The sequence below is a fragment of the Falco peregrinus genome, chromosome 3 (genome assembly GCF_023634155.1).
Source record: "Falco peregrinus isolate bFalPer1 chromosome 3, bFalPer1.pri, whole genome shotgun sequence".
In the NCBI taxonomy this organism is placed as follows: domain Eukaryota; kingdom Metazoa; phylum Chordata; class Aves; order Falconiformes; family Falconidae; genus Falco; species Falco peregrinus.
Window position 1 is genome coordinate 37,328,291 of NC_073723.1, and position 288,358 is coordinate 37,616,648.

The 288,358-nt window shown below is 42.1% G+C and overlaps 2 protein-coding genes and 2 long non-coding RNA genes across 7 annotated transcripts; 1 reads left to right on the forward strand and 3 right to left on the reverse strand.

Moving 5' to 3' along the window:
* The first annotated feature begins 3,014 nt into the window (after positions 1-3,014).
* ZNF704 (zinc finger protein 704) lies at positions 3,015-101,224 on the forward strand. Of its 2 annotated transcripts, XM_055799678.1 has the most exons (9): positions 3,019-3,621; positions 24,860-25,107; positions 74,706-74,809; positions 79,954-80,186; positions 83,630-83,730; positions 84,806-85,067; positions 90,074-90,178; positions 96,317-96,411; positions 98,200-101,224. In XM_055799678.1, the coding sequence occupies exons 1-9, from the start codon at positions 3,340-3,342 to the stop codon at positions 98,309-98,311; spliced, it is 1,542 nt and encodes a 513-aa protein (XP_055655653.1). In that variant the 5' UTR covers positions 3,019-3,339; the 3' UTR covers positions 98,312-101,224. The 2 variants fall into 2 exon arrangements, with proteins under 2 accessions (XP_055655654.1, XP_055655653.1); XM_055799679.1 differs by lacking the exon at positions 96,317-96,411 and having other exon boundaries at positions 3,015-3,621; positions 98,200-98,292.
* Positions 101,225-111,938: 10,714 nt separating this feature from the next.
* Positions 111,939-116,276, reverse strand: LOC129784077 (uncharacterized). The gene is made up of 2 exons (XR_008746469.1): positions 116,206-116,276; positions 111,939-113,503 (listed from the first exon to the last, which is right to left on the reverse strand). It is a non-coding gene; the product is annotated as an uncharacterized LOC129784077 (long non-coding RNA).
* Positions 116,277-116,284: 8 nt separating this feature from the next.
* LOC129784078 (uncharacterized) lies at positions 116,285-120,188 on the reverse strand. Of its 3 annotated transcripts, none has more exons than XR_008746471.1 (4): positions 119,882-120,185; positions 119,677-119,781; positions 119,198-119,331; positions 116,285-116,372 (listed from the first exon to the last, which is right to left on the reverse strand). It is a non-coding gene; the product is annotated as an uncharacterized LOC129784078 (long non-coding RNA). The 3 variants fall into 3 exon arrangements; XR_008746470.1 differs by lacking the exon at positions 116,285-116,372 and adding an exon at positions 116,385-117,044 and having other exon boundaries at positions 119,882-120,188; XR_008746472.1 differs by lacking the exon at positions 119,198-119,331 and having other exon boundaries at positions 119,882-120,181.
* Positions 120,189-164,318: 44,130 nt separating this feature from the next.
* On the reverse strand, positions 164,319-196,576 carry ZBTB10 (zinc finger and BTB domain containing 10). Its single transcript, XM_055800104.1, has 5 exons — positions 195,299-196,576; positions 187,512-188,409; positions 174,432-174,605; positions 172,139-172,314; positions 164,319-169,390 (listed from the first exon to the last, which is right to left on the reverse strand). Exons 1-5 carry the CDS (start codon positions 196,235-196,237, stop codon positions 169,085-169,087), a joined length of 2,493 nt encoding a protein of 830 aa, XP_055656079.1. The 5' UTR covers positions 196,238-196,576; the 3' UTR covers positions 164,319-169,084.
* Positions 196,577-288,358: the final 91,782 nt, after the last annotated feature.

Sequence of the window (288,358 nt, forward strand, 5' to 3'; positions counted from 1 at the left end):
CCTGTATATCACAAGAATTTACTCAATGTCAGGACGTGGCTATGGGCCAGAATTGTTCAGCAGTTCACCCCAAGAGTGCCAAGACTGAGTCTCAGGGGAAAAAATGTTGATGGGTGACAGTGGATTATGGCTTGTGTTTGACTCTTAACTATTTCTGAATGTAAAGATACTGAAGAGGACTGTACCTAGGACTCCCTGACTGTCCTTAGAAAACTTTACCCATAACTGAACTTTCCTGGGAAGCACTGAAAGGGCAATATGGGTTCAGCTTCAGCTCCATTCATACTGCAAATCAGACAGACTGGGAGAAATGAAGCAAACAGTCATTTCTATCTTTTGTTTGTATAAAATATTGTGAGAGAAGTTATTCTTACTACAGCTCCAATCTGGCTCGCCTGGGAAGTGCTAGAAATCTTTAACCAATCTGTTGTAGAGTTGTCAACACTGGCTTCTCATTGCATTTCATAACCCAGCAGGAGTAAAAAGCATTAGCAGCTCGGATTATTAATCAAAAGTCAATATCCTTCTTTAAACCCCTTCCCAGGATTGCCATGCCCATCAGCCCAGAGAACTCTGGACTGCCGTTCCTTATCCCTCCTGACTCCAAAACTATTTTGCCTCCTCTCCTTCCACCAGAACTTGGTTACCCTCTTCTGCCATCCTGCCCAACTTTTCCAAGGCTCACCTGCCGTCCTGCTCTGCTTTGAGTGCTGAGGGGCCATGACCTGCCAGAGTCCTGGGGGAGAAGAGGCAGCATCCTGGAGGATGGAGCAACCTCCTGAATGCAGGCAGGCAGGCAGGCAGGCAGGCCTGGGATGTTATATGTGGCCCTAAGAACCTGTCTGGTCCTCCTTCTCTGCCTTCTGCCACCATGCTCCCAAACAAGAGAACCCAACTAGTAATTTTTGAAACAGTTGTTGTTGAACTGACAACTAAAAGCCTGATTCTCATTTAACAATCTCTGCTTTTCTGTTCACCCACCAAAACCTCAGGGCAAGAGGCCTCAAGTCAGCTGTATCTTACAGCAGGAACTAACCTGATAAAAGGGCTGAATAGAGTTCAAATAGAGGCTAAAGTGTGAGCTGTCATGGAAGTAACAGACATGTCCATGCAAGCCCAGCTATCCTGTATCACCACTATTTTCTACAAGAGATCCCTTGGTCTCCGTCCTGTTTATTTGCGGTGTTCAGGCTAGCACATCTAATCCAAGTCAGTGATAACACCTTCAGTGCATATGATTTCTAATTTTGATTCTGGTTTTGCTACAATTAAGACATACAGACCTTTGAAAAAATCAAGGAACTCTCTCAGCGTGTATCCTAGTATGCAGCAGAATGGAACCATCAGTAGTGTGATTATAATTTAGATAACTGTGAACACAGGCCACTACAGAAGATCACAATTAGGTTTAGGTTGTATTCAAATAATTTTAATACTAAGAGGTATTGGAATGATTCCATTTCTATGCCTTTGAGGTACAAGTGTGAAGGAATGGAGAATACCATTTAAATTCATGGTAGAATCCCATGTTTAAGACAGAACCTAAGCATGACTCTTCTGCCAAATCTAAACCTTAATTCTGAACATTCAGTGTAGGAATAAAACTAAAAAGCATATCTATCTTTTATGCAACATCAGCTTCAAAAAACCGTGACTGATCCATCCAACCAAGTATCAGGAAGCTAAATACTTATGCAGTGGCAGGAAAAAAGACGTGACATCTTGTGGCTGTACATACCAGGGGCTTTGACTGCTGTTCTGCTGCGAGATGGGCCGACCTGACATTGCGGTGCAGCTGATCAAAGCCCACGTAAAACACCTGGAGATGTCACTTTTCGGTGGGTGGGGAAACACTGCTGGAAGACCTGATATGCCAGAATTTGCCAGCAATGCTGTTGCAGATCTTGTCCAGAGGTGCACAGTCTCTGGAAACCTTCAAAGCATGAACAAAAGACAAGTGTTTGTGGGGCTGGGTTGAGAAAATTGGAACAACTTCCACAGTTTGATATGAAAAGGAATTCCATTATTTCTTTAAGAATGGGTACTGTATTATCTATGATTTCTTGCATAGGAAGTGCTGCATGCTATTTCCAAAATTAATAAATACTTATTTTTTAATAATGATAACAAAAAAATGTTATTTTTTGACAGGGACAAGTTAACCTAGAGTTAAAGGTGAAGCTTAGCCTCGTATTGACATACTAGGTGTACACTTGGCCTGTTGGCATGTCTCTAAAACAGATGTGCGGGGTGAAAGGCACCGAACACTGAAAAGGGAATTGCTGTAATTCACTTGTAAATGGAAAAGAATAGATATACGGCTCAAAGATAACATGTACGTGCAGACTTAAAACTTACAGAGGAAGAGGTTAGGAAAAGCATGTGACAACCTTAAGTATAACTCAGTCTCAGGAGGATTTAATAAATGGTGTAGCTCCTATAATAAATTTAAATGGTGACTGCAATAACCTAAAACTGTTTGGAAACTATTTTAATTTTAAAAAGTTTTCAGAAAGCTATTTTAAAGCTTAAAGTGCAGAAGTACTACAATTTAAGCTGAAAATTATTTCTGTAACCATCCCAGATAGTTTTCTCCTCAACAGGGTGCAGACAGCTCTGGTTCGATTTTTCACCTCGAAAACCCCCAGTTTCTTCTCAGCCTTTTTCCCAAAAGTTCCATTTTTCCCATTTATGTGCTTTGCGGAGAGGTGAAATCGTTTTACCGCACCCGGACGCGAAGCGCCTGGCAGCCTGTCCCGCATGCGGAGGCTGCCGGGCACCCCCGGCCCTCCCGCCGCTTAAGCAGACCCGCGGCCGGCGGGGGCAGGGCGGCAGGGCCGGCCCGGCACCCCGCTCCCCGCGACGCCGCAGGTGGGCGGCGGGGGCCGGCGCCGCTCCGCAGGGAAACTCGGCGGGGGGGGCAGGCAGCGCGGCTCCGCGCAGCGCCTGGCGGAGCCGCGGTCGGCGGGAATCCAGTCCGGGTTTTGGTGCGGGGACCGGCGGCGGCGAAGAAGGGCGAGCGGGAGCGGACCCCGCGCCGCGCCCGACAGCCGGGTCGGGCCGGGTCGGACGGGCAGGCCGGCGGAGGAGGCCGGCGGGAGCAGGTGGGCGAGCGGCGGGGCGGCCGCACCGGCACCGGGCCCGCCTCGCCGCGCCCGCGGGGCCCCATGGCCGCGGCGCGGGCGCGTCCGGCGCACACACCCACCGCCGTCTCCCGGTGAGCGCCGCCGCCGCCCCTTGGGATCGGCGCTGCCGCTGCGCGCCGGCGGCGGGGGCCGCTGCCCGCAGCCGGGGCTGAGCGCGGCGGGAGGCGGGCCGGGCCGGGCGGGCGGAGGCACCATGCAGGCGCGGCGCCTGGCCAAGCGCTCCAGCATGGGCAGCCGGCGGCTGAGCGCTGGGCCGGCGGCCGCGCAGGCGGACGGGGTCCGGCCCCCCAAGCCTGAGAGCGCCTGGAGGCCGCCCCGGCGGGAGGGCTCTGCCGCGGCGCTGGAGGAGGAGGACGAAGACGAGGACGTGGTGGTGGAGGTGGAAGAGGAAGAGGAGGAGGAGGAGGGCGGCCTGGGGAGCCCCCCCCCGGCGCTGACCGGCCACGGCAAGGGCCCCCTCCGGGGGAGCCTGAAGGTGCGTTCCGGGAGGGCGAAGGCGGGAGCGGGGCGGTGGCGGCAGCCGCCCGGCCCGGCTCGGTGCCGCCGCAGGGGCCCGGGCGAGGGTGCCGGGCCAGCGAGGCCGGGCCGGCCGGTGCCCCGGGCCGGGCCGGGGGAGCGGTGGGAGCGGCCGCAGCGGCCCGCCCCGGGCGGGCGGCCTGCGGCTGCCGGCGGGAGTGGAAGCGGGCGGGCGGCGGGGCGGCCCCCGGCGCTGCCGAGGTGCTGCGTGGCGGGGCGGCCGGTCCCAGAGGAAGCGGGTGCCGGCGGCGGCCCGCCGGGAGGACGGCGAGCTGTTCCCGGGGGCGGCGGGTGCGGGCAGCTGCGCGGCTGGACGGGGGCGTGCGTGGGGAGTTGCTGCTACCTGAAGTAGTTCGAGTATTAGGTCTTCCGCGGGCAAAGTGCGCGGCAGCAGAGCTGCTGGGGGGCGGTGGGGGCGTGCAGCCTGGCCGTCTGCGCAGCGGTTGTTTCAGGACCAGTGTCGTGCCTACGCGTGGTGGGGGCTGCGCGGTGCTGGGCAGGGCGCTGGGGGGCTCCGGCGAGGGCGGGGGACGGTGGCCGTGCTAAGGAGACCCGGCGGGGGGGGGGGCGATTTGTGAAAAGTTTCCGAGTGCAGCAGTGCGGCGCAGAGGCCCGGTGCGGATCCCATCTGCGTGTGCTCGGGCAGCCCTGTGAGCCTGGTGCGTTTTGAAGCAACCTGCTGAACATGCTTGCAGGCTGAAATCCCGCAGATCTAGGCTTAATTATTTTATCGTGAGGGTTTTTCTGTTCTGTTTTAGCGTTCTCCTGGGCTAACCCGGATAGTAGGGTTAAGTCTGTGAGTAGGTCCGTGCAGTGTTCGAGTCATAGGTTAGGAAACATCCTAGTTAGGGAAAACAAATGTGCATGAAAGTTTAAAGGGTATCTATTTTGACTATTTCATTTTTTTTTAAATCCAGGTAATGATTCTTACTTAGCAAGTGATCGGGATAGGCCTAGTAGTTACCATTGGGGTCTTCTCTGTATCTACAGAAGGGGGAGGGGGGGGCAAACCAAGAAACACACCAAAACCAACGAAACAACAAAAAAAATCCCTAAAAGAAAGCAGCAGCAGAAATACAGGTTATCCCCATATAGCTTCAGAGCAAGTTTGTTATAGCAGGGACAGGGTAATTGTGACGCAGTTGGGTCATTTGACCCTGTCTGTGCAGCTCTTCAGTAAGTCTTGTCAAAGGCAACGAGATGTGGTTATTGTCTGCCTGGGTCAGACTGTCTGTGCTACTGAGGCCTGACAGCCTGGGACAGCTTTGTTGCTACAAGACCTTTTGACACTTGACTGGTAGCCTAAGGATGAAGGGCACCATAATGGGCTTCTGGTCCCATCAGTCTCCCCATGGCAACGAACAAGTGATAGAGGAAGCTTAGAGAAACTTCCCCTGTACATAATAAAGGAAAAGTGTGAAGTTCTCAAGCGGAGCACAGTAATCTGAAATATCAACTGGATTACATAGGTGTCATCTGCCTATAATGTGGCAGTGTACAGTTTTCTTTTTATTGGAGTCTACTGTTCTCTTTGTCAGCCCTCAACATGCTTTTGTGTAGTAGGTCTGTTAATGTAAGTAAAGGTTGTTGATATTTCTGCCTTGCAGTTAAGACTGTATGTGCATATAAGAACATTGTGCTTTCATGTGTTTGCTTCCCTGGATTGTAGGTCTGCTTCATAGATGAGATGAGTGGAGTAATGTGTGTCAGTCTACTTATAGTCTATGTAATAAACTCTCAAGTAATCTTTGGTAACCGGGTGCAGGTATTTACCCTCTTTGGAAAAACCCTTGTAATTGTCATAACTTGTTCTTGCTCTTCACTATTTATGCTTTGGAGTACTAAAAGCTAGAAAAACTGTTATAATTTAACATTTTAAAGGAATTGTCTTTGGTTTCTATATATTTCTTTAGGGATTGTTATCAGAGGAGTACATAAAGTTTAAGCTAAGGGTTCTTCCAGGTAATTTTCAAGCAACCAATTAAATGTGAGAGAAGCGGGCATAAAATGAATGCAGAGGTCCAACTGCAAAACCACGGGAGGGTAATGGGACTGGCACAGCCTGGCTTGTGGTTTGTCAGACAGGATTCCTGCCAGGGAACTGGCGCATGGGGTCAGCAACATTTGACTCTCAGACCTGGCCTTCCGACTTAGGGTCTGGGAGCAAAGGGAATTGAAGGGGTGCTCACTGGTGGGAGAGGGCATCAATTGCTGCAGGGTCCATTACCCTTCAGAATAAGAGACATCCTGAAGAGCTTCAGAATTTAATCAGACGTGAAAGCAGAGTGGTACAGGTGCTGTTTTTGCAGTATATGGTATCCAGATAATGCAACTAGAAAGCAGCACACAATGTTTTGGTGTGTGGTGTAGATACAGATGGTGTACATGTACACTTAATATCTGTCCCATTAGGTGGAATGGCATTTTAAAACTAGCGGTTTCACGGGCTCTTCACAAAGTTACTTCTGTGGAGCGCCTGTGATACATGGATGAATGCATCATAGGATCTGCAGTGTAATTAATATATTTTAAAAGTGCAAGAGAATTTGGTCCACTGGTCAAGATGAAAAAAGTACCTGCACCATCAGGTCTTATAGCTGTGTTGTCTTCACCAGAAAGAAGTCCCCTGTGTGGTTGTGCCACTGGCAGTCTGGTTTTGAACTTCACACTTAAGTTTGAGGGTAGAGAGAGAGGAAGGAGTACTTTAAAAGACAATTTCTAGTATTGGGACAAGAGAACAGATGTGAAAAAAGAGTGAGAGAGACTGTTGGTCATGGGGAAGAGAAAAAAATTGCTTTTTTGTATTCCTCTAGCTGCATAGATGTCCAGGTGGAGGATGCTGGAGAACACTTCTGTTGCTCTCTTTTCCTCTGTCTATTTTAATATAATGCTGGAAGAGGCAAGAGCATGCTGTGTGTAGCTGGTGGGTAATGACAGAGTAGCCAGAGAGTCTTTGACAGCCTTTTTGAGAAGTGCTAGGATTTCTTATTTTGGCAAAACTAGTTCTTTCATCTGAGTAACACTAAGGTGCTGATTTTACAGACCTCATTTTGCTTGTGAAACTTTGTGCAGCTCATACTTGCTGCATTGGCTGCATCTAGATTTCCAGCCATTTGAAATGAGATGAAAAAAGAATAAATAGCGTAATTACCAGTACTTTGTCTTGAAGCGTGGATTAATTTGTAGTCCTGTTTATTTCATCTTTTGTATGGAGCTTGGTTCCGATTCCACAAGCAGCCATGTTAGTACCATGCAGGGGTTAATTCACTCCATGGAAACAGCTGGTTTCAGTGATACGGAGAGAAGGTTTTGGAGCAGGGTCCGTCAGTGGTCTGTGATGCTGTGTTTTTCTGGTACTTACAAGCAAGTCCCAGTGCAAGTAGCAGAGCTATGCTAATTTGCCTGTAAACTACTAGAGCACTATGGTTGAGGATTTGAGCTGGTTTTGAACATGGGCTTGTGATAACTTGCCAACATGTTGCAATGTTTTCTCTACTGTTGTGAATAGAAAGGGGTTAGTGCTTTCTTCTATTTAGCCCAGTTGAGCTGCCACTTTATTTCCAGCCCAGTTTCTGCCTACAGGCTGAGAGTTTGAACCCAGGATAATTGTAATCCAGTTGATTGTGGGGGCTACTCCTGTTCCTCAAGCATTATGTTGCCACGGTCTCTGCCTTACCCTAAGCCCATGTAAAATTACTCATTCCAGATACTGGCTTGTCTGTGAGCACTTCTTGGTAGTTCAGAAGGATGAATTTCCCACAAATGGATTTCCTCCTGCAAATATGCAGCTCCCAAAATCATGGGAAATAAGCAGATGAAGAGCGAGGCATAGAGAGCTGTGCTGTGACACAGGAGGAATATGAAAGCCCAAGCTGTGTAAGCAAGACTTCAACTTCAAGCACACTAGGCTCAGTTTTACACCCCACCCCACCCCCCCTTGTGAAGTGGAATTTGCAACAGATCAGAAGTATGGAGCACATGCAAGTCTGTCCCAGAGGTTTCAGAGTGGGAATGACAGATGTTGGTGGGAGTCTAGGTTAATCCGGGGAAAAAGTATGATTTTGAACATGATTTTTGTCAATTTGTTTTGTTATGGGTTGGGTTTTGTCTTTTTTAAAAAAAGATAGAGACATCTGTGTGATAGATAGGATGAAGAAGAATCTTCAGAGTTTGTCTGGAAGAAGCCAGTTGCCTGTTACTAATGTGTGTTGTTTGGCTGGGTTGAATTCACTCTCTGCTCCTTTTCTCTGCATTCTTTCTAAAGCCTAGTGTGCATTCATTGTTGTCCTTCAAATCAAACTTCCAGTTTGTTTGAATGGACTATAGGCCCATCTTGGGCAAAACAAACTTTTTTTTTTTTCCCCTTTGATTAGCGAAGTGCTATTTAATTTAGCTTTCATACGTGTGTGCAAATATACTTTAACAGGCAGTTTGCAAAATGCAGACCTCAAATACCAGATTTGCTTAGTGGTGGAGAGATCTCTAAGACACGTTAGGAACTTGCATGCTAACCTAAAAGTAAATTGAAATGTTCCCTTTCAGACTAATAATGTTAAAGATACTTCTATAAATACTTCTGTTTATTAGAACATTAGATTTCATGTTCTGATCTTGGTGCAGGGACCTATTAGGCTAGGCTGTGGGCAAACTCAGAACAAGCATGATCCTGCTCTACCCTCTTCTGCAAAGTTGAGGAGTAACAAGAGGGATAATTAATGGATACTGGTGGACAGTGGGGAACAACTAAAGAGTGAAATAAGAGAAGCAGGTAAACACCAGCAGCCTGGCCATTTCTTTGGAGGTATATAAACCTGTCTGATTTTTAAATTTCAAACTTCATTCAGTTTCTTACAGTCATTGAGTGAAAACCTGTCTAGTGAAGTTGGTGTGGAAACTGCACAACTAGACTTGGGATATTTTTGTTTTCTTCCTTATTAAAAATAAAAAAAAGCTTACATAGTATGGGTTACTGGAGGCAGAGCTGGGGGTGGTGAGATTATAAGATGGTAATTTTTCTCTACTCTCCCATAATAAAGAATGAGTGGGAGTACTTTGCTGAGGATTTTTAATGTACTTTTTTTGTTGTTTGTGGGACACAGACCAACTATAACCACTTTGCCCATAAAAGGAATTGTATTAGAAAACTGTTAACGATGTGAAAATAAAGAGGTACAGTGGAGCCACTAACAGTTTTGATTCTTATTTGCTAGACTTTTTTCAGTCTGGAATGAGTTCAATTGAGAATGATCAGTTGTCTGCCTTCAGTTATGCCGTATGTACTGGTGGATAGAGAGGTGCTGATGAGTCTTTATCACAGAATCGTTGAGGTTGGAAGTGACCTCTGGTTGTCATCTGGTCCACCTCTCCTGCTCAAGCAGGACCACTTTGAGCCAGTTGCCTAGGACTGTGTTCAGATGGCTTTTGAATGTTTCCAAGGAGAGAGGCTTCACAACCTCCCTGGGCAACCTGTGCCAGTACTCAGTCATCCTTACAATGAAAAAACTGTCTCCTGACGTTCAGAGGGAACCTCTGTTTCAGTGTGTACCCGGTGCCTCTGGTCCTGTCACTGGGCTCCATTGAAAAGAGCCTGCTCCATCCTCTTTGTACCCTCCGTTCATCTATTTGTAGACATTTGTAAGATCCCCCTGAACCTTCTCTTCTCCAAGCTGAGCAGTTCCAGCTCTCAGTCTTTCCTTATAGGAAGGTGTTCTAGTCCCTTAATTGTTCTGGTGGCTCTTTGCTCGACCGTCTGCAGTATGTCCCTGTCTCTTCTGTACTGGGGATCCCAGAACTGGACCCAGCACTGCAGGTATGGCCTCACCAGTGCTGAGCAGAGGAACAGTATCACCTCCTTCCACCTGCTGGCAATCCTTTGTCCTGTGCAGCCCAGGACACCACCATTCACCTTCTTTGCCCTAAGGGTACATTTCTGGCTCATGTTCAACTTGGTGTCTACCATGATGCCAGGACCTTTTCTGCCAAGCTGCTTTATAGCTGGGTGGCCCCCAGCATGTACTAGTGCCTGGGGTTCTTCCTCCCCAGGTGCAGGACTTCACATTTCCCCTTGGTGAACTTCATGAAGTTCCTGTTGGCTCATTTTTCTAGGCTGTCAAGGTCCCTTGTCAAGGATGGCAGCATGACTAGTGTATCAACCACTCCTTCCAGTTTTGTGTCATCTGCAAACTTGCTAAGCATGCACTCTGCCCCATCATCCAGATCAGTAATGAAGATCTTGAACAGGACTGGATCCAGTATTGACCCCTGGAGTGTATCACCATTTACTGGCCTCATACTAGGCTTTGTGCTGCTGATCAGCACCCTCTGGGTCTGTCTGTTCAGCCAGCTTCCAGCTTATCTCAGTGCCTACTCATACAGCCATATACATCAGCAGCTTGTCTATGAGAATGTTATGAAAGAGGGCCTCAAAAGCCTTCCTGAAGTCTTGATAGAGAATATCCAGTGCTCTTCCGCAGTCTACCAGGCCAGTCATTTCATCCTAGAAGCTCGTCAGGCTAGCCAAGTGTGACTTCTTGGTGGAGCCATGCTGACTGCTCACAATGATTTTCCTTGTCCTTCACGTGCCTGGAAATAGGTTGCAGGATTAGCTGTTCCATCGTGTTCCTAGGAATCAAGTTGAGGCTGACCAGCATGTAGTTCCCTGGGCCCTCCTTCTTAAAGACAGAAGTGACTTTTTTTTTCTTTCTTTCTTTTTTTTTTTTTTTCATCTGGAAACTACGTATTGAGAAAGGGCTTGTCATGGTCTGGTAATTAACATTTGTAATGCGCCCTGTGACAAGTACAGACGCATGGACCATCTGTGCCTTTCCTGACCCTGTGCTCTTCCAGTCTTGCTTCTGTGCCAAGGTTATGGAGAAGCCTAATGGTCCTGCAGTTTTGAACCCTTGAGGCCTACTCTTGTGTTTTCCCAGCTGCAAGATTAGAAATTCCAGTGATATGAGAGCACCAGAGAGATCTTAGCAGACTGTATGATAAATCTGTGCCCCAGACTGTGCCAGTTTCAAAGATGCGAGCTTTGGTGCTTGGGCAGTAGGGAACATGCTGGTCCTTGCTGGTGTCTGCTCTGTAAATACTGCTGTGAATTGAGCAATGATTCTTTTGTCTTTTTTTTTTTTTTTTTTCCCCCTCAGAATTGGAGTGCCCATTGGCTTTATAATTTACGTGATTTATTTGATTACTGCTTTCTAAAAATAGTGAGTAGCTTGACTATTCCTGCTGCTTGAGGCCAGCCCGAAGACTACAGGACAGTAGGCTAAGAGAGAAATTCTTACTAGTATTTTTTTTAATTTGTGAAAATTGAAAGGGAAATATAAAGTGAATATATGGTGATCAGCTTCAATTTCATGAACTTGTGTTGACATTTGTCACTGTAGCGTGTTCCTGAGCAGAGCATGTAGGAATTTAATGTGACTGCTGTTGCTGAACAATCAGTGATGGGATCACTTTCACCGCTCTGCCACCTTGCCAAACTTTCCCAATCCCAAATAATGATTGTGGTGACATTTGTCTCATTGTATTAAAAAGTACATGTGTGGGTGGTATTTGTTGTCTGACAGCAAAACTAATGAAGACAGGAAACTGAACAACTTCTGTTGCTTGAACTTTGGATAAAAATACAGATATCTTTATTGGTGGTTTTGCAAAACATAAAGAATCAAATTTCCTTAAAATGCTCAGGTGAAGTTGATGGAAAAGTCCTGCTAGTTTAAGCAGATTTGGGATTTCAGCCCAACTATGTAACCACAAGGGTGAATCCATTAGTCTTAAAATCTTTCCAGACCAGTCCTAATAATTTTTTAAGTATTGCTTCATACTATAGAAGATCTTTATGATCACTGGACACAGAGTCAGAGGGAAGGTAAAATGCCTCAATGATTAGATATTAAAGTGTGACATTATATAGCTCATTGTTTTACCATCTTTCGTGTATTTTTCTAACATAGTGGATAAAAAGTTACTGGAACTTTAGATGGGCAGTGCAATTAGGACAGGCATTCATAAGACTGGATGGTTACTTACATTTTTTGTGCTTCAGCAGATGATGTGGCTAATGCCTGCATCATACTGACATAGAGAAAAAATTGTACAATCACCTTCTATAAACTGGACTTTGCAAAATTGGCCAGCTAAACATTTGAGCCAGCCTGATCTTTTATGTATACATGCATATCCCTTTGAAATAGTGGAAAGAACTCTCTTTGGATCAACAGTGCTTTTGACCTTGTATTTCTCAACAAGTCTCTTCCTTTGATGTAATTGTGACAAATGTAAGTACTGCCAAAGGGAAAAAAAAAATCTGATTTTTCTGCTTTAAAATACTTCTAAAGAGAATGCTGTGCTGCTTTTAGGTCTAGATTAGTGGTGGTTCCTCTGCAGCCTGTGGTTCATAAGGCCATGGAAAGTGGTTCTCATCTAGCTTACAGAACTATATGGAAAAAGCAGAAAAATTAATAAGGGTGAACCTAGTGGTTGCTAAGCATTTACAGTGATATTTTTCTTCAACATGCATGGCCACCACTGTTCTAGACAATTGTCCTTACTTTCTCAGCAGGAGAGAAGTGGTTGGTTGGTTGGCCTTGCAGATGTTTCTCTTGCCATGCTGGTATGTCCCTCTGCAGGAGCAGCAGTCTTTGCAGCACAATATGCTTTGTGCCCAGGCACTGGGTAAAACCAGATGGGAGTTTGTGGAGCCATGGTGAGGTGACTTAGTGTTTCACTAGTTCCAAAAAGGGTAAAGCACTCCTCTCCCTGTCCTTCCTCCAGCTTCCAGCCATGCACTAGCTACCTTGGGCTTGCGCCAGAATTCATTGTGTGCTTTTGCAGACTACTGGAACAGCAGGAAACACATGCAGCAGAGAGTGTACACTATGTAACTTCAGTAAGTTAAGGTGACTTGGGGAAGGGCTTGTCAAGCATCTTGATGGTGCAGAGGAAAAGATAGGATGATATAATTAGGGCATGCATAGGGAGGAAAAGGAGGGTGAGAAAGGGAGCAAGCCTACCTCCTTTAGAGGACAGCAGCTGTTTGGTTGGGCTGTACTTATCTGGGCTTGATTGTGCTTCAGGCTCTTTGTGAAGGCTCTTCTCCCATGAGACATCATTGCATTGTTAATCAAATCCATCAAAAGCGGTTTGATAGAGGGCTGGTTTCTGGAGTGGCTGAGGAAGAGACAGTCACGTTTGGCTTCTGTGGGTTTCTACCAGTGTTGTTCCATTGCTTCCAGGGATAATGAGATGAAACTCTGTGATACTACTTCTCTGCATAGTCAGACCCAAAAATAAACTCCCTTTTTGGCACCTCTCCCACTCTGAACAGGAAAACTGCTAAATGTTGTTTCTGGAGCTGAACATAGATTTGAGAGAATCTCTTAAGTGGGGGCAACACTCCTTGCTTGTTCATCTCTTCTGAAGGCTCAAGATAAGTTAGAGGAGATAAGGATGTATGCTTAATTCTGATCTTATAATATCTTCTGCAGGGTCTCAGCTTCAGGGATCAGCACTGACCCTTGAAGCTTTCATTCACAGCACCTATTTCATTCAGAAGTTACAACAGGTGGATGCGTCTGTGAACTACCTTGGTTTAATTTCACTGAAAACCCATTATTTAAACAAACAAACAAAAGAAGAGGAAAGTCTCTTTATTTCCAGGATGTTAAGGCAAATGGATTATATTTCCATACCCTTTTAACTAATCTGGGATCTGCAGCATCTCATCTTGGCGGGCTGCTTCAAAAGTCAGACAGTCGTTTTCACCCTTAGAAATCTCACACATCTCTGTACCTTATTTATTTGCAAGAGATCTTGAAAATAAAGCTCATCTGTTTTTCTTTTCACTAGACATACTCTGCTATGTGTGTCTATCCAGACAGAGGAGGAAGGCTTTCAAGTGCAGGTGAACACAAGGGATTCTTACTGAGGAGCAGTGAGGCAGCCTTTCCACCATCTTCTGCTAAGTGTGGGGAGTTCCCCACTGCCTCTTATATGGCCTGATTTTTGCTTCATCCTGAATTAGATGATAGAAGAAGTGATGGTGTTTCTCCCTTCTGCTTTGAACTGCTGCCATCCTTACTGATCCCAAACCACCAGCAAGTGAAAAGAGAAACAAGTGGAGCTTCTCATACATCTTCAGCAGTGGTCTTGAAATAGTTGAAACGAAAGATATTTTATTTGCACGTGAAATTTGGAAATAAAGGCCAGATGGATATTTCTGTCCATAAGACAGTCCATACACAAGGCTGTATGAAGCTACTGAAAACTTAAGCTGTCATGTACAGCTTTTGAACGTAGACAGAATCAAAATTGCGGACAGCAAAGAGAGTAGCAGAATCAAAATTGCGGACAGCAAAGACAGTAGGTACTTTGCCACAGGCTTCTAGGACCCTCTTTACATTCTTACAAGTAGGAAAAATCACCATTTTAGAGAAAATAGATGTTCATAGGCATACCATAGAAAATACCGTGAACAGGTTTGAGAGCTTCAGCCAATGCAGTAAGAACACCTGATTTGATGGCGCTCACTAATTACGGCTTGTAATTACATGTAACAGAAATAAGAAGAAAAAAGTTTGTTTGAACTTCCCTGCTACTCCACATGAGCATGCTTGGTTTTATTTAAGTTTTTTTTTAAACTTTCCCAGAGGCGGCCAGCAAGACCTGGGTGTATCATGTCTTCTGTCCTTCAGTGCTCCTTGGCCAGCCCAGGGCACATGTTTCTAGTCCCTCTCTGGTCCTGTGCATGGCCACAGTTTGCTCCAGCAGTACTGGGCGCTGCTCGTGCTGCTTTCACTGCAGGGAACCTACTGCCTGGGAGGCACGCTTCCTGCTTGCGTGGCCAGGCATGTACGTTGCTGCGAGAAGATGCGGTAGGTAATTGGTTTAGTTCATTTTAAACTCATTGTTTGTGAAACCAGTAATTGGGAAGTAAATTATGGCTGGCCATTCCTGGCCAGCCAAGTTGTTTTTAGCTTGGTAGAGTACCCAGGCACTCAATGGAGAGCGTGTTTAGCAAAGCTTGAAGCGCAGCAACAGGACTGCTAAATGAAACATGAACTTGTTTTTTGCAGTTGTGATCCTCCACTTCCCTTCTGTTTAAGGCTTTCCAAGCTAGCTTCTTAATTTTAAGATGTTTAGAGGCAATGTGTTTCTCAGGGGTTTGTTTTATTTAAAAAAAAAAAAGGAAAACAGGGCTGAAAGACCTGCTGAGATCCTTCCAGAGATGCCGTGGCTGGGGGCTGCCATCCACTTGAAGCCAGCTAGCCAGGTTTGCAGAATAGTGACTGCAAGTCATCCATTTGCATGCCCAGCATATACAGAATGGAGAGCACAGTGTTATTTCGTAAAATTATTTGGGTTGGAAAAGACCTTTAAGATCATGAGGTCCAGTCGCTAACTCAGGACTACTGAGTCTACCACTAAACCATTTCCCTAACACCACATCTACATGTTTTTTAAACACTTAATGATTCCACCACGTTCCTGGGCAGCCTGTTCCAATGCTTGACCACCCTTTCAGTGAAGAATTTTTTTCTAATATCCAATCTAAACCTCTCCTGGCACAGCTTGAGACCATTTCTTCTTGTCCTGTTTCTTGTTATCTGGGAAAAGAGACCAACCCTCATCTGCCTACAGCCTCCTGTCAGGTAGTTGCAGACAGCTATAAGGTCCCCCCTCAGCCTCCTTTTGTCCAGGCTAAACACCCCCAGTTCCCTCAGCTGCTCCTCATAAGCCTTGTGCTCCAGACCCTCAATGTCTGTCTGTATTGTAGTGAGGGGCCCAAACATGAACACAGCATTCACGGTGCAGCCTCGCCGATGCAGAGTACAGGGGGATGGTCACTGCCCTAGTCCTGCTGGCCACACTATTGCAGATACAAGCCAGGATGCTGTCGGCCTTCTTGGCCACCTGGGCACACTGCTGGCCCATGTTCAGCCAGCTGTTTACCAGCACCCCCAGGTCATTTTCCCCCTGGCAGCTTCCCAGCAGCTCTGCCCCAAGCCTGTAGCGCTGCATGGGGCTGTTGTGACCCAAGGGCAGGACCTGGCACTTCTCTTTGTTGAGCCTCATATAATTGGCCTTGGCCCATCTGTCCAGCCTTTCCAGATCCATCTGTAGACCCTTCCTATCCTCAAGCAGATCAACACTCCCACCTACCTTGGTTGTCATCTGCAAACTTACTGAGGGTGCACTCATTACCCTCTTCCAGATCGTCGATGATGACATTAAACAGAACCGGCCCCAATACTGAGCCCTGGGGAACACCACTTGTGACCAGCCACCAGCTGGGTGTAACTCCATTCCCCACTCCTTTTCGGGCTCAGCCATCCAGCCAGCTTTTAACCCAGCATGGAGCGCACCCATCCAAGCCATGAGTAGCCAGTTTCTCAGGCAGGCAACATCGAGAGCCTTTCCCTCATCTGCTAGGCAGGTCCTCCTGTGATAGGAGGAGATCAGGTTCATCAAGCAGGACCTGTGTTTCATAAACACATACTGGTTGGGCCTGATCCCCTAGCTGTCCTGCATGTGCCGCTCAGAATGATCTGCTCCATGACCTTCCCCAGCAGCGAAGTCAGGCTGACATGTCTGTAGTTCCCTGGATCTTCCTTCCTGCCCTTCTTGGTGATGGGTGTCACATTGGCTAACGTCCAGTCTTCTGGGACCTCCCCAGTTAGCCAGTCCATTGATAAATGATGTAGAGTGGCTTGCAAGCTCTTCCACCAGCTCCCTTGAGTACCCCCAGGTGGATCCCATCTGGTTCCACCTATGTCTAGTGGGGCGGCAGGTGACTGTTTCCTCCTGGACTATGGGGATTTCATTCTGCTCCTTGTCCCTGTCTTTCAGCTTCTTGGAGACTTAAACATTACAAGCAAATCTGGAAGATGCACACATTCTACAATTAGTATTAATATTTGGTAATTGTTACTAATTAGTGTCTGATTATCTTAGAAGTCATGTCCCATACTTTTCTGTAAGGAACTTCCTATGGCTGTGAATGGGATGGGAAAGGAAGCTGCCATACTTCTACATCTTGATCCCTTTGTTCATGTGGTAGAAAGAAAAAGGCTCAGATACCTCTGAATCCTTTTTGTTTAGACCTGAAAATCATGTAGGGGAAGGGCCATGGATTCCCAGTGTTCCTCACTGTCTCTGCCTGTAATCTTGGTAACACCTCTCTGTCTAATTTTAATGACATCTATACTTCTTGTGCCAGTTAGTGCAGAATTTCAGAAGTCAGAGGTTAGTTATTGTTTCATTTTAGATACAACAGGTACCTGGATGGGTACTGAATTTCGAATGTGGAAGTGAAAGTTTCTGTCATTCATCTGGGTAGATGCTGTATAATTCAGAAACACCTTAGGCTGCTGCTGGGGTGCGTGGTTTCTGTAGATGAGTTGTATTTAGCCAGACAAGAACTGATGTACATATGATGGTGAAAGGGTAGAAACTTCTTGCTGACTCCAGTTCTTACTGCCTCACACCATATTGTGAATCCAGATAACAAAAATGTTTAGATTTGTATTTTAATATTTAGAAAACATATTCTGTGGATGGTTTTGTATATTCAGTCAAATTGCGAAGATAGGACTTTGTCCTACCCTTGTTGAAAATTAATAATACTACATTACTATACATTAATGCATACTATATATTGTAAAGAGCACTTACAGTGACCTTAAAATGCATTATCTTCCGTATTGTTACAGAGGAACAGCAGTTTACAAATGCTTAGAGTGATTAGATTGACATGGTTTATGTGTAATGAGCAACCACTGGTAAAGTGAGTAATTAAATGCAAAGTATACTCGAAAATGTAATAATACATTGAAATTCATGGCAGATTATTTCCAAGCATCATTATGAGAATTTGTCTTTTCTCTTTGTCTTCCAGTATGAATAGAGATTTCTGGTGAAATTCAATGCATTCTTCCCTTTCAGTGAGGATGCTGTTTTGGGATGGCAAAAATTAGAGTCTTTTTACATAAAAATCTCTATTACAGGAACTTGAACTGGAAGTACTGTACAAAGCAGTATGAATAAACCAAAACCTTTGTCCTTCTGGGTTTTAATTTAAATATTTTTTTACTTGCATGGCGTTACCTTGCTAATAAGTTTGGTGTTTCTCATTGCTGCTTGTTGTATTTTGCTGTGAATTTACTCCCAATTTCTTTCTTGTTCAGAAAAGTAGTGGCTTATCCTTGTCCCTAGAGCATAGCCTAGCTGTTCAGGCTGGCCTGAAAACAGTCTTGCAGTTACTGAGCTCATGTTTTGGCTGAACTTTTAAAATGTATATCATGTTAAATATATCCATTTCATTATTGTTTTCCATTAATATACTAATACAATAATAATATATTGATTCCTTCTTTCACTTTGCTCATTGAGCTGCCTATTTGTTCTGTAGCGGATAAAAAATGTTGCCAAAGCCTTGTTTAAAAAAAAAAATCCTGTGACTTTTGTCTTCTTACCAGATGGAACTCTTATTGGCTGTCCCTAACACTTGGCATGCTTACATCTATTTCAGAAAACAGAAAGAGATGGTCACAAAGTCAGAATGAAAAAACTGTTTATAAAAAACAAGAGTTATACATCAGGTTGGCTGGTGCTAAACTGTCTTGTAGCTGTTGGTGGGTTTTAATTGATGTTTAATCAAAAGAGCTTTTTGATAGAATTAGACCAACTGATTACATAGTAGATCAGGATGAGGATTTTTGATTTCCATCTGAACTGTGTTCTTTTTAACAGCTATATAGTGTTAATATTGTACATAAGGCTAGGATTCACAATTAAGTTAAAATTATTTATCTATTGACAGTGCAAATATATCCAGAATTGGAGTGGTGTGTTGGGTGACTGTGGTGGTGGTGGTGGGTTTTTTTAATGTGTATTTTAATTAGCGTGTTCCCCCCTCTCCTGCCTCCCCCCAACCTGGAAAGCAGCCAGTGTGGCTTGTGAGTGGTCTTGGTTTTGGAATGAAGTGACACTGGGGTTAAGTCCAGTTATGGTAGCCTGCAGCTGAAGTAAAGGAAGTATAGCTTTACAAGTTAAGGGAGAAAAGGAAGTTTGTACAAAAATGGGAACATAGCAGTGGCATCAGAATTATTAAGATAAAGTGGGGGTTTTTAAGCAGCTAGTTTTCCAAAGTGTATTCCTGCTAGTGTTTGGGGTTTTTTAATAGGGAGTTTTGGATGCAGTCAGCTTTTGTACAGATACTTCCTTCCACCCTCGTAAAATATTTTTAGTGGGTTTAGAGGTACTTATATTGCTGCTGTTGTAGAATGAGCTTTTCATCTATGAACAAAGTATAATAGTACAAAATAGGCCATAGTTGCAAGATTAATTTATCCAGGCCTCTAGGATTCAAACTGCATGGAGGGGACTTGCTCAGATATCTAAGTCCTTCCAGAATCCCAGTAGACAATGTGAGCAGAAATAGGAGTTAGCCAGTGGCCCGCAGAAGATCAGGGGAGCCTGCTGGGCTCACTGCCGTCCTCCCCAAGAGCATGACACAAGCCTCGCCTGTTTGCTTACCTGCTTCTTGGCAGGCAGATGCCATCACATGTATGGCCAGATCTTCCTCACCTGCTGTAAATCAGCATAGCTTCACTGAAGATGCTGGGTTGAGTCACAGGGTTGGAAGCAGTTCTGCTTCAGTCGCAGCGACGCTCTGTGCTGGGCAGCTGCTCTTTGCTTGTGTACTTCCATCACGTCCACTGCCCGACTTCTCATCGGTAAACCAGCCCCTGAGTTGTTTATAAAACAGTCAGCAAAGTAGGCAAGGTATGTGGCATGGCAATTCTTTCAAATTTTTTTTCTGTTGCCATCTGTCTGTGTAGACCCTCACAAAGCCTGTTAAAAATGAGATCTGTGTTCCTGGTGTGCCCACCTGGATGCACAGGTGCTGCACAAAAATATAGGGAATATGAAAGAACATAGGTGGGAGTCAGTTTTTACATTTGAAGGCACATTTTTATGCATTAGGGTCACATACAGGTAAATGATGTTAATATTCTTGAGAGTTTAATACTTTCCATTGTATAGGAAACAGACATCTTAATGCCTGTTAAATGCTAGCAAACTGCTTAAAAATAAGTAATTTCAGTTTTTAAGCACCAGAAGCAAGAGAAGATGCTAAAGCCCAGTCAGGTTGTACTCAAGAGATGACATATATAGTCTGTCAAACATAAGTCTATGCATTTACGTATAAATGTGATAGGTCTATCTGTTCTAGAGTTTGCTGATTTTTGACTAGGTGATTCAATACTTGAGCTGTCTGATCAATAATTTTTCTGCCATTCAGGGCAAATTTCAAGCTGAAATTCCAACTGAAATTGGAGAAGACTGAAGTTTGACTGCAGTGTGAGCATCTTAACAGGATGTGGTTTTGGGCATAACAAGAATTGACTGCAGATAAGTTAAGGCCTAAGCTGTTGAAAAACTGCAGTCTGCACATCCTCTATAGAAAGAATTATTCCTCTGAATTCCTCAAAATTTGCACTGATGTTGAGCATGCTTTAATTTGGGCAAGACTTCCATTGCAATGCATGGTCTTGATTGGGCCATGTGGAGTTCAGAATTAACAACTTGGTTATGACAAGATGCCACCAAATACAAGTTTCTATAGGCAGGTTAAGATGGCTTTTGCAATGAAAAATTATTAATATACTGCTGAAAATATTAACTGTGGTAATAATTCAGCTGTTGCAGGAGTATTAAACTTCATCACTTTAATAATAATAATAATGAATCAAACAAGAGCTTTCGCTTGAAAGTAAACCCCTCAACCTAAATATATACCATTGTCTTGACAACTTCAAAACAGAAATGAAAACACTTTGCTTTTTTTGTTTAATAGTTTCTGCTTAGAAACAAAAGCAAGATACTGATTCTAGTTTTTGCAGGAAGACTACCAAACTCTCTGGTTTAAGTGGCACCTGTCTTGGTCCGCCAGAGTAGGGCTGCCACAGCACTGTGCTGCTGCGCTTGGCAAGTTAAAATACTGAAAAATCAGCAAGGGAAGAACATTCTGTGACCCATCTCATGCCTTTGAAGAAGTTTGTGGAAATGGTTGTGTTATTAGGTGCTGAAAACTCAGAGGAGAGTTAATGGGAAGACCAGTGCTTGCTGCAAGGCAGTGGAAGGAGTAAAGCGAGACCAGACCCCAGCTGTGGGGCTGTGCAAAGAGCTGACTTTTGTGAGGAAGGTGTACGTAGTACTGATCTGTCACTTCCAAGCAGTGGCACATCAAAAGTTTCCCTTGCCCAATGGTGATGGGAGGGAAGTTGCCAAAGGCAGGTGCGGGTAACTGCAGACAGAAGCAAAGCTATTCTTTAAAATTTGCATTAATAAAATTATAACTCCTGTTTCAGTGACTAAACTTCCAAGTGATGTTGGTTGCCTGAGGCCAGGCTGCAAAGGACTTGGTTGAAATTACGCTGAAGGTGGCTCATGGCTTAAGGGTGAAAATATGCAATGAGTTGCATGGAAAAAGTTAGCCTATTACAAAATGGCTTGTATGAATGATAATTAATCAAGTGTATGGAAAAAAAGTTTAAGTTTTTATCAGCAGTTAGTACTGGAGGCAGTAAAGCGGCAAATAACAGAGGTATGATGACAAGGAAGGGCAAACCATTAGGGAGCGATGTAATCATGGAGTTTGAGACCAGCTAAGGAGAGGGAAATACAAAGTATTGGAAGTAAGCTGAAATAAATTGAGTTTATGGTGTTAACATCTGGCCGGCTGCAAGGCCGGCTGGGTCTGCTTGGACTAGACCTTCCATGAATTTTTTGCCGAAATGTGTTATGGACTTAGAGGACCACCACAAGTCTCAAAGTGGTTAAAAGAATATAAAGCATCTAGGGGGGGGGGGGGGGGGGGGGGGAAGTTCCTGATAAGATATGACAAAAAAGTTAACCTATCTGGAAAGATATATTGGAAATTGTTCTTGATATCTCCAAAATGCGAGAGATGGTGAAGCAGAGCTTTAAAACAGGGGTGTCCTGGTGGTTAATCAATGTGTTTGCCACAAAGCAGGGAACCTACTAAGTGAAGTGACTGTGGCCCTCTGCACTCCCGACGTCGATGGCTGCCTGTGTAAGTGGTTGGATTTCCAGCAAAAGACCCTGTACCCTTCCAGATAGGGCAGGTGTATCAAGTGGAAATGGCTGCCATAGACATGGATCAATTAAAGCAGAAAAAACTGCCTGTGGAGCAGGAGAAAGCTACCAGAGAGTGGCCACCAAGGGAAATTCTTGGCTTTCCCTCATGACCACCTGCTTTTAAAGCAGAAAAGGTTCTTTTTCTGCAGTCGATCTCAAGGGAACATTTAGGAGGTTAGTATTTCCAAACATCTGTTGAAAACTGAAGGAGAGGAGGAAGAGAGTTGGTCTAAGCGTTGGATTTGGTCTTCTGCTGTTTCTGGTCATTTAGCCAAAGGACCTGAACTGCTTGGCAGCAGGTCTGCAAGTTGAGCACTTGCTTGTATGTTTTTTGTCAGTCCTCACTTCCATATGCTTGCATGGGGTCAGCTATTAATTATGGCATGTCAGCATGTAAAAACTAAGTTGTTATTTGAATATATTTGAAGTGGATGTGAATAATTTTGATATCTATGAATAGATTATCTGGTATCACAGTAAAAGTATTCTGCTTTTTAAGTTTTAGGGTTTATTTGTACAGCTGTAGTCTGAGTCTGCAACCTTTTTTATTGTCACTGTTTAGGTCTGTAAAGAAACTTAATCATGTATGGCGCACTATGCTTGCTGAAATGGAGTAAAATATTACAGTTCCGTAAATCAATGATTTTTTTCTTTGTTAAAATCAAGGATTTATTGGGTTACAAAAAATTAAAGCCATCCTGATGAATACCATGTTCAGTCTGGTATTGGAGAGTAGGGAAGGAGGGAGGTTGCATCTCTCCTGTGCTCTCCGTGCTTTCTTTAAGGGCTGTGCAGAGCAAGGAGGAGGGTGCTGGGTCCTGCCTTGTACATGTGCACGCCAGCACTCTACTGTGCACAGTGGGTGTAACTGCTCTCGCCCTGCACAGCACTGTCCTCTGCACCGGATGAGGTGGAAATCTTGGGGAGGAAGGAAAAGGTATGTGGTCATGCAATGGAAGACCATATGGCAATGGAGAGGATGGAATTCAAGTCTTACATATACACCTGTGTTTGGCATTATATAATTTCTAGCAGCTGGATATAGGAACTTGGCTGTTTTCAGGCTTTTTTTAAATTATTTTTGTTTGCTTTAGTGCATCACTTCTGCGTCAATGTTCGTGAAAATTGAAGGCAACTCAGTATCTGTTGAGGTCCTCACTCAATAAAAAGCTTATTGTAAATCTGAGGGTTTTTTTAAAAATATCATTAAATCAGAATTAAATTTATGTTGTTTATATGTCTTGTCTTAATTCTGTGTGATCACATGCTGACTGTTTTGTCTTCCAGGAAGATTTTTTTGGTAATGTGTCATCTGTTTGTGTGTGAAGAAGTGTAAAATGACTAATTCTTTCTACTATTTACATTCATAAAGTAACAATTCTAGTTTTGTTCTTGAAACAACTGCTAAAAGAAGCCCTTCCATGGGAACAGTAGAATAAGACAATTAAGTAATCTGTTCTAAATATTTATGTGTTAGCAATGTTGCATATTTTACTGGACAAAGCAAAATTACCTTGGCAAGATTGTCTTTCCCGCGAACTTAAGATTGCTTGAATCCTTTTTTTATATCTGCTGAGGTATGAAAGCTATAGACAGGAAGATCTGTGAAGAGAGGAATATATTTTTTATAGATTTTTATGCATAAATATATGCACACATACATTGATGTAAATTTTTTTTGGATGATGAAAAGGAGAAGTGAGGGAAGAATTTACATAAGATTTTCAGTTTCTTGGTGCTGTTGCTATCAGAGGGTGACACATTGTAGATTTCTCCACTGTAAAGTTCAGGAGTAATTTACAAGCATCTAAAAATCCAGTTACCAAGTCCTAGATGGTGTCTGGATTTCTCCGAGGTGGTGTGGAAGTACCTCTACTCAAGGTGGGACAAGCAGCCATTTTGCTGGGCTATATTTTGCCTGGCTGCTTGGGTTGGGTGCAAGGGTTGCCTCCCTGGTGCATCTTCTGGACTTTTTGGCAAGTTCACAGTTAAAGCTGCTCATCTGAAAAGCACAGATAACTTGAAATAACCCATTAGCAGATGCTCCTGGTAGGCAGGGACCTGAGGAACCTTATCAGGCTGAGGGGCTGGAGGCGCTTGGCCAGATGTATGGCAGAACGAGAGGCTCTCAACAGCCTGTGAGGTAGGTCTGCCTTGTGAAGCTGAGGAAGCACGGCCGGTGAGAGTTTCAGAAGGAAATCTAGGTCCTGAGCTTTGTTTTTCTTGCTGAGAAGATGGAGTGGCTTGGTTCCGTTGGCTTTCCCTGCTCTTCACTGCAACCCTGCAAGCATTTGCTGTATAAACACCAACACATTGTATTCCTGAGAGGTAGTTTATAAGATACTTATTTGCTTAGGGAGTCGCTGCTTATGGGAAGCAGCAGACCTAAAGATCTGGGAAGTGCTGGCAGCCAAAGGGACAGCCTGACATCGCTCCTGTGTGTGTCCGTGCTTCTTATTGCTGAATGGGCTCCTTACAGAGATCCTGCTGGTATCGCTTGCTCCCCTTTGCCTTCTGGCAGCCGAGTTGGATCATAGTGAATTATTATTATTCTGCTCCTGGAGAAACCATCATTTACAAATACAGCTGTTAAAGAATCCAGTAAGTTGTCAGAAGCGCTTCAATTTCTTGGTTGCCTTTTATTTGGATAAATTCTGACTTCTCACCTGGAATTTTAGGAGGAGGACAGCTAGGATTTCTTTGAATAATTATGCAGTGCAGATGTGTGTGTGTACATTAAATATATGTTGTACAGACTGCAGTTTCCGATATTCCAATTCAAATATGTTTTTGATTTAACATTAAGAGGTAACTGCTTTATCAAATGGACAAGAATTGCTTATTTTCTCCAACACTGTTGAGAAATTAGTGGCAGTTTCAGAATTTTTGAAGGGCAAAGAAATGGTATTCTCTGATTCAAAGAACTAATTAGAAATAAATGCCTGTGGGCATTGGGTTCCCCCCCTCCCCTCCCCCCATTTTAGGAGAATTAGAGGAAAATTGAATAATTGCTTTCAATTTTACAGGCAGCCAGCATCAAGCGTGAAATGACCTTCCCTGCATTTCAACAGGAGGATGTAAAAAGTGACATCAGTCAAAAACTGCCAGACCAACAGTTTCTCCTGTTCACCACAAAGGAGGAAGATTTAAAAACAGCAGAGACCAAAAAACCAAACAGAGCTCATGAGTATGAAAAGGAAAACACTCGTTCGGTTTGCCTTCTGGAACAGAAGCGCAAGGTTGTTTCTTCAAATATTGATGTGCCTCCAGCAAGGTAAGGAGAGTTGGTGTTTTTTGTTGTGTTTTGTTTTAAGCCTTTTTTTCTTTTTTCTTCTTCCCATTTTTTAATTTTTTTTTTTTTTTAATAGGATATTAGAGGCAAGTTTGGTAAGCAATACTATGAACTACTAAGACTAGTAGTATTCATTTCCTGGCAGTCCAAAGTTAATCACAACTCCACTATTTGAGAGATCTGCTAGAAAATTGAAAACAATAGTAGCAGAAACTGAGACCATCTGCAGGGTACCACTTTGTACTGCTTTTGCAATGTTAATGCTTTTAGAACGTGCTGCAACTGAGGTACTCTCAGAAGAGGACCTGTCTTAATACAAAGAGATTGTTGACCCAGCTTTACCCCAAGAAGTAATCTTCTGAATTATACACATAATCATCTTATCTGCTAGCAACTTTTTGTAATTTTTTAAATTTTTATTTTATTTTTTACTGCCATACCTGCAGCCACATTATACTCATGGGAGTGTGCAGTGGCTTACGCTGCATAGTGAGGTTGTAGTATTTTATGTTCTGTTACATCCCTGTATAGGTACACAGCTGGGTCATGTACTCTATGAAATGAATTAACAGAAAAAAGTGGTGAGGGAAGGCCAATGCTGGGAAATCAAATTTATACAAAATGGAGATTTGAGGATTTGGTATTGCTTTTTAATTTGTTATTCCTAGAGGATCTGTTGTGAGTGCACATAAGTGTTTGTCTTAAGCATTCGCATCTGCACAGTTACACTTCAAACTAATTTGAGAAAAATAATTGTTCTTTAATCTGAGACTTGACATTATGTCACAGCAGGAAATTGAAGGATTATTTGTGGTTTTTTTTTTCTTCTTGATATTTAAGTGAAATGATAGTAAGAGAAGGAGAAACTGAGAATTTCATTCTGATTAGCGATTTAAAGAGAAGGGGCTTGAAAATACAGAGTCTAGAACCTTGGACTTTGGGAAAGGGCATCGCTGCTTTGAGAGAGAAAGGGAATGATTCCTCTAGGAAATGCTAACATTAGTATAAAAGAAAAACACCCAGTAATGCTGAACAGACTCACTTCTATCAATGGTGAAAAACTGACAACAAATTTGGTATTCTGTGTTGCCAGATGAAAAGTGTTTTTTCTTTCTGTTGTTCATGATTTTCTGTTGCCATCAGTCTATCTGCAAATGTATTTTCTTAATCTGCCTGGTAAATTCACTTGCACATAATATTCCGTGAAACACCTTCCAAGTTTATAGTGCCACTTAAAAAATATGTAGTAAAACTGGATGTTTTGTTTGTTACTGGTTTGTTTTCTTTATAATAACCAACATAACCAGCAGGTTCTGCCATATCATCCAGAACAGGATGACGATTGTTTTCCTTTGTCTCTCATAGATGACACTTGTGAAAACCACAAAGTTCGCGAGCATTTTGACAGGTTGGGTTTTTTTCCCCCCATATATACCTAGTAAAAAGCTGTGCATTAAAATCTTGCAAATGTTAGGATACTTACTTGAGATTTTCACCAGTAATCAACCCTGTAATAGCTGAGTGCCCTTCTCGTTCACTCTTATGTGTCTCAAAGCAAATAGGATCATCAGAAAATTCAGGTCAGCAGGGACCTCAGGAAGTCACCTAGTCCAGCCTCCTGTTCAAACCATATGTTAACATTTCCATTTTACAATGCAGACAGCTAAGGTGCAGGTTTCAAGTGCCTTTTTGTGTTGCTTCATGCAGATAATCTACTTGAAGAAGTAGTCAAGCTCCCTTTTTCTGTAGCTGCAAAATCATCCTTCCTTGGAGAGATGGATATTTTTTCCCCAAAAAGGTGGAAAAGAGGATGAATAAACATCTTCAATACCTTCTTAAGACTAATTGTGACACCACTTGTTGAGCACAAGATACTTAAGAAGATAGGAAATAAGTTCATGTGTGAAGGTGTCTTCTAAAATTGTTCTTTTTTTCTGTATTTTGTTGGGAACACAGAATTGATCGTATTAGATTGTCGCATGTTTTCAGACATGCGGGTTTAGTGCTGCGTTAGCAGAATTTGAGAATGAAATAGAAAACAAACCTGGAGTTTAAATTCAATAGCCTCATAAACATCTTGGTCAGTCTTGCTACAGTTCTGCAGACAAGCTTAAGTTTCATTTTTAATGTGAGGTGAATTACTGGGCCACAATGGACTAAAACCTTTGCTTGGAGATTTGCTTGGAGATTCTCATAAATCTTTGTTGTTGTAATGGGGGGAATGCCCAGTCTCTCTTCCTCTTCAGCACGGTTTGATCTCTTTAAGTCATATTCTCTGAAAGGTAAGAGTCCACACATTTGACAGTCTCCTGCCTCTTTATGAGCCCCTTCCAGTCTTCTGTCTAGGACTGCACTGATGGAGTTGCATGTTCCCTAGAGGTGAATTACTCCTCCCTTTACCTCCTGGCAGGACCTGTTGAATTGACTGTCCTCTCCTCTGATGAGAACATCCATCCACCTTTGCAGTTTTATTGTATCCATTTGCGGAAAGTCATCTTGAATTAATCAGATGATGTTTACAAAAGCATGGGAGAAATAAGGTGTTTAATATGTTCAGTTTCTTATTGCTACATACGTCCTCCTTGCAAAAAAACTTCCAGCTATGGTTTTGACATAGAAAAATGCTATGGAAATTAAGCTTGCTATTTATTTAGTTTGAAAACCTTAGTGGAAATTAGATGGTTACCCACCTCACTTCAGATGCAAAAGTAAAGGGTAACGATAAATTTTGCAGTATCTCACTAAACCCAGGACAATATGCAAGTGATTTTGAGACAGAAGTTTACCATACTGCAGAATCCTTATTAACAAGGGCATATGAGTATCTCCATAAGAGCTCTGTTGTGTCTGCCAAAGAGCTGGTAACATGGATAAGTATACTTCACTTCGACCACAAAATGAAACAAGATCCATCCCATTTTATCCGTTTTTAGGGATCTTAGTGAATAAGAATGAAGGTCTTTGTCAGGCAGTATCCAAAATACTTAACAATTCAGAAAACACTGGCATAATAAATGTTGCTTCTGAGGCAGTCAGCCACAGGGCTTTCATTATCACTTATAGACTCTGAAATTTCAGAAGTGTGAAAATATCTTGACTGAGTCCCTGGTGTTTCAGGTGATAGGTGGTCAGGTGGCGCTGAAATTACAGTAGGTGGAACTGTAGAGCAGGGACAGGCTGGTGGCTGTCTTACGTGTGTGCACAGGAGAATGAGAAACTAATGGAAAACAATGATGCTTTAGAGTTTTGTTTTTCAATGATATCTGGAGAGAAGGGGCAGATCCATACTAATTGAGAGCCCGACAGTTACGCACTTGTCCGGAGCATGGAAGGTGTGGGTTCATGTTCTTTTGCATTTGGAGCAAGGACCTGAACTGGGGTCTTCAGTGTACAAAGGAGGTTGTCTTTACCATCAAAGTCCTGACATATTCAAGGTGCTTCATGGGGCAGCTCTTTAAAGGAATAATGTGAGGCTAAATGTGGCAGATTTGAACTGAATATTTTATTGCATGTAGAATATTTTTAGTATTGACATTAAATCCAATTTTAAAGTTAATTGTTTACATTTTCTATTTCATCTTGCAAAAATACTGCAGACTTTTCTCTCTGTTACGTGCTTAGAGACCATGACTTTCTTTTGCTGAATTTTTTACAAAAATGTTTTGGAATGCAAAAATGGAATGGGAGATGAACAATATCAAGTCTTTCCCTTTTCAGATTTCTCTATTTGGTCATTTTGAACAAAATTTATATGATTTAAATAGCTTTCCTACTTCTGAAACTCATATAAGCATAAATGAAACTGCTCAGCTTGAGTAGGTGAATTATTTAGCATAATAAGGAAATTTGCATTCCTTATTTCCCCTTTAAAGTTTAAATCTATTGGTTGTTTTGGTGCATGAAGGACTGCGGTCTTGGAGGAAGGGGTCTGACCACTGGACTATAAACTGCAATTATCTCAGAGAATTAAGATGTTCTCTGCACAACAGAGGAGAATTCGCTTTAGATTGACTTCCAGTTCAAACATGAGTGATCAAACACAGCCCAGATCGCTAGGATCTGGGCAGTGAAAGGTAATTTTCTAAACAGAGAGTGGTGTCACTGAGGGACTAATTGTCTTGTCTTGTGGACAGAAGCAAGCACAGATCTACCAGTGTTTCAGGCAGTTACATCTCTATAGGTCAAATGTAATCAAAGATGATATCCCCAGTAGGCAGCAGTGTGGAATTTAACGGAGCCTTTTTACTTATTTGTATTTTCATCAATTTTTATCATAATGCACACTTCTTCCCAAAGCAAGTCAACGAGGAAGATAAGAAGCAGCCCAGGCTGCTGATACAGCGGTTGTGAGTGTGAGTCATGATGTAGGGAACCAGTGCAGGTGACACAGTGGAGAATGGCTTCTGCACCTCAGAGGATGAGGATGGAAGGGTGGGGAATGGAGAGCAAGGGGTGAAGTTTCCTTTTTTTGAGTAAAGTGTGAGAATAAATGTCCGGACATGGTGATGGTGTTAAAAGTCCTTCTAGACAGAAATGTTTTGACCAGCTGTAGCTGGAAACCCTTCAAAACTTCTATGCATTAGTGTCAGAAGTGGTATCCTTTCAGGTGTCTCAGGAAGGAGTAACTGGAAAAATCCAAAAGGTTAAGAGAATTAAAGAAGGAACTAGGCAGGCATCGCTCCTACCCCTCTGATGGGTGGGAGTGTTTGATTAGTTTTGCTTTTGTTAACCTTTTGCTAAATGATGTCAAAATATTGTGGAATTTGTATTATCCCCTGGCCACATCATTCTCCTTTCCCCAGTCCTCCTGTACCCTATATTCCCTGAAAAAAAAAAAAAAGAAAAAAAAGCTTTCAAACTGCCTAACTTTTTCTGTATCAAGTTTGTGCTCTTAAAGGGCAAGCCAAAGCTAAACCTCAGCTGCTTAAGCACTTCATATAGTGTGAAAATAGCTATTGTGCAATAAAGCCTTCTGGTTCCTGGGCTCATCTGGTTCACTGCTATGAAGCACTGACTTTTGCCATAACAATAATATATTGGATTTTGCTGTCTTCTGTTTCTTTTATATAAAAAAAAATTGCTCAATACTGTGAAATTAATTTTTATTCATGTACCTGTACTTTACTTACTAATTAGTTTATAATTTAATGGAAGAATATATGAAATGATTGAAAGAAAGTAAATGTCTCTAGGAATTCTCTCCCCCGTTGTTTCTTTGGGTGCTTCTAGAATAGCTACAGAAACTGGGGCAAAATGAATTGCAGCCATGTTTTCTGACCATCATTATAAACAGTATAGGCAGTGGTGCGTTTTCATCACTAAATTATTTTCTTGCCTGGTCTCTCCAGGAACATAACTCTGGGCGGCTTTCTGATTAGAGAGTACATTGCTGATCTGTAAGGCCTGCTGGGCATGATTGATTATGCACCATGCATTGCAATGGAAACATTTGCATATTTTCATTGCCAAAACTCTCCAGGAGCCTGACTTCAAGATCAAAAGCAGTATCTGCTTAAGGATGTTATCCTCACTAGGAGGTCTTCCCAATCTGCTTGCAGAGGGAAGAACCTGACGACCAAGTTATGCTTTTCTGTTTATCCAGAGGTGGTGTTTATTCAGAGGTTATCTTCTGTTACTCTTCTCCATCTGTTTTAGAAGGCTCCTCAGTTCTTCTTAGGGGAGGTCCTTTTCTGTATCTCCCACAATTTTGACAGAGGGGATTGATGGGGCAATTTCAGAGGGCATCAGCCGTTTGTTGGATGCTGAGGCTTTTCAGTCAAATTTGATGAAAACAAAAGGCCAAGAAACCAGGCTGAGCTTCAGATTTACTGACTGACTGTAGCTCTGTGAGCTTTCGAGCTCTTTAGCTTTCCTTCTACCGCAAAAGCACTTCATTGAGGTGTGAGGTTTTTTCACCATACTATAGGTTGAGCACTCCCATTTCTTAAGGTTCATTTTCTGTGCATCCATGATAGTTGGAAACAGTTGTTTTTCATGTAATGAGAATTACTGCCAGAGTCATTCCCATATTTCAGGGCTTCTGTAAAAATGTTGGTAGTTGGCAATACCATGTGTTAAAAAGCAGCTTCTCCAAATATCCATCCAGGCTAGTTACTGAAGTAGTAATTTGTTGCTTTGTTTTGCTAGACCTCTTTAGTTAAATATGTGTGCAGCTTGATTGGATTTCACCCAAGCAGTCATTAGAGCTTGATTATGTTTAATATTGATGGTAAACTACTTGTCATCATCTGCTGCAAAAAGGTGTGGTACCTTCTAGGATCCATTAATAGGAAAAAGAAGTTTATCCAGAGAGCAATCAGAATCAGTCTGTTAGCATTTTTTGAAGTAAAAAACTATATATTTCTTGATGCTGTTTTCTAATACTACATTTTCTTTGTGTTCTAGAAGGACTCTATATATGCTTTAAGCTCTAGGATGCCTTTGATCTGCCAGCAGCATGCAAAAGCAGTGTAGCAGAAACTTGTTTGAAAAGCATAAATAGCAAATAAAACCTCTGCAGGTAGCTAATGCAGAGCCAAACCAGAACTCCAAAAGTCACCGCGCTCATTTAACCAGAATGTCATCTTCCAGATTACTTGCCTGGGTGTGCGTAGTGCTTGTTGCCTTGATAGCTGAACCAGCTTCTCACGATGCTGAGACATATGACAGTATTTGTGACACCTTGCAAACTGTTGGAAAATCACTTTTCGAGTGGCGAGATGGATCAAGTCTTAAGAGTGCTGGGGAACAGAGGGCACGGTTAGTAGGGCTGTCCCATTCAAAGGGTGGCTGACCGTAGGGCTGGTTGAGCTTGCTATAAATAAGATGATTGCACATCTGGGTGGTACAGACTCTGGCATTAGCATTCAGCAGTCCCCACTGCCAGAGAGTCACAGTCATGCGTTGGATAGGATCATTTGTTGAAAAAGGTGTAACATCCCCAGCTGATTGTGTTCACTCAGTTGGCAGCTTGTAGAGGCACCAGTTATATGACTAGCACAATTTATTCTTCTATCATCCGCCTTAGGTAGGCTGTCTGGCCTATCCAGCAGGGTTTTGGCAACATAATATTCCTGTTAAAAGTCTGAATTTTGGATGAGTTAACATTACTCTTGAGGTATTTTTTTTTTTCCCCAGTAATGTTCAAAGCAGAGAGAACATTAATCTCATGAATAAAACAAAGTGCTTTTTATGTTCTTTACTCGTAATGTTTTGCATTTGATAGTGATTTTCACACAATTTGGCATAATGGCAGCTACGTGTGGTTGTGGTCTTTGAGCCTGATTTACTATGCTTGATCCTGTGAGAGCTGAATGTGGTTTAAGAGTGATGGCTCTAGCAAGAATACAGATAAAGCTTAGTTCTCATGAATGTGGGGCTTTTTGTAGCAACTGATCATCACACAGACCTCTCTTAGTACATTATTCCTGGGTTTCCATAATTTTCAGCTTTAACCCTGTCTTCTGATGTGTGCATTAGTATTAATATTAAGAGAGTGAACTTCTAATACCAGCTGGTGCCTTCAGCCATCTGGAGTTTTGGCCAATGTTATTGTCTGTTTTTTTAACTGTGGACTTGCAATGCTATTCCCAGGACATGAAATTTCAGTGAAAAATAAAAGCATGAAAATCTGATTATGCTATTAAATGTGGTGATGTTAAGTTGTCCTACTGCCTGACGTTGGATTCTGTAATTAGTTTAGGTGATTATTATTTTCAAAAGAAAATTTTGCTTGTGCATGTATACATATATATACACATACATATAAATTAAGTTTTCCATTTCTCTACAAAGCCCCTTATTCAAAACACTGCTGAGAAAGATTTGTCTTCGTCTATAGAAGTATAACAACTTCTCTTTAAAATCTTCTTTCACTGGTAGCCAAGACAAAAGGCTAAATACTTTTATCTGTGATGGAAGTTGCCAATGGACAGTGATCTCATTACCAAGCAAATTCAATGAATTCCTCTAATGTGGTACAGAGGAAAAATGTGTCCTTAATCTGCAGCGACCATTAGGCACTGGTTCTTGAAGAGCTGTATTCAGTCAGCATTGCTGCTTTATCTATTAGCCATTGATGTGAATGCATGACTTGTTCTCAGCTCTTCAGTTCCCTTAAAAAATGGAGTGTAATTTCAAAACACTCTTCAACAGCAGGCAATATTCAATAAGAGTAATTTCTTTGTGGTTTGTGTTAGCTGTGGCACAAAATTCCTCTTGAAATGCCATCTGTGCTGAGAAAAAGAAAAAAGTGAATGGGTACATCGTTTATAACTTGTGTATCTGTGAAACGTGTAACAATGGACTACCATGTATGTGGTTACATTGGTTATATACATCATAGCTGTGTTAATAGCTATAATTTTATTTACATGCAATAAAATTAAAATATTTTCATTTATACAGTGGTATCCAACGTTGCATTGTTGAGGTCAGCAAAGACAAGAAGCTTGCCTTTCTGAGAGAAGTTGTATCAGTGATTGTTATTTGTAAAATATTTTTAGAAAGAAATTGTCTTAACGCCTTTACCATCATCTCAATGAAAACATTCATTTTACACATCCGAAAAAAAAGGAGGTAGAAAGTGTGACTTTTCCCCATTTATAGTGATATACTTGCTATGTGTACAATGATTTTTCAGTGTTTTGTTCATATCCCTATGATAACTACACTATAATGAAACTTACCCCACCTTGTTTTCATTATGTGGTATGTAAAGTGTATAATCGGTTTGTATAGATGAAAGGCTATTTTAAAGGTGCCTTTTATTTCTATAAGAAAGGTTTTCTGACCTCTTTTATATAGTGGTTTATGTGCATCAGATACCTGTTTTGCCTGTTGCTACTTCAGGTATTGAAACAGCAGGAGCGTTGACAAAGGATGGAGCACGTTAATCACTTTGAAATATCAATATCTAGATTAGGATATGTATGTAAATCATATTTTTCTAATGGATTATTTTTATTTGAAGCAGAACCACATCTTGTGGTTTTAGTAATCCACATGGTTTAATAAGCTTCAACTCTTCCCTTTTTACCTCCTGATGGTTCTGGGAAGATGGTGGAAGAGAAGGGTTCTAGACAATCAAGGTCTGTATGAAGCAGCTACAGTTTTTTGTAAGTTGCTAGTCTTTCCAAATAAAATATCCTTTGACTTTGTTACCGAAGCAGCACTCAATGGCAGTGTATTGCACCAAATGTACTGCACGTGACTTGCAGTGCGACTTTTGTTCCCTATGGAAAGCCTAGTTCCATACCCAACTGAATGGCTGCTTTTTGGAACCTGTTGTGTTCAACATATTTTTAATACGTACCGAATGACTAGTTCACAGTTTTCTTGAGCCAACAATAAAATACAGGGTTTGTTCTTAAGGTATGCTAGGCAACCTCACTAGGTAAGGAGTTTTGTGATTTTGTGTGTGTATTTTAAATTCTGCCACACGAATTCCTGCAGGTGATCTGATACTGTGACAAGTGACCTGGGGCTGTCTGTGCTTGCTAGCCAGGGAACAGAACAGAGGTAGTAGCATCTTCAGTGGACCAGGAGGAAGCTGTGCACGAAATCTGAACTTCTGCTATTAGTGCTCCCAGCAGAGAAAGTACACCCTGAAGTACCTTGCTCTTCCATCCATAGAGTAAAAGATGAAATGAGATGAGACATTTTTCTAAAAATATTTAACGTTCCCGAGCAAATGTATGTTTACACTTTATATAGAACCAGTGTTTAGAAAACATAACTTCATTTTCATTTTGGGATAAAACATTCAGTGTTAGTGACAGTGTATGTGGAATGGTTTGTTTGGTAACCACATCTTCAAAATAGCCACCTCGGGGAACTGAGGGAAGAAGTATAGAATAACATTGCCAGAATACAGTAGCAGAGTGTTTATTTTCTTTAATTATACATTATACTAAATTCTAGGTATTTGAGAGTTGTCCTTCCTTCTCTCCAGGAGCATACCAGAAGCCTATATGTGGCTGGCCACCTGAGCTGTTGTCCTATGGAAACAGTTGTCCTCTCCAGCATCAACAATGGCATACTGCATTGGGGCTGCTGCAGTGTTGACACCTGGATATTTTTAGTAGTAGCAATATTCCAGACGGTAAATGGAGTCAGTAGCCAATTGATGCTTTTAATAAGTTATTCTTATAACTTAATGCTGTTGCTTCTCATTTGATTTGGTTTGTTACCCAAAACTTAATGTCTTGGCCATTTCTTCAAGGAGGGACAGAGAGTGGTATTTCCACCAGCAGCAGATGTACCATCATTATAGTCAGCTTTAGAATGAAGTAAAGCCTGTGTTTAGGTAATGCTTTCCCCAGGAAAACCCCATTGAAGTTGAAATACTTTGTGGTCTTTTACTTAATTTTGTATATGAAGGACATTCTTCATCCCATACTGTGCTTCTGAATTTAAGCTCCCTGCTGTGTCTGTCTGCTATTCCCCTTTATCTTAATTTGGATCATCCCTGTTGTTTTCACTGTGAATGTCTGATTGGTTCCTCCCTTGAAGCTGAGGCAGGCAATGATGTGAGGTTTAAAAAAAAAGGCATTTAGGACTTTCCTGTACACACACACACACAGTGCCACATACCATGTGGAGCAGGAAACACTGTCCAGTGGCTTGGTGTGAGGAGATTCCTCACCTGCCTGGATGAGGAGGGAAAAGATGATGAAGAGGATGTGCTGAGCCTATTTTGATACTTCCTTCTAATGAAAAGTGTCTGTGAAAAAAGATTTTATGCCATTTCCCGATAAGTGTGTGCTGATGATTTAGAAAGAATGTTTTGGCTGCTTTTCTCTAGCTTGTAACTCCTGCATCCTGAAGTCATGGACCTTTGTTTTGTTTAATGTCCTCTTGGATTAAATGATTTGGCCTTCCCTCTCCCCTCTCCCCCCTCCTGTCCTCCCTCCTCATTGGTGATAGTGGGGCTATTAGTATAGGTCAGGGGTCCTCAAACTTTTTATCCAGGGGGCCGGCGCGCGGATGCAGTGGCAGGCAGTCATCTGCGGCTGCTTGGTTCCCCCCCCCCCCAACCCCCAGCGGGGGGGTTCTGTAAATACCGGGGGCCGGATTGAGGACCCTGGGGGGCCGTATCCGGCCCATGGGCTGTAGTTTGAGGACCCCTGGTATAGGGTATGCTTGTGCTATTTCTTGCTTCTCAGTGTGACTTAGTTTATTTTACATAATGGTGGTTGCTTTTATAGGGTTCACTGGGCCCTTGGCTCCAAGGTTACAGATGTGTAATTCTCACAGTAAGTGCACAGTAGCTATTAAATATTACTTTTATGCATATATACAGACATATATATAATTAGAGGGTAGGCATATGTTTGTATTACATACTTGTGCACTTATCTCTAATATCCTGAGAAATATCTTGCTGATATTTAACCTTTCTAAACTAGTGTTTCTACTTCCAGTACCTAGAGTACTTCCAGATCACAGGAGTAATAATAACAGCTATAGTAAAAATACAATTGATGTTGAAAGCACTTTAAAACATGTCACATAAAAAGGCTTGTGGTTATGCTTATTTATATTTTGTGGTATGTATTTTATGATGATGTTGACAGAAATTCAAAGTGTTGCAGAGGAAGATAAATTACTATCTCTTGCTAATCTCTGAAGCAGATATGTACAGGGGAGTACAGCAGTTTTATCATTTTATTATGTTCTTACCTGAGTAAGAAGCTTGGAGAGAAAATTTAATTTACATTGAATGTATAATGTGGTTCTTACCAAAATAAACTGGGTATGTACCACACTTACACTAAATCATTAACATTAAAGCACTGCAAAACAAGCTTTTCACATCCTAATTTAAGACATAATGTGTAACATTAATAAACATGGCTTGTATTGGTCCTACAGATAGAAGTGTTGAATTACATTATGCAGCAAATGTTGTTAGTTATCTTTGGAGGGCGGGTGTTCTTGGGTTTTTGTTTGTGGGTTGTTTTTGTTTTTTGTTGGCACCCTGTTGTGCAGACAGCCAAACTGTTCACAGTATTAATTGAGTTTTCCTGTCATTATTATGGCAGAGGAATTGGAGAGGCAGCATATCTGTGGTGGAGAGTTGGATTTACAAGCCAGGGAAAAATGTAGTTGCTGTACAAGAAACTGTGAGGAGTCAGTAGATGTCCTACATACTAGTGCTTCCCAGCACTGCTGAGGCTTCATTTTGCAGGACAAGGATTGAGGTCTCTGCAGCTGCTGCCCCTCAGCGTTACCATCACAGCTGAGCCTCTACAGCGGTAGATGCTGTCCTCATTCCACCTGTGAAATCCCCTGAGATGGAGGGAGCTGCCCGGGTACAGCTGAGGAGACCCTGGCTCCCAGGTAGTTTTTATTGTACGTCTGGTGAAATACAACCCTTGTAGAGGAGTTCCAATTCATCACAATCCTTCAGTGTCATCTGTGCCTTTTGAGGTACTGTTGGCTCTATCGTTATTTGCTGTTCTGTGGTCCTAGACATATGACTTATTTACCTGCCATCAAATATATCGGAAACAGGAAATACAGAAGATAAAATCTTTAATCAGACTTCAGAACTGAAAACAAGCTGACCTCTGTCCATCCCTATGAGGGGCAAATATTAAGCTGATTTGTGTATTTCTGCCTTCCTTACCTACTGTTTTAAATTAAAGCATGTCCGAGCTAAATGTATCCCTTGATGCCATGGGAACTTAAAAAGCATCTGGCCTAGACTGCCCTCCTGCTTTGTAAAATCTCCTGTTGACTCACTGTGCTATACAGCCTCCTACCTACCCATCTGTTGCTGTGTTTTCTCTCTCTCCCATTTTTTATCCCTGTGCCATCCCTGTGGGTATGCCTGTACTCCAGCCATCCCTTAAAAACACCAATGACTCTCCAAACCTCACCATTTTTCAAGTACTTCACATTTTTCACAGTTGGACTTCTAAAACCTTCCTTTCAATTTCAACGAGGAATACATTTTTCTTCCTCTCCAAAATATATACTTCCAAATACTCTGAAATTACTCTCTCCTCGTGCTTCTATGATTTATTCTGTAAGCAGTGTTTGGGATAAATTGTATTGTGCTGAGCTAAGGAATTACATGGTTAAAAGCTCCTGTTCTCGTATTGTGCAGAGAGGGTATTTGTGTGCCTGGAAAACATCCAGGTAACCTTTGCCTGCCTTACCACATTGGGAAGGAAGGCTCCTGAGAGCAGTGCAAGCTTGTGGAAGGAAGGAAGTAGCTGGGAGAAAGCAAGTCTGGCTAACTAAATATGTAAATCCAATCGTCATGTTTTCACTGCTATTGTTGTGAAGTCATCAACATTTGTTATATAAGATGATTATATCCAATTTTGGGGTGGAGGGGGGGAACAGTGAACAACAGACTGGAGTGGAAAATCTGCTTTACTTGGTGGTATCTTCATTTCTGTAATCTAGCCAAAAGTAACAAACTTTCATAAGCAAGGGCAGACGTGTATACATGCTAGGGTATGTTTCTATACAACACTTAATCACCAACAGGATAATTAAAATTTACTGTGTAATTTCTGTGGTGAGGCCACAGACAACGTGCACATTATTTTCTTTATATGAGCAGTGACAAATTGTTACTGATTTCTGTGAACAGTACAACCTAAAGAAAACACTAGCCTTTGAAGAAGCATATATGTCTAGCTTAAAAATAAATAAATGAATGAATGAAAACCCAAAACAAACCAAAACCCCAAACAAACAGAGCCTAAAACACCCCAAACAGAAGCAACCAAACAAAATACGCCAAACCAAAAACCCACAAGCCAAGTGAGAGGTAGACAGTAAAAAGCCCAGAGAACAACCATTATGAACAGGCTAATTTCCTCTGTTCCTAAACCAGTTTCGTCAATACAGATTGCTAAGTCTAATTAGAGTTGTTTTCTGTTTACACTGTGCTTCAGTCCAAAATGCACATAGTTCTCTCTAGACCACTACAGGAGTCCGTTCACAGGAGTATGGGGACCCCGTTCTGCCAGTTCAGCACAAACATGAGTGGGTACCCGTTACCTGTTTCTCCTTGCATACAAAACCAAGCCCTTTTTAGGCTGTCAGAAAGCTTTGTTCATTACTCAGTAGGGCAGCTACCTCTAGAGATCAAGAACTGGAGTGAGCAGTGCCAAGCTGCACATGCAGTGGGCTGCTCTTGCAACTAGTGTAGCTCTGCTGAATCAAATTGCGTCCGCTACCATGTATCTTCCTTAATCAGATTTCAATGAAAACATGGCCTGCCCATCATCTGCAGTACCCTATACTATCTATACAACATGCCAAGAAAAAGTTGTCGGATTTATAAAAGATGTTAGAGAAAACTAAACTACACTGTGATTGGTAAGTATTTATTTATTTCCCTGAAACATCTGTGTATGTATGTACAGAGAATAAATTCTTATTTTATGTTAGAGTTTAATGGAAGAAACTGGATATGCTGTCTCACTCAGAGCCTTGTCTTGTTGACAGAGAGAATTGCTGTTGTTTTAATGAAAAATATTTGAACAGATTTTAACAACCTTAAACTCTACCATGTTCTGTTGAAAAAATATGCTGAATACTTTCCCAAAGTCTTATATTTTAGGAGATGCATGACTGCATGTTTTATTTCTGGTGTATTGCCAGATTTCCCATATCATCATTTATGCCAAATAATTGCTCACTTATTGTACTGGTAGCTTGAATACTGTTGCCTCAGAGATGTGTTTAGAAGATATGGTACATGTTGGCCTATTTTGATTTATACCGTTGGAGCAGCAATAATACAGGTGGAAGGTCTTCCACAGATAATACAGGTCTTTACTACCTCACTACCCCCCACCCCCCCAAGGTCAGTTGTACGTATGCCTTTTGATAACTGTTTGTCTAATCTGTTCTTAAAAGTCAGTGCCTATTGGCAGGTCATCATTCAGAAGGGCAGTCAGTTCCAGGGTTTAAGTATTTTTACTGCTAGAAATTTTTTCCAGTTACAGCTAAAACCCCCCTCATTGCTTTTTATATCCATTGCTTCTTCCACATACCCCCGTGGGCATGGAGAACAATATACCCCCTTTCTTTTTTTTTATTTTTATTTTCCCCTCCACCATTTTACATAATGGAAGACAGTCTCTTTGGTGCATGGAAGGGCCACCTTTTATCCAATTCCTATTTAATACAGGTTGTATGAATAAAGTTGAAAATTAACATCCTATGGGTGAATGTCCCATTTCATGGTGGTACAGATATTTGGGGTCTAGCCATTTGTCGAGGTCAAGGGCTTGAGGCACTCTCTGGGGAACTGGGGGGGGTCAGATTGGGGATGGGATGGAAAGAGAAGGGGACTGATGCCAGTCAGCAGAGACGCACAGTGGCAGAAACCCTTGAGCACATCACAAGCAGGAGCTGAAGATGCCTGTGGCTTCTGTGTTGCTCATGAGGAAGTTGTGGATTGTGCCCTTTTAAGCATCAACATTTTCTGTGTGTATTATTATTGTCCCCTGCCCCCCCGCCCCACCCCTTTTCTCCAATTTTCATATAGAAGGTAGGATAATGGTGAGGAACAGAGGAGCTCCAAGCTGGTCAAGTTGAGTACCTCTGTGAGGTTAGTGAGCAGCATGACTGGGTGAGACTGCTGATGTTTTCATGTGGTAATAGAAGTAACAGGTCCTGAAAACCGAATCTAGCATTTGTTTTCTGGGAGAGGGAGCATAATATTTTCCACATTAATGCATTGTATGGGCTCAGCATTGGACCCAGCCCAGTCTGCTGTAGTTCAAGCATGGCTGAAAGCCCAGAAATGGCACTTTCGTCCACTGAAGGATGGCACTAAAACTGGTTTAGAGAAGGCGTATCTGTTGTTCGCTTGTAAAACCAAGTCTTATCGCCACTGCTAGCTCTGCAATTTAAAATCAGTTTTCTCTTTTTTATAATGTTTAATATACTTCAGCTGCTGCTTCTGCCCCTATCTCCTTCCCAGCTGCTTCTTCTGCCCCTGTCTCCTTCCCTCTGTGCTCCCCAGAATGTATGTAGGCTCCTGGCAGTGGAGTGCTGCTCAAGGTAAGGAGGCTTGGTTTCAGGATGTAGTGCTTTGACTGTCGTTTGTTTGCAGGAGGTGTAAAGCAGATGCATTGTTTTACACTCTAAAGGAAGCGGGGGGGGAACCCTCCAACCGTGTGGCTTTGAAACTTCATTAATGTTGGAATAGTGACACACTAGATAGGTTTTGACAGATGATACAGATTGTAAAACAGTGCTGGTGAAGCTTTCTTTATGTGTAAGTATATATATGTTTATATAATATTTATATATATATCTCTGTAGAGCCTTGTGAACATGACTTCCAACATGACTTCAAAAAAGTCAGTGGTTTAGATGAATCTCTAAGGTAATTTCTGTTTTCCCTTCCCCCCCCAAGGATACTTTGTTTTCTGTGGGAATTGAGCTAAAGTTAGACCTGGGGAGAGTTGAAGAGATGGCCCTCTGTTAAAAGTGAAGGACGGTTTCCTACTGAGTGTTTTCAGGTGCATCATCATTTGAAACACCTGGCATCCAAAAATTAATCACTCTGAGAATGGCAGCTTTGGTACCTGCATTTGATATGAATTTTTTCCCATATACTTTCCCATGCCTGTTTGCGTGTACTGTTAGTTCTGCAGCGTGTCTTATTAGCGTGCTGTATAATTTAGAAGAGAGAATGCTTTCTCCATTGTAAGTGAACTTCATGTGTGCACAGGGAGATGACAGTTTATTTTTTTGGGGAAAAAAAAAATTACTCAAATGGTGATACCTTCAAAATTGGTTAAATCCACTTTAGTGTGTGCAGGATAGCAACTGTGCTGACAGTAAAAATAATAATGCTTAGTACAGCATTTTTATGATTCAGTGTGTACAGATGCTGACATATTCTAAAATAACAGAGAACAGTAAGCAAAACCATTTTGAAGATTCAGAAGTGATACAGCAGGAGGAAGTGGCTGCCCAGCAAGACAGGGGCTGTACCAGGATTAGAAGTGGAGACTTCCTGACAGCCAGCTCTGCCCTCCTTCTTCTTTTGATTCCCAACAGCCAGTTTCTGACGTTTATGGCCCATTTATATTTCCCATCTGAGGTCCGTAATTCAAAATCCTACCTCAAAGTAGAGTTGAAAAACAGGGAAAAACCTCTAATCCAAACCTGAAGCAAAATACCTACTCCGTATGAAAGCTTACACCCCTCATAAAAAAAATCTCATTCCTGCCTTGTATGCCTAATGGCCTTAAAAAAAAAGAAGAAAGCCCATGGTTTCTCTTAGATGTTAAAATGCTTTTCTGTTCTTGTTTAAATTCAAAGGATGGTCAAAAGCATGCATTCTTAAAATGCCATATATTTATTTAAAACCTTTTATCTTTGAGTGATTAATTCAAGTCATGTAAAGTGTGGCTTTTAAAGGTGCTGAGCACCCAGACTTGCAGTGGTTTGGGATGTTGTTTTTTGGTTAGATCTATGCATGAATTCATCAAACTGGGAATTAATCCACTTCCTGAAAATGTTGGGGTAAGTTAATTGTCTAGATGGACTCAATGGAGTTGTTAGCCTTGGTAGTAGATTCTGACTACCCATTCTGCTGCACAGAAAGCAGTTTTAGGTTATTGCCAGTCTCTGATCAGTCTAGATGAGGTGTTAAACAGCAAATTGTAGTAGTGATCTGGGGATGAGGAACTGATACTTTTATTTTTTCATCTGTTTTAAAGCCGATTTTGTAGTTAGGTTGGTCTTCAAACAGAGGAGCGTCTTTCACAGCAGTAGAGGTTTAGAAGAAGAATAAATGCATCATTCATTCTTTTTTTGTAGTTTACCTTTTGAAGAGATTAGCATCTGTGATGCCAACCCTTATATCTCACTTATCCCAAATATAAAAGTGAATAGCAGAAGAGTACATTTTTCAGATAAGAAAACACATGTTCACGTTTGTTCTCTACGGCTCAGGCTACAGGAATAAGCTGGGTGACTCCTCTGCTGCTAGGAGATGGGGGTTTCAAAGCACCTGTGCTGTGTTTTCAGCAGTTACATGCTTATCAACTTCATGGATTACTGACAATGGGATTTAGGCTCCCAAGGCCTCTGGCTCCGGAGGGAAACCTCAAGGGAAGCAGACGCCACATAATCTCTCAGCTCCAGTAATTGATTGCGGCTAGTTTGTTTGCTTTCAATTAAATAAAAAAGCAACAAAGGAAACACCTATGGACACTGATAATCTTTGGGGTCTGAGGGTGCTTATAGAAGAGGTTAGAGCTGCCAGAGACTATTACAGCTGTCTGATTTAGTGCTGCATGTTGCAACTGAGACGTATTACAGAAATGAGGTGCCAGCAGTCCTGCTGGGGAACATGCAGCCGGTCACCTCTGAGGAGCACAAGGGGCTGGCCACTTTCTACACCTGATGCCGCAGCCTTTGAACATCCCTCTTGCAGGCTCATGGGAGGAAGGTGGGAGCTCAGACTTCGCTACTTGCTTTCTAGCACATTTATTCTCAATGGGATCTTTAAGACAGAGCAAGTCACATTTAGTCTTTGCAGATTTTACATGCACATAAAATTTTTTAGTATAACATATGGCAAAAATGGTTTGTTTTTATAGATGTAGAGCTCAAACTGTTGAACAGATTTAGTTAAAATTCTCCAGATAAACAACCTGCCTGTCCCTCTGGGTCAAACCCGAACTCATAAAAGTTTGGGCTGAAGTGAGTTTGTCTGAGGGGTTTTTAGAGGAGCTTAAAAAGGAAGGGTACCTTTTGAAATTTGAGGTGAGTTTGTGATTCACAGGTGGTTGTTGCTGTTCGCCTATTAAGTAAATTGTGGTTCTAGAAGTGTTGTCACTGAGGGGATGGGCAATACTTGAGGAGGAAGCAGTGCTGGCAGTGAGCAGTTTGGCTTAGCCATTAGTCATACAGCTGTTACGCCCAGTTGGGCAAAAGCCTGAAAGGTGTGGAGGTGCGAACCTCCCCCCCCCGTCTTCTTTAAAAATCACTGTAAGCGATTCAGAAGCAGGAATTGATTTGGAAGCGGTTTTGGAAGGTGGTTGCAAGGACTTGCCGTGCAGCAACATGCAGGTTGCTGTGCCCTGCCAGCCATGGTGTGAGGTGCTTGAGTGTACTGGAGGTCTGAGTTAGTTGGGTAGTTGAAGCTAAATGAAGGCTTGATAATTGAGATCCACTGCATTGCATAATGTATGTTTTTTCTCTTACTGTGCACCCTTATAGCTAGAGATGTAAGAGAGAAGGTGAAGAGGAATTTCTTTCTCTGTATAAGCTACATGGGCTATATAAATTTTTGTGCATCAGGCCATTTCTCAACAGTATAATAATTTACAAACTCTTGTTCTAATTTTCCTGTCTTTCTTTCAGCTTATTTAGATGTTTGTTTGTTTGCTGCATCTCCAGTTGTGATCCAGCTGCAAATTTGGTCATGCTTTAAATGTCCACCAAAGCAGCATCTCAGAGAATGCTTTGTAAAGAATAGTTTTTAAGTTAATTTGCTAGAAAATGGCTTCTGGGAGACTTAAAATGGACTATACACGGTGTGTGCATGTTTCTTAAGTAAATATAAATAAATAAAGTAGTACTACAGAAAATACATGTCAGTCACAATCACAGCGGTAAAAGTGACTGTACAGCATCAGTGGTGCCCATACCTTACATTGCCAGTCTCTCACAGTGCTTCACTTTTTGTTCAGCAGGAGTCTCCAAACTAAGCGTGCAATTGCAAGGGTCAAATAGCATGGAAGTGCTTGAAAGACTCCAATCTTAGTCTGATAAACGCCTCTTGGTGTTCACGTAGTGGAAACCTCTGAGTCCAAAGAAAACAAAATTGTATTTGAAATGTGACTGCTGTTACTTGAAGGAAGCAGAGCTAAATAAAGGATTATTGAAGTGCATGGTTCAGCCGAAGCAAACATCAATTCTGATGACTGATTTGATGATCTGAAGTAGCTCATTGGTGTCCTGCAGTTCTTGTCTGTTGTTTATCTAGCAGCAAATATTAGATGAAGTTCGGATTAATGGAGCTCCCCAAAATACAGTATTGCCTTATCTTACTGAAACTGGAAATGCAGTATTTAACCAAAGTAAACCTCTCTTTTTACAGCAGATGTTAGGGACCGGAGGAACTCAGAACAGCAGAGCTGGCATTCTCCTGATGACACTGGTGCTATTTATCTTTAACTGGAGAATAAGCATTTTTAGAAAAGACAGTAACTTAACTCTTTTTTAAAACTTTTTTTAAAAAATACTGACTAGAGCTGTTGCTTTGGTGAATTGGTGATTTTCCCTATTTAATCAGGCCAGCACAAGACCTGAGCTGATTTTCTCTCTCCTCTTTCATTAGTAATAGTTTATAGCGCTTCACTGGCACATTGAAGAGAAACTGTACAAGCAGAGAAATGAAGAAGCTGATGAGGAAGCGTGATTTTGTCTTCTCTGGTGGTTTCTGAAATCCTGTGCTAGCCGAGGAGCCCTTCTACTTTGCCCACTGACATTTCAGCACATCTGCTGGTGCCTCCCTGTCTCTCTTGAGCGTTGTCCTACAGACTGCCTGTTCTGTTCCCTGGGGATCTGTTCAGTCCCGTTTTCACCTCTGAATGTGTTTTCTCGTCCACTGGGGCCTATGTTAGTGGTGAAGGCTCTGTTCTCTGCTGTGACTTGACTTCTGGCTCTCACCTAGTCCTCTGTTTCCCAGTTATCCTTCTGTCTTGACCAACTCCATTTACTTCTGACCATCTTGAAGTCTTTCTGGTTATTTCATCTAAAAGTCTCTTTACTGCTTATTCCTCATACACTTTATGTTTTTTGTATTTGAGAGCTGCATGTTTCCCATGGCTTGCACAACCTGCTTTGTCCCACAGGTCTTTAAGGAATATCTGAAGTGCCACATCTGCCCGATGTTACACAACAGTGACCACCTCTGTCTGTTTTTGGGCACACCTTCTTTTGCAGCTGGTAATGATGCACCTGCCCATCTTGCATCTTACAGTTTAGATCCCTGCCTGTGAGGAACTGGCAGCAGTCCTTGGCTCAGTTCTTGTGGTATGCAGATCAAAGAAATGTAAATTAATACATACCATTATGAAAAAGCCACATAAGCAAGTCTTGCATGCAATTATGGTACTTCTATGAGGTGTTTTAAACCATCCTTTAAAAAGTTGTAAATAAGTACCCTTCCTAGAGAGAAAGAAAGAGAGAAAAGTACTATCATTGAAACAATCCCCAGAAAAGATGTTATGTTCCGTAGAGTTTCAGAAGAACTTTTATAGAATTAGATTATTAAAAAAACCCCATTAATAATAAGTAATCAAAGTGTACCTATCCCTTTGGCTATCCAAGTGAGAATCATTCTGTGTATCTTTTGAAAGCACTAGAAATAAAAGTCTTCTATGTCAATAGAGTTTTTCCATCTTGTGACTCTTCATTTACATATTTTCTGCTTGGAGAGGCTTATAAAGCACTAAGGACTAAAATTGTGTGCCGTTAGTCACTAAATTGCGTTAAAATTTTTCTGCTGCTGTGTGCAGATGGGAAGAAGATGGGGAAGAGCTTAGGTAAAAAGTTTTTCTAAATTACAAATCTAAAATCACATTTTTAAGCAGAAACATTACTGATGCATTTTGTTAGCATCTTCTGGGGCAAAGTAATAGCACAGAGAAATGAAACAATCTGTTGTTTGATCTAAACTTTCTGCTTAGCCTTTGTCCAGATTAATGCAAAGTATCCCGTTTTGGAGAGGAGAAGAGAGAGGTTCAAGCTGTTTGACGTTCGAAGAAAAATAAATATTGAAGGATAAGTATGTATCCTCAAACTGTGGTAGAATGAAGCCACAGAATTTGGATCTGGGGGCTAATTGCCAAATAGTTTGATGCTAAGATGGGAGATTTCCAAACAGTTCTTCACAATACAAAGTCTTGAGTACAAGATTCAAAATCTGCATTTGGATCCGAAGGGTTGTTTGGGCTAGTTTCCCTCTGCTGAAATCCTTACTTTCTGAAATATTAAGCCTATCAAAGTACAACTGTTCACATAGGAAGGCTGGGCAGTATTCCGTGGAGTGAAAGGGGATTCAAGGAAGAGCTGAAGCATTTTTTGCAGGTGTTGCTTTACTGCATCCTGTGTTTGTACATGTCCCAGAGTCCCACAGAAATTCCTCCTCTGAGAGGGTCAGACCCTGCCATACTGTGCTCTCCCGTGATACAAGCCTCTGCTGTTTCACTTGCTAGTCACCAAAGGGACTTTGAACTGCTCCATCTGAGAGCCCCAGTGGATCATAGAATGCCTGCAGTCCTTTGCTTTGGACTTGGGTGTTTTGTAGTAGTATTTGCTTGTGCAATACTATGGCTAAAATATGGTTTTGTTAATGCATTTTTTCTTTTCTGGGTATATGTATTTTGGTTTTCTTAATCTCATATCTGAAAATGTATCTGGGACTTGTTTGAAATAATGAGGCTTCCTGCTTGATGATGGAAAAATTACTCTGCAGTTCAGTGAGCAATGCACCTCTTTTGTTTTTTCTGTTAGTATCTGAAAAAGGTCCAGGAATGACACCACTGTACAAGACACTAAAAACGCTATGAAAAGTCATAGTTCCGAAGTCCTCTAACCTGAAAAACTCTTCTAACCCAAGAGTCTGGCTGCTTCTGAGCAGGCAGGTCCTGTCAAGCTGTAACAGTTCTTTGCCTCTCTGGAACCCCTCTCCCAGTGTCCTCTGGCCGATTCCTTTCTTCTGCTGTTTTTTCCAACTGCTCCTCACATTTCTAACACTTTCACAACACCCTGGTTGCGTTCCCCCCTGAGGTGAGCAGACATGCCTCCTCTGTGGCTGGAAGACCCCTTTTGTGGTGGCACACCTTTTATCTTGGCTTAGGCTGCATGGTCCTGCTGCTGAACCTGCTGCCTTACACTCTTCATTGCTGTCAAGTGCACTGCTTCTGTATCTTGTCTGTGTTTGGTTTCTTCTCATTTTTTATTTTTCCTGTGCATCTAAAAAGCTACAATCTTTTTCTTCAGAGGACTATTTTAATTCTGCTGTATGTTACTGTCTGCAAAGCTGTTCAGATGCTACTGAGAATCTACTGTGTGCCTTTTTTTTTCTCCAAACTGTGGATTTCAGATACCATAGTTAAACAGGCAACGTGAAACTTGGAAAACCCAGCAATGTGGAATTACAACTGGCAAGCCTGTAAACCTCCTGCAGCCATCCTCTGCCACTTTCATACAGAGCAGAACCTGGTCCCTTGGTTTAGATCTGGACTACAAGGCAAGAGTAATTGTGCCCTGCACTCTAAAACTACGTGACTTAGCTTTGGGTATGTTAACTTAGGCTGTTTTTTACAAAGGCTTTTACAGGTGGATAGAAAAATGGTATCTGAAATTTCAAAAAAATGCTTTCTGCAATTTTGAATGTGTGTTTTACAAGGAGTGCATAATGGTGAGGTTGAAGGCTTTTCTTAGATTTGTTATTCTTAGATATTTGTTCCCCTTACATTCTTATATGGGGGTTCATATGGTACGCCTTTATTTGATATGAGGAAAGAAACATGATCTTTGTGTGGGCTGTTTACCAGACCAGTAGATGCTATGAGACTGAGAAGTGTTTCCAATTTTGTTTCGTTGAGTGATACACCGACTGCATTGGACAACTGAGCTGTGCTTCCTACTGCAATCAGTAATTTCATAAACTTCTCCAGTAAAATAATAACTTTAATTATTGAAGAGTATGAAATAAATCGAAATGAGCTTGTTAATATTAATGCTTGCTGTACTTGCTGAAGTTACTAAGCTTGTTATGGACCTGGGCTAACATATTCATAGGAGTAAACAAATGCAGCTGCCTTTTCTGTTCATGGACAGTTAGGAAAGCACCTGGGATTTCTGCAGGTTAGTATCTAAATTGTTCTCAGAACATTTAATTCCCATACATTATTTCTGCCTATGGGCTTTTTATTAACTGTTTAGTTTGTCTGTTAAGTTATCCATTATTAATAGGTTCTGACTCCTCACCTGTGTTGCATATTTTTGTATCTGTGCCTTAAGTGTCTGATGGCTAACTGAAACAGGGTTACAGAAATGAGAGGTTTCAACAGCATGGCTGTATGAACATTTTCTTTTACAAACACATCTGTTTGAGACCTGGTTTTGAGGCTGGTTTTGTGAGCTAAAGGTCATGAAGTTGCATCCTTGATGAAAATCAAGTAAAAGCACTGAACAGTCCTTTGGAAGGTACTTGTGAATCTTATCCAAAGGCATGTCTCTTTAATACTTTTTGGTTTTAATCATTTTTTGAGTGGGACTGGTAAATGTGCAGTTTCATTCTTTTCCAAATAGAAAAATGTATTTTTTATGTCTGTGCTGGAGCTGTGACAGATCTAACAGGACAAAAGCCATTCTTTAGTGGCAGGTCCTCCAGCTTCTGTTCCTTCTACACATGTATGTCTGTATGTAATGATCTTTTTTGGAAAAAAGCTATGTGAAAAAGTAGGAGAAATCCTGTGTGGGGAGGAGGAGACACGGAGTGAGTGTGAGAGCGCGCCTGCGGCATTGCAAGCATGATGTCATTCTAATTTGCACTGCTAGGGGATGAGCTCATCGGGGAGGGGTCTTGCAGATTTACAGCTGTGCCAATTCATCTCTGGTTTGATTAACATTCTCCAGGCTCCCTCCTTGAACTAAACAACAGGCGCTGCATTATGAATTATTTAAAGACCTATGGGAGCTTCTACTAAATAAAAACAAGCATCAGTGCAAAACAAAAAAGAGTGAATTCTGGTTTGCTTTCACAATGTTGTTAGAAAATGGCATGTCTACCCTTCCCAAAAGGATAAGTGGGTTTGGGTTTTTTTCTCCACCTATTCCTGCTCTAACATTTTTGCACTACAAGTTTTCAACAACAATCTGAGTTTTCTTTTTTTGCAAGGTGGGTATGTAGACCTAATGTGTTTATGTATATATGTTTCTTGTTTACAGTGTAGCATTGACAAGGCTGTATTAGACCACTCTATATAACTGGATTTTCATTTCTAATAGAAATTTAAATATAAAACTTGGACTGTTAGAAAAAATGGAGCATATTCTTACTTTTCTAGAGGCCATGTTTAGACTCATTATTTGTATTTTTTTTAAAATAATCTATGAGAAAATATCTGAGAACTAAATAGGTTTGCTTTTCACTGTTCTCAGGAATTTGACTGCATTTAATGTAAGATAGTTAGGATTTTCCTTAAACAAACGTAAAAAAGAATTTTAGAATTCTACTTTCACTGTGAAGGAAGTTGGACCTAAAACAGCTGAAGATCCAATATGTGTTGGTTTTTTTTTCACAGAAACCATGCAGTTTTGCAAATGGGTCAAAGCAGCCCATTGAAAATCAGATAAAGTAACTGGGAACTGCTGCTGCTGTACTCTGCCTTCTGCATCGCTGTGGGCTACAGGTGTCAGTGGATTTGTGTACTTAAAGTGAAATACTCCTCAGAAATGCGTTTACCAGAGTTTCCCAAAGATTAGGAAGCTAGGTTGAGATGTTGGGTGCAAATGGTGAGAGCAGAGTTGTGCCTAGCATCTGGAAAAGACTTTGAGACCTCTCTAAGAAGCGTAACACAGGATAAATGTTAACATTATTTTGGTTTCTCATAGGTACCTGGTACCTCCCTTCTGGGATGAGGATAGGGCAAATTTCTCTGTTTCTAAAGCCCTAATTATCGCTGCTATCTGTAACAGCTTTATAGTGTTGGTCACATTAAGGTACTAAGCCACTTCTTTTAGATGTGAGGTACTTTAGCCACTTGCTTTAGATACACCTGTCTTGGTAGCTGTAGTACAGCAAGAGATACAAATACAGGGAAATCTGAAATGAAGTAGAGATTGGGTTTGAGTTATGACACCCGGTTACTCTAATCACTTTGTCCCCCTTTCAGGTTTGGGTTTGGTCTCTGGGGAGTCTGGTTAAATGCCCCGAAAGTGAACTAACAGCTGAGTATTTTGCTGGGGCATAATAATAAAAGAGCTTGTTGCTGAGGGAAGTAGCTCAATCCAAAGGCCAAGCTGGTTTTGTCAGTAAGTTCACCAAAAAGTGGCCCAATAAGAAAATCATAATTTTCTAAAAATGACTGCAGCCATTTTGAGTAAGATAATTATGCACTAGCTGTCCTCTTCTGTGAAAGGAAAAGAATATTCTCTGTTTACAGTTCTACAGGTAGGTTTTTAATTAAAAAAACCCTGCTCCTACTGCTGAAGGTGTAGAAGGACTTAGTGTAATTCTGGTAGTCTCTGTAACTTGAACAGATGAAGAGGCAGGGGTTTTTTTTCATGAAAATATTTTAGAAACAGGTAACAGCTCTTCAGCACCTATGAAATGCTTCAGCTGGAAGCCTGCTAGTGCGCTCTGTCCTTCTCCCACTCCAGGAGCATTAGGAAGGTCTGGAGTAAAGCAAATAGACTTGCAATATAAGCACCTGCTTCCTCATAATCAGCTTTATGTGCAACAGAGAAATTGTGTACCATGCTAGCTTGCATACTTTCAAAACAGTAATCTTTTTAATTTCACACAGTGAATGGGAGCGGTGCCAAAATACACTTACTCAGAGGTGAGCTCTCTTTTGGAAGCTTGCCTTGAAATGCTGATGGGCATGCTGCTGATTTCAGGAGTAACGATGGAGGGGATCTGCTCTGGGCTTGACTGCTGAACTGGTAGCACCAGCTGATAGTGATGGTGTAGCTGATGCTGAGCAAACTCCTTTGCTCTTTTGCCTTTCCTTTGGACTATTTACTGTACTTTTGGGGGGTCTCCTGGAAGCTGCTAAATACTACAGCGTAATGGGGTATATCTTAATTTTCGGAATGTAGTTATGATTAAGCTTGTCAGTCAACAGCAAGTACCTTGGTAAAAGTTGTTGATTAAACACAGGAGATTTCTTACTCTGAAAAACTTAGTAAGAATGGGATTTTCCTTTCAGATGGTGAAATGTAAGTATCTTGTGTCAGCTGTCATTGCGTCTACCCCAAAGAAAGCACCAAGTGGGAGGTGGAGTTGGCTAGACATAAGCATCCAGTGCCCTGTTACATGTCATCAGGTATTTGAGATGTGTGTGGATGTCTGTGGAGGCTCTGGATGTTCCCCGAGAAGTGCCCAAGACCTTGCTCTGGGAGCAGCAGCTAATGGCCAGGGGGGATATGCTAGGGCATCTTGAAGATGCTGAATACCTAATTTTAGGCAAGCTCAATCATAACCCTGCTGGTAATGGCTAGTCTCAGTGCTCTGCTAATTATTGTGACGAGGTTTCTGTTGACAATGGTGGGAGTGTGGGCACATAGTCCACTTGTATACCTATAAATGTCCTAAACTGGAGGTGAATCCCACTCTGTGTTAGCCAGCTTTGCATATGTATGACCATCCTTTAACTGAAGCTTGGTGTCGTGTATCCCAAGTTTTTGGTTTAAAAATCCTCAAAATGAGTGTTTTAAAAACATTTATTGCTTGTGGCAGTGGTTTGTAAAACTTACTGATGCTTTAGAGACAATTTTTTTAAAAATGCAAGAAGGCTTGTGTGAGAGAAGTGCTACTTGACAGAAACCCATCCTTGCCTTTGCAGATCCTACAGATGGAGCAGCACTGGGTGTTGCACTGACAGGCACACAGTTCTAGGCTCTGAGGTTGAAATGCAGGGGTTTGAGCAGGGGGACTTCGACAAAGATGTAGTGCTGCTTTCTTGCTAGCCCTGATAAGGATACAAAATTGGTTTCAGGGCTGCGACCAAAAAGCATCCCTCAATTATGGTAGTTAAGGAAGCATATGGAAACTACAAATCAAGTACGATTGCAAATGGCTTGCGGGAGAGTGAGAATAATCAGTGCTCTCAACTATACCCTTTTATTCCCAGGAAACTGAATTAATCTGGCTGGAGGCAATATTTTACTACACTTAAGAACTTAAATACAGGCATGGATGTCCTAGATTTGTTACCAAAGCCTTCTGGATGTTTTTTGTTTGCTGTATTTTTTAAGATTGTGCTGACTATAGGTGTGGTGGGAGAAGACGGGTCTGGGGGTGGAAGGAGGCAAAACGCTGCTTGGTTTCATACATTAACAACCTCAACAGAATCCAGTTTTTAAATTTTTAGGTTGGGTTTTGATCTCCTGAGGTGCAGCCAAGATTTCCAGGTTCCTGCAGGTGTAAGAGCTTTGTCTGGGCGATGGGGAGGATGCAGGTTTGAACTTCCTTTGCTGGTACCCGGTGGTCTGTTGCTTGGGCCTAATCCTGAGCTGTCACACTGACAGTGAGCAGCAGAACCGTTGTGCTGCATTCTTCCCAGTGCCAAACATCCTACCTGCTGGGATCCGTGTCTAGCTAATTTGGAGCTGACGTGTGTATATATATAAAAATATACAGACACACAGATACGTGTATATACATAGACTATATATGCATATAGACTGTATATAACTGTTGTGCCATACCAATGCATTTTAACTCGTGCTCCTTTTTAGTTATTTAGTATTTCAGGAGCTCTCATTTTGAAAACTATTATTTAGTAGTGACCTGACTTGTACATTTCCATGTGGTCATTTCTAGTATACCATTTCCAGAACTGAGTTTTAAATAATGGGAGTATTTTTTTCCTGGTTTGGAAATGTAAGGCAATTTATCCACTTAGCTGTTGCTTAATTCTGCATTTCATTTTCAAAAAAAAAGAAACAAATAAAAATAATTAATCACTCTTTATAGAGCTAAATTCATAATACAGATGCATTTTAATCCTATAACAAATGCCAAAGAGCCATTTTCTGGGTGGATGGAGGTTCTCTTCTAGAGGAAAAAAAAAGAGTTTTGGTAAGATTCTTGGCATAAACTGAATTTTACAGGATTAGATCTTTGATATTTATGGCAAGTATAATAAAAAATAAAATATTTGAAAAATAATACATAGCTTTCAGTAGTTGTCCATTTGATTTTTCTAATCTGAGGACTTCTCAAAGTATTTTTTGCAGTGCACTGGTTGTACCCTGCTGTTTGTTTGTTTCCACAAGGCTTGGAATAGCCAGTCATGCACAAAAACATCGATTTTAGCACATTTGACTTAAAAACAGCACAGGGAAAAGGATCACTAGGCTAAAGGAGCCAAGTATTTGCAGAAACTTGTTGTTGAGTCTTTTGTGTTCCCTGCTGGCAGTTTCTCCAGTGGAAAATTAATGGAAATTAAATTAAGTAGCAACTCACCAGGGCTGTCAGCTGATTTTTGCGTAGAGCAGGTATTTATTTTCTCTTGCCACCAATAACTCTATTCTTATCACCACTATAAATGAATTTTTTAGTGTTACATTATCAATTGCTATTGCATGTTAAAAAGCTCTGGTTCAACTTGTTAAACTTCCCTTGTCAAATTTTATCTTAACTAAGAGAAGAAAAAGGCAGCATGTAACTTCATGAAATGTTTCTGGAGTGCAGATACAGAGTAGAAAAACGGCACCCCTTTTATCATGTCTGCTTTCTGTTTACTACACAGGACTGTGGGCTACTGAAATAAAATTTCAGCTAATGAATTCTTCTAGCAGTCTTAACATGGGAGAATGGAGTCTGTAAGTGTGCTGAAATCCTCTAGTCTGTACATACAGCTTTGCAATGTCATGTTCCAAGGCTTGAAAAGGTATATGATTTCATCTGATAAAGTAGTAAGCATCACAACTTCCATGAGGAAAAGAGTGGAAAATGGGTATCTACCAGAAAGTTTGATTCAAGAGTACAGTTAAAATTCTCAATGTAAAAAAGCTTCTCTAAATGTTTGTTTTTTACAGGATCGTGTTCATAGAAGTGGAAGCTGAAGTGAGGCTTGAGTTAACAAAGATAAATATTGACTCCATGAATATTTTCTCTGTGATTTAGTTTTGGGAACAGGCCTTATTCAGATCAATGCCAGAAATCATTAGAGAAAGTCTGAAAGTCTCTCTTTCTTAGCTGTCTCTCTTCTCCCAGTTTTTGAAGCAAATACGCCTTTTCAGAACTGACATTGTAATAACCCCTATAACATACAGTGACTCAAATACTGGATATTACTATTGCAAGAACATAATCCATACAATAGAAAATTACATGTTGTGTTTGTTGAGAACACAGCCCTTGCTTGCTGGATTATAATCTGAAATTATTTGTGAAATTTTTTGTTAAGGCAGCTTTTAAAACATTACATATTTCTCTGACTCCAGTGAGTCTTCTGTCTTCCATTATTTCTTTAATAATGGTAGTTTAAAAAAAACAACAAACAACTGAGAAACATTCTTGAGGAATAAAAAAATGCAAAGATGAATCAAAACCAGAAGGCTACATGTACTTTTTTGATTACTGCTTTTTGACTATTCAAAATCTTGACCATTCACCATGGCAATAATACCATAGCAAAGCTATGCGAGACATTTGGGCTTCCCTGTGTGTAATTCAGATGCCCTCTAGGCTAAAATGTGAAATTGATTTTACTTCTGCGCATCTCTGATTCACGAGGGATGCATGAGCCTGTGTTGATCATGTTATCTGACTGCAACAACTTGATTACAAATTTATTATTTTTTTTTTACTTTTGGGGGAAAGTTGCCACTCTAACATTTTCTGAAAGATTGGTCCTTCCAAGTTCCTAAGTTGTGTATTCTGAATTACTGGTTATTCCAGAAAAAGCATGACGGTGAACACACATGCAATGACATGGTTATATTTTGCTTGATTTTCATGAAATATTTTGGAAAGATGATATTTTTGCCAGGTTTTCCACCGTCAAGTGATTGAGGTAGTTTAGATATGCTCCTCTGAGTCTAGATACCAAATAACTGTGTGCTGGAGTTGACAGTACTTGAATATGTTTAAACAGCCTTAACTCATGTAGCTTTATGCTGCAATTGTCTGTTCTCTCACAAATAGATAAATGTTTAAATTTGTCTCAAATGTGTTGTTTAGAAGTGAGGTATGCTGAAGGAAGGTGTGAATTACAGAAGTTGGCCAAAGCTTATTTCTGTCCTTGTTTTTTTTAGTATATTTGGCTGTGTGTTTGCACCCAGCACTATCCAGTTGAAAATCTGTGTTTTCTAGTTATTCTTTAGCTGAGGCGTAGGTGTTACTTACGTGTGTGTTAATCTAAACACCGTTAAATTGGAGACAAACCTTTATGGTCACCAGCAGCTCCATTATCCAGGCAGATGCACAGAAACCAGATCACTTCAGACCAGTGGGAGTCTTGTACATGCCAGTGCTGGGGTGCTTGGGCTGCTGATGGAGCAGTGGGAGCAGCTTTCTCTTTCTCCTTCTCCTGGGCTGGGATCTCTGCTGTGCAGCTCAACCACAAACATGCATGGTTGCATCAAACGTCAGCCTGGATTAAGAGTCAGGCAAAATAAAATGGTTGAGGATGAAGCCTTTGCTTTTTCACCTCCCATTCTGTTGTTTTTTGCTGGATTTCTGCTTTGGGAAGGCAGGATTTTGCCAGTTCCTGGTACTGCAGTCCCAGAGGCAATGCAATCTGTATTGTACTGCCAGGACTCTGCGCTGCTCATCATGAGCCAGGTACGGCAGTGAGGAGTCACACAAACGTCACCCTTAGAGTTATTTAAAGAACAAGGAGAGCCTTTTAAATACAAAGCGAGGATGCGGACATGCTTGGCTTTCCTACGGCGAGCAGTCAAAGCCAGCAGAGGAGACACAGATGGACCCATTGTGTAACAGCCTTGCTGGTCGGCTGGTTGATGTATCCCTTGTGACAGAGCATCCCTTCAGCATGACAGTGAGCAGGGAGGGCAGGGAGGAGAGCAGGCGTATGGAAACCGTCACAGTTTGAATCTGCCCTTGAATTTATTTTCAGTTCTTCAAAAGATGTCCCTAGTTGCAAACAAAACCAAAAATATCAGTCCTAAAGCGTGTGTTACTATTTTAATAATATTCTTGCTGTGAAATGTTTTTTGGAGGCTGTGACATTGCTTGTTTCGAAGTGATTTATCATGCTCTGCATATTGCTGTTCATAGCTGAATACCTTTTGTTAGCAAATTCATTTTGTGGATCATGTACAGACACAAATGGGACTGATTTTTTTTCCCCTGGGATTATAAATTATCAATTCTCTTTTTAAGGTAGTCTTTTAAAATGAAAGACAAATATGCATCTGGTGCATGGTTCTCTATCATATTTTATGTGATATTATCACATTATCAAAAATTCAACTATAAGGTCCTGGGCAGGAGGATGGAAGATGACAAATGGAACACAAAAAAAAAAAATTAATACTAAAGTGATATTTTTCTAGTTTTCTGTGACCATGCGCATATGCTGTTTCTCTCTCTTCCCAGTTTACCACAGTTTAATTGTGTACATTATCAAAACGTTAGCAAAAGTTCCAGCCATTTCAGTTAATGTAGGCTCTACCATAGTACAGAAGCAGTATTTTCCTCTGTGAACTGTTTGTCATGAGTGGTATTTTAATCTGTTTTAGTTGGTCAAGTAATTAATCCCACAGTTCTCAAAGCCTCAAGTCAAGCAGTTCAGGATCCTGCTTTTCCTTTCTTCCTTATGGAGTAGTGCCTGAAGCACACCGATGTTTTTGGCAGGGTTCTCTGTGTGCTGTCAGCGATCGATACATTTCTGATAATGGAAACCAAGGGGTGAGTTGAACCTATTACAGAAGCTAAGCCACAATGGTCAGGGCTGTAAGAGTAGCATCTTCCCTCCCTAAAAAAATGGTGTTTTGGGTAATTTACAAAACGTTTGACATCATCAACAACAGGATGGTAGGCTGCAGTGGTCTGGGGTTATGCTTTTCATCAGCAAGCTGTCGTTACACTACTGCTGTAGCTCACATGGCTCGCTAACCAGAGCTTGCTCCTGCCAGGATGGGAACCTGACTTGAGTATTTCAGCCAAGTGCTTTGTTTGGCATTAGTGAAAGGAAGAACTTCACAAATTGAAGGTGGCACACTCTGCTAAGATAAACTTCTGCTTCCTTACTCACAGCACACTGTAAAGAAAGATGCTGGCCTAGATTTGCTCATCTGCTAAGATCTGCTGTGCAAACAGCCAAAAAACAGTCATGTAGAGGACAGAAAGCAGTTCCCACTGCCAAGGGGAGCTCTTCGCTGGGCTAGTTGTCAGGTGTGTCTCCATAGTCACTTGTGTCAGCTAGACCATATCAGTGGGATTGGGAGGGAGAAGGGGGGCTTTTAAAGGTAGGAACAGATGGGATGGGTAGTGCTTCCAGGAAAACTTCCATACCTACATCCTTTCCGTAATGTCAGTTTGGGTATTTGCATTAGAACTTTGTGCTGGAGGTGAAATAAGGCAAAGATTACCCTAAGCAAGCTAAGCAGAATCAGTGACCTGCTGAGTTCTGCTTAGGAGGGGAAGAGAGTCAAGGGTGTGTGTGTGTGTGTAAGAAGAGATCGTTGAGGGGAAGTAAGAAAAAGATAATACAAATAATTTATTTTGAAAACCCAAAAGTTGATGGTAGGGAAGAGGCCGTAGTTTGTGTTGTCAGCTTCACTGTGGACTTGCAGCTGCATTGCTGTTTAACGTCCGTATGTGCAAAGGAGGGAGAATAAATTCAGTTGCCTTGAATTTCTGGGGGAAAAAAAGAATCAGAAATTACGGATATGGATAAAAATGGTAAATTTTCAAAACACAGTAATGTTCTGCAAAGATAGTGTTATAGCTGCAGTGCTCCAGGTTGCACAAGACGTAGTGTGTCTACACAATAGTAATGTAATCTGCCTCTGGAAGTGGTCGTTTTTGTATCATATTAAAAACTGCTGTCAGGTGAATGCTTATTTTAGACAGTGACTCACGGAGAAGTAGCTCGATCTCTGTGAAGGCTGCATCGCTTTTGTCTGAAGTAGCTAACACACTAATTGGGTGTTCCCAGGAGAGCAGCGAGGAGCAAGGAGGCGGCTGTGGTTGTCCAGTGCTGCAGAGGGGACTCGATGACAGTGGATGTTAAGCAGGCACTGAACCCTGACTGCCAACTTCTCACAGACTGAAGCTACTCCTTTTCATCTATTTTATGAAAAGATTTATTTATTTGTGAATGGCTTTACCTGTCTTAACCTTTGAGTTTTCATTAAAAAACAGGTAGCAGGTTGGTTTTTTTCTCCCAGAAATTCTCTGACGGCTGTAGGAAAAGGCAGGCATGCTAGGGGAAGTCCAGCACCAAGGAGAAAAAGGCGCATAGGAAGACTGGAGCAGAACGTCACAAGAAAGGACTAGGATGAAAGGCGATAAGTTGAGGAGGAGATGATGTTTGATTTTATGAAAATTGTGGATGATCTGCCTGACATTATGCATAGCGGGATGTGTTGCATTTGCAGTTGTCTTCAGCTCTCTTAAGCCTGTGTTTCTAGTGGGTATGATTTTAAGGCTAATAACAGTGCTTCCCTGAGCCTCCATTCTGAAGAAAGAGGTGCCATTTATTTGCTGTTGTGTATGAAGAGAATTATTTAAATAATTTTAGTGAAAAGTTTAAATGTCAATTCCTATATGACTACTCTCATTCTTTATCATGGAGCATTCCACATGCTCAGTTGCTTCTAGGTTTGTGCTATGAAGAAGATACTAGACTGTTAGGCCAGTGCTAATAGTATGAAAGTAGAAAAAGGATGGAAAGTGTTGTACATTGTTGATTAATCGTGGAAAAGAATCTACTTTAGTCTTTCTGTTGGTTTTGTTCTTTGTTTTTTACAATTATGACACTAGTTGCTTTAATATGTTTAAATCAAAGTGGATGACAGATGATCAGCATGCCAGTAAAACTGCTTGCTAGTTTTATGTAATGGATGACCATGACTGAGCTTACGAAGATCAGTTTACCATCACAGATTCTAGAACTGAAAATCCAGCCCATTCCTCAAAATACAATTATATACACTGATAGTACTTCAAAAGATAGGAATAGGAAGAGAATTTAATTCTGTAATAGAAAATAATGCCATTTTGTCATTAAGGTCTCTTATCTTTGGTAGATAGAAGTAGAAATAAGGTTAATACTATCAACTGTAATATTTCATAACTTTGCAGTAAGACTTTGGTAAGTTTTTACAACATGCATCTGTAGTTTAATACAGAGTACTGCTTCCATAGGACAGTATGGAAGGTGGTGAGGATGGTTTTTCAAGATGAAGAAGGTAACTTCATCATAGTTAATGTTTTGTTGTGATTTCTTTAGGGGACTGTTACTATTCATGTACCTCTCAGTATCAGGGTAACTTTATGGTTGTCTGCAGTTGGATAATGTGAGCATAATACCAGACCCACAATAAGTGACTGGCTATCTTATGTCATGGTAATTACTGCTTGTAATGTTTGTCACAGCAGTGTTCTCCTAGACAAAAAGGAAAAAAAAAAAAAGTATGTTCTACTATGTAATTTGATAATCTACAAGAACAAATTTCAGTAACTCAGTCTGTACAGCAGTGTTAGGGCTTCATGAACAGTTACTAACACAAATATATATGTTACCAGGGAGAGTGTTTCCATCTAACAGAACAAACTGGAGAACAGGCTGGACCCAGTACTAGCCAGAGGTCTGGCCGTGTGTTCTCAGTTTTGCTTGGATACCTGCGGGCCACAGTTGAGGTAGTTTCTTGTTATGAAAAAAAGAGTGAATTTAGGACAAGAACACTACAGGTGGCAGTAGTGCTAAGCCAGATGCATTCTTCTGCTACCGCATATTATGTCAGTAGTTTAATTCTTTAAAATGCAAAGCTTTCAAGTAATTAAAAACAAACAAAAACCAACAAAACCCCCATCCCTGGAGTCAGAGCAAACATATTATACAGCACAATGAATGCATAATGTTAAAAGCATCTTGGAAAAACATTTAGATCAGGAGTACTTACAAATATTCCTGGTACCTCCCTTCAGTTTTAATCCGCCTGGATTGACCATTTTGTATGCTTACAGTGGTTTACCAAAAAAACAAACAAGTTTCATAGAACTTCGTAATCTTTTTCATAGTATCTCCACGTTTTATGAAGTTCTGTCTTTATATCGTTAAAAATGTAAGTATATATTTTGGTTACTGTTTCCTAAAATGATGTTATATAGATCATAGGTAAACTACTTGGAAAAAAAGGGCAAAGCAATAATTTGCAGATCGAGTTTGCCCAAATCTCCCACCATCCCAATAGAACCATAGGTGGTAATTGCTGCATCAAGCTTTTTCTGAGTCCTTTACCACTTTGGAAGGTGTTTTGTGTATTGCCACTTGCAGACTAAGAAATATAAGCTTCCCCCACTCTCAAATGGTGTGTTATCCACCCACTTGCTTGACTGTGCAACCTGTGTTTTTTGATTTGATATTACTCTGTAGCAGTTGTCTCAGTTACACAGCATTAGATTCCAGCTTCAGGTCCAATTTGTTCCACCAGGATTGTTGCGTGTATTTTAAAAACATAACAAACATATGAAAACTGATTATTTTTTTGTTCATTTAGATCCTTCCAAAAAACAGCAATGCTTTCCCTTCCCTCAAAGAAAGGGATCAAGGGTGAGAAACCAGAGCTAAGAAATTTTGTGAGGGCATGAATGACTCCCCAGTGGCTTTAAAGAGAAACTATTGTGTATTCATAGTTGTCACAAATCACCACTCATGTGCAGCTCATTTTTCAATGTGAGAACTGTGTATAAGTGAATAAATCTACATTATATGGTAGTGGTGGGGTCCAAAATAAATGCATATTTAGTTCAAGGTAGATCTGAAGGTCTGATACTGATACAGTTATGCTGCATAGTGTAAGTGAACTACGGCAACTTGCTTGATAGTCTTTAATGTAGTGTAGTGCAAAGCAGTGGTGCATGGTACTGTTTTCCCTGCCACGGCCAGTCTTTTCACTTTGTGCTGTTCCAGCAAGTATGATCATTCCCAACTGCAACGTTGCCAGATTTGTCCATGGAAACATCACTTTTCACATTGTGACACATGCCCATGGATGTTTTGAAAGCACAACTCTAGGTCTTGTTTTGTGATTTTTAACTCTTGTGATCTGGGATGCAGGATGCTTAGTAAATAATAATGGAAACGAAACAAGATAATGACTCATCTGCCACCATTGCTCATTGCAGATATTTACCACTTAGAAAATTGTACCCTAAGAACACATCCTGACTTGGGAAATATGGAAACAATTTTAATTGTTTATGGACTGAAGAGAGGCCTTCCACAGGAGATTATTTTAGTCATCATCAGTGGAATTGTTAAGGATGAGCATCTTCAGTCCAGTAGTTCGTGTTGAGTAATGAAGAAATATGTATAGTAATGGAGTCTAGTGCCTGACATCAGTGAACACTGTCTGCTGTCTAGAATAGATAGTCCAGATGGTGCAGACTTTCTAACTTTCTTGTTGAAATCATTCTGCTTTACACAGATACCTAAATATTCTTCGGCAGTTATTCCTGCCTGGGATTTCTGGGACAGTTGCGTGCACATGCTACACAGCATACTTGCAGGGGTCTCTTAGGAAGCCCTGACCTTTCCACAGACCAGCTGGCAGCTCTGGTGGTGCTTTGGCATGGCTATGTGGTGTCAGCCACCTTTGGCTCATGCCCAGTAGGTCCTACTCTGCCCAGAGGCTTCAGAGGCATTTCCTTACTGCACATGCATCTTCGCAAATGATCTGACAGATTTTAGTTGTTTTGTAGTGTCTGGTTTTACATCCACCATTTTGAAAATATCTTCAGTTGATACGCATGCAGCAAGTGTTTAAGTCATGAGAAGATGGCCATTGTGAGGTTATATTTAGTTCCTGTGGAAGAAATTGTTAACGAACTTTGAAAGGGTTGAACAATTGTTTTAAAGGTGAGGAGAAAGATTGGTGTGTAGCTTAAATATGCTTAATCTTTATAAGAGATTGCTTAGAGAAGAGATGCATCTGTGCCCTATTTGTTTCAAGACCTGGTGGCCTTGTTGAGGTACTTTGTGTTGATTAGGCCTGGGGATCTTCTGGTGATGGTACTTCACAGTTCATAATGTCAAGTTCAGATCTCGAGTGCTAATCAAACAACAGAAACCTTGCATCTTTGAAAGGGTTGAGATCACAAAAACGCCCAACCTGCCTGAAAAATCTGAAAGGCCTAATGGTAAACTAGACATCACCTGAAATGAATTTAGACAGTGGAAAGGGATTGTATGGTATAGAGTGTTTGCAATATGGTTTTACTTACTGCAGAAAGTATTTTTTAATGTGATGGTATCTATTCCAGTCTGTAGTCTAGCATGCTTTTTCCTAAAACAGAAGGACCCGATCCTTCTTTAGCTCTTCAGTACTTCACCAGTCAGTCAGAACATCGGCTTGTCTCCTGAATTCTCATGGCATAGAATTGGTGAAGGCAGTTTCTTGCCACTGGAACAGCCTTGAGGGCTTTGTTTGATATTTTTCATGTTTAATTTGGAGCAACTGTGGGTTGCTATAAATTACACCAAACAGTGGCCTGGTGTCTGGCTGACTGAGATGATACTCAGAAACTCCTCTTACCTTTTCTTCCTCAGCAATGGGGGATATCCTGAACTGTGGCTTGATAAACATAGGAAGAGCTTGATGTAAAGAAATACTGAAGTCACTGTGCATGTTCACATCAAAAAGGAAATTTATAGGAGGAGATGTCATAGCAAATAAAGCGATCATGAGCTTAGAGCTTCTGCTGTCCATGTCTGGTAGTGTGAAAACAACAGAACAATCAGAGAAGTAACTAAATCAAACCTGATAAAAGGTAATACTTATCTCCTGAGTAATATTAACTAGATTGTAGTTAATACATAGTACATGGCTGGAGTCCAGACATGAGGACAATGTACAAAGGAGCGGGATAATGCAGAAGAGTATACAGAGGCCTGGGTGATAGAAGGTGTGTTGGAAGAGCTAGAGTGTTCTATTCCTGTTTTTTTAATCTGGTGACAGTGTGTAAGGAAGTTCATAATTCGTCGGAATGGGATGGTACATTGATCGTGGGAACATCCCTATTGCATCTTCCTTTACAACAGTGTCGTGGTTTAACCCCAGCTGGCAACTAAACACCCCACAGCTGCTCACTGACTCCCCTGCAGTGGGTTGGGGGTAAGAATTGGAAGGGTAAAAGTGAGAAAACTCATGAGTTGGGATAAAGATGGTTTAACAGGTAAAGCAAAAGCTGTGCACGCAAGCAAAGCAAAGCAAGGAATTCATTCACCACTTTCCATGGGCAGGCAGGTGCTCAGCCAGCCCCAGGAAAGCTGGGCTCCATCACACGTAATGATTACTTGGGAAGACAAACTCCGTAATGCCGAATGTCCCCTGCTTATTTCTTCTTCCCTTAGTTTATATACTCAGCATGATGCCATGTAGTATGGAATATCCCTCTGGCTGGTTTGAGTCACCTGTCCTGGCTGTGTCCCCCTCCCAGTGTCCCATGCCCCACCAGCCCTCTTGCTGGCAGGACCTGGGAAACTGAAAAGTCCTTGACTGAGTATAAACATTACTCAGCAAGAACCAAACCCGTCAGCGTGCTATCAGCATTGTTCTCACACCAAATCCAAGACACAGCACTGCACCAGCTACTGAGAAGAAAAATATCTCAACTGAAACCAGGACAGTCAATGCTGGCCACAGAGTACTGGACCAAATGACCTGAAAAGCCCCACATATAGAGTGTGCGAGTTTATGTATTACTTATACTTGCCCTGTATACCCTACTGCCCTACCTGAAATGTATCTGTGAATGCTGTTATCTCAATAATGATCTTTCTTGACAAATTGAAAACCAAGAAAGGAAAATCATGAAAATCTGGTCTGTAATCAGGTTGACTGTAAAGATAAATGTCAGTTGTGTTTGGTTTTGTCTTTATTTTGAAAGAAACATTTTAGTCACTCTTTCAAAAGAAAAAAAAAAGTTTGTTAGCACCAATTAATTCCAGCTTCATTAGCTGTAAACAAGTGATCAAGCAAACAGCAATGGAGAACAGCAGCGGGATAGTATTGTTCATTACAGGTGACTCAGCCATCCCTGTGAGTCAAATCATAGACATTTCAGCAGACAGGGAAATAATACTGTCCTTGTAGACGATGTGGGCAAGACCATGTCAGTAACACTTGGAGCAGTTCTGTTCATGATGGATGTACTCACATCAACAAGAGATGAACACAGACTTGTAGGATGATCAGGGCAATGGAAAGAGAACCCATCTGAAGTGGTATACTGGGATGCTCTCTGCGGAATGTGGGTGCATAGACAAAATTGCTGTGAACTAGCTATCACAGGTACTGTTGTCAATATAGCCCTGCAGAACTGGTCCAAGGATATGGAGAAGATGAGAGGGCAGGAGTGGAGAGGACAAGATGAGCTAGCTCTACGCCTTCCCAGTTCTGAAACAGGTTTCTAACAGACTGAGGACAAAAACGCAGCCAGTTGTGAGGTAAACCATAGTGTGTGTCTCCTGGATCACTGCAATAGCAAGGGTGACCCTGGAAGATAATTTACAGTACTGTGACCTATTGGCTTATGTATGCCATAGACGTAATGGTTTAATTTTTGGAAATTCCGCTCTCTGGGGTGTATCTCACCGTGGCAGGAAGCAGAGGGTCATCTTAGAGGGGTTTCTGCCTTTGGTCTCCAGATCTCTTTCAGGAGCGCTGGCAGCTGTGGACAGCTTTGTCCAGAATTGGTGGTTTTTTCTTTCTAATTCTGTTTTCTTCTAGCTTGAAAAAAATAAGTAATTGGAAAGCTCAGAAAGACTGACATGTAAATATTAACAATAAACAGAAACTGACTCCTTGGGTCAGTTTCGAAACCGATTTGATTTCAGCAAAGTGCTCACTATCTTGTTCCCATTAGTAGTTATATGTAGCAACAGGACGGCCTACTTGTGGCTTTTTGATTTGGTGAGGAAAACTTGTAGGCTTTTTTTCAAGTGTTTCATCAATGTGTATTGTATTAGAAAAAAAATGTATATTTTAACGTGTGGATGGGGAAAAAGCAGTTAAGTATTGTTTTAAAGTTGGTTTACAGCAGCTTTTTAGAGATAAATTGTGCTAAACCAATTATCCACATAGATATGTTAGGACTGTATATAGGCATTGATACTATAAAACAGATTTTGAGAATGTTAGAATTAAATTCATACAAAATGGGAATAATGCTGTTCGCAGTAGATAAGGGTAAAAGAAGGCAGAGCAAAACATTTCTGGCCTTGTCTTTTGTACTTTATTCTGGGAAAGACAAAGTTCCCATAGCATCTGCTGTAAGAATATCTTCAGCTAATCACTGGTAAAATAATTTTGAAAAGTTAAGGAAGATTTATGTAAAAAACAGTTTTGCGAAAGGCTCAGTGAGAGTTGTGAAAGAGACATCAGATGTAGTAGTGTTTGGGTGGCTGTGACTGTGGGGGCCAGGTGCGGGTGGCAAATGGCACTGCCCTTCAGCAGCAGGCCTTGTAGTGGGAACACCAGCTACCTGGAGGGACAAGGTGTCTTCTCTTAGTTCCATGTTATCAGGTCACATCAGGCTGTCCCCTTAGCACATCACAGCGCTTCTTGGCACAGTTCTTGTTACATTTGGTGGGCTGGGACCTTCAGGGTTGGTTTTTTTTTTTGCTTTTCCATCTTTTCCCATTTTCAGCATGATAATTTGTATTGCATTGAACAGTACCTCTTGGGCATTGTAGCAAGTGATCCAGCCCCCTTCCCTGAGGAGTGTCGGAAGTGTGAAACTTACTTTTGGTAAACAGTACCCCATCAAAGCGATTCCATTTATGAGGGCGAAGGAGACGTGCATGTGAACAAGCTAGAACAGTAGCATAAGACAAAGGCAGGCAAGGGATGAAACTTGAGTATTTTGGACAACATTTGGAATAATTGGTCTGTTGTTTCAGGGTGCTATTGAGACTTGGTTTGTAGAGACTGACTGGTTTATTGCATCAGCAAGTGGCCTTTAAAGGAGAGGAGAGGGAACAGAAATCTTCCCAGAAAATCTTCAAGGTTTGTGCGTGACCATAAGTGATAACTGATCTCTGAAGGGTTCTGTTGCTACTTTTTGAATATAATTTTTGCTTTGCACTCATAATCTATCAAGTGATTACCATTTATTTGATTGCTGTGTTCTGAAGCAGATGATTTCTATGTCATATTCCTACTTCAGCTTCTGTTGTTGCCCTGAGGGCTCTTTGCCAGATAAGTTCTCTTGATATGTTGGAGCTGTTTGAAAAGTAAAAATGATTCATTGTATCAACTTCTTCAATATAGAGAATAAATTGTTCTTGTAAACTGCAGCTTATCTCCCAGTGTTGAATTTGGTTTGTTCCCATTTATGCAGAGCATTTAAAAACTGTAGATTTTATCACCTGCCAATAATGATAGCAGTGTTTTACTGCCCATCCTCTCCCTCCACCCCCAGCACGCTGTATCCTGTATTTTGTAAATCGGAGAGTGAGACCTAGAGTTCAATACTTTAAACATTTGGATAGGTTTGAAATTTCATTTGCCATTAAGGAAGTCAGGCAAGTTGCTTAAGCAGTGATAAAAAGACTTCTATGAAAAAGTCATTTTCCATCTGTTTTGCAGGCTTTGCCTTAAGCAAACTTTTCTGGGGAGTCTTAGAGAGCAAAGCAGCTAATCCTGCCGCTGAGCTTCAGAGGAATGGCAGCAGCAGAACATGTCCATGGGATGTGTTTACACCAGACAGCAGAAATCACAGTACTTTGGCATCCTTTTTTTGCTGGTGCAGCTCTGCCAGCACTCCCCGAAGAGGTCTGGTGTGGTGGCAGACTAAAGAGCAGTCAGGGTAGCATCCTAGCTTGTACTCTAATAGGGGGGAGAGGGGCACTGGGAAAGGATGCTCCAGGCACTCCCAGGGACACGCCTGGCTTGGGAAGCTATCTGCTGTCCAGGAGCCGGAGGAAGAGGCAGGGACAGCAGAGGAAGAGACAGGTGAGACCCCTGTCTATGGGAGAGTATCTCAGCCAGCTTTTGGAACGAAATACTGTGTTTTCTTGGTTATTTAAATCTATAAAATGGTGTAAAAATGAATGGATTATTTTCTGTCAGCTTTCGGTGCTTTTTGTGATAACAGCTAGAGAAATACCTGTTTTTACAGAATACTCTTTTTGTGGAGCAGTGGAAAGTGATGTGTAGTTTGATGTGAGTTAAAAGACTTTGGACAACATGCCTGCATTACACACCACTTTCTCTTCAATTCTTGTTAAATGTGTTTTCTACTTTAGGATGCTGAGAACCACTCTGTGAATGTCTCCCATCTGATATGACTAATTTCTAAAGGCTTTTTATTGCCTTTAAAGCATTACAGTCCAAATAGAAAGTCAGTATCTGCATTACTGATGACTTTTATCAACTCTTCTTGGGTTCTAACACACCAGCCAGACTTCCAAAGGTCCTTTGGATAACTGAATTGCAAAATCTGTCAGCTTGGCCAGGAGGAGGTGGAGAGCTTTGACGTGAGCTTTGATGCATTTTTCTTTTCTCCTTGAGAAGTTCTGGTATACGTGTTTTTTAGAAGAAAAGTTCCTGTATTAGTATAATAAAGATTTTGATCATAATTAATTTCTAGTAGCTGTCAGTATCCAAAAAATTTGCTTGTATATAACAAAGACAGCAGAGACAGGCAAAGAAAGGCCAGTTACTCTGTATATGAGCTAGTCTGCAAATTACACAGAGTTAGTATGGAAAACATAAATTTTATGTTTGGCCACGATGAGCAAAGGCAGAAATCCCTAGCTTCTAATTATGCACCATATTATTGTATCTCTGCTTCAGATATCAAACACTAGTTCTCTTTTTAGATGTGTAAGTAGTAGTGCTCTCATGTTTTCAGATGTGTTGTCATAGTACTATACTGATTTAATATAATCTTTGAAAAGATTTCCCTGTTCTTTTTGCTTTATTGTGCAAAGTTACAGCTTTTAACAAAGAGTGCTGAAGACCTTAGGCTGTTTATATGGATCATTCTCTGTAGTTTTTGCTTTTGTCTTTGGGCAAATGGGTAAATTCTTAATCTTCATAATCAACAACCAAACATAACAGCAACAAGCACAATTGTTTATTTACCTGTACTGTTAGTATTTTGAGTTGTTAGATGGTAACCAAGTAGTACTGTGAATGTAAGGTATTTTATTGATTAAGAATGTTTTGCAGCATGATGGTTGTAGATCTTTGCTCAAAACAGGAGTGATTGTAGTTACTTTAGATATGTGGAGTCACAGCCACAGGCATGTCTTTTCTTGCTAGCTCCTTGTTAGGATGTTGCCTTTGCCATTAATGATTAATTGAAGAAACCTAAATCTTTTCATTTTACCTTTAGAATGTAATTTAGGGTTTTTACGTCTTCTAGAAGTACATCTGCTATTACTAGTACACCGATTACAATGATTCATTATATGATATGAATCATACTTGTGGTGTACAAAAGCCTGTAACAACATGTTTATCTATCAGTATTGATACAGTGCTCAGTATGATGGCATCAGTGCGATGTGGCTATCATCAGGTGGTCAGAGTGAGGCTTCAGAAGTCTCTGTACGAGCATTTAGCAGTATGGGAGGGAGAGAGCAATTTAAATATACTGTTATTTTGTCCTAGTTGTGGCATGTTAATACATACATATTTATATGGTACTTCCTCAGCAAAAGGTCAGGGTGTTTTGTGAACCACTGTCATAAGTCAGTTTTTGGGTGGAGGACAGTAGCCAGCTAGCATATCATATTAGCATTTTTGTGCTTGACTGTCACTGTTCTTGATCAATTCTAGTTACACTTTTTTATTTTATTTATTTTTTACTGTGTCCCTCTGGTGAGGATAGTAAGAAATAGGTAAACACATGCCTCTGCCAAAACAAAGAAGAATGTGTAAGCCTTTTAATAAATCTGAATGTTTAGGGCATATGGGCTTTAGGTGGTTATTGTTTAGAAAGTAGGATAAGGAAAGGCAAGCTCAACAGTGCTGGAACAGCAGGGGGATGTGGTTCTGGAGAATAAAGCCGGGTCTGTGACCATCAGCTTCTGTAGCCAACGTCCACTTGAAGTAATTGGAAACATCCTTCCCTTTCCCTTCTCCATGGCCTTATCTCCTGGTGCTGGAGTTTGTACACCCTTGCAGCCAGGTGTGTGTGTCCCCCCCCCCCCCCCCCCCCCTTCTCCGTGGGACTGGGGCCCTGGTGAGGAAGCACTGCCTGGTCCGCACTCGGGCTGTGTCAGGACAGTCCTGGGGCACAGGAAGGCACTTTCCGTATGGTGAACTGGTGCCTCACTGGTTTGAACATTGGAGTTAGAGGCTGCTGGTCAGAGAATTAACTGAAAGCTTTGGAGTGGTGAGCAGGGAAAAACAATGTGTCTTGGTTTTATTTTTTATTTGCTTAAAATGAACTTAGTTGTGTTTTTTAATAAGGTCAGTTTTATCAAACCACCTGCTACCATTACCAGTTTCTCTGCTCTAAGAATATTCTCCAGGGCCCTTAAAATACGCTTGGATAAAGTACTGACCTAAGGTGCACTCTTTCCAAGAGGAAGAACTGCAGGCTTTTTGATCTAGGCCAGGCAAATAATAAAGAATAGACTAAAGACTTAAAAACTAGAACAAAATTAGGATTTATTGGGAGAAAGTTAAAAAAAAAAAAGTTCCAACGATAGATGATGGTGTGGCTGATAGAAGAAAAAACAGAGGTGTGATATAGATGTGTCCATATGGGAATAACACTTACTAGAGAGTATTAAGGTGAGTGTGGCCAGAAGACTTGTGTACCTTTCCCAAAGGGAGGTCAGGAAGACATAGCCTCACCAGAAAGTTGCTAGTAGGGAGGAATCTCGCCAAGAGCTTAAACCACGGATTCAGTCCCATAAGGAAATACAGGTCTTAAAGGGAGTCAGCCGCTGGCTGAGGAAATGGGACAGTAGGAGATTGGAGGTTGTGTTGGTTTGGGACACTTGGCGTAGCCTTGGACTAGTCTTGGATCCTCTTTTGCTCATCTTTTGAAGCTTAAACCCAGCTTTTCCTCACAGAGAGCTCTGACTGAGGAAGATGTGGTATTTTCTTAAAACCATTAAATGATTATCAAAAAAGCAGTAAATTCATCAGCAAAACCAAGGAAAGGATTGGGAAAGAGTAAAGGTGGTAACTAAGTTTAATTTGAGCTTGGGTATTAAAGAAAAGGACAATTCTAAATACAAGGCTGGCTGGGTAAGTGTATTGCAGGGATCAAGTGAAAGCATCCTCACTGCTGAGAAAGTGGGAGACATGAAGCCGAGAGACGTGGGGTGGTGGTAAAGAGATCTGTCCCCAGGGTCCTCTAGTTTCTGCTGTTTATGTCTCAGCTGGTTCATTATAGCTCACCTGTTGGCTGGATTTACAAAGACTTGGAAATGAAGGATCCAAAACTGCTTGGTCTCAAATGCAGACGGGGCTGATACAAATATATCTGTCCAGAAGTTGGGAGGTGGCATTTGGAGACTGCAGCGAAGCATCAGAGGAAGGAAGAAGTTAGATGATGTAGTAGGTGATCTTGCAACTGGCTCACATTTCCTTACACCTAGTAACAGTATAAGCAACATCAGGGATTATAACTTAAGTCTGCAGAAAATCACCTTAGCGATGGTGGTATAAATGGTTTGTGAGCAATTGATGTGTAAGAAACAAGTTTTTCTCCCCACTGAGTGCAAATACTGTTGAATGCCTGTGTGCAGGTTCAACCTTCCAGCAGAGAAAACTGGAGAAGACTGGAGCAGTCTTAAAGCATCGATTCACATCTGATGCTGACTGAATGCAGATGGCTTAAGTGGTGCCTGTCTTCAGTTTTATGCTTTGCCTCTCTCTTGAAGGCTGCTGCTGGGGCAGCGGTGCTGGCTGAGTGACATATGAAATATGTGTGTTTACATTTATGAGCCAAACTGTAAAAATGTGTTTGGGAGCAGAGTCACATAAACCAGCGCTTGTAGCTGCTAAAATTCTTGTGGCTGGGAAGTATGAGCAGAGCATTCCTTGTTTGCTGGATACAGCTGAGGAGCAGTAAGTAGTAAAAATTACTATGATTCAAAATGGGCAGAGAAAATGTCTAGAGTTGTATTTTTGGGGGCTTTCCACATTGAAAACCTGTTAAAATGGATCAGGTAGAAAAAAACATTCCAGTAATTGCAAGAGTGTGGTTTTAGCATGGCTAGAAACGGCAGGGGTTCTTATGATGGTTCCTGTCCTTTGCCTACCTGTGAAAACTTTCATCTTAGACATGGATGCCAATGCTGACAGTTTGGGGCATTACTGACAAAATGATTTGGAGCAAAGGTTAGTTTTTCAGAGCATCAGTCTGAGTCATTGGTGGTGGGGGGACAACCATCAAGACAGAAGAGCTGGAAGAAGTTAAAATTATAGACTATTTGGAGGAACTTTGGCATTATCTCTAGGTGTAGACTCTGACATCTTGGCACCAACTTGGCAAACGCTTGCAACAACTGCTGTAGTGTGATTTGGCAATTCTGCAGAGGCCTGGATGGGAGCATATTAGTCCTGTTGCCACACACACAGAAGAGCCTTGTTGGGAGGGCTGATTGCAGACACTGGGGATCAGCTTCTCCAGCATATCAGGAACCTGTGGTCATCTTGGCCTCATATGTTGCCAAAGTGCAAATATTAGTGGTTCACCCACAGCTGGATAAAGGAGTACAGTCGGTGTAGTCTTGCAGGAGTAGACTACAGAGCAGCTGAATTCTTCTCAGTGAGTGGTCTTTCGTACTAGGATATTGGGTAATTGGAAAATCATCTGGCAGGGCTGATCTCCAGAAAATGTAGCATCTCCGTGTCATCCTGTAGGAAAGGTCTTCTGAGCCCTGAGGAATTTGGCATTCTGAGTGAAATACTCCTTTGCAGACGGACCTGATGGGTGGCAGGTTCAGGTATTGGCTGATTATAGCAGGTATCCAAGATATTTCCAGTACTTGATGATGAGCATATGACTGCTGCGTTCTTTGCAAAAGCTTTGGCTGAAGGAACGGAGGGTTTCTATGGATATAAACAGAATGCAGCAGGTACCGTCATCAGCGTTCTGGTTCCAGGCACTGATATGTTGCAAAAGACAGTCGTGAGAGCTAAGCTGTTGTGTGGCATGGGAGAGTGTTCATTGGCACCTGCATGGGTCCTTGCATCATCCATAAAGCAGCTGTGAACCTCAAGTCTGAGGTTTGTTCACTAAAATACCAAGAGGTTTTGACTGTAGCATAGTTGCCAGTTCGTGAGCCTTTCACCTGGTGGGTGAAATGGGATTCTAGAGAGGGGATTGCAGCCAGCTTGTCCTGTTCTTCTTGGTGACTTACCAATCAACAGTTGATGGAAAGCATCAGGTAGCTGAACACTTCTTGTATTGGGCTTTAAATAAAGACTCGACCTGATGAGTTAAATAGAGATCCTGGCAAGTCACAGAGGAAATTATAGAAACCCCACAAGGCAGAATCGAGGTGGGGGAAGTGTCCTTTGTAAGAACAAATTTAACTTGGTCTCTAGTAAATGAGAAGATGGTCTTGGATGACCAGTCTTTGGTTGAAAGCAAATGTTTACAAGAAGCTGTCTGCTTTGATTCCGCTGTCCCTGAAGGATGAAAAGCAAAAGTCTGCTAAACCTAGTGGGTTTAGTAGTTCTGTTTTGGTACGTGCACTCTTCAGAAACTCTACATTGTCAGGAAGAGGTTACTTTTGGTGGAAAAAGTAATAGTATCCACATTTTTACAGACAAAGTGAATCCTCCATTGTCTAAAGAAAATGTGACTCCTTTAGCGATGGGTCACTGAAGCGTGGTTTCTGCCAACATCCATTGTTCTCCAAATCCTCTTCTCACTCCCCTGGAAAGCTGGCTGCCCTCCCTTCCCTTATTACCTGTTGCTCATGCCCTCTCCTTTGACTTATGGCAGGCTTCCAGCAAGACCAAGCTAAGGCAGCAATGGGTCCCTCTCTTCACACTGTGCCATCTTACTGGCTCAGGTGCCTATCACACCTGCAAAAAAATAATATTTTTTTCCCCTACCCTGGTTTTCTGCCAGTGTGCTATTTTAAATAGTTGGTTTAACATCTGGCAAGGAAAAATTTAGTATCAGTCTTTCAGAGAAAGTACGGGAAGGTTAATAGCATTAAGCAGAAGCAACAAAGAAAAAATTGTATCCCTTAGCTCCAGTTCATAGTTCTTCCTCACCCTACAGTGAGTAGTATATGACATTAATGTTACTAGTAATCATATTTGGGTTTGCACCTCTGTGTCTTCATCCAAGAAAAAAACCTCTTATGTACACACCTAGAACATGAATAGCTGAAATTCTGGAGGCGGCGAGGGAGGAACAGAGTCAAACTTATGAAGGGTCATAGTGATACTGACAATTTTATACAAAGATGTATTCTCTTCTCACTGCTTTTCCTATTTATACTGAGCTGGTTGGCTTAAAGTAGCCACTTGATAGCTCAGGTTGCCAGAATACACAAAAGCTTTGAGCACTGTATTTGGTGGCTTGCTTTTGCTACTGTGTCATGCTGATGTAGGGTTTGGGCTGGTATTAAAAAAAAAAATTACTAAAAAAAGGTTAAATATTTGCTGATGTGTTTCCTGTCTCCCATTCACTGTTTCAGAAAATCTTCAGAAGAACTTGACATGGATAAAGTAACAGCAGCTATGGTACTCACCAGTTTATCCACCAGCCCTTTGGTCCGCAGCCCTCCTGTCCGACCCAACGGTAAGCCTTCCGAGGAGTGCCTGGGCAGGGGCTGCAGGGGAGGGGTGCCAGGGCTGTGTATGTGGGGGCTTATTTCCAGGAGTTGTGGCTGTGGTGGAGGACAAAGGGTGAGTGGCTGTCTTCTGGCAGTGACCAGCATACTGAGCTTTGCTCTGACCTAGTGCCGGTCTTTGGTGAAGCATTGGCAGAAACGAGAAGAAACCTTTTCTGTAACTGTAGAGCAGCTCCAGTTTATGAAACTTGAGATACCCCATTTCATAAATGGGAGATGAGTGCTGCGGAAGGTCTCCTGACCTCACTGAAAAGCTGATTTTCCCAACAGCTTATTTGCTTTTGCACATATACAGTAAACGTGACAGCAGTTGTTCTTGTCCCCAGCCCATGGAAATCAGATCAGATTTTACGCAACAATATGATGAGGCAAAGCACTTGCAGATCACAGCCCTCAACTGAGAGGCAGTGCAGTAGCGGTCTGTACAGCAACAGGTCTGTTTCTGCTGATGCAGGATTAGACCCTCAGTTCCTGCGCCCTTTGTAACTCTCTGATGGTCTACCATCAAATCTGTAATCCCTTTAGAAGGCTACACCATTCATGATATAGCAGAAGACACACAAATAAAAATAAATATAAAGTTAGCCGTAATAATGAAATTGCTAATGAAGTATAATTAATCTATGCGTTAATGTAATTAATCTTGACTGGAGTTACAAGTGTTTTTAAACAAGTGCTTAAAAACAAGAGTTCTTAAAAGCATTAGATTTTAAGGAATTATTTAATTTAGAACACCCTTGTTAGGATATCTCAGCATTATTTGTATGCTTCTGGCTTTTCTTACTCATTTGTAACTGTTAAATAGACACTAGATGCCCTTCTACTGTAAATAATCTTGAGGACTTTGAGGAATACTTATAGATGCAAATGAGTAGGGAAGTAGTCTTTGCGTTTCTTCATGGAAGCAGGGGTGATCTACTGAATGACGTTCTTAAAAGGAATTTGTACCGTATGTTCCAGCTTTAAAGATTTTTGAACAAATAGTGTGTGTTTTCCATTTTTTTCCAGAAAATCTAAGCTTTATCCATTTAGCTGGAATTCTGGCCATGAACACACATGGCTCCTGTTTGTGTGCTTTCCAGTGTTGAAGGGAAAGGGAAAGGTAAAAACATACCTGCTCTCCAGCTGCTCACCTCACAGCCGAAACCACAGATGAAGATGGATCTGTGCTGATTTGCCAGGCAGGGATTTGGAGTGGCCAAGTGTGGTGGTATGACCCTGCTTGAATGCCAGGTGCCCACCAAAGCCCCTCTATCACTCCTGTCCTCCTCTGGACAGGGGAGAGAAAATGTAATGGAAGGCTTGTGGGTCAAGGTAAGGACAGGGAGAGCACTCGCCAATTTCTGTCACAGGCAAAAAAGACTCAACTTTGGGAAAATTAGTTTAATTTATTACCATCCAAATCAGAAAAACACCTTCCCCCCACCCATCCTTTCTTCCCGGTCTTAACTTAATCCCTGATTTCTCTACCTCCTCCCCCAGAGCAGCACAGGGGGGCAGGGAATGGGGGTTATGGTCAGTTCATCACACATCTCTGCTGCAACTTCCTCGTCACACTCTTCCCCTGCTCCAGCCTGGGGTCCCTCCCATGGGAGACAGTTCTCCATGAACTTCTTCAACATGAGTCCTTCCCACGGGCTGCAGTTCTTCACGAACTGCCCCAGCGTGGGTCCCTCCCACCAGGTACCATCCTTCAGGCACAGCCGGCTCCAGCGTGGGTCCCCTGCGGGGTCACAGCCCGGCCAGCAAACCTGTTTCAGCATGGGCTCTTCTCTCCATGGGTCCACAAGTCCTGCCAACAAACCTGCTCCAGCGTGGGATGCCCATGGGGTCACAGCCTCCTTCAGGCACCCACCTGCTCTGGCATGGGGTCCTCCATGGGCTGCAGGTGGAGATCTGCTCCACCATGGACTTCCATGGGCTGCAGGAGCACAGCCTGCCTCACCGTAGCCTTCACCATGGGCTGCAGGGGAACCTCTGCTCCGGCCCTGGAGCCCCTCCTGCCTCCTTCTGCACTGACCTGGGTGTCTGCAGAGTTGTTGCTCTCACGTAGTCTCACTCCTCTCTCTCTCTGGTGTAGATTTCCCCCCAGCACCCTACCCCCCGCCTCCCTCATCCCTTCTTAATAAGCTTTCCCAGAGGCGCTACCACCGTCACTGATTAATTCGGCCTTGGCCAGCGGCAAGTCTGTCTTGGAGCCAGCTAACATTGGCTCCATTGGACATGGGGGAAGCTTCTGGCTCTTCTCACAGAAGCCACCTCTGTAGCCCCCCCCACTACCAAAACCTTGCCATGCAAACCCACAATGCCAAGGAACACACCTGTCCCACGTTGCATCCCTGGTCACAGGGAGCTGCTCTGGTGTGGGGCAAGGCAATATCTGCCACCTCAGGCAGTTTGAGCAGATGACACTTGTCAGGAGCAGCAGTGCATATTAGCTAGCAGCCGTCGATTGGAAAAAATCTTCCGAACAAGCCCTTTTGAATTTTTAATAGGTAAATGGTAGCTGTTAACTGCCTTTGATATTTCTTCGTGCAGTCTGAGTGTTCTTTGATATTTCTTCACATAGCTTGCCTGCTTGTTTCCCAAAATCTGGGAAGACTAGCCTGAAAAAGTAATTCATGTGTTTTTGGTAATCACAGACAAGATTTGGAAGCTGTTGTTGGGCACTTTCTCCCTGAATATCTTAGTTTTGCCTGAGTGAAGACATACTGAAGACTTAAGTAAGATTTGATAATTTAAAGCTGATTCGGTGTTGTAAAGCTGGGCTCTGATCTTAGTAATAGGAGCCACAAATGGACTAATAATTAATTCTACATTCTTTTCCAAAGAAGGGCAGTAAGTAGCTGTATAGTTGAAGGAACATTTGTTGATACAAATGGAATTTTGCCTAGAAGTTAAAAAAAAACAGCCCCAAAACATTAGCATTAATATTAAAATGTGATCTGTGCTGGAATTACTGGGAATGATCACCTATATAAACTGGATCAGAGTTTAGCTGTTGTTTCACTGCAGCTGAGTAATATTTGGTCTGGTTCAGTTTCATGCAACTCCAGCAATGTGAAAAGAGCCCCAAAATAAAAGTAAATTACATTTATTTATATTTTAAACTTGTTTACATGGACAGATTTGTTAGTATTAACCAGAACTAGTTTTTGTTGTTTTTCCTGTTGTCAGTCTCATTCAGTCTTTTCCATACTACTTTAAAAATGTTCTTGATTTACATCTGTTCCTTCAGCAAGGTGGGGAAAAGCTGTAAACCATGAGAATACAAAGTACCGCTATAAATGTGTCGGAAAATAGTAGTTGAAGGAGTGCTGTTTCCTTTGTTTTTCTGAAGAAAAGGAAATGTTAAGCTATGCTAAGGTCACAAGTTGATACCAGATGTACTTCTTGGCTTTGGCACAAGACTAAAGCACAAATATGTAAAAGAAACAAACCCCACCTCCATTACAGCCACATGAAGGCTGTAATCATGAACCAAAACATGACATTCTCATATGTTAATTTATTAGCTACTGGAAATGTATATATTGTTTTCCAAAGAGAAAACTAGGGGGGGTGGGAGGGTTGATTCCATTTATGTTCTGTGGCCCTGATCAGTAAGTGCAGGGACTTGGCTGCTGCCTGTGCAAGGGGGTATTTTTATGCATGTGCTTACGTGATGGAGCACTGCATTCTGTTTTGTGAGCAGCTCGTGTTAACTGTTAAGGGTTTCATCTAAACCCAACTGCATTAGGAGGAAAATAGTAAAAATTGACTGGTTTGGGGTTAAGCTTTTGGTAGCAAGTGGTTGACATTATTTTCTTGCTGATGTCATGAGTTAATTCTGTCTGTAAGAAATGGAGAAGGAATGAAGGAGTGACTTCTGCAGAACTCTTAAAGGCAGGCACTGACTTGAAAAGACTCCAGTCTCACACTTAAATAACTTTTCATGAACGATAAGATGTTACTTGCTTGCCAACTCCCGAAGTCTGGTGTTGCACAGTACTTGGGCACCTATAGTGTCATTGGGAAAAGCTTCCAATGCCTGAGTTAGGGCGAAACCGCACCTAAACCGTCCCTGAGCACGTGCCCAGGCTCTTGTGAGAACCTGAAGCTTCAGGCAGAGCCACCCATGGTTGCACCATTGGACACGCTTGGGCCGTACCTTTGCCGAGCTGGAGACCTATGTACTCCTCTCCTGCCAAAAGCCCTTTAGGGACTGGGAAGAGTGGTGTGTCAATGTCTAATGCTGAGGACCTCAGCACATAAAACATGGCTCAAGCTGTGCCTCAGACTGTGAAAGCAGTGCTGTTACTCCCACTCACCACGTTGTAGAGTAACCTGTTAGTTCGAGTGTTTGCTTACCACCTAATGTCAGGGAAAGTGCTGCAGTGAGGAGGGGGTTCCTCCAACGAGCAGGTATGGAGGTGATCCAGCATCTATGCATCCCACTTCTGAAACCAGATGCCTAATGATACACCTGTATGAAGAAAAAGGGATATCTTTCCAAGGATACATGGTACCTCATTTAGAGATTCCGATGAGGCAGAGGTAAGTGCGCTGGGAGATTCTGAGAAGGCGGTTAAGAGTATAGTAATGGTTTTCTTTGATGTTTTTAGTAATGGGAAGATGATCAGGTTTTTGTAGATCTGAGTGTCCTGAGGCTCAGAGTGTATGTCCCCTTCCCAGGGGATCTCCTCTTGGCCACGTGGTGGCTTGGCACTTGCTCTGATGCCTCACCACAGTCATGTCTTCCTGTTGAAAGTTGAGGATGTATTTGAATGCTTTACCTTAATCATGCATGCAAGATCTGACTGCTTATTGTGGTTTATGCTCCAGAACAAGTTATTTTTCCAAACTGAGCATTTCTTTTTAGAAAAATTCTTGTTTAAAAAAAAAGAAAAAAACACAACTGAAAAATCAAGTGTGGAATATGTTGTTTGTGTGCAGTGGCATAGATATGGTTGTTCTCTCTACATCCAATGCTTTTGGTTTCCTTTATTGAACGTACAGTTCATTACCAACGTGGCATCTAAGCATTAGATAAAATTGCTACTTAGCCCAAGCACAAAACTGTTGTAATAATGGCTGTTGTTATTTTTGACAGAATCCCTGAATGGATCTTGGAAAGAAGGAGGATTTGTGCCTTCTAGTACCAGCAGCAGTGGATACTGGAGCTGGAATGCTCCCAGTGACCAGTCCAACCCATCCACCCCATCTCCACCTCTGTCAGCTGATAGCTTCAAAGCTTTTCGGACACCTTCCCAGCCAGATGATGGTATTGATGAAGCTGAAACAAGCAACCTTCTCTTTGATGAGCCCATTCCTAGGAAGAGGAAGGTTAGCCTCATGTTAAATTCCATACCCATGGGCAAATAGGATGTTGGTAGACTTATTTTACTGTGAGAAGGGAACAGGTCACCCAAACAGCTCTGTATGTGTATCGCTCCTTGGCATCCAGTTAACATAGGTGCTTAGCCTAGCCACTATGTCTCACTCAACCTAGTCACCTACTGCACACACATGCTGCCATCAGCACCACATATTTGCGGGCAGATGGTGAGGTTCTACAGAGCCTCCTGCTCAGAAAACACTAGAGTGATTTCCAGAAGGTGTTGCCTCTGGCCATTCCAGGGATTTCTGTCTTACTTTGGCAAATTCTTTGTATGCAGGATGCAACAGGCAGCTTATACATGTCATCACAGAAACTGGATGTGGCCTTAATACTTCTTGTTCCCTGAAAGTGCTGTTTGTCTGACAGCATGTCAGATACCTTAATACTGTGAAGCTTTCTCTGTGCAAACATACGGAATGAAAAAAGGAGAGAGGGATCAGACCTGATGGCTTTTGATACAGTATTAGCAGTGGCCAAATTTATCCTTGGTAGGGGTGCAAAAGCAGACTAAATAAAACATAGCATTAAAAAAAATAAATCTGAAACTAACACCAAAAAAGCACCATTACGCTAGTAAGCAAGCTTCTCTTGAAGAAGAAAACAAAGAGATGGCAGTAGTCCAAGTTTCCTTCCCTCCCCAACGCAAGAGGACAGATTTTACGTAGCAAGATGAAAAAGGGCTTTTTGTAAGGAGAAAAACTGGAGAATTTATTCTCCTTAGTGACTTTGTTTCTGGCTCAGTCTGAGACAGTTAGTTGCTTCATCACCAGCTAAAAGTTTTAATGATTGTTTAAACCTATTCAGATTTATCCTTTTGCTCCAGGTGTTGCTTATTTGCTGAGCTACACTGTTCTGCCCCTGCTTGTTGGAGAGGGGTGTAAAATGTTTGTGCTTCTTGCTAAAAAGGAAAACAAATATTTTGGAGAACACCTTTGTTATATTAAACTAGAAGTTAGAGTTGACTGTTAACCTAAAGACGGGAATTTTAGCAGGTGTGGGACAGGAGGAGTGGGAATGCAGAAGTGTGCTGGTTTGCCTTTTATTTCTTAAAGTTCAGCTTATTAGCATCACTCTTATTGCTCAGCTGTGGTGAGACAGATGGGTTTGCAGTTGCCATCTTTATTGTTTTGTAAGTTGTCATTGAATATTTCTATTTTTGTACCCACCACAGATCTGTTACACTTTCTGTTCTGGTTTGCAGGGATTTTGCTCTGTAGGGCAAATGTTTAATTTAGATAAATATTATTACCCGCCGAACTTTTTTTTGTCAATGAACTGCATTTCCTGCGGGCTTTTTTATTCTGGCCCCAGTGTGGTACTTTACCTTTCACACCTTTAGAAGCTGAAATAAAAATGTTCAGGTTATTTCTTCTTCAGGGCTGCAAAAATCAGAAGGAATAAACATGAAAATAGAGTGATCGGTAATGTTACTTTTACTCATTAAAGTTTCTTCCATTTCATGTTTGGAAAATGTCATGTTAGCAACCACTTCCTGTTAAGAAAGTTGTTTGCTTAAAAGTTTCCACTAACATAGTTATTCCTCACCAAGCCATTTATGTTCCATTATTTTCTTAAATAAAACATTAAGCCTGATGAGGCAATTTTTGGACTAGTCAGAAGTGGAAGCATGATTTATGTTCTTTATTTCTACTGAGTGAGATTTCATTTGGTTATGTTTAAGTACATGGGGTTTTGCAGACTCACTAGCACTGGCAATAAAGTCAAAAACTCAGTGGAGCTAGGAGATTGGTTTTACCATCAAACTGGAGATTGATGTTAAATCATTCTGTGTTCTTGAAGATGCATATGGTGTTCATGATGTCGTACCAGAATTCCTAAGATGTAAATGATAAGCATGGTGGTCTTCTTGTTGCTATAGTTCATGGTTGGTTCTGGGGTTTTGAGCTGATGATAGTGTTTAGTATTATAAAAGTAAGAAATGTATCTATCAAAATTGCTAGGTAGATTATATTTAACTTCAGGAAAAGAAGAATTCTGTATCTTTTTGAATGGTAGTTGTATTATCAGATCAAAAAACTATAGAGGGAATTTATGTGTAACTTATTCCAAAGCAGAAGGTTTTCATACAAACGATACGATCAGGTACCTCAACTCTGAAAGCCCTTAGCATCCCTACTTTCAAACAGGAGTTGCTATAATGCCAAGTAACTATGAGAACATGCTACTACAATCAACTTGTATTTTAAAAAGCACATCAGCAGAGATTTTTGAAATTACATTCTAATCATCGTCTTTGTAGCAAATGCTGAAACTTACTGTCTACTGGCATGCAAAGGATCCAAATTGAAGAAAGCAGCAAGTCAACTTTTGTTCAAGACACAGTGAAGCCTATACTTGACTCTAAGGATGTGCTTATTCCCTTTTCAGTTGAGCTTTGTATTAATATATTCATTTAATCTTACATGTAACTAAAATTATAGGATAAGAAGACAGTATTTTGAAGCTCTTCCTCATGTTTTCTGTAATATTGTGTTCTGTAATAGTAGAAAAAAATATTTTTGACATGTACAAATTATTTAGATACTATTTTTTTTTTACTTAAAATTTATAAAGTAGGTTTAATTGGGGGGTAAAATTAGCTTTTAAAAAATCTATACAGTTCTGCAACGTTGGTGTTGTTTGTTGCCATATAGTGTGCTTTTATTTTTCTCCTGAGTCTTCAAAATATTAAACATTGGGCTGGTTATAGCCTTGTTGGCTGTAGTCTAAATTAATGACAATTCAGTTTAGGCCAGTGAAGGTACATTAAAAAATATAACAAGAATACTAAAATAAGATTATACAAACATCCTTTTAAAAATGTTGAACACAGCCAGATAGCTTCTCATTCTCTTGTCCAAGTGAGGGTCAAAGCAGCGTCTGAATGAAATAAAAGCAGGTTTTGGCAACTTGTGGGTGAATATTGTCATAGCAGAAGCTACGGTTTTCTGGCACAGTATTTTTTGTGTGTTGCAAAATTCACAAGCAGAAATTTCACAAGAGCTTTAGGAAGATCCTAATTAAAGAAGATGCCTTGCATTAAATGAGAAGTCCTCATCAGCTGTTCTTTGAAAGACTCCAAAGAAATGTACGAAGTTGATACATCATCTGCCTCTTTAGTGGGGAGACAGAACTGGAACTGGCAAATGAAAAAGCCATGCAAAAGAGTGGAGAGAGATATTTTGTCACAAACTGTTCCTGCAGCTTTTCACTGGGATTCTGTTGTGTTCAGTAGGATGACACTGGTGGACAGACTTTTACATCATTACAAATTCGGAATTAGAGGCTCTGAACCTTCACAGTGTTCTGTAGTTGTGTATTTGTTTTGGGTGGTTTGGTTTTCTTTCTGTCTTCCTACAGCTAATGTTGCTTTATTAATAATTTTCAGAACTCCATGAAGGTGATGTTCAAATGCCTGTGGAAAAACTGTGGGAAGGTACTGAGCACAGCTGCAGGGATTCAGAAACACATACGGAACATTCACCTTGGGTAAGAGAGCAGTCTCTTTGGAAGTGTAAAGGATTTTGGTATAGAAAGGGAGGAGTCACACTTGGCTGGGGGGAGGAACTGGATTGTCCTTGGCTTCTCTGTCTCAGGTCCTTAGGTTTCTGAGGAAATTGCAGAGTAGTGCGTCAAGGTGAATGAGAATGTCTTCCAGCAGTGAGGCACTTTCTTTCCTGAACTTTTGTGAAGCTCACACTGCACTTCCCTAACAGCTGCACAACTCGGGCATTTACTTTGTATGTGCTATCTGCACATCACATCCAAGCTGATGCTGTGTGAAAGATGGCACATTTCAGGGTCTTGCGTGAATACTTTTGTCCTGGTTTCAGCTAGGATAGAGTTAATTTTCTTCTTAGTAGCTGGTTTCACTAGTCTTGTTTCACATCAGGTGCTTGTGATGGTTCTGAGTCAATGCCAAAAAAACCCCACCATAACACCAAAAAACCCCAACACCTAAGACAAAGAAGCTGAAGCTGCAATTCCATGTGTATGTTACTTGGACTAGAAGCAAAAGTGAATGAATTTTGTATAACATAAGCCTGTTTCAGAGCTTTACTTTGCAACTGAAATCTCCTGTGCAATATGTTGAGTAACCTAACTGTCTCATGTAGTTACAGTGAAGACTCATGGTCTTCACCTGTTAGGTATGTGGACATACATCTCTGTTGTGTAAGTCTGTGTTACACAGTGCTTAAAAATTAAAGGGACTATGAGGAAGTATTGTGGTGTGGATCTCCAGAGAGTCTTGCAAAGTCATAGTAGTTGCTGTTGGGCTTAGGCTCTGAAGGGTGAGGCTATCAGGAACAGAGAAAATCTCTCTCAAAACACTGAGAGGAAAAGAAACCCTCTAATCCTACTTCTTTTCCTCTCAGACTTAGATGACTTTCTTTTCCTCTCCCCTTTCCCTGCAGCCAGAATGCTGATAAAGTAGGTAGGGTTGAAACTGGGAATACTAATTTATTAATAGTATGAATATATTTGTGCATTTTTCTACAACTTAAATTTACCTTGGGGTTCTTGCTTTCATTTAATCGGTCTTCAATTATTTATTTTGATACAGACGCGCAGGAGAGTCTGACTACAGTGATGGAGAGGAGGATTTTTACTATACAGAAATCAGGCTCAACACGGACTCGGTAGCAGATGGCTTAAGCAGTCTTTCCCCAGTCTCTCCATCTTTAGCATCTCCTCCTTCCTTTCCCACGCAAGATACAATCCGTCCTGAAACTTCCTGTGCCAAAACTGAGACTAAATTGATGACACCTCTGAGCCGCTCAGCTCCTACCAACCTCTACCTCGTACACACGGACCACGCTTACCAGGTAACACTAGTGAGAGTGATCTCCATTGATTACTCTAATGTCATTAATGCATGAAGAAATGTCAGATCACATTTTTTGGGTTTTAAAAAGCCAAGTCTAGTTTTTTGGGTTGAAAATTTTTCAGGGCAGCCCAAGGGGTTCATCTTATTTAAATGCAGATGTCCATTTTTGAGCTAGTCATTTGTTTCTTTGTGCTCCCACCATATCTGGTGGATTTTGGGTGCTGTTTATCCAGCCACACATAGGTGCATACTTCAGGTTGGGAAGAGTTGCTCTGTGTATCCCACTGCCTACATCAGTTAATTCTCCACTGACCATAACAGGGGCCCAAGGTGACATGCTGAGATGTGGTCTCCTGCATTGTAAAAATTCTCATTCAGCCAGTCGAATCCCCAGAGTCTTCAGTTCAGCTCTGCTTGTACTGCAGATATCTGTAGGCAAGTACCCAAGGGATCCCAGGAACAATTAATTTCCTTTATTTGTACAGTGTGAAATGTCAGTTTGCTTATGTGAAGTAGAGCAGGAAGAATGAAAAGGCATATGTGGTATCCTCCTCCTCTTAGAGGTAATGCTTTGCCAATGGCAAAAATCCAATCAGATCCAAAATGTGCTGTTCCAAAAACTTCCAACTAAGTTTGGACAGAAAGCATTAATTTTAAAAGTGCACTAAAATTTGACATATTTTGGTCTGGATACCATATGAGAGAAGAAGAATAGAGGCTTTGAAGTAGTGTGGTCCATGACCTGTGTATGCAGCCGAGAACTGAACTCTCTTAAATTTATCAGATGCAATAATTTTCGTATACAGCTTTGTGCAGATGAAACCTTTTTGTTGTGCATCTGGAGCAGACCCACTAGAAGGGCAGAGGAAACTACACAGAATTCACAGGCTTGTTTAGACTCTTGTGCATGACAGAAAGCATGGGTGGAGGCTTGGCATCTCAGGTGGGAGCTACATCAGGTAGCACACCAACCTGAGGACTGATCAAGCTAGCTGGGAGAAAGGCTTTCTTCTCAGTCTAGCTTAAACCCTGCCTCTCAGAGAGTGCAGCAGCAAGTCTAAGCTGCTGAAAAGAGTCTCGCTTCATTTAGGATTTACAGTCGTGACCGCCCTCCCTACAATTTGGAGGCTCACTCAATCTTTTTTTATAAGAAGCCTTTGAGTAAAGGACTTGCCTAAGGAAATCCTAGTTCAGATGTTTAGGCTATTTGAATTGGATTTGAATTGATGTATTCCATGACATGAGACTACAGGTGTCTGAGCCCTGTCTCCTTTTCAAGTTGCTCTGGTTTCAATACTTCATTTCATCAGCAAGGAGTGACAGTCCACACTGTTGAAGGCTTTCTAATTGGAAGCGGGAGGTGGGGTCCCTGTTCAGGCATTCAGATTGTCCTTGCAAAGGAGGCAGCTTCTGCAGAGCAGGTCCATGGCATCTTGTGCTAGGGTCCCTGTAGCCCAGAAAGAAGAGCACTCTCCAGGAGGCAAGGTGGAGATTCGCCTCTCACCAGCAAGAGGAAGAATTGATTCCAGCTTTCACTCACAGTATTTAAACATTCTTGTGACTAATCTGTTGTGTAAAAGAGAATAGAAGAGATGATGATGACGGCATCTTTAATACCACCATATTTCCTGCAGTTTGCTTGCTGGAGCGAGCCATGTCCAGAATTTCAAAACTTTTTCTACTTTTGAATATTATCTGTATCAAAACTGAAACAAAGTATTGAATGGGAATGTAGCGATGAAGACAATCTCTCATATGGATGAGAGCATGAACGTTGAAATTACTTCATTAGGAGGGAAGAGGCAAAATTCACAGCTCGAGGAATTTGGATAAGGGAGGCTGAATAATGTTCATCCCAGGATACCTGTTAAAAAAAGGGAAAAACTATGGAACCCAAAGCTGGGTCACAAGAATCCTAAACAGATCTGTTGGATGCAATTTCCCGTATGACTGGAACATGGCAATTATAATACCTGCGGTAAGAAAGATATAAAGGGAAAGTGAGCAGGCAAGTCCTGACACTTGTCTGACCCAGTCCTGTGGATGAGGAAGGATTTAGAAGAATAATCGAAGAAACTGTGGAAAGTACAGCAAATGAGGTGAACTGCAATGGAGGAACCCGAAAGGAAGATTACACTAGAACAGTCTAACATGTTCCTTGGACAGGGTAGCTTTGTAAACAACAAAGAAGCAGTACAGAACAAACCCCTCCGGATTCGAGGAGAGCATTTGATCTTAAAACATATAGTCAGTATTTCTTGGGCTAGAGAATAAATTTAGTGTAGGAGAGGAAGCTGGGGAGTCGGGGAGAACAGCAGAGAGTTACTTTGAAAGGGCTATTGAATGTTTTTAGTGGAGTTGAATGAAAACCTGGGTTTGGGCCTGATCTCAGTTTCATTTAATCATTTTGGTACTACACAAATACTGTCATAAACTTTCCTGATAATGAAGTCAGGAGACGTCAGCAGTACAGAGATTTATATATCATGCTTACATGGCTGGGTGATCTTCAGAATAATAGGGTTTGGATGCAGTTTAATGACAGAACACGCAAAGTGCTGCATCTTAGGAACTAACGAGATTTTTCTGCTATAAACTTGAGGTAGTTAGAAAATTATGTGAGGAGGAAACCTATATTCATTAATCAAGCACAGAATGACTATGAGCCAACAACAATAGAGCTGTGAAGGGGAAAAAAAGGTCAGTTTTCTTGGGTAATCAATATCTGGAAGAGGCAGGGATTTTCAATGCTGTTGGACAAGACCCCAAGATAACTTCAGCTGAGATCCTGAGTAGAGTTCTGGTCAACTAAGTTCAAGGGCAATGGGCTTCAGTTAGAAGGGGTGGAAAGAAGGTGATCAGTGAAGAGGGAGGACATGGAGAGCCTCTCCAGCCCAGGGACTGAAAGCTCAGGCAAAGCAGGAGCAAGGAGAGATTGGGATTGCTGCCTGGGGAGAAAGTGAGAGGACAAACATGGTAAGGGAATAGGACAAGCACATGCTATTTCAGATGTAAGGGCAATGTTGGCACAAATAAATAATTATAAATAATCCACTAATATATTCTGGTTGGAAATCAGATGGAGGCCTCTAAGCAAAGTGAGATCGGGGTATAGAAACTCTTCAGTTTGTTGTAATGTTACAGTGTTGCTTTATGGAAGAGATCGTCCAAAACGTCAGTGTGAAAAAGGCAACTGTGCTTGATGAGTGAAGATGCACATCTGGGAAGCAAATGAACAAGGTGATTGTCTAAATCTGATCATGTTTGAGGCAGATATTTAGACACTGAGAAAAAAAAAAAAAAGAGCTGAGCACCACAGTATTTTGGGTAACTGAAAATGACAGCAATTTAAACTTCTTATGTTTCGTTACGAAACGAGTGCCTGTACCTGTTAAAATTTAGTTACAGAGGAACTACAGGGGGGCTCTTTCAGCGTCTGGGATGTCCACTGCGGATCTTATTCGAATACCTGAGGAAGACACTGTGCTGAGCTCGGCTTTGAGCTGATACCCTGATGGGATCTGAGCAGAGGCAGTGCTGCCTCACTGCCAGCCCAGCTGCCTCCAGTTCTTTCTGGCAGAAGTGCTGTGGTCATTCACTCCTTCCCATTTGAACAGGGTTGTAATGAAGCACTACTGGTACCATCTGGAGTTGCCAAATTTTTCTCGATGCCTTTCAGTGAGGTTTTTATATTTTATGGATCTCAGTGGACATTTGCTTCACACGTCTGTGTGGGTTCTCTTGGAGCTATCAGCAGGCTCTGCAGCCTGCAGAGCATCGCTGTCATAGACGGAGGCATCCAGTGGTCTCTGTTTCTTTTCCTTGGAGGGACTCCAGGGGATTGCTTCAGCGCTTGTTTACTCTGAAGATGATCTTTAATAGGACTATCAAGTTGTAGTTTTTCATCACTCCTCTCTGCCTGGTGGCTCAGGGAAGCACTCTCTTCCTTGAAACGGTGAGACAACTTCAGCAGCCTCAAACACAACTGCCACTTAAATACCACGTGCAGGCAACTGAAGGGCAGAAGTAAAAGCTAATTTCTAATAGCTAGTTCTTTGTAAGTTTAAACCAAGGAGCCTTTTTTTGTGTTGAAAGCTTGAAATTCAGGAGTCAAAGAGAGCCTGTGTTCATAGTGGCTGCTCCTGCTCCTGCTAGGCAGGGTAACTGCAGGGTATGAATTTCCTGACTCTGTAAATTAAATGGAATTCAAAAAGGGGCAGGGAAGAATTCCTGAGGGCTCATAGCCCAGTGGGAAAACTAGAGGGAAGGCAGAAGATGAAAGACGCTCAATGGTCTGAGCTCATATTATTGGGTATTGCACCACAGGGCAGCACTGGGTGTTATAGCCCAGATGGGAAGAACATGAGTTCAAGGGGTCCAGGTGTCCTTCAAATATTTGCTTTAGCTTAGTCTTTTAAGAGCTGTTTTTTTGAATCCCAGTGATGATTTTCAGCTCCTTGTTTTTGACAGGAAAGACATTTTTAATTGGAACGATTCTTAAAGCATTTATCTGATAAATGAGAAATGGCCCACCCTTACTGTTGATTATTAACCCTGTTGTCCAAGAAGCCTCGTTATCTGGTCTTCAGTTGTTTAAACCAGCTGCCATCAGTCTAAATACAGCCTTGTTTATCACTGTGGAACAGGGGGTCATTTGTAGGACTTTTTGCTAGCTGGCATTATTTTGAAAGTTACTGGTATATGATGTTTGATTTTGTGTGGGTTTTTGTAAGATCTAACTTTTAAAGGTTTTGGATGGATTCTTGTGAGAGGTGCCATCTTTCTTTAAAAAAGGTTTTAAGAACAGTGACATACATGTCCCTTCCTTACTGGCTTATCTATGATTATCCCTCTTATAAGGGTAAAATGCTTGTCACCGTGCAGGTGGTTTCCACCTTGGAAAGTCTTCTGTAGGTTTGCAGTTTCAGAGAGCGAAAGATCCTGTGAAATGCTTCGGTAGAGGAATGGTTCTTCTTACTGGAATAACATTTTCTTTTCACACAGGCCACTCCTCCAGTGAACATTCCAGGTTCAACAAAATTCACTCCCAATGGCAGTAGCTTTAGCATCTCTTGGCAGTCGCCTCCAGTTACCTTCACCGGCATTCCAGTAAGTGAATGACAAAAAAAGAAAGAAAGAAAAAAATAATAAGTTTAAAAGGACTTTGTGTTTTGTTTCACGGTGTCTCACAATAGAATTAAATTCGACTTAACAGATACCAAAAAGAAACAAAATAAATATATGCCTCAGTTTGTCAGCATGGCTGGTTTTAACACTTTGCCAGTCTCTTTAATTCAGTACAGTTAGTTGTTTTTTGAATCGGTGTCTACAGTCAGAGAATTGGATCTATAGTACATATGTTTTTAAATTATATGCTTACAAAAGAACATTCTTATAGGTGCAGAGCCTGGCACTATATGCTCCTTTTTGTGCCACTAAGAGATTTCTCAGAAAGCTAGATGGAAAATCAGCAAGGTGTTCATTATGCTAACAGGCTAATTGGTTTCAAGCAGTAAGGCTGTTACCTAAAGGAAGTCTGAAGCATACTTAAAAGTCAACTGAAAGAAACAGTAAGGTGAAATGCAAATTCTGATTTTTACATATAGAGGTTACATATATGTAGCCCCTATTGTTAGCAGAAAATTGTTGTTTTATACAGAAAATGTGTTCAATACATATTGCATTTTGATATTAATACATATTGCAGTTTTACAACTTTTTAATGAAGATATATTACATGTATGTGTTAGATGTTGAGTCAGCCCTGACTCTTTCTTCAAAAATGTTAGTGTACGAGACCTAATTTCATGACCAGTACTGCAAAAATGTGGTGTTTGCTTAAATATCAACTTCCAGTAGTCCTAAACGTAATGTAATATAGATGTGGATACTGTAGGGGGAGTTAAAAACCTTTATGAAGAGTTCAAAGGGATTAGGCTTCTGGTGCCTAGCATGGTGAATACTAAAAGTAAATGTAAATCACTATTTATGAGAGTGGAAAATCTTCTGTATAATGAATAGAAATAAATATTAATGTATTGTATCCTAATTTTTATTGGAAAGCATTTTTCAGTATAAATTGGTATTCTGAACCATAAACCTTTTTGATATCATAACATCTCATTTAATATTACACTTAATGAATTTATGAATTTTTAAAGTGTGTTATATAAGGCACATTGCTAATCCAAAGAACCATATAGCTTTTTTTCTACTGACAGTGAATGTTACACATGGCGATAGGAGATACTATTTCCCTCCCTCCCTTCTCTTCACCAAGTGAATCTCCAAAGCTTCTTACTGTCAACCTTTGGCAAATCTTGGAGATTTTCTGCAGAGGCTGTGGCATCCTGCAGAGCTGATAAAAAATGAAAGTGGCTGAATCAATTACACTGCGCTCTGCCAATGAATATTTATTAAATTCCATCAAGAAAAAACTAACAGTGAAAGACATCATGCTGGCAGCAATTTCAACAAGAGTGCCTTGACAGAGCATGCTATCCATAAAGTTCCTCGAGAATTTTATTTCCCAACAATGGGCTTGATATGGAGTAATTATCAAACTGGCTTCTTTTGTGTAGTAGCAGAAATTGGTGCTAGGAGCGTTGGGAATCTAAAAATGCAATTAGCTACATTGTAAATCAGACACTTAAGAGGACAGGATTAGACATGTACACATTGAATTTACTTGTTCGAGCAGCAACGTTGATCGGTGGCTGTAGAGTTGAGAGTTCTTAAAAGAGTTTTAAGAAATGCAAAATCACTTTCTTGAGAATTATATGGAGATGCCAGTGATTTAAGTACAATTTAAAAATAATCCCAATACAAAAACCTGGGAAACAGTTATGATGGCAGAATTATAAACTGCTCAGGGAACGATATGAACTGTCTTTACATCTCTAAAAGCATTTATAAGGCTGTTTAGCAAAAAAAAAAAAAAAAAAAAAAACACCAACAAAATGAAACAAACCAACCTGCCTGAAAAACCCAGCCTTCTAGGTTTGCACACATTTGACTATTCTTTCACCAGTGGGATAGAATCATCAAGTAGAACCATAGAATGGTTTGGGTTGGAAGGGACCTTAAAGGTCATCTAGTTCCAACCCCCTTACCATGGGCAGGGACACCTTCCACCAGACCAGGCTGCTCAAAGCCCCATCCAGCCTGGCCTTGAGCACTTCAGGGATGGGGCATCCACAGCTTCTCTGGGCAACCTGGGCCAGGGGCTCACCATCCTCACAGTAAAGAATTTCTTCCTAATATCTAATCTAAATCTACCCCCTTTCAGTTTAAAGCCATTACCCATTGTCCAATCACTACAGGCCTTACTAACAAGTCTGTCGCGATCTTTCATATAAGCCTCCTTTCTGTACTGAAAGGCCGCTATAAGGTCTGCCTGGAGCCTTCTCTCTTCCAGGCTGAACAACCCCAACTTTCTCAGCCTGTCCTCATAGGAGAGGGGCTCCAGCCCTCTGATCATCCTCAGCCCTCTTCTGGACTTGCTCCATCAGGTCCATGTCTTTTTTTATGTTGGGGCCCTCAGAGCTGAATGCAGCACTCCAGGTGGAGTTTCACAAGAGTGGAGTAGAGGGGGAGAATCACCCCACCTTGACCTGCTGGCCACACTTCTTTTGATGCAGCCCAGGATACAATTGGCTTTCTGGGCTGCAGGCACATGTTGCCAGCTCATGTTGAGCTTCTTGTCCACCAACACCCCCAAGCGTTTCTCCTCAGGGCTGCTCCCAATCCATTCTCTGCCCAGCCTGTATTTGTGCTTGGGAGTGCCCCGACCTGTGAGCAGCACCTTGCATTTGGCCTTGTTGAACTTCTTGAGGTTTGCACATTTCCACCTCTCAAGCCTGTCAGGGTCGCTCTGAATGGCATCCCTTCCCTCCAGCACATTGACTGAACCACTCAGCTTGGTGTCGTCAGCAAAATTCCTAGGGGTGCACTCTGTCCCACTGTCCATGTTGTTGACAAAGATCTTGAACAGCACTGGTCCCAGTACTGACCCCCAGGGAACACCACTCGTCACCGGTCTCCACTTGGACATCAAACCATTGACCACATCTTTGAGTGCAACCATTCAGCCAATCCTTATCCACCAAGTGGTCCATCTGTCAAATCCATGTCTCACTAGTTTAGAGGCAAGGATGTCATGCAGGACAGTGTCAGAAGCTTTGCACAAGTCCAGGTATATGACATCGGTTGCTTGTCCTTCATCCATCAGTGCTGTAATGCTGTTGTAGAAGACCACCAAATTTGTCAGGCACTGTTTGCCCTTAGTGAAGCCATGTTTGGCTGTCGCCAGTCACCTCCTGATTTTCCATGTGCGTTAGCATAGTTTCCAGGAGGATCTACTCCATGATCTTGCCAGGCACGCACAGAGGTGAGACTGACCAGCCTGTAATTCCCTGGGTCTTGTGGACATTGAATTTCGATGAGACCGAGCACTGCCTACTTGCTGTTCTGGGAACTGGGGTGTTCGGACAGGCATCATGACTTGCATTAAGTCCTTGCTTTCAGGCAGCCTTTAGCAGAGCAGTACCCAAAGGCCTTTGTGAACATGAATGTGCTTATCAGCAAGTTCTTAAGTGCCTCAAAACAAGCTGTACATACAGCTGGATCAGTCGGGGTTCAGTATGCGGCTGCTTTAGGCTCAGGGGTATTCACAGCATCTAACTACGCATTTATTTAGAAGGTTTTTAGTGATAGAGGAGAATTAGGGGAATCTCCAAAGTCCTTATACTTTCTGCTCTGAGTCACACATCAAGTTAGATTCCCAAGGCAGACGGAAAATACACTTTTTCTTAGCATTTTCCTAAAATAACTTAGGGAAGTGCAAGAGAGGGTTGAGTATTGGCAGAGCTGTGCATCATTGGTAGGTGCAGTTCTCCGCGTGAAGCAGAAAGGACAAGTTCGTGTTTGCTTTACCACTTGAGACTGAACTAGGAGAAAAAATAAGGCACAGCATGAGGACGAATGAGCAGAGTGAATTAAATGACGCAATGATTTGAGCAATGATGAGGGATGAGCAATGGTGGAGTCTGTATCTCTTGGTACTGGAGGACTTAACATAATGACCATATAGTTCCACTTTTATGTAATGTCTTCTGGAATGCCAGCATGCTCTCTAATGTGTGATACTGATTTTTAACCTGCTTGCTCATAAGACCCAAAAAGGTTGAACAGGAGAGAGTATCTTTAAATTTGATAATCTGATGTTTACAGGTCACAAATCTCTGTAACCACAGGTTCCCCTAGGAGACGTAACTGGAAACAGGTTCTTGCTTCAAACACACGTTATTGTTTCACGTTAATTGTCTGTGTTAGACAGCGCTTCAAACATGAAAAGCCTCCAGGGGCAAGGATTGCCTTCTCAAGCCCACCTCTAGTATGTTCTTGGTGTTGCCTGCAAAGGAGTACAGCTAACTGGTATTGTTAAGACCTGCTGCAAAGTGTATTAAAATATACTGAAGTTCAACCTCGGTGCAGTTTAGCTGCCTTGGTATGCCAGTCTGTGGAAACCATGGTGTAGAGACCTTCTCTGGAGAACGTGAGGGAAGGCGCAGTCTGTTCGCTGCAGTTACTGCTCAAGCCTGTTCTGTGTTTGGAAGCAATGAGAATTGCTTATAACACAGGAGGTCATCAAAGTACTTTTTTGTTTAATGATAACCAAAGACTACGTTGAGTATCAGTTAGTAGTGGTAGATATAAAAATTTTCTGTTTTTTAAAATGTTTAGGCATCTTAGCAGAATTGATTGGAGATCTGTGGTTGCTCTTGATGACTAGAAAACCGTGCAATGTGTAGTAAATGGCAAAGACTAGAAAAATGTTACCATTTTGCATTTTGTCTTCAGTGTTTTGATCGTTACTAGGTAGAACAAGGTAAGTGGTTGATGAAAGATAGGAATAAAGTAGTAGACAACACGCTGCCCTCTATTCTGGAGTGATAGGATAGAAGGAGCTAGTGTCGTCTCTGGACGTGTAAAACATGACTTAGGGTAAACAGGCAGAGAGGAAATTCTTTCAGGTTTTGGAGATATATCAGTAACGGTCAAAACTTGTTTAGTGTGAGCTGCACATGCAGTTAAATCAGAAGTTTCTGTAGTTAACAGCCAAGAGTAAAAGTTGAGAATGTGTCTGCATTCCACTACAAGTCTTGGTTAGTTTTTTGTTACTGTGAAGCAGCTATAAAATAGACTATATAAAAAAATCAAAGCACATCCTGTAACTCTCTTGAAGTCAGGTCAGTTGCCATTCTTCCAGATATTATGAGACTGCAGCAATGCAGGGAACTATGATAGTATCTGCAGTTTCTGGCTGCTGGAGGCAGTGAGTTTGTGAATCAGATGCCAAAATGAAGCTTGCTACGTTTTGTACATAACAAAAAATGAGTGTTCATAAATTTTTTTCCTGTGTTTTAGATGTAAAGTAGTTGTGGCCTTCACCCAGGAGCAAAATAAGACCCTAGCAGTAAATAATTTAGGAATTATTTAAAGCCAAGCTTTATGCTATGTGATTTCTCGAATAATGTTGCCAACTCCCAGGGTCATGTAGGAGGCTTATTTCGAAAAGTCTCAGAAGACCAAACAACACCCTTCACTCGGGAACATTCACAAAGGATGACACCTGCTGAGAAGGTTTACAGTGCAGAATAAAGGAAATAATCCAGTACATCTTACTAGCAGCATTGATCAGAAGGGCTGCCTTGCACTCCCATTAAAACCTTGAGGGCCACAATGTTACTGCCCTGCAGCAAATGCCCTTCTCCCAGGCTGTCTCTCCACAAAGACTGCCAAGTCACAGACAGGAGCAATGCGTGAAATCCCTTTATTTCGTAGTGGTTATTGGTATTGATCTCAGCATAGGCTGGAGTTTTATTTTTCCAGTTATTTTCTCTGCTGACATTGGAGGAAGTTTTCATAAGAGCTATTCAGAGTTCTTAAATAGGAATGAATGCATTTTCTGTATTTCCTAAAACCTGCTACGATGCTAATCTGTGTTCTGGTCTGTTCTGTTAGGATGACTGGAAGTACAGGGAAACAAAATGGAGCTAATATAATGTAATGCTAAATGGACATCTTTCTAAACAGACCTACAACTTCTGTTTGTATGTTGTATGATAACCTTTCCTGGGTATCCTTGCCACCATGCATCATGAATTGCATTTTCTGGGAAAAGTGTTTATACTACATTCATATGTGTATGTTCTTCGTAAGCAGTTTCTTTGTCTGTATTGACAGGTCTCACCAACTCATAATCGTCCTGCAGGGAGTGGAGAGCAGAAACAGTCTCACACAGTTCTTTCATCACCGCCTAGAGTAGCGTTTGGCTTGAGGTATGGGACCATTAGCTCCTGCTGACAGACCAGCAGCCTCAGAACCTGGAGGGCATTTAGTAAATAAGATGTCAGTGGCCAAAGGAACAAAAAGAACACGCTACCAACCATGATTGCAGTTGTCAGGCAGTTTCTTACTAGAACACTTCAGAATAAGCATTCTGGACCTGTTTTGCGTTTCATTACCATCAAAGGTAATGAATTCAGGGGAAAAGTGAGTTGTTGTGAAATGAAAAAGGCAGACTGAAGCAAAACTGCAGGCCTTATGGCAGGCATGCCTGGAGTTCAGATGCAGATCTAAATTGCCCTGTAAAGCAATGCTGCCCAGATTCGCTGCTTCAGCTGAAGCATCCTGAACTGCATTACGTGGCTCTGCTTTTTTCCCTGAAAGGCTGGGCTGTTTTGTGTGTTCAGCACCATTTCAGTCAGTGTGGTATTTGGCCTCAACTGAATTCTAAGAAACGATATCTTACAACAAATTAGATCGAAGCAAAGCTTTTTATACCTTTTCTTCCGAGACAGAAGCTACATTCACTTCCATTAAAGCTAACTGATGTTGGACTGGAGTCTACATTGAAAGTGTTCAAAAAATTACGTTGAAAAATCAGACTGTGACGCTAAATTTCTTACATTAAAGCAATTCCTTATTTCTCACAGTCCTAAGTGTGACTGTACGCTAAAATGAGACAAAAGGGAGATTTCATGCTTTTTATTTTCTTCGTGAGTCTCAGACCATTGCATACGCTACAAACCAAACTTAGGATCTTCCCAGTTCAGGGATTGTGCCCATTAATGAATGTTAACTAATCAGAGTGATGTATAGATATGCAAGAGAGGAATCACCAGGCAATTCCGGTGTGTGCCACGCAGCGTGTAACGCAGGTATTAAACAATTCTGTCTGTACAGTTACTTGATTCAAAGATGCCAGGGCAGATGGCACTGCTGTAGTGAGCATTGGGTTACTCGTTGTAGCGTTGCTCCTCAGGTTTGCTGGCTCGCTATGTGTTGAATAAAAAGATTTCCATTTTAACGGTTACTTTGATCATTTTCTAAACTTCTGAACTTTTGAGCATGGTTATAAGATGAAAAACATGACAACTGCTACAGCTTTAAAAGCAAATACTGCCTTCCTTGCTGACTTTGGGGATGACAGAGAAGGAGCACACATGAACGTGCTGCAGATGAGGGCAAGGGTTAAGACTTGTGTTCAGTCACTTGGTTGTTTTTCAGTCAGTGAGCTCAGAGCAAACCATGCAGGAAGCACTGGCAAGCTTGGGAGCTGGTAGCTTTTCCCCTCTTTTGCATAGCTGCAACCTACTGGCAGTCAAGGTCTGCTGCTCAGAGCTATGCAAAATATTTATACCGCAGCTCTACAGCAAAGAGGACTTCTGCCTGGCATGACCTGAACTGTATTGTAGAATAACTATGACTATCCATTACGGCTTGGCACTTAATGTGGCTGAAATACCATTTATCTAGATCAAGTTTAGGTGCTGGCTGAAGTCAGGCCTGGTGTATTGATGGCATCACCCTTGGAGCAGAGGAGCAGGCGCAGCAGCTGCTGCAGAGGCCGTAGAAGCCAGGCGAGGAGGACGGGTCCCTCAGAGCTGTGGAGTCACAGCTGTATGTCTGTCTGCTTTGTCAGCTCCCAGCTGACTCAAAACCCCTTGGAAAGGCCAAGGGTTCTCTGCCTGCCGCACTCCATTGAGATTGTTGTCCTGATCTTAGGGTGGTAAAGCAAAGCTACAAAAGCATCTCGTTAACAAGCTTCCCTTTCTCTCTGACAGGAAGCCTAGAGGGGAGGGGAAAAAGTGTCGGAAGGTCTATGGGATGGAGAACAGAGATATGTGGTGTACTGCCTGCCGATGGAAGAAGGCCTGCCAAAGGTTCATCGACTAAAGATTGAAATTATGCAGAGGATTTGGGGATGGGGAATGACAACAGCAGAACCAGATTGCTGTAGCTGCACTGTATCACTTCCCATTTTCCCTCCAGTGATGTGGTGTTGGGGGTTTTGGGGTGGGTGTTTTTTTGGGTTGTTTTTTTTTTTTAAAGAGCTTTGTTTTTCAAAGTGAAGCACTTGTAGCCAAGGAGAAGCACTAATCAAAACCTGTGTGGAGCAATAGAGAAAAAAAAAAAAAAGCAAAACCAAGAACATACAAGAAAATTCTGTCGTACTAATTATGGAAACCAGAGCAGCTATTAGTGTTTTTCTGTAAAAGAAAGGAAAAAGTTAATTTTTTTGCTAACTCTGTGAGCTACTTGCTCCTTAGGATCATTTTTAACCATTTCAGTCTCTGTGCTGTGAACGTCTGTATTTGCTAAACTGAACAATTTTTCTTTTCCTGAAATGAAGATCTCTTTTTGAAAGCTTTCTAATAAACACTTCAGAGTCATATAAACTACAGTTTTCTCAACAAAAGCTGTACCAAGACTGGAGACTGCTAAATAATTCTCCTGATACAAAGGATCATGTTTATATTATATTTTTGGAAAGGGGATGTGGGGAGGAGTTGGGATTTTCATTTGTTTGTTTATAGGAGAAAAGCAAAGTCTGAATTTGCAAGAAGGACAAGCAGTGCTTCTGGAAGATTTTTAAACCAGGCACAGACCAGTGGAGTGGAACAAAGTAATTTAAGTACCAAATTGGATGTTGATCCTCTAGAGGAAGAAAAGCAGCAATGGAAAGTCACCAGCAGATATTGTCACAAGAAGCTGAGAGAAGAAATTCAGTGATGCTTGATTGAAACCCTTAAGAATATAATGGGGGTCCAGTAGCTATTAGCGCTCTCCCATTTCTGAGGGAGGATGAACAGTTGGACCAGCACGGCTGTTGCTGCAGGAGGCCTATAAAGAAGTGGTAAATGTGACCACTAGGATTATATGTAATACCTATTCAGGGACATGATCCAGCCCAGCAGTTCTGCTCTTGCTTCCTTTTCTCTATTTGAGAGATTGTTGTTAAGATAATAGTTTGCTCAGCTTATTTTTTCCTCCCTATTAAAGTTGCTAAGATTTATTTGACGCAAAAAATTGGTAGAGAAAAGGAAAATGCCCCCTTTTCACATGTCATCTCAAAAAAGTACAACAGCAAAGGAACAACATGCTTATGGTAAAAGTCCATTTCTTAACTCCTTTTGATGTACGAATTAACAAGTTTCTCTACTTGCAATACTTGGATAGATTTGGGTGCTTTGGTTTCTTTGTCCATTAGAAGGTATACAGCAGAATGCGGCAAGATGGTGTTCTGTCTCAACTTGTATTGAATTACCATTAATTAAAACTTCCTTCAGTTTGAAAATGAAGTGAGGATTTACTAGGCTATGAATCTATACAGTTAAACAATACTTGCCTATTAAAGAAAGCCAGACTCCTTAAAGAAAATCAAAGACATAGAAGCAAAATTTTGCTTATCAGTAGAGGCATGGAGGACCAGAAATTCCTGGATTTATTTTTTTTTCATACAATTTGAAATCAGACCAGAGCTTTTTCTTTTTTATTGTTGTTAGACAATTATTATTGTCTAAGATGGCTCATTCTCACTGAAATAAGGGAACTCTAAGTATCTAAACAGCTTTCTAAAATGTGGTCCAAAGTTCACTTGGTAGCTTTATTAAGTATGCATTGCTACTTATGCCTGTGTAAAAGCACAAAATAACAATGCAGTTGTTTAGAATGTACACTCTGAATTCAGTAATGTAGTACTGAGAAGTAAAATTTATAGTAGGAGCTACCGAAAGTTATTATCTGATTTTCTTTGAACAAGCTAATTGGGCGATCAGATGCTTAATTTGAGGATGCTATTTCTGCATTTGTTTACAAATTGTGTCATTTACGTGTGCAAGTGGCAAGATATGCTTGCATGCAAGCAATTACTTGATTTTTTGCTCAGTTGTGTTCTCTAAGTCATTTAAAAAACCAAAACAAAAATCTGACTCTGAAATCTAATAAGACCCTGAAATAAATATACATAAGCGTGTATGAGTATTTATATATATATAAAACTATATATTATATAGGTTATATATATATATTAAAAAAAATTGGGATCAATAGGGAGGAGAAAGATTGTTTTCTTTATAAATATAAAAAACAAGACACTAAAGGTCAGTGAATATACATAGCCACTGTATTATGTTGTTTCCTTTTAGTGAATTGTGGGTCATGGTGGTTTTTTGGATGTTGTATTTTTTCAATTTCCTTAGTAAAATACCTCACAGTAATTCATGGTTATTTCATCTTCAAACACCGAGCTTGTGGATGGTGTATTTACTTTGGTAGAACTTAGAAAATTCGGGACTTTTCCAAGATACTCCTGCCAGTTTGCCCCCTCATTTTTACGAGCACTCCAAGACTTAATTAAAAAGCGTTCCATAATTAATTTGACTGTTGTTAGACTTGACAGTATTTGCCTTTACATTTGTTGTTCCCCTCCTTTTATATTTTCCATTTTGCTTTGGAAGATTTTTTTGAAAATAATGTATCCGATTGTATATTGTTTCTATAATGTCATGGCATTGTGAGCACCTTTCCTGAGGGCACTTTACGAATTATTGTAATAAGATTATTCTTTATGAATTTCTGCACAGGAGAATGGTTTTGTTGCCAGACCGGATTGCCCTCTGGTACAAATTCGATATGGATTACATATAGGCACAAAAGCCACAAATCATCGAACCAGGATGAAAAGTTGGTATTAGCAAAACAGAGGACAGAAGGTACTTGATTGATCCTGCCAGGACAAAGCTAAATTACCAGTATTTTTACACAACCTTTAATCAGCAGTTTATATTAAATCAGTTTTGCATCTCATGGCTGTGGCATTTTGATTCAAAAGTAGGCACTCCTCGAGTTAACGTGTCTCAGCCGTGGCCAGCGATAGCAAGACAGCACAGCTGTCTGGACCTGCCTGAAGCGTTCACCGGTCGCTTCATGCTTTGAACTCAGATTACTTCATGCCGCATGAGCACTTCAGTGGCCGCCGAGATCCCCTTTGTCCTCCCGACACACCCAGCAGGAACAGAAATGTCAGCAAAGCCTTTCCTGAGCTGGCGGTATGGAGCGTGATCTGAAATAACCTCTTCCATTTTTCAGTCTCTCGCTTCTGTGTTGCTTTAGGCTGCATCGGTGTCCTCCCAACGTCTGATTCATCTCGCGCTTCTGCACCAGCCTCTCTGAAAGAGCCAGATTTCTTTGTTTTCCCAAGGAAGAGCTAGCCTGAATGCTGTGGTCATTTATCGTCATTGGTACATGTCATTTCCCATATTTTTGGTTTCTCTGTGGGAGGTAGGTCATTGTCTCTGACCTGGAGAAGTCAGAAAGAGCAGCCTGAACACATCACACTGTCTCTGTGTGCTAAAGAGATTTGGACATGGGTTCATTTATATCAAAAGCCAGATCTTCCCCCCCAAGATATAAAAATGGAAGGATCTATTCTATTGGGTTTAACCACTTAGTATTATTGATGCTGGTAACAGAAATTGCCAGCATCAGTATCAGAGTGGAGATCAACTGTATAGATCCCAATTATTTTTTTCAGGAGTTTTCGTGCTATAACAAAGCTATTTCCCACTTCCCCATTTACCCCATCCCCCAAAAGATCTGGAAAAGGAGATAATTTTAGAAGTGGGAAATTTTATGGCAGTTTTTAAAATGTGACTGTGCTCCAGCTGCTCCTATATGAAGCTATTGGATGTTACAAACTCAGATTATCTTAGTCATAAAATGGTTTCCACCTGAAACAATGTGCCTGATTCTCTAGTGCCTTGCACAAATCTAACAGGGTACGCAAGATGCAGAGTGAGCAAAAACTCTTCCATTCCAATTTGCAGGTTTATACCTACTTTTAACAAATACCACTTGTCAGCTAGCAGGTATCTTGTCACATAAGCTAAACCTGTAAGCACTGCTTGTGTGACTAAGCTGAGCAGAATGCCTATCGGTTGAATTATTTTTTCCAAATCATTAGCGTGTTATGAACGTCAGCTGTCTAATGATCAAAAGATTCCTTGCGCCTGAAGATTCCTTTCTTCATTCTTTCACCCCTTCATTTTTTTAAGAAGATGACTAGGTCGGCAGCACAACAGGAGGCAAAGCTTTAGCCAGAAGTTCTTGTAGAACCTGTGTGTGAGAACAGATTCCAGCTCCATGCAATATCCCAGATGTTCTTGTCACTGACCCTAGTTTTTCATGGTTTTCTGTTTCTGCTGTGGTCTGGGACCAGCTAGAGTGGCCCTGCCAAAAAATTCGGGACATCCGCTGTAAGTGTGGCAATACAGAGCTATTTCTTTCTTCCCCTTCCTGTAATTGTTGAAACAGCACCTCAGAAGCAGGACACGAAATGCAAAGCTTGCTGGCCATGTGCACAGGCATAAGAGGCTGCTGGCGAGGCTTGTTTCTGTTGGTTCAAACTTCAGTCATCTGTTGGAGAAAATTGTGCTGCACCTTTTCTTAGAAATATTTTGAGGACCTGTTTGTAAAGTCTCATCTTGGTCTTACATTTACACTTTATTCAATCTTCCTGTAAGATGGTAGCACTGGAACTGAGACCTGTACAGAGTATGGGATTTAATCTGCATTTGTTAGGGGTTTTTCTGGTAGGTAACTGTGGGCTGTTGCAAAGCATCGTCGCATCGTTTTTGTTCTAGTGTTACGTTCAGGAGAGTTTGATGGCACCTTAGCAAATAAACCAGGCTGAGGGTTTAAATGCATTCTGTATCTGCTAGACGTAAGCAGCCCTTGTCTGCATCTCCATGGAGCCTGTCAAGCTCCAAGATAGAAAAAAAAATGGTGTACACCTGTAGTTGGCAGTGCCCACTTGAACTGTTTTTTCCATCTTAGACTGCAGTGCGTTTGCATAGACCTTGCTCTCACTTGTATCCAAATGCAAGATTAAAGATGTGTATCTTCCACTTGCAGCTTTTTTAGTTTGTTCCTCAATATGAAAAACACAAATCATGTTTTTTATTCTTCAGACAAACCATTTCTAATAGCAATCCAGAAAGACCCTGAAAATAGAAATCAGTCTGTTGGCAGCAGGTGAAATAAAATATGGGTTGCTCCTATGCTTGCTCATACTCACAGCAAGAATTCATTTGGACAGTCAGCTGATGAAATGTAAAGGATAAATTTAGTAACAAACCAGTGTTCTGCTGTTTTTTAACACAACACCAAGAATTTTTTTTCTTTCCATGCTTGGATCTGAATGTGAGATCTCTAATAGTCCCTTGAGGGAAATTAATTTAGCAACAGAAAGGCTGTTTCAGCTTTCCTATTACTTGGGCATATATACACAATATTATACTAATGAGGTAGAGTTTCAAGATTAAATCCAAATTCTTGATGTAACTCAATGCTAAAGATGGACTCGGACATTTTTAAATGTTTGAATGTTAGTGTTTACCATTTGCCAATCGTCTTAAAAATATAAAGATTTGACTTTGGAGTCCTTGTCTTAGTATGTTATACCCTGCAGCAATTAGTATATGATGTGTAATGGTCAGATAAACAAAAGTTACTAAAATGTTTGTAAAAAAACTGCCTTGGGAAGATAGAAAAAAAAAAAAGATAGTACAAATTTCCTCCGAGAACAGAAGAGGGCTGTAAAGGCAGGATGTAGGTTTATTTGAAGGAAAGATGGTTAAGAAATTGATTACTTTTTTTCTATTCTAGGCAAAAGTTGAAGGGCAACATGCCACTACTTGAATTACTAAAATATGAGGGAAGCACCAATTGGTGAACATGGTCTTACTTAATGCTACAGCTTATGAAGTTCCAAATAGGAAAAAAACCCAATATGTTATATCATGTAAAAATACAGAAAATTACTTCGAACCATAACCTAATTATAAGAGAAATCTGTACATTTGTGTAAATCTTTAAAGGATTCACTATAAATATAAAGGCTTCTTGTTTACATAGTTGCTTGGTCAAAGCATACTTTGTCTGTAGTTGTATTACTTCTTACCAAATTACTTCAGCAAGCAAAAAAATTATGTTAGCATGAAATCGTGGAGATGTTGAATACTCTTTGCAAAGTGCTTATTCTGTGTGAAGTTAGAAGAAAAAATGCCAGCACACATTTTATTTTTTTTTCGTATCTGCAAAGGTATCAGCTTCAGTAAACCCAAGGCTTTATTAAACCATGTTAACTAGTATTTTGAAGCAATATATATGCAGATTCTCAAAAATTTCTGTATTTGTATGCAAAAAAAATATTTTTGATGCATAGTAGTTTTTTCTGTCAACTTTTTCCTGGCTCCAGGGACTCCATTCTGCAAATGGAATGAAAATACTGAAGTGAATAAAAATCAGAATCTTCAGTATTAGGGCCTAAAAACGTAAATAACACCTGGCGTCAGAATTTTCAGTATCAGTATTTAACTGTAGTAATTAATTCCTACAGTGATGCCAACAAACCTTTCAGGGAGGGGGGAGCACGTTACCTATAAATCATCAGGTATGGCTGCGCAGAGGTTGAACTACTGGTATTCCAACAATAAAATGTAGGCTCGGATTCATCAGAGCACTCAAGTGTGTGTTTGGCTTCACTTGTGGAGTTTGTTGATGAGACTATCCATATTTCTAAAGTTAGGCATGCATTTTTATGCTCTTCTGAAACCGGGCCTTGGCAAGAGCAGATACTCATAGCTTTGAAATACGCACTTTGTAGACAATCTGTCTTTCTCTGAGTTTATGCAATTTATCTTGTACTTAGAAGACCAGATGAATTTAGACAATTCTCCTTTTTATTTTTTTGCATTGCAAAGGGAAAGTGAGAAAGACACGTTTAACTGTACAGTTCAGCATGTGAAAGCATTGTTTAGGTTTGTAAAAGGTGTGTATTTGCCATCAAGCTCAAAGGAACTTACTTGAGCACGTCAGAAAAAAAAAGCATGACAAGCAGGTCACATTATATACATTTGTATAGTTCCATCTGTATTCCCTGTATAGTCAAGATTCCTCCAGGCAGCTGGAGACACGCGAGCTGTGAGTATGCAGGGAAATAAATAAGTTTACCTAAAAATTTCAGGAATACTGTGCTTTTAAGCCACAAGTGATGTTGTCTATGTGTAATTTTTAGTGTTAAAAGAAAATAGACAGTAGCCTTAATAACAAGGTGCAATACTTACGAAGGGCTAAATATGGAAGCAAGTGTGTATTTGTACATCACTGCGACATGTGCACTCTTTTAAAACTGACTCTTATAGCACTGGGATCTTATTACCTCTCCGAAATTATAGTGTTGGTATAACTTTATCACCATTTATTATACATTATGAAACAGGATTTGGGATTTCCTAAGAACCATAAGGAAGAGAAGGGGAATTGTAAATCACATAGGGTAGTGGTATGTTGTTTTACATGGCAGAAGTAACCTAAAACACCTTTACAAAGCTATACAAATTCTGGATTACTGAAAGAAAAAAATATATTGCTCTTGGTTACAGAGGTAGTTTAGTCTGAAATGTTGCATGATGTTATGAAAATGCCTACTTCAGTGTTCAGTGTTTGCTTTACCTCTTGCATTTTATTACTGGGGTTTGTCTGTTTGTATTCTGATTGTGAAGACGTTCATAAATTACCAGTACTTGGCTTGAAATTGTATTCTTTTGAAAATAACTTTTGAAGTGGAGAGGTTTCTTCATCATACTGTACAGTCTGAATGTGATCGTACACGTAATCTGCTCCAATTTACATGGAGAGGACATGCACACAGAAGGTTATGTAGGAGATTACATTGAGGGTTTGTTGTTCAGTTACAAGCAATAAAACTAAAAGCTCCACTCACATACTTCTCTCATCTGCCCCGTGGGGTCAAAAGAGTACAGGTTACCAAGTATGATGTATCTTGCTATCTTACACTTTTTGGGTTTTGCTGTTAGATTGTAACATACATATCATTTTCCCATCTCTTAACAGTTTTTGTCTTACGCTGAGAGTCCAGAATTAACTGAAAGACAGAAGTGATCAGCTCTGTTGAACAGTAGGCTGGTTGGTTGGTTGCGTGTTTGACTGACTTCTTGCAGAGGGCTAGAGTACAAAATTTAGAGAAATTACTTGAAAGAGGCTTGAGCCAGTCAGGTAAGACCTGAAACAAAATCGCTCAGAATTGGATCCTTAAGAATAGTCTTAAGCAGTCAATTACAGAAGTTTTTTGGGTTTGGGTTTTTTTTAAATGACAAGCCTGACAAAAAGTCTTGTTACACAATGAAGAGCAAAGTGCAGAGAGCATTGTAACAACTGAGCCCTGGAAGCATTACAGATTTTCTCAGCACAGTTGCAGTTATTCCTGTGAATAACTGCATTGACTAGGACTGCTTACACAGGTAAAGATTGTAGAATGAAGGCACTTGGGTTTTCCTCTGTATGACTCTGTCCACTGTAATTGCGAGTGTGAAATTGTGAATCTCCCGGAGTGCTTGAGAAGAGAATTTTGCAGTTAGGCGTTGTGAGAGGGATGGATGTGTACCTAGGCACATTTGTTTGGCTGTCGGAAGATGTTGGCTCAGTTTATAGTAATACCGAAGTGGCCGTGCTTTGGATGCGTCACTTAATGACAGGTTTAAGAGCTGTTAAGCACATGGTATTCAGCCTGTAATCCATCCCACCGATACCAGGCCCTGGGAGAAGGTTTCTCAGAATGGGATCCAGAGTGGCCAACCTGTGTGAAGGGAGTCACCACTGTAGTCTGTGTGCTGTCAGCTGAAGCAAGCGCTCCCGTTTTTGTGGCCGGCTTGAGGGAGGTGGTTATCTTCATTAATTTGTGACCCACAGTACAGAACGCTCTTTTGAAGAGTATTCTTTCATTCAGAGATCAAAATTGTTGGGAGAACTTTCATGTTAAAGTAAGTCACCGAATAGGTTGAGGTATTGTCAGGGCTGAAATCAGAAGTGGTGGGTTCCTTCCTTGCAGAGCCATGCTGCAGCTCACCGCCCGGGCTCTCACGGAGTCCTGTAACCTTAACTAAGTCTTCTTCCCCAAGATTTGTTGGAACCCAGCAAAGAGCCCTAAAACCAGGACAGTGTGAGTTTGACCCCCAGATAAAGGAGGCTCTTTCCAGCTCTTTCCCAACTCTTCCACTTCCTGAGCAAGTGTTTTGTTAGCAGACTTTTATAAAGAGGGTATTGCTCCATCATTTTCCAGTGGTATTTCTAACAGCACCAGCCACCCCTGTGTTTGGAAGGAACCAGACATGATCTCTGTTAGTCAGGGGGTTTGGGGAATGTTATTTTACATGTGTATCTCTACATTTCACCTAATGCTGTAGTTCCACAGCAGGTTAAGTTGGCATAAGCTTGTGCTACTGTTGAAAGAGCTGTCCCTACCGCCAGCAGAGACATTTCTAGAGAGAAATAGCCAGGGTTATGCTGGCTTGAACCACTCCTAGAATCGCAGGTCTGTATACAATGCTTGCAGGCTAGATGAGTATATGGCTTGCTGGATTTACCTCCGCTCCTCATGTGGCAGGCGTGACAATACTGCCTTTAGCCCACCCTGTCCTGGCTGGAGTCTCATTAAGGGCCTGGACTTGTGCATACTCCTACAGCAGCTGGCCTGAGAGCTCCGCAAACAGCTGGTGTTTAGCACTACCAGAATACCATTAAACAGCGTTGATCTTGGTGTGAAATGGAGTATATAGACAAAAAAAGAGGAGTTAGATCAATAATTGTACGTGTTAAGACTACATCTTAACTGTGTCATCGTTTTGTTAAGCAGATATTGGAGAAGTTAAGGGACGTGAAAAGCAACCTTACTGGACCTTGCTCCTCCTTGACCCCAGGTGCATCCTGGAGCCAATCTGATCTTTGTCAGGGTAATCTCGGGCCAGGCAAGGTTTATTGGGGGGGTTGGGAGATGAGATCTCTGGGCCGCAGAAAACCAGAGTATACTTCTTATGCAGACATGGTAGCAAATAGGAAGGATCCTCAACTGCTTTGCTAGTGCAGTTTTTCAGCCACTTTTTATTATAGCACCAGTGTAATAGCAATGGGAATGCTGAGGAAAAGGTTCTTAAGGTAACTGAAGATAACTGTCAGCATCAATTGCACTACATTTTTTAAACTCTGTGAAGGAAGCAATTATGTTTTCTTGTCATCTGGTACTCATACATTGTTTCATGTAAGAAAGTATTTCCATCATAGAAGGTGATGACTTTAGCACAAGTTAAGCAGCTGTAGGAAAACAAAAAGCCCAGTTGCCCAGTTTTCATGAATATGGGGTTTCTCATACGCTTGGCTTGCATAGGGCTGCAGTATTTAGATTGATGCATATTTTTGTCTCGCTTCAGTCACAGAAGGGAACTATCTGTATTGTTCTTCCTTTGTTTCTATGAAATACTGTTTTGTAGAATATAAAGCAAATGTAAGTTTTTTAAAAAACATTTTTTCTGAATTACTATTTTCAGGGCCAGAGCATTTCCTCTTTCCCTTGGTGTAAAATTACTGAGCTTTAATTTGCTCTGCATTGCACTTTATATATTTTTTCACTCGTTGGGCCATGTATTTTTGATATGCAAAACAATAAAGGTTTTGTTAATCTAGTTTTGACTAGAAATTAACTATGAAACTAAGATGTTTTTGTAAAAATGCAAGTTCCATAAAATACAGCGTTTTTAATGATACGTTGAGAAATATTATAGCTTCTAAAATGATTTACTATTTGGTAAATTCAATACATTAATGAATAGCATGGTTTAAAATGGGATATGAATAAGCAGAAGACAAAGTTCTAGATATTGGATTTGCTTATATGCAGAACCTGCACTAGTTTAATTGATATGGGTCTTAAAAAAATTATCTAATTTAAAGAAGTATAAGTCTTACTTGGTAAGCCTGGTTAAAATTAGAAGAGCTCACTGAAAAGTTGAGATCAGTTTAACTTAATTACCAAAGAGATGTGTTTTTCACTACACTAGTGCAGTGCTGTACAGTGGGCAGTCTGAGAAGCCCCTTGCCTCTGGAGGGGCTGAAAGCATTCAAGTGTAAGACACCGCCAGAAGCCGTATGTGAGTATGTACTTCCCTGCTTCCAACAGTAGCGCTCCAGCCTCTTATGCTTACAGGCCCACTTCCAGGTGGACAGTGGTATTTTCATTTGGTTTTTCCTACCTTCATCCCCTCTAATTTTGGGAATTGGTGTCCTAATGACAATCTTCCTGAATGAGCTAATGAAGAACTCATTTTCCCTGTGGTTGTGGTGTTAAACTTCCAGCCCTAATAGTATTGTATGTAGTTCAGCATGAGAATTTTTAGGTGCCAGTTTCAACTAAACAAAGAACAGCTACTCTGCACCAGCACAGAATCCCTTCAAATCTTGTGGAGTATATTGAAAAATAAAGACCTTTTTTACTTTTACTTTGTCCAAACTCTTTATTCCAATTCACACCTAGAGAAGTGGAAGTCTGCAGTGACTGGAAAATAAAGCATGGCGGTAAAGAGGCAGGAGAGAGACAGCGGTGCTCTTGTTTTCTTCCCAGGGTGAGTCCTTCCTGGGCGCCCCTCTCCCAGGCTGATGGGCCTGTGTGCGTGCAGACCACACACAGCTCTGAAGCCCGTGACACCATGATGTGAAATCCCTGCAAAAGTGCTTTGTCAGCCACTTCCAGGCATCCCCAGTTCCTTTTCAGAGACTTTCAGACATTCTGCTTTTTCATTTCAGCATCCATAGGTAAAAGTAAAAGCTAACTGCTGCTCCAATAGCATAAGTACAGTCTCACCTTGGGCTGAAAATAGATCTTTACATTTGTAACCATGCTTCAGTTTTGCCTACAAAAGATGGGCAGGATCTGGGTATTTCTGCATGCTGTAAATCTGTTGTGTCCTTCCAGGGACTGCTGGGAGTCCCTGGAGCATGGCAAGTGCACCGGCAGCGCCACGTAAGCTTCATGCTTAACACTGGTGAGCACGATGATACCTGTGCCAAAGAGAAAGCATAGATCCATGTTACCCATACATCGTACCGCTGAGCGCTGCGCAGCACTGCTCAGGTCTTGCAGTTGTGGGAAAAGCAAGATCAGAACCTTTGCACTACGGACAGGGTGCCTCTGCAAAGTTGGTGTGTGTTTGGCTGAGGAGAAAGCAGTGACAAGGCGGCGGTCCGTCGGGAGCACAAATAACACATCCGTTGCCCGACTAGTTTCTGTGTTTTCTTGTATGGTTTGGAGGAAAGCTCAAAAGAGAAAACTTCTGCGTGTAGGTGAGGCTCCTCCGCGGTCTGGGTCGGTTCTGCCCTCTGGGGGCAGTCAGCCGGCACTCAGCCGGCACAGCAGATTTAAGTCTCTGGCAGTGGAAGTACCTTACCTGCCCGCAACAAAAAACTGTTTCTTAGTAGAAGTGGGTGGGTTTTCTTTCCTTTTTCTTCAGCTGAAGAAACACAGAACAAAATGCCAGCGTGCAGTCCTGTGTTAAACTCTCGCTGTCTCCCTATAGCACCGGCAGCTGGGAGAGCTCCAGAATTTGGAGGACCTTGGCTGTAACTTGTCAAAAAGCCTCTGCAATCTATTGCCGCTGAAAATGTTTTAGCGCTAGGTCAAAAACAGACAGACTTGGGTTCTCCAAAATTACTCTTCAGAATTCACTGTTACTTTATGTGGAAAAAAAAGTGTTAAAATCTTTGTATCTGCGTCTGAGTAAACTCTGCCTGCTGAACCATGAGTACTGCCCGTGGACTTCAGATAGTAGGGAGTCATTCTCAGTACAACTCATGACACTCCAAACATCTCAAATATTTTTCTTAAATTACAAACATCTGCAAAATTAGCAATGTGTACATCAATGCCTAAAAGTCTATAGAAATGGTTGAGTTTAAATACTAAGTAGTATGTGCTTGTACCTGAAAGTTTAAAGAAAGACTAGACTACGGAATTACTAATTTGCTAAGTACTAGCTCCTGAGTTTTATTAATGCACTAAACCAGCTTTGGACAGAGTAACTTTTTCTAAGAGTCAAGGAGGAGTATTTTTTTTCTCAAGTTACTCAAGTGGTTCAGGTAATGAGTAGTTTGTTTCTGGTCACTGGGTTTTAGAAGGAGCAAATCTCATCCTCTTGCACTTTAGTGTTCATTGTTTGTACAGAAAAAAATCTTTTCTGCTTTTTCATTTCCCAGTGAAAGATCAGTTCACTAGCTACAGGCAATGATTCTTCGACGAGATTGCAAAGTATGCTTTGATAAATTTACTCTCCTCCATATGAATCCTGATAATCTGATTATTATATTTTTTCTAGCTTCAAAAATGCTTTTGTATAATTTTCATAGATAGAGTTGAATAAAATTGCAAGGAAGAATCTAAGTCATCTAATGAGGACATTAACTGGGTTTTTTCCTAAGTAAAAATTAAGAACATAAAGAAACATCAGCTATCATGAACAAAGTCAGTCCGTTAGTGAGATAAATATTGGTAGAACATCTTGATTAGTAAAAAGCAGTGGTCTTTTTTAAAGTTACATTCAGTAGAAAACCACCATCTTTTAGTAAGTACCACAAGTGAAAAAGCAATTTTTCTTCAGGAAAAGCACAAATGGAAAACAAGATTTAAAAAGTTCTTTTAAACCAAGGTTTTCTAATTGTCTTTAGGCCCATCCTGCCTGGTACATTACTGTTGCACGTTCAGGGATGCTCAGGACAATAGACATTCCTCATGGGAAGCAGCTAGTTCCAAAGTGTTAACTGAAATAAAAGCAAAAGTGAGCAAACTTGTAGAATTTTCTAAATACTAGCTCAGCTATTGCCAAAAAAGTAAAAAAGCACTACTCACTACTGAACTAGGATTTCAGCATTTTAAAAGAATTGCATTTTAATCTAGCTCACATACCATAGTTAAAACTAGATTTCTGTTGGTTTGTTTCTTTGTCTTACAGGGCTTATACTTGTTAATAAACCTCGGATCAGGGTACACCAATACTCAGATGACCATGGTTGAATTGGAATCTCCCAAAATCCCAAATTCTATTAAACATTATTACAGAAACAATAATCTTCAAGTGAAAAACTACTTTATCTCAAAAAGCAAGAAGAAAAAGAAGTTAATTCTTTGTTTGGGAAATGCCATTCAGCTACCATTAACTCCGGAGCTGCATGCTCAGCTGGTCTCCCGTAGCTTTGTCAGGTCGCATTTTTGTTGAAAGCAGATGGTGATTAAACTACATAGCAAAAAATTTTCCTTTGATCTTTGAAATTGAATGTATACAAACAAACTATGCATTTTTGTACAGCTGCATACTGTATCTTGAATCAACTCCAACCTTTTCCCCTAGGTTAGCAACCCCCAAACTTCAGGAGCTGAAGGTGCTCCCATCTCCTTTAGCATATGGTTGTCTCCCATCTTGTTTCTGCGCTCCAAAACCCCAGAACGCAGGATGGAGGAGTGCCCCAGGGCAGAGTGGCTGGGGGCCTGTGGCTGAGGCAGGGACCCGGCATGCCCTGGGGGACCACTTTGGACTCCCGGGCCCAGCGTGGCCAAGCAGAGGGACGCAGTCCCTGTGCTCACTCAGCCGGAGCTGCTGCTGCTCCGGCCCCAGCACCTCTCGCGCGTCTCACCAGTGTCTTGCATGCTCAGGCAGCGGAGTGGGACCAGCGGCTGCTCTCTCACGGGGTCAGTAGGACTTTGCAGCAACACTAGAACAAGCTATGCCGAGGAGGAGGCCACTGCAAATTGGGCTTGCAGCCACGATCCTCCCCCTCAGGAGAGCCTCTCCAGCCACCCTACCTGCCCAGGTTCGTTCTTACCACTTCTCCAGCAGCACACCGCTTAGGAGGCATGGAAGGCTCCTTCGGGGCTGTGGTCTCACGGCTGAGACCTGCAGCTTCAGATGATATATTGCTCAAAACACTCTATACTTCGTCCTAATCAAAGACCAGATCTCAGGGCCGGGATGTGTAAGAAATGAAGGATCAGACCTTACTTTTTTAGCATACCATCTATTGGAAGGGAGTGGGAAAGGTGAAAAATGGGTATCTTGTTCTTGTGGCTGCTGTAATTAAATGAAGGAAGAAGGTATTGCATGAATATTATTACTTAAATTTTGGGTTGTTGCTGTAACATATGTCAGCCCAGTCCGGCCAATGAATGAAGTGTGTTTCTTGCAGTTCATCCTACAGGAAGAAAGATAAAGAAAAAAAAAAAAGATACTGAAAATATCCTTGCTTTAGAGCAGGGGTCCTCAAACTACGGCCCGCGGGCCAGATACGGCCCCCCAGGGTCCTCAGTCCGGCCCCCGGTATTTACAGACCCACCCCCCCCCGGGGGTTGGGGGGGGAAACCAAGCAGCCGCAGATGACTGCCTGCCACTGCATCCGCGCGCCGGCCCCCTGGTTAAAAAGTTTGAGGACCCCTAGTTCACATTTAATTGAAAAATATTTTTGCAATATGTATTTGTATTTGATGGGCTATGGCCTTTAATTTGATATTCTTTACAAGGATTAGTGTGGAAATTTTGTTTTCCTGTTTATTAAGCTACCTGCCCATGCTAGTTGTTCATCTGCATAAAGAATAATCCGCTACTTCAGAGGTTTTTAGGTTGCCGGTTTTTTTAAACACTGTTCTGTTAAAAATAAAACACAGTGTTTTTTGTGTGTTTCTCAGTAGAAAAACAGCCCTTACTCAGGCCCCTACAGTGAGATCCATAGAACCCAATGACTTGAAAAAAACGCTGGAGGGCAGGTCTTCAGCGGTTATCAGCTGCCATACCTACCATAGCTGTGACCATATACATCAGCGGAAGACCTGCCCCCAGAAGGGTTCCGCAGAGGCGGCTGTAGGGATGCTCAGCGTGGCACAGGAGGCTCTCTGGAACTGGCAGAGCTCCCTTACCAGGATGTGGCCTACAACAGCAACAGAAAGACACTATTGCACTTCTCTGCAATCTGCAACTGTCCACGGGCTTCGCGCAGATCCATCTGCAGTCCTTTATATCAAAGCTCTGACTGCAACTGTCAGCCCTTTGCTGTCACTTACTATCACAAAGTTAACTTTTTAAAATGAGAAAGAGCTTCCAACTCTGGCACTAATGGAAATACAGAATACTTTTAATATATATATATATATATTTGGAAAGTATTTGAAAAAAGTGTTTTGTCTTTTTTTATACAACTTTTAGCCAAATAGACGTATTCTGATTATTACTTCTGTGGATACCTGTCCACCTGTAAATAAACTCATATATTCAGGTACATGAACCTGAAGCAAAAAAAAAAAAAAAAAAAGACTGTTCACTGGCTATGCGCTTTGCTAGCTCTTGGTTCCTTTGTACATAAGAGGTAACTGTTTAAATGTTGGGTGGGGTTGTGTTTGGGGTTTTTTTTAATTATTGTTCCTCTAAAGAAAGAAGAAGAGAAAAAAACTTTTGACTTTGTTTTCTCTTTTCTGAGTTAATACAAAGATTTTCTAACTTTTTACTGCAGAAATGGATAAATACCTGGTGCTATGTGAATTTGAGTCAAACTGGCCATAGCAAACACACCAGTTAGAATGCACTTTGCCTGTGGCACACAATGTATTTTCTCAGAAGGGACTTTCAAAGGACCATCAGATGTTTACATTTCTTCTTGTTGCCCCAAATAGTTTTGAATATTGAAATATCTCCCAAAAATAAAATCATGATCCATTACTGATGCGACAAATCCTTACATTTAGGTATCTACGACAGGTTTGTACAAATACCATTTTAGAGATAGTTGAAATATTGGGCTTTCATACTTTGTAATGCTTTGATGTGACAATAAATATGCTGTTGCTATCTAGTCTAACCTCATTGTAGACCTGTAACTTCCTGTTTATGGTTATGTCATGAATTGCACTGGCTTGAATTCAGCCAAATACTGACTGTTCAGCTGAAATACTCCGACTGTTATGATGTCCACAAAACATTAATTAAATGCACTTGTATCTGACTGCCGCAGACTATGTCAAATTATTAATGTAATAAAACCCTTGTGTATAACTTTTGCTATTTGTTTATGGGAACTTTAGTTCTTTTACAGCCATGAATGTCAGCACACCAACCAAGGACCAGCTCGAGTCAGCCACAGGCTTTGCATTGACTTCATTACAAACAGGACTGAATTCCTTCCCTTCAGTCGGTAGGCAGACATTTAAACACCACAGCATGAGCTAAGAAACACGTGACAGGAATGTGGCCCTTGGATTTTAAGTTTTGGCCCTGTGAATTTTAAGTGCAGCATTTAGCTAGTGACTATGGTTTCCCAGTTCGAGGCTCATGCTATAAACCTGGTCTTCTTAATGCATTAAGCTAGCAACACTCCTGTCCTGCTCTTGCCTGGCAGTGGAGGAGCAGCGTCCCCCGGCACAGCAAAGAGCACTCACTCCTGATAGGGAAAGCTTCGTTTGAATGGGATATGCCTTTCTCATGGTAAAGTTAATGAAGTACTGCTCTAAACTTGGGAGTTGGGAAGGCATTCCTACACAGGGAGTAGTTTCTTGGGGGGGGTGGGGGGGGGTGGGGAAGTATAAATTAATACCATTTCTGTGCAAGTTCTCAACTCCTCTTCTGGCTTTGTTAGGTCATATTTAGATTTTCCTTTGGCTAATGCATTCCTACACACTGCTGCAAAGCCAACTCCAATATAAATAGCAAGGTTATTAAATTTAATGAGCGGTTTAATCACCTTTCTTCTGTTCGCATTTTCCTCCCTTCAAGCAACAGCTCCTCACCACACACATGCATACTTGGTCATCCATCTCCAGTAAAGAAGATCTCTAAACTCATCTGTTCTCTCAGCCAGAGGCAAAACAGCTCGGACAAAGACACCCTGCCCTGGTGCCCAGCAGCACGTACCGTCACGGACAGTCTGGCCTGCCCAAACGGTCCGTTCCCCGTGCTGCTGAAGCGAGCAGTGAGTGCTGCTCCTTGTAGCTTCTCTTCGTAGCCCCGCTCCTGCCGGGCAGGTACCCAAACCTGTCTGATTTGTATCACTGGATTAGGTAATCCTACAGCTGATTCCTCTAGATATAAAAAAGAAAGGGATTTGAAGCCATGTAATTAGCAAGGGAGCATTTTAGTGGTATTTCACATTGAATTCCACTAATTAAAAGAGATAATAATCTCTGCTTTAATTGATTTTTCTGAAGACAGGCAGATGGACCGTTACAATTTTCTTTACACAAACAACATGTTTTCTACTTTTGTACATTAAAGAAAAGAGATTTCATTTTAGCCCCAAATTCAATACCTCCACTCCCTGCTCTCCATGCCTGCACAGGCTTCGCCTCTATCTGAGCCAGTTCTGAAGAGTTTTAAGAAGTGACTACCCTAGGTGCTTTTGCTTTAGAAATATTTCACACCTTCATGTACCTCCTTTAGAAAACTTTGAGACAGAATGATTCCTTCTCTGTCTGGATCAATAGCTTCCTCTAACCTCATTTCTTTTCACTAAAATAATTCACTAAATTTAAATTTGGGCTGCAAATACTCTTAGCTGCAAGAACATTTTTTTGAGATGTCCTGTGCATTTTGTACTTCAAATGCTGTCATCGTCTTGCTTTATGCCACTACCTTTGAGACCTGTTCTCCAAATTTGGTGTTACAGAATCATTATGTTATAATCTTACTTCTTCTGCAAGGTCCTAGTGGAAATCTGCTGCACCAAACCAACTTTTTGGCAATGAAAATACAACCTAGAGAACAATAACATCATTTTAGTGCCCTTAATTGAAAGTATTATTTTCTAGTTTATTTCCTTAAACTGCCAACTTTTTTTCTCTCTTTCCCACCCACTCTTTTTTATGATGCCAAGAAAAATATTTAGGTTATAAAAATGCCATATTGGTTTGAAAATTGAGCTACATTTCTCTTCTTAGCTACAAAATAAAACCCAAACATTATGCTAAGATTTATGTTCTGAATTTAGCTTTGGAGAGGAGAAACAGAGAGAAAGAATATGCACCTTCCTGAATTATATTTCCCTGCTTTATCCCCAGATGATGCCACAATGAACGGATGCAGGAGTTTGGGTTTGTCGTTTTGTTTTTTTCTTTTACAGTTTTTGGGGAAGGAGAAGAGTTTTCAAACACTTTTGTTTCAATGCAAGGCAAACGACAAGCAAATTGCTCACTACTCTTTGGCTCAGCTTTGCCTTTTGGTCACTATAGTACAGTGTCTTTCTCTGAAACGAGACTTCATTGATTTTTTGCAAGGTCATAAAAACAAAACGAAACTTATGGATGAGGAGAATGGAAGGAACCACTACCAAGAATTGGGTTAAACGACCAAGTTCGGGTTTTAACCAACTCTATGGCCTAACTCCAAGTGTCTCAATATGACTCTGCAGATCACTGGTCCACCAAACTTTAACTTCGCTATTTTTCAGTAATAAGTGAACATTCCTTTTTGGCTAGAAGCAGACTTACCCTTCCTCCCCAGACTTTTTAACTGTTAGCATTGCAGGCTTTTTAGCTTTCCTGCATAATACTATAAGCAGCATTTTTATATATATATAATATAGGTAATCTATGTGTAGTAATATATGTGTGTGTACATTTATACAGAGCGTGTGTGTGCATATACATGGTTCAGATATCCTTTTCATGAAGTTAGGTTTCAAAATGAGAACATGCAGAAAAAGGGAAAAATAACTAGAAAACAGTCCCTTTTTAGGAGAGATGAGATGAACAACGCGTGCAAACTGACAGTGTATTACATACAACTGTTACTGAAAGCCACTCAGTGCTCACCAGTTTTATCGAAACCGGTGGGAGCCGCACAATCCCGACAGCTGAAAAGTGTCGGGACCGTGCCATGCGGTGCAAACTTATGCAGTGCTGCCCTCTAGTGGTACGCAATAAATCTGCAGTCGCCAAACAGAGTGGCGGGAGTCACCACCACGGCGAGGTTGGAGAACTGCCGCTGGGTTGGCCCTTCAGACCCGGGCTGGGATCCCCACACAAAGAGCACACCCCAGAGGGCGGGCGCACACCCCCGCCCTCCCTTAAAATCTTCATTTTTAACTGCTGAGCACACAAAATCCTACATCTTACGCAGCACTGAAACATGGTGAATCTGTCGAGTAAAAACAGTTCAGAAATTTGAGAATTTATGTAAATTCTTCACAAAGCTTCAGGAAAAGCTTTAGCTGGGAAACACTAGAGTAAGAGAAATTTCGCCATTGATCCTTGCAGATTAGAGCTGTGTTTCTATCATTTTATCACCAATACTGAATTACCTTGTTGTGTACAAGGCACGTCGCATCCCTCTCTTCATTACCTGTGGTTGCGTGCATTTGACTGATAAATCTGTGGAAGTCAAGTCTCCTGCCTTGCTTCTGATATCTTCCTTGTGGCCTCATTTCCCACCAGCATGGAACACGACTGTCACAGTGAGGCATATATGCTTTACGTCCCCATTATTCACTACTCTAAGCACTTACCCATATCACTCAAACCAGCTACTCTACTTGGGCTCCAGAGGATCAGAAAATTAGTCAGCAAGTGAAAACCCAAATATTTTTAATAACGTCCCTCAATGGTGAGCCAATTTAAGGTCAGAGGAAGCAGATACTACTACCTCTGCCAGGTCAAATGTCAAAGCCCGAGGGCTTCGACAAGGGTGACAGGATTAATCACATTTGCATCCCACTCTGAGGTCCAGCTGCACTGGGCACCCTTTCATTTTGTTACACCTATACCTGTCCCACTAGACCTGCTTCCCACTTCCTGGGATACACCTCACCCACTCTCCAACTGTGTAGGGCGTCCCCTGCCCTCAAAGCAGCAAGGCTCTCGCTAATAGTGCCCGTACAAGCAGTCAGTAAAAAGGGTACCCCGAGTCCTACGTCAGAAGAGGGAGCAAATTCATTCCTGCAGCCTTGCTCTTTTAGCATTGTCAGAAAAAGCACATCTTCCCACTGCACCCTTGGAAACAGGAGCACACCGAGGATGCCTTCATCTTCCCACACAGCTGGAACTGCTATTCAAAGGCAAACATGAGAGCCCTTCTAGTTCAAGCTCATGTACTTTAAAGTCTCACCCCCTCACAGTGAGCAGAGCGCAAGCCACCCCCAGAAATCATTGCCAGACATGCTTTTTAGTCCTTTTTAGGCCATCAACACAACTTCTGGCCGTCTTAGAGCAGAAATCGGGTCTTTATTTTTGCTCCTCTTTATTTTTCCCCTCTTTTCTGTTCCTTGCAGGTTCCTTGTTCTGGTGTATGTTAGTATCACTACCGTTATTTCCCGTCATGCCTGAGGTATGAAGTTAGTAAAGTGGTGACTCACGTAACCAAGTTTAGCCTGAGCTCTTAGCTAGGACTGACCAGGCTTTCTGAAGTGCTGTAGAGTGGAGTTTTCCGTTAGGAGACTCAAATGATGTCCTCTTCAGAAAGGACTGGTTCCTTCCTTCTGGTGACGGACCTCTTGACCTGTGAAACCAAACAGGATACAGAATAAGGGAAGGAAGGAGGAAAGAAATTGTTTTTTACTTCCACGGATTTGGTAGCAATCAGAAACTTCCAAAAATACCTGCAAAATCCCACTCCCAGGCTGCTGCTTTCTTGGGTTCTCTTTTCTTTAAATGTTTATGTTTTCTCCCAGAATGGTGGTCAGGAGTTTTGGCATTTCAGGCTGAACTTACAGCATGTGGCTTGCTACATGGGGTGATTTTCAGAGCTCCTCCCTCTGCCAGCTCTGTTGCTTCCCAAAGTCAGCAGCAAAATGAGAAGTACAGCCTCTCACTGAAGATGTTTTATATTTAGGATCGGCACTCAATAAAGATGGATTCTGCACTGCGCTGCTACAAGACACGTGGAGGGAGGCAGACCCTGATGCAATGTCAGAGCTGGGGAACTAGAAAGCTATCAGAGGAAAGCAAGATGAAAGTGGAAGGGAAATGAAGTAAGTGGGTGTTAAAAAAATTCTGTTATATAGGGAGAAAGCCAGGAGGATCAAAGGATCTCTTTTATTTGCATTTTATCCTCATTTCTGTTCCTTGCAGTTTCCTTCCTCTGCTGTATATTATTATCACCTCTATTATAAAACTTTCTGGTTGCTTGAAATTATCCCCAGCTTTAATCTCATGCTAGGCTCTTCCCCTTTGATCCAGTGCAGTACACGCCTTCTTGCCATATGACTGATTGTGTGACTGCTGCATATATATGTAAGAACACACTTTTTGTTTTTGACCTAATTTCCCCATCATGTCTCTAGTTTAAGTCTAGGCAAACCTGTGGGTCCTTCAAAAAATCCTTTCTGTTTACCTCAGGGTGGATTAATCTCCCCAAAAAAATATTACAAACTGAAAGCTCCTTCTAACATCTTCATTTTATTTTTGCACATGTTACAGTTATAATTATATACAATAGAAGAACACAAGCTACAGAGAGGGACACCTAATTATGCCCTTCATGTCAAAGCTAAGCCGAGTTCAATGAGAAGAGAGAAACCTGTTACTGGCAGACCCTTGATTCTTTCTCTTTTCAACTTATTTAAAAAAAAACCAAAACAAAACACATACCTCCTCCTGCTGTTCCCTCCTACCAGCCTCTCCTGGGACCACAGCTTGCCCTGTTCCTGCAAACCGGGCATGATGCCAGGGCTGCCAGGGCTGAGATATTACTGAAGAAGTCTGGGACCTGAAGGCCAGGAGAAGAGCCCTGCGATGACAGGGGACAGAGCAGAGTCAGTCAGAACATCAATAGGAAAGATGCTGTTTTTCCAAAGGACAAACCAGTGCCTCCTTCTTTGGTGGGAAACAGAAGGCAAGGCAAAGCAAAGCTGCCCAGCTCAGCCGGGCCCTATCCCTCTGCAGAGGGGAGCTGCTCTCTCACAGGGCTGACCCCAGACAAGACCAGGTGAAGCCCTATTCTCTGCTTCCCCTCCTTCTCACTGGTTTTAGGTCATATTTCTTTCAGCTGTGCTCCACCCTTTCGTGTGTATGGAACACACTGACCCTGGTTGGCAAGAAAGTCTCATCTTCATTCTTCAAAGGGAACCCTGAAGGAACAGTTTGAATGGTCTGAAGTAAACAACTACATTTCGGAATGCTATAAGGAGTGTCAAAAACTACCAAAGCCCGCATAATATTTAAGCGGTTTGTAGCACAAACACTGTTAACTAAACCTTTCGATTTTAAGAGGAACACAGAATCATGAAATGATAGAACGTGACAGAAAATTTATCCTTTACCTTGATCACACAGGCTGAACTCCAGTCACACAGCTACAATAAGCACCTGGATAGCTCAGGAAAAAATGAGCCACTGAAAGGAGCTAGGACAGCACCTAAATTGTAAGTCTTACCCTGGCCTACACAATCTTCCACAAAGTAACACATCTTCCAGCAAAATCAAGCTTTTATTCTCCTTTTATTCTCCAGAGTATCAGTTCCTCCTTCAGATTCGTTCTCCAGCATTCCTTGACTTCCATACTCAGTTACAAACTCCTACCCATCACCAACACCACGTTGCCTTCACTATCAACTTCCTTATGAAGATGAGAGCTATTTGAGGGTTTAAAAGAGCAACAAGTGATTTCATCTTGTTTTCCTTCACGTGAGTTTTGTACTAATAAGCACTAAACAAAGGATCTGCAAAGATTAGAATCACCAAGCATATTTAGATTTTTTGCTTTAAGCTCTTGCACTTGCAGCATTCTCTCTCTGGAATTGAACGGGACCACGGTTGTTTCTCATGCTGCTTTGCATTCAGATAAATCCACTAGTTAATAATGCAAGATGCAGCACCTCATTTTCTAGTATTCTTAGATCACAACATGACCTTGAATATCTTTCCACTGCCACCTTCACAGACTACACTGCAGAAACAAAGAATTTGCATATGTTATTGAGTTAAAAAAAAGAGATACCGGGATCTTACCACCTCACACCCCTCACACGCCCTACTCCCCTCAACACATTAGCATGCATCAGATGATGCAGCACAGCTTTCTTTTACTCTTTTTAAAATCTCAAACAACGGTGAGTTTATTGATGCCACCCTGTGCTCTGCCCTGGTGATAAATTACATTCCCCTCTCAGAAATACACTTCACTTGATATATCATTGGAGGTTCTAACATCAAGAGCAAGAAACTGAATCTTGCTATGCAGGACTGAAAAGCCCTGCACTAAAACACCTTTTGCAGCTGTGAGTATCAACACCCACTCATCACCTTGCCTTTCTCAACCTTCTTTTTAGCAGGATGCATTAGTCAGGCTCCTGAAATAAGCACCTGCAGGGCTTATTTTCCGTTCTTGTGGTCTTCCTTTGAACTTAAGCCAGCCTGTGCCTTCCCAAAACATTAACAACCATGGCAATAAATATATCTGATAAAAGTTCACAGAACATTAACATTAGCAAGCCAACAAATGGCTAACAAGTGTTGGAGAGCATTACATGCAGGGGATATGTAACAGACTGTGGAGGCCCTTTAAGACCTCCAAAGGGCAACTGCCCTCCTGGGGAGTGTGGATGGGCACAGCTGACATGAATTGACTCACAGGGCTGGCTACCCAGCTCAGAGACTTCAAAGGCTTCCAGTTTGGGAAGGGACCATGTTGTTTGCCTTGGTGATTCAAGTTTCGTATGATTGACTTGAAGAAAGAAAGAAAATGGGCTTTGTTAGTTCATTTTTGCTGGGTAGTGGTGGTCTGATTTTCTATGCTTCAGGAGAGAAATAATGTTTTGTGTGCAGTGCTACCAAATTAATAGTGGTAGCAGTTATCTTCATAGGCTGGTAAGAGGCATGACATGCAGTCAGTCTGCTAGATCACAACGTGAACAAGTTGTGGATGTGTTGTGGGGCTGGAGCTAGAATATGTAGAGCATTGATGAAATATGTGTGCAAATGTGCTCTTTGTCTTATATGGTGATGTCTGACATCCATAGAGGGGGGACAGATACACCGGGGGTAACTTCTGATGTTGTTCCCATGAGGTATGGGCTCTGGGGTTCTCTGTGTTAGCAGTACAAAGCAGAAGGGCTTTGTGGCTGTTCTGGCAGCTCAGATTTCCTGGGGTGTCAGAACCTCACAGGCAGCCTCCCACTGCCAGGAGCCCAGCATTGCAGTGTGCAGGGAAATCCCGTAGTGGCCTGCTCTCCTAGCGTGAGCTGGACTCCAGTCCCCTGAGTGTTCCCCATCATAAGGGGAGAGAAGTGAATCACTAGATACTGAGGTCTGCCTCGGGTTTGATGTTTTCCCTTCTGATCTTAAGGCGTGATCTTGAGTCTGTGTGGCAAATGCTTCATCAGGAGTCATGTGTCAGTAGCATATGTAAGGGCTTTTCTTTTTTCATAGCCTTAAGACTCAAGGCTGTGCTCAGTCTGTTCAGGTGCTGTTTTCTCTCGGATGCCCACAGCCTATATTTCATCTAGAATGATATCAGAACAATTCAGATACGCAAAGGCTATCCACCACATTCTTGTTGAACTGTATCTTAACTACCCAGCAAGCCACATGGAAAACTCCGGTGGGAAGTGAATCGCACTCTGGCTAGTTAAATTTGCAAAGGGGGTATAGGCAAGCAGGGTGTAGTTATCCAAAGTGGAAGCTGGCCAGAGCGTAGTGCTGTGGCTCCTCCTTGTTACTCCAGGTTACTTCTAGGGGAAGGGGAGAGTGTGCTGAGTACTGCAACCCCACAGTTCAGAAAGGAGTCTCTGCAGTGCGTATTGTTCACCTGCTGACTTCAAACGTTGTGTCAGAGCACAGGTACAAAGGCTGGGGGGGAGAAGGATGCACAGGGACTTCAGAGGAAACACTTGGTTACCATAGCTCTTCATCCAGACAGACGGGAAGAATTATTGAATTTTCATTGTAGGCGTCATAACTGCAGGTGTTGCTGGGAAATTCAGTGCAGCTGTCTTAAGGCATAGACAAAGACAGTAAAATTAGAAAAGCGGTACATCCAGCTGAGGTACAGTCAGCAGTGAGGTCATTTGAACAGGAACTGGTATTCTTAATGACTTGTGAGAGGAGATGAAAATACAGTTTCTATATCGTGAAAGCTGCAGTATTGAGGACTTATGCTTCAATTTCACAGTAACGTTTCCTTGCTGCTTGTTCTATTTCAAATTAAACTGCCTTCTTGGAACTTCTGAATGGCGTCCTTCCACCTCTGCTCTTCTTCTGAGACTTCAGTTTTATTCTGAGCTGATGCAGAACTTGTGGCCATGCTGATTTCCTTCTTTCACAACAGAACTGATCTGCTTGTGCTGCAGACAGCAAGAACTTGGTTACTGGAGGGGAAGCTCAACATCTGGGGAGAATCAAGTTGGAAGTGAAAATTCTGTCTAGGAAAACTGTGGTAAAGAATAATCCAGTTTATGGTAGTTCTGTTCAGGAAGCATTTGAACACTTTCTTTTCTGACCAAAACTTTGAAGAGTTGAGTCTGGGTGTCCTTAGCCTGTATTAAGGTCCATTAATAAGAGAACGATTGTCAAATAAATTGTTTTACAGTTGCTCTAAAACTTGCAACAAAACACTTTCTATGGAAAAATGCAACTATGAAGAAGCTACTTTTTTTCCCCTAGGAAAAAACAAAGTATTTGGTCAGTTCAAACATGGCTTGCAGGAACACAAGGGAGACAAACTAGATCAGTTTGGTAGCAACCTGTTTGTGCCTAAGGCCCACAAGACATTGCTGGGTGATACAGTCTGAGATACTTAATCCTTTTTCCTCTGTGAGACAGTTCTTCCTGTCAAGATGTTTTCCCCTTAACTCTAGTCTCTGGCTGGAATGGAACACCGTTTAAGGACAACCATGACTGTGTTGAATGGGATATAGATCCTGAGGCTTGTAAAGCAAAGGCACTAAAACAACCTCTGAATATACATCTCCATGTGAAATAAAGCTGAAATGAACGGTTCTGAATTAGAAAATGTCAGAATAAAACTTTTCATGTGAGAACATTTCTAAATATTTCATTGGGGGTGGGGTGGGGTTGGTGGTGGTGGTCTTTTTCTGTCTTTACCCTGAACTTGAGACAAAACCATAGTGTTGAAGTATCAGAACTTAAGTGTTCTGATTTCTTACTTGTTCAGCAAAACACCTGCAACTTTCACTGAGGTCAGTTCAAGTCAAAGTTTCCAAAAAGATTGAGAAGTACAATAGGAACAAAGCTCTACCCCGGTGCTGGATTGTCCAGCCAAGAAGTAGGGTGGAAGCTGTCTTCTTTCCTATAGTACATCCTGCTAGGAAGCATCCTTTCCTCTTGCAGCTCTAGGATTGCACATATGCTTTCTTTGAATGCTGACAGAGTATGTAAAGGGGCAACCTACTGCAGTGTCTTTGTGCTGGCCTTGCCTCACGGTGCATTCACAGGTGAGCAAGCCAGATGTGGTCCCCATTTACACAACCTACTGTGCAGGCTGAGGGCCTGTTGCCTGGGAGTTGGAACGCATGTGGGGTTCAAGGGTGCTCTCCACTGAGAAAACAGGGTGTTGCGGCTAGCCCAAAGGGCTGGCAAGATGTATTCATCAACAGAGAGCTGCTTCAAACCAGTACTGCTCAGACTGCAACAAGTGCAGATCAAAACTCTTCCTTCGTAAGAAACCTCCCAGGTGCGGAAAAGCTGTGTCTTGAACCAGACAGGAAATGTGGCTTGCTTAAACCAGCTTGGTTCTAGCATAGTGAAGGCCAGTATAAATATATATATAACCATTTCTGAGGATATTATTATATTTCCCTGGCAGGTTATAGTAGGCAAAGATTTCTGCCTTGTAAACTGAGCAAATTATTATTTCTAAGGACAGGCCACCAGATGTTTCATGTCACCTAGTTTCTGATTTAAAAAAGTCTTTTTAAAACCTGACAAAGATGTCTGGTGGCAACTTCTTTGATCTGCCCCTGTTAAAACAATTCAATATGATTAATTAAATCTACATGGAAGGTAATGTATGCTGTCAGAGGGCAAGTGATGGTCCAGATTAATAGGACTTGGGTTAGATGTCCAAGGCACCTATCTTGTTTGTTGAGGTAGTCACAGTTATTACTCTGAGAACACTTCTGTTCTGCTATTTGTGCCATCCATATGAGTATAATTCACATCTTTGTGCAATTCTGCGTTTCCTCTAGTGAGGTAAAACAGGAGGCACCCTTTTGTTGATCCTGCATTTTGAAAGGCCGGTGCTTGTTGGCCTGCTGTAAAGATAAAATTCTGAGCCCTTCTAGTGCACTTCATTATACCTCAATTGTTGGATCCTTTTTGCACAAGCTGAGGTAGGAAATTGAAGAATGGGCTTGTAGGGACAGCAGCCACAGGAAAAGAACAGACAAAAGATAAGACAGTCTGTGCTCATCATAGAGCTGTGCTTAGACACAGCAGGGGTGTCTTCTTTTAAGCCAGTGGTGACTTCTGTTTCTTTGGTCTATCAATGTACAGTTGGGAAATGTAACATGAGAGGCTTCAAAACTGGGTGAATTTTAACATAGTATTTTCTAAAGTACCTTGAAGTTATCTGAGAGATGTGATCAGACAGTTGGTGGCATGGAAGGGAAAAGGACTAGAAAGTAGGGGACAGCTAATGAGCACCTTGTGTGGAGAAAAAGGCAGGGAGAAGAGGAACTTTCCCAATGGGGAAGGGTGGGAAAACCAGTGAAACGTTTGGCTTAGATGGCAACATAAATGACTGGGGTGGAGGCCAAGACATTTTAAAGGTCTGGCTGATAAACTCTGTAAAGCACTGCCACAAAACACAGCACCATAAAACAGACACACAAGTGATTTGCTGAAAGTGTCTTAAAATTTCTTTCTTTTTTTTCCTCTCTTCAGCCTTTCTGTACTCCTTTAGCTATCTGCTGTACCTGTCGGCTGTACTGCTGTGCACTGTAGTTCAACCCTTTACCATGTTCACGTCTTCTCTTCTTGCCACTCCCCTTTAATGTCATAAGAGCGCACAGAAAGAGTTTGACATGTTCAGCCCACCCGCCTTTTTAAAAGTGGGATGGGAGAGGTTACTAGTGTCTAAAATATGGGTTGTTCCAAGGGGCTGGTGGCTTGCACACGTCATGTTGAAGAGTGCTATTTCTGTAAAGGACAAGAGGTATCAACTCAGGCCTGAAAGGCAAGAAGCAAACAAATAAGATAAATGAAGGACAAGTTCTATCATTTTGTTTCTTTCAATTCAGCGCCTAATACACTAATTTCACCACACAAAATATGAGCTGTGGCAAGTACCCCAGGAACTAAGAAAAAGGAGAAATGGGGATGTTTTCTTTTAGAAGTGGTTTTCATGAGAAATTCCAAAGATGAAGTGTATTTTTAGCTACTTATTAGCTTTAAAAATATGCTATACAAAAATCCATTTGAATTTTCTGTAAGATTTAATTTGAGTTCACATACAGTTTTCTACTGTTCTCATATTTGATCGCTAGAATTGTTTAGGGAAATGTAAACATTTTTTAAATTCCACAGTTCTGAAGAAAGACTGAAATTAAAAGGGAAATAAACAGTTATGTGGCAGTAAACTTGTGTAGGTTGGAGGCTTTTGACACATCCAACATCACGCACAGAAAGCCTTCCACTTAAGAGTGATGCAAAAGCAGCGACAGCTCATTTCAGAAGCAGTGCAGATTTCTTTGGGTCAAGCCAGGATGCCCCTCCTGTGAGATAAGGAGTAGGATCAACAAGCATTTCAAAAGAGACTTCTCCTCCTCCATACTCATAAGGAAAACCTAGAATCTTTGAAAAAAAGCACAGTGGCTGGAGTTGTTCAAGGATGCCACCCTCACTGAAAGGTGGCACTGCTATGGTCACTTCATGGAAGCACACACTGGCATTGCTTCTAGTGAGAAAATGATTACTCAGAGTCACTTAGCTCTTCTCTTTGTGCCCTCACAGTAAGTCTGTGCTTCTAATAACTGCATTTAAGCATGCTGGTACCACTGAAAATTGAATATGTAGATCCCAGAGGCATCTTTGGAAATGTCACTCTTAAAACAAAGGAGTATATGAATTCAGCATGTTACCTGTGCAAGTCTGGATTAAACACATCCTGATTCCACACACATTCAGCTATGTGCTGGAAATAGCTCTCCTTCTCTATCATATGCATGTGTATAACTTTTTCCTCAACATCTATGTCTTCCCTACATTAAAGAAGACCTGTCTTAAGTACATAGCAGGTAAGCCTTTTACTTGATTCATCAACTCCATAGCTCACTTGCTTTTCTACAGACAGCTGTTTTGGCGTATAAGGCTACTTCTCTGATGAAGCTTCAAGTCAGCAAGACACTTTCTCCAGTGAAAGTCTGTGACTTAAACTCCCCAGGTATTTGTACAGCCTAACAGGAACAGAGAGGTGCAAAACTTCAGGGATTTTAAAGCTGAAGTTGCTTTAGAAGTGAGGACTTGAATTTGCTGTCTTGTTTTTAAGGAAGGACGTTTCAAGGTGCACATAGGTGCCCTTCTGTTTCCGAGTTTAACTGGACTTCACTGTTTTCAGGTGTGGCAACCTGTGAATCAGACAAATTAAAAGCATTTGGAGTTGACTGCATAGACAGCCTTCTTGCCTGAACAAACATCATCCAACCCTGAACGTGGTGTTAACCCTGAAAAACTGTCAAGTAATTGCTTTGAGTCTTAACTGATGCAATAGCTCAGGAGCAAGTACTGCCTGGCTTTTTCCCTGATTCTTTACTCAGGCTACTTGGTAAAAGGGCAGTACTAGGCGAGGCCTCTGCTTTCCTCTGGTCTTTTTTTCCATTCCCTATTTCTGCTCTTATTATCACAAAGCCATATTCTCTAGCACTGAAGGAACACACTCATTCCTACAAAATTACTGTGGTAAGTGGAAACTTTGCAAGGAGCCTAAATAGGTGACCACAGACATTATTTAGGGAGAACCCAGGGGGTTTGGGGAGGGAGGGGAAGGGAAGCTGGAATTTATTTTGTTGTTTTACAGCGGCTGGATCCCTAAGTTCGGCGCTTGAGTAGCTGAAGCAGCATGCTGAAGGAGACAGGTTCCTGACATCTTCCTTCTTCAGACTGATGTTGGTCTCTCACAGACAAACGCTGGCAAGCTTAGCAGGAATGCCTGAAGCATGAACACACCCAGCTGATGCGACCACTCGCTGCCAGAGGTTATAGGCTACTAGTAGGAGAAGAAGAAAGAAAATAAACATTTACAGCTTCTTTCTCCTTCTACCTTGTAGCTCATATTTCACATCCTAGAGGAAACACACATTTTTCTGAAAAAAGACTGCTCAGATATATCTGGTGCAGCTGAAATCTGCATTTTGTTACTTAAATCATTATCCACCCTCTAAAGAAACCAGGCAAGCTCCTCTGTGCACCATACATTCTTCACCAGCTTGAGACGCTCCTAACAGTTAATGCAGAGGACCGTGACCATTACACAGGAAAGGTGTACACTAATACACTAATTTCACCAGTGAAGACAGTGAAGTACTTAATGAAGCTGAGATTTGTGACACTGCTTCATACTAGTTACCTGATTATCAAAACCTGAAACATCAACATTGTGAATCTATGGCCCTGAAAATGAATAAAAAGAAGATTTGTGCTGTATGTTAGGATCTCCTACCACTTGCCCTGGCTGCTTCACCTCACTGTTTGCTCCTCAGCCTTCCACTCAAGAATTAGAATTTCCTCCCTTATAAATCATTTCAGTTACATCCGTATTAGCAACCTGAACAGGGTCAGTGCCTGTCCTCTGGCTCTAAGCGCCACTGACACTGCCCAGCTTGTGTACATGTGGCAGCATTCTCCCCCTCTCTTAAAACAAGTCTCCATGCTGCCTACTGGGAATGGTTTCTAGCTTGTACTCTGAGTAGTACTGGCTGCATGGACTGATGCCATCCCAAGAACTGTGCTGTCAGTGTGAACAGTCACTCATCAGTCACCACTTGTGCCCTGTTTAGCTCATTATTTTTGTATCAATTATTAAAAAAAAAAAAAAAGTGCTGTTCATATTTTCCTATTAAAGGGAACAAAGTTATGAAAACAATTTCTTTGAATACAGACTTACAGGCAGACGTGCAGTAGTAAGGCAGAGTATGGAGTGCTGTGGGGATGCAAAGTACAAGTGCTTCCAAAAACATACGACAGCTCAATTTGCATTTTAGGAGTTTTTAGACCATGATTTTAGGAACAACTAAAAAAACCCCGAAGTAACCATGTCTGGCAGCCTAACTGTTATTTACTGGGAACCGTAAAATAAACTCTGGAGGCAATGTTATGTGCTTAAAGAGTCACTGGCAAATTAAGAACAATAGAAAACACACTTGCATTTCAAACCTATTTGTCTCCTGGTGTTGTATGTCACACAAACTGCAAAACAGATGTTATTAGCAACATTTTTTTTATTTTGCCTGGTGTGCTGGCCATCTTCAGGGCTAATTCGGTGGATCTTCTGCACAGCAACAGGAAGGAGAAAACATTTTTTAAAGTGTGATTGTAAAACCGCAAAATACCGGCTTGGGTACTTGGACACTTGTCACTGAAGCTGCCCTTATTTCAAACCAAAAGTAACCCAATAAACATGCACTAAACTCTCTAGATTCCCCACCCTGACCAGTCACCATTTCCTCAGCTATAGACAACCTTAAAACAGTCTTGAAAAAAACTGTCACTGCTGGATGGGCTGTGCTACTCAGTAAATAAAGAGGTTATTCCCTTCTCTACACCCAGAATCCTTAAACCTGTTTCCTCGTCTCTTTTTTCCATAAGACAAACAGAACAAAGGAAATTTCTGCCCGTCCAACTTCTGGCTTTCCCAGCGCGTTCTCCTGGGTCTGCTAAAGCATATTCATCTCTGGTGGGACAAGCTACCCTCTCGCAGGGCCCAGCTGCCCTGTTCTCTCTCTGCCCTCTGGCAGGAGTCTCCCCTGGCAAGTCAACAATGCATCCGAGAGCCTGCCTCTCCCTGGGGAACCCAGGCTGTCTCTCCACCGCGCAGGGCTCAGCTCCCATGCTACTTTCAGGGGAGGAAACGAACGCTGCAGCCCCTGCCCGGCTCAAGGGCTTTGCTGGGCTGGGCTGCCCCAGCAGCAGGCAGGACACGGAGGCCCTGTCAGCTCACTGCCGCTCCTCAGGCACCAGGATACTGCCAGCAGCCTGCAGCTCCCTCCCAGGTGTCACAAGCAGGTTGAAATGGAGAAACAACTGTCCTGACCAAATCTGAAGGGGAAGAGAGGTATTTTTGAATAAACAGAGTATCTTAAAGGAAATTAGTATTTTAGTCAAGTGCTGGCTTAAGAGCTGTGACCTTTGCTTAGCCCCTTGCACAATTCTGCGAGTATGCAGTCTTCAATTACAGGTGGTGTTCTACGGTGGGATTCTGGCATTGTTTGGTGAGCAGAACAATCAATGACCGCTTGGTGAGTGCCTGGTCAGTAATTTGATTTCTCCTCTGTTTTCCCTGTGCTTCTGTGTCCTTATACACCAAATACAGCCCCAACTCTGCTCTGCACAGAGAATTATTCATCAATGTTACTCAGGGGCTCAGATGACAGTTACTCACCAACATTAATGTAGATGTTGTTACACACCTTTTGGAAACGAGGGGCAAGGTTTCACACCATCACTACTACTCAAGTGATGAGGGACTCAGGGTGTAGTTATAGGTAGTTATAGTTTCCTCCCACAGCAAAAGCAGTTGAAGATATTCCCTCACTCTTGGCCTCCATCTCCAGCTGTCCCACTCTCACAGCACAGTTCACTGCCTCCATAGTAGCGCTGATGCAATCATTTATGAGATTGGCCTGTAAATCATCTGCACTGCAGGCCCACAAACAGTTTCATTAGTGCATTTGGGGAGATGGTAGCTGCCCTGAGGAGGCTCTAGCTTTGGTATCACAGAAAATGTTCATTTAACTAAACCTTAAGGCTGGTAAAGAATATGAACAAGGAACGCTACTTTGGATTCTCAGTCTGAGACACCTCCAACATTTGTTTCTCTTACTTTTTCAGAGTGTTTAGCATTTTATTGCACTCACTTTATTGGGACTAGAAGTCTGGTGATCTCAGCTGTAGCTGTGACAGCGCAGGCTGGACAACACAGCAATGGAGCACACACCTGCAGTAGCCAGCATGCTGGAGTTTAAGTTGCTTCCCAGCATCATGCATCAGCTCTGTCACGCAGGCAAAAAGAGACTGCAGTTCTGCAAAGTGGCATTTAACTGCCTTGCTTCTGAGACCATTCCGTCTCCCTCAGACCTGACTCATGTCGCTCACTATACGTGTTCCAGTTTCTGTAAAACTGAAACAGGAGCCAGCCAGATAACATCCCCCTTCAGTGCCCAGCTACAACCATCTACCTCACACACTGAGGAAGAGAGGCATCCTGTGGAAAAAAGACACACAATCATGCCATTGAAACCTGCAATGTAATAAATATATGCAGAAGGAGGATAAATTAAGAAAAAGTCCTGCAGCATAATTTTTCAGGTTGTATTAAAAGCAAAGACACTCATCCCATCATCTGAATTCACGTATGTTACCACACAATCATTAGCAGGCTTGATGAACACTGTAACTTCACAACATGCCCTTCTGTCATTTGAGCCGGAGGATTAACATCTGTCAGTGGCAAACTGCCATCTTTGATACAGATGAGCAGTGCAGGGTTTCTTGATGGTTTCTTGCTGTTACTTGTTGACAGCAGAGGAGTAGCAAATTTTGGGTGCAGCTCCACATTTCTGGCCCTGCTGGTCTATTGGCAGGGGACATCCCACTCCTCTCAACTCTGCAGCAGTCACTAGCCCCTCCACCATTCTGCTTCCTTGCCCTGGTTTGGGCAGGATTAGCAGAGGGCGGCACAAGGGATGAGGAGAGACGGGCGAGGCAGAGGTGGAGGGCCTCGCAGCAGCACGCCAGCAGTGGCTGGCCCTGGGGCCAGCTCAGTGTGTGGTCAGTTTGCACCCTGCGGGGAAACGGGCCCTTCTCCACGTTTGGGAGGGGAACAGCAGCTGATGAAGAATAGCCTTGCTGCCTTTGCTCTTCTCAGGCAAACCTTAGATTCCTCCTGTTGAAGCCACCGTGTTTCCTTCTCTTTGCCTCGCTTGGGAACCGTCCTTGGCTCTAGCTTCTCTGTGCCTTCCCATCCACACTAGATCCCTCCCTGCTGGCTGCACAACACATACTCCGGTCCTTCCAGCCGCTGCAGGAGGAGACTTGCAGCTCCACCTGCCTACACCAGATCCCGCCCGACCGCCACAGGTGCCCCTTCCAGCCCGCTCTGTCCCACCGCCGCCTCCAGCCCTGTCGGGTCCTGCCACGCCTCCCCGCCCGCCGGCCTCCCCTCTCCTGCACAATTCCTCCCCTTTCAGCCGGGAAAAACTCCCCACCAGCGCGGCATGCTGCCGCTTTCCTCGGTTATTAAACGTGAATACATGTAACAAGTGGTGCGCTAACTACATTTGGACCCCTCGCCCCTCCGCCCTCGAAACAGCACTTCGTGGCGTGAAGGAGACCCCGTTACGCAGCGCTTTGGGCTGACTTCTCTCGGGTTTCTCTCAGCCCCTCAGCGGGGCAGGACGGGACGGAGCGGGGAGCGGGGGCGGGAAGCGGGGAGCGGGAGCGGGGAGCGGGGAGCGGGGAGCGGGGGCGGGAAGCGGGGAGCGGGGGCGGGGAGCGGGGAGCGGGCAGCGGGAGCGGCAAGCGGGGAGCGGAAGCGGGGAGCGGGGAGCGGGCAGCGGGAGCGGCAAGCGGGGAGCGGGAGCGGGGGCGGGAAGCGGGCAGCGGGCAGCGGGAGCGGGAGCGGGGATCGGGCGCGGCGGGCCCCCCCGGCCCGCGGAGAGCGATCCCGTCTCCATGGCGGCAGCGGCCGTTAAGCCGGCTGGGCGGGAGGCGGGCGGGAGCGCCGGCGGGCTTGTCAGGCCCCGGAGGCCTCTCCGAGGAGCCAGGAGGGAAAACGTGAGAGAAACAGAGAGCTGATACGGGCACATCTTTTGGTTTTCACCCCAAAGTATCCTCTGTTACCACACGCAAGCCCTGAGGACAGCCTGTGAGAGGGGCGCAGCCCTGGGGGCAACCTCAGTGCCTCAGTTTCCAAGCCAGCAGTTTTCCCCATCCCTGGGTAGGCTAGCAACAACGGGTGGCCTTTTCCAAGGGGAGGCTGGTTTTCCCCAGAAGATTTACATGCCCCTGTGAAAAACATGCCGGTGGCTTCCCAGGACCTGCTGCGGGGTCAGGCACCAGAACTGGGAAGTAGCAGCCAACACACAAATGCATGCTGTGTCAAGAAGAGGGCCCACAACCTGTGTCTTAGCCATTTTTGGGAATGCAGATTTCCAGGATAGCTCTTTTCCAAGCACAGACCAATACTCCACTCTCAACCATTTGAGTTTTTACTTGACCAGTGGGTCAAGGGAGGTGATTCTCCCCCTCAGCTCCTCTCTCTGAGATCCCACCTGGAGTGCTGCATTCAGCTCTGGGCCCCCAACATAAGAAAGAAGAACAAGCACCTGTTTCAGAGAGTCCAGAGAGGGCCATGAAGATGATGAGAGGGCTGGAGCAGCTCCACTATGAGGACAGGCTGAGAGAGTTGGGGCTGTTCAGCCTGGAGAAGAGAAGGCTCCAGGGAGACCTTATAGCGGCCTTGCAGTACCTAAACGGGGCCTACAAGAAAGCTGGAGAGGGACTTTTACAAGGGCCTGTAGCAATAGGACAAGGGGGAACGGCTTTAAGATGAAATATGGTAGATTTAGATTAGATATTAGGAAGAAATTCTGTATTCTGAGGGTGGTGAGCCCCTGGCCCAGGTTGCCCAGAGAAGCTGTGGATGCCCCATCCCTGGAAGTGCTCAAGGCCAGGCTGGACGGGGCTTTGAGCCACCTGGTCTGGTGGAAGGTGTCCCTGCCCATGGCAGCGGGTTGGAACTAGACGACCTTTAAGGTCCCTTCCAACCCAAACGGTTCTACCATTCTGTGTTTCTATGATGAAATACGTGTATTTCATGGAAAACTCAGTGATTAGTATTTGAAGGTCCCACTGCTGATCAGTGCAGGGGATGACGTGGTCAAATTGGTCTGAAGCCAAAAATTATTATTCAAGGATATCTCTATTTTTTTTACATAAGCAACATTTCAGTCACAAATAAGACCAGAAGCTCCAGCAGAACTGTTAACTCTGCTCATTTTGCTCACAATTTTGGTACTGAAATCTTCCATGAAAATGGAGAACAACATGTTCTTACAAACACCAGGGCTGTTGAAATTATATATGACATCATTCAACTTTAAAAAAAAAAATCAAGATCATTAAATGTAGCCATCAATAGTGTATTGATAGTGTGTGCGTAACCACATACATTATGTCATTTCTTATTCCAGGAAACTTAAAGAAATCCACTGCTTCCAAAATGATTCACTCCTCCAACCTGGCACCCAGTTTCAAGTGAGTAGTGAAGAAGAGTAACACATCCTACACGTTCCCTGCAAACTTTGTTTAAAAATCAGATTCAGGAATCCAGGGCTGGCAATGCTCTGCCACAGCTGAACTATATACACGTATTGCCTTGTGCTTGATCCCGCTTGGCTATGTAATTGTACAGACTTGTTTAATATTTTGGTTATTTTGTGGCTGCTAAGAACTCTCACCCAAATAATTTCAGAAAGTTGCTTTCCAAGCACATGTGAAGATTAGAAGCCCCTTAAGGTTCCATTTATGGGCTATTAATTATATTATTATTATTATTATTTATGTAATACCCTTCTGTGCTAAGTACTTGTGACTCCATGTGCTTAAGGAGCTTACTGGATGGATTCCAAAGTAAGGATGTTGCAAAGAAGGAGAGGAAAGAAAAAGCTTGCTGCTTTTTAGAGGAAGGCAGTACGTTACGTAGGGCTTGTGGAGGACGTTGTTGTATTTAAACATATAGAAGGTGGAAAGCGTAAGAAGGGACAGTAGGTGGGTTTCAGGTGCTTGCAAAGTCAAATCATTGGGAATGAGAAGCTAAATTCATGATGGGAATTTAAAAGGTTCCAGGAGTTCCTTTTAACTGCTCTGATACCTAATAGAATCCACAGGTTTGAAATAAGAGACCTGTTCCCTCCTGAAATGCCTAACATCAGCAAGCTGAACAGGGATCTCTCTGAAAGAGCTGTAGGAAATGCTAAGGAGAGAGCCACAAGTTAACCCCAAGGGACTTAGGCTCAGATTCTTAGAGGTAATTAGGTACCTTTAAATACAAGTTAGACATCTAAATCTTCGAGGCTCAGGATTTTACTTAACTAACTCTGGACTGGAGGAAGTCTCCTTAACTGATTCACAGCCATGAACCCTTTCCTGGATTTGGATCCTGTTTTGTCTTTCAGAAACTGAACAGGTCATAGTTTTATTATCATGACAATTAGGCTGGTGTGGCAGGGACTCCAGGAGTCTCCAGGAAACAAGAGAGAAAAAAGTGAAGTGGATAGGAAATGTTATAATCATGGCTTTCCTGTGGGGGAAAAAAAACATATTGCTTTTGGTCAGCAATGAGGTTTTCCTAATATAAGAAAACCAATAAACGTGAGGAGAGAAAGGCCTAATTTATCATGCAATGGAGCAGAATCTCAAAATTCTCATGTCCTTTGATGGACATCACTCATTTCACAGCTATATTCCTATATTCTGGGAATATAGGAAACTTGCTTTTATCCATCTCAGGCATAAAAAGCCTTGAAATTGCAATCAGAGTAATTTACACACTACATGCAGGAATCCTATAATATTTTAAATTAATTCCTTGAAATACTTATGTGTGTTCTTTGTTTTGGGCCTCCAGCACATACTGCATTCCACACACCAGTCTTGAGGGGTTCAAAAGGATTCATAGCATACATGTTCTGAGAGTTATATTATTAGAAATGTAGTCATATATTTGCTTCTGTATAATGTTCTGCTTTAAATAAATGACCTTCTTTCTTTGTCTCTGTCTCTCTCCTGTCTCTGCTGCCCACTGTCATAAAACTACAGTTTTTCTCTTTAGGAATCTTGAAATTTATTGTTTTGGCATTATTTGGGGTATAATACTCAGTATTTATGAAACCTTTCCTGCTGTAATGTCATGAGGTAAGTAAAGAAGAGCTAAATTTAAAAGCATCAAGGCTCATTTTGGTACAGTGTGAGAAATTCATAGTAATAGAAATGTTTCTGTGATTTAAGATCCAGTGGAAATAGTTTTCTTTCAAGTTCTCTGAAGCATTTACAGCCCATACATTACAGGTTTGCAACATTTAATGACATACCTGCTAGAAATAAAATGTTTGTTTCTTTTTCTTTGCTGATGGAGTGAGATTCTGGAAAACTGATTTCTTTTTTTTGTATTTCCATTTTTAATAACTTGGAATGGAGCAAACAGAACAAGCCACTTCCTGAATAATGACGCATTGAACTAATTCACTCTTTTTTTCCACAAAAAAAGGATGTCAAGCGTGAGTCTGAAGCATACTCCTCTTTCTTGCTGCGCTTCCTGTGGAACATCTCCTCCCAAAGGACTGCGGGCCTTTGCAGCTCCTTTCCTAGTCTCCACGCAGCTATACAGCTCCCATCTCCCTACCCCTTCTCCCAACTTCTTTCTGTCTTAAAAGCCTTTGCACTCTTCAACACCTGGCTAGACTAGAGCCGTGTATTTGTACTCATGTTGTGCACAACGGAATGTCATAAGGGCCCTAACAATTACTAAGGATCACATCAAGCCCAGGTTATTGCAGCTGAAGAATCATAAAGGATCACAACCATAGTAAGAGAATTGCCATATCTTGGGAGCTGTATAGGACAGTCGTAAATACTCCCACACAGTGGTTGCTGTACAGAGACTGTTCACTGTGGTGTCTTTTATGTGCTATAGGGGCTGCTGGAATGAATTAAAGGAGTTTGAGGGCTGCTGAACCAGATTCAGTCCTTGATGTGTGCTGATCCCCTAGAATCCAAACAGAAAAAAAAGAGCTGCCAATGTATGTTTAGTTATTTCTGCATCCCTTCCCCCCGTCTGTGCCTTTGAGAGGTGATACAGCTCAGCATTTGGTGTCTTGTTATCCAAGTTAGCAGATGTGGTATAAATCTAAAGGGTTTTCATAGCAGGAAGTGGTAGGTGGAGACATCCTAAGGGCTGGAGCAAGGCTAAGACACAGCTGCCAGGGAAAATAGGGCGGGTGGGTGGGAGGAGGAGGCAAGAACATGCCTGGCAAGAGGGAGTCTTCCCAGGGATGAACACAGCTGAGAGGGAGAGTGACAGGGAGAGTGTAACTGAGCAGCGGTAGCTGGGGTGAGGTTTCTGCAGCACTCTATTTAAGGTCAGATGCAGAACCCAATTCCCTCCATCGCGTCGTAGAGAAGTTAAACTGGAGATGTGTGAATCTCCTCTCTTATGCCTCCCTACCTTCCCCCTCTCTCTAAGTAGAAAAGGGAACTTTATGGAATGAGGGCATTGTTTCCTTAAAGCCAAACCACCCATTTCACTCACCCCAGCATTCCTTTCACAGTGTTTATTGATTGTGCTCTTGTTACCAGCAAAAGAATCTGAGGAACTGTAGTCTCTACTGGAGCAGAAAAGTGTTCTGAACTGAGACCTAGCTTTCAGCTTAGAGATGGAAAGTGAGCATCAGATGACATGCATGGAAATTCCAGCTGTGTTGCTTTCTTTATAGGGTCTAACACTGCATTTGTTCTTGAAGCCAGCTCCTGGGGAGCATCACTAGGAGGCCTGCTGGCACCTTCCAAGGACCAAGTTGGCTGGAGCAACTAGCAGCCACTGCTGCCCATAAGGATGTAGGGAAGATACTTAGGGTGTAGGCTGGTCAGAGGCCATGCTCCCACTAAGTCTGATTGCTTACCAGCTTCTCAGAGGGAAACAAAAAATCACTAATAATTAGGTCCTGATTTTATTGGGAGATATTGCTACAGTAATTGAGAGGTCTGCCTGTGGGCTAAAACAGCTCTTATAAAGTTGCAAGTGAGAACTTGATACAAAGCACTAGTATAGGGGAAAAATCCAAATTCCAGTCAAGAACTGTAGATTTGCACATAACTGACATTGTCAATCCCATCCAGGAGCTCACAGGCTGGTGTTACAAGTAACACAGAAGTAGAGGAGGCTTTGCTGGAACTGGAAGACAAGGGCATGTCAGCTATGGGCTCAAAGGCAATTTTTTAAATCCACATGAGCGTAGCAATCTTTGACCTTGAGTCCTAAATCCTGGTACTCAGCAAAAGGCTATAGAGCAAAAGCAGATTAGGCAGTTGTTAAGGCTTTTTTTTTTTTCCTTTCCTAAATGAGTTACACACATCTGGGTTTAGTCCCTTTGTTCTGGGAGCAGTAACAAATATTTGTCATATGAACATATTCTCTACAGACTTCAGGAAGATAGTTTGTATTAAAAAAAAAAAGCAAAACCAACAAAAAAATGCTTTTCTCCTTGTCTCTGCAGACAGACAGGCTCTCCCAAATTAATTGGAGCAGAGAATATAAAGAAGCTAGAGAAACAAGTCTGCCTACTGGAACTTGAGGCATCATTTCTATATATTTTTGCAAAAACAAAACTGAAAGCATAGGAACTTCAAAACTCAAGTGAATGTGTCCATCTAGGAACATATACTTAAAGTTTCTTCTAGAGGAAAAATGATTCATTTGACTTACAGTAGGAAAAGAGGATGATTTCCTTTGTTTAAGACTCCATGGATAATTCCTTATTTGGAAACTGTGTGCAGTTCCCCGTTTGGGAGAATGTTTGCTGTTTCCTAAGGGTGTGTTCCTAGCTGTGAGACCAGCCCAGATTTTAAAGGCAGAGGACTTTCTTCCCACCAGGAATGCAGTCTTCCAAGCTGCTTCAGCCGCTTCTCTGTCCAACTGCACACTTGTCTTTCATTTGCATATTGAATTTAGTTATCTGTTTGGAGAATACAGATTGAATGACCATCTTGTTATTATGTCCTTGTTGGATCCTAAACTTAAAACAGGCAGATAGTTTTAGCCATTTAGCTGAAACAACAGGTGGCTTGATTAGAAAAATACAAAACATAGCAATAGATGAGAAATTACGCAGCTGGAATAAATTAAGTGTCTCTATGTAAAAGTCTGTGTTTACTATGGCTCCAAGAGTGTTTTGCGTTCATTCACTAAAGTGACAGCATAGAGATTTGTAGAATGGGGGTTTTATGCATGGCAGCAAACTAGAAAATGTCAAAGTGACTGGGAAAATTCCTTAGGATTTATGTTTTGAGTTAATGCTTAGTCAGACTTTGCAAAAGCCAACCAGTCTGATAGAGTGGTGAGATAGGCGTCAGGTCAGACACAAAATCCCTATTATAACATCGGTAATAACATCATAGCACCATAACTAGTAGCTTTGTTTCTGAAGTAGGCTGTAAAATGTGCTCTGGGTTGAAATACAGTGTATGTAATCAGATTTTCCTGCAAAACTTTTTTTCTGGAGGGCTAATATTCCCAGCTGCTCTGGGGGGGGGGCGGGGAAAAGAAATTAAGAGAAAACCTCTAGAAGACACATCAGAACTCCATGCAGAAGGAAAAAAACATAAGTTTGTATTTTTCATGGTCTCATTAACCTGTTAGTACTTCTGACTTCCACATTTCTGCAGTATCAGAGAACAGCTGCCTCTCACAGCTCACCAAAAGGTTGTTGGGTTCTAATATGAAACAATTGACTTTTTGCCTGAATTGCAGTGAATATTCACGCATTATTGCTGTGGCATTCCTTGGAGGGGATCTACATGCCCAAGAGCCAGGTGGTGGAACCTGGGCAGATGCTGTCATTTTGCAGATCAGAGCAAAGTCATGCAGGTAAGTGGACTAGTGCGGGATTTCTTCTGCTAGTACAACAGTCATGGTCTGATGTCCTCTCCAGACATAAAGATTTATGGGACAGAAGAGGAGAAGTTACAGGTCTTCATCCTGTTCTGGTACCGTTCTACCTGCAAAAAGGAAGCTGTAGGCCTTATGTCCACATTCTACATGCGGTCAGTAGCTGCATCTAAGAAAGACACAGTATGGAGGCTCTGGGTGGGCTGCGCATTCTGTATCTGGGCGAGTTTCTTTTACCAAAATGAAAAGCCATTCCCGAAACAGCTGGGGACCATGCTGTACTGTCAGCCCCCCCTGAGGACTGGAAGGGAAATTAGTCATCTACAGTGGAGCAGTAGGAAAGAAAAGATAATAAACAAAAGAAAAAGTCCTGTGCATTTTTTTGTCTTTACTTCTAAACCTGAACTTTCTCCTGGTGGAAGTAATGCAGCAGCCAAGGATTTCAAAGGGAGGAGAGGCATAAAATCATTATTGTAGGTGACCTTAGCTCTTGCTTCCCTCCTTTTCAGTGGAGTATGGCAACTTCTTTATTTTGCTGTCTGCACATCAGATCAAGTAAACCAAAGACTGTCTGTACTGCTGCAGAGAAACGTGAGAAATAAGCTACAGCCTCACGTTACTTGGAGACCTGTGCTACAGGCCCATCCTGTCATTTGGCAGCTGTGCAGAGCAGGGCTGTACCCACCCATGCTAGGGGCACAGTTTTGCCATTATAACTCTTTAGTAAAAATATAAATATGTTTCCTCGATTCCTTCTTGTGATAGCATGAAAATCTCTGAAACTTTGCAGTATCTGATACTTAAGTAGTCTGCTGCTTACAACTAGGAAAGTCTCTTCATTGCTGTTTTTCTTCCAACTTTTCACACTTTCTCCCAGATTTGGCCCTTTAAATCGCTTTGGTGTTTTTGTTCATTTTTAATGACAGCTATTATTTTCCTTCTGAAGAAACTGCATGCATGACTTCAGTATGAAAATCTCACAATGTAAATCAGTGTCATGGTTTTATGAGTTTGTAGTTTGGCAGTATTGGTGATTTTTCTAAGAGATCAGAGACTCTCAAGTCTGTAATATACAACTGTTAATTAGGTTCTGCTGCAATTAAATCTAAATAAAGATTTGCTGTCTAAGCTATTTAGCTTTGTTAAGACTGTTCAGCCATCAAATAAACCTGCTTTGTTATTACACCCAAACAGCCTGTATCGCGAACATTCAATAAAGCCTCTTGGACCATTGTTTCAGCTTTACACCAAAAAAAGAAACCTACAATCGCACTATTCATCGAGTTCTGATCAAATCAATGTGAGCCTGAGCAGACAGTACGTCTCACAAAATAAGGGCTGTACTGGGTTTGCATGGCAAGGTTCTGGTAGCAGGGGGCTACAGGGGTGGCTTCTATGAGAAGCTGCTAGAAGCTTCCTCTATATCTGGTAGGGCCAATGACAGCCAGCTCCAAGGTGGGCCCGCCACTGGCCAAGGCCGAGCCTGTCAGTGATGGTGGTAGTGCCTCTGGGATAATGTGTTTAGGAAGGGGGAAAAAACCTGCACAACTACAGCCTGAGAGAGGAGTAAGAATATGTGACAGCCCTGCAGACACCCAGGTCAGTGCAGAAGGAGGCAGGAGGGGCTCCAGGGCCGGAGCAGAGGTTCCCCTGCAGCCCATGGTGAAGGCCACGGTGAGGCAGGCTGTGCCCTGCAGCCCATGGAAGTCCATGGTGGAGCAGATCTCCACATGCAGCCTGTGGAGGACCACATGCTGGAGCGGGTGGGTGCTTGAAAGAGGCTGTGACCCCATAGGAAGCCTGTGCTGGAGCAGGGTCCTGGCAGGGCCTGTGGCCCCGTGGGGAGAGGAGCCCAGGCTGGGGCAGGTTTGCTGGCCGGGCTGTGACCCCGCAGGGGACCCACGCTGGAGCCGGCTGTGCCTGAAGGATGGTACCTGGTGGGAGGGACCCATGCTGGGACAGTTCGTGAAGAACTGCAGCCCGTGGGAAGGACTCACGTTGGAGAAGTTCATGGAGGACTGTCTCCCATGGGAGAGACCCCAGGCTGGAGCAGGGGAAGAGTGTGAGGAGCCTCCCCCTGAGGAAGGAGCAACAGAGACAACGCGTGGTGAACTGACCACAGCCCCCATTCCCTGCCCCCCTGTGCTGCTTGGTGGAGAAGAGGTAGAGAAATCAGGAGTGAAGTTGATCTCAGGAAGAAAGGAGCGGTGGGGGAAGGTGTTTTTAGGATTTGGGTTTATTTCTCATTACCCTACTCTGCTCTGATTAGCAATAAATTGAACTCATTTTCCCAAGTCAGTTTTGCCCGTGATGGTAATTGCTGCGTGATCTCCCTGTCCTTATCCTGACCAATGAGCTTTTCGCTATATTTTCTCTCCCATGTCCAGCAAGAAGGGGAGCGATAGAGGGGCTTGGTGGGCACCTGGTGTGCAGCCAGGGTCAACCCGCCACATTGTTTTCCAAATTTAACAGCACTTCAGACAGAAGTCATTTTTTAGACAGTTGTAATCTGAAGTGAGAAATGTGAGATGATGATTAAGGCTGGCTGAACTGTAAGAACAAACGTTTTGTCACAACGCTCCTCAAGCACTCCAGAAATAGCCCCCTTTCAGTTATTTTCGGAGCGTGTATTTGTGTGTGTGTTCTATTAAGTCTACTCATTTGGTCAAAGTTATGAGTGTTAATTATTTGTCGATTTGGGCCAGTAATTCTAACATCTGCTTAACAATTTCCTCACAGTTCGTATGATCATCATCTTTAGCCTAACATAAGATCTTGAGGTTGAAATGTTACAAGCCAGTGCTAACCCAAGGAATAAATATAAAGAAATAATATGACATTTCCTGATAAGTTTTGGCAAAGTTGGCTCTAACAGTTGCTGTGAGTATGAAAGCATTTAGAAAATGAGCACATTTACTTGTTACTAGTTGTCATTGCTTTACCCTTAGTCTTGCATCATAGGTGTTTTTTCCCCATAAAACCTTAAATTCCATTGTTGGAGTTAAGATTATGCAGGAATTCTGTCTTTTATTTTCTTTGTCATTGATAACTCTAATGGTTGCAAAGAAAAAGAAGAAATGTATTCCATAAGACAGTGGAATTTAAAAAGAAGCAGCAATGCTTTAAGTTTTCCTATCTTCTGGTTTAGAGAGGCCTGACTTACTGTGGCTGCTCAGTGCCGCACAAGGCTACACAGGCACTGTGAGGGCAGAGAAGCCACAGAAGGAAATTTACTAGTAAATTTTGCAACAGTTGGGAGTGTTTATATTTCGCTAGACACATTTTTCATAGTAGCTGTTACTAACTCTTAGATTAAAATAAAGCGGTTGGATAAACACATTGCCAGGATTTCAGTAGGTTTGTTTGGCATTTCAAGTCACTTCCCTGAGCAGCACTCACCTGTGACAGATCACTATGACTACTAATTTAGTCTCGGCCTGTTTTACATTAGCTTGTCCTTTCCTAACTCCAGTAACAATTTGTTTATTTAGTTTGTGGCAGATGTGCCAAGCTTGAGGATTAAAAATTTAAGAACTTCTCCCTGCCCCACACCCCCTAGTCAGGTGCCACCACACTGTGGTTATTTATTTTGGGCAACATTGTTAGGTTCTTTTATTTGCTTTCTGGTTTCTGAGCTTGAGGGTGGACCTGACTCACATTTTCCAAGTGCTGTGCAAGCTGTAGGGCTTAGTTTATTTTTTCTTTTGAAAAGTTCTGTTCTATTGCAATTGCTCTATCCCTGCAACTCAAATCCCAAAAAGGGAAAATCTGTTATAAAATGAGCTGCAACAAAACCCACAGAAGCTGACACCTCCCCGTTATGCATTATTTAAACAAGGTGGAGACTTTAGGAGCAGTATGCAGTTGTCTGTTTGTTGCAAGATGAGAACAGTAGCATCCATATTATTTGTCGTATCCAAATACTATAGTCTAGCCAGAAGAAAATTGCAGCTAGTATGTGATTCCAATTACCACATGATTTTTGGAAAGAACAAGCCCATACTGCTCTATTAACAAGCCAACAATTCCTGAACAGTAATTTATAATGAGAGCAGTCCAAAAAGGCTACCAGCATCCATCCAAAACCCATTGTTCAGGCAGAACAAGTCTTGCAGAAGATGAAGGTAGTTTTCTAATTCTAAATACTTACAGCTCCCAGTTATATTAAATCCCTGAAGTGTGACTCCATAGCCTCTTTCCCCTCGAGATGTATGTTCTGTGGTGGCTGCCCTCTGCTACACTGCACCAGTCCTCCCCAACCAGTTTGACAAGGCAGTACAATCACCTCCAGCTTGGCTGGTCTCATTTATTCAGGCACTGTTACAGTTACTGCTCTTACAGTTCTGGCTACAAAGCTCTTACTCTGTAAAGAATTTGAGAGTAAAAACTTTCATCCAAGTGTACACAGTGAATTTCCACTCCCTCAGATGAAACAGCTCAGTAGAACTCATTCCCTCCCTTTTCTTGAGGTGCAAATGGGGAAAATATATTGCAGTCTATCACATTCAGGAAAATTGCCGGAGGAGATAGAGATTTTTCCTCAGCCTAATCCCAACTACGTTCCTTTTCTTTTTAAAATATGACCTAGTGTGCTTATAGCAGTTTCAATGCTTATAGTGCTCTGCCATGGTCCTGAGTAGTATCTCCCAACTCCACCTTGTGATACTGATATTCTCATATATTGGCCCAATTTTTATTTGGTGTCAGACACAGACAGCCTAAAAAAGAAGGTGGAGCTCAAAACAGAGTGAAAGGAGTGAAGCCTACATTATATCTGCCACCAGCACAACCGAGGCAGAAAAAAAAATTACAGAAAGCTCTGTGCCATGCAGCTCTCGGACTACAGCTCCACTAGACATACTTTAAGGCACCCAGTACAGATGAAACCTTTGCAGGCACAGAACCCAAAGCATTAAACAATTACAAACCCATTTGAAAAGAAAGTTCGGAGATGTAACTGTCATTGCTGAATCAGTTATTGTTTTCAATTTGCCATATTGATCTAATTCCATAGAATTTCAGGTATCATTTGTCATCCTTGAGTATAAAGTGACCTTAAAAAGACTGTATGGACTAGTCTGCACTTAATATGCTTATGCTGGCTATAGAGCTGTGGCATTAAGCATATGAGCCTGTATAGTTCTTGGCATTTAAAGCAGGACTGTCATTCCCGTGCTTGAGGAAAGTAAATTGTGTCTGTATGCAAAAACATAAGACCCAGTACTAAAATACTGGGCATTGACTACAAAAATACTTCTAACTAGACTGGATTTGGCCAATGCTCTTGAGCATCCCCGCCACAATACTAAATTCTTCATACAAATCAATAGCCACCAACAACATACCATATTTAACTTTGCAATCAGGACAGAAAACGTGCTAAAATGGCTCATGGGAAGGAAGTGATGGTGCTTGGGAGTCCTGTAAATTCATTGCAGGAGGAGCCAGGCAGGTGGTGTGGTTGGGTCCCAGTGTGGTTCTGCAGCATTAGCTAAAAACTGCAGGGTGTCAGTAGCCCTGATGCTGCACAGGGCTGAGCTACAGCACCTGTTGGCCCATATGCAGGAAATGCTTCAACTACATCTGGGTTGAGCAGATTAAAACAGATAAAAGTGTTACCAAAGACATTTTCCTCTGTTACTTTTTCAGGGTAAATGTTCAGCTTATTTGTCTATGTCTCTCCTAAAGAACATGAACTAGAGAACATTAAACCCATGTGGTCAGGTAGAGCCATTTTGTTGAGGAGTTGCTGCCAGTTTTAACATCATATATCATATTTGTGAGCATTTTGAGACAGTGTGTTTAGAGAATTGATGAAGATTTAGACATCCTCCAGGAAAATACCGGTCAGTCAAATTGTTTAGAGGTAAAAAAAAAAAAAAAAGTTTTAGCACACTGCAGTACTGAAAATATTTAACATGTCTGAATAGTGAGAGGATTTTGCAGATGAGTGAAAAATGAGAAAGAAGAAATTATTAGTGTTCTAAAGTACAGCATTACAGCACGTTAAGTATCTTAAATGGCTGCAAATGCGATAAGGCCTAGATGCAAAAATGATAGGGGTTTCATTTTGTTAGAAACAGAAGCGATAATCTAGATCTCTGTGATGATACAAGGGAACAACAACAAAAAAGTTGCTCCATGCAGATCTGCCTCCTGCTTTTTTGTAACCTCTTTCTAGTGCTAAAAGGGTTTGCCTATGCAGACACATATGGTGACATGTTTACGGTGACTGCATGTTTAAGTTACCATCTTGTCAGCTGAGTCACAATACCTGTGCCTGCCTCTAAGCCACTGCAATAACATGGAGTGAGACTGAATCATCACTGTATGTAACTTAGCATCCCCTGATTATCCTTCTTAAAACTCCTATGATATTTGTGAATAAACCGTATTAACCTCCGCCTGGTGATTTGACTCAGCAAGTCTCACTGCAATGCATTTTTGCTGCATGGGTAATGGCTGCAGTGAATATTGGAAGCAACGACTTGTACACGTGCATGCTCAACAAAAAACCCATAATATGAACCACAGTTACTGAAGTCTGCATGCACTATGCAGTTTTATTTAGCATGCACGCTGATGCTGCTGAGTGCTCCTTTCTTTGGAAGTTAAGCATACATTCCAGCAGACTTAAGGCACCAGCAAAGTGGTTCTGTAGTATCTTAAGAGAGTACAGTAGGTGAGGTTGCTTTACCCTTGTGTCTGCAAAGGTTACTGTCCACCTCTCCCCAGAACAAGCAGAGCAGAATAAACTATACATTCCTGTCTGAGCTGCTCCCGGTCCTGGCTCTTTACATGAGTTTAACCTATTGAGAAAGGTGAGCCGATGCTGCTCACGAGGCGGCGGCTGCGGCACCACCACGGATCTGTTGTAGCCTGATGTTCTCTCTGCTTGTTTAGCGGATACACACGCTCTGCTCACCTTAGCTATGATGTCCACCACCACTGTGGTGTGGCTCAAGAGAACTCCCCTGCTATGTCAAAGCCCCTTACCGTAGGCTGGGCAGTTTGTGTCAGAGCTAGGATTCGAGCTGGGAGGCTCCCAATTGCTGGCCTCATCTTGCTTATGCCCAGGCTGGGTCTGTGGTGTCAAACTGCATTGTGGTTATAGGTTGGGGAGGGTCAAAAGATTACAAAAGTCATTTCACTGCAACACAGGTAAGGACTTGGATCCCCAAAAGCACTTTTTAATCCCTTGCTGTAAGAGTCTGGTACTTGTTCTGCAGAATATGCTACTAGTACCAGGGTCAACGTACATTATAAACCTCAAGTTTTTCCCTTCCCACAGCTATAGCATATCTACTCTACAGTTGGAAAACAGAAGCTGGTAGGCCAACGGTTCCAGTTCTGGCTACGTAAAAACCAAAATGCCAAGATGTAAATATTCAGGCTAATTTCTGACTTCTCTTGCCTATAGTGCCACCGCTTTCTAAAGCTGTTCACATTTCATTTTGACAAAAGACAAAATAAAGTTTAAGTCTTCAAGCCTTTTTAGAAACAAATTTTTGGCTCATCAGCAGAATACATGTTGTCCTTTGAGATGAGGACAGGATCATCAGTGGACAATAGGAGTGCACACAAGTGGCAGAGTGTTGTAAATTCACTGTTGTATTGTCTAATTTAGATAATAAATTACAAAATTGAAACAGAAGCTGTGATGGATTTTGCAGTGGAACTAATATGACCGTCCCTTTCTTAAAAAGTTTATGTAGGAAGCTCCAATAACTGTATACTTTTATGCACATGGTTAACATGCACTGAGAAAACTGAGCTTTTCGTTCAGATTTAGTGACAACCACAGGCCTTTGTCACTGTTGATATATTTTTATAACAAGATGGTTAGGAAGAGAAAACTCCAGCGTTTCAGATACCAATATTTCAGGTTTGTTGGTTTTTTGTTTTATTGTACTATAGCTAAGATTTAGAGACAAAAGTGCACTGGTAAGGTTGTTCCAATAATTAAAGCATTGTGAAATGCAGAGAGAGCGAGCCCTGGCTTTCCTTTTACAAGCACTTGGCACATCATAAATAAAGCATGAGTAAAACAAAGGAAGTAAAATTGTGCCAGCCCCCAAAGCACCTTAAAGCTCATTTGTCAGAAGTATTTTCCCAGTGAAGGCAAATTGCTTATAAAGAAAGACGCAAAGCAATTGATACTGGCAGCATTCGATTTGCCTATGTATCTTATCCATTTTGTTTTATTCTACTGTATCACAATTTCTTATGTTAGCAGCTGCATATGTGGTAAGTTCAGGTTAGATTAGGAATGAACACTTCTTTAAAAATTCTACAGTTTTTACTGTTGGGAGACTAATGCATTATGATCAAAGATGCATTAGATAGCTAAGCACTTCTAATAAAGTTTGAAGTTGGGGTGACCTACACTTTTGTAAAAGGGACTTACTCTTGCAGTATGAACTGGCCAGCAAGTGTTCCCCTCAAAAAAAAAAAACCAAACCCCAAAACCAAGGAACTTCTCATATCAGCCCATTCAGCTATTTCTGCATCTGTGATATATCTATTTGTTTTAATCCATTTTAGTTTTACATAAAATCCTTCATTGAGTTTATTCAACATTAGGAGGAATTACCCAACACAAAAGATGTTTGTAATAGCCTGTTGTCTGTTGTATATAATTTGTAGTGCGTGTTTCTGCAAACATATCAGTCAATTGAAACTAAAAGTAGCATGCAAAGAACTCTCCATCACCATCCCTGAAAAAATGCAAAACGTTTTTAGCAATTCTTTTAAAAGACCCTGGATCAGCTGGACAGAAAATTGGAAATTCAGACACACAGACCCAAAATCCATCCTCAGGCTACAGGTACCAAATTTCATTAACTTCCAAGTGCAACAGAGTTAAACTAAATATCCTAGATTTAAGGCTTGTATTCCATTTTTTTCTCTTAGTGTGAATCTGCTGGTGTGCTTTCATTCATCATCAGCTCCTCCATGTCTGTCATGGGATACCTGTGTTTTGCGTAAAAGAGCTACTTGGATCTACTTTGAGCTTACAAGACCCAAAAGCATGACAACGTGCTAGTTCAGGGCTCAATACTGACTAACATCTGTTTTCCCTGTGAAGTCCTAGGATGTGTTTTCTGGCAATGGAACAGAAATGAAACTCAGGAAGATATCTGAATTCCAGTAACCAACAGTTTTAGTTCTCAGTCTAGAGATCCTGCATTAAAAAAAAATTGACATTTTTGCACAGTCTCAGCCGAGTCAGTGGGACTACCTTCTGGTGGGCCTCAGGTGCCCTCCTGCCTTAAAAAGATGGAAGCTGTAATAGCAACTTCAACTTGAAAGTGAATGAAGAACAAAAAAATTATATATATTTTTACAATTGTAATTCGGTATTCTACAACTGTGCCATTACATACTGTGGTTTCTAGAATAAATGCATGAGACCATGTATGTTTAAGCTTCTTTATTAAGCATTTTATGAGCAGGTATGACAGACTTGACAAGAAATTAATGGCTAAATATAATTTTACAGCTACATGTATTTTTATAGTTTCCTGAAAGTTAAAGTTTGTACAGACTTGCTTTAATTACCTAATTATAAAACAATTCATAATGCCAGCCAGCCATCAGTTGACATTATCTGTGTATGTCAGCACCAGGTTGTTTTGCTGAGCTTTTGCTTAACTCCTGACTCCCTTTAATTATTATACTCTGTGAATCTATCAAAGGTGAATAATACAGCTTCTCCCACAATAGATTTTCTGATATTTTCCACACATTACAGTGTTAATTATCTAATCATAAGCAGCAGCCACTTCTAAAGAAATTCTGATCTAAAGAACTGGATTCCAATCTGAGGATTTCCTTGGCAGACTTACTGTGGCACTCTTTGCCACAGCTTACTCGTACACACGTGAAAGTTGCTATACCACATTGTTTTGCGAAATGAAAAATAAAGGATAAGTCTTACTCTTTGGTGCAAGTAGCTAACAAAAACCTGGAGTCCTCTGGATTGGTGAAGACAACTATCAACTGGCTTTTCCATGCATCCCTATATACTTAAACCCTGTTTCCCTCAGCAGAGAACAGGAGGGATCATCATCATACACAGCAGCATTTAGCTGGCAACAAATATTTTCCAGGCCTTTCTCAAGGTCACACACCCAGTCAGACCATTTAGGCTGGAAAAGACCTTCGAGATCATCAAGTCCAACTGTTAACCCAGGACTGCCAAGTCTATCACTAAACCACATCCCTAAGCACCGCATCTACACATTTTTTAAGTATCTCCAGGGATGGTGATTCCACCCCTCCCTGGGCAGCCTGTTTCAATGCTTGACCACCCTTTCAGTAAAGAAATTTTTTGCAATATCCAATCTAAACCTCCCCTGGCATAAGTTGAGGTCATTTCTTCTTGTCCTGTTGCTTGTTATATGGGAGAAGAGACTGACCCCCACCTGCCCACAACCTCCTTCCAGGTAGCTGTAAAGAAAGCAATAAGGTCCTCCCTGACTCTCCTCCAGGCTAAACAGCCCCAGTTCCCTCAGCCACCCCTTATAAAACTTGTTCTTGAGATCCTTCACACTTCAGTGTTGCTCTGGGTCTCCACCAGGGCTGTCTTTCAGCTCCTCTGCTTCTTTGCCTCATGGACTTTCAGAAAAGAATAGCCACAACAAGTAAAATTGTTTTCTGACCAAGTAAAAGGCAGGCTTTTGCTCCAGATCAAGACACTTAAATTCAGATCTCTACCTGTCTAAATAGGCTCAATGGAGTCTATAGAGGAATTCTGTTTACCCTAAAAGAGACTCTCAATACCTTGTCCCCTAAATGGCTTTTTAGTCTACATCTGAGCTGAGCTTCCAATGCAGTCAGTGTAGCGAGCAGCTCTCCACTGACTCCAGTGGAAGGGTACCTCAGATGTAGATGCCTGCATTGGTTTCTTGGCCAATCTCCATCCTATGGAATCAATTCAGGACTTCCGTTCTTCAAAACATCCATGTGGGACTGGCAAATACCATGCAGGATCTACAAGTCACCCACACGCTTTCTGACCAGCAACTGAAGACCAAGTGAGATACCCTAAAACATCTGAAATTGAGCAGTTGGATTGAGCCCTAACTCCCTTCATGTGAGAAGGGTTTCTTTTATAATAATTAAAAAAATCATAAGCACCTCCTGGGTTAAGTTCATCTTGTTCTGAAGCAGATGTGTGAAACGAATGAGGTGAACCTAGACAATCAAGGTGAGATGCAATCTAGTGCTGACAGAAATCTGGCCTGTATTCAGAGTAGAGACTGTGACTGTTTCATATACGTAATCGTAAATCAAGACTAGCAGCTACATTCCTCAATCCTAATGAAATTTTATTATTTCAGTCTTCCTAGAGCACAGAATTAGGTTCTCTTTGCTTTAATTAATAATGTGGCCTGCATGCTTTCTCTTTGACCATTTTACTTCATTTTATTGTTTGCTAAGAAGCTTGGCCTCTTTTCAGAAGGAAGCTTTGATGCCTCTCCTGACAGAACAACTCTGAGAAACACACAGAATTTTCATTCTTCATTTCCATCTTAGTGGCAGCAGTCAAATAAATAATGTTCAGCCAAAACTTGGGAAGAATGACAGCTGCACTAAGGTTTTAGGGACACAAAATCAAACCGTGTGGAAATGTCTGCCAACTCTGTCAAGGATTTAAACATCATTCTGCAGGCAGCACTCACCTGGGGCCCTCACAAAGGCATTTTGTTTATTGAAGGATCATTTTTAATGAATATGAACGTGTCTATTAAGATTAAGTACAGAGAGGTGAAACTATTTGAACACAGTCTATCACAAGACAAAAAGTGTAGATGGCACTCGAAATCACGCTGGGCAGTGTAAGAGCAGGCCCTGCTGTACTGGCTCAGACTGAACATATGGACCTTCCCATTTGTCATGCGCTCCAACAGTAATCAAAGGCAGTTGCATAGGTAAGAGCGTAGCAGCAACACTTACATGCCATACTTCCCTGAAAGCAATAGCAGCTCAGGGACTGGAGAGTATGGGACAACACCGAAGAGAGGACCATGACAGCACGGTTCAACAACATAGCTTCTAAATATTGCTTTTTAAAGCTACCTATCAGTAGGCTAAAGATAAATGAACTCTTTTTTTTTGTAATTTCACCAAGATCATTTATAAAAAAAGGTGAAGGACAAAGAACTGGGTCTTGCTGTACCTCATTTTGACACATACAACTGGGTCCATGCAGATTCCTGCAAATCAAATGTAATGCGCCTACTTCACTTCTTGACAATGATTAAAACAAATGGGATCTGGGGAGATGCTTCAAAGGGAAAAGAATGGGATTTCAGGAAGGTATTTATGTCTGAAAAAGAACTAATTGTTCAATTAAAATTAATTCTTAAAAGTGACTTAAAAAGAAGGTTCTCTAACATCCTTTCACACATTCTAATTTAACTGCAAATACTTAAGTTTTTCTTCCCCTCCCTCATTTTCCAAAGTGTTACTCAATATAGCAATTTAAGAGAAATTAAATCTGAGAATTCTTTGTGCTAATCTAAGGAACAGATTAAAATCTATGCAACAGCTATCTGGGTGACTGATTATTTTACACAAATGCAAATGACAGGAAAGCTGTTAATGAAAATGTTACACAGCTGAAGGTAGTTGATATTTCTATTCAAGACATTTAATAAAGAGAATACGAGAAAGAGCTACACAAAACCAGCGACTATCAAAGAAAAAAACCACAACATTCATCTTTTCAAAAAATGAAGTAATATGATCTCTTTGCCATAATTCCTAAATTAATTTTCATGGATTTTTAGGAGTTGGAAACAGGGTGCTCAATCTGAGGTGTATAAACCAGCCTACTTAGAAAGCATTTGGAGAGTAAAGGTTTTCACTGCAATCTTTGACTGATTCCTGTGACTGTCGAGCAATCCCCAAAACTCTGCATGACTTGACATAGTATTTAAACTTTCAGCATTCAAGTCTATGCCCTAAATTTCTTTTGAACCTGTCAGTATCTCAGAGTACTCAGTGATCAGTATCAGGCCCTCAGATATTGACAAAAATTAAACCCTGGATTTTTGAAAACATAATAAAACCGACACTTAAGTGCTTTGAAGAATCAGGGCATATAAACTAGTCAAACTTCTGGAAACATTTGATTAAGCTTCTTCAAATCAAAGTAGCAGCATTTTAAGAAGTTGGGATGGATGAATTAAATGTTTGCTTTGGATGGTTTGCACTGGATTTGCCAGCTGTCAAGAGTAACTGGTGAGAGTAGCAAACTTGTGTAAGATTGTACATGACCAGACAAACTAAAAGTAGCATATAACAAAGGGATGAGTGGCCAAGGAATACCTAATCAATACAATTTTGACTGAGTTGTTCCAAAAATCTTATGGTAATATTAAAAAACAGTTGGGTTTTAAGTGTTACAACTTCATTATGAAGCGAAACACCTGAAGATAGGGGTGGTTGTTTTCAAGACGTCTCTGTACATGTTGCTCCTGACTATCACTACACTGACAACCACCTCTCGCTGGTTTACGTGGGAATCATAGATTAAGTTCTACAGGTTCAAAAAGATGACAATAGCTAAAATGCTTTTCCATGCAGGTATAAACCCCCCCACCTGTCATTCAGAGGTGCTTAACTGAACTAAGCCACCAAGGCTTAACTAGGCATACCTTGCTGGAGCAGGCTGGGGTGCAGGGTCTACAGATACAGGTTCTGGGTTCCTCAAAAAACTCCAGAGTGCTCTTTCCTGAACTAAAAATTTATCAGTAAGCAGGACCCATACCAATTGTGCCAGTCAAATACCAGGTTGAAATTAATCTCCTAGATTCACATTAAGTCCATTGCCAAGAAGCAAAAACACTGGTTGCCCTGTGTAATCCAAGTTCAGTCTTAGTCCAGCACCTTTTGGAGGGCAAAGACTTGTGATCCTGGTGGGTAAAAGCCACTTCCACAAATAATTCAGTATCTGTTTGCCACTAACAGACAGGCCACATCAGCTGGGGGCAGAGGGGAGGGGGAAGACACCTCATCAGCTCCCTGACACTTTATGACATCTCACAAACAGCTATTAAAGAGACAGACGTGTGTAGGGGGAATCTTTCAATTACACCCACTGATAATACTGTGCAGGTAAGAACAAAATCAGATTTGTCTGTTTTGAAACCTGCATCCCAAAGATGTCCCTTTCCTCCTCTTTTCTCCTCCCAGCAGAACTCACTCCATTGGCCTGGCAAAAGACACCAGCATGGCTGTAGTTATCCCGCCCTCTGCAAGGTAGGTATGGTTGCTACCCGCTTTGCATTATCACAGTACCATCAATGTGATCTCTGGAAGGTGCCCAATTTGTTGCCACACATTTAAAATGCTTATAAAACCTGGTTGATGAAGTTTCCTACCTTGTACAATCAAAGTTTGATTAGTGATTTGTGTGAACACTAGAATAATTAAAAGGCTAGTTTCCAAGCTAACCCTCACTCCAAGTGCACACTATTGTATTTTAAGCAACTGGGTACAACAAAAATCAAGTATAGTTTAGTTCCTCACATTACCACTCATCTTTATTTTTCACATTCAATACACTTTAAACAATAATGATTGCCTGTCAAAGTGTAATTTCTACAAATGTGATGGGAAGTTTAATCACACTGAAGAAAGATTACAATCAACATTGCTGTGAGCACCTAATGTGATATAAGGATGGACAGTAGAAGGTTTCTGAACAAGTTTTGCAGTACATAAATGCACTCCTTTATGTTAAGTGACAATTTAGCAAAGTACCTTAAGTAGTTTTTATGCTTTCTAGGACCCAACCTTGCAACTCCCAGAATAGGAAGGAAAATGGCTTGGCTTGAGAAATGGTACTTTTTTCAAGGGAAAAAGATACAAAATGCAATGATTACTTGGCTTTTCAAGATATTTTAAAAAATAAACAAATAAAAATTGGACTCTAGGCAGGTTCAATCAAACATAGGGGCCAAAAACCCCACTAAGCTTAGTCAGCTTTAGCTCTATGTCTACAAATGTGTTTTGCAATTATTTCTGTACACCATCCACACACCACAAACTGCTCTGTGATAAACAAAGCGAAGTGGACACTCAAGTCACACCAGACAGCTCCTTGTGTGTGCGTGTCTCACCTGGACACTGTTTGCAGAAGGCAAAACCAAAGCTGTGATCTACCAAAATTATGACAGTAGGGTGTAAGGCAGTAGCACGATTTGGTCTCATGTTCAGTCAGCACAAGCATTTAACATACAGCAATGGAAAATGGCTAATATTTCCGTTGTGGTGACAGGCATTGAGCCTCCATCAGCAAGATGCTCAGCAAACTGAGCATTCTTAAGTAAACAATTTTATTGCTAATGTTTTCCAGAGGAATAATGGGAGTCTCTGTGAGACCAGAAGCATCACAACACCCCATGAATAGGAATGCACCTGGACGGCTCTAGAACAGTGGTTGTCAGTTTTTCCCCCTCCACCACGTTAGAAAAGGTCACAATAATCATATCCACAACTTACAGAGGTAATCCTGCTATCACGACTGTCACTTCCCCTCCCCCACCTCCAGTTACTGTCACTACTTCCAGTAAAGCCACTATACTGCTCCAGAAGAACAGTTCTAAAAAGGAATTTAAAGATTCTTAAATTTTAAGAGATTTTGTTTGTTTTGGCCTCATAACAAAAATTAAGCAGGATAATGAAGCAAGACAAAAAGTGTGTGAGAATGTGCAAGTTTTCAGGTACTGCTTCATCAGCAGGAAGATAAATACTGCTCTGTCTCCCAGGCTGTACAACATCACACTGCTAAAAACATCAGTAGGAAAAACTGCCAGCAATTATCTGGGTTTGCAAATCACTTTCCATTAACTACTTTGGAAGTTAAGAAATTCTGTGTCCTCATTTTGGTCTTTAGTAGAGTTGATGCAAGCAAAAGCAGCACAGCTCCAGGGTAACACTGATTTGGGACCATTTCAGCCATGTCTTTTGTGACCCCATAAAAGCAGATCTGTAAATAGTTGTCCAGACTCCACACATCTCAAGGAAGTTTTCCTTTGAACTAACTCTAATTTGTTCCACGGACAGCAAAGTATTCATGGTTGAAGCCTATCAGGAGCACTCCTGAAGTATGTCTTCAAGTTTCCTCCAAAAGGAACTCGATGAAGCGTTCAGAGCTCTGCAACATAAACTAAAGCTGGGTAAGTGGGGAGGAGAGTTCTGCCTCAGAAGTAACCTTCCAATTCAAACTCACTCACTGACTTGGATGCACACTTAGTTTTTGACCAATGGTACTGGAAAGCAATGCCTTTTCTTTACCCAAACAGACTTAGGTTGAAATGCCTGCACCTTGACTCTGTAAGTGATACAGCATAGTTCAAGTCTTCTGGTCTCTTACCAGCTCAGAAACAGCACGCAGCAATGCAAAGATGAGCATTGGGTGCAGTGTGAAGTTCTAATAGGAGCTGGACAGAGAGCCTTCATTGTTTCTCCCTGCACCAGTCTCAGAGGGTCACCTTTTCTTCAGTGACAGAAGACACCTGGGAAACTAAATTGCTTTTACTTCATCATCCCCTTGGGTTTGGGTGTTATTAACATATAGGGCCCAAGATATTAAAGAATACTAGCAAAAATACTCAACCTTAGGGTGGGTTTGGGGTGGGTGTTTGTTTGGGTTTTTTTTAACTGAACAGAGTAATAATGAATTGCACTTCCCCTTTGCAAGGTGAAAAGATTGGATCCAAATGTCAAAGTTTAAGTTTAATGAGCATCTGATTCATGCAGTATTTCAGAACAATACATCATTCAAGTTTATAATTATGACTATGTATTACGCAAAGAAACCAAAAAACCCTAGAAGACAGCTCAAAGAAAAAGAAATTTCTACTGATTAAAAGTGTCTACACAACAAAATGTAAAGATTGTTGACACCTAGCAAAAGAAATGGGTCTTTTTTACGTCTTGACTACAGCAAAAGCCAGAAGGCAACTTGACAAGAGTTTTTGGTTTTTTTTTTTTAAAGCAAGTTCATTCAGTCTAAGGGGGGGCAGCGAAGGGTACTAGAAAAGGTGGTAGTTTTACAGTTTGCTGGAAAACAAAAACATTGGTCACAAGTATGTGAAAAATTGGGGCACAGATGTATTTTCAGGAAATTATTATTCTGAAAAGGATGTCCAAGTACAGTAAATTCTAAACAAGCTAGACCTCAGTAACAGTGGAGTTGTCCTTTTTATAGCACCCATGTTGATTCCCTCATTATTTCTTTTAAATTGTGATGATCTGACAAGGCTGATTTGTACTTTACTTAGGTTTAACAACAGCAGTAGCAAACTGATAAAGCTTAAGAGTAAAGTAGCTTATTAGCACTGGCAGCTTAGCCAGCAAACATCATAAAAAGGATTTAAATCAGAAATTCAATCCCCACCCCTTGCTTTTTAGCTGATAACAGCAGAAGATACAGGAAACCAATGAATCGATTGCATCAGTCACTGACTGCTAAAACTGGTAAGAACCAAGAGTAGTACAGGCTTGACAAAAATCTGTCAATACTGAGCCTGTCATCCCTATCCTCTACATACTGTGTGATCTCTATTAAATAAAGGCAAGAGAGAGATCAGTTCAAACTTGGAAAGCTGAACATACCACATACGCCATCTCTCATGACAGTTTACTAAATATCTGAAGCCTCAACAACTGTCATGCACTTACCCACAGTATTTAAAGAGTGCAAATTAAATAACAGCAAGCTCAAAAGAATAACCCTCTCCCTGGAAAGAAAGTAGGACACCTGATGGACTTGCATTTTGTCCCTCAGAAACGATGCCAAGGAGAAAACCATGCACTGCCGAGGACAAACATTGCTTCTCAGCAGAGAGCAAAAAAGGACATGACCAAGCTTTCAGAAGAGCCTTCCATGTCACAAGGCTGGCTGGCAATGTTTGTGCCCTAGTAGCTTGAGCTTTAGCGATACCTTGATTTCTTCCACTTCACTTGCCTCAAAAGATCTGCTGCATACTTTAATACAATTGCATTCTGTACCATGTTTTATTCATAATTGCAGTTGTGCCTGAAGGCACACATTCTGACATGGAACCAGAGATTGCTTCGAGGCAAAGTTGATGTTACATTAATATTAAACGCATCAATAAGATATTGCTTTGGCCATACTGAACATAAAGAGGTCAAATGCTCAGGAACAGCCTTTATTTTAGCACCTGAAAAACACTGTGCTGCTTCCTTTTTTTTTTTTTTTTTGAAAGAATTATGTAGCCTGTCAAAAACCACCAAGCTTCAAATTACATGCCTACCAAATAAGCTAAACACACGGTATGAGGAGTTTGATGTTTGAGTTGGTACAGGAACAGCAGCTGAGAAAGGTGGAGAGCAGCTGCATTTCAAAGCTAAGTTCTGAGCTAGTCTCCGTACAGGAACAAAGGCAGGCAACCCGAGCTCAAGCTCGCTTATCTGAAGTAACAACTGCAAGATGAAACACAAAACCCTTGCTGCATGTGAAAAGGTACTATATATTTTATCTATCAATTGCATTAAATACTGACTACACACAGGGTGTCAAGCAAGGGATTCTCAAACGCTCATGTGGAAGCAGCTTAAAAAAAAAACAAACCTTAAGTTGGGAATTTAAACCAGTTTAAAAACAAAATCTGACCTTCACATGGCAACAACAGGTTGCAGACTAAATGCTACAGCCTACTAACATATACTGTTAAAGGGGATGAGGTGTAAGCTCAGACTTGAAATATCCAAGTGCCCTAGCACAAAAGTTCAAATTCCAACAGAGCTGACTCAGTCCTTCCGTCTTCCAAAGTACATAAATCTAATTCCACGCAGTTTTACTATGAAAGGAATTCTTAAAAGCAGGGGTCCTCTTCCCTGCTGTGCCAAAACTGAGGGTTCCCTCTCCTATGATATTTTCAGTTGTTCCCTGCCATTCTTCCTGAGAGAATGTCACATCCAGCCATCAGGTGGTTATTAAACATACTACTTTGAAATCCCAGTATCAAGTTACAGAATTACAAGTGATTTGCAGTAATTTACAGTTAGTGCAACATAGTTCCAAATACTGGTTATGTAATAAACCCTGATTTAAGATACTTCACCTAAAATGTTTTTAAAGAGTGCCATAAAATCCAAAATGAAAAGCTATTATTTGTTTGCTTACAAGTGATTTAGTAAGTTTTTTTAGCATGCTAGCAATCTTCAGGACACACCGCATTTGCAGGCAATTTACAGTCAAGAGTTGTTCGGCTGAAGTCGATGCATTCACTTTAAATATTTACTGTAACTGTTCTACAGTCAGTAGGTGTGGGGAAAGCCAATCTTCACCAACATCAGTAAAGGCAAGGCAGCATCACAAAAAATAACCACCTAGCCCAATAGAACATACTTAGGTTAAATAATTTCATTATTCCTTCTCCTTTCTCCATTATTTAATTCTTAATTATTATGATCACATTGAGAAATATCAAGTGTGTTTTACAACTATCACCTCTCATTGAGCAAACCCAGTTTTCCCTAACTCTACAGGGGTTCTTCCTACATAACTCCTTTCCAGAGTTTTCACATCTCCAGTAAGGAAGGAAGTCCACAGATCTAGAGGAACAATCACTTCAGAGCCAGCTAAGAGAAATAGAAAAAAGATAATTACGAGCTGGATTGAAGCATTCCACCCTTGAAGGGGAAAAAAAAAAAAAAGTATCTGGTACAAGATAAACAGGTAAAAGTGTTTCTTAGAGAACAGTTGTTCGAGATTTTAGCCTGTGATGATAAAGAAATGAGTCATCATCCGTCACAATGAATATACTATAGAGTTAAATCATTTGATGTGGTAACTTAAAACCACATTCACTTTTAGATTCTTTTCTAAATCTACATCAAAGAGGAGGAACTTCCAATAATTCTCATAAAACACCACAGATTTACACAGGTACTCCAATACTTGGGCTCCTTAATAGCATTTCTCTCACCACTTCAGGAGAGCTTTATGAAATATCTCAGCAAAAAGGAAAAAGACAACAATGTAACTGAGGAAAGACATATATGGGGCAAATGAACCTCGCCAGGACTAGCCAGAAGGCCATGGCATAAGCGGACAACAAAAGGGCTTTTAAAAAGCCTTGTCAAATGCTGTGATCAGACCACACCACTTCGATAGCTACCGTCAGCAAAGCAGTGCTAATAGTAACAACTGCAGTTAAGACCTGTGCTGCACTATAATGAGACATTTTTATTAACTTGAATGGTGTATAAGCACCAAAACTACCGTACCACTTCAGACAGACTAGCAGTCTCTACTACTACTCAGGTTACAAAACTGAAATGCTTCAGAGGGAGGTGCAAGAAATTCCAAGGGAAAAGTCTGCTTTAAGTATGAATACATATGCCTTTTTGCCAATTAAGTTCCCGCCCCCCCCCCCCCCCCATGAGCGCACAGTGGGCACCATGCCCCCTTTCCGCATCTTCCACAGTAAAAACCATCATTTGAAGAGGAATCCAGGGCAGAATAATGCCTTCCAACAGTAAGAGTTACACAACTTCTTTGTGAACATCACATATTCCTATCTTGCTGTTTCCAGAAAGTGAGTAGATCCTCTAGAGTTGTAAATCATGTTAGAGGTATGACAGCAAACATGATTTTGATTACAACTCCAAGTTTTGAAAAAATAATTAAATACAGCAATAGCAATTTTTGAAAACCTAGCCAGAGTAACATCATATATATCCCGTGCAGTTTATAAACATCTTGGCACATCAAGTCTCAGTAAGGCTTAAAAACAAGCATCTTCCTAAATTCCAATTACTCAGAGATTAAAGATAAACCTTTCCACTCTCCCCTCTTTTCCAATTACCTCTATTTCTGAGAAAGATGACAAAAATGCATAGACATACTAATATGATATCCTATGACCTCAGCAGTCTCATTTTTCAAGTGGATGCAAAGAAAAACTTACCAAAAGATGGTATCTCAACACTGAATAAGCACATGCAGGTCACTCACCAAATCAACTTCCCTTAAGAAAATAAGTTACTTAAAGTAAAAGTATCTTTCAATTACAGCAGCACTTCAGAAGTATCTTCCTACATATTAGCAATGAAAAATATAGTAAGAAAAACATTCCCAGGTAGGATTTATTTTGTGACACTTCTTCATTGGTAACATTTGGCAATCTTTACTCAGGAGGAAGAACTTTGGGCTTGTTTGAAGATGTAACAACCTAGAGAGACAGTATCTTGGGAGAACGCAGCACATACTGACTGATAAAAGCAAACCTTCCAAGCTAGAGGCATTTTAAGAGTTAATAGGAGTGGGACACAGTTACCATTTTCCAATCAAACTGGCAGTTTTCGTATTCAGTATTAAGAAAACCTTTGAATGAACTGAACTAGTACTATGACTCCACTGTTATGAATTTGGGAAATAAAGGCATTGAGGTGGTATAATCACACACTCATTTGATCTGAAAATAACTTAGGCTGTTTCTCAGCATAAATTTGGCATCTTTTAACAGTTAATCTGTAGATGTTTTCAAGTTAAAGGGCTAGAAAGAAGATGACTGCTTAGAAGCCTGATATTAGGCCTATCCTTTGGAGGTGAGCATTGCAAGAGTTAAGGAATTTACAACATCAGCTCAACCATGCTGCAAAGATAAGCATCTCTTCCTGTCCTTGATGAATGCACCTAGACTTCAGATCCATTCGGAAAGCTAGGAGAGACCATTTCATTCAGAACAAGCTTTTCTCATGACCCTCCTACAAACTTTACAGCTCATCTTCTACAACTGCTTGCTGTCCCTATTTTAATTCTTAATTAGACTGAATTTGCTGAATTTTTACAAACGTTTCTTCTCCTGCTGCTACTTTCTAGCTACAAAGTTAACACTATCCTGTGGAATCTGAAGCTCTTTTCCTAACATACTTAGAGATAATGTAAGAGTTTACATATATTTAACAAGAAAACATCGCATTACTATATAGCATTTAATTAACAAGCTGAAAATATATTGAAGTCTTGAAACAATTCTGAGAAATGCCATTCAGATAATTTTAAAAGTAATCCAGAAGTTTGTTCAATGGCCTGCAGGTTATCTTCAAGGCTATCCCAAAAACAGAGCTATTGTCCCCGACAAGACAATTTTTTTTATGTTCTTTATCTATGTATCAGATAGAGCTGTGCAGAGCCAGCTAGTCAGAAAAGCTAATCAGACAGAAGCCTTAGTCTTCAGAACCCTCTAGTATCCAAGTCAATACATACAAGCAGACTTGTCTATCCAGGATAGAGAACCTAAAGTTTTCGCTAACAGGGCAAACAAAATTCTGAAGTTTTCAATCCTTGAGAGGACTTAGAAAAGGCTGATAATTTTTTAACTTAATGAAACCACTTGTGCATTACCCACTAAAAATAACACTCAAGTAAGATGACAACAGAAGCCAAAGGATCAGTCCAAACACACATCCGGCATTATTCAGCCAAGCAGCTTTTGGGAAACCCAGGAGAAAGCATTTCTTCCAAACATCTCAGGCTGGTGGGGCTAGAGAGAGGAACAAAACACCAAGGTAAATGTTTTGGGCACACACAGTGCAACTGCACTTCTGAGGGGATCCAATCCTTCTGGTACACACTAGAATGTCTAAAGTGTCCCTTAAGTGATCTCAAAGTTGCACTAAAGTTTGCCTAAAATCCAGTTTTAGGTAAACACACCTTATCTGGGATGCTGGTTTTTGGAAGCTACCTATCTTAAAAGTGATCTGCCTTATTATGAGAAAAGCTTAAAATACAACCTTAAAATAAACTCTACTTTCCATAAATGTAATTCTATATCAGAAGCAGAAATTAAGTCATTTGCAGCAAATGACTGTACATTAATACTTACCCATCCAAAGAATTCTCTCTGCATATACTTGTGGAGGGGAAGGAGGCAGGGCACAGTTAAAAATAGATAGAAAGAAACAGTCATTTTTTATATTTATTTGCAGCATGGTAACTTAAAAAGACTGGTGCGCATAGTATTAGAAGTCTGGAAATTATGTTTCCATACCAATGTTAGTGAGAAATTACTTGTGTCTGTATTCCCAAGTCACTAATCCAAATCAATTCAGGTAAGAAAAACATTAATATAAAGCTTATTTTAAACAATTGCTTCAAATTGCAATAATGTTACATACAAAGTACTCAGCCATTTTTTTTTTTCCCCCCTCCAGTTTAGGTCATAGGATCCTTCTAGTGTATTTTACCTTTTTTCACAGAAAAGTATTTTAAAAACCCATAGTGAATTATACGTGGGATCTTCCAACATCTCAAAAGGTTCAGCTAGCAATGCCTGGATTAACCTGTGTTTTCTTTATTACAAAAGACTTATTTTATTATAGGTTTGTTAAAGGATACTATATGAAAAGCAACTTATGTCTTGTGTTCATTGTGTCAATATTTAACCTTTACCATACTGTTTAGTGAAACGCAGTAATGTGCTATTGAAACATATAAAAGGCAAATCTCAGTTCTAAGGAGCAAACATTTATCAAATAAAAAAAATGGGAAACTAATTACATAGTGAAAAGGGATATTAACAGAAGGCTACATCGTAAAATACCTACAGAAAACTACTCAGTGGTACTACCTCTACAGAGCATGAACCACATTCTGGAGACACAAAATAAACTCAAAAGTGGACTTCTTGTACAGCTTCTTCATCAGAAGCTTGTCACCAAATTGTGCTAGAAAGAAACGCAGTGGGTTGTTCGAAACATTCAAGTAGCAAACTAGAGGAATTGTAACAACTCAAATCCAAAAGCCTTTTTCTCATCACATTGCATTCAACATTTTTCTCCTTTTTCACCTTCTTTTGGCACAAGTTTTTTGGGCTGCTGCTGGTGTCAATTATCTTGCTTTAATTTCTCTTGTTAGTTTCCAAAGCCATTTAAATACAACAACATACAATGTAACAGCCAATAAGGCACAGTTCTTGCAAAGTTATTTCTGCATCTGTATGGAGTCAGCAGACTATATAAATATTTGGTGGGAGACTCATGTTATCGAGTGGCAAGAACAGGAAAAGTCAAATGAAGCAAAACTTAAAGCAAACAAACCAGATTGGCCTCAATAAAGAAAATCCTATTAAAGGCCTTACCAACGTAAAGCTAGGCAAAGAAAGCATCTTCTGCTAACAGCATTACTGCTGTGACCTGCAGCTAGAAGCCTACTACATGCCAGTGTCCCGGCCCCAAACTTTTCTTCACCTACGGGTAACACTGTTTTCAGAGGGAAGAGGGGCATGTAGTAATAGGTGAAAACTGCATTTGCAGAAGTATATGCATGTCAAAAAGTAACAGTGTATATACTATGGGGACCTGTAATTTCAACTCTTACTTCTTAGGGTGCACCACTGTGCTGACAACCAAGTATCATTTCTGGCTTTCAAAACTGGTTTCACTTCAGGAAATGATTTTACCAGAAGATCTGTTTGCAAACTGAACTATGAAATTTTCTACACAATTAAAAAAAAATGCCATTTCTCCTGCAAGATGCAAATGACATTACAACTGGAAGGAGCTTGCTATTGCATTGTAGTAACATTAGCGTAAGACAAATGCATTTTATGTTGTCTGTCCTCCCTACATCACACCTACTTTAATGAAAGTGAATTTACTTACTGATTTTATTTTGTTCTGCATTGCAGTTCCCTACCAGAAAGTGCTCTGTATGCTTATTTCTAAAAGATAACTGCCACTGCTTGAAGAGACAAGGTAAAAAACCAAGCAAACAAAAAAAAAACCACAGAAGGGGGGGAATCCCAACATCAGAACTCTGTTAGTCTGATTTTATAACATACCTGATTCTTTTCATGAACTACTCTTGCGTGGCACTGCCCCAAATAAGCAAATCTCAGACATTTGGTTTGAGAAATATTTCATCAGAAGACAAAATAAAAGACTGGGTATCTTTTAATTTGATAAGAATGACAGTTAAAGCACACTAGTCTTTCTTCTTTTAAAGAGGAAAAAAACCCCCTACCCCCAAACTCAACACCAAACCAAAATTCACTGCCATGTTACTACAGCATAGCTCCAGGGTTTAAGAGGGAAGACTACGTCCAGTGCAAACAGAAATCTCTTCCTGCTTTTTATAATAAATAAACTTGAACTGTCCCTTTTAAGGTAATTATTTGGAAATTTACTTTTATCAATTTAGAGCTCCCCAAAGTAATATATTTAAAATAACTTTTGAATAAACAGCTCAGAAAAGATAGCACCCAAACAAATTCTTTTGGTTCTCCAATATAAGAACAGTGGGTCTCCATTAAGCTATTTCACACCATTTGCTAAAGAACTAGTGTCACATTTCATTAGTCATCCCTCTCCCTCCAACCTTCCTAAGGGCATTTTGATGCAACTTCTAAAAGCAAGCAGTTAAGTATCACCAAGGAATCAACGATTGTCACAATGCAACAGAATATTAAGGCCAGTGAATAACAACTGAATATTTATAAGTAACACTAATTTCTATCAAAGCCTGCTTTTCCAAATATAACCAGAACAAAAGCACAACAATTCTGTAGTGTACCAAGTGTATATTTCAATTTACTGTATGCAGTCTAACAACAAATTTGGTCATAATTTACCAGATATACATAAATGATTTAAGTAGCAAAAGAAGATTCAGTTCCAAGATAATAAGTTCATACCTTGAGGGAAAAAAAAAAAACCCCAAAACAAAACAAAAAAGGAAAATACATTAAGAATGTAGAGCCAGGTCCAGTTTCTAAGCATTAAGTGAGCAGTATTCTAATTAAAGCAGATTTAGGTGAATTTCAGATATATATATATTTATATATATAGACAGATCTACCAATTGTAAACTATGATTTTAAAGGGGATAAATGGGATGGAAAAATCTTTATGCTATACTTACATATTCACAAAGCAGAACATTACTTTAACGTTTAAAATATTTTTTCATTCATATCATCTTTGCCCAACTAATTTCTACTTTGGACCCCACCAGAATTACACATTACTCATTTTAGTCTAGAACAATGAGAATAAGATGTATTCTTCAGTGTAACAAAAAAAAAAAAAAGGCACCCACCCTCCCCCCAAAAACTAATCATCTGTCAGGTTTACAATGATGTGGAAACTACTAATGAAACAAGTGGATGATAAAAAAAAGCATTTTAATTCCCATATAACTGTAGTTCAAACTTAGCTTCAATCAGCAAAAAGAACGTCTTAACATTATGTTACTGTTCTACTGATGTAAAGGACAACAGTAAAGCTTGTCTCTTTTAAATATATACCAACTTTGATCAGATGGAGCACCATTAAGATTCTGTCCGTCAAAGCATAGTTCAAAGTTATCCACACAACTAGCATAATTTAGTTACCCGATATAAAATAGGAAAAAATATACTCATTTTAAAATTAAACAAAGCTGAAAAATAGGGTGACCCTCAACTGGTTTTTATACAGTACTGTCACACTGGCCTAGCTATGTATCATGATAAATGCTCTGCATATTTACTCGTCGTGACATAATAGTACATCAGATGTATTGTTCCAATGATTGCCTGAATTCATTTGCCTTAGGCTAGACAACACAGAGGAGTTTAAGATGAAGGTGTAATGCCCTCCCCTCCCTATGAAAGAGGCCTGAAATCATTGGTACAAGTATTACATGCTCAGGAAAAAAATCCACGTGGCTACAAAAATTCAAGTTTCAACGCCTCCTAGAAAATTTGAAATAAAGAGTGTAGGGAGTATATCATCCTGAAAAGTAGACAACTCAAAAAGCATTTATTTTGCTTTGGACTGTTTGTTTTTCTTAAAAAAAAAAATCCCAGCAAATTAAGTCAACAAGTTAAATATAATCGGTTTATATTAAAGACTAGCAACAACCCATTAAGTACAAAAGAATAAAAAATTATTTGTGTTCATTTTAATGACAAACGATGGGCACAATAGCCTAGTGTCCAATTCACATCACAAACTAGCAAAAAACCGGACAAGTAAAGTTATCAACCAAGAAGTCTTTTAATATGACACTTTCTCCATTTCTTGTATTTTTATTCCGTGGGACTGAGGTATACACCAGGGAATTAAAAAAGTTTGAGAGGAGGGGGCCTTGGAAGGAGGAAACATTATTACATCGGATACCTTTCAGCATGACTGTCTCTTTAGACTAAGTGGTAGAAGAGTTACCCATGCTCTGATCAGTCTACTGTTTCATTATTGGTCATTCCTTCTGCAAGATCATTTTGGAACTGATGAATCAAGAGCAACCTTCTTGAAAATTCAAGACTGTGAAGAAACAGACACTAAATTAATGCCATTATTAACTTCTCCAGTGCTTATCACCTATAACACTTGCCAGCATAGAGCCAAAAGTTTTAAAACCAAATTTCCATACGGTGTTGGCATTACCTGTGATGCATATTTAAATGATTGGCTTTCACCTACTAGAGTACGGGAGAGGTAAGGTTTGTATGGTAAAGACATGCTTGTGGAAACAAGAGCCACTAGCTCAGATTAGCTTCACTGGTTCACTGACAACGTACAAGTGGATTTGGGAAAGCTGTCTTTGTATTTCCATACCAAGTTGCCATTTTCTTCATTCATGTTAACAGATACATGAATGTGTAACGTAAGTACAGTTACTACTATGTCTGAATAGGACCCAAGTAGCTATATCCTATAAATAATAAAAAATACATTTTTCTTTTCATAACTGACTGTAGATGTGAGGACTCTGTATAATTCAACCAAATGGTTGTATGCTGTACAGTCCTGTGCAAATATCATTAAAAAATTAATAATCCTTTTTTGCTATAAGGCTTTGACCCTACATTTTTCACAGCAACATAACTACCATCCAGCCTGTACCATATTTCGCAAGCCTTCAGTCCAAAAATTCAAATAGTCAATCCATATAGTGTCCATTTGCAGCACCCTGAAGTCATATGCTCTGTCAGTCATCTAAAGGCATACAAACTTCCCCAGATTCATCCCATCGAGACTGGTCGTTCTGTTCTTCTACATCATCACCAAGCTCCTCATCACCTTCTCCCACTTCATTTTCCTCGTATTCTTCATCCCTAGGGAAATCTGTGTCCTGCACCTGGTCTGCTCCCTCTTGCCCTCCAGGTTGAGATTTATCTGCACAGTCTACACAAACTCCGTAACGTCGTGATCCATGTCTTATTCCAACGCTGGCTGCTAGCATGAAAATCTTCTTACACACCATACATTTATACTTTTTATCCTTTTTATGCACCTATATGGAAGAGAAATATTAACAGCTGAAAACGTATGTATCAGGTTGCATTTGTGTATAGTAGTAGAAAACTATTAATAATAATTGCCAATACAAAAATTAATTTTTGAACTCTTCCAAAAGAATCCCCAACACTGTTCAGAGAAAGAGAAGCACTAATAGACATCCATTTTGACTACATGAGCTATTGCCCACAACCAAACTACCTGCTTACTGTTCAGCAGGTAGCTGAATAGCTGCCTGTTCTGTAAGCAGGTGAGTGTTCTTTTTATGACTACTCACTGTATAGAGCAAGGCTCTGAAAGGCAATGAGAACAGTATAAGCATTTATGTTGCACGCAGGATTGTATCTCATTTAGAAAACTGCCTTTGTAATTTTAAGTCCTAGAAACATTAAGAACAAGCAGGAGTTAATAAAATCTGCAAGAATTCAAAAAGCAAGATCCTTCTTCCATGACACCTCTCTCCAACATAACCTTTCCAGGTGCCTTTGGTGAATTTTTTGTCTTGTATGTAAGTGAGCTTGTGTGCAAAATCAGAAGGCTGCTGGTGACTAACTTAACTAAACATAGATTTAAATTTTGAATTCAGGAATACGTTACTTGTTCAAGTAACTGAATTCAGCAACCAGGTATAATAGTTAGCATCTTGGAAAAAAATTAAGTTGAAGACTTCTTTCTACTGTCTGGTGTCCTCAAAACAGATTACAATTATGTGCTTAAATATCTCATTTGAGGTCACATTGAAAAAGTTACCATTTAAAACAAAACAGAAATTACCATGCAGGTAAGAGGAAAAAACCCAAGATCAATATATAAAGTTACTTTAGTCCCACTGTGTAATCTGTACATCTGATACTACATGTTCTTTCCTCAGCCTCTAGACTTGTTATGATAACGTGTCACACAGAGCAGAATGTTTGAGGCATTTGTTGAACAGGGGGATAGGGGGCAAAAAAAGTGTTCTGACTCCATCGGGGACAGCACACTTCAGTTACAGCACAGGGCTGGGCTGAGCTCACTCTATAGCTATTTTCACCCTGTCTGACCAACTCCTAATCTGGAGGGAAAAAGTCTTCAGCTACAAAAACTTGTTAGATACTGTAGGACAGGAACCTGTAGTCCTATCATACTCTTCCTGGTAGACTGCCTACCACCCACTGTTGCTACCTTCCCTGGTGAGCCACAAAGGAAGGAGTAGCTGCTGGGACGTGTTACACTGTATCACCCACCAATAAGGTGGTAACGACCTAACCTCCTCTGCCCAGCCACAGTTACCTTGTACCACTCATCACCTCCATCCCTGCAGTCACCTCCATACACTACAGCACAAAATATCCTTCTAGCTTGGTAACATTATGGGTACCTCCACCCCTTTGAGCATCTAAGCCTTCACCAGGTGGTATGGGAGAAGGAAGAAAGGCAGCAGTAGCAGGGTGGAAAGATGTGTATCTAAGATGAAAGAACTCCAGTGGAACAAAAAAAAGACGCTGGTTCTAAAAATTACACAGGATCTGTTAATACAGCTGCCCTACCTTCACAACCACTTAAGGAATACTTAAAATTACTACAGTGGTCTCATAACTATCTTCTAGAATTACATCTTGGTATCACTCAGGTTATTATTTACTTATAATAATGTTACTAGCTAACAGGAACTTCATTTCATGATAGCACAGGCTAGAAAGGAAAGTTAGAAAGACTTACACCAAAAGCTCTTTCCTGCATCCCCATTAGAACTTGGAAACTCACAACCACTTTTTCTACTTGCTGTGGAACAAAAGGCCAACTGCGAGAAGGCTACAGAGACTTGGGGAACACCCTCATGAGGGAGAAAGGTGGTCCACTGGTTCGCAAAGGGCTAAGGAAAGCTACCAAAATGGAGAAGTGCGATTTACCCCATTTCATGTACTAACCTGTTCTGAGTATCTGCAAAATGAGTTGTTTTTTTTTAAATCACAGCTTGGAGAAATGTTATTACTTTTCACCACCAATATGATCTTGCTTTTATTACTCCCTTAAAACACACCCTGGACTTTATACAGTAAATATTATAACGAAGTCCTAATTTCCTTACAGACTAGACACAAAGTACCTGCAAAATACCCATGACAAAATTCTCTCTGGATCCTCAGATAAACAGTACTCAAGTCAAATCCTGAGTTACACAACATGCACAGGGCAGGGTAAGCTCAACTGCTGATTATGGTACTGGTACAATACAAGTCAGAAGGACATTTACTTTCTGCATCTCAGATATTTTTCATTCTTTCTGAACCTTACAGTAAATACTATACTATAGCTTTCTCTAGTTGTGAAGTATTTTGGAACTACCCCAGGATATCACGCAATTGCTGATTAACAGGGTATCCTCACAGAAAATGGTGGTGCAGCATTACAGGACAATACTACATGCTATTCTATTACAGTAACACCAAGACAGAATTTCCTTTCGTTATCTACAGAATATTTACATCTCTTCATACGTCATTTTCAAAATCATCTTGATATTATCTCTATCAGAATTCCAGTGATTGTCTTAATTGATACTGCATTTTCCATTAAGAATATAAGAGGTACAGTTATCACAAAGAGATGTTTATCTTGATCCATTTTAGATTAAGATAAAACAATTTACGTTATGGCAAATCAGAGAACAGTGTTTCTCCCAGCTACCAAAACATTTGAAAAAACATAAAGACCCCACTCATACATGTGCATACACACACACACACATGCAGTTACCTACCAAGGAATGTCTCTTTACATGTTCTCTTCGAGTAAACAGCTTCCCACAGATGTCACAACTGAAAGATCTCACGCCTGTGTGAATGAGCAAGTGTCTCTTTAGTGTTCTTCTGTATTTGGCTACATAATTACAGTGTGGACACTTCAACTTGTTCATGATTAAAGCAGAGGAATCACCTACAAAATAATAAGCCATCAGGAGAAAAGATGATGAAACACAAAAAAACCTGTTTCAATATGTTCTGCTTGGTGCACAAAAATAAACAGGTGCCAAAACAATAAAGCATCCACGTGACTTTTCATCAGACAAATCAGGACAATGCCTGCCTACAGAAACCAAATACTGGTAGGTTCTGCACGTACAATTTTGCTAGAAAAATACCTACTTCTAACCAAGGAATTTTTACTACAGAATTACAGATCAATTCTTTGAAAAGACGTTTTATTTCATGCATTAGAGTAAATTAGCTACAAGCTAGTGGTATTCCATTTTCTAGATGTCACCTATACCAGCAAATACTTTATTCGGGATGAGAAACCCCCTAGCTCTCCGACATTTAGACAGTCTTCCCCCCTAACCTTCTATTGAGAATTATGTGCAGAACTGCCTGCCAATATCTGACTCTACAGATAAATAAAAAAAGAAAGTCTAACTAAGGAAGAACAAATATTGACAAAAGGAGTAGGACAGTAAGAGGTAGCACAATTCTTATATAGCTAAAAAGGGAAGTTACTGGCTCAAACCTTTGCTATTCCTTACTCAAAGTCTAATTTGGTCTAACAGCAGAAAAAAATAAGGAGAACACTAAACTTCTGGAAGTAGCAATATCCCATTTCTTTCTTATGATGGAAGAATAGGTATTTACATATCCTTAGGCCAAGGATAACAGAGCTTGCTCAAAGGATATGTGCAAAATGGGTTTACTACCTGTAACTGTGTGAAACTGAAAAGCACAGGATGCTGTGACAGTTATGAAGGTGGCCATACAGGAATGCAAGGATTATTCCAAGAATATGGTACTGGCTCAACTTATAACAGATGAGAAGTTATGAACATGATCATAAGCATCTAGAACCATCCAAAAAGCACTGGCTAAAGCTTCATGCTTATATGCATATGAGTTTTTAATGCTCATGCTGGCAGGAAGAAAGCAATTGTGTGTTACGTGCATGGGCCTGAACGCCTTCATCTAAGATGCCTTCTCTCAGTTTCAAAATCCATCATAACACGAAGTTAAATTTTGCTAATATTCAAAAGTTTGTCTTGGTATAATTGGAGCACTCATGCAAGCTGCATGTCAACAGTGTCACATAATGGCTTACATGAAGAAAAGCAAGTACAAAAAAAGTTTAAATTGCAGTCTTATACACATCAACAGAGGCGTGACAGACAGGCAGATGTCAGGACCGTAAGAAATATGGGAATGTAATGGTTTAAGAACAGGCAGACCTCTAAACCCTTGCCTGCTACTGAATTGCACCTTCTGATGACCCAATTTCTTCTACTGTAATAAACCAAAATATTTAAAGTAAACCATAAACTACATCCCACTAATAGCTCAAAAGTTACAGAGAAGAAGTAGGCATTACTATTACCCAGTTCTTAAGATCCTCTTTTTACTGAAGACTATGTTAAGGACCTAACAACAATTATTTCAGATGTGGTGGTTTTTTTGGTATGTTTTCAGACAGAAAAATAATATATAGATAATTGCCTGCTTGAACTATTAAGAAAGGCACAGAATCTGTGAAAAAGTAGGTGATATAGCACAGGTCTGAAAAGGGTTGTTTGATGCAGTTGTAATTCTTCAGTCAAAAAAGAAACAACAAATTCAAAAATAAAAACTTCATTGCAATAAAGAAATTTAATAGCAAGAAGTATGCTGTGAGATCTACCTTTAACATTACATTTAATTCTGTACCTTCATCATCCAAGTGTTAACTTCAAAGCCCATTTATCTGTAGTCAGCTTACTAAGGTGTGTGCGTGTTTGGAGAAGCTATCAGATCATTAAAGACCTCAGGTATCTTCATATTCAGGCATAGTACAAGAGCTGATATAAATCATGTTCTGTTTTTACTTTTCTATACATTTTAATTCTTTTTTCTCCCTCCAAGAAAGTACTCCTATCTACACTATCCAGAAAGGCAAATGATATGGAAGAAGATTATGTAAACACTTAATCTTAGAAAACTCTAAACAAATTAATCAAATATTACCAGCAGTGACAGAGAAGATAAAGAACTCCTCTCAGAGGCAAAAAAACAACATCCTCTCCCATCAGAGATACTTGCCATTTTCCCAAGCTTCTTTTGGCCACGATTCTGGCAGCAGTCCGTACTTGAAGTCACTTGAAGTACCCGGCAGCAGTCCGTACTTGAAGTCACTTGAAGTACCCGGCAGCAGTCCGTACTTGAAGTCACTTGAAGTACCCGGCAGCAGTCCGTACTTGAAGTCACTTGAAGTACCTATTACAAACATAGTCTTACTTTAGCTTCCCAGGCTCAATTCAGTCATGCTGTTTAGCAAAATATACATCCTTTTTAAACTGTGACAAAAAAGTTTCAAACCTTAAAATCGTAATTATAATATTTTTTCACATAATCTTCAATATGGAAGTGAAGAAATAACTGCATCCATAATTTCAGTGAAATCAGACTTCTTAACTACTCTCCACAGCACCGTTTCTTCTCCCTATCCTGAGAAAATTTCGAAGACTTTTTCATACTACAGGAACCTTTATAGTAAGGATATTTATTCCTTCACTATCATCATGACAAAGCTAAGAAGTTTTCCACTGGCTTCTCTTTACAACTGTTTTGTGCAGTGACTTTGTCTGGTCTACCACAGGCAATCTAGCTGGTACAAAAGTAAACATTTTCTACTGGAGGTGTGATTTTCTTTATTACTTTAAAATACCTCAGAGGTATACAAAGTGCTTTAAAGACCTTTATTTATATAAAGTATTCTACAGCTATGACTAAATCCTTCTTCAAATAATCATCTCCATTACTCTATAACCACATTAATTCAGGAGACCCTAATTACTTGGAATATATCAGCTTAAAAAGACTAGCTTGCACATTTACATTTGGTCTTTAGAAAAGCTCTTCATGCAGTTTGCATGGTGTTTGTAGCTTCTTTCCCCTCTTTAAAAGAACAAAATCACTCAAAAGTAAACAGTGCCTTAAAAAGAAAGAGATCTTTGCTTGTTTAATTCTATACTCTTGTAACAAGAATTGCATGAGTGATTATGGAATCACTATTAACACAGTGCAGAGAAGAGAACTATAAATAGTACAACAGAAAGCTGCACCAGGCATTTGACAAAACCTTATCTGTGGGGCAAAGACTCTTCTGGCAAGAATGCAAATCAACCTTCCCCACAATACCCAAGACTAGAGTTTGTTAGAAAACATGAACTCATAAACCCATTACTTTCCTCACAGGCACACAGTTGTTAAACTGCAGTGGAAACTGGCAGATTTCCTTTTATTTGTCCAGGTGGTACTCAGGTCCTCACACTAGATTCCCAATGTCACTGTTATAAAAACTTTTGCGAATGGCTTCATAGCAAAAAGACACATTTTTACTTTCAAGTCTGAGACTGTGTATTTTAATAGTCTAAAGATTCTTTCCTTTGCCCCTACTCTGCTCATTCTAAGTGTTTTTTCCTGGAAAGGAAATTCTCTTAGTGTAAACTAGAATTTTAAGCAGCTAGTGATAAGCTGCATACTGAAACACTCAGCACTTGCAGTTTTACTGGAAAAAAATACAGGCTACAAATCCTTACAGCACTAGACACAGACAGTAGTTTCATTTACTGCTCAGACAGTGTACAGTTGGCAGCAGTGGTTTCATCTGCAACATAAGACAACAGTTAAAGAGGAAATCAATTAACAAATAGGAAGCTTATAATTCCATCCTATTTGTTAGAGAGTGGCAAATGCTAAGCAAAGCTGGATCACAACTGCCAAACTAGGTATTCCATCAGGGCTTTTAAAAAGCAGAGCTCGAGTGGATGAAGGAAGAGAAATCCCAGTATTTTAGCTCATCCACCTTGCTATTTTGGTACAAAAAGAAAGAAGGGGGAGGGGAGGCAGAGGTCAGGGAATGAATATCTCTGGCCTCTAAGAAACAAAGTAGCAAGGAAAATATTCTTTAATTTTTTTTTAATTACTGACTAATAGCTGTTATGTCCAAAAGAGACAAGAACTCCTTACTCAATTTGGAGCTATGGACTCCAGCAATGGCATCTCAAGGAATAGAACACAGACACCCTACAGACATGCCAACTACACATTCCTTTGAGGTGAGTAGTAAAACTTCCTCCTGTAATATGCAAGAAAGGATTAGTGAGGAAGCAGTGTTGTACAGTTCTGGGCAAAAGCAAAAATGATTACCTCAGGGCTAAAAACCTCCAAATCAAAGCAAGCTTCAGGATTTAGCAGAGAAAAAATAAAACAACTTTTATAACCAGTTTAAAATATTAGACCTTTTCTTCATAGGTTTTTCCCCTCTAATAGAGCTGTCCTGTCTACTTGACTAGTGAAAGATCAGTGATCAAAATATTTCAGTCACTTTTTCCCCCACTTATGGGAGGAATATCTATAAGATCAACACACTAAGCCTTTACTGCTGACAGATGTAACATATATGCTGTGCACAGACAATACTGTATAGCTTCCTTCAAAATAAGCATACAAAGACTGACCATAAGCCAGAGTTGTACCAAGCTGAGCACATTTATAATGCTGTCAATTTGACAGTTCTTCTGGATCTAAGAGAACACAAATTTATTTAGGCACATTTATGCTCACAGCTGATATTGAAGTTTGTGGGAAGTCAGGAGCTCAAACCCCTGCACAGGTCTAGAACTTAACAGAAGACCCAGCATAGAGCCAAACACACTTAAGAGCTGTTGTATAGTGTACGTAACAGCTACTAAATCTTTCTACCTCCTATTTGAAGAGAACACCTGCTATAACATGAAAGAACATCAGCACAGATACCACAAAAGATAAAAGGCTGTTACAGACACTTCAGTCTCTGCACAGTACAGGACTAAGGAGATCATAACTAAACCTAATGCTTATTCCTAGAATAATTCTTTGACCTAGAAAACCTGCTTTCTAGATTAAGCACACATAGAACATGTTCAAAACAAAACAAAAAAAGGCATTTTTTATGTCTAACGGCTCATCCATACAGGAAATACATGAATCGCATATAGACCGTGAAGTGGAAGTGCAATACCTAGCCTCTATTAGTTTCCCCGAGTGGACATATAGCCTACATCAGATAAGCTTCTGACTGTAGCTGAGCCAACTACAAGATGTTACAGAACCCTGCGGCTTGTAACAACTTCTCCCATCCCTCCTCCCACCCAGGCTACTGCCCCCTGAAACCTGCTTGCAAAATTACAGGTATAGACATCTAACCTGTTCCAGTCAACTTAAACCCAGATGATTTTGATAGGAGACTGAAAGCAATTACGTACGTGGTTGTACTGGTAGATTGGGTGTGGAATGCAAAGGGGGAAATAGCGACAGCAGCGAGAAACTTTTTTTTTTTTTTTTTTTTTTTTTAAGAAAAGGGTAATCTGAAGCAATAATGTTCTCTATTTCCAGACCAGGTCATCTGACCACAACATTCCTCTGATCTGAAGATACCTTGTTACAATTTAGTTGATTCCTAAAACAGGTATAAGTTAATAATTCAAGTGTCAGTTAAGCTCTTCTCCACACAGGGTAGAAGAATGGGTAGATTCTGGAGCTCCTGTGTGTAACCTGATCTTAAAAAAAAAACAACCAAACAAAAACCCACAAAAAACCCAAACCCAAACTCAAAATAAAAGCAATACAAATAAGCTGATTAACTATCAGCATTAAAATTCTCAAGATGTTAATTTGAGAAGAGATTAAGATAGTCTGAAATACAATGAAGTAGTTGTGTAGGCTTTTACAAAAACTTTAACAAACTTTATGGAAGGATTTTATGTTCCACTGTATGTATTCTCTGGGAAAAGAATAACCAGAAGTCAGACACACCGATTGTCAGTTTTGAAGGCAAGAATATAGGGAGTATCACCAGAAAGACAGAACATATCTGAGCGGCAACATCCTCAGTTTGACAAATTCTGCTTTTTTTCCTGTAACCAGAAATATGCTGATTTTTTGAGAAAAGGAGACATCACTGAGTAGGGGATGATCAAGGAGATTAATGAGAAGATGAATGATAGAAGCCATTAAACAGGCCACTATAGAAAGGGATATGGATGTACAGTGCACTGAGGGAGAAAATACAAAGCTTTGCATTAGATACAGCAAGAAAGAAAGAATGCTATTTTTCCACCGGGTTTTCTCATATTGACTGCTCGTCCAAGTCAATTAAAAAAAAATGACAGGAAGTAGACAGGATAAGCAATTAGGCCATAGCTTTCAAGGATTGTAGAGAGCGCAACGGTAATCTACTGAGACAATCTGGATTGCTATTAGAGAGCTGGATTTGTTGCTTATGTTGGGTAACCTGACAGACCAAAAAAAAAAACCAAACCCACCACTGCCAAGACTGACATTCCGGGAAGGTGGTGGAAAGAAAATACATTGTACTCCGTTTGTTCCCAGAGTACTACGCACATCTTTAACCTTGCTTCTGAAAAGGGGTTCTCAACTGTCTCTTGCAACAGAAGGATCAGAGAAACTGAAGACATTTTGCCAATGCAATCTTACTCATACTCTGTGTACTGCTCCCAATTGCTCTTAATTTTTACTGTTTCTCATTCACAAAAAAATGGTTTCTTGCTTTGAAAATGGAGGCAGTTCTGTCACCAACTAACCCGGCCAGATGACCATCAATTGATACCAACTATATTAACCACTTGCTTTTCCAGCTTGCTTATCATATATTCCCTGAAAAACTCCTCCCTGAGAAAGGGGTGCCATTCACATTAGAAAGCTATTTTGCTGATCTCTTCCCACAAAGGCTACGTCAGCAAAACACAAGATAGTAAAAGCTTTCCTCATCCAGACCATTTATTTGTGGGGCAGTTACTATTCTCGGGAACTATCACAGATTCAAACAAAAACTTAAATCTGAAGAGACCTCTGAAGGTCACCTAGTTCAACTTCCTACTCACAGCAGGACTAACTTCAAAGCTGGACTGTATGTTGCTTTGGACCTTGCAAAGTTTTAAATATCTGCAAGGATGGGAGATTCCATAAACCCTCTAAGCAATCTGTTCCAGCACAACTGCTCTCATGGTCAACAGTCTTCTTCATATACAACTGGAATTTCCTTACCTACAACTTGTGACAACTGACTCTTGACCTTTCACTGTGCACCTCTGGAAAGCATCTGGGTTCATTTTCTCTGTAACCCCCTTAAGGTGGTAGAAGATGTCAGGTAAATCCCTCAGCCTTCTCCATACTAAATAAATTCAGTTCCTCAGCCCCTCCTTGACAACACATTCTTCATCCCCCTAACCACCTTAGTGCCCCTCTGCTGGGCTCATACAGCTCACTGGCATCTTTCTGGGCTGCCCTAAACCAGGCACAGGATTTCAAATGTGGTCTTCCCAGTCCCGAGTACAGGGGTATTATCACCACTTCCTTCAGCCTGCTGGCTATGTTCTTGCTAATACTACCACTATGAGGCTGGCCTTCATTGCTCCTAGGATGCACTACCGAATCACATTCAGCTTGCTGTCCACAAGGACCCCCTGGTTCTTCTCCACAGTTACTACACAGCCACTCAGCACATACTGATGCACAAGGTCGTTACTTCCAGAGACAGGACTTGATATTTGCCTTTGCACAACATCTTGGGGGTTCCTGTTGGTCAATTCCTATAGCGTTGAGGTCCATCTGAACGACAGCCCAACGCTGTCCCCCCGGTATATCAACCATTCCCACCAATTTGATGTCACCTGCAAACTTGCTGAGGGTGTCTTCCGCCCTGCTATCCTGATCACTGATAAGGAAGGATGTTAAAACTGTAGGTGACTCAGCAAGCTGTTTTTGGGAAAATGGCCCTTCTTGACTTCACTGTCAAGACAATACCTTCATCCATAAACTTCTGGACTATGTTGTAAGCTCAATGACGATATCATGAACACCGCAAGCAAGTCAATTTAAAGATGTATCTCAAGAGCTTTCTCAAGTATTCAAGAGAACTCAAGGACTTTCTAATATAAACATTTCACATGCTCTTTTCATCATGTCTTGTATTTGAAGTGTTAATATAAGTAGGACTTTCAAGAATATATACATCTGAAAGGCCACATGGAACTCCTACAGACTGGCATTTAGGATTATGAACCTTCAATACAATAAAAAAGACCAATCATTTCAGATACCCTGGTAACCAAATTAAGTGTCCTGGCATCATGTTCTGCTCCTATTTTCTTGCTAACTCTTTGAAAAAGCAACTACAGAACAAAATCCAAGGAAATGTTTGATTTGTCCTCAAAGCTGCCAGTGTCTCCCTAATAAGGGGGTAAAAAAGCATCCAATTTAACCCCCCAAAAGTTAAGTTTATTCCCATCTTAGCTGTGATACAAGGGTTCTCTACACAGTAAAGCCATTAGCTATGTCCTGCACCAGCATCAGAGTACTGCTATTGCCATCATTTTATCAGCTACATACTGTAGCTTGTAAACGTATTTTCTTAAAGGAAGGATTAAGTGTCATCTTGAGGGACAGGAAATAGAAGAATCATCATGATCAAAGACCAGTGATGTCACTGTAGGTGAGAAATACACCAAAAACTGATACAGGTCTTCATCTGTATTTATTCTTATGTAAAGACAAGCACAGGTATCATTACCATGTAAAGACTGTTTTGGTCCAAACTTTTTATGCTAAAACAGCTGAAAGGAAATGCTAAGGAGATTTTCACTTCATGTTAGCTTCTCTGATTGCAGGCAGTCTTAAAAGCAGTAGTATAATTGACCAAAACCCTTGGGTTGAACTGTTATCTCAGTATCATTCATTTCAGACTTACTTTGCCAAAGCCTAACTTTGTCCAGGAATATCAAGGGATTTTGTCTTTACACTGGGCTTAGGAGAAAAGTAAGGTAACAAGACAGAGGTGCAAATCTGTAAAAATGCCAAAACAAACAAAAAAACCAACCAAACAGCCCAACCCTTAGAATTAAAAACAAAACAAAAAAAAAAAGCCCAAGAAAAACAACAAAAACCCCAATCCAGATACTTCCTTGGGAGCTCTGCAAAATAGGATCTGGGAGCACCTGACAAATGAAGCTTGCCAGACTGGCGTTACTTTGTAAGGAGAGTGTAACACCCAACATTACACCCTAGAGAAAGGGGATCAGCTCAAGTCAAAAGCAAGCAAATGTGTAAAAGATTGGAACTTTTACACAGCTCACACTTTTCATACAAACGATCTGGCCATGAAAGGCAAACGTTACTGTTTTTTTTCCCCCAGCTTTAAAGATCACATTCTCTCAACACCCTCCAAAGACCTGGAAAGACTAGAAGTGACTGAAGTTCTGCAATTGTGGCTACATTTTTACAGTAAAATGGCAACTCTGATCTTGGTAACACCCCTCTCCATTGTTCTCAGTATGACAGGATGAAGCTTGTAACTAACAAAGCTGCACTGATGAAGGCTAGTCATTAAATTGAAATTGTCTGCTAAAGCTGTACTCCTACCAACAGGTGTACTGCAAGTACTACAATGAGCTTTAGGGTAAACACATAGTATAAGCTTGCTATGATAGAGTATTTTACTTTTATATAAATTTCCACACTATGAACATTTCTGGTTGGATATATTTACTGATACCTGCCAAGAACCGGCACAAGTAAGAAATGCTGCCTGCCTCTGTCCTCCACCCCAAAAAATGACTCCAAGTTCTGTACACAAAAATTCCAGAATGTACACAGAGAATAAATTGTTGAGCAGTGAGCAAAACAACTTGGCAAGGAAACAGAACCTGAAGGAATCATTTTTTAGCCAAGTTACATGCCATTTCAAACCTATTCTACTCAGCTACCAACACTGAGGATAACCTACCCCTTACCTCAAATTTAAAAAAAAACCTCCACAAAACCCCCCAAAACCACACAACACACTAAGACTCTTAAGCCCAGAGACCTGAACAGCAGTTGATCAGTTCACATTCTATAAACTCCTCTGTGACAAAGCTACTCAGTGTTGAGTGCTCTCAGAGGGAGTTACAGTGGTGTAACTGAGCTGAATAGGCCTACCAATGCAGAAAGCCTACAGGTTAAGTAAGAAACTTAACAGCGTTACATTGTTTTTCTGTACCACATGTCAGTGAAGGCATAAAGAATATTATCTTAAGTCCTTCATCATCTTTTAAGCTTTGTAAGTATCACAGGGGAATGGGATAGGCATATGAGGACAAGTGTGTAGGAGATAAGGGGGCTGTGGATAAAAACAAGGCTTCATCTTCTAGGGTAATTACTATCAGAAAAGCTTTTTAAAGGATGCTGCATTCCAATCTTCACAACAGTTTAAAAAAGCTCCACACCACTCTGAAAATCAGCTACAATCCAAAAGGATCTGAAGCATCTGGAGTAAAACCACTTTCACTGCTCAGAACGTGATAAAATTAATTAGATTTGACTTACTGAGCTAAGTCTTTGAGACGCAGGAGGGAAGCTAGCTGAAGAATAGCACAGCTAACTTCTGTGGCTAAAGTTATGGTGCCCAAATTAAGATATACAGCCCCTGGTTTTCTTTATTTATGGATTTGCTGTCATCATCATCACTATTTCATAAATGAGGTAACAAAAAGTCAAATCAGTGCTTCACACTGGTAACTTTTTAGAAGCGAATGCATTGCGCCTGTGCTTCACTTGCACAGAGGACCAAAAAAGTTTTTCAGGAAGAAAAGGTCTGCAGACATCACAAACTTCTCCAACCCATCTACCTTGTTTTACTTGTAAAAAACCACAAAACCACCATATGCACAACAGTGATATGCAAAATACTGCTTAAAATTGCAAGGTCAGTGGTTGACCATACCATGAGAATGTGACAATCTGTGGGATCATCCCCAGCAGAAGTAAATTTAATGAATTGGGAAGAGGTTGACCCCAGATTTTACTCTCTTTAGATTACTTCTAAAAACCTATGAGGGCTTCAATACCAGATTACATAGGGAATGGGGCAAATGAAGTTAAAGGTCCATTAAGCAATTTAAGTATTTCAAGCAGGGTATCAGTTGGAGATCTGAGGAAAACCTGACTGTGAGTCATAATACCATGGAACAGGAGGAAAAAAGCTTCATTTTCTTAATACTGTTTTTCTTCTTTGTAACTCAGGCAGTCAAGTGGGGTTTATCCCTACAAGAAATATATACACGTCCAGGTAAGTCCACGAATCTTTATTTCTCCAAATACAAAGATACCTTGTCCTTATTGTAAAGTTCCGATCAAGTTGCGTTATGCTGTGTTATCATAAAAAACCTTATGATCAGCCATTAAGAACATGACAAATTAGAATCACTAAACTTTTATGAACTGGAAACTGACTAAGAGATGCTGACTGCACTGTTATTTTCACCATGGTAAATGGTTAATTGCAGGATGCACCATGGCTGTAAACAGTGAAGACTTTTTTTTGCAGATTATCAACTAGAAGGGAAAACAGTGGAATAGGTGGTAATACTCAATGTGAAGAAACACAGCTATTTTAATTAATATATCTAAAACTGAAGAAGGCTTGAAAGCTTCAGCAAAAATAGATAAATGAAGTAAGACAGTATACGCAATTTAAAAATCCATCTCAACCTCATGGGAGTTTTTTGAAGCTCACAGTGCTACTTTTTACAGACAAAGTGTTAAATATAAACTCACTGGCAATGCCGGAAGAAGCAGCTGACATATCCTTACGGATATCTATAGGAACTCACATTCGGCAAGGAGCAGTTTAACCTGTTCACTCTACTGGGACAAGAGAGGTAGCAGATAGTCAACAATAAAAGCTTTCTAACTACCCAATACTTCCCTAGCAGTACCCCATGAAAGTCCATTTACTAAAGAATTCACGGCAGTGGCTTTTAGGGTAAATTTTTGTAGTGAGAGTAATGTTTTTAAATAGGCTTCCCATCTACCATATCTATGGTACTTCTTTCCCCTCACAAAAAAAAAAACAACCCAGACAACCCAAAACCATAATCAAGGACACAGCAACTCACTCTGCATGTAACTGGACCTCTCATAACCACAGCTGGTGTTGGTTATCCCCATCAGCACATGACAAAGCATAACAGTAGAAGCTCATTCTTTCCCTTTCCACCACTGAAGGGACAGTGCACTCCTTGGCTTTCATTGTAAGAATCTACTATTCTTTTTCTTCTCATAGCATTGTCTTAGATCTATTCCAGAAGACATTTTCTTATGCATTTTTAACTCCCAGTGCCTTTTTTTTTTTGGTAGATTTTCATCTTCACAAGAAATTTAATCCACAACTAAAAAGTTACCATATAACCTGCAAGTTACTCTACAACTCATTCTTGTCATTCTTCCAACTCTCCACTCCTCCCTCTTCCACCTTTTCTTGGGCATAGAGAGTGCAATTGAAAGAAGAGTGTTTAAGAGTGGAATTTACCTGCAGAGCAAAGAAAAAGCTAGCCAGCTGTAGAGGAGGAAGAACTGAATGCTGAAGGCCAGACTATGGGTAAGAGTTAAGCCCTACTTCCAATATCTCTTCTTGTTTCAAACAATGTGCATACATGTAAGAACTTCATAAAAGTAAAGGTCTTATTATAAAATTGTTAGATTGGGCTTCCAAAATAGTTCTAACACTGACAGAAAATATTACTTACTTGAGACCACTTATGTTGTGCTCTGAACATCCCAAGTAGATCATTAGTTGACACTATTTTACAGTTCAATGAAAGAAACTCCCCCCCCCCCCCAAATCACAAAACTTTCATTGGTTTTGGATGGACACCACAGCACGAATTCAGTGTGCCTCTTGCATCCAATACATTGCTCTTCAGCAAAATGTTGCATGAATGTATTTTGTAATTTAATGCTTTTAGCACCAGTTACTGGAAACCTTGGTGCTTCTGTCCAAAAAAACTGAATAAGGACCCAACTTGTTTAATTGTTACCGCACTGCCCATATCCTCCATTATTTCTTCAAGAAAGCTCTACAGCACATTTGCATTCTGCAGAATGCAAACAAGTGTTTATTTCTGTTGCTGGGGTCATCATTTAGTAGACACATGGTATTTCCAACAGTAAGTGAGGCTGAATACCTACTCCATGTAAATCAGAAACAGAAATCACATGCTAAACTGTCAGTAATTTGATGTTTGTGCAATTAATATACAAGTTCTCAGCTCTTCCTCCAGACCCTCTGCTGCCCTTTTTCATACCACTGCAACTGAGTATGTATTAGCAATTAGTGTAGTCCAGCACAGGCAGATTTGTTGTGTGGGTGCTGAGGACTCAACATCCTCACTATATACATCTAAAGGTGTTTTACTTAAGGTTAGATCTAACCTGGTGCTGTGGACCTAAGGCCTGTTAGCAGTTGGCACACAATAGGCACCTTTCTGAAACACAACTTCTATTTTCATTTCAGCCAGAAGAAACTCTATGCAGTCCAAGGAAGCTTAGACAGTAAGAAAAGATCAGGAAATTCACTTTACAAGTGCACACTCCCAAGCTGAACTGCAAAGCTAAAGTACACCTACCCAGAGTTCAGAGATAAGCAAACCCCCTGAAGCATTTACAGAATGAACATTAGCTCCACACAGCTACTTCTCAAGAGCTGCTTCAGTTGTGCCACACTATTTGCGAACTTCGTGGATGTATCTTGTACGGGCTTCTCCTGCTCATGTGCCAGATGTACATGTCCACAGCTCCACACCGCAGTGCTCTATACTGCTCCATGTCATTGTGGTGCTCACGCACATGTACTGGTATGGTACAGAACAGTGCAGAGCCACGACATGCACTGTGCAGGACTTTTATTCACCTATTGTCTCCTTGCCCCTTGGCAGCTGCCAGCCACACAGATGGGCATCTACAACACTGCAGGCAGAGGCAGTCAGGGCCCCAGTAAAAACAGCCCGTCCATGCAGCTACTGAAAGAATTTCTTTCAGCCTTGTTTTTCAACAAAACTAAGGGTACAGGAAGAAACTAACATCATCCCTCCTTCCACCAAAATAAATACAGGTTCCTAGACCCTCCCAGAACTGAGGTTGCTTTCCGATCTCCATTTTGTCCCTGGAATACCAAAATATCTGGAAATACTCTATACCCACAAATATGAGTGCCAATTTTTTTTTTTTTTATTGCCCTCAGTTCTACCCCTTGAACCTCACAAACAGAGGATATCCACAGTCCCTTGATGTCTGAAGGGGGCATACATTTTAAAATGCTCAAAAAATACACACATCTAAAAAAGCCTGTTCCAGCTATGTCTCAAATCCACCCTTAATTTGACTCCTAAACCGTGGTAAGTTTTTAAAACTGCTAATTCATCTACATGATACAGGTAAACAGCAGTACTTAATATACACTTCAACTATTCATACAGTATAATAGTAATTCAAAAAATAAAACCCTGAACTTAATTACATTGCCCCAAACCCCAATTACACTGTGAACAGTCTGCTTATAATTCTTTGTGTGACCATATTTGTTTAGCAAACAGATGTTTAATCTTATTCTAGCATTTACATTAACCACAGAACCTTAAGGAAAAAAATCCTATTATTTCAGTCACTCTCAGGATTTGTTTAAAGAACAGTCCAATAAAAAGATACTCCCTCCACTACATGTCATCGTGGCATCTCTTTCCAATCTGTTTCACAAATCTGCTTTAAGTGTTTCTATTATACTAGTCACAATTACTCCATTACGTAGCCTCCCAGATACCCCTACAATAAACAGCAGCATAAAGTTGAATTCTCTTTCTGGGTGACACTCAGGTAAGGGAGATTACCAGAAAAGTCTTTTGCTAGTGTAAGGAAGGAAGTTAAAGGTCTTTTTGCTCTACGCAACCAGCTAACGTCCTTAACCACCAGTTATCACTCCTTGATTTTATGCCTAATAGCAGCTACAGATTAAATGTAAACAAAAATTTTAGTTTCTACCTGCTTGGTAAGGATCCCCAACTCAAGCATCAAATGCGAACAGCATGTTACACACTGCACAGCACAGCACTGTCATTCCATTCTCTAGCCAAAGATACACTGCTGTGTCCCAAGGTGGACAATCAGATTACCGATTTAGTAACCTGATTGGTGTGCTGAATTTACTAAAAGATCCTATCCAACGTATTTTATAAAAGTTACATTGTCATGTACTTTATTCATTAATTCAGTTTTCACATGACATGATTGACATTAAGTAATATTTACCTGCTTCTTCTTTAATAAATGACAAATCTTCTTCCGGATACGGGACTGATGGTTGCAACACTGAGCAATCTTCTGAGTTCTCTTCAGTATTAGGTGGTATATTATAAATAAATCTCTTTGTAGTTTGGTTTTTCCTTCTTGCTTTTCCAGGCTCTTGAACTGATTGACCCTGTGCGCCCATGTCATTCCATACGAAAACTTTTCCCTCACCTTGAGATTCATTTTCAGCCATTTCAGGTGAGCTGTCCTGGACCCAACTGCAGTCATTCATTTGGTAGCTTTCCATTTGGCCCTCATCAATAGAGTAACCATCATTCTCAGTTTTTATGCTACTTGCCAAGTTGGTAAGGTTCCGTGTTGCCCAGAAGCTGGCAACTTTCTGATCCCTTGGAGACAAACCATCCCTACTAACAGATCTTCTGTTGTAATCCACGACAACGGTCTCTGGAGCTTCTGATTTTATACTTATGTTTAAGGCATCTTTAATGAAGTTGCGGCAGGACTGGACAACCTCCGTCATCTGAAGGTAGCTGGCCACTGACATGACTTCAATGGCATTTTGGCTCGTAAGCACGAGGTTACCAGAATATAAGAAGTCCAAGATGACAGAAAAACCTTGAACAGCAACAACATCTAAATAGGTAACAGTGGTTTGGTTACGGCTTTCTTTGTTTGTAAAGCAATAGAGAGTCTTAAAGAAGCGGCTGCCTGCAACCAGGATGTTCTTGTGAGCTCTGAAGACCCTCCCGCTCACCACAATATTAACATCACAAAGAATGCCTTTCTTCCTCTGCTCATTGAGCTCTTGCAGGAGCTGATAGCAGTAAGAGTTCTCATTTGGCCTGCTGTTAAAATCACAGTATCCTTCATTATTCAGTTCTGATGGTAACTCCGATTCCTGCAATTAAAAAAAACCCCACAACCATAATTAGCGTTTAATGAATGCTTTCCTTAGTCCAACACTATAATAAGGATATGAAAATAAACTGAGAACACAAATAAAAAAATCATATGAATGAAATTAACATTCTTGGTCATAGAGGCAGGAATATGTAATTAAAAAAACACTTCTGAAAACTAACAATCACGATATCATTCTGCACCCTCCACCTCCAAATTTGAACCAACACTAGCAGAATGGCCTTGAGGGCAAAGGAAATGAAATTTCAGCCAAAAGCAAGGAAAGATTTGAGTGTGAAGTACTTGTTTGTCTTAAGCCACATACATTAAAGGAGTCTCTTTCCAAAGATTTAAATACATGGTTCTCACATATCCAACCTCCCATTCTTCCCTAAAAACCGCCACTTAAACGGGCAAGTAGAACTCTGATAACTGATTCAACATTTTCTCATGCTCTCCCAACCACAGAATGCTTTAGGTTGAAAGGCACCTTAGAGATCATTTAGTTCCAGCCCCCCTGCCATGTATGTCTTAAAGAAAACATGTTACTGTAGTAGTTATAATAGTAGATGTATTCCTTACACAGTTCTACAAATTAATCATTTAGTCTTTATTTTCTGTTAGTGGCAGGTTTAGGATTAAATAGCAGTACTGCCTGACAAATTGACAGAATGTTGCAGGCAACTAAACAGAACTTCAGCTTCCGTTACATTATTTAACCAAGACTTTCTTCAATCAAGCTCCACTGAAACTTTCCAGTAGCAACACCTTTAACTGGTACATACTTATTACACAGACAATGTGTACTTGTGTCTCTATGACATTTTCAAGACATGATCTCAAACGTGGCTTCAAAATTTTGCTAAAAGTAGTATCAGACAATCCAACACCAAGAAATTAGTTGTTATTAAAGATTAGTTCAGACAGTGAGGCTGCTAAGTAACAGGAGATCTGAACTAGATATGACAGCATTTAGAAAACTTGTAACTGATGTTCAGACAATGATGATTCAGAGTTCCAACAAAGCAGCAGCTAGGACAAAGCAGAAAACAACACAGGCTGATGTATTTGAGACCATACTTGTATCAATTAACATGTACTGCCATCAAGAGCAGCAACAATGAGAGAGTCTTTTCCATACTGGATCTCTAAAACTCTCTCTTCTTTCCCAAGCAAATAAGAACAGTTCAAAACTGGCTGGCTCCAATATGGTTTAGGAAGAGAGATCAGATTTCATAAATGATACCATTATTTTCTCCTCTTGTTTCCTAAAACTCCTCATAGATTTGGGGGATTGAGGTATCATTAAAAGCTTGACTGCCTCAACATTACAGGTAAAAATCAGCATTAACAGGTAATGTTAATGCTGTCATGAGCCCATAATCTCTACTGGCACTAAAATATATATTGCAGAAAAGTACTACGCTTAATTTGGGACTACGGCAGAAACCAGCCATATATACATATATATATAAAAGGTCACTTTCTACCACACAGGAATTGGTGCATTAAATCAGTACTCACACCTCAAGTTAAAATGCCAGTGTGGATCACTGGGATGACAACTGAGGCTGTAACTACATCCTCTAAAATAGTATTTACATCTATAAGCAGCAAATACTACCCAGCAGAACCAAAACAGAAACTACTGTTTCAGCATCTTCTGCAGGCATTCCAGTTTGTCACATTCAAGTTGCTCCTAAATCTCTACCCTTATGTGACAACAAGCAAGAGATCTTTGTCCAACTTTGGCTTAATTTTTTCTGCATATGCTCCAACATACCCAATTACTCTTCCATATCAGACCTCTGAAACAGGAAGTATGTCCCAAACGTGTGACAGCTAATGGAGAAGCACTGTGTAGTTTCAACACACCTTGGATGAGATCAAGACAAAAACTATCATACCCTAAAGTGTTGTCACTCAAGTTAAAGTCAATCATCAGTGACTTGCACCTCACACAGTAAATGTTAGGTATGATAGCTGACCATTCTCTGAAAACACATTAAGCACTACAATTACTATTATTTTTTTTAATTCTGCAGTGGTTTGGAAAGGAGCTGCAGATCACAAATGTGCTACAGAAACACAAGGCTGAAGTCTTCATTATGAGAAGATCAGAAGGCTGAGTGAAAATAAGAGACATTATGTAACAACTGTCCAAGCTACAGGGGTGTGTACGGGGGAAGAGATCAGTATTACAGCTTTACAGAAATGGGTGCATAAGCATTTTAAAAACTGTAATACTGGAAAAGAACTGTTTAACTGCTGGTATGAGAATGCCACATCTCAAATGAAATGAAAGCCCCAACATCTGAACAGTCTTCAAGCCTATGTACACCAAACGTGACAAGTAGCATTAACATTTACTGTGAGAAAAAAATAATATCCCTTGGAGAGTTTTAAACATCTCCCCTTTGTACAGGAGAAGTACAGTACCATTCAATCAAAAGTAAATGCAGAAAATAGTTACAGAAAACAAAAAAGCCCCTTTATTTTCAAGCTTTTGTTACTTATGCTGCACTCACGGCACATCATAAGGGTACTGTTTTTCAGATGAGAACCAAACACTAATAACACTTGCTTAGAAGTCAATATATTTTCAGAATACAGACCAAACATGCCCATCACCTAAGTGATCTAACACCAAACCACCTTATCCTTTAATAAAAACTGACAGGAATTCTAGAATCAAAATCAGGACTACTTCAGTTTTACCTGTGGAATCTACAGCATTGTAAGCCTGAAAAGCTTCTCGCTGTAGGTGAGATTAAGAAGCAGTCTAACAGAACAGAGACTGCTCAAGGAAACAAATACTGTGCTCAGTTTCAATGAATTAAGAGTCATCTGAATACACCCAAAGAGAAATTATTATTTCGTATATATAACTCACTAATTAAACTTGCCTAAAAGCTAAAAGGAGCAAAAACAGATGATCAAAAACTGCTACAGAAACTTTTCTTTCTCCTCCTGTGCCATCAGCATACTGTCTCCTGGGAGCAATGGGGGGTGGGGAGGGAGGCAGTGGTGAAGAAAGAAAAAACACCACATAAAACCCCCAATCTAACCATAAATTCCATCTCAACTGTATGTATATGAAAAGTAGTTATGACACATTTTTGTAATCCCTTCCCCACTACCACACCTTACTCTATATCAGTTCCCTATGCCCCCAAATTAATCTCAGCCTGAAAAATGGATCCTCTAACAGAAGTGAACTATCAGGAGCTTCTTAAGCATGTGCAGCTGCAGAGGAAAATTATTTCAAAATATGGTTCTATCAACTGCACATATGATGCTCTGCTGCTGTTTTACATGCTGTATCACTGCTCACAGAAAACTCGACGATTTTAAACTGTTCAGTTAAGTGCCTAACATCCAATCAAGTAGTTCAAGCTCTGGTAAAAACACTACATAAAAATATGGTAAATTATGATCCTTACCCTGAAAGCCTGACTTCCTCCTCTTTTTTTTTTTTGCTCTGCGCAGAGTAATTCAAGAAATTAACTTAGGACACTATAATGCAACTCTTACATCTGAAGAACTTCTATTCATCACTGCTCACAAAGCAAACAAATACAGTTCACATGGAAAAAATAACACATCAAAGGCCTTCCTCCTTTTGCAGAGCTTCTGCTTTAAACCAACATGCCTGTTAGACTAGAGAAAGCTTTTCTGGCAGTATTTCCAAAGCTCAGCCTCAAATTATGTCCAGAGAGAAAATGTTTTAAGAAGCTGCTTTAAGGGGTAAAACCCCCAGCAGCCAATAAATCTGCATCTTACAGATCTAAATTAATCACAGAATGAAAATCTTTTGCTGTGATTTCCCAGTAAGTGTCTATTTCTTAAGATTTTTTTGCAACACAATAGCCCATTCATTAAAAAGAAGAACCCACAAAGGTAGTTTCAAGCCAATTATAATTTTCCTTAAGCTTTACTATGGAGACATTATTTTAAAAACAAGAACAGAAAAAAAGTCAAGATTTTCATCTTAGAAAGCAGCACTGACTGACAGCTCAATACCCTTGAATTACAGCAGCTGCAACCACTTGTGATGTATTTTGGCATTCCAAATTAAATGTATCCCAAAAATAAACTGAAATCATCACTCATTTCCTCATGAGTGTAATATCCAACAGACCTATAGAAATTTCCACTGCTTTACTGTCTTAACACCTACAATTTCCTTTTTGCACTTGAACAGTGGCACTATGCCATATGTTTATTAGCAGCTGCTAAACATGCCCTGCAGTTGAAGCTTGTCAAGTCAAGAAAACATGTGTGTTGTCTCTAAGACAAAGGCTGAAAGATCTCTCCCAAGTTTCATTAAATCTAAATGGCTTTGCGGCCTCATTATGTACGTTGGAAATATGGTCAGGGTACAAATTACCTACTTCTGTTCCAAGTATCTGGTACATTAAGGAAAAAATGGGATTATTGTTTTGGGATTAATTTAAACATATGTATCAAGAGAAATTCAAGTGTTATTGAAAGTGTTAAAAGTGTATGGAAATTAAACACAAAAGCAGAAAGAAAACAAAGGGTCTTAATCAGATTTTTCAATAAAGCAAGTATAACCCAAAAATGCACCACAAAAAAACCTACACAGATGTTTGAAAAATTGCAATTCCTTCCCTTGTGAGAAGTTTTAAATTGAATTGTAATTGCCCAGGGATGCATCCAGCACTGTTTTCCACTTGAAAACATCAATCTGTAAAGTTACTTCACAGAAGCTTACTTTGACCAAACCTTACCTTTAATACAGTACAAAAGAACCACTGATGCATCTCATCTATCCTACTGTTTCATTTATAATTAGTTACTTACAAATATTTTTTCTTAAAACTATCAGTGGTATAAAAGCAATAGGACAATAAAAGGTTAATCTCAAAATAAACATTCGGGGTGGTGGAAGGGGGGAGAGAGTATTGGCTTGCATGTCACAGTAGCCTAGAATTTAAAGAAGTATTTAGTGGTCTTATGACAGACTGGGTGTAGGAAGACAGAAAGAAAAAGTTAGTCAGTTTAATAGGAAAAACTGCTTGGAATATGTTTTATTTACACACAGCTTGATGGGGGTGAGAGAAACTTCTGAGTGTGGCATGAATTAGCAACACCTAGTGACACTGGAGGCTACAGTGACAGGACATACCTTTACGGGGTAATCATTCACAACTCAAAAGTTAGAAACTAGGCAACAAGGTGGCAAGGAATACACTGCAATAACATTAAACAAGAAAAACATTTTCAAAAATATAAAGAGTTAAAAGAAATAGGGAATTAAAGTTTCAAAATTAGAAACACGTATTTCAAGCAAGTTTGGCTAAAATACTGCCGAGTGAATAGCAAACCCCAGATTGGAGGAAACCGATAAGATGACCTACTGCCATGAAATGCCTGTAACAATACCTGCCTTAGAAATACATTTACTGAAAAGGTAGTATTATTTATCTTGAAGGTGAGCATCGCATGTGTAAATGCAAAAATAGTATTTTTGGATAACTGATATTCATGCACCACAATATTTTTCAACGCGCTCTAATAAAATCTACATTCACCTAACATTTTATCTGTCATTTTGACATCCTCCCCAAACATTAGAATCACATATTAGAAACACAGCTCTTGTCCAAGGTACCCTGAGCTCCTTAAAGCCTTCAAGCAATAAGCTCAATTTAACTACTGCGCAGCAATTTGTACTCGACACATTTATCCAACCAAGGTGAGCGTTTAATAAAAACCGAACTCTGAATAGCGAAAAACAGAGCCATCAGGAATTAGTTTTGGCTAACAGCTCAAGTTCAACCTAGCAGTTCAAGTACCAGCCTAACCCGAAGCACATTCATTAGCTTGTGCCCGCTGGCAAGTTTAACGCCAGCTAGACGACCTGCGTGAACTTTTTGCAGCGCACATATCCTTAGGAGGAAAGGCTACAGAAGGCTGGTGATTCAACACGAATATTCTTTAGGAGCTTTGTATCCACCTACGTTCTAGAGTTAGCCCTGCCTTATTCGCAATAGCTGCCAAGAAACATAGTAATTTTAAGTTCAGCGGGGAACATGATGAGTTTCGCTAGTCCTAAAACATTAGAGGAGAGCTGGCATATTAACATGGCTTTCAGGAAACCACATGTTTATCTCGCACACCAAGCGACACTGCAGACTTCTTGCTCAGTAACTCAATCTAAAGCAACACAATCGGGGGGGAAAAAAGATTTAAACGAGAAGGTCTTGACTACACAGTTAACCGACTAGTGCCCTGGGACCACGCCGTTAAGAACGGCGGAGCAATTCTAATTTCACGCTGGCAAGTACCCGTTTCACACGCAGCCGGACACTACCCTCCCTTCCCCGGTACCGCAGGAGGAAGTTGTAACGAGTGTTTTTAAATCACTGCTGCAACACTGGTACGCGTACGCAACTTTTTCCCACATTGCCGGTGTATCTTCGCGAGATAAACAGATGAACTAATGAAAACGGCACCCGCTACCACCGAACAGGTGACGTTACAGCCACAAACAATAGCTGGTGCAACCGCTGCCGAGCTGCACCAGGGCAGCGCTGTGCTTGCCCAAACCCAGCGGGACAGTCGCCCCGAACGGGAAAGCGGAGCGGACTCGCCTCCCGCTGCGGAGACGGCGTGCGAGAGCAGCACGGCGTGCCCGGGCCGCCGGGCAACAATAAACAGCACAGGAAGCCATTTAAAGAAGTTCACACACGGGGGTATCAGGTTAAAACAAAAAGAAAACACAAAAAAAAACCCCAACAAAAAAAAGAAAAAGCCACCTACGCGAGAGGGAAGGCCGGCCTCCCCGCGGGACCCGGCCGGGTACGTCCCCCCTCCCCCGCCCCTCCTCCGCCACCCGGCCCGACCGCCGCGTCCCCTACCTGCTCGGCGCTGACGGGCTCGTTTAGGCGATGCTCGGCGGAGAGGTGGTGCCGCAGGAGCAGGGCCCGCTTGTAGTTGCGGGTGCCCTTGCAGAGCTCGTCGTGCCCCCCAGGCAGGGCCCCGCCGGCCATGATCAGCTCGGGAGGGGCGGCGGCGGCCGCGGCAGCGGTGCACCAGGCGCAGGACATGAGGCCGGTCTCCTGGCAGTAGTAGAGCCATGGGAACTCCTTGAGCCAGGAGCCCTGGAAGGAGATGTGCAGCTTCTGCAGCAGCGACTTGGGCCTGGCTAGCGGGAAATGCTTGATGCTCTCCCCCTCCCCCGCGCCCACGCTGCTGCCCTCCGCCTCGTCCCCTCCGTCGCCCCCAGACCGCCTGCTGCTGCTGCAGCTGCCGCCCTCGGCGCCGCTGCCGTCGCCCAGGCTGCCCCCTTCGCCGTCCTCCTCGTCGTCGCTGCTGTCACTCAGGGATCCCCCGTCCTGGACCAGCTCCTTCCCCTCCAGCAGGCCCTCCGGCTCCAGGCCCTCCGCGCCCTCCAACTCCATCTCCTCGTCCGCCCCCCGCCCATTGAAGTGTTTCCGCGGCCAGGCCGGGGCTTCGCAGCCATTGTTCGCGGCGGAGGGGGCGGCCAGGAGCCCCCCGCCGCCCCGAAAGGCCAGCGTCCGGCGGTTTCTCTCGGCGAACATGGGGCCGGCGGCGGGGGGCGAGACCGCGTCCTGCGGCAGCAGCAGGTCCTTCTCGTCGGCGGCGCCCTCCAGCTCCTCGGCCTCCAGCCCCTCCAGCTCCACTTCCTCGTCCGCCCCGCGCCCGTTCAGCGGCTCGGGGTCCTGCCGGTCCCAGGCCTCGGCCGCGCCGCCGGCCCCGCCGCCGGCCGCCGCCGCCGCGGTGACCAGGCCGCCGCCCCGGAACGCCAGCGTCCGCCGGTTCATCTCCGCGAACATGGCGCGCGCGCGCCCCCCGCCCGCCGCCTCCTCGCGCCCCTGGCCCGCCGCTCCCCGCCCGGCCGAGGGCTCTGCCCGCGGGAAGGGGGAAGGAGGCGCCGGCTGCCGTGCGGGAAGGGCTGGGGTGGCGGCCGAGAGAAACGGAGTCCGGCGGCTCGCCCCCCGGCTCCGGCCTAGATCACCGCCGCAGGCTCCCCACAATGGATCCCGCTCGGCGGCGCTTCCGTCCCAACAGGCCCCGGATCAGGTCGAATGGCAAATGAACAACGGACTGCTCCCACAATGCACCGGGAGAGCCACCGCAGGGGAGGGGGAGCGCGAGCGGGGGGCGGGCAGGCGGGGGGCCGGCGGGGCGGGCGCGACAGCTGGGGCGCGTCACGCGCCCCTCGCGCCGCCCGCCCGCCCCGCCGCGCCGCGCGCGCCCCGCCCCGCCCGCCCCGCGGCGGGCGACCCCCCTCCTCCCTCCCCCCCGAGGGGCCGCGGCCCCCCCCCCCCCCGCTCCGGCGCGCAGGCGCGGCAGGCCGGCCGCGGGTCCCGAGGGGCGAGCGGCGGGGTGGGGGTGGCGGCGCGGCCGAGCCTCCCGGGGCTGCGCGGCGCGACCGGGTGCGGCGGTACCGTTATAGCCGCGGCGCAGGCGCGCGGGCTGCCCGCACGTGCCGGCGGGGCGGGTCCCGTCCCCTCCCTCCGCGGGGCGACGGCTCGAGGCGCGGCAGCGTGCGTGGGGGCGGGCGGAGGTGGGGGGTGCCGGGCGGATGGCGAAGGGCGACTCCGCCGGGCCCGCCTGCGCCCCGCACCCCCGGGCGACGAAGGGGAAGGGCGAGGGGACCGGCGGGCCGGGGTACAGAGCAGCTCGGTGCGCGGAGAGGCGGGAGGGGCACGGAGGGACGGCAGCGGCGGCAGCGGGGCGGGGGCGGGCGCGCCGCACCCCGCGGGGGTCAGACGCCCGGCCCGCCCCTGCGGAGAAGGTGGTTCGGTGCCCCGGCCCCCCTGGCCGCTCTGCGGCGGGGCACGGTGTTCGGCGGCGCGGGCTGTCCCCTGCGCAGGTCCCGTCGTCTGCTCGGTGGTGTCGCCTCCCAACCCCTCTGGCACCCCCGATCTGTCCCCTGGAGCGGGGCAGAGTGATAAACGGAGCGAGCCTCGGTGCCGTGCAAACACCGCTCGGCGGTCGCGGATCTAAACCGCAGCCCCCCCGGCCTGCTGTGAGGGTCGTTAACTGCGTCCCCGCCGGCCCCAGGGCAGTAGGCAGCGGATGCCCGAGGGCTGTGGGCGCCTCCAGGTGAAGCGCGGCGTTGTGGCTGTCGCGTAAGGCAGCTGCAAGTACTCGGTCGTAAAAAAAGATGCGGCTCTCCCCTGGCCTGGCGATGCGCAAAGGTCTGCGGGAGCTGGCTTCGGCTTGCGCTTCGGAGAGGACTTTGCAAGAATACTATAAATGCTATAAATACAAACTGCTGCAACCAAGAACGCGTTCCTCTTTCTGAAGTGTTCCCTGGGAAAAGGAGACCTTTGGTAGAAAAATTTATACTTTGGAAAGATTAAGGAAATCTTTCTAAAATTCTCAGGGGGAGAGGAGGGTCGGGTCTGTCGTGGAGAAAGACACTGTGAAGGGCAGGATCACGTTGCCGGGAGAGGAGCAAAGATGGTCTCAATTTGGGCAAGGGGGCAGAGGAGTGATGGGAGACAGAAGAATTTTGAAATTTGCTGTGCCTCACTGGGGCACAGGGTGGAGACAGGGATTCAGATCTGGGTCCGTGAAAGCAAAGGGTTCCCCGTGGCACAGCCTCCATAAAATACAAAGCAGACCCGTATTTCGTAAAGTTTTAGGCTTCGTAATGTATCAATGTTTTTGCATTCCTCTGGCGCTTGGTCCTTGCCTGTCAGCATTTGTCAGCTAACTAGCGCCTCAGCACTTACCTACATTAGAATTTCTTACCCATTTTATAATTTTAAGGAGATGTTTGGTGTGGTAGATTATTTCTCGCTGTATGTTTAGTGGGGATTGCAGTGAGTGTATACAGAGAGTTTACATTAAGAATCCCTGCTGGGATTCACATTTAGAGAGCAGGCTACTTGTGATCTCGGGAAATGTAACCGGCACCCAGGACTGGTATGTTTAAAACCTACGGAGTGGACATCCAGGAACGAGCTGGGATAAGATAGATAGAAGAAACGGTAGGATCATGAGCTCTAGGGTCCCCATTTTGGAGTGCAAAGAACTGTTACTTGATTGCAGCAGGTAATCTAGAGTGCTCATGAATCGATACAGAATCATAAAATAATTTAGATTGCAGGAAGCCTCCAGAGTTCACTCAGTTCAAAGCACGGCCAACCTCAAAGTTACCATAGGTTGCTCAGGGAGCGCATCTCAGACTCTCATGGACTGTTTGATGAGAAGACCTTTGGTAATAGCTCCTCCCAAATCATCTCATCATGCTTTTGCTTTGTCAGCTTGCTCAGGGGATTCCACCACTGTGCAGAGCACTCAAGAAAGGGAACTTCGCCGAATCATTGTGGCTAATTTAGTTGGTCTGTAATGGCTCTGTCTGTAATGGCAGAATTGAGGTTGTGTTGGTCCATTTGATAATTCCATTTTGCTGAAGTGTCTTCATGGACACAGGTCTCCCCAGGTAATCTTAACTTTTGCATAACTTTTTTTGTCACTGAATAATTTGCAAAAATTTTCAAACCACTTAATCTTCACTGCAGAAATTCTTGATTTCAGACTGCTTTGTTGCAAGAAGGTTTTTTATTGCATTCATGATGGGACTAAATATTTTAAAAAGCATCATGAGATGCTGTAGCAAAAATGCATTTATTTTGTATAAACTTTTAATTTGCTGTTTCTTCATCAACTGTTTTTCAGTTCCCCTATCTAATTCACATGCTGCTAAGGTTCGTAAGTAAAAAGTAATCATTGATGTACACTTCATGGTAATTTTTTAACATACCTTTTTCACCCATAGTCTCTTGAGAGTCAGTAGTACTTACTGCCAAAGGTCATAAATTTGGACAGCAGCTAGAATGTCTTTGCTTTTCCACTCTTTCATAGGACAGTATAGGAAAGAAATCCTTAGAGGTCAACTGTCTTAGTCCTGTAGATAGAAAATGCTATTTTGTTCAGTCTGAAACCTAATTCTTCAGATGGAACATGCAGCTTCCTTATTTCTCCAATAGTCCTTTGGTTCTTTCTGCTTCTTTCTCCTATGTTACAGAAAGACATAAAAATCTCCCACTGTTCATTGGGAAAGAATCATACTGATTTGGCTCCCTGCAAATGAAAGGCTAGGGCTTCACATGAGAGAGCGGAATTAATAATTGATACATCATGGTATCTACACTGCTGCAGTGTGGCATTTTGCTCCAAATCTAGAATAACCCAAGTCTAGACTATACAGGTGCCAGTCACTGGTAGCACTTTGTGCAGGGTACATACCCTAGGAAGTCATCGCTTGACACTTATTTTTGTTTTCCAGGATCTAAAAATCCGATATTTAAAAATAAATAAGTAGGCAAAATGCCATGAAAGGGAGTGAACATCAGACAAAATTCTCTTTATCACTCCAGCTGTATATGTATCTGGGGAGAGTGGTTTATAAAACTCCTGTGTGCATTAATATTGTCACTAATCAATTCCATATTTAATACTGCTTCTGTATATGTACTAAAGCCCATTCTACCAAAACATTTAAATCTGTGTTTGTACATTCTGCTGAATTAGGGTTTCAATGAACAAATTGCAAGCTTCTACACAAAGAATAGGATCTTTTGCTTTTAGATGATAAAACACCTTGTGGAAGACTGAGGATTAAATTTTTATACCTGCATGATGCCTGATGTAGAGTACTCGGTTGATTAGGGACAGTGTATTATCCATAGGGGTAGTGAGCTTGTTGCACACATCCAGTGTCTCCTTTTGTCACAGCTGAGGAGAGCTAACTCTTACAGAAATGAGTGAGGAATAAATCATGCCCTGAGAGACATGTTGCAGTTCTAGCATATACCAATCATAGCATTTTCAGCAAAATATTACTGACACTAACAGCATGTTACATCTGGAAAGATTTCTGTCCTGAAATTCCTGCTGTGAACCTCAGAAATACTTTTGCGATCAGGCTGACTCTTCCAAGATAGCGTCTGAAACCGATGGATTGTTGTCCTATCCCTAGAGCACATCTCATACAGTAAGGAAGAGTCAAGATTTTTTTCAGAGGGACTTCAAGTTTCACTAACATGGTTTCTGTGTTACTGGAAATCAATATTCCTGGGCATATACTCCTGCATATTGATGGATTTTGGAAGCTAGAAGATCACTAATGGGAGAGGAGGCTCTTTTGTCTCTCAAGCAAAAGCATTACTCTGCAAAATAGGCTGATCTGCTGTGAGGATCACACAGCAAAGTGTTGGACTTGGAGCCTTATTACTGGGGCAGGAACAAGCACATGTTTGCCCTGATACATCAAAAGTGGAAAACCAGATCACAGCAGAAAATAAATAGCCTAACCTATCACTTTGTAGTATGAACTGTGCTACTTCACAGGTACCAGGAGGATAATACAAAGATTGAAGCTGATGAAGAAGGACTTTGAAACCTTGATGCCAGCCCTAGTCTGAGGTTATGCTTACACTGCATGTTCAGGCGCTGCTGTAGTAGGCATACCAAAGTAGATTTTGGTGGCACAGGTTCAGCAGCCTAGGGAGTGCTGAGTGACTTGGGAAGGCTTGTGTGCTGAGATTTCATTGCTGTCCAACCTGGCACAGGCACATCTGTTCATGTTGCAATCCTTGCTTCCAGATTACAATTAGAAAAGACTTTCAGAAGTGTGATTCCCAATAATAGAAGCTTGCACATTTGTACAGTGTCAGCAGAGTATTTCGACTACAATCAGTAGCTGTATCTGTAGTAAACTGAATTAAAATTGAGTTTCTGCAGTTACCTGTCTTGGAATACCTTGTAAGTGATATTTGGAAAGGTAAATCACGACCTTTTTCAGGTCAATTACTTAATTTTGCATAATCATACCCGGTGATCGTAGGTTAGAAAGTTATCACAGAATCACAGAATAGCCAGGCTTGGAAGGTACCTCTGGAGATCATCTAGTCCAACCCCCTGCTAAAGCAGGTTTGCCTGAGCAGGTTGCACAGAGTCATGTCCAGGTGGCTTTTAAATGTCTCCAGAGAAGAAGACTCCACAGCCTCTCTGGGCAGCCTGTGCCAGTGATCTGTCACCCTCAAGGTAAAGATGTTTTTCCTCACATCCAGGTGGAGCTTCCTGAGTTGCAGTTTGTGCCCATTGCCCCTTGTCCTGTTGCTGGGTACCACTGAAAAGAGCCCGGACCTGTCCTCTTGGCACTCACCCTTAAGATATCTGTAGACACTGACGATATCCCCTCCCAGCCTTCTCTTCTCCAGGCTGAACAGGCCCAGCTCTCTCAGCCTTTCCTCAGAAGGGAGATGCTCCAGTCCCCTCATCATCTTCATAACCCTCCACTGGACCCTCCCCAGCAGTTCCCTGTCTCTCTGGAACTGGGGAGCCCAGCACTGGACACAGCGCTCCAGATGTGGCCTCACCAGGGCAGAGCAGAGGGGCAGGATCACCTCCCTCAACCTGCTGGCCACAGTCCTCCCAGTGCCCCCCAGGATCCCATTGGCCTTCTGGGTCACAGGGACACACTGCTGGCTCATGGCCAGCTTGCTGCCCACCAGCACTCCCAGGTCCCTTCCCCACAGAGCTGCCTTTGAGGAGATCAGCCCCCAGCCTGTGCTGGTGCGTGGGGCTGTTCCTCCCCAGGTGCAGGACCCTACACTTGCTTTTGTTGAACTTCATGAGGTTCCTCTCTGCCCAGCCCTCCAGCCTGCCCAGGTCTCGCTGAATGGCAGCGCAGCCTGCTGGTGTGTCAGCCACTCCTCCCAGTTTGGTGTCATCAGCAAACTTGCTGAGGGTGCATTCTGGCCCTTCTTCTAGTTCATTGATGAATAAATTGAACAGGACTGGGCCCAGCACTGACCCTGGGGAACACCGCTGGCTACAGGCCTCCAGCCAGACTCTGCATCGCTGATCACAACCCTCTGAGCTCTGCCATTCAGCCAGTTCTCGACCCACCTCACTGTCCATTCATCTGACCCACACTGCCCGAGCTTACCTATGGGGATGTTACGGGAGACAGTGTCAAAAGCCTTGCTGAAGTCAAGGTAGACAACATCCACCAGTTTCCCCTCATCTACCCAGCCAGTCATTCCATTGTAGAAGGCTATTAGGTTGGTCAGGCGTGATTTCCTCTTGGTGAACCCATGTTGACTGCTCCTGATAATCTTCTTTTCCTGCACGTGCTTAGAGATGACATCCAGGATGAGCTGTTACACCTCTGTTCCAGGGGTGGAGGTGAGGCTGACTGGCGTGTAGTTTCCTGAGTCCTCCTTCTTGCCCTTTTTGAAGACTTACCATCTGTTGTCTGATAACTGTTTTCTTCTATGCTCTTAGCACACAGCAGATATGAGATAATGTGCCCTAATCTAGCCCACAGTGGAAGAATTTTTGGTGTAATTGCATTAACTTTGTATTTGCTGCAGAATAAAATATACATGTGGACAGGTGTTGTGCACGTAAGATGCTATAGCTTGTGCATGCTTGTAAAGCTATGGATAGGCAGCATGTTCCAGATCTAACTGTGCCATTTGAAGATTTTGCCAGTTCGCACCTACATGCTACCCCTTTGATGCTGTAGTTACAACTGCCATAGCTCTGCTGGTAAAAGGGTTTGTTTAAGAGCGCTTTCATTTGCTTCAGGCAAAGCGAGCAGGCTGGTTTAGACCTTCTTTGTTGACTAATCCATCTGACTTGTTGGAAGCACACGAGGGAGTGCTCACTTAATTCTTTTTGCCAACAGAGCTGCGGGGGTGGAAGCTCTCAGCATAGGAGTGGTAAGAAACAACTGGAGGAATATAATGTCACAGACCGGCACACCTGTCTGCGAGCGGAGTGCCAGTGCATGACTTAGTCCTGCATGCGCTGTGGGTATTATAGCTTTTCCAAACACATCCATGCCTTTTCTGTTACACATTCCTGGCTTAATTCTTTTATACTAAGTACTTTTATATTGCTCTGGCAGTACAAAACAGTTTGAAAGCATCCAGAGGTGTTAAAGTCTTCTTACTCAGCAAAACAATGTGAAAATGTCTAACAGGTGAATATCAATGACTAGTCTTGCAGAATTAAATCCATAATTTTCTTATTCAGAACCTGAGCTATTCCTTTGAAGTGTGCCAGATGCATGGGGAGCCCTGGCTATGGGATAGCACTACTGCCCCTCAGCTGAGGGATGTAGAGGAGTGAAGCTGGGTTAATTAACAATATACAGCTGTGGGCTGGCTTCAGGGGCGGTGGGTTGGCTGATGTGGATAAGGTGCAGCTGTGACTGGTTCCTGCTAAGTGGTTAAATAGCTCTAAGGGGAATGAAAGAGGAGCAGCTAATGAAGAGAGACTGGGAAGAAGCAGAGGGAGGAGTGAGAGTCAGTGTCCTGGAGGTAGGAGAGATGAGAAGGCTGCAGCAGAGGCAAGAAGTGGAGGGACTGGCCTGAAGAGTATGAAGAAACAGCATGGATGGTAGATGAACTATTGAAACCTTGTGGGGGATTGGTAGCTGTGCAGGGCAAGGCTTGGGAACTACTTACTGAAGTTAACCTGGTATGGGGTGGTAAAAGCCTTGCTACAGCTGGCTAGTTTTGGGAGTGCTGCAACAGAGGGACAGTCTGCTTCAGAGCTGTGTCACAGTAATTTTATGCTATTGGAGGAAGTCTGTGTTGTGGAGTAGCATCCAGCCCTCAGTCCCAGTTTGCATGCTTTCTCATGGTTGTTGTATGTGTGTGACTCCAATTATTCTTAAACCTAGGGCAGTCCAGTTACACGCAGGCTCTGAGAGAGTTTTGTCTGCCTGGCTGTGAACAGTTGTCCTTGTCACCCTTTTTCCAGGTGTATCTCTACTGTTGTACAGACTTCTCCTCTGGTTACACTATCACCTTGCCTGAAAAGCCCATAGGATGTGTAGTGGCATCCCTCCTTTCATAGATCCCCCCACTGCCTTTGGATAACTGTTGCTGTGTGGCAGATTCATTGCATCTGTTTTCTTCTCCTCTTCAGTGTTTTCCTTCTCTCTTTAGCTTGTATTTTCTTGGATGTCTAGAAGCTCCAACATCCTTATCAAGAGATTGTGCTTTATCCGCTGTTGTTATTACGGCTACTAACTATATTGCTTCTTCTGGAAGGTTCTTAGTCTGATCTTTTTAATGTTGTAGCTTAGCACTCTTGGTTTTGTTGGTTTTCATTTTTTTATTTTAAATTCTACACATGGACAGTGCTGCTATTTTAGTCACCTGCAGCCTAAAGGGAAAAAAAAAATTCCCAGCAAAACTCCTGAGCATGTGTTTACCTCTAGATAAGTGTGTTTTTATGTGCTTCCATGAAGAAAGGACATAGGGTTTTGCTAAGAGATTTATTTTTTTTTTTCTCCTGAAATGGGACTGGAAGAGCTAATCTGAAGGGTGCTGCAGGAGGTGGTGATCTGCTTGCTCCTTGGGGTCAAGTGCTGAGGAAACGGAGGCATTTTTTTCTGTATTCCTATGGCCATTTTAGCCTTAGCAAATGCAAGGCATTTCCTCTTGGTTCCAGTCCTCTTTTAAAGTAACAACATAGCCTGTTCCTACCTAAGATTTTTTAGTTTGTCTTAATCGCGTATTTCTGGTCCTTTTGTCTGTCTTTGGGTTAGGCGTTTACTCTGAATGGAAGTCAGCTCTGAAAGCAGATGGATTTCAACCTTTAGCTGACTGGAAAAAGTAGTACATTCTTGATATTTCATGTCTTTGGGGGTTTTTTTATGGTCCTCCTTCCATAGCAGTCCTGTATTTATCAGTCTTTTTCAGGACAGATATGCTTTATCAGGGAGTGAATGAGCCAGGGGTCCTCAATCTGGCCCCCGGTATTTACAGAACCCCAACCCCCACCAGGGGTTGGGGGGGGAACCAAGCAGCCGCAGATGACTGCCTGCCACTTCATCCATGCGCTGGCCCCCTGGTTAAAAAGTTTGAGGACCCCTGGAATGAGCTGTGAAAGATACACTCTAATTAGGAAAGGAGTGAAGCTCCTCTTCTGGGTATTTAAACAACCGCGCTTTCCCTGTGACTTTGATCAGTGCCTGTTCAGTCAGGTTACAGCCTCCTCCTAGTGCTCTCACTGCAGTTAGTCAAGTTTAGCCCCCTCTCTTTAGCCTACTACCCCTCTCTTTATTTTTCTAGATGATCTTATACATTTTTCTTACTTCTAAGTCTGCCCATGGGCTGATGGTACTTTGTCTTAAGTTACCAAAGTTCATAGGAAGCATCTATCTCCATTAAGCTTTCCTTATATTAATTACTGAGCAGTTATTGCAGTTATCATGGGCTGCAGAATCTCAATTGAATGGAGTTGGTCCACACAGTGGTGAACAGGAGTGAAACTTGAAAATTCTGTTTATTAAAATGTCCTCCTTGTAGGACAATGTTTGTGAATCCCTGTCTTGGGAGGAGATAAGGAAACAACACAAACTGATTTATTGTGGCACACTTTGCTAGTTCTGCAATGCCATACAGCAGCCATAATTGTATTTGCTGGAAAGAATTCAAGTGATTCCTAAAAATATTTTTACAGGTTATCTTTAATCACTCAAAATCAAATTTAAACCAAAATTCCTTAAATTGAGTGAAATCTGTCAGCAAAGATGCTAATGCCAGGCCAGTAAGGAACAGGGTTAGCATTCTGAAATGTCATTACTGATGTACTCGTTACAGGATGTTGCAGTTTCTGCTGTTGCTGCCAGACATGGTCATGCAAATCTCTTCTGGCAGTCTTTGGCAGGCAATGCACAGGCATAGCTGCAGTGTAATTCGGGCAGGGACCAAGGGGAAGAGACCCAGCTTTGAAGCAGGTCCCAGGGGAAGGAGGGGCAGCCCTGGGTGAAGCCTCCCTGCATCGCTTTCCGGAAGAGTTTTCCCCGGGGTCATCAGCTGCGCTATCTGGATTGGCCCTGAGTCCAGGCAGCCAAACCCCCAGGAGGACGGGAGTGGGTTTAGAGTCCTGACACTCCATTTTGTCCCTGATGAAGTCCCCTACCCACTTCACCAGCCATTTCCTGACCTACTGCTTCCTCCACCCACCCCACCCCCAGAGCTGGCTAGTGCGAGCAAGGGGAGGGGTCCACAGAAACACTGCCTGCCTTTGCACTGTCCTTGTGCTATTCTTCTCCCTAATGTACACTTTCCCAAACCACCAAAGCCCTCGGCTGTGCCAGCGAGCTCCTCTCCACACAGAATGCTGCATGGGTTCCCACATCCAGTGTCAATGACCTTATACCTATTTCATTCCCCTATCCAAATTATAGTAATAGTAGTAATGCCCATATGGCCATCTTGGATACTCTGTTTAGGGTCTGGGAAAGTGTTGCCTAAACAGTGGTGGCTATTCCCTTCTCTATGGCATGGACCTGGAGTGTGTCTGAGAAGCATCAGCTTGCCTGGAGTATTCTTGCTCAACATCATTTTCCTCCTCTTCCTCTGCTTTGTTGGTAAGGACAGGGTGTTGTCCTAATCTACTCAATCTTAACAGCCTTATGTTGCTGTGGGAAACATTGCTGCCTGAGGGGTGTTTCAGAAAGGCATGTCTCTTTTCACTAGGGGAAAAAAAAGTTTTTATAATATTGCTAAAATGTGAACTTTAATGCTTTGTAAAATCCTGGTTTAGTCAGGAAAACTTCAGGCTTACCTCAGTTCAACCACTCAGGCTTTGGTGGAAGTTGTAAGTAAAGTGGAAAGCATTTAATTGTTTGTGTGAGAGAATGTATGAAGTTACAGTATTATTAACATTAAAACAAAGTGGCTACTTGACTTTCTGTCAATGTATTCTGTAAGCAATCCTAGAAATTAGAGCATATATCATAACTCAGTTAATGACATTAAAGTAAACAAAAAAGCCCTGCAGCCACATCTATGCACATGAATTTAAAAAATTAGAATTGGCACCTTTGAAACATTTTGATTTAATCTAGGGAGGCTACATTTTCAAAACAAGATGCTAAAGCACTTGGTGCTGGTCACCCAGCTACATCAACATGCCCATTTCAGCAGTTTGGTTGAGTTTTTGAGGATGTGACATAACGGTATCAGTTCTTGGGTCAGAAATCTCAGCAAGACAGAGGTGGTCACAAGAATTTTTTTGAAGAATTTGTGCCCACTGTAGGTGCTGTTTTGAAAATGCACAAACCCACAGCTTGTTCACTTTACAGCTTGGGAGCAATTCTACATTTCTTGCTGACACCCAAATGGGAGATCAGAAAGCCAGCAATGCTTAATCATCGGTTTGGCCAGGGACTCCTGTGTCAGCAGCCCATCTGTTGTGCCCTGTTCTTGTATTCCTTCCGCTCTTGGTTAGACAGCAGCTACACACTTACTTTTGCAGAATATTCATGGTACCAGGGAAATCCATGTATCGGAAGATTGTAGCAACTCTTCACAACAGCAGCAGTTCCTTTAAGTATGCCTGGAAGATATTTTTTGGGTTTTTCTTGCATTGACTTATGAATACTGATTGAAACTTGGGATCTCAGTCTGTGTTATTAGCAGTTTCCTGATGATAGTGCATCCTATCTAGAACAGTGGTCTCTAAACTTTTTTGATAGTGTACCACTATCACTAAAAAATTTTGAGCATGCACCCCCAATGTACATGTATTTTTTAATTTATAAATTGTATGTAATGCTGTTACAAGCATTACAAAACATACACAAAAATAGAAATTAAAGGATAAGCTAAAGATTAAATAAACACCTTTTTTATTTATTAATGGTACAAAATGTATTTTCTTGCCACACCCCAAAGAATTGTCTTGCATACTCTTGGGTTCTCACACCTCACTTTCAAAACCAGTGATCTAGAAAGGAGCTGAAGCTCAAAGCAGAAAAAAAAAACAACCCAAGACAAAAATCAAGAAACAAATATTCACTCTTTGGCCTTGATGTATTCTGTGCAGGAGGTTAAAGACTTTCGAAGTCTGGTCCAAGACTAGGGAATGAATTCCCTCAGGAGCTAAGACTACCACAAACATAATCATATAAATGTAAAAAAGATTTCTTTAAACTACCTTTATGACATAAACACATTGCAACATATACATTAATGAAAAGCACCTAAATTATCAAAGCAAATCATTCTACAAACCTCTCCCCTGGGGCAGAGGAAGGGAGAGCAAACATGTTGCTTAATGCACTACTGGAAAGCAACTGGGTATTGCTGCAATGGGGTGAGAATGTGAATAGACTAGCATGTGACAGAAAACTGTTTTTGTTACTGTTTCTACTCTATTAAAAAGCTGCAATGTGAATTAAATGTTCATTTCAGGTCAACAAGCATAATATATTCATTTTTTTAATTAGATGCTACGTGTTTAGGATTCTTCTATTGTTTTTTTTTTCCTTCTGCAGTGGCATCCTGACTGGAACTGTAAGCAAATTACTGTAAAACATTGACTCTAGCTACTGTCTATAAATACTGTAAGTTTTACTGGTTGTAAAATAAGCTGATTTCTTGAGTTCAATTCAAGAGGTTTCTTGGATCATATTTCAGTAAAGCTGGGTTGCTTTGTTGGCACAACTCTAAACATAGATCAACCTTTAAATTACTTGCTTCCAAAATTAGTTCAAAGTAGTATTCTGAGTCAGAAATACAGTTAATACACAGGACAGTGAATCCCAGCCTTCCTGGAGGTACACTACTGTTTTACCTGAAGGATGAAGTTTATGTCATCCTTGGTGTCTGGCTAACTCTCCTAGTCATTGCATGAGTTGGGGTGATCCTGGAGTTAAGAATTTCTCTGCCACTGGGCCCTTTGTGTAAAGGGAAAGTACTAGAAAAGACAGGCTGCATGCTCCCACCTCATTTATGACAAGTCATTCACCCAGGATCTAGTTTGTAGGTACATGTAAGAATGGGAAAAGACTAATTTCATAGTTCATCCACCATTTTCCTGATTATGATAAGAAAGCAGTCTAGGTTTTAGAAGTGATTAGGGCTGGCTATAAACTTGTGTTTTACATTGGAAAATGTATTTTCTGAAAAAAGCTGGAATTTTTCTTGGCAATTTTTTATATTGTCATGGTATCTCTGTTTAGATGATGTTCATGGCAAATTACATCTTTCACTGTAGCACAGTGCTTTCCCTCTGACTACCTAGGCTGGTATGTTATGGAAGATGCAGTTTGACCAGCTTGCTGCTCCTGTGGGAAAGAACGGGGCATCTTTACTTGAAACAACAAGCTCTTTCAAGCTATGGAGCTACACCACGATAGGAAATGTAAGTTTAGCATTGAGATGACTGGAAGCAAAGATTTTTAGCCTTGTTTCAACATGATTCTCTACCACAATGTTTCCTAATCAAAAGCTTTGGAATTTGTGTTCTGTGCTTGTCCAGGATGTACCTCAAAAAAGTACTTTTAAACAGTCAAACACAGCTATTGATATCTTTAAGTGTGGGAGACTAACCATTGGTAAAAAATACAACTGTGTCAACAAGTATAACGATAAATATAAATGTAGCAGAATTGACATCTATTAATAGATTCTAGTCTAACCCTGCCATGGGCAGGGACACCTTCCACTAGACCAGGTTGCTCAAAGCCCCATCCAGCCTGGCCTTGAGCACTTCCAGGGACGGGGCATCCACAGCTTCTCTGGGCAACCTGTGCCAGTTCCTCACCACCTTCATCGTAAAAAATTATTTCCTTATATCCAGTCTAAACCTACCCTCTTTCAGATTAAAAATGTCGCCCCTTGTCCTGTCACTTACGGGCCCTTGTAAAAAGTCTCTCACCACCTTTTTTTTATAATCCCCTTTGAAATAGTGAAAGGCCGCTATAAGGTCCCCCTGGAGCCTTCTCTTCTCCAGGCTGAACAACCCCAACTCTCTCAGCCTGTCTTCATGGGAGAGCTATGCCAGCCCTCTGATCATCTTCTTGGCCTGTCTCTGGACCAGCTTTAACAAGCTTATGTCTTGCCTACTGCTGAAGTCTGATTCTTGGTGATGACTAAATGCTCGTTTCATGTAGGAAACATTGAAATGTCAGCTTTCTTTGGGATCATAAAACAGGATGAAAACGGATACTGACACTTCCTAATTTCATGATTCTGAATTTAGCTTGATGTAAAGCAAGATCTTCCTTGACAAGTTTTGCATAAACCTATCACTTAACTTTTCTCAGGTATTTAATTTTCTTCTGAAGCTGATTTGAGTATGAAGTAGGGTATTTTAGTAACATTTCCATAACATTTTGTGTAATAGCTCAGTAAGTATACTAGCAACTTGCCTCTTGTCTGGTCTTTCATAAATAATACATGTTTTGTATCAAAGCCAATATTTTAAATCTACAACAGACATAGAAGTCACAAACAAATGTTAATGTGGGAAAACAAAAATGCAGGATTAACTCTGTTAGTCTGTGAAATATTTGAATCTTGACTATATTAAACCTTATTTCTGAACAACTGTTCAGTAAAAGGTTAAAGTAAAAAGTAAGCTGTGGTGTGATGGTAAGTAGACTGGAAGATTTGTGACTGGAAGAAGTATGGCTTTCTAGTATTTCTAGAAGTGTGTCTGAGGAAATCAGTGAATATTATTGAGAGTTACCATATTGCTCAAATGGCTTTTACAGAAACATGTAATTTTTTCTGAAATTCTTGGCCAAAGCATCACCACTAGCCTTCTTTGCTTATATTCCTCGATTAATGCACTGGATGCACTTTTCTACTCTTTCAAGTGGATTAATTAATTCATGCTTGTGAGGTGTTTTCAAGACAGAACTGCCTACTGTGAACCACAGTAACCTATGACTGCTCCCCAAAATCTAATAAAAATTGTATTTGGCATAACTAATCTGTAAATGATGTGCAATAGTAGTAGGATTTTACACAGTGTAAATTTCGCTTTAGACTTCTGGAAAAGAATCATTGCTGAATGTTCCTTCAAATCTAGTATAATTTTGGTTTTACCCTCATCTTAAAAAAAAATCATATTGTCAAGTTATATAGGAAATCACAAATGCACAAAGTTTCCTACTTTCACTCCTTCACCTACCAGCAAAGGTGGTTTCACACTTATTACCAGAAGGCTTTTGGCCAATGTGTGAACCCGATAAACACAGATGTAGACTCAAATCCTTTGAACTGTGGCTAAATACAGCTGCTGTCAGAGCTGGAAGCACAGACACAAGAATGGTCTAGTATTACATGGCCCGAAGTGCGTGTTAAACCAGGTAGTGCTGATGGGGAGAAGAGAACTACAGATCCTTTAGCTGCTCCCTGCTCCCCTTCCCCTCCAAGTACACATACCCCTGGATGCTGTTGTTGATGATAATAAATAATGTTGTTATTATGGACCTACCACCATGTTGGGGAGAAATAAAAGTGCAAATTTGAGTGTCCTGTTCCAATTATATACATTGAATGCCATGAAGTTTAGGCAGATGTTCGTGTTACTGCAAACAAGCTAAGGTATAAACAGGCAATGCCTCAGCTTCACTTTGATCACTGTGTGGGTGTTCTTACTCTGCAGTGAGTGTGAAGCACCTTCATCACTGAGCACGTGGACCCACAGAATTACCCTCTGATATTCTTACTCAGTGTCCCAGTCTGTATCATAGGATGAAGCACACATGCTGCTGTTTACACAGTTTACATTGAGTTTTCAGGTCTGTGTCTTTTAAAGAGTGACCATGATGTTTCACTGTAGTACCCACAACTGACTTGCCAACATTGGGCTGCTTAGTCCAGCTTCCAGGCAGCAGCAGCAACGTGCTTCTGAGTTGGGAGGGTGTTCCTCATAGTCTCCCCCAGTGCTGGATGATTGGGTTACATGGTTCACCTTTAAGTTCTGTCGATGCTGTTAACTCTTCCAAAAAGTTTCAGGACAGTGGAGCTGCACTTCTCTGAGGTTATGACCCTGCATCGAAGTTGGGAATTGGCATGGACAAAAAAAAAATCTCACAACTTGCATCAGGTGTCTTCAGTCTGTCACATCACCAGCAAATCCATGTGACTGCATCATCAAAACTTGCCTTCAGAGATCAGGTATTGTTGCTGACATGTCTGATTTAAATCCTTGCCAGTTATCAAGGTAGCAAAATGCAGGAACAGATCAGCTTCCTGTTCTGGATCCATGTGGGGCAGCAGGGAGAAGAGAGGTGTGATGAGCCTGCAGAGCATGTCAGCAAACACTGGTGGAACAGGAGCCTAGGTGCCCTGGGATCAGCCAGGGTAGACAAGCTCTCTCACAACACCTGATATGAACTAGCTTAGTGCTAGTGAGCATGGATGTTTTCTCCAGAAGTCCCAGCAGGTACTGTGTCTTACGGCACACACTAGCTGCTGTGCAGTTCAGTTAGGGTAGATGCTCATTAGCCTGTCCTAGTAAACTCTGCGAAGAGGAGGTTCCCTCAGACACACGTTCTTCAGAGAAGTGTGGAATGGAGTAATTTTGCATAGGAAGGACGCAGGAGCTCAGCTGGAAAGAAAGTCTCTTCCCCATCCCTTTCTTTTTGTCACTGTGGGCTCTTGCAAAATCTCTTCAGCAAAGCTGGCAAATTACGTTTTATCTGTGCCATTCAGCTTCTGGTCTGTGCAGGGGGCATGTGGCCCGCAGGGTCACAAACAAAATACCACATCTCTTTAAGGAGAGTTTTGGCCATTGAATCAGACCACATTTTGTTCAGCTCCTTTTAGGTGATACCACAGACTGGAAAAACTTCCATATGAAATTCTCCAGCAACTCCATCGTCCTAGAATTTCCTGCCAATAACATGGTGACCTGGGGTAGGGAATGTTTCCTCTGAACTGGGTGTGGACTTTGTGTGTCTTACCACTGTAATTCTTTGTCTTCAGTCTTCTTGTTTCACATTCTGGCATCTGTGACACTCCTTAGCATTGACTGGCTTCTGCTTTTCATCTTGCTCACACCTTTGGTTGTTGAATGGAGCTGGAGAAAGTCCAGGCTTCTCTCGAGTGCCTAATTCTTCAAATCAAATCCATCTTTGCAGGTTTGGTTTTGGCTTTTGTTTTTGGCTAATGAAGATAATGATGCCAGCATTACTAAAGGTGATACTTGCTCACAAATTTTTATCTTTCTTCCACTCTTTTCCAAGGTCTTTCTTTTGCTTTCAGTCTCCTGTTGTGCAGATGCATTTTGCTGCATTTTTAACTGTTATTCATCCTTCACTGTCTGATCTTTTGTCTTGTTTATGGCCTATGCCACAGAATTTGTCCTTTCTATTTTACTGGGTTGTCCTGGTCCCATACCCAGTCTTACTGTGGGAATAAGCCAATCATAAACAACCTACATTTGCCTAAAATTCTTCTAATAAAGTCTTCAGCAGGCAGAGGCAGTGTAACAGTCTCAGTAACAGCCTGTCTTTTGCAAGGGATCCTGGCACAAAGACCACTGTCAGGAAGCGTCTCCTGCATCCCAGCTGCTCGAACAGTTGAGAGACTCCCCAGATACCTTCTTGCTTGTGTGGCCAGCTCAGTTCAAATGCAAAGATGAACCTAGCCGTGTGTCCTGTGGGCAGTTTTTCTTCTCCATGGAGAACAATTGTTTTTACACCTTTCCTTTTTTCAGTCTTGCCTTGTACAAATTCTATATTTTATTTTGTATGTACATCTGAGTGTTTTCTGCCTTGCCTTTATCTCCCTCATATGGTGGGATGATGAGCTGTTCCATTCTCCAGGAACCTGTCACAGGCTGAACAAGCATCGCCTAACCTTCCTTTCTTTTCAGGTTAGAGGCTTCAGAATTTTCAATCTTTTTTCTGTACCATTTCTTCTGGGAGATTCCCTTGAGCAAGACTTTCTTTCAAAACATTTTGCTGAAGATGTGATTGCACCCCCTTTACAGTTCTTCCTTAAATGTCTCATTTACTCATATCCTTCTCAATCTTTCATCTGCTACCATCTGTCATGGGCTGCGTATGTCCACCTTTTCCTTAGCTGGATAATACTTTTTTTTCATAGATCCCATCTTACGTTTCTGACTAGTCCTTTTGAATGGATTGCACTGGCCAAGTTTTTTCTGTGTGGTTATGTTCCCTCTTTTCCTCCCTTCACAGAAATTCCTCTGGTATAACTCACTCCAGATTTTCCTTAGGCTATTTTATAGGCTCCTGGCACTTGAGTATTCCTTTCTTTTCTGTTATTCATATGAGCTCTTCTACATCTTTTTAGTTATTTTTCACAAAGCATCTGGCTTCCCTAAAATCTGCATGCTGTAATGTCCTTAGATGATTAGCGGTTGCAGCACAACTGTCCCCAATACATTTACACTGTGAATATCCTTCACTTGAAGTAAAATGTTGGCATGATTTGCTAAGTCTTTTCTTTTTAAACTTGTAAGAATCAAGCTGTGGTCGATCTACTCCCTTTATTTGTATGTTGTTTCTGGCAAATACCTTGACTATGACATTGATTATATGCTCATCACCTGTGTCATATATTTATGGATAGAAGAAATCATAACTTAGAGACAGCAGAACTTTTTTCCACATGCAATCACAGAATGGATGCCTCTCTGCAAATTGTGTTCTCCAAGCCCCTGCTCAAAGTACGGTCATCTAGAGCAGGTTGCTCAGAACCCCTGGGGTACACCCCCAGTGACCAGTCTCCAGCTGAGGTTTGCACCCCCATCACAGCCCTCTGAGCCCAAATTGGGACCAAGGACAAATCTGCATCCATCAGTGCAAATACTTTTTTTTTTTTTCACATGAGTGTATACAACATTGGATTCTGGTCTTTGCTCTAACTTTTTCAAGTAACACTTAGTAGTAGCAAAATCTTATCCAGTTACTATTCGTCTGCTTGTTAATTTGGTTTTTTTCCCCCCCCTAATTTCTATACTCGTATTTAGTTTGTTTGCTTTTGTCCACATGGGCCTGTCTGACTGCTGTGAGTGCTCTGCTAATGACGCTGAGGGATAAGGGTCATTTTGCTGGACACTGGTACCCCAGAGTGTCCTGGCTGGAATGTGAGACATCCATGTATACTGATGGGTTAAGCACAGGACCTACAGGACACCCACGCCCTACTGGAGCAGTAGATGGGGTCAAACAGGACTCTCTAGGGCACCTTGAGGGTGGTAAAAAATGACTCAGGCAACTGAATTGAGTCCCTATTACCAAACCCATGCTTTTCGACCCTTCTCTCTAGCTGAAATGACTACAAATGTATTTTTTTCCCAAAATAACTGTTTTTTCCCCACTCTAAAAGGTGTTATTATAGTCACACACCTAGATTTTCTTTGCAAAGTCTGGACTGTAACTGAAGCTACTACATCAACTTGTCTGAAGTTTTTGCAGAAAATAATTTTGGTCTAGCACATATAGCAGGTGTGGGGAGCTGGGTGCTCCTGATCTGAGCTTGTTCCCAGGCTATAGGCAAGCCTTTATCCTGCTTCTGGCAAAACAGTCTTCTTGCCTTTTGAAGCCTCCCTAAGCTTTCACTTTTGCTTTAGCTGTGTATGCTGTGGTTTGCTAATTTAAACCGCTGGTTGTTTATCTCCATTGTCCTCCAGAATTTGCTCTTGGTCTTTTGCCAGGCTGTGGAACACACATGCCTATTTTGTGAGGAAAAAAAAAATAATTCCAAGTTTAAGTCAGGAGCTTTTTCTTTGTCTTGATTCTCTTCTTCCCATTGCTACAGATGACATAGATCTTCTGAGGCTGCTGAACCAAGAAGTAGCTAATCTGTTGTAAATGACCTGAAAGTGTTTGCCACTTGTATATTTATATATGTATATCTTATAGAAATATTTTATATATGTGGTTTTGTCCCAAGTTTAGTCTTTGTAGGACTGCAGTATATTTGCGAGTGTGTCATGTCAAGATCTTCTCTTCCTACGTCTGTACGTGGGGTCTACCCTTTCTCCTTGCTGTCTGCCATCCAAGCAGAGCTGGACCCTTCTGGCCTGCCCAGCTTTCTCACACTGCGGAATGGGGGTGGGGGGTGTGGGGCGCTGACGGCCAAGTCCCAGACTGACTGAGGAAAGGTACTAAGAGCCCATGGCATCTGGTACCCCACTGCTTTGCATGGCAGGTAGCAGTCTGTGGTGGTGTATTTCGCCCCCTCCTCTGGGCCACTCTACATCCTCAGGAATCCCCGTTAGTCCCTGGCCTCTGTGTAACGAGTCGGGCGGTTCGGCACCCCTTGACGGTACCAGCAACTCCTGCGTGGCTGAGGTGGGGAGCAGCACCATCCGTGTTAGGAACTCCTGTTGCCTGGCCAAGGTGGGGAATGATGGCAGAGATAATGAGTCATCCCCTGACAGCCCTGGAACATTCCTGACCCAAATCGTAGCCCAAGTGGAATGGTGCAACTGTCATTGGAATTTTGAAAAAATTACAGACTCAGATTACGTCTAGGATGGAATTTTATGGATCACTAAAGCCAGTCGTCTCCAAACCTATAAACAGTGGTCCTAACTGATGCCCTTAGAGCTCTCCTGGACCAAAGTGGGTGCGACCAGCATCTCCCTCTGAGTGGGATCCCACTCACAGCTCACAAACTCCCACGTCTGTGATGCTAGGGGGACTGTCACAGACAGCTAATGACGGAGCCTGGGCCGATACCCCTGCCCCTGGAGACTCAACCCTTCGGCCGCAGACAAATGCAAAGACATTCAATGTATTTCACTGAACTCAATGGGAACTTTTAATAGGTATACCTTTGTACGTTTATGCATATGTATTATACATCTCCCTATATACGTATTTCCCTTATGCTTGTGTGTGTGTGAATTGATTTAGATGTCTCATAACCACCACACTAGAAGTGTTATAATTTCAGATCCATAATTAAATCACCATTATAATTTAAGTAAATCCTATTGATTTGCTTTGTATAACTTAAATTATTTGATGATTAATTGCTGCTAAAATCTTCTGATCGACCTTAAATTGTGAATAAAATTTCACTCTTTCTATATTCTTAGATTTAAACTGTTGACCAAGTCTGAGACTAGGATTGGATCTAGCAGTACCTAAACTCTGTCAAGAGTTTAGAAGGCAAGGGGGTCCACTCTGATCCTTGTGGCTCAACGGAAGGATCTCCCTTACCCTTTTGTCCTACTCTTTATATCACTTCCATTAGACATAAACCATCAACAGGGTCTGAGACTAGGATTAGTCCTAGCTGCACCTAAGCTCTGTTAAAAGTTTAGAAAGCAAGGGGTTTTACTCTAAACCTTGTGACTCAACAGGAGAATCTCCCTTACCCTTTTACATCTCTGATCCCTGTATAAATAATTTCAGCTTAATTCTAACTCGATTTTAATTTGATTTTTCTTTGTGTGTTCTATCCACATCATAAGTAATAGAGTGAACCTTGGCATAGAACTTTGTGAAGCTACACTCCCACAAATTTGTATTAAATCTATTTCTTTCATTCCTTTGATGGTGATTCCTTAGGCAACTTAACCTAAACTGCTCATCCATGACACAGTCGCAGAACAGAGCCCTGCCTGGGAGTGACAGAAAGGATCACATGGGAAGTCACAGCAGTGTTTTGCTGTGAAACATCTTTGCTGAGGAAATCCAGCATTGATGGGCTAACAAGAATGGCTTCAATAGGAATCAGTTAATACAAACCTGATGCTAAAGCTGGGCTCTCAACATAAATCAACTCATCTAGAAGCTTTTATCATATTTGTCAGAAGGGCTCATGTAGGCAAAAAGGGGGAAAAAAGAAATGCTTGTGTGACCAGCTTCCCCTTCTGTAAATAGAAGAGGTCACTGCTTGTATAATTAGATCTGAACACAGGATATATATTGGCATATGCAAAGCAATATGTCTAAGGAGAATAATACATATTTAGTCTAAATCTGTGCTTATGAGAGAGAGGTTTAGGTCACAGACTTCACAAGGTTTTCATATCTGGAGAGAATGGTAACAGATCAATAGGACAGAAGAATTTCTTTGCCACCGATAGCTAAACATTCTTGTCTCCAAATCAGGTGTTGCCCAGTGTTTCTCTAAATAAAAGAAGTTTCCTGATCTTTGTCACTGGAAAAGGCACTACATATTGCCCTCAGGTCTGATTTTCCTTCAGGCCTCTGTAACTGCAGAAAGAGGGAGGTGAGGGGCCAAGAACCTGCCCCATGCCATGGCCTCCTTTGTGACACTCTTCTGAAAAGAAATTACGCCCAATTCCTTTATCTCAGTGGCAGCAGCCTTTTTGCTGCTCTGAGCTGTTTTAGTGAGTTACAGTTTGAGGACTGGTGTATCCAGCCTCTGGCTGAGCTGCCCTTCTTTTGCTATGAAATACATGATGAGCTGCTGAGGATGACACACGGTCTTGCAGAATTTTTGGTGGAAAGATGCGAGCTACCCTGGCTGAGATTTTGAGGTAATCCTCCACTACAGCTCCCTGCAACAAATTGTACAGCCTTATTACCAGATAGCTGACAAAGTGTGTGTGGTTGTTACCAGGGCTGTACAAATGGTTTGTGTGCTCTAAGGTTAACACAGTCTATTGCTAGTACCAGGAATTGGAGACCTTTTCTTAATGAAGACTCTAGACCTACAATCATCTTAGGAAAAAACGGCAGTGACAACTGTGAAGGCTGAGCAAAGACGTCCCAGGGAGGTCCTCATGGCATCCGGCTCACCAGGCTGTCGCTGCCCTGCTGAAGCCATGTGTGGGGAAAGGAACCCAACTGAAGCAGCTCATTTAGTGAAAAGAAGACGTGGGGCTGTATATTACTACTTTGTTCGTAAGATGACAGTGGAGCCTGGAACATTTCAATTTCTCTTTATGTATACAGGGCATGGGTGTGAGCTGCAAACAAAATAGTCTTTATAAGGCAACAATTCCTGTGTGGCCGAGTCAGCGCTAGCAAGGGTGATCCATGCTCTGCCCCTGCGCGGCTGTGGGCGAGTGGAGGAACCTCACGCTTCTCTGCACTCGTTTTAACTCCTGTAGGTAAAACAGGGTAGGGGAGCTGGGTGAGGTGGCTTTAGTGGCAGCCTGCACGGAGATGCTGGAACAAGGTCGGGCTGTTCAAGGTGGGTGAGAGCTCGGGGTCCTGCAGATCAGTGTCCTGGCAGCCACTGTGCAGAAGGTGCCAAGGCTAGATTGTAGCTGAGAAAGAGGGAAAAGTAGTTTGCAAACTAAATTCTTGGCAGCAGCAGAGGCTGAATGAAATGGTATCAGCATTGCTGTGGCGGTGGTCTGTGAGCTGCAGAGAAGCCAGGATCCCCACTGCATTTGGAGTTAAATTCTTCCTATGCAAATGGCTTGCTGTCTTCTGCCCTTGGCCTGTGCTATGGCTGCTTATACAGGGGGGCAGTATAGGGCACTGCTGGAGCCATTTTTATCACCGACAGATTTGAATTGGTTCTAGCAACCACAGGCAGCAATCCAGTCACCCTAAAAGTTTGTTGTCCCTGATGTGGGAGCACAGTTGCTCTGCATGCATCCATGCTGTAGAGCAGCCCCCCTCCTCTTGCGTGTCCTGAAGGCTCCGTTCTGAGGTACAGAGAGTCCAGAGGTACAGAATACCTGGTTTCTTCCCAGAAAATACTGCATTCCTTAAAAAGAAACCCACCTTACACCAAAGAAGAGACATTTTTACTGCACTTCAGACTGGGCTAGAAGTCTAAAAAAGGCATTAAAATGTTTTTCTTTATCTTGGGAGGTGGTATATAGTACACACTAAAAAAAAATCTCAACTAAATATTCAAGATCTATAAGCAGTGGGAATGATGTATATGAGATTTACTTAATATATTTCAGCTCTCTGAAGCAATGTAATATAGCTGCAGCTAAATCTGAAATTTTATGTCTTCCTTGTGTTGAGCAGCTGAATGCATTGTAACAGACTTCTGCCAGGCATGTTTTGGGTGCTAAAGATGGCATATGAAACCTAGAAGGAGCCTGGAATGTGCAATGTGAAATTGGTTAGGTGGGCAGGGAAGATGTTAGAGCTGGTGCTCACTGTCCTTTGTACAGTCTCTGACTCTCCATTTGGAATAGTCACCATCATTCAGTAACAATTGAGTAAAATAGATACTGTAGAGCTTAAGTGGCTGGATTTATTCAGTGTGTGGTCTTGGTTGTTGCTAAAGGTTGTGAAAGCTTCTTATTGCAAAGTGTCTGTACATGGGAGTAAAACACCGAGATCAGTGCCCTAACTGCTCTCCAGGTGAAAAAATTAAAACTCTTGTCTTGAGAAGCAGGTCAGATTTAGAAATGTTAGATCTCTATGGGTTCCTGAGGGAGTGAAAGCCTGAAACAGATGTCTTTTGTCACAGGAGACTGTAAAGGAGCTGAAAATGGCTAGAGAAGGGTCAGCTCATGTGAGAGTGGGTCTGGGGTGTTTTGTTGTTGGGAGGGTTTGATTCTGCATTTACTCGGCGTGACTTTCTTATTAACTTCAGGAGAGTTAATCCTGATCTGCTCCCACATGAGTGACAGCAGAAGCAAAAATTTTTGCAATGCCTGAGACTAACAAGGTGCTTCTGAACAGGTTAATAGATGTGAATTAACACTGAGGAGCTAAGACTTGTTTGTATGACAGCAATGCTTCCCATTTGTTGTCCCTATCTCATTATATGGGAAAGTAAGTATCATTCCCATTTTGCAAGTAAGAAAAGGGAGACAAATTGATTCAGCAACCTGCCAAAGGTGAAGCTGACGATTGTTGAAAGAGCTTGAAATAAGGGCTTATTTCTCCTGACTTCTGAGTCCTTTGCATATACTGATACTATTCTGTACATCAGAACATGGCTCTACTCTTGTTAAAACTGTGGATAAACACCCACTAACCACCCTGATATGAACTCACCATTGTATTTTTCTTGAATTACCCAGAACATTACAGTTAATGCCATCTGGACAAGGACAGATTACACCTAATCAGGAAGAAAGAAAAAAAAAAAAAAAAGAAAGAAAAGTCTTTAAGGACAAAACTGCTTCTTCAGACTTTTGAACACACTTGAACTGGCAGAAAGATTTTGCGCCACTTCAACACCTTTTGTCAGATGGCTGTGATGCATTTGAGCTGGCAGCAGGAGCCCTCCTGCTGGAATTAGTATCCCATGGAGTCACTGCTGGGTGTAGCACCCCTGGAAGCAAAGGCACAATCAAATGCTTAAGCCTCTCTGATGGTGTTTTCCATCTGTTTCTCCACCAGCGTGCAACATGCAACTCACCACCGTTTCTAGGGAAGCAAAACTGCGTGATTGCTTTTGTGTCTGTGTGTCCCTCTCATTAACATCTTTCAGTCTACTGGCAGCTTTGACCACATTTAATACAAAGGTATGTCTCGATATGAAATTATGTTTCTGCATGTCCTGTATAAATAAGGTACCAGGGAGAGGAGAGACCTGAGTTTGACTAAGCACAAGATCCAGCCTAGTGACTTCTGATCCTGACAGCTGGGTTGCACAGCTGAGTTTGTCAGAGGGCACGTGGCTGGCAACCATGTGTACCATGAACCTTGTTAAGGTTTTATCTACACAAGACAGCCAATCAAGAAACAAAAATCTTCAGGATAAAGGGCTCCAGTAATTATGCTACAAATGGCACCCGTTGGGCAAGAAGGGAGATAACAAATGTCATGAACAGCGGGCGTTTGGTTCAAATTTTTTTATAATATTATTTTTTTATAATATTCTTTTTTTTACAAACTGTCTGGCTTTCCACAGATCTTCGGTTTCAACCTGTAATATATCCCCCCGATTCTGAGATAGGAGGGTACTTGAAGTATGCAACTGCATATACTTAATTGTAAGCCAAACTAGCTAACATATTTACTCAGGAAAAGAAGTGCTCAGGAACCTCTTTACTGATGAAAATCATGTGTTATCAACTGAATATGTGTTTATTCTCCAAGCTTAAAGCATTGAATTTTTTAATGTAGAGGAAAGACACTCAGACTGTATTTTGAGGGGGAAAAAACCTGAAAGTTGAGAGAGATATTTTGGATAATGTCCTTCACACAGCACACATGCTCCTATTTTAGGGTTTCTCCAGGAATAACATAATACTGGAGACACCAATCCTTCCTTCAGTCTTCAGCTCCTGAGCAGAACAAAGTGGATAAGCTAACATTAAGTGGACATGGCCTGTGATCCTAGTACCTAATTATTGTCTATGTCAGCAGCAACATGTAGAGCAAAAATTCCCTGACTTTTGCACAAGGGAGAAAGAGTCTCAGGCCAGACTTTACACTGACACTCCTTTCAGTCTTGAGTTGGGGCTCTGCAAACTCTCCATGGCTTTAAGAGTATAGGTTTCCTTCTTGCCAGTTGGTGTTAGTCTTGAATCTCGGTCCAATATACAACGTACAATGTTCAGAGATCCAAATGCTGCTGGTATTTGCATGGGGTGGGCTACTATGGCGGAGAAGGAAGAGAGTGAGGAAGGAAGGAAGAGAGCACAGAAAGGAGGGACAGAGGAAGGGCAGGAGGAAGGATGGTTTAATGTTAGCTAGGTTACAAGGGCAAGTGCTTAAAAGAGGAAATTATTTTACTGCTTGTGCCACTGCAATTATTTCCCCTTCGAGCATGCTTAGGGTGGTGGTGACATTAATGTCAGAACTGTAATTAAAGTAGTTCATGTACTCACTGACAGGACAGCACAAAATGGATTTAAAAGAAAACAAAACTGCAATTGCACAGATCTAGTGTTTCCTAAATTCTAAGTGCCTGACTTTGCCATTCAAACAACATTATTTTTTAATAGCTTGGGTTTTACTGAGTCAATGCTACTTATAAAGCTGTCAGGATCGGAAAAAGGCAGAGAAGCCTCTCGAGGACGGAGCCAGGAAGCTTCACAGCCAAAGCACTGACAGCTGGAGGGGGGGATTTGAGGCTGCTTTTAGTTTTAAAAAGATTGATGCATTTTAAGAATAGGCCACCATGTCAGTGGCAGAAGAGAAACAATCTTTTATCCCACAGTAGGCAGTCTGGTGCAGAAAGCACCACCTGAACATCAATTCTGCTTTGCCATAAGCAAAGCGACCCGAGTGCCAGGCTTTATGAGGATCCCTCTGACCAGCTTTCTACCTGGTCCCACAGATTTCAGTTGCTGTCTGGCTTCCAAAGGTCAGCTGTGAGCATGTTCACCCAGAGTGTGCTGCCCAGGTGGTTAAAGCTCTCTTCTGACATAGGGTTCAGTCTGTAGGCTACACAGACACTTCAAAACACAGCCTCTAACTCCTCATCCTCAAAGGACTACTGTACAAGCTCCAGGTGTGGTCTTTCTGGAACCTCTCCTTGAAGGACCCTCTGTGGCCATGATGCCAAATGTATGAAGTGACATAACTTTTCCCCCAGTTCCATATATTGCTGGTGAAGGAGGTGAACACACTTGAGCAGGCTCAATTGCTGCTGGGGTGCATATAGTCCCTGTGGTATGTTGTCAGAAGAGAGGGGGAAATGCTTGAACTTGATTGCTCTCCAGTAATTGTATAGAGTGTCTGAGCAATATGTCATTCAGATTGGATTGCTTCCCAGGGCCAAGTGCTTAAAATGATGATGAAGTGGCATCTATGTTCCACCTCTTGTTTTTTTCCTTCCCACAGAACCTTTCTTACAGGATTTGCCAAAAGGAGAAGGCAGTTTCCTTTTCTGTATTTAAAAGACATATGGGCTTTGGTGTGAGGAGAAAAAGAAACTTAGTTAAACCAGCGCATTCTAATTCATTGTTGTTCCTGAGATTTGATCCCACAATGTGTTTATAAGGACAGCACTGCTGTCCCATCAAGAATTAATGCATCCAAGTAACTTTAAGAAGGAGAGCAGTCCTTGAGCTCAAATACATGTTGGAGTTAGGGCCAGCGTTCAGGAAACCACCAAGTCCGCAGAGAGGAAACAAACTGTGAGAGCAGGAGGTTTGTCTGGCGAGGGGTGTCTTATCGATTCAGAGAAATGCCTGATGGGGAGATATAACAAAGACTTAGTAACAGAGGTGTAATAATATGACATAAGACATAATAACATCTAATAATCACATAATAATATTATCACATATTATGTTATAGTATGACATAAGACATAATAACAAATAACAAAGAGAGGCAGACTCTTCTGAGTGGTGCCCAGTGAAAAGACAGAGGAAACTGGCACAAATTAAAATAGAATAAATTCTGTTTAAATTTAAGAAAGAACTTTTTTGACTGTGAAGGTGATCAAACCCTGGCACAGGTTGCTCAGAGCAGCTGTGGAGTCTCCATCCTTGGAGATATTCCAACCCCAAACGGGCATTGTCCTGGGCAACTCGTTCGAGGTGACTCTGCTTTGAGCAGAGGGTTGGACTCGATGATCTCTGTGATTCTGTGGCTCTGTGAAATCCACTTCCAAAGTAGAGGAAATTTGGCAGCCTTGACAGCACTGTCTCCAGCAACAGCCAAGTCATCTCACTGAGAGTCCAGAAGCCATAGGCTGAATGTTGAAAGGCATCGGTGCACACTAGAAATCCTGCATTAATGATGTGATAGAACGCTTTCATTAATTAACTTATAAAGAATCATGGTAAATAATAGATCTGTGTATTGACCAAAACACTTGTCATACAACAGAAGTGGAAATCTATGCCTTTGCCACTGTCCTGGGCTTCAGTATTTGTACACACAACTATGTTTCCTGCTTAACCATGCATGAGCTGCAAGCAGTGAAAACAGCAGAAATTGTTTCTTTAAAAAGACATTGCTGTGTAATATTGTGCTTAAAATACTACATGTGTATTGTGCCAGTGACTTTGTGAGTGCAGCTCAGTGTTTCTGAGTTCTGCAGTGTTTCAGCATCTGTAGCTCGTGAGGCAGAGACATCATTAATTAAGGAACCCAGAATCTTTGGGACATTTTTAATTACATACGTCAATGAATGTCATTTTAATGGAGCATAAATATATAAATAAAATCTGTGTATCCTTGTTTTTCACACTGTGTGTTCTCAGGCTGAAGATCCTCTTGTTATTTTTCAGTGAGGTTTAAATTCCTTTCCGTACCTTGCCTCACCCTTGCATCATTCCTTAGATACCAGAGCATCCCATGAAATCTGATTCTGTTGGTTTCGATCTTTGGCCAGGCATGTATGTACTGGATGGACAGACAGAGCAAGTACAAAAGCTGGGATCATGATGGGAAGGGAAGAAGAGGCAGAACATTGCAGGTTTTTGCTGTTCTTTTATCCACTTTTTCTTTTTTTGCATGAGAAGCACCAATACTTCTTACATTTAAAGCCCTAACTTTTGCATGATTTAGTTACTTGATACTGGAAGTAGCAAAGGGTCCATTTGCTACTCCTAGATAGTTATACAGCAGCATTAATAATAACATACTTGTTTAAAATAAAAAATATTTCTTTGACAGCCACATCTTTATGTTGAACTTCCTGGTTACTCTTTTCTGAACACATTTACCTCAATCTTGCCATTACTCTTGGATGTTAATCTAGCATAATTTTCAGATATTAACCATAATGTTAATATAGATATTGAGACAAAGCCCATTGAAATAATCAATGTTTGATCTTGGACAAAAGAAACTCCACCTGCCAGCATTTGGGGGTGGGAGGCTGTACTCGCCAGACACAGTGACATTTACGTTGTATCATTAACATTTGCGGACTGTTTCTTTTTATTTTGTGCTGAAAGGGGCTACTTCTGTTCTGGCCTCAGTGCTAATTCGGAAGAACTCCAGTGAAATAAATAGCAATGACACAGTAGCATCCCTACAAGGGCAGAGCCGCTGGAGGAGGAAGAACCTGTGGTTAAGGCACTGGACTGGGATTTAGAAAATCAGAGATTGGTCTCCTACTGCACCACAGATTTCCTGTGTAAATTCAATATGCAGCCTGATCCAGAAAGGCAACCACATGCCAAATGTACAACCCAGGTGGAATTTTACTGCCTAGACCCAAATGACAGCAAACCTGCCTCATCCTGCAGTACCTCCCTCTCCTGGGACACCTGTGTTTTTACCTGTAAAGTTCCTTAGATGCCTAAAAACTTATTTCCTGAGCCTCACCTTAGCTAGCCTGTGCTGGTCATTTTGTTGCTCTTTCATTTCCAGCATTGGGGTCATGAACTGAGCATCCCCTCCCTTCGAAAGGACCAGTCTGGTAGGTGACTATGCCTAATCCAGACTGACTGCTCGGAGTCGGCAGCAAGGACAGGCATTCATGTGAAAGTGTGTCCTGATGTAGGGCTGGTGTTGGTGCCTAACTAGTGCTCCCTTTATATGAAATACCTTTGTCTACAATTAATCCTTTTCCCATAGGGTAGCGGACAACAAACATGAAGCCCTACAGCACAAGCTTCTGTTTATGTTACTTGGTCAGAGTAAAAGTCCTGCTTGTTTAAAGCCTTAAGCACCAGATATCCTCACCAGCTTTGCTTAATGAATCCTACCAGTACATCTCACACAGACATCACACAGGCCACTTTCTAACTGGCCTGGTCAGGTTTCCTGTTGGCAGAGACAACTACTGTTTTTTTAAGCAGTAAGTTTGATGTTTGATGTCTCAGAAGTGCTGTGTGCGGTAACTCCATGCCTGTGCAGCCAGTGCATGCAGAAGAGACCTGCTCATGTGCAGCAATCCTCTCCAGAGGCAGCTGGTTTTCACAAATCCCCCCAAAGCAACCCAGTAGCAATCCTGATGCTGCATCTGCACTGCAAACTGCTGAAACCTTTTCACCAGGGATCTGTGTGACAGGACTCCAAGGAATATCCCTGTCAGCCAACTTCAGCAGTTACAGAGAGATAAAGCCTGGAGGAGAACGTGCTATTTCAAATGGATGCACATATATTTATTTTCTAATTTGCTAAGGTTTAAGATTATGCAGATACACAGAAGCAGTTTAGCCTGGAGTTAAGGCAGCTATGGAGGGTGTGCAAACATAAAAGGGTGCGTTGTTTTGACTTCTTCATTTAGAAAAATGATTAAGGGTTGTGGGTTTTTTTACATATGTGCAGCAGGAAGGACAAAGACTGGCACGTTGCTATATAGAACTTATTTTACATGGCCATTTAAGAAATTAGTGCCCACCCTTGACTGCCCTTGCTAAATGCTTGGCCAAGCAACTGAGAGGCAGGCATAAATGGAGAATGTCATGGCTGTCACCCATCATTGCTGCAAAGCCCTGCCAGTTAAATGGCCATCAGAGCTTCGGAGCCAGCAGATAGCTCTGAACTGCCATCAGCACAATAGGAACGACACTCTTTGGAAATATGACTAATGGTCTTCAACTGTATTATCAAAATTTTTTATATTTATTAACTGCAAATGCCCGTGCACATTTGAACCCTGGCACATGGTCTGAAGTTCTCCTAAATAACAGGTAATCCAGGAACAGACTGGACATTATATACCATCATACATAAATGAGTAACCAATTAAATTAAACTATCATCCTAAAAGCTTATATTTAGTGGCCAAGCTTTCAGGCTTCATCAGTAATTTCAGATTCTGTGGGAGAATTAACGTCTGCATCCTGACTTCTGCAGAGTTGGGAGGTTGTGAACTCCACCCACTGGTGACCTACTTTTTGGCTGTCTAGTCAACCTCCTCACAAGCTCTTACCGCAAGATGCCACTAGCAAATTACTGAGCTTGCATCCAGCACTCCTAACCACACACAAAACAGCTCAGTTTGGGAGCATCTTGCCAAAATAAGCACATCCTCACCCACATTGGACTGTCTGTCTGAAGGCAAAGGCAGTGAAATAGTTCTCTGGAAGATGTTTTTTCTTGCTGGAAGGTAAAAGGTCCTTGTTTCCATGTTGATGTACTTCCAAACTCTGTCAATCCTATTCATGTAGAAATCCCTATTCTGCAATACACATTGAAAAGCTTGGCTTTGGGATCTGTTTTCTTCCCCTAGCCAGAACTAGGTGGAGTGAAGGCATCTTTGAAGGAACAGGACTTGTGGAAAACCAAGTTCAGCAAGTCTGAAGCGAAACAAAGCCCGGGGCACTCCCTGATTTGAACTGTGGTGTACACTGCTTGCTCCTTGCCTGTGCTGGACTCCACTCCCACCTGAGAGCTTTGTCCACCCCTGAGGAGGCAGCAGGTGTCAGAGCAAAGATGGCCAAAGCAGTTCACTTGGACATACTGCTTCAGCTGTCTGCAGAGGCAGGCTGCTGTCGCTTGTCTGGCTGCCAAGTTCTGCCCAGCTCTGTGTGTGACATCTTACATTCATTTTGGAATGAACTAATGTGCACAGTTGCAAATAATTTATATGAACATATGCCTCTGCTTGCAGTAAATATATCTTTCCAGAGCCATGGTAGGCAACTGGCTGCCCAAAATCATGAATTTTGGGGAAGCCCGGTGGGAATGGGTTCCAGTCAGGAATGCTGGATATTTTGATTGAAGGGTGGATGCGTCGCAGGGGGGTGGGGGGGTTTCGTGGACACCATCTGGCATTTCTGTGTTTTCTGTTTGCTGCCTAAAGGCTAGGTGATGGCCAGGATTTGGGATAATTTTGAGGGTGCTGGCTGCAGGTGGAGGGAGTGAGAGGAAGTCCTGGTGCCTGGTGGTCTCAGCTGGATGGGCGGAGGGACGTGCATTTCTGGGGAGAAGAGGTAAAATATGCTGGAGGCTGGGAGAGAGGGGCTGTAGCTGGGTCACTCCAGAGCACAGAGATATAGAGTCAGCCTGGGATTATTTTAGGAGAATAAGGGAGCTGAAGGAAATTTTTCAGGGAAAAGAGGAGACTAGAGTTCCTCTGATGAGGGGAGTTGCACTGATGGCAGGTGAGAAGATTTTCAGGTCTGTCCGTGCCTGGTTCTTTGTGAAGTGCCAGTATCTCTCTCCCTGACTGCTCAGGAGGCAGCAGCTGGAGGCACGTGGCTTCCTCCTGTGTTAAGCCCTGCCAAAGATGAGGAAACCCTCAAGATGCGATAAGACACATCTGATAGAGAGTTTATACTTGAATGTTTTCAAGCTTTTCTTTCATTCCACATGATAAATGAAGGAAAGGAAAAAGGAAAGCCTTGAGGGAAAAAAAATATAAGGTTAAAAAACACCACTAAAAATCACCATTTTCATTTTTTGCCATTAAAAATATTTTTTTCCTGCTCTGAAAGAACCCTAATTGTTTAATTGACCCCAACAAGGAAGTGGAATTTCTGTTCTTTATAAACACTTGATGTGCTGACATTTTCCATCCTGAATTAGAATTAAAACAGCTACAGTGAGTAAACACTGTTTATTTTATTCATCAAAGAACTGAGACTGTTTTGAGGGAGGGGTTGATGGAGGCCATAGTTTCATGTTATGTTTTCTTGGTGAGCAGTGCAGCCCTGGATATGTTTTGTTTGGGGGTTTTTTGGAGGTCTTTTAACCCAGTTAAAAGATCAGGTCACTGATCAGGTTTACTGGGCAGCCCTGCACATAGTCAGTGGGCAGTATAATATCAGCTCAGGAGTGGGGACAGGCAGCTCTGGACAAGCCTGTCAGCCAGCTTTGTTGGAGAACAAACTATAACATGAAACTCTAACATCACCTGTTTTGCACCCATAAGTAAAAAGCAGTAATTTCCAGAATTAAATGTGATGGGTGGCTAACAATATTTGATAACTGCACAAAAACAAAGGCTAGGAGGAGAGGAAAAGTCTAACTAATCCTGAAGAAAGAGACTCAGGTCTATTGTCTAGGTGTATTCACTAGTTTGGGTTGGGGCTACATGTTTTAGCAAATAGTCCCACCAGAGTTCAGCTCAAGAAAATAGACATGTTTGTTCTTTAAGATAATCACTCTCATCAGCTCAGGATGCATGTTATTAATAGACTTTGGTATCTGATGACATTTTGGGAACTCGGTTTTGAATTGGCCTTACATCTGTAATTGTGCCCATAGGAAAGGCTGGTCTGAAACAATGTTCCTTTATTTACAGTAACTTCACTTCTGTCCAAACTCATCGAAGTCAGGTAGCTGCAATTATTTGTGCTGGTGATTGTTGATATAGTAAAAAACCATGGATTAATGTTGAATAGCCACATTCTGAATAGTTAGGAGAACAGGTTTCTTGCATGCATCAGTTAATTAAAAGGCAAGTGATAAAGGCAACTGAGCGTGAATTGCAGCAAAGCTGAGTTCCTGTCACCTGAGTCACCCACAGAAGGAGGAATTCAGAGCCCTTGTGCGTTGCAGAATTTATAGTTGGTCAGGGGCTGGAGGGCTGCCTGGCATGGAACAAGGCAGCTGGAACTTGCCAAGGAGTAAGGACACCCCAGTCACATCTCTTTGCCCTAATGTGGTCTCAGAGGCTCCATCTAAGCTGGAGCACCCAGGCACGCTTTCAGATTCCTGCAACAGGCTGCACGTCTCGGTCACGTCCTGTTGGGCAAGACGCAAATACACGGGCTAACTGTGGGCTGCGGTGTGCTGCAGCAAGTACTCAGTCTGGATACCTGTAGGACTGAGACCCATCAATAGCTTGTAACGTATTTCAGCCACTCTCCAGCTGAAACAGCAGCTGGAATATCCCCAGAATGCAGCCTGCAGGGACTGCCATGCCCTGTGCTAGCTGGTGTTCTTGCTGAACAGTAACGTTTCTCAGACACTTGCGAGTTTGTCTTATAGTACTCCTGTGACTCCAGGGTAGCAGAAATGAGTTCTAGGGAAGCAAAGGACCTGGCTGAAGCAGTTATTTAGTTATTTAGAAGTGCAGGTCGTTTAAATGCACCCTGGTCCCTGAACTTTAAGAGATAGGGTAGCAGTAGACCTCTGGGAAACCCCATGGGATTTGTACCCATTTTGATGAGCTAAACAACAGGTGTGGCTTATCAATAGGAAACACCAAGACCAAGGACATGCAAGGTAATGCAAGTCAGAGGTGATCAGCTGAATGTTCTGTATTAAAACCTGTTTGTAAAGGGATTTAGAGACACAAACCTATGAAAAGTTGCTCTGATCATATTCTGAACCTGCCCTCAGTATTAAAAGAAATTACAAAGCGTTCTCTACACATGTATTTGAGTTCTGATTTGGAGTTTGCCCATCTTTTGCCTGCATTTTGAAATGCATATTCTTGTAAAAGAAAAATGACTGACCAATGTTTGCAGAGAAGACAATTCCTAAATTAATAGCTGTGTATTCATCTTGCATGTCTCCCTGTGAAACCTGAGGCCTAAAAATAACTGTGAAGTAGTAGAACTATCCTAACAAGAATATTTGCAAAATGTCTAACAGCACAAAGCTACAGTAGAAATCTGATTCTAAGTGTAAAGGCTTAGGTAGAAGATGTGTGACCTGCTGGTCAATCAAAATATTATCTCTCAAATTTGTGCTACTATCAAAAATTTCTCATAAATTGATGACCTTTAGGAATACTCAGTGAATGAATACATAGTAATGAATTTGTAGAGGAAATAGGCAAAATCATACATCAATTATTTTCTCTGAGGTGTTAATTCAGATAGGGTTTTTTTATGGAAGACAATGAAAATTGAATTAGTCTTGGACAATGAAAAAAAGGAGGAAAACAATAAATAGCAATCAAAACATGAAACGGTTCAAGCTTTTCAAAGATATTTTATTCCTCTAGAAGAGCTGAAAAGAATAGAGGAAGAGCCATGCAAAGTTCCTACTGCATTTTTGACCCTTATTGGTATTTTAAAACTAATCAGAAATTGCAAAGAAAAGGAACTTGAAAAGCTAATCTAAGAAAACAAAAATTACTATACCATCAATAATAAATCACTCCCCTCAACACTGCTGTAACAGTATACTGGACAGTGTGTATACAAATACTAAAGAACTCACATTTGCAGTTTAGTGAACACTATAGGGAATTTGTGCATATATATGTGTGCATGTGGGTATTTGTACATGTGCGTTTGTGTACAAATATACATATATGCACACGTGTTTGCAAAAAAGAGAACACAAACAAGTTGGGGTGGAAAAGCTGTTTAAAAGGCAGAAACCTGTAGTGCAAATAAGGCAGAAGAAAACTGTTTTGAGAAATGGTAACACGTTTATCTTTTGCTTATTACAGTCAAACCAATGTGCCTAGAACTAAAAGAAAGCAGTTGTTGAAGGAAAGCTGTTATCTCAAGTAGAAAATGTAAGACAAACATCACAATCTTAGTCATACAGGTTAACAAAACACATCACTGTCCCATTTCTGTAAAATTTCTCCTTCACATAATGTCCCAGGTACAGAGAAACCCAGGGCCACCTTCAGAGGTCTGGAGGTCTTGGGAACGGCAAGTATCCCGTGTCCTGGCTCCTAACATCCATAGTATTTACAGTCCCCTGGCTCTGGCTGGACAGATGGGCTGGGTGTGTGCAGACCAGCCATGCACAGCTGACCGACGGGACCTCCTTCGGACTGGAGTTTTGAGGCCAAGTCCTGGTGGCCACACACTAAGATGGAGCAGCTAAATGGCTGAGTCTGTCTTTTCATCTGGCTTCTAAGCTCAGCCTTGGGAAGGGCTGAATGCATCTGCTTCTAGCTTTACAGCAGCTTGCATCCGGAGTTCACAGCACGTCCGTAACCAGATCTGTATCACACCTAGTTCATGTTGACCTTCCTCTGTCAAAGGTATTTAAAACACAGTCTACCAAAGATGGCAGCCAATTTGATGTCTGCAGTTTTAATAACAGTGAGGCTTTCCCACCGGTGCATGAGCTGCCGGAGGAGAGGCTGTCGGCTTCAGACCTCATGTGGTTTTCAAGTAGTTTCATGTGGTGTGCACGATATCACTGCATAAGCCAATTCCCTCTAGCTCCTTCTAAACATCAGTACTGCCTGTGATTTCTGTAGGTAGTGTGTCCTTCCTGTGGTTCCTGAGCCTCTGTGTTACTGTTGTTGCATATTAATCCGAAATTTAAACATAGCTGATGCACAGAGATACCCCTGACCAGTTAGGTTGTGCCTGACTCCGTTTTCCATCTGTGCATGTATGTACTTCACTATGTGCCGTCTCTTCTGTTTTGATCCTAATATGTTAACCAGGCGGATGTGGTGTCAGCCATATGGTACGGTTTACTTTTGGCATCTGCTGGCAGAACACGCTTCCTAAGGGTATCTCAGAGGGGGAGTCACAATGGACATATTGTTCCCCTTGGACACCATGGCCTCTCTTCGCTAAGTCATTCTTCCGTTACATCCTTGGCAGAAGGAGAAGTTAGCGCTCAGTGGAGTTGCAGCAATTCATTTTTCACTCAATATTCACTTTAAAAAGCAGCAGAAAAAGGCAAATAGAAGGCAGTTTAGGACAGTTGAGGGTTTGGGGGTTTTCTTCTTTTTTTCATAGTGCTCTTTGATCGTGCTATGGGTAAGGCGAATCTAAAGCAAGGCATAAAATGCAGCATCCCATGCAGTGAGCGTGCAGCTTTCTTTACACCCAACAAATGATAAAGCTTGTCATGTTGTAAGGCCCGCTCCACTTTATGAGCAGAAAGCAGTCCAACAGCTATGTTAAAAATGGCTGTGCCTTCAGGCAAAGCTCAAACACCACCTCTCTCGTCAATGGATATGGAGCTTTTCCTCCCCAAACAGCCACCCTGAGCCAGGTCTGTTCATAGACTGGGCTGTCCTCACCCAGAGCCCAACAAAGAGGAAAAGGAAGCTCCCTCACCCCACATGTGCACTGGCAGCTGCCTCACTTTCTCCCCGAGAGCAGGGAATGCAGCAGCCAACTCTGTTTTCCTTGGACACAGCTCTTGCTTGGAGCTGTGAAGGCTGTGGAAGAGGGCTGGGGCACAGCACCGCTCCTTAGCTGGTCCATAGCCAGCTGTGTGCACAGCGTCGGCAAAAACACCGTGCAGCTGGGTGGTTTTTTTAAAAAAAAAGCCCATACAATGACAAAATGAAACAATTAATGAATACGTTCAGTATGATTGCCCTGGAAGTTACTTAACTGGTTATGCCCCACGTCTGAATATGTTTCCGCTTTATGGAGATGAGGGGTGTAAACCTGTGTGGGAGAAATCTAGTGTGCATAAGCTCACACTGCCTCCTGCATCAGACGACTTTGTTTTGTGCAGTTTCTCAACATTGTGCTTGAGTGTGTTGTGTATTCACAGAACTAGAGACAGCTTTGGTGTTAAGAAGTGATCTTGACAACAAACAAGATTTTTTAATTTCTTAATTTCTCAACATTTTCTGCTGCTAAAACCAACAAATCATTGTTATCAAAAATGCTGAGATGGATTAGTAAGAAAGTCAAAAAGCAATATAGAGGAATGGGTTGGTTACTGGTCACACCATGAGGGTGAAGTATCTTAATCTGTACCTTAAATCCCTCTGTGCAACAGGAACCATTGAACTGCAAAGTCATCATTTTTCATATCCCACCTTTTATACTTTGTAGTTCATCAAAAGGTGGTCATATGTGGGAATGACTTGAGAGACATTCTGAACTGACCTAAGTTCTACCCTGCTTGCCTAGTTCAACCGGTTTGCCTCCATGAAGGGAGACCTGCTATTTCCTGACCTCTCAGGAAGACTTCTGGGCAGCTGAAATTTTCCTATTCCAGCCTCAAAGTCTGGCTAGTGACATCCAGTCCAGAAGTGTTAAATATGTGATCACTTGCTATTGTCTTGAGATCACAGCTCAACTGACGGATCCCATAGGGATGAATCAGATTTATTGACTAAAGGAAGCTGTTGGACCCTGCTGGATTAGTTAAGGAGGTGAAAGAAGCATAACCAAGGAATGGGGCATTGCGGTGCAGAACTGTGCTGTATCTTTGGCTGCCACAGGAACCTCATACATGCTGCTAAAATCAGACTTTTCAAAAGAGGCTACTGGTGCTGTATCTCTCTTCCAGACTGCCTGCTTGAGAGCTGGCTGCTTCATTTATGAAAATATTCTGGACATCACTAATTGCATCTCAGCTATTAGCTGTGAAATAAGGAATTCACAGCAATTCTCTTCTTCCGGAAGAGGCACTGTGAAAAATAAATTAGTGGTTGTGGTGTGCTTAGATAATAAGATAACACTTCTTCAGGACAGCCTGGGAATAAATTAATAATTCTGCCTTCAGAACAGCGTTTCAGTAGTGTGTAGTAGGTAAAGGAAGAGGGATTGAAAACTAGGATAGACCAAACACGCATGGGCTGTACCTCACCTTCCCATTCCGTTAGGCAATGACTCCAGCAAAGCAGTATGTTCTTGCATGACTGAAGACAAGACTAGTGTAAACACACTCTTTTACTTCTATCCTCTTAGTCCTGGCTACTATTTGTAAATATTTGGCTTTGCAGCTTCTAATGTTTTTTAGCTACTTCTTGTTTAATGGCAGCTAGTATTAAAACTCTCCAGATACACTAAAACAAAACTTCTCATTTTGTTAAGGAAATAGCAATGCTATCAGTACTGGTATTCTCAGGAAATAAAATCATGTGGAAATGAAAAAACTAGGAAAATGTACTCTCTTTTCCTGGTAGGTGTTACTTTATCTGTACCTCTTATGCAAATGGATTCAATTTCCTTTCACTTAGATATTCCGATTGCCTGCTCCTGCTCACAAGAGATCCATCCATGCAGCCAGTACAGAGAGGCGTAGAGAAGGAAGAAGTGAATAGGGTGGTACAGTTTACAAGCATTTTATAGTTGTAACTCATTAACAAAGACTTTGGTGTCCAGTGAGTGGAACAACTTTAATGTTCAATTTGCCCTTGACATTTTTCTTGCAGTGACACAGCCTTAAGGCAATGCCTACTGTGAATTTTATTGTAAGCCTATTTCTGATTATTTCTTTCCTTTTTATGAAGCAGGATGTCTGGTTATCCAGTAAGTGGCAGCAAATGGCTTAAATATTCATCAACAGTAAATTGTTATCCAGTGAATCTTTGACCAGTGAATGAACAAAAATAATGGATTTCTCTACACGACTGCAGTAGGTGAAAGAGAAAGGAGAGGTGTGCACTCTCCACACTTGCTAACCCTCATAAAGAACTTGCTTTTAAAGTCCCAACCAGTAGAACCACCTCAGTTCACAAGCTGCTTTAGCAAAAATGAGGCATCTATTCAGTTTGGAAGAGCTCAAGCTGCCTAAGCCAAAAGATGATCCTTTTGGCTTTTTGGTGATGTCTTATGCATGTGTCTCATGTGGGGGGGGGGGGGGGGGGGGCAAGAAATGCTATGCAAATAACCATTTTTATCCCTCTTTTGTTAAATCTTAGGAAAGTAAGTAAATAGGAGAAATGAGGTATTCAGGAAGAGGAAGTCATAGAGAAATGCATTTCAAGATCACCTGGGGCTTCCCACTACTTTTCACTTCCTTTTGTATAAAAAAAAAGAAACTGGATTACAAACCAACATTAGTATTTATGAAAGAAAAGGAAATGGAAACAAATATTTGCCCACAAACTAGCTAAAGTGGTATTTCAGTTTCTAAAGAGGAAATGTGTGAAAGCAGTATCTAAGAAAGAAGCTGCATCTGGTAAATTTTTTATGGAAAAACCAAACAATAGTATGTTGAAACAGCAATTAGAAACATTACGTTAAGCATTTGTCTTCTAGTACAGGGTATTTTTCAGAGTGGAAAGATATATTAGATTCATCTAATTCTGAGATGACAAAGCTCCAGGGCAGTGGGCTGGGTAGCAGGGCAAACCATTACCCAGCCATTCTAAGGTGTGCATGAGTCCACTGGTGAATTTCATGGGTAATTCTGGACATTCTCAGGTAAGGTAAGAGTTACATACTAGTAAGTGCTGTGCTGGAATAATCGTTTACAGTGAAACAGAGAGCCATTTGCCAATAGCAAAGAATGAGCCTTCATGGTTTTCATCCTCTTTCCAAGCAGATACAACTGTTTATCTGCCTGATGTGTAAGTGGTTACCTTGACTGTTTGTGATTTAAAGTAAGGCTGACAGGATGTTGGGGGGGCTCTATTGTCATCGTTGTACAGAACATGTTCATTTCAGCACTGTCTTTCCATTTAATGAAAAGCACTCTGCTAAGATACACATATGGATGACTATGAATTACAAGTGACCTGAAGAAACTGGAAAGGGAGTCATGCAATGGAGATAATTCTATACAAACTGTCTTTCAAAGACATGCATTGAGATTACCCTTGTAATAGATGACAGGTAATGGGTCCTGCTGAATCCATCATGATCACTTGAAGCTGCTATCGCAGGGCAAGGGATTAGAGCCATCTCCTGTAAGGTGAGCTTTACTGTATTCAGCCACAATTTAGTTCTCTGTGGATCTAGATGCTACAGTGTCTTCAATTTGAGCTGTTATTCAAGTCCATCTTGAAATGAGGTCTGGTACAGACTAGCTGTCCCTTCTCAATTGTGATAGTACAGTTTAGGATGACTACATAATTCTGGGGCTTGAATTTCTGCTCTAATGGCAGGAGCAATTCAAGGAATTAGTAATGATCTTTAAAGCTCTAGATGAGTGATGAGCTGATTGCTATCAAGATTGTCAGAAGGATCTGAGAAGTACTTAGACATTAAAACAAAAAAGCACCCAATGGCAAGGCAGGGGTTTTGTTATTGTTTTGTTTTGTTCTTAATGGTTGAATAACTGGAGGCAGAGTGTCTGAAAATGAAGGCTTAGTTTTTCCCATGGTAAAGTCCTAGACTGAAAATCTTGGGGTCTCGAGGATGTGTGAGAGGTACAGAAGAAACATGCAACTGGAAGGGACTACCTGTGTCACTGAATCTAACCCCTTCTATCATAGGCAACCCTATCACATGCTCACTCAGAAAGTTTTTCCTCCAGAGGAGGAGTTGATGCACCTTCCTTGAGTCTCTGCCTTATCGCTGTGCAATGGCACAGGCAGCACTGTCACGCTGTACTACACTGTCCTACATCAAGTGTCTCACTCAGCCCAAAGCAGAGGCCTCCTCTGAACTTTCTGTTCACTGAATCTCATTTCCAAACTGGTCCATTTGCATGATGGAGGTCTCTGCCATTTGGGTGTCCTGCTTCCTACTTGGGAATAACGCCAGGTAGGGTGGGGGTGAGGAGCAGCACTGTTTGCTGGAGCGGGTGGTGCTCAGTGGAGGGGGTGAAGCGGGTGGAACAGGAGAGACAAGAAAGAGCAGTGGAAGCATAAATGAGAAAACAAGGAAAAGGAGTAGAATAACAAAGAGATAAAAGATAAAATAAGATAAAGAGATAAAACCGCACATGTCCAGGCTATACAAATTACAGTTTACGTGTTTCTTTTGCCTGAAGCTGGAATTTCTGCTGCTATGCTTGAAGAGTTGTGGTGGTTCCTCTCTATGTGTTCTAGTACGAAATCACACTGCATACATACAGGTGAAGAGATTCATATTCAAGATTTCAGAGGATGCCTAAGCCAGGCCTTGCAGTGTCATGTTCACATTCCCCTTTGTCTCCCGAACATACCTCAGTAGATGCACCCTTTGATCACAGTTTGCCTTTTCCACAGTCATTTCGCAGAGCTCTAGCATAATTGTTCTGTAGTTGACTTCTGTGTATGGATCTTGCTCTATCGTTTCCAGTTTTCTCAGGTGCCAGGCCACAGTCTTCTGTTTTAAAGTTTTTCAAAAGCTTTTGGCAATCAACTTCCCCACCCAGCTACTGCAATTACTGTCACTACTGAAGTGTGTGAAAGAAGGAAATGTGGATTTTTACTATGGAAAGAAGTTCCTTATTTTTCAGAAAACACGTCTGAAGTGCAGTCGTAGTCTCTACTATTGGGCTGCACCAGACAGTGTGCTATTTTCAGTGTGATATCTGTGCTGATGCCATAAGATGGACTCTGAGGCTTCTTGCTCAGGCCATATTACTTGGTTTAAGTGTACTGAGCAGTCAGGACACACTATGCTGTGCTTTCCGCATCAGGCAGACTAAGGTATATAATTAATCATAGAGCATGAGGAAAAAAGACATCGGTGTACTTGTAACCCTTTAGCAGGTATAGGTAACAGTAATAAATTTAGAGAGGGCATGTGTTCTGCTGGGACCATGGTCACATCCAGAGTGATGCAAAATCTGCTGGAGTGGGGCAAATGCGTTAGAGCATGCTGATAAAGCTGGGCTGCTTTCACCTGCTTGTATCTATTCCAACAGTATCAAGTATCATTGTCTCGGCCAGTAACCAAGACAATCTATGAAAAGCGGTGAAAACAACTGTACAATTAGCAGCCTTTGAATTACTTCTATTAAATCCTGGTGATCGGTGCACTTTAGTGCCACTCCTACAGATGTGAGACGTAAACCTCAGGACAGCTTGCCCTGAGGTCTGTGCTGGGACAAGATGGCACTTGCCCATAGGGCCACTAGCCTGCAGTCATGGCTTTGTGGCCTCCTGGCAAAGAAGTGACACATGCACTGGGGAGCTGATGTGCTGCTGAGGAACATCCGCAAAGCAGCACTGTAATCCCTGCTGTGATATCCTGGAAGATAAACAGGCCCAGCACTAATAAACTACACAATTTCCAAAATTCCACACTTAGCAGCTTGCTGAATGTGAAGGTTTGCAGTGCTTCCCACAGCTCCAGACCGCAGCAGGTGCCTTTAGCTCAAGCCTGATTGTGCTTTAGCCTGCTTCGCTAAAGAAACTGTGGTCTCCCAGTTACCACTGAACCTATCCAACGGCATTTCAAAGACAGGCTTGCAAAGCAGCAACACTCCTTATGAGTTTTCCATAAAGATCAGCTATGGTGCAGAAGAGAGACCCAAAGTCACCTCCTTCCCCAAGAGAAAGCTGGTTGTCACCAGCAGCTCCTGGATGCCTTCTAAAAAAACCTCCTGGAGAGCTGCTGGGGCTGTGGCTGGGCTCAGGGAGACAAGCAGATGTGGGAGGGGGCTGGGGGGAAGGGTGTTAGTATCATGGGAGTCTGCTACTGGTGATAAATTCAGCTTTCAGGATGCAAATCCACAGGAAAAGCAGAATTCATTGGTTTGTTACTTTGAGGAAACTTTCTGAAGTTGTTCTGACAGTTTTCTCATCTTCAACAGAGGCTGAGATTTTGTCAGGAAAAAGTACACTTAAAAAGCTTGGGACTGGAGGGTAGGTGATGCATCTGCTCCTAGCCATGGCCAAGGCTTTCTATACAGCCCTGAACAAGTCACTTCATTTTCCCATGCCTCAGTCACCTCATTTATAAAACTGGAATAAAGGTACCTTTTATCACCAATTATCTGTGGTAGCTATAAATAGAATTTCTTAATCAGTGCCAAATATATAGTATCTGAAAAGCTTTTGACTGATTGCATCTTTTCCCACACAAACTTGGTATGAGATTTCTACTTTTGAAAAATAATATGTCTTTCTGCACAGATATTTTTAAAAAATGACATTTAACATTGCTTTGGGTGAGATCAAGGCATTTAAGAAGGCATCCATAAACAAAAACAGTTGCCTGACAGAGGAAGATTAGTCCAGACCATATATGATCAAAGCTGATTTTCTTTTTTATTCAGAGGAAGATCCACTCCCTACAGAGATGCTGCTGATAAGTTCCTCAACCAAGGGATTGCCAGAATGACCCCACCACTGAGTGTGCCCTCAGGAGAGAACAGATTTACCTAGCAGCTGCTTAAAGCTGATTCAGCCTGTCACAGGCATCACATGCAACTGAGGTGTCTCAGGACAAGCTCAGGAGGTGAGTTCTCACAGCCACTTCACTCTCCCTTTCCCCTATCTCAGCTCAGTGCTTTCCCTGTGATATTGTTCCTCAGGGAAACTGTAAGTATTTTGCAATGGCTACGTGGTATATAATGTACACAGTGTTTTCAGCAAAGGGTCTGCCTATGCCTCCTCCACCTTGTCTCCAGCAGCAAGCATCACTAGCTACGTGGCCTTCAGCTGGCTGGCCTTTTTGATATCATATTGACGATACCAGGAGTGACTGTCAGGTTTCCACTCCTCCTTTCTGGATAAGACCCAAAGCAATGGCTTTACTATCTGGCAATGTGGCATATAAGGAAAAACTCTTTTATTTTTTCCTTTCCCCCAGCTTCCCTACCAACATTACCAAGTTCCTCTTTCAGAATTAAAACCTCTCTGTGTGTGGGAGCACATGTCAGAGCACTTCTATATTGCGGCAGCGACTTTTTCTTCCAGCACTTTGCAGCTTAACTTGCAAAACCAGCCCCTTCTGACACAAAGTTCAAAAATGACCAACATGGTCAGGGCCAGCACGGAGATATGCGCTTGCAAATAAAACCTGCTCGTGTCTGGATGGCCCCAGATTCAGCCAGTGACCTTTTCTTCCCTGGTTAAGTCCTGTATCCAGAAGGAACCTGTGCACCTGTAGGGAAGATCAGGGCAAGAGCCAGGAAGGTCTGCAGCTGCAAGGCGACAAGGTGGCCACTTGGCAGCAGTCCCTTGGGAAGGCTGCTGGGGGAAGATGCCTTCCCTTCCCAGCAGGGCCACCTTCTTTAGCCACCTTTCAAACTCCTCAGCCAAGCTTGAGCAGCAGCTTGTGCCTGACAGGTGTGCTCTGTAGAGGATCCCCTGTGCTTTCAGGTTTGGCAGCATTTCTGAAAGGGTTCTGCTTACCTTTTCCCAATAAAGCTTTTTCTCCTTGACTCCAGCCCGGAGCCCCTAAGCGCATGTGCTCTCCCTGTGCCAGACTTCACCCTTCTCTGCCCGGCAGCTATGCAGGGATCTGCTGCTCCAATCTTAGAGCACTGAAAGAACTAGCTAAGTAGCTCCTTTGCTTTGGGAGAAAGAGATCCTCATGAATATTCCTGCTAACCTAAGGAAAAGTGAATATACATCCTTTGTCTGCTTCAAAACCTGTGCCAGGCTCCCTCCGCCTACTCACTTTTACCATGAAGCAGGGATTTTGGTGGACTGGAGGGCTGCATTTTGTGCAGAGAAAGACCAAATATGGCCCTTATTCCTGCCTCCTGGGTAACCTTAGGACATGCAAACGTGGCTTGGATTTTGTTGTTGTTGGTTGTGGATAAGGACTGAACTGCGGCGTTAAGCTTCTCAATGCTCAAGGAACACTAAGCCCACTATAACTTGCATGGTGAAATGTTGTTTATGCAGAGGATTAACAGATCCCTCAGATAAATGTGTTTGCTTTGATTGTTTATCTGCCCTGGGGAGGGCAGAGGAACAACCCACATGCTTTTACATCTAACTGTACAGGCTTTTCAAAGAAAACTTAGTAGCATGACTGGAGTTAGACTGCAGATGTCTAGTTTCTGTTGAATCCACTTATATTACATGACATTTTCCTACCAGGCTTGTACTTTTTCCTTGCCCATAATATGATTGTTTGGTTTCGTTTTATTTTCTGCTTTTTGGTAAAGCTACACTGAGAGTTAGCTACCTGTGTGTTCTGTGCTAATTATTTTTGTCACTCATTTGGTGATGAGAGAGGAAATAATTCATCCTAGGAATCAGTTCAGGTTTTGCAGCATTTTATATGCCACTGAGTATTACTGATCTTGTTCCTGGGTACAAAATCAGGCCACATCTGCCAAGGAAAAGGAACCTGGTTTTCTGAGACTGCTATAGGTAGTCCTGGGCTCTCTGCAAGTGCTTAATTTGCTTGTGTTTGGAGGTAAACCTGCTTAATGAAAGCCTGATTCATCTAGGTTCTCAACCCCCTTGAATCTCCTTTGTGGTACTAAAGTTTCTAGGGATTTATCCCAAGTTATCACGTGCCAAACAAAACAGCTGGTCTGCAGCACACTGTGAGATACCCTCTGGCTGGCACAGTATTTCCATTTCTTGCCTTCTAACATATTTGCTGCTTTGCAACGCGTGATCCTGCTCAGCTTCACATCTGAGATGCAATCAGAGCTCCTCATGATGCTAACAATGCTCATCCATGATAAGTGGGCAACTGTTGGAAGTACTGGGGACCTCCAGGTCCCTGTGATATTAGAAGATGGAGGGCAATGAGGAGATCGACAGAGTACATGGCTGAAAACAGCCTTTCGTGTAACACACAAGAGCTGGAAGCCCTGTCCAGGAGCCCCACATCTGTGTTCACCAGCCATTTGTGATGGCTGAGGGGTGGAGATTTTCGGAGGCCATTACTTATGATGTTTGTCTCTAGGTTATCAGTTTCCTTTGTACAGCATGTTTACTTTTAATCCACCAAGACTGTGGCCCTATTCAGTGCCAGCAGCTTACAGTTCATTTTGTGTAAAAAGAGAACATAAAGGATGTGAATTTATTATTGGCACTAACTGCTTGTTTTAACCATGCTATGGTAAATCCAAAAAGAATTGCATTGTTATTTTAAACACTGAGAGACATTTAAATGGATGAAACTTCATGGTAGCTCACTCATGACATGTTTTATCTGAAATAGTGCTGTAAGCTTTTGGTGGTGAGCAGCTGCAGTAACAGCATCCGCTTTAAAGCTCATCAGAATCTGATAATGTCTTTTTGCAAGGCCTGTGCACCAAAGAGGTTGTTTTGCAGCTTGTGTGCATGGTCAGTTTTCCACAGGTGAAGAGGGACACAGTAAAAGTTGCTAGTGTAGGAGAGACATGGTTGCCAGTGCTTGAGAGCCAAGGAGTGGAGCCAGCAATGCTGGGTGCCAATGACGCTGGGTGCTGGCGATGCTGGATGCTGGCAATGCTGGGTGCCAGCAGTGAAGCTGGCAGTGTGTGGCTGAGTGGTTCTGTCCATATTCAACAGAGGGTGGTGGCACACATTCTGTAGGCAGCTTCTCCAAGTAACTTATTTACAATGACGAATTCTACTGGCCTATTTTGCTTCAAACATCCAAGGATATTGGTGTAGAGACTATATGATTATGTTCCCACTGTAAAGGGATCTGGGTATATGTCCTCCAGCTGACACAACATGGGGTCCCTTCCTTAATATGTTACTTGATCCTCTTTTCCTCTCCTCATTTTAGGAGGAGATGTGGCCTCATAGATACAATTGAAAATAAGAAAGAAACAGATGTGTGGGTTGTGTATGTCCATATATATGCTGTAGCTACTGCAGCAGTTTTCAAGTGTACTCTTTCCTCTACTTACTTAAAACTCTTTTCTCACCATTTGGTAACACCATCCTGCCCCACGAGCAGGTAAATGCTTTCTTTTCACCCAGGAGGGGGCAAGGGAAGGAAGCAACAAATAAATGAGGGAAGGTGGGGCCCTCACTCCCGCCCATCCCTTCCTCCATCTCTCCTTTGCCTCCTGCAATCCAACAGCTGCCATGATGGGGATATCTGCAGCCCCAGGTACTCTCGGTCTGGGAAGGAGCTATTAGGACATTGAGAATAGAGGTGGTATCTTTACCTCACAGCTTTTGTCCTCGTGATGGGAAAGGTCCTGGCTACCTCCTGCAGAGGCCACATCTGGGGATGGACTCTTAGCTGTGACCAGACATCACTAGCTCTGTCTGCACCTCTTCCCTTTCCCCTGCAGCTCACATTAAAACAACTCCATATCTGTATGCCTCTACACCTGCACTAGTGTGGCTTCAGTAGCAGGGAGCTCAGTGTGGGAGGTGAAGCCCACCGGAGCTGTGCAGTAGACACTCCAGCAACAGAGCTCTGATGGGTATGGTTCAGCTCTGGTAGCTCTGTTCTCCTGGCTGAAGCCCGTTTCTGTAGGGCTGTGCGTGGGAAATGGGCCTGCCCTTGGCTGCAACACTGCTCCCTTGGAGCGCAGGAGGTGCTCAGAGCTCTGAGGACCTTCAGCAACGTGCAGGTACCAAGATCTCTCTGACAGCACATGGGGTTTGTCGGCAGGACAGCAGGCAGTTGTGGCAGGAGGGTCGTGAAGGGGATTTGTAGGCTGGACTGTGGGCTTTGAACCTCTGCGCTGTGACAGCATAAATGAGGGGGAAAAGGTGCAGAAAGGAGTTGTCACCTTCTCGCCTGCTTGGGGATATGAATGGCTGAGTTGTTCTGCAGGTGGCTTTGGGTGTTGGGCTGTTCTTTGTTCCCAGGAATGCTGCACAGCTCCCTGGGAGAAACCCTCCCACCTCTGAATTTCATAGGGTTTTAAATTCACAGGTCAGACGATAATCAGGAAGACCAGATGCTTCTTTGCCTTCCCCCATTTCCCGCACCCCTTTAGTAGCTGAGACAAACCAGTGTGGGAGACTGTAGCTGCTATTATAGCCGCCTTTTTTTCTTTTTTTTTTTTTTTTGTAGTTCGTTCAAATGAAGGAGCCGGTTGACTTTTTCATTTGCAGGCTTCCCTCTCCAGGCAAATGGAGAGAAATACAAAACCTTGCTCTTCTTCCAGCCGAGTGTCCACCCTCCCTGGGGCTTGTATTCTGCATGGACCAGACAGCAAGGGTCAGCACTCTGTTAGCAGAGCTCTGGTGCTGCACCGTGGGTGATGCTCACCCACACCAGACTATTAACTCACGTATGTTGGTCTAGTCTAGACACACTTTGCTACAGTTTATGCTAATTCTCAATACCAGCACCATCTTCGGACTTGGGCACAAATAACTGAGGCCGATGCTATACCCAGGAGGGTTCAGTTAACTTTTAGATGAGTGTGTCAAAAACAGGAACAGACAAGTAGCTTCACTGATATAACAAAATATGACTGTATACTACAGACTTGCTATATCCATCCGTACAGATATAAATCTATTAGCTGGGGCATGGTAACAGTGCTTCAAATTTACTGTGAGATCCATCTGTGTGGATTCAAGGCATGCATAAAAGACCACCTAGATATAAGGGGGCATCCAGCTACATGGAGTGAGAAATAATAAATCATCAGATGCATACGCTGGACACATTGCTCTCCTGTGTGTTGTTGACTGTTGAATCTACCAGCTCACAGCTTTGGGATCCAAATCTGCTCCTAATGTTACATTTTTGACTTGGGAATTTTTGAAGAAACCACAACAGCAAATTATCAGCTACTCTGCTGCCGATAAACCTCGAGGTATAAATAAATAAATCAAAGTATAAACCTGACACAGTTTGATTCCCTAGGCCTTATCTACTATAGCAACTTCTTCCTTAGATGTAATATAACTTATCAGTTGAAGTGTATTAGGCAACAGCCCTGGCATAGTAAATGCAGCTGATAACAGCAAAAAAGACACAACTTGCATGCTGATCTTGTTTTAAGAATTGCAATAACCCGTCAGAATTACCTGTTAAAGATACAAACTGCATTTATTAAATGACCAGTTGCCCACCCTTTTGAGAGATCTGACTTTAGCTTGCAAACCATTAGGGCAATGAATCATTTCTCCTCTGTCCCCAGCACAATAGAGCCCTGCGGTTAGAAGAGCCTTCAAGCTGATTAGTCACACCGCAACTTGGGTTTCTTCCATGTGAGCACTTAATTAGATTGAAGTCTGCTAATTTGAGAGATAACAAGATGAGGTTAGCCCAGTTAAGTATACGTGGTGGTTTTATCTTTTGTCACCGGTAGGCTTCCCTTGTCTTTTTATCTTACAAGTGTTTAACAATTCCCCACAAGGTGTTATCAGCCCTCACCTGAAAGAAAAGGACCGGGGAGCTCCCATTCTGCGGGGAGCGGCAGCCCTGGGGGGGAGGCCCTGCAGAATGGGCAACTCAATGAGCACTTTGCAGGCTTTCAGAGGGTGACAATGGCCATTGTTTGAAGCCTGGTGGGGGGCTCGCTGCCAGTTAAATTGTGCCCGGGCAGACACACGCACTCCGCCCCCAGCTAGAGCCAGTACTGCATTCGCTACAGATATAAGCAAAGTGTTAATTGCTCCCATATAAAATACACTGACCGTAAAATTATGTTTAAGCCTGCCCTATTGTAAATGATCCTAATCGGTTTCAATGGAAGTGACCTTCCAGGAAAAACTGTACATCCATCCATCCATCCATCCATCCATATATGTACATATACATGTATATAGCCTCAAGACATGTAGATGTGCCTAACTTGAATATGATCTCTGTACAAGTTTATCAGTAATTACAGCTGCAGAACTTGTTTGACTTGAAAGGTTTGCTGGTTTCATAATTTCTAACTTCAAACACCCCCAAATAATGACTCAGACCTCAAAACTGTTATTTAGGCTTTCAAAAATGTAAGGAACTTGTGGGCTTATTTGCTCACATTTCTTTAAGTCTTTGACACCATGTTTCACACTGCTAATAGTTAAGAGAAAAAGATTCCATGGAAGCTGAGATTCCCATCTGAGTTCTTTCCAGGAACCAGAAACATAAGATAGCTGTAAAAACACCACCACCACCACAACAAAAAAAAAAAAAGGAAAAAAGAGAGAGAAAGAAAGAGGAGAGGGGTGTTATAAAATCATAGGCTGGGAGACACCAGAGCTGTGTATTTTGTAAAGTACTAGGGATTTCCAAGCTAGGAGCAATTGTGCATGCTTGTGTCCAAGTGTGCAGAAGCCTGCAGCTCCTACTGATGTGAGGGCACAGGGGCTCACTGCTAGGACGCAGGCAGCTGCTCTGCTAAGGCAGGGAAGTGATGAACCCAGAGTACCTGCTGTTTATGTCTGAACGATCCTGGAATCAGCCACCACCATTTCCTCCAGAAGCTGGAGATGCAGAGATGCTCCCTGATGAGCAGCATCTCCTGGTTAGTGGCACACCATTGGGACCCCATATCTGTTGTTCTGTGCTGGTGCCGAGTTGAATGATCCAGCACACAAGAAATCCAGACAAACTGATATGGGGTTGTGACTGCTGGTTATGATCTCATTGCATCTGCCCGGACCTGCAGAGGAGCTACAGTAGGAAGAACAGCATTTCTATAAGCTCCATTTGTATTTCAAAAGAGCTGACTTCAGCCTGCTCCATGGTTTGGAGGGCAGAAGGGAGAATAAGGACACAGGGCTCAGGCAATGCTGTTCCTGTGTCTAGAGCAATGAAGAGAGAATGAATCAGTACGGATGAGAGAAAAGCTGTTCTCGCTTTGTTGTTCTTGTTATATTTATTATTACTAGCATTAGTATTATATATTAATGATGCTATATTATCATTACCATATATTACATTATAACATATATTATTGTTATTAAATTGTATTTAGTTATTATACTATTATTATATATTATGAGGTATTATTGTTCTTATAATAATATAATTAGTATCATTATTATATATTGTGAGGTATAATAATAATATAATTAGTATCATTATTATTCTATTATTCAGAAAAAACATGTGCCTGAAAAAATTCCTCTCCTGGGAATGGTCACTTCAGGTCCAAGTAGAGTGAGAAATGCATAAGGTATGCAGGGAAAATGTTCCTTGCTTCTGTCTTGTGCTGTTTTGTAATAATAACTTGGGGCTTCAAACATGGAGCACAGCCTCCCGTAATCCTGTACTAAATAAACACCAAAATGAAACAGTCTTCAGAAGTGCCTACAGCTTGTGTATAAGGTATCTGTCCTGCAGAGAGAGGACATTGTTTTGAAAAGCTATCTGCATGCCTTTATTACAACCACCATATTCAGCCAGATACCTGCACTTTATTACAGTTTTGGAATTAGTTCAAGTTAGTCTTCCAGTCTCTCATCATGCTGTGATTCATGCAGGTCTCCCAGTTCATTTAGAAATTAATCCTATCTGAGGGTCAACCTATCTACAAAATTAGTCACCTGGCAAGTGCTGGCATCTCAGCTGTTGTACATGACCTGCTGCAGATCACTGGTAGCATATGTAGTACCTCCAAGCTCACTTTGTCATGCTAAACCTCATTAGTTCTACTTAATTCTGTCTTTTTAAGGTTAGAATGCCTAAAAATACATGAATATTGTAATGATTAATTTTTCTCATGTTTATACTTTCTTGAAGTTCTCATTTTCGTAGGCTTTTTCACATGTGGCAGACTGAGGACTTGATTCACAAGCTGTCCATTTATCACCACCTGGTGTGCATGATCTTTAGGTATGCTTTTCTCTTTCCCTTAACATATAGGTGTTAAGCTCTCTTGTACACGTTTTTAAAAGGTTTTGATTTTAACCATCAGGAGATGCAGTGATTGGTCATCTAGTATTCACATTTTGGGGCTAACTTCAACAAATGGCAGTAGCATGGGACAGATTATATGTATAACATCACTATCACATTTATCTAACAATAATCAGACACCTGTAATTCTGTATTTATTAATTGATTTTTAACATAAGCTGTGCTATGAGATAGCATTCTCTTTTTGGCTACAGAGCAGTTTAAAGGGGATCACGAGTTCTGTGTTTGGCATTGGGGTATTGTAGTTCAGGAGTAAAAAGGTGATGCTGTAAACTGGCGGTGTTGGCCGAAGTAGATGCTCTCCCTGCATGTGTCTTTGCAGCGAATGGCATCACCACAGATGTAGCAGCCAGGGAACACTGAGAAACAGCCACAACCTTTCGGTATGTGCAGCAGCATGCTGTGCTGAGAATATTTGTCATATCCTACAGGTCCTACTAAGCTGCAGATGAGAAGCAAATTAATCTAGTTTCAGGCAACAAAGAAATTAGTACTACAGCTAGTCTTTCCATATATTTGTGTACTACATCCCTATGTAATTTTTATGACGGTTTCCAGCATGTTCCCCTGAAACATGAGAATGGGGGTCAATAAGTATTAAATATTAACATAGGAACTAGGTACTAATGTCTGACCTTATCGCTATTCTAAAATTGGATATTTAATAAACGTAATGAGACAGGGAAATCTCTTCTAATAGCATTATGAATCTTTAAAGTGCGGCTTCCCCTTGCTCCATTTCCTGCAAGGAGCTCCATCACAGCCTCTGCAGATATTTGCCTAAAGGCTGAACTTCGTGCCAGTTCTTTTTAATCTTTTTAATATTGTTTGTAGCACAGTTTTCAGTGCATTGTCTTCTTTAGGTCCTTCTTGCTGCCTCTTCTTTCTTCTCTTCTTCTTTTTTCCAGTTCTGTCTTTCCTTGTTTTCCTTTTCTCTTTCCCTTCCCTTCTCCTCTTCCTTGTCTTCTTCCTCTTCCTATTTCTTATCTTCTTCCTTTTCCTTTTCCTCAGAAGGCCTTGCCCATCATCGTTCAGGCTATCTTTTTATTTCCTGGTCCACACCCATGAAGCAAGCTGGTACAGAGCTTGCTCCCTGCTGTGCACTCTACATGTGCACATTGCTCACTCTGGGGTCCCTGTAGCTCAGTCCCCCATGGCCACCCTTCTGAGGGCAACCCACCGTGGGCTGCCTACACGTGCGATGATCCCTCTGATATGCAACACCAACAGTTTCTAAAAGAGACTTCATTACTTGTCTGCCAGATGTTGGGCTCAGAACAGCATTGCAGAAGATCAGGTGAGGGGAGATTTTTATTTGACACTGTAGCTATATTACCAAAAGGAAAGGAGCAGTTTCTGGGCTCTGAAGCATGACACTGCACCATTACACTGGGAGCATGGTACAGGCATGGTTTGGCCCAGGCCAGTTTGTGCTATCCCAAGGGTTTCCTGGGAGCAGATCAGGAACTGGCACCAATCCTCAGCAAGCATTTTCCCAGTGGCCACCCTGATCTGAATAAGATCTGGATCAGAGACTTTAATATCATGGAGGTTAGCCATCCTATACAGCCAGCCTCCATGTGAAGAGGCAGTTCCTGGCATGTTTAATTTACTAGTACAGCTATAACAACCTAGAACACCCTTGAAATGGGTATGCATTTAGCTTTTGCAAAAATATTCTCCCCCCCTGCCTGTGGAGTGGCCCTGTGTTAGATTCTAATAGGTTTGAGGCTTGTTTCCAAGCAGCATGGACAGGAGATGAGCTTGGGCTCAAATGCCAGCTTGGGACTACTGCAGAGTGCAGCGGCTCTTTTCTCCCTTTGAATGTTCCCTCCATGTTCCCTTTCTGACAACTTTCTGCATGTTTCACTACCAAATTGATCTTGAAGTAGAAGAAGACAGATGTGGTGATACCTGGTTCTAGTGAAGACTTGGTGTGATAGGCAGCAGCACCCTTTTTCTGCAGACCTGCATGAGTGCCACAGGTTCAGCACATAACACAAGACACCCATGATCAGAAGCCTGTGGTCCCCATTATGTTGAAACGTGGAAGTGCCAGCTGCTACTGATAAACTTATGGGGGTAGATCAACTCTTGGAGCTACTGTAATGGAGAATTATGAAGTAAATTGACACACCTGAGGGATGGGATGCCATTCAGAGGCACTTGAAAAAGCTGAAGAAGTGGGTGAAAAGCAGAAGAAGGGGAAAAGCATGAAGAATCTCATGAGGTTCAACAAGGCCAAGTGCAAGTTCCCCAGTATCGGTACAGGCTGGGAGATGAAGAGATTGGGCGCAGCCCCGAGGAGAAGGACTTGGAGTACTGGTGGATGAAAAGCTGGGTGTGAGCCGGCAATGTGCACCCACAGCCCAGAAAGCCACCCGTCTCCAGGGTCGCATCAAAAGAATCCTGGCCGGCGGGTGGAGGGAGGTGATTCTGCCCCTCTACTCCACTCTGGTGAGACCCCACCTGGAGTGCTGCATTCAGCTCTGGAGTCCTCATCAGAGGAAAGACCTGGACCTGTTGGAGCGGGTTAGGAGGAGGGCCGCAAATATGATCAGAGGGCTGGAACACCTCTGCTTTGAGGAAAGACTGAGAGAGTTGGGGTGGTTCAGTGTGGAGAAGAGAAGGCTCTGGGGAGACCTTGTTGTGGCCTTCCAATATTTCAATGTTTTTTAAAAAAAAAAAAAAAAAAAAGTTGAGGACAGACTTTTTAGTATGGCCTGTTGCTGTAGGACAAGGAGGGGTATTGGTTTTAAACTAAAAGAGGGTAGATTCAGACTTAGATACAAGGAAGACACCTTTTATGATGAGGGTGTTGAAGTACTGGAGGAGGCTGTCCAGAGGGGTGGTAGATGCTCCATCCCTGGAAACATTCAAGGTCAGATTGGATGGGGCTCTGGGCAACGTGTTGTAGTTGAAGCTGTCCCTGCTCGTTGCAGGGGGTTGGAACTAGATGACCTTTAAAGGTCCCTTCCAACCCAAACCATTCTATGATTCTATGAAATTATGAATGTCATTGCATGAATAAGGTCTGTGACCTCCTCGTGAGGTTGTTTTATGGTGGTGTTTGTGTGGAATAGCTTTTTGAAACTGTATTTTGATGACTTCTCTGCTGTACAAAACCTTGGACTTCATTGATTAAAACTGGTACTTTCTACCACTGCCTAGTTAGTCCTGTTGTAGATTTAATAATATTAATCCATCTTGCCTGGAAAATGCATGAATTCTCATTTCTTTCCCCTAATGGCTGACTTTGCTAGCATGGTGGACAATGTGGAATAAGGAACACCATCTAACTGTGTCTTATTCTAAGGGAACTTGTTTTTCGTCTTGTAACTTGGATGATGAAAGCTTTTGCTAAAGATTTTACTGAAATCTTGATAGAGAATAACTGTTTAGCTATAGGGTGAAGTAAATGCTCAGTGCTAAATGGAAGGCTGGAGGTGAGGATTAGTCTGTGTGACTCATGTCAATAAATCCAGTCCAGTGCATAATATGAGCTCAGCCATGAACAGTTTTCCCTTTAGGTTTTCAAGTAATCTTCATATAGCCTTGGGTTGTTAGGGCACCACATGAGAGCCCTGTTATAGTGTTGTTCGGCCAGTCTCTTTACTGCTTCTCTCAAAATTACCAGCTTATGTAGCTGCAATCATGCGGCTCCCTGCATCACCTGCTTTTCTGAGGGCCTCTGAGTGGCTCCATGTGGAAACACAATACAGGAATAAAAGGTAAGGGAGAAGATGCGGTCCAATGTGCTCATTCCTGAGGCAGGAGCATGCGCTTGCATTTGTGCCAGCATTTGTGCTGACAATGGCACAGTGCCACGAATTCAATCTCAGGGACCCAGAGCAGGACTGTACACAGGCCATCACAGCGGCTGGTCACGCACAGTGCAAAAGCCATGTGGGAAGGCAACAGGAGAACCACTAAAATAAACATGACCAGAGAAGGATTATTGCAGCATAAAATCTTTGTGGCTGATTTTAGCAGGGGAAGACCACAACAGCAAACTAGTTACATCCCACAAAGGAAGCATGTCACGTGCATGTAAATCTTTATGCACAGTCAAGCATCTTAGGGTGGGTAATGCATATGTGTAAATAACTCCTTAAAATCTATGCTGGTGCAAGTCCACCTAGCCATCTATTTCAAAAATGCTTAGAAAGCAGTTCTAAAAATACCACATGCAGTTGCTGTGGGACAAACAGAAGCTAAAATTTTCATTATGTTCTTATAAATGGACTCAACATCAGTGAGATAAGCATGAGTCTACTAGAAGAAAGTCCCTTCTTTGCTTCTAAGGCTGAATAAAAAAAGACTGGAGAGACATTCACACATCCTACTATTATTCAAAATAGAACTGTACATAAACTGTGGAGTTTGAGTAAAGGAAATGAGATCAGTAGCAGTTGTCAGGTATGAGTCATGCCTTCACAGTTTTTTGGACCATGAGAGTGAGCAACATGTTCCAAGCAATATGCTTACTGGAGTAAAAAATTCAGTCACCACAACCTATTTACATCAGACAATATTATTGTGGCTACAGCCTCCAGGGAAAAACTGAGCTGAATCCATAATGGAACTTTTGATAGCAAATAGAAGTAAATAGAAATACTGGGAGGAAAACTAATGTAATGTATACGGTTTATTTAAATATTTATAGAATAAATCTTGCTCCAGTATGCATTCAGAGTAACTGAAAGAAAAATCTAGCTCTCCCCTGTTTAAAATATGTACTGGGTAATATTTAATTCAAATAAAAAATGCTTATGATTAGACACTGTAAGGTTGCATTGCAATATCTAACGTCTAAATGTCTGGCTTCCTTAGTGAGATTCAGAATGCAGAGCTAAGCACCCAAGCTTCCTTTGTGGTGTATCAGGAAAGAAGTAGAGGGATGCAGAAAGAAGAAACTGCATACTAGTTTGTTGTGTGTGGTTTTTTTTTTTTTTTTTTTTTGTCAGCTGCAATTTATTGTGAACCTGCAGCTTCATTGTTCCTATGTATCACACAGGGCAAACTTTGCTTCATTTAGTCTAAATTTAATCAATTTCAAGCAGTCTTTTGCCTGACCTACATTAGTGTTTTTGTTGGGGAATGTGCTTTTGAAACAAATTGTCCGGGTGTCCCCACTTACTGCATCTGGTGTGGCATGGCTGGAGTCTGTAAGCTATACTCCTTTCAGATTAAATTAAACCGTGAGATGTGCTCCAGGAGCATGTCTGATGTGTTTGAACCACAAGTGCATGCTCAGTCCATTGGACCAGACAAGAGCTCATCTTAAGTAACCCTCCTAAAAGGCACCTAATGTAGATGTCAGGTTTTCAGCATGAACTGTTTCACTCTGCCGATCCGCTCCTATTACACTGCATTACTCATGATGCAGACAGAGCCCTTTTCTCAGGTCACTGCAGGCGGCTTGGAATTTTTTTTCTGCTTCCCATTTACCATTGGCCTACAGCTAGCTTTCACCTTCACCAGCATTCAATTGCCTCTTCAGAAATCATCAAATGGCTGCACAAAAAAAAAAAAAAAAATCCAACCAGAATCACATCTGTAAAGTGCAAACCACATATTAGTGGACAAGTAGTGAATAACAAGTCTCCTGGCTATGGAAAAGACAATGAGAACCAGCACTTTATGGATTGGTAAGAAAAACATCTTAAAAAGTTTAATATGCGTCTGCTTCACTTCCCTTTAGCTGCATAATCACTGATGCTTTGAACTCTCCCAGCAATCTGTTAACACAAGAGTACATGGCAGAGCAGGTTTCTGGCAAATCCCAACTACCTTGCACCAGTACAGTCAGGCCTCCATTGGATACCCCTATGCGATCAGCAATGTCAATACGCTACGTAACCAAATGCCTCTGTTTAGCTCACAGAATCCGTTACGTAGACAGTTTGGGTCTCAAAGTGCTCCTATGGCCCAGCTTGGCAGGTTGTCCTTCTTTCCCTGGCTCAGCTATCATTTTCTGCAGGGAGACATGCGCTCGGTGAGAGAGAATGGGAATGCCTTTGTACAGAGCCCATCCTGTGGGCGTGCTCGGCGTGCTCAGAGCAGATGGTGTCCCTTGCGCGGGTATGGGTGTGAAGAACCTGGTTTCTCAAACTCAGGCACTTCAGCATTAGGTAGATGCTGAGTTGCTTTCCACTGTCAAAGCAGAGCTACACCACAGCACGCTCTGAAACAGCACTTTATGTGTTTGTGACAGGATAAAGTAGGGAAGAAAATGGAAGCAACTCCTGAGATTCGGAATTTCCTGGCTTAGGATATGAAGATGGCGCAGGTTGTAATTCATATAATTTCAGGGCACCTGAAGTTTCAAAACTGAAACCTCTTTGAACCCACTGCATGCCAAGAGCAATGCAGGAGGAAGTACAGAATAATTATTGTGCAGCAATGCATACTTCTGCTTATTTCGCAATTATTTTCCACTGTCTCCTGAGTGCTGTTGGATCTGGCCTTTAGTTACCGTTCACACAAGTGATTAGAAGTGTATCTTAGTACTCTAATAGGGGCTATTTCAATTTGAAATCAAATAGCTTTCTATAGACAGAAGGTAGAGACCTTGTTAAGAACAGCACGTAGACTGTGTAGGGTTTCTCCAAGTTAAATGGAAAGAGAACAGCCTCTGAAGGCCATGATAGCTAAAAAGAGTAGGAACTTGCATAATGCATGGCATGAAAGAGTATCAGGAACTAAAACCCAGCCTGATGGAATGAGTTGCAAATGCTGAGGAAAGCAAGTTGGCTTTTGGAAGCGCATTAGAGGCTGGAAGCCAGGAAAAGTAAGAAAAAGTAATGGAGAGAGTTGCCCTGGGACAGATCTGAAGGCAGAAAATTTGGGCAAGCAGGCCTGGGAGGAAAAGTAGTCTTGGAAAGAGTGAGCAACACAACTGTGTGCTGTCTGTTTCCAGGTTGTTTTGGGGATGTTGGCATGCATGTACTCCCCTGTAAGCAAACAGGACTGAACAATCAAGAATAACCATACTCATAAGAATTTTCTCTTCTTGCTAGAAATAAACCCACAGTGCCATTTAATATTGGCTGACTGAAACAAAATAGTCGTATAATAGGAGCATGGAAAGCTGGCTCCTGCTGTATTGCTGTATCTGACCCCTCATGCACAGGAATCAATGTGGACAGGGTCCCATAGCAAACATGTCTGGAAGTCATCAACCCTCCTCTAAGCAGCATCTTAGCTCTGGAACTGGTGGCTTCTGATTACATATCCAGGTCCAGGTTTGTCTTCAGTGAGAAGGAAACAGCCAAGCGGCAAGGTCTGAGATGGCTGTACTGCAGTTACAGGGTCAGCTCACACTGTAGCTCATCTGCAACCCCTGTAGCCCATGCCTCCTCCATGGCTATCAAACACTATATGCCTTTCCTTGCTTCAGAACTCCGGTGTTGATAACTGAACTCCAAAAAGTTGGTTCCCTGACAGATAGCCGCTAGACAGATTTTGGCGTTGACACCAATCAGCTAGTTCACCTAGATGACGAGCACTGTGCGTTTTACACATGCTTAATGCCATTTTGTTCCTCTGCATCTAACATTACGTTCTGAGGTTTGTGCCTACTCAGTTCCTTCCCCCACTGTCTCTTCCTGTCCCCTACCCGGCATGGGAGGCAGGCCAGGCTTGTGCCTTATTTTTGAACAGGCACTAGTGCAGCTGTGAGCCAGCATTCCTAAGTGCACTGTGCAGAGGCAAAAGGAACCTCGGTAGATGGGCTCTTCACTTGCCTACACATCATTTGATATGGTATGCGGACCCTAGCCCCTCCTGCTGCTCCAGACCATATGTTTACTTCATGGTCCTGTCCTCCATCCCTACCATCCCCAAGCTGCAGTGCTGGATGAGTCCCATGCCACCCATGTGGGGCTGTGTGGCTCCCCAGCTGACCACTCCCCAGCTGGGGCTGCACTCGCCCATCACAAACACAGTTCAGGGCAGGTTGTGTTAGGATGAGAAGGTCATATCTCAGGGACAAACAAAGCAGGACAATTTGGGGTCCATGACCAGCCATGCTCCGTCCACTCAGCGGTCCCCGCTTCCCACCAGAGGCCATCTATGGCTCTACCTCTCAGCCTTAGTGCCCTGCAAAGCCTCAGTCTCCTGAGCCTTCATTTCTGCACAGTCAGCTTTTGAAAGCAGGTAGCAAGGCTGGTACACGTCTTTTCAGGTGGGCTTCCAGGAACAGGGTCTGTCGCTGGAGCATAGTCTTCCAGGCAAATGGTCAAGGCAGAAAGGGACCAACTGGGATGGTCCTCACAGAATGTTTTTCTGCCTTCTCTGTTGTCCTCATGCCTGCCAAGGTGGCATGCTGCTTGCCAAACTTCTGCCAGCTCCCTGTTGCTGCCATCCCAGCCCATGTTACTGCCACTGCACCGAGTATGCACTTCTTGCTGCATATTCACTCACTGTTGTATGGAGTTTAATGTGCTCACATTGGGATCTTTTTGGCCATAGTCTTCCATGCTTAGAATATAAAAAAAACCCTCTTTGAGTACCTCTGCAAGCGTTTATCTGGATGGAGGTGGTGAGGGGGAACTGCCATACCAAAGCTGTACTGCAGACATACCTTGTTCCTGTACACACCTGTACCACATGCCTGTGAATGCCTGAGATAAGATCTTGTCCCATTCAGGAAATCTGGAGCCTTCTGATCTGTACAGACTTTGATTTAGGCAGAACCTCTGAGGTGGATGCCCTCTGTAGCTTATACACAGGTCAACACAAATGCATTCAGGTTTCGGGGTCACTGCACTGGAAGGCTGCTACTCCAGACATGTAGCTCCTTGCCAGTATGGGGGAATTAGCTCCTTTTTGCTCTGTATTTCTGTAAGGGCTTAGTGGGTATTACCCACCTTTGCATCATGCCATGTGTATGGCATGAATAAGTCAGAGTGGCGGTGGAGATGATACTAGAAGGGCCTTGCAGAGCAGCTTGCAAAGACTTAGAAGAAAAGCGTCGTGCCAAAGAGCATGGGATGTTCTCAGGATCTGCAGCGGGTGCTTAAGTTCAGTGCTTCTTCATGCGGCACCCAAAGGGGCACCCTCAGGTTTGATACAAAAGCACTATAGATATGACTCATGATTCCTCACAACACTACTCATCAGCAAGAGGATTCCTTAGGTGCACTGTAATTTGGTGTGCCAAGTTATTGCTCTGCAGAACTATCAAGATCTTGTCATTCAGAAAACATGAAGAAAATTAAAGCTTTATTTAAAAATACAGGCCAAAGCTATATGTGTTAGATAGTAACATAGCTCAGTTTCAGGGGCGACTACAAATCATATCCTGGGTTATAGCTCTTTTGACAAGCCCCAGCAAAATATATTTCAGTTTCAGACCCAGCAAATTGTTAATTACATGATTCAGTCATAACATAACATGCTTTAAAGGAATATCGCTGCCTGTTCCCTTTCAGTCAAACACTAAATAGAACCCTTGCGATGTGGCCATGAGTAGGTTATCTTGGGAAAACCTCAGCTGTTTCAAAGAAAATTACATCATGCCCACATGATATAATACCTTTCAGCGAGATAAATCAGGTTTAACCTGGGAAATTTTACCTGGGTCTAGTCCAGGGTAGTCCTTCTCAAGACCAGATGTTTGTTTTCCCATAGATGTCTCCAAGACCATTATTTCCAGACTTTTCTTTCCTGTCAACTCTATTCATGTAGTTACATCCCTAAAAAAACAGACTCCTCTCAGATGTATGTCAGCTGGGTCAAACTCTTTTGGTCAGATGCAGCCAAATCAAACTCTTATGGTCTGACCTTGCCATGGTGATTTTGAACTTTGTGCTTTACTCACCCAGACAATATAAGTTAACAAGGAAGAGCTGCTTAGTAACAAACTCATCTGCTAGAAGTGGGACAGGCTCTTACACTAGCAGTACAACACAGCCCAAGCCTGCTCATCACCTGGAAGAGGGACAAATGAAATGGGGGTTGTAGAAGGAGGGAGGACATACACATTCAAGTAGGATGTTCCTCTTTCACATAAATGAGCTCTAAGGTAACAGATCTGTTTTAGCATAGCTGATGGAGATCCTGTTTCCTATAGAGTCCTCTGTGGAGACCAACTGACCCTTCAGATTGTGTCCACAAGGATAATGATAGCATTCACTGTTCCATAAAGGTCTCTGATATGTGCAGCAATAAGTCTTATGTCCATTTTTAACACCCTGCTTAATGGTACGTTTATGGCAAGAATGACTGTAGCAGAGGATATGCAATGCTATATTTAGTGACGGACTTGCCTGTCAGTTGGAGGTCTCTGGGCAATGAAACTGTCACCTTTAGACTCTCATCCCTCAGGAAAATGGGCAGTTGTATCAAGCCTGCAGACAGCAAGCGGTGGTGACAAGACTGGCTCTCGGCAGGCAAGCCTGGAGGAAGGGTTCTCCCAGCAGCTTCATGTCTCTGGCTTAGGAATGAGGGGAGAAGAAGAGGGGAAATCCTAGCGGAAAGTGTTGACACCATGGCTGTGACACCATTTGCTTCAAAAAGGGGTAGAAAGCAAAGTCATAGGGATATCTGAAGCTATGAATGCAACTCCATCACTGTTGGTAGCTGTTATGTCACAGTTTTACCAGAAAGAAATAGGGGCTTTACCTGAAATCACAGATTATCATTGACTGCACTGTGGGAAAATCCCTTGTTGAGTGGCTTGCAACTTGCATATACCATGCAATGAGTAAATTCAGAAACAAGTACTGTGTGTTGCATGTAATGCTGAAATTCCAATTAATGAGTGATAGAGAAGGAGGCTTAAAATGCCCTTTCACTGAAAAAGAAAAATCTTGATTCTCAGTTTCATAGTTAGCCAATATGAGTGACAACAGTGACATGAGGAGCAGATTGAATATAAATGGAACATAACCAGCAGCAACGTTTGAAATGACTTTTGAAAATGGGAACAGGAAGTACAGAAGGTCAAGGAAAATGTCGTCTCAGTACTCTCCTGATGATGTACTGTTAACATGAAAAATGGGCTTTAGCCACAGCAAATATCAAGTGTGTAAAGCACAAGTAAGCCTTCTGTTGAATTATCAGCTGAAACAAAGGCAGAAAGAAGCTCTGTCAAAAAAATGACTACAGTTCTACCTGTCTTTCTGGGCATCTTTAATGGCTATGCATTCCTAAACATAGGCCAGGAATCTGTGTATAACACAAGGAAAACTGCATTCAGTAGAAAGCGAAATGAAGCAGCAGTTTGGCAAACCTCCTGCCATTCTGAAGGCATGAGAGAGAAGATGCCTTCTTCTCCTGTAACTTTAGAGGTAACCCACTGACTAAGTAACCTGGCTAGCAGTCCAGCTACCATGTCACCATCTGGTATGGTGAATGATCTTCAGTACTCAAGTCACTCACAGGCCAGAATTCTGCTTGTGCTTTGGTATCGATGGAGAGTGTCATCCTACGCTTTGAGGGTCATTTAGACCAACCTGATGGAAACGCTGCCTACTTCTGTTCCAAGCCTTTACACAGCTCAGCTCCAGATATTTCAGCTTTATTTAGAGGCAAATAGGAGGAGCCTCATCCGTGGTTACTTAGCACTGGTGCTGTCATCTGCACCTCTTGCCTTACTGCCTATAATGCAGTCTGACAAAAGCACTATAGCCTTGGGGGTGAAAAAAGAGCATTATTCAAGGCCCTAGTGCTGATCCTTGCCACCTTGGCAGAGGGAAGCCCTCTCTCCTCCCTGTTTATGCAGTCTTAACTTTATACACAGCTATGATGATTGTGAAAGTATGTCACAGGAATTCTGGACAGAAAGCTCCATGCAAGGAGTAATTTTTGGGCCGTCCTACCAGATCCCCAGGGGTGTGCTGAAAGCCCACTTCCAGCTCTGCAGCTCTGGGCAAGCTGTGTAGGAACCTGCCACGTGGCCACTCTTCCCTCTCCTCACCTGCAGCAGGACCTGAGGGCTCTTGCCTGCATCTCTAAGGGGTAACCCTCACTTGGGAAATATTAGCAGAGGTAAAATGTTAAAACAGACTGGAAGAAAATGCAGGTCAGCTAGCACTGTCTTTATCTACTGTCCAAAAGCAGTTGGACCTGACAATCCTTAAAACCCAAGAAACATGGAAAACAAAAGCACTGAATAATAGTATATTTTCAAAGCATTCTCACACGTGTTCAATAAATGTCAGCTGCAAATGAAGAGGCACAGTGCTATGTATTTGTAGCTACACCTGGAACTGAGGTAAAATCTAATCATTATTACTCCAGAAAAGGGAGTTTTACTGACATGCCCTCTGTAACTTACCAAAAGGACTGAAAATGGAAAGACACAGTACAGGTAAAACATATTCTTTGGGCACAGCATTTTGACCGATATTTATTGTAGTTTATTTTTTTAAACTGCCAGCAACAAAATGTGCAGCTGGGCTCTGAGAACCAAATATCAAGAAGAACCTTGGAACAACAATGTGATGATAAAAAGAGTAGAAATGGATAATAAATCATAATTGATTAACATCAAGAATAATGCCTGGGACCTAGCAATTATCAAATTATGTAAAGTCATTTGCAGTGAAGCAATTACCTTCCACAGTATTTCTGATTTTCACAGTAAGTGGCCAGCTCTATTGATTCAAGATACATCTATAATGTCAGGAGCTAAAAAAAACTGTTTCCATGCCTTGGGAATGTAAATTCTGTTAATGCATGACTAGCAAATCCTGAAACGGAATATGGGACAAAGCAACAAGAACATTGACAAATACCAGGGCCAGGGTTACTACGACACTGCTATATTGTACAACAATGCTGAGGAATATGCTGACCATGCTGTTTAATTTATTTCCTGTTGTTCCCTTAGCTTTAGTCTTAGACTTGCTATTGTGTTTAATTGATTGATTTTAAATTGTACTCTTTCACGTACAAATTTTAGAGGGGATTCTCTGCACTTCTATATTTGTGAAATGTTAACCTGTGCTAAAAAGATGTGTGCTGCCTTGTAAAAAGTTGCTATTAAGCAGCTTTTTGTTTGCCAAAAGGGAAAAAAAAAAACACCCCACCTTGAATGATTTACTATCACCCATGAAAAACTTATCAAGTTACGTGATTATGTGAGAGTATCAGCTAGCAGCTCCAAAAAAAAAAAAAAGAAAAAAAAAAGATGCTTTATGAATGCCTTATGGTACCCAGGTTAAGCACAAAGAGATGAATCTTAATGTGCTCAGCTGGTTTGCTCTTCTTCCTTTCAGTACATCTGCCATAATGAATGGGAAGAATTTGCAGAGGATTTGCAGGCATTCTGCTAAATGCAGCAAGACCTGCCTTAAGTCTGGGTCTGCCATTGTCATGTTTATCACTGTTACCATACTGGTGGGGACATGGACAGATAATACACCCAATAAATATAGTGGCACTGGGGAACTTTGTAATCTTTGAAGTTTAGCCAAAAATGTACTTTGATTGGTACAACTCATTTTGTTTGGAAAACTAGCAGCTAAGCTAATGAGATAACTGATTCATCCCTTGCTTACATGAAAAGGGACTTGTCAGCCTAGATAAAGTAACAGTATTAGCTCAGCAAAATTTTTAAAATGTAGAAGCCAAAGTGGGGCCTGAATAAAACTGAAGGCTCAGAATACCTCCTTGAAGCTGGACCTGTGAGGCAGAACTGGAGTCAATTTAGCTTGAATCTTTCAAAAATTAATCACAGTAGATGAAGTCATGCAGTGCTGGGTTTCCTCTTCCTCAACTCAAACTCTCTGGCAACCAGGGTGCTCTGGTATCAGGCCAGCCTGGGATCCTGCTTAAGAAGAGTATTTCTGGTGAACAAAGCATGCATAAACCCAGTACGACAGCTTCAAGCTGCTTAGCATTTATTCACCATTTATTCTGGGTCAGTCAGGGAACAGCGCAGGTCCCTGGTCCAGCACCCACTTCACAGGCTTCAGGACTAAGGATGGGGAACTTTATACTGATGATAAGAGCATGGCTAGTGGTAAAGGGACCTGCAAGCAAAGAGGCAAATTGTAAAGCTTGGGTGCTCGTATCCTTTATGAAGCAGGCACACTGATGGGCACATAGCATGCTCTTACATAGGAGTTATTTTTCTAGAAGGATGTTCCTGTGGTTGTACATGGGCTCTCAAAGGCTCAGCCTGGACCCAAACAGGAAGTGTGGCATCTGTCCTCTTGTTTTCACACATATAAAAGAAAATGCACTGGACATAGATTTCAGTCACTGGGCCACAGATCAGCAGCTGGAGAAGTCTGAATTAAAACCCAAATTCACAAAGCTTTCAAATAAAAACTTTATTGTTCCACCTGTTGTGGCACTGGAGGCATGTGAAAGTCACAGTCAAACCCATTAAAATATTGCACAGAAGTTAAAACTTGCACAGGCGAATACAGTTAAATCATTGTGCCAAGCCAAAAGCCTCTGCAAACACAGACTTTTGAGAGGATTTGTCCAGCTTCAGGAAACTGGAAGTGGTGAGTAGGTTCTCAAGGCATGTGCAGCTCAAATTCAGCTACATCTCTTGTTACTTGGAAGCCCTGTGGCCTATCAAATCAACCTTTAAACTACATCCCACATCAAAACCAGTCTTTCAGAAACCTATGTTTCATAGTGTTTTCAAAAACACTATGGCTTAACAAGGTATGGACTATAGCTTTTCTTTTCTTTAACCTTCCCCTCTGATTTCTGCAGGGAACCTGCTGCTCCGGGTTCATCCTTCTCAAGGCTTCTCTGTCCACAAGGATCAGCTTTGAAACAGCACAGGGAGACGGGAAGGGAAAAGCAGAGAGAAATGTGCTTGACAGCATGTAGAGCTAGAAACTAACAGCTGTCTGCAACAGAGCATGGTGAAGCTCAGCTGTGTTCAGACATCACCTACAGGGTGAAACCACATACAGCCAAGCTGCTGAGGAAGCTGGGCAGCAGGCACTGACTATGTCTCTGTCACACCTCGCAGTTTGCTGAAGCGTTTTAAAGCCTGGGCGCTAAAGGGAACTGATATAATGTCTCAAGTATAGACCAGATCTACAGACAGACAAAGGAACAGAATTTAAGTCAGTCCTAAAGGTACAGCTGGAAAACCCACTGGCAGAGTTGTCCACATTCCTCCCAGTGCTGGATATCCTAAAAGACACCCACCACCTTTCCATTGCTCATTCAACCTGAACTGAGGCTCCTTTGTACTCACCAGGTGTGGTCTTCAGTTGTATCATTTCATAATTGTGCAGGATGTGATCTACTCCAGGGATTAATTAGAGCTGGTGAGGAGGCTGTGGTCTGTTCTCTGAGACCTTTGCTTTAAATATTGCAGGAGTTTATATTTAGAGCACATGGACACGGAAGGGAAAGGGCCTCACTTTACAATGCAGGGAAGGCTAGAGAGCCAGGCACTGCATTCTCCTGAGAAACAGTAAATAATAATAAAAAAATCATTAAGGATAGGGTAGCAGGGCCAAGCTAAATATGATGTATGAAATACAGGTTGATCAGCAGCACTGTGTCAGCATAGCTATGGATGAAAGTGTAAAACAAGAACAGACCCAGACTGCATGTTAATTTACATATTGCATTTGCAAAAACTTCAGTGTGGACTTACACAAGGGTAATGAAAGTTACCTTGTTGAATAAGGAAACTGGTATTGGCTGTAGTAATGATATGGCACTTTTGGTAATTTAAGCTGCATCTTTACTAATCCTGCCCAGAGAAGCTAAGGGGTTTTGTTCTCAGAGGAATAATACTGTGGTTTTAGAAAAAAAAAAACCAACAAAAAAACCACAAAAAACAAACGCCCAAGGAAAGGGTGTTGTTAAGAAGAAAAATATTTGGAGATACTGCTGATAAAAGAGGGGAACAATTTAAACAAGGGAGGAGAGATAGAAAGGAGCCGCGTTCTTACGTTCCTTTACCAATCCCTTCCGAGGTGCCCAGACCCTCGCGTGGGAAGGTGCTTGTTGCTCGCTTAGATACTCCTGCTCTTTCATCCACTATCAGACTTCAGCATGGTACTTCCCAAATCTCTTGGGTGTGTTCTTCTGGCTTAGCTTTGATGGGATAAATTGGCTTCAGCACCCAGAGTGGAAGCATGATCCCATTGTGGTTTGAATGTGTTTATTGGGAATTGAGAAAAGAGAGAGGGGAGCCCGCTTATTCCTAAGGTGACAGCTGTCATTACAAACCTTCAGCCTCTTATTTAAAACCCTGTAAACAAAGAAAAAGCAGCTAGAACAGATAATCTGAAATATTTACTAGCACTTGCATTTGAACAAAATCTCGTATCATTTCTTCCAAGCTGCTAAGAATACTAAAACCTCCTTTGGCATGGCCTTTAGGGTGATTAATGATGGGAATGAACATTCCTTTGGGCTACAAAAGGAGGAAAAGAGTAAAAAAACATCTAGAGCTCCACTGCTGTAGCTAATGTGCAATTCTATTTCCGTGAAGAAAAAAAAGACCCAGAAGGGACAGAATTTTTAGCTTCATTCTCACCACAGGACAGATTTGATCCAAGGGACAAGGGTTTCGGCAAGGAAGGAAAACACCAGGAACACGGGGGTCGGGGGACGAGGCAAGACAGGAGCTCAGCTGTTACATTTCAGATTGTCCTGGAGGACTGGCCAAAGTCCCTCTGACTCAGCCCCATGGGTCCCCTGGGAAGGCGGGTTTCCTCACATCCCAGAGGAAATCGGGAGCACAGTAGCTGGCTCCTGCCCCTGCCAGGTGGCTATACCTCCCACCCACTCACCAGGCTGGGCCTGTCCCACCACCCCAGCCAAGTGTGGGGAGCTGGGGGCACCATGGCAGCCCCAGCCCTGGCCGCCGGGCTCTTCCTGGGGATGGGGACAGGCCAGGACATGGGCAGAGCTCGGTGGGGGCCCATGGCCGGGCAGGGCAGGGCTGTGGGGAGCTGGAGGCCAGCCCTGCCATGGTGTTGCTGCGGCAGGGGCTCACAGCCCCAGGGGGCTGCTGTGGGGCCCTGGGCAGGTCTGTGGAGCCCAGGCGGGCTGACAGGGCCAGGCGAGGCTGCGGGTGCCTTGATGCTTTTTTCCCTCCATCTTCTCAGGGATTTTAAGTTCTTTTAATGTTTTTCTTGCAGCTATTTCACTCCTTTTTTCCAGTCCTGATATGCACGTGACAGGTCAGCTGGTGGTTCTCTACCGTCCAGCCTGGGCCACAACAGGGCTGGAGGCAGCGGGTCCTGCCGGTGCCTGCCTGCTGTCTCCCCTTTTTCCCTGGGTCCCAGCCCCTGACACCCCAAGGTGGTGTGGAGTCAGCAACCCTCCGTGCGGGCACTGCGCAGCCCCTGGCGCCAGCCTGAGGCATGGGCGGCCAGCCCCTCAAAGGCAGGGCATGAGGGTTAGCAGGAGGCAAGGCAAAGAAATGAAGGGAGGACAGATGATGGAGGAGGTATTGACTCATGGAGCTGTAGCGGTAGTGGTGTCAGAGCTGTTAGTAATATAATATGGGCGATATTTGGGGGAGAAAGGGATCATTCTGAAGCACTAGGTTGCTTATTCTTCCAACTGTTTCAAGTGCTGTAATAAAAGCAATCACTTTGTACAAAACTCTGCATATTGTCAAGTCTAAGGTGAAAGAAGGAGTAAACAAACAACTGGAGTGACATCAGTTGCATCCTGGTGCCTGCACTCCCCCCTTACATCTGCCTATTTAATTTATTTATGCATTTGAACTTGCTACATTTCCCCACTCCTTTCCCTCCACCGCCCTCTCTCCCTGCAGGGTTCTCCTCCCCTCTCCTGCTGCCTCCGGCTGATGGGGTCCCAGGGCTCCCCAGCCCTGCCGCCCCTGCTCCTGGGGCTGTGGGACAGCTTGACAGCTGGCTGTGGAAGTTTTACATTGTGATAGTTTTCATGGGAAGGGTGGGTTAATTAAGTCATTAAATACTTTCTTATCTCTGGCAGGCAAAATTAGGGAGTCACCTTTACTGGAAGTATTTCAAAGCAGAAGAACTTCAGTTCTGTTTTCTCCTTGCTGCTCTTTCAAAGCCCAGCATTTTAAAGCACTGGCTGTTTCAAGCTTTAATGTAGCTTCTGTTACTTTTTGGTGTATCTTGCGGTTGATTGCACCAATTCTGCCTTAGTATTTTGTAACATAACAAAATAATTTCCTTCATTCCTCCTGTGCTACTGCGTGTCTTATCAGGAATGCATAATCATCCTTTTGGTTTCTTTTACCTATTTTACAAAATTAAAAGTTTTACCCATGAAACACAAACAATTTAATTTGAACAATTAAAGAAAAACAACTCATCTGCAGTCCGCTGCCATAAATTCAAGACTTTTTCCCAGTGAGTGCTTTTGGGGAAATGGTGGTGACTGGACCCGGCAATGATTTGGTTTATTTTTCCAAAAAGGGCTGAGCTGAGCCAAGTCAGTAGTGTGCAGGATTGAGCTGGAACTGCTAAAAAGACTTTTCAAACAAGGCCTGATGAAAAAGCTTAAAATACTTTTCTCTAAAAAAGGAAAACAGCGTTTCCTATAACAGCAGAGATACTGAGTTTTTATTGCCTTTGAAAATCATTTGGTACTTAGGAATACATGTTGGAAGAGTAATATCATAGACTCTGCAACACATTTAAATTGTAAGTTTTCCTTCATCATTTCATGAAAGATGCTTCTTATGTTTATTATTTCCAATATATGCCTCTATTGGAAAAGTGTAATGTCATTTTCAAATAGAATTGGTAAATACCTTAGTTTTAAATTCAAATAAACTATGGCTGAACCCCCAAACTCATTGCTCCCCAAACCAGCACATAAATCTTTAGGGATAAAGGGAGATATTGGATCTTTATCTGACAATGGCTGAGGCTTCCCATTTTCAGGCTTCCTTGAGCATGAAGGAGAATTTTCTTTAAAATCTTATTGGAAAGCAAAGGTTGAAATTCTTCACAATGAAATAATTCCTGAAAGCTTTAAAGAAAACACTAGACACTGGAACACATTTTATAGAATTTTTAAAATGCAATACAAATTTCATTGTCCTGTGAGAGTTACTTAAAGCAAAAGGTATCTATATCTACATCTGTTCTTTTGTTTGTTTGTTTGTTTGTTTTGGGGTTTTTTTTTGGGGGGGGGTTGGGGGGTGGGGTGTGGCGTGGGTGGGAATGTGGACCAGGAAATATCCTAGTCTTCTCAGACAACACCAATGTTCTTCTCATGCAGCTATTGATCCAGGGGTATTTCAAAGACTGGGGGCTTGTGAGGTGGGCTTCATCAGATCCTTTGAAGTGTCTCCCCTGCTGTGTTTTTGTTATAAATTGTAATTTCTGAGTGTGGTATTGCTCAGTATAGTTATTATTTTCTGCTCTGCTCTTTTTGTACTTTATACATAAACTCCATCTCAAAATTAGGTTTAAAAGTAGTCATTTATATAAAGATAGCCTTCTGAAGAGCTCTTTTATTTACTTTTGTTTGCTTGGAGGGCAGTCTTTTGCCAGAGTTGCCAGTCCCTCTTCTGCTGTAATTAAACAGTACATTTGGAGCAAAAGGAAAATATGTAGTGGTTTGTTTCAGGAGGAAATGCTTGGTTTTATTTTAACAGATTATACTCTTGAAAAGGAACTGGACCAAAAATAGATCCTGAGCCAAATTCTGCCATTAGCTATGTCTTGCAATCTTAAGCACTGCTAGAGACGTGGAGAACGGGTCCCTGAGCAACTACAGAGTCTGTGGTGGGGCTGTCTCTGCGGGAGGGGTGATCATAACCTTCCTCTGACAGCCACAAAAACTGGCCTTTTGTCTGCTTGCCTGCCAGCTCTGACTTCTGCCTGCCTGCAGGGGAGAGGCTGGGTAACCTACTCTGCTCATGTGGTACCCCCACGGCAGGGGGTCCCCTGGGCACATCACAGACCAGCTGTGAATGACTGTGGGGAACAGGGAGAGCAACTGCATCTGCGACAACCAAGAGATACCAGCTGAAATTACCAGTCTGATAAAATACACCATGGTTTTTGCACAGTCACCTTGAACTCAGCATAGAAAGTTCACGCACCTTGTTTCCAGTGCTGGCTCCCATAGGCAGTTTGAATACTTAATTCTGCTTTTGGAGATACCTATATGAACCAAGGGCTGGAAACAATTTTTAGCCAGTTATCTTGTGATTTAGTCTCGGTATCAAGATTTTGTACAATAAGGGCCCACTCTTGCTTAGTCTTGGGGTACCTCTGCAGTGCAGGTGCAGGTAACTGAGCCAGCGCTGCAGCGTGGAGCACGCTAACTTCCTGCTCCCAGGTACCATAGTGCTGTTCTGCAACACAGGGACCAGGCTTGGGAGGCGCGTGAGGTTAGTGAAGGGTAATAAAAGCTTTTTAATTGCTTTTAAAAGCAAAAAAATAAAAAAAAAAGATTTTAATTGCATTTAGTGTAATTCTTCCTCTCTTTTTAAAGAGGCAGACAAAACGCCCTGTATGTATTACAGTGACAATGTCCCACCCCTGCTTATCGTTCTTCTCTACTCCAGGTCTCCGTGAACACAGAAGTAAGGGAGAGGTGGGGATGGGGGAGTGTGTAATCCATTAGGGTGAACCTGTTTTTCTCCCTTCCAAAAAAACCCCAAATCACAATCAAAGAATTTAAACTACTGGGAGTTATAGCTGCGTATTTCAGGAAATCAGGAAATTTCAGTCAATTAGGAAACAAAAAGGAGAAAGGAACTAAAAGAATTCCCAGTGTTTGTCATCTGCTATGCATTGCCATGATTCAGCTTTCTTCCTGTTTGTGTGGAATGAGATGATGAGAGGGCACTTAATGTTGTTAGGGCTCGGCATCCTAAAAGGGGAAACTGTGGTCAGTACACCAACAGGTAGTTTTCCGCAGCTCACTGACAGGGAGCAACAGCTACTGTTGAGGATGCTCATGTTCAAGCTCTACAATTCTATCATTTTAAAGGTTTCATCTTTTGGTCCTCATCTCTATCTCTTTCTTACAAAAAGCAAAACACTGAACAATAGCAGATACCTAAGGAAGAATAAAAAAACAGGAAAAATGCAGAGATACTGTATAAAATACTTTAATGATCTGCAGCTACTTACAGCCTTGGACCACCGTAGGTAGAAGGGGCAATTTGTATTAAACAGTATTTCATGGCTTTTTCATCCTTTTTCATCTAATTGCTCCTTGAACTTATAGGAACTTCCCAGACTCCTAGTGCCCTGTGACAAGGAGCTTCACAGCTTAACTCTGTATGGTGCTAAGAAGTACCTTCCATTATTTTAGGTGTTTTGTTTCATGCCTCCTGATTTTTTGTTTTGCCATAGAAAGCTGTTCTCTGCTTTTACTGTCTGCACTAACCATGATTTTATCAGCTGCTACTTTAAGTCCCCTGCCTCCTTAATTTCTTTTCCTTGAGAAACAGATGACCTGTAAAATGGAAGTGTATGAAATCCTTCCAGGTATGTTTATCAGAACATGCGGTTATGAAGTGTCTCCTTAAAAAACCAAAAGCAACAGCCTTAGTCTGTGCTACAGAATCTTCTTTCTTGAAGGAACATTTTTGTGCAGGATAACACTCAGATTTGAGTCCTAACAGCAAGACCTTGACCTTCTGCCAGTCTAGTTGAACTAGCTTTACAAGTATTACAAATCCTGGGCTGGTTCAAAGATTTTGAACAACTACACATTTATTTTGAATCACAAACAGCAACAAAATGTTCATGTTGCATTCCCATGACTACTTGAGTGACAATTATAAACTTTGGAGAAACGAAATGTTACTTTCAAGGCTTTTATCTATTTCAGGAAATTATTTTCAGTGTCTGCAGGTAGTGTTTCTCCTCTTTGGCTCTTCTTTCTTTAGTATTAATTGTACTATATTTCCCAACAAACTGCATCTGCCCTCCAGTTTTGGGAGACTCTAGCAGCTGTATTTATGATATGCAGAATTTGAAGGTGTTAAGAGTTGATGCTATTATGCAATGGCTCTACCGCTCCACCTGCAGGCCCGGGGCTTATCTTTAAATGCGCTTTGTATGGGCCAAAGACTTGCATTTCAGAGGCAGAGGTACCTTAGAACAGTGTACATGTCCTGACAGCAGTGAAATTGAAGACCTGGCAAGAGATTTTATTGCTATTCTGTTTGGGAATAATTTTATGTTGGAGAAAGTGAAAACATTTATCTGGCACCTATAAACCACAACGTTTGGTTTGAGCGTGTTTTCCTACATGACTTTGCCCTCACATGCTTATCCTGGTTATGTTTGCAAGTGCCTAGGACAATGTTGGAAAACAGCTCACAGGTGCGTTGAAAAGTAAAACCAGCCCTTGCAGCCCTGCAAAAGGACTTTGGTGTGAGAACCCAAAGTGAAATCACACTTTATTTCAGACAAAGCTGAAAAGCTCAAGGACAGCGAGGAGGATGGGACCAGCTGGGAAACACTAAGCAAATCAGCCTGAACACCCACATCTCATTCTACTCAAATGGCCTTGAAATGTGTTTACAGACAAAAGATCTGTGAATTGTGCTATTTGACTGTGCTGGTAATTACTGTAGGAAATCTGTGTAGGAAGCCAGGGTTAGCGTATTACCTTCACAAATCTTAAGAAGTTATTTGTTAAAATATTGTGTTAAGAAGCAAAGCCTTTCATATATAGCATTAAATTTACTGCTGGCCTTATTTTGGTAACAAGCAAAGTACAAGGAAGGAGCACATTGCAAAACAAAGCCACAGACCCCTCTGGCTCTGGAACTGCTTGCAAAACAGGACTGATGATTGCACAAGGAATCTGATCATGGCCACAGGGGAGATAAAATGGTATTTCAGATTCAGAGACGGCTCTAGCAAGGTGCTCTTGTGGCTAGTCAAATCTTCCTTTTTACTAGGTTGAGAGAGATGTCCGTGTTGCCTGTGGCTGAGCATGCTGGAAGGAGGCAGTGACGTTATGAGCACCAGCACCCCACTGTGCCTGGTTCTGATGGCTGTTCATAAGTGCACTTTCTTTGCTGTTTGTTACGCAGTTCAGAACCTGGTACCTCACAGGCAAGAAAGCTTGCAGGGTATGAACACATAACACCTGTTTGCCTGCCTTTGCAGGCAGTTCTTACCCAGATGATCTCTTAGACCTGCCTTGCTTATGCTGCTAATTAGACTTCTCATCCTATACCCGCAGAACCAATGCAGCCTCTGCCAAGAATCAATAAAATGCAAAGCAGCAGGCAGCTAGTACACAGCTCATTGGCTACCAGATGCTCTTGCCAGGGTGGTTTCCTGTATCAGCACACAAAGAAACCTGAGAGGAATATCTGAAAAGGACCCCGTACTTCTAGGGTCTTGCAATATCTGTGCAATGTCTTTGGACACTGCTTTCCACAATTAGATGTGATGTGATTTTTAGCATTGTTACCATGGAAACTAAGCAACCTGGAATGACCCAACACATCTTATCCCTCAGACCTATGCTGATCTGGGCACAAGAGACCCCTGCATGGTCTCAAAGAGAAAAAGCATCCACTGCAGCTGCAAGCCTTCTCCCAAACTTCCATTGTTTCAGTGTAAATCACTTTTATCCATTCATTTAAACTTCTTTGTTTCCATGGTGTACGTTATCAGTGTTTGCACATTTGCTGCTGTTTGCTTTTTTAGTAGGTGCACTTTAGGGATACTAAAGTTGCTTTTTGTTCAAATGTAGGAATATTTTTGTGAATTTTTTGGATTTCCTACACAGGATTCCCAAAGCATTTGCAGGACAGCCTTTGTACAGATTACGAACCTACCTTAGCCTTGTACCCCAGTGTTTAATATTCATGGGGCACCAAAAGCACAGCAGGCCCCAGTGATGGCTCATAACACGGTCAAATATGATGCACCATGGGATGTATGCATCCCATATATTGTGTCCCATGTGGTCAGGTTTTCAGAAGGGACTTCAAAACCTCTGGAAAGTCACTAAGCCTTCATGTCCCAGCCATGGCAAAGCTTTCTCCTTTGCTTTCCCATGTGCTGTGCAGGATGCACAATTATGGTTTGAAACATGTATTGCTTTGTTGCCTTATTCTGCCTGTTAACTGCTACCAGCTCATTTTCCTAGTCACTTTCAGTCTCAGCTTCAGAGAGGAGAGTTGAACAAGTCTTACTCTGTGAGGTGGTAGAAGGCTTCTTTGCTTTCTGCAGGAGAGGACGGGGTGCCTTAGGATACGAGCAGGAAGGCTGACTCTGTTAACACGCATCAGACAGAAGAAGAGGTTACAGTGCTTTAGGGTCCCACGCAAAGAGGACCAGCCCATATGTCAGAGGTTCACATGACCCTGTACTCACATAGCTACATCTTCCTGCTGTGTGTGGCATTCATTCTCCCTTCTCCCTTGGAAAAAAACACCTGAGAGATCTTGAGACACAAGCAATGGAATTTACTGCCCTAACACCATCACAACATAAAGAGCTACCATGCCCATACCTGTCTGCTGGCAGTTTGAAAATGTCACAGCCTACCTGAGCAGTTGGGTGGGGTGGGGAGAGAAGAACCATTCAATTTGCCCCAAAGACTGAAGTTACCTGTGCCGTGTGTCCCACTGAGACTCACCGAGCAATCCCGTGACACACAGAGCTCAGTACAACACAGGGAGCATTGCCACACTGAGCATATACATGGTGGAAAATTCCCAATGCATTCCCAGGGAAGCAGTGAGAAGCTCCTCTGTAAAAGATTGTTGCTCATGGAGATGCTCCATTTCATGTCAGACAGTATGAACCTGAAGGAAATAATTCTGAAATCACATCCACATAGGCATGTGAAGCAGACAGGAATCTAAATAACATACCTGCCCTTGGGGTGAGCTCTCCCCACATATGCCTTAGCATTTAACCCTTTCACAGTGTTTTTGTGGGGAGGCATACACAGCAGAAAAGATGGTGAGGGAGAATTCCTCTCTCCAGCACTTTGGGCAAGCATGATTCCACACAAGATTTGCAAAATTTCTGCTGTTAAAGTTAAAAAAGGAGGAGTGAAAAGAAAGTAAGCCAGCCCTCCTGGCAGCTTGTTCCCCTCTACCTTGGCTAATGTTTGCACGGGAGCAGGGAAATGTCAATGGGGCTCACAGAATCATTAACTGCTCCTGCCAAGTTTCATGGCCTCAAGGTCGCAGAGCAACTGGAAGGCTATGGGAGTGCAGCAAAGCAAGTCTGTTAGTGCTGGGGGGAACCAGAGCACCTTGTCCATGAAAGGCAGAGCTCTGTGCACACCTATAAATCTGCATCCAGGTTTGCTCCCAGGATTCTTCATCCCTGATGCTGACACAGCACAAGGATGAGAACACTGAACCTCCTAAAAGCTGATTAATTTTTTTATTATTTTTTATTTTTATTTTTCTCCTTTATTGCAGTTCCAGGGAAAAATTAGCCCTAGATGCCTAACTGTAGTTATTGCCTGCTAAATTTCTGACATCATGGTCTAGTTGCCTTGTCTTCAAGGTCTTATTTTCCTGGCTGGACAATGTGCTCCCTGCTCTCTGGTTAGTACCGGTGTTGCTGAGAAGATTAAATCTAGCTCTTCTCCATGAACACCTGGCAGCTCCCCCACTTGCAGTGTGATTAATGAAGCATCTTCTGGGTGAGAGCACAAAGTCATCTCCTTTCCTCGTGCCATTGAGCACATGCAGAGCCTTTATCTCAGGTCATTTGCTTCTTGTAGTCCACAAAGCAGAAGGAAGAATTGTTTTCTTGGTGTGGGACACATATTTTGACCCTATTTCTCACTTCCCAGCCCAGGTGAAAATAAAGAGCATTTGGGGAGGAGGAAACCAGATTTCTAATGCCCCCCACGCACCCCAGACTGTGTGGCCTCACCAATGAACAGATAAGTGTCTGCTTCCTCTAAGTACATCCCCTCTCCTACCTCCCTGACTCTAAGAGTCAAACTCCACCTGTGTTCCCCCTGCAGTGTTGGCATCCTATTTCCAGGACCGAGCTATAGCTGCTTTGCTGCTTTGAGCTCTGCCTGGTGCCTGAGGTCCCTGTGCCAGGGATGAGTCACAGCACTGCAGCACAGCTACCCTGCAGTTTTCTGTGCCCAGAGCTTCAATCCCCAGACATCAGCCCAAGGCCACAGCACCTTCCTCCTGTAGCCCATCCTCCCTCTTTCCTTATAACATGACCTGGTGCATGGCATCCATGTGCACTGACATCCAGCCAGCCGGGAAGGTCTGTCTTAGTATTTACAAACTTAAAGGTCAGTACATCTACCTGGCATGAGCAGGAGAAACACACCAACCTTGTAGGAAGACTGATGTGTTACTGTGTGCAAGTTTACTTTTGTGCAATGTAAGCATGTCCCTGAGTTTTCAAGGGTTGCTCTCACCTGCTTTTTTATTGCAAGGAAGATGCAGTCATAAAGATGCTGCCAGCATGCAAGGCCCTCGTATAATGTAATTAACGTTTTGACCACTGGATGTTACTCTTGCTCCAAACATCTGCAGGGGAATGCAGGCTAAAGGCTTACTGGCAAAGCTATCTTCTACTTTTTAAACCTAGAACCTAGCTAAATCAGACAGTGACCTGTGAATAGGTGGAACACCTATCACCATCAACTGAAGATGGATAGCTGGAAAGTTGTTATTCAGATATAAGGGAATGCCTGCATCCAGCAACATGCAAGTAAATGATGCAAGTAAATTTAAATGATTAAATTAATGGTACGGGACTGAGATTTTAGTAATGAAGCAGCAAGTGATTTTTCAAACTGTTATGCTTGGGAATTCTAGCACATCGCCCAACACAGTCAAATGGTTTTGTATGTATTATAGTAGTGGTGCACAAAGCCCAAAAATAAGCCACATTTTTTAGATACCTTCAACCATTTACACTGCATTCATTAACCACCTCCCATAGAACAGTTAGTTAGTAAGCCTTATGCGTAAGCAGTTTCTTTTAAAAATGTGTGGGTTTATTATTATTATTCTAATCATATGCAAACATTTTTTAACACTTCCCAGATCTCCAATTATTTTTGCTCTCTACTACACGCCTCCCCTTTGCCTTTGGGTACAGTTCCTGTGCACTTTGTGCATACACCTTTCACTGATGTAAAGCAAAGTCTTCCTATCAGATGAGCACAGTTGGTACAGTTGAGGGTGCCCAGAGCAATTCATTATTTATTGATTGACACCTCTGTGGAATACTTCCTTTTGTGCATACTGTGTTGCAGGAGCTCCTGTTTTCATCTTTCCCAAACAAGGAGAAGAGCCTTTTCAATATGCATGATAATTTGTCCACCATAGGTAGACACCATACAGATGAACAATATATCCACTATAGGTGGACACGACCATTACTACACTCTACATAAGATGACAGAAATTTAGTATGCAGCTGCACACCAGTTGTCCAGAAAGACGGTTCTGTGGGTTTTGTGCTTCCTTTTGATTCCTCACATATTGCAGGAAACATCCAGGAACTGTTCCCTCCGCAAGGAAGTGTTTTTTATAGTATCGTTTTATCTGTAGACCCAGTAACTTTATGCATTGTCTTATCATTCCACAGTTCCAGTATATCCAAGTAAGCATTCTGAAGAACAGGTTTTGCACACTTTTCTGAGTTTTCCATGTGATTTCTGAGCCAGTTTGTTACATCTGAAGGTACACCTAGCTGGAAATCAGAGGTAAAACTGCCTAAGATGTGAAAAGTATGAATGTCCACAGACAGTACTCAAATTGGGAACTACTCAAGGGGAATTCACATTGCCTATTTTAGCTGCTTCAAGTTAATGATTAATGCTCCTAAAGGGGTGAGACAACTGATCTATGGCAGAAACGTAATCCAGAAAGATATGAAACTCATGATGGAGCTACTGGTTTCTGACCATTTGTGTGTTGAATGGCAAAGGGAAGGCTTCATCAATGTATATACCAATACAGCATAGACTTATTGGAAAAAAAAAAAAGAAGAAAAAAAAAATCAGCTTTCTATTTTTGACTCAGTGTTACCACCTAAAAAGTGGCTGGCCAAAAATTCTGAACCACTTTCTTTATCTCATCCTAAGAAATTCTTAAAGACTTGATACTGAAAATTGTTTATTTATAAAACTTTCCCTCTCTCCATTTTTTTATATCCTAGTTTCTGCGTTGTCTCTGAAAGACAGCTAGTGGGCTGATGGGGTATTTTAGCATAGAAGAAGTAGGAGTTTTTTAAAAGGACATGTAAAGGTTTCTTTATATTTGAACCTGCTGTAACTGTATGCTTGCTAGGGCAGAGCAGTCTACACCTTTAACTACATACTTGCTTGTTGCCATGATTTACACACCAGATTAATGTGAGGGATCATAAATTAACAAATTGTAGCTCCATAGTGCATAATCCTCACTGCTTTAAATTAAAACTGTCTGCTGTGGGCATGAGAGTGATCGGAGCAGAACTTTGCCCTGCAGGCACATTTTTCACCACCCCATCTGTTGCCCCAGATAACTAGGGATGGAAATGCCCATTTTGCTAATTTTTCTTTTAGGAGATCATTCTTTTTTCTCCTTTAAAAATGGTTTTCTTATAGTTTCTTTCTTGAGACTATTGCAAATGACATCTGAAATACACCATTCAAACCATAGCGCAGAAGTGGAATGCATGCTACAAGCAAAGCAGTGTAAAATATTCAAAGAATGAATTCTTGTGTATTTAGGTCAAGTAAACTGAGGGATCCCTGCAGTCACTTCCTCTCTGTGACTTTTACGTATTGTTACTCCTTAGTAATTATTTGCCTGGAATGTCTTCTTCTTTTAGCTCTCTTCAGCTGAAGAGTTGGTGGCTTGAAGTCCCTGAAGACTTTTCTGTGTGATTTCCAGCAGCTTGAAGAAGCAACCGTAGCTTACTCTAACCTAGTGTAAGGCATACACGATACCCAGAGTGGAATATGTCAAGTTCAAAGCATCACATTGTCCTGTCCCCCTGAATCTAACCAGGAGCTAGTTTCTTGATTTCTTTGGAATTCCCCATGAGTTAATCAAAGTGAACTCTTGGCCAGATTAGGTCTGAAAGGTTTGGAGAGGTCAGTCCAACTGCAGGCCAGAGCAGCATTTATAAGTTTTATCTACAAGAGCTTAGCTTTCCTCTCTCCCTTTCTTCTTTCTTCAGGATCATTATCTCCTGCTATGGGCTGGAAAAGCATCTGTTCTTGGAGAAGATAGAAACATGGGACACAAATTATTGTGAATTATTTGCCTTTTATTAAACCCCTTTGATTGTCTATTCTGGCATATGCAGGGCCAACACAGTCTTTCGAGAGTACCAAATTGTGCAAAATTCCCTCCACACACATTTTTGTCTCTTTATTCTTCACATATTCTTTGCGTAATATTGCAGCAGTGACAAGCCTCTTTGCCATCCCTGAATCTTGCTCAAAGCAACCAATATATTAGAGTTCGGATGAGAAAAGTTCAAACCACTCATTTTCCACAGCAATTTACCAACTCATGGAATGAAAACTGCTAGATCAATAAATATACATAGTCAAGTTTTTAAGCTTTGCACACAGAAATACATGTCTAAGTCAGTGAATGTGTGAAAGCTGAATGGTTGAACATACTTGCATTGATCATTTCATGTAACTTTTCAAGTATGTATTCCTGCAATATTCCTGAGCTGTATTGCTTCACAGCTAAAACTTTGCAGTTCCCTTCTACCTCATGTAAAAAAGACAGCATGGACCAAATACCTATCTTAACTTACACACATGTAGGATCCCTGTAGGATCTGAACGTCAAATGGCAATGTCCAGGCTTCGGGGATTGTACCAGCTGGTGCTGAGAAAGAGCTGATGTTGTTAAATCTTTGCAATGTGTGGAATGAGGATGGGGAAAATGGCCCTGATTTTCCTGATCTCCCAATCCATCACAAACTACATGTCCACTGCTACATTTAGAAAGAGGAGCCCTGGGAATTCAATCATTCCAGGTCCAAATGCTCTGACAGTGCTTGCTTCAAACTCTTCCTTGGGTGGTCTGCTCCATATACCCCTAGGACCCAGCCTCCTGAGCCCTGCAGAAGTCTCTGAAGCTCTCCAGGGCACCACAGCTGAAAACCTGCTCTCTAGTGGGTTCAGGTCCCCATAAATATCTCTCCCACCCTCAGAGGTGGATAAGTGATATCAGATTCCTGATGGTTCAGGAGGGAATTGCTGGCCTCCACAACCAGACAGGTTGCTCGCTCTTCCCATTTGCTGGGAACTAGTAGGTGGTGGCTGTTCTGTCAGTGAGGAGTCCTGTGAACATCAAAATTAACCTCTGGGTCAGGATTTTCCTGTCCAATTCTGCTCACTTTCTAAGTTCTTCTTTATTCAGACCTAACTTAGGGTCCATCTCATTTACAATGTGTGGCTACTCACCTTCAAATTGCTGATATTTAAGTAACACAATAAGCACTGAAAAGTCAGTTTATTTAATACTATAACTGGGCCATATGTCCCCTTTCTGGCTCTCAATGTGCCTGTTGTCTTCTCCATTGCAGTTTCTTATCACCACACACATTTATGCCGGTAAAATGAATAAAATGAAAGCAATCACATTAATTGGAGTTTTGCTACCTCTTTTCACAGATGTTACCATTGGTACAGAAGAAAGAGGAAGGAGAACTTACTCTGTATGCATTTCCATCCAGTGCTGCTGGATGCAGCCCCAGCACTGATGTGCACAGCCATTCCTTGGGGTCTCTGTGCAGGAAAACCTCAAAGGGGCAAGGGAAGCCACCGGGTGCCCATCCACTTCAAGCCTACCTGAGATACCAGTCCTCACTTCGCATTAAAGTCACATTAACGGCACGGCCCCTCCACACAGTCCAGGCAAGGTGACAGATGTGTTTAGTGGTGGGAACAAAAGTAGCAATAACATGTGTTTTGTGGGTTTTTTTGCCAAGGATGGACCAGCTCTGCTCAGTGGATTAACCTACAAGGATAATCCCCTGGCTTTTCATACAGCCTGTAGAATGTTAAAAAACTCTTCCCAGTAGCTTATCTAAACCTGTCTTCTCCTAATCCCCCAGTTTTAGACTTGAAATTAAAATACACTCGCTTTCTCCTTTTATTGTGAAGTCACTCAGCAATTAGCCTGCTGAAGATTTGGGGAAATTTTAATTCACACTAATAAGATACAGTTCTCTTCTGCCTGCTATCTGTCAAAGGAGATTAGGAGAAGGTGGAGAAAATAATGTTTCTAAATGAGGATGGAAAAACTCAACCTTCTTGCCAGGGTGCTGGGCACATTTCTGGAGCACAGCCGGCTGAGTCCAAGGTTGGCTTCTCTGCTGATAAGGGCTGTTGTGAAGAAACACAGAAGCAAAGACCTGCTTCTCCTGCCTTGTGGGAGCTGCTTTTCAGCTGAGCCTTTACCTCTGGCCCCCACCTGTGCTACACTGCTGCTGTGCCACAGTGAAGCCCATGCTCTGGCTCCTGCTGCTGCGATTCTGGCCCTGAACCAGCTCCACCGACTCAGCTTCCTGGCTCGCCCTTTGACATGTCGTGCTGCTGTGGACTTGCTTGGTGACCACCCGACTGTGTCTGACCCCAGTTACTGCCCTGGACCTGATCCTGCCCTGGAGTGGCTGTTCAGCACCCTGTCCCCTTGTTGGTGAGGGCTCTGCACCGCTGGCTGGGCTGCTACGGAGCAGCACTGCAGTCCTCGCAGCACCCTGACTTGCTTTTGGGCTTTCCAGAGAAGGGTTTAACCCCGTTTGTCAATATTCCCTCCAATTCAAAACACAAGTGAGACTGAATTGGCCTTGTGCGGCCATGTAATGAAACTGTTTCCACCCAGCTCATTATTTCCAGTGAGTAATAGTAGATTTGTCAATATTTATACTGCATCCTCAGTAAAAGTCAGCTTGTTTAAACTGAAGTCATTATAAACTGCCCTGATTCATGCTGGCTGAAAAATCTGTCTGCATTTTCTAAACACTTCAGTCAAGTTAAAATCCCTGCATCTTTAGAACAAGAAATATCGTGTGTTAATATCTGTGTTAATATTTTCCCATTATGTAGATCAGAGACTGGGGGAAATGACATTAGCCCTTTCCTTCAGCACTGTTTATAGATTTTTGACAGCTTCCTGACATTGATAAAGTGTGCTACGAAAATCAGAGTCAGCAGGCTGAAGACACTGACTGAGTTCTGTTTTTATTCAGCTGTGATGCCATGTCACGAGTAGATACTCACACGAGCTTCTAGTGAAGCAATGTTATATATGCAAACAGTGTCTGTTTCCACCGTAGCCTTTGCCGTGGCTGTATGGACACCACACCAGCAGAGAGAGAAGGGAATGGGGGTCCTGAATCACACATCCACCCCTCCTGGTTTGTGGGTGACCCTGGGCAAAGGCACAGGACATACGAATTCCTGGGCTCTATGAGAATGGTGTTACCTTCCAGATGGCTACATCAAATAATAAATAAACATTTAAAGCCACTACTTTCACTTCATTTCTCATGTGAATAAATGCTCTCAGATTGACCTGCTTTATAAAACTCAACTATGAACTCAGCTGAGATGTATTATTTGGAGATTACTCGGACATCTCCCATTGCAGTGTGTACCTCACAAAAAGCAGAGATACCTGTTTGCGTACTGGACTCAACAAAAACCATGTCCCATGGAGGTACACCCTGACTAGTTCAGGATTGATGATGTGTAGATGTGCAAGCCTGGGACTCATGCTGCGGTCTGTATTTATGCTGCTCCTCAGGTAGATTTTGCGACCTGCAATGCAATTCCTTGCTCTGCAGCTACATTGCTGAAAGACCCAAAGCTGGGCACTGCAGAGCTGACCTGGAGTCACCACAGTGATGTGGCACAGCAGGTCCTTCAGCCTGCCATGACACAACAGGGTGATGGACAACAAGAGTGACAGCAATAGTACCATGACTGACTGGGACTGTAAAATTTTCCATTTTAATCTGGTATCATTTTGCCAGTAGAGACAATAGGAATAAGCTTGTAGGAGTGATCTAAAAATGGTAACTAATGGGTTTTGAAAATGAGTTCTGAGCGTAAGTCATGAGATCTGTGGTGAGCAGGTCTTGCAGCTTGATGTGGGAGCTATAGTATTGGGTGTTTTTTCTTTAAGTCCCACTGTCTCCCAGCTCTTGATTATGTGTGGAATTCACCTCAATTTTTTTTCTTCTTTTCTTTATGGAGTAGATTTAACTAAGCTGTTTTGACTCTAATGTGCCTGCGATACATATGAGGATAGCACTGTGTCATTAAAACTTCCCAGGAGGCAGAAAGATGACTCTGAGGACATGATCAATGCTCCCTCAGCCTTCTGGATTGGAAAAGAAAGTGAAAAGAACCAGAATTATATCAAACACCATTTTTTAGCCATTTTCATTATTTTAAAGATTTTATCCTGTCTTCAACAGTGGCAATGAGAAGGAAGCTATTTAAGGAGAGTGTGTGAGCCTGGCCGCTTTGCAGTGTTCAGCACATGTACGTTAAGTACATGTACATTAAGGCTGTGAAATGGTATGTTCTTGCCAATTCCTCTTTATTGTCCTGCTGTCCTTCTATAGGAAAATATATAAGACAAGATAAATAAAGACAAGCTATGTAAGAAGCCTTATGAGAAAGGAAGACAGCTGGAGCTTTGGCTTTTTTTCTCCTCCACCCCACGGTGCCTTCCTCCGGCTGCAGGTCTCACAGGTTTTTCCTGCCCTCAGGTCTGCTGTTCTCTTCTTTCCTTGTGCTCTGCCCTGGGTGAGAGATCCATTTGGTTTGCAGTCTGAGAAGCTGCAAGCAATGCATGATGAGCAGTGAGAAGGGATTTCACTGCCAGCAGACCAGGCTGCTGAACTACAGCTCCTGGAAACATTCATTGCACAACGCCTGGAGGTGCTCGGTGGGGAAGCCCATAAACATCACATGGAAGGTACCAGCGTTTCCCCTGGCTTTGATAAATGAGCATGTGTACTTTCCAAATGTTGTCTGATCACTCTGAGACAGCATAATTGCAGTGAGATGGCAGTTGCTACAGAAACAGGTTGCTGGAAGAGCCAAGCAATTAGGCAAGTAAAAGCCAAGGAAATCATCTATGTGTAAACCGCCTTCCTAAACATCCACACCTCCTCTTATTTTATGCACTGGTGTGCAGATAAATGGAGTGTGTAAATAGGTGGAGTATTTATCATTAGCCAGTTTGAGATGTTCTTTTTTTATTTTGGGGGGAGGAGTGTACATCCTCTTTAAAAATGAAAGAAATGACCACTTAGAGACAGAGGAAGCTCTGTTAAAAGGTCTGTCTTCCCCTGGCCTTATTTATTATTTAGTTCTTCAGCTGACGTATTTAATACTGCAAGCCACTTGGAGACTCTAGTTTGAAAGAAATATGCTGCACAAAATGAAGTTTCCTCACAGGAGCAGGAAACATCCTCCAAAGTTCATTGCTGTTTCACAATTAAATAAACCTCTTTACTACTGCTCTGCTCAATAAGAAAAATAATGTGCAGCATGTCTTTAATTTCTTCAAGATGCTTGCTATATGTGTAGCCCAATTCCCCTCTCATTTTCTGTTTTGATAGCAGTGGAAACCTCACACCAGTGAGTTGACTCTGACTGTATCTTGGTACATGCAAGAAGATAATTAGGTGTGTTATCTGTGATATTTTTCTCTTAAGGCTGAAATTGAATAGAGACACAGAGCTGCATACTGGTTTACTTCGTAAACCCTGATGATAAAGCACAGAAGAGCTGCAGAAGACACTTTGTTCTAGGTTGTTTTAAGTCGACAGCAGTAGATAATACATTAAATGGAGAGCACAATGGAGACACCACTGTATACTATCATCACAAGAAAAATAAAAATACACAGGTCAGTGTTCAGAGATAACAGCTGTAAATACTAGTTCTTCACTCAGGTAAGCATGTACTGGCTCCAGGCTGAGCAACCAAACTATTTGCATGTCTGTTTCCTTCACAGCAAACCAAAATATTGCTCATAAAGCTACTGTGACGACCTCAGTTATATGAATAATAATCATGGACTAGTTAGAAGGTGAATTGCAGGACATGCTGCCTCACAGCTTTTGAACTCACACACTCTTTTATACCCTTGTCCTGGTTTCGTCTGGGATGGAGTTAATTTTCTTCCTAGCAGCTGGTAGAGTGGATTTAGTATGACAATAATGTTCATAACACGCTGATGTTTTCAGTTGTTGCTAAGTTGTGTTTATACTCAGTCAAGGACTTTTCAGTCTCTTGGGCCCTGCCAGCGAGAGGGCTGGAGGGGCACAGGACATTGGGAGGGGACACAGCCAGGACAGGTGACCCAAACTGGCCAAAGGGATATTCCATACCATGGGATGTTGTACTCAGCATATAAGCTGTGGGGAGCAGATTGCTGCTCAGGGACTGGCTGGGCATTGGTCAGTGAGTGGTGAGCAATTGTATTACTTCTGTGGGTTTTTTTCCTTGAGCTTTACTTCTCTTTCTCTTTTTGTTATCTCCTTTTTCAATACTATTATTATTATTATTATTATTATTATTATTATTATTATTTTGTACTTTATTTCAGTTATTAAACCGTTCTTATCTCAACCCACAGGTTTTACCTTCTTCTGATTCTCCTCCCCGTCCCATTGAGGGAGGGAGGGAGGGAGGGAGTGGCTGCATGGTACTTCCTTACTGGCTGGGGTTAAACCATGACAATCCTTTTTGGCTCCCAACATGGGGCTTGAAGGGTTGAGATAACACCAGATCTGACAAAAGCATTAAAAAAAAAATTTGTTACAAGCATTCATTGTGTTGGTTTAATAGTTGCTGGTCACAATGTTGATTTATTTGCTCTCAGAGTTGTGCGTGTTCTCAGAGTTGTGTTGTGCAGCACCTGACTTGCAGTAAGTTGTGCTGTTTATCACATCTGGGACCTGTGCTAAGGTTATAATTTTGTTGTACTTTGTAATACTGGCTTGTGATCTGACAGAATTGCTGGTCATGAAACTAATCTGGTATGTGTACTTAGCATTGCTATCACCTCAGTACTTCGAGAGTCATCTAACAGGAACTATTAATAATTACACTTTTTTCCTCTTCTCCTCGGAGACCCAACCTAATGAGATATCATTCCACATCTTCCCCTTCCCTACCAGGTTAATTACAGTAGCATGTGAGAATTTTGAAAATTTTGAATATCCTGGGGATGTTCAAACCAGCATGGTCCTATTGCTAGGAATGCTGAATGTGTTCCAGGTCTTAAGTTTAAACAACTACTTAAGAATACTACCCAGAGAACTGTTCTGAAGTTGGATAATTATGAGTAGCAGGGTGTGTGGGATAGTATGGGCAAGTACTAGGACAGTGGGCACAGCCAGTGTTTAGAAACTTCACCCCTGAACAAGTGCAAAATCCAGAAAAACTAGTAAAATACTTGGAAAAAGTATGCTGTCACCCTGGCAATTCCAGAGAGGCACAAATCACTGCAACGTGCTGAGGCCTGGCCCATGCCTACCAAGCCCTGTTCAACACTGTTCAGTGCCCTCAAGGGGAAAAGAAGGTCTCTAGAACTGACAGCAAAATGACAGATGCTGTGGCTACTCCAACCCCAATGACAGACGCTGGCTGAACCAGAGAACCAACCCATGCTGGAACCAGTTGCCCCGATACACAAGAAGAAATGGACATGAAAGTCAGCTCATTTAGTAAAGGAGGATGAAGGAGAGCCATCACAAGAACAGGAGGAAGAGGCAGAACAAGAGGTAACCACACGATGCCTATCCCTGAGTGAGCTGTGTGAGGATATGTGAAAAAATTTCAGCCATCATCCAGGTAAGCACATTATCACCTGGCTTCTTTGATGCTGGAATAATGGGGATAGTAACCTGGAATTTAAGGACAGGGGAGTCAAGCAGCTGGGATCACTTTCTAGGGGAGAGGGCATTGGCAAGGCAATTGGAAAAGGCACATAGGTCCTCAGCCTCTGGAGACAACTTCTGTCAAGCATGATCTTGAACCTTCAAGAAAGATGTATGTCACCTAGCCAATAGAGAGAGGTATCTGGTACGTGAGGCAATTAGCCATCCTAAAGATGTTTTATAATGACCCAAACAACACGCAGTTACTCAGACTCAGACAAAGTCCAACGTATATGATCCACATGGCAGAAATTTGTATGGAGCACATCATTGAGGCACTGGCAGTGGATGACGTGGCTTGCCAACTCTGGCAATATGAAGAAAATCTCTCTTCCTCCCTAAGAACTTGTACTTGTGTCTTGGCTGTGAAAAAACTGTCAAAAAAGTGTGAAAAACTGTTCTAGGAGTTCCAGCAACAAAAAGAGGATAAGTTGTACACCCACCTGTATGGACCAGTATCTCACCTATTAACAGTAAGCTTTCTTCTGCTCAAAAGAGAGGATATAGCGGGTAAACACCGCAGATCACCCTGTGGTTTTACCTGTGGGACCATGGAAAGGACATGAGGAAGTGGGATGGAAAATCCATTTCAACCCTAGAGGCATGGGTATGTGAATTGCGAGGAAAAACAATCACAAATGGGGGTTCTTCCAGGAAAACTGCTGCTCCAGTCTCTAGTGGGCAGTTCCCTGGACAGAGTGGAAGGGCTGATCTTACTCCTGATCCTGTGGAAAGGAATTTGTTTTTACAGGAAGTGGAATCCTATGACCAGGACTAGACTGGCCCTGCCTCCAGCCAGGTGGAGGAGAGGGGCAACCAGGTTTGGATCCAACTGTGTGGATCCGATGGCCTGGCACATCAGACCTGCAGGAGTATAAGACACTAGTAGATACTGGTGCACAGTGTACCCTAATACCATCACGCTATACAGGTGCAGAACCCATTTACATTTCTGGAGTGGCAGGGGGATGCCAACAGCTAACTGAATTTGTGGTTGAAATAAGCCTGACTGGGAATGAGAGGCAAAAGCACCCTATTGTGACTGGCCCAGAGGCTCCATGCGTTGTTGGCATCGACATCTCAGGGGAGGGTATTTTAAGGACTGAAAAGGGTACCAGTGGGTTTTTGGTATAGCTGCCTTGGAGACAGAGGAAGTTAAGCAATTGTCTACTTTTCTCAGTCTCCTGAAGGACCCGTCTGTTGTGGTGCTGCTGGAGGTCGAAGAACAACAGGTGCCAATTGCTACCACAGTGGTGCACCAGTGGCAATATTGCAACTGAGACTTCCTGATCCCCATCTATAAGCTGATCCATCGACTGGAGAGCCAAGGAGTGATCAATAGGACCTACTCACCCTTTAACAGCCCCATATGGCCAGTGTGAAAGTCTAGTGGAGAACGGAGACTAGCAGTAGACTATCATGGCCTGAGTGAAGTCATGCTGCTGCTGAGCGCTGCCGCACCGGGCATACTAGAGCTTCAAGATGAACTGGACTCAAAAGCAGCCAAATGGTACGCCAGCACTGATAACACTGATGTATTTTTCTCAATCCCTTTGGCAGCAGAGTGCAGGCCATAGTTTGCTTGCACTTGGATGGGTGTCCAATACACCTGGATTTGATTGCCCCAGGGTGGAAACAAAGCCCTGCCATCTGCTGTGGACTGATCTAGGCTGCACTGGAACAGTGTGAAGCTCTGGAACACCTGCAATACATTGATGATATCATTCTGTGGGGTAATAGAGCAGAAGAATTTTTTGAGAAAAGGAAGAAAAAAGTCCAAATCCTTCTGAAAGCTGGTTTTGCCATAAAACAAGGTAAGGTCAAGGAACCTGCACAGGAAATCCGATTTTTACAAATAAAATGGCAAGATGGACATTGTGAGATCCCAATGGATGTAATCAGCAAAATAAAAGCTATGCCTCCACCAGCTACTAAGAAAGAAACACAAGCTTTCTTAGGCATTGTGAGTTTTTGGAGAGTGCACATTCCAAATCACAGTCTGATTGTAAGCCTTGTCTACCAAGTGACCTGGAAGAAAAACAATTTCAAGTGGGCCCCTGAGGAACACAAGCCTCTGAATAAAGTAAACAGGAGACAGTTCATGCAGTAACCCTTGGGCCAGTCCAGGCAGGGCAAGATGCAAAAAATGTGCTCTACACTGCAGCCAGGGAGAATGGTCCTACCTAGAACCTCTGGCAGAAAGCGCCAGGGGAGACTTGAGGTCAACCCTGAGGCTTTTGGAGTCGAGGGTACAGAGGATCTGAGGCCCACTATATTCCAACTGAAAAAGAGATAGTGGCAGCTTATGAAGGTGATTGAGTTGCTTCAGAAGTGGTTGGGACTGAAGTGCAGCTCCTCCAGGCACCCTAACTGCTGGTGCTGGGCTCTTCAAAGGGAGAGTCTCCTCTACAC

Excerpts from the sequence above, each read along its gene's own strand:
- ZNF704 (XM_055799678.1), top strand. The coding sequence starts at position 3,340 with ATGCAGGCGCGGCGCCTGGCCAAGCGCTCCAGCATGGGCAGCCGGCGG. Across the intron at positions 3,622-24,859 it reads CCCTCCGGGGGAGCCTGAAG|GCAGCCAGCATCAAGCGTGA; the intron begins GTGCGTTCCGGG and ends TCAATTTTACAG. Across the intron at positions 80,187-83,629 it reads CCATTCCTAGGAAGAGGAAG|AACTCCATGAAGGTGATGTT; the intron begins GTTAGCCTCATG and ends AATAATTTTCAG.
- ZBTB10 (XM_055800104.1), bottom strand. The coding sequence starts at position 196,237 with ATGTTCGCGGAGATGAACCGGCGGACGCTGGCGTTCCGGGGCGGCGGC. Across the intron at positions 188,410-195,298 it reads AGCCCGTCAGCGCCGAGCAG|GAATCGGAGTTACCATCAGA; the intron begins GTAGGGGACGCG and ends TTTTAATTGCAG. Across the intron at positions 169,391-172,138 it reads ATGTAAAGAGACATTCCTTG|GTGCATAAAAAGGATAAAAA; the intron begins GTAGGTAACTGC and ends TCTTCCATATAG.